Source organism: Dendropsophus ebraccatus, chromosome 13, assembly GCF_027789765.1.
Source record: "Dendropsophus ebraccatus isolate aDenEbr1 chromosome 13, aDenEbr1.pat, whole genome shotgun sequence".
Taxonomy (NCBI): domain Eukaryota; kingdom Metazoa; phylum Chordata; class Amphibia; order Anura; family Hylidae; genus Dendropsophus; species Dendropsophus ebraccatus.
Window position 1 is genome coordinate 50,536,533 of NC_091466.1, and position 288,358 is coordinate 50,824,890.

The 288,358-nt window shown below is 45.4% G+C and overlaps 3 protein-coding genes and 2 long non-coding RNA genes across 9 annotated transcripts in view; 1 reads left to right on the plus strand and 4 right to left on the minus strand.

Moving 5' to 3' along the window:
• Positions 1 to 1,381: 1,381 nt before the first annotated feature.
• ARMH4 (armadillo like helical domain containing 4) lies at positions 1,382 to 116,839 on the minus strand. 3 transcript variants are annotated; one of them, XM_069950116.1, is made up of 8 exons: positions 116,626 to 116,839; positions 97,661 to 98,716; positions 94,741 to 94,965; positions 93,685 to 93,882; positions 81,567 to 81,827; positions 20,383 to 20,414; positions 2,121 to 2,255; positions 1,382 to 1,972 (listed from the first exon to the last, which is right to left on the minus strand). In XM_069950116.1, the coding sequence occupies exons 1-8, from the start codon at positions 116,669 to 116,671 to the stop codon at positions 1,907 to 1,909; spliced, it is 2,019 nt and encodes a 672-aa protein (XP_069806217.1). In that variant the 5' UTR covers positions 116,672 to 116,839; the 3' UTR covers positions 1,382 to 1,906. The 3 variants fall into 3 exon arrangements, with proteins under 3 accessions (XP_069806217.1, XP_069806216.1, XP_069806218.1); XM_069950115.1 differs by having other exon boundaries at positions 1,382 to 1,975; XM_069950117.1 differs by lacking the exon at positions 116,626 to 116,839 and adding an exon at positions 102,916 to 102,998 and having other exon boundaries at positions 1,382 to 1,975.
• A 32,053-nt stretch (positions 116,840 to 148,892) lies between these two features.
• The window catches only part of ACTR10 (actin related protein 10), a 464,033-nt gene continuing 324,567 nt past the window's right edge, over positions 148,893 to 288,358 (plus strand). For 2 of the 3 annotated variants that reach the window (XM_069950794.1, XM_069950796.1), the window contains exons 1-2: positions 148,893 to 148,966; positions 204,420 to 204,497. The gene's annotated coding sequence lies outside the window, so the exon portion shown is untranslated. Of the gene's footprint in view, positions 148,967 to 204,419; positions 204,498 to 252,531; positions 252,553 to 288,358 lie in introns of those variants that run through there. The other variant, XM_069950795.1, reaches the window with a different exon arrangement.
• On the minus strand, positions 167,902 to 169,064 carry LOC138771456 (uncharacterized). Its single transcript, XR_011359621.1, has 4 exons — positions 169,011 to 169,064; positions 168,643 to 168,675; positions 168,318 to 168,365; positions 167,902 to 168,126 (listed from the first exon to the last, which is right to left on the minus strand). It is a non-coding gene; the product is annotated as an uncharacterized lncRNA (long non-coding RNA).
• LOC138770554 (uncharacterized) lies at positions 169,676 to 252,852 on the minus strand. The gene is made up of 8 exons (XM_069949659.1): positions 252,764 to 252,852; positions 184,762 to 184,879; positions 173,838 to 173,859; positions 173,650 to 173,668; positions 173,427 to 173,468; positions 172,795 to 172,836; positions 171,849 to 171,884; positions 169,676 to 169,727 (listed from the first exon to the last, which is right to left on the minus strand). Coding segments are annotated over exons 1-8 (333 nt in total). The 5' UTR covers positions 252,766 to 252,852.
• On the minus strand, positions 236,154 to 237,678 carry LOC138771388 (uncharacterized). Its single transcript, XR_011359607.1, has 4 exons — positions 237,619 to 237,678; positions 237,247 to 237,282; positions 236,922 to 236,969; positions 236,154 to 236,605 (listed from the first exon to the last, which is right to left on the minus strand). It is a non-coding gene; the product is annotated as an uncharacterized lncRNA (long non-coding RNA).

Genomic DNA, 288,358 nt, shown 5'->3' on the forward strand with positions numbered 1-288,358 from the left:
GGAAAATACCTAGCGGGATACCTAGGCTGAATCCCGGAATTCCAGAAGGGACCCGGGCTGTCTCCTCCTTCCCAACGGACCGGGAAGGCATCGGGAATAAAATGCGGAAGGTTCGGCACGGTTCGAGTTCGATAGAACCTAAGATTTTCCGCTGTTCGATCATCTCTAATAAAGGGGACAACGATAGGTCATTTCTATTAATAGCATGTAGTTGAAAAATTAAAAAGCGTTACAAAACCTTTCCTAAATTCATATACACTACTTGCAAATCCCAAGTTTGAAGTATATGCTTAGAAATTCTAGTATACATCTAGCATTCCAATAGTCTTTTATTTACCAGCCATATGCCAAAAGAGTATGTCTTTGACCTGCACTGGGCTGGTATGCATACCAATATTGTATTCAACTATATAGCAGGCTATATTTTTCAATACATCTGTATTGGAGTAAATAGCAGATAAATTAAAGTGTATACGCATACAGTTGTCTATGTGTGAGGCGTACGCTTGGCAGCATTCTTCCACCAGGCCCACCAATGGCGGTGTTGTCTATGAAGTCTTTTTTATTGTAGTACAGACCACAAAAAATTGTTGGTATATGATAATATTTTTATGGTTTGTTTCTAATTTTACCCCTTTCCCTTCTATTAACTGTTTGTGTTTCAAAACTCTATTCATTCACTTTTTTATTGCCTTGTGTTTTTCTTGATGGACAGTAGGTAGGTGCAGGTAGATGTAAAACCTGCCGAAAAGTGGCAATTTTGGTTACAGGACGTACCAGGAGTGTAACTGGAGGAATCTGATAATTTTGGGAACTATGAGAGACATTTATCAAACACGGTATAATGTGAAACTGGCTCAGTTGCCCCTAGCAACCAATCAGATTCCACTTTTCATTCCTCACAGACTCTTTGGAAAATGAAAGGTGGAATCTGATTGGTTGCTAGGGGCAACAGGGCCAGTTTCATTTTACACCACATTTGATAAATTTCCCCCATTGGTCCGTAACTAATGTTCTTTGGAAAATGCATCAACGGGTTTCTCTCTCTCTTTTTTAGACTAGGGCAACATTATTATATTATTATAAATAAAAAAGCATAATGGGCTACTTCATTGCTGTAATGCTGAAAACCTTGGACCATGAATCAAATCAAATCACATTTTTGGTGGCAACACAAACTAACGTTTCTATGAAATTCAGGGGGTAATCAAAGGGTTGTCAAATACTACAAATGTTGTAATTTTTTCCCTTAAAGGGGTTATCCAGCGCTACAAAAACATGGCCACTCTTTTCCAGAGACAGCCCCACTCTTGTCTCCAGATTGGGGGAGACAAGAGTCGTGTTGTCTCTGAAAGAAAGTGGCCATGTTTTTGTAGGACTGGATAACCCCTTTAAACAGTGCCACCCCTTTCCACCGGTTGTATTTATAGCTGCAGCTTGGCCCTATCCACTTGAATGGGTATGAGTTGCAGCACCAGACACAACCGATACACAAGAGTTGTGCCAATTCTGGAAAATCGCAGCCATGTTTTTTCAATCTTGCACAACCGGTTATCAGGCCTCCTGGCACTGTGATGACAAAGCTGCCCATGCACCACCAGCCTAGTTTTGCTCATACCTACTATTTACATCACCTGCATTAGTGACAGCAAATTCTTACAACGTACAAAAAATAGCTTGCTATAAAACGTATCACACGTACACTAGAAGGACTTTGCATATTAACACGTATCATTTCACTGTTGTATAAAAACAAACATGTACAAGACAGCATGCTGTCGACCTCAATGCATGATAATCACTACAGGGTGTTATACAGCTGGCTGATAGCAGTGACATTGCAGGAACTCTATTCACTTTCTTGCAGAACTGTCATCGAATCCCAGGGTGTCTGAAGTATTTCCAATCAAAATTCATCTTCTGAACTGTCCGCCAAGAGCATGACACGGTCTTGCATGCTGTTAAACTCTCTCTGCTTGGGAAAACAAAAAAAGACCAGCCATTAACCTGTATTCTGACACCTCAGTCATGGGGGCTAGGGGCTTGTGGTGGGGTGCTGGGCTACATACTATACTGGAAGCTATATCATGATGAATGGAAAAGCCAATACTGTTACTTACCTTTCTTTTATGTCGTTTGAAGCCATTCCTCCTGCGGCGGTTCATAATCTTTATGCTGTACAGAACTCCAAGGATAAAAAGTGCTCCAGCTATACCAACTCCCACAGGTACCAGCATACCAGACATGTATCCTGCCTGCATGGGAAATAGCAGACGCATAAATATTCAGCATTCTGTCTCTCTAGTGCTATTAACCCCATGAAATCCCAAGATTAACAGTAATACCTTACATAGCCCAGCATCTGAATTATTTTGCATTACAATTCTGTCATTTGGATTAGTTTCTTTCAGTTTGGCTTTTGCTACGACAGTCACTTTAAGTGTAAAAAATACATACCTCATTTATAAAAAGAACCTGAGATCAGCCCAAAAAAATTAGTTTTTTTTAAATATCATTTTATAGCATATGATGCATTGATTTCAACTATGTTTGTACATTAATGGCTACACCCAAAATATGGAAATTTTATTATTTGGTCGACTTTCTGCGCCTTTTCCTCTTTTGCATATCCTTTTTTGCCAGAATTCCCAGTGGAGCAGCAATGGCCTGCAAGGTCCTATTCACATGTCCGTAATTCTATCCGCAATTGCGGACAGAAAATAGGATCAATGTAGTCTAATGGCTCCATTTACACATCCATAGTTGTGTACAGGGCTGTGATCTGTACTGTTAAAAAAAAAAAAAAAGAACAGGCCCTGGCGTGGACTGAAATTCCTAAACTGACACACCAATAGCACCCAATAGGATCCACAATCCACAAATAGTGACTAGGTTAATATTAACCACAATTTATAATTTTGCAGATCAGCAAAAAATACGGATGCAATACGGTTGAAAAGTTGCGAATTGTTAATGAAAAATAGCGGACTTAAATGTGCAGAGTTAAAAAATTTACTGACGTGTGAATAGACCCTTAGTCTCCACACATCTGTATGACAGACTTTCCTTAAGAAAAAGTAGTACCCCTTGGACCTATGTCAATAGACCTCTCACTAGCCAGCTAACACCCTGCTCTGCACTGAAGAGGGGCAACATCCCTGAAACAGCTGTCTGCAGATGGAATGTCTTTTCTTTTGCAGAGATTGTTTGGCTTGGCATAAAATTCCCAATCAATGTTCTGAGACTCCAAGATAGAGTAAGTCTTGACTTGAAAGGATATATATATATATATATATATATATATATATATATATATATATGGGTATAGCAAGCTCACCTTAATTGTGCTGCAGGCACAACACCAATAATTGTCTTAAACAAAAATAATAATATAGAATTCACTATATTTCATGCCCAGCCTGTAGTCGGCTGAAGATGCAAAACTAACTCTTAAGAACAGTCGGTGTATGTATGAATGTATGACACCCGTACCAGCTACCTAAATAAAAGACAAGTAAAAATAATAAAATGTATATTTATTAGTGAGTACAGACAAAGCGCTTTGAAGGGAAACACCTCCCCCTTCCTCATGTGCCCCTAAATAACACTAAAATGTAGGGTAACTGGTGATTTGCAAGGGAACCCTGTTGAGTAACTGTGTACAGTTTTAGACATAAAACATTATAAAAATAAGTTACATCAGAAGATAACATAAACAATTAGAAATACATATCAGTTTTGCAAGATTTCAAAATTTGTCAAGATCTGAAGGCAAAGCTAAAGGGGAATTCAGGTTTTTCATAGTGAAATTCTGCTCACCTGTGTGCAGAAATAAATTGTTAAAAATTAAGCGCATTGCACCCGCCCTCCCCTCCCCTCGTACAGGATCCGCAGCAGATTTGATGCCACAAATTTGTTGCTGTGTTCAGTTATTTAGTTACATTGATATGCTGCAGATCTGCTGTGGATCCTGTACGTGTGAACGCACCCTTAAGCAATATTGGGTCCCTTCCTAACTACCTGGTGAGCTAGACCAGGGAAAGGTCACTAAATGTTGGTGCAACCCAGGGATTTGTGCAAATATGTGTGACCGAAGATTAGTGTTGAGCGGAAATGCCAAACTGTTCAGGTTCAGCCATCTTCTCTGAACCCAAATGCTCAGCATTTGACTCCCAGTGTCTGGAGAAGTTGGATGCCGCCCCAGGGAGTCCTGGAAAACATGGCCATACAGCCATAGGCTTTTTCCTTGTTTCCCTAGCAGCCTTAGGCCTCCATCCAACTTTGCCAGACACCAAGAGTCAAATGGCGAGCATTCGTGTTTGGAGAACGTGGCCTAAACTGGAACAGTTCCCCAAGTCCACTCAACGCTACCCAAGATCTTTGCATCTGCAGAGTAACTTTCAATAAAAAAAAAAAAACAGGTAATAAGCTACATACTGTAAAAATGTATAAAGGCAACACAGACAAAACATTGCACTGTACCAGTGGTGATCAATAAAAAAACAGCTCCAAATGTGACCTTACTCCTATCTTACTCCTATGTTCCTGTACCTGGACTGGCACAATGGTTGGTCCCATGCGGTACACATGGTTATCCAGTGCTGGCTTTTCTTCTGCATTCTATATAAAAATATGGTTGAAAGCCTGAGTATCCCATTGTAAATTATGCATAAGAACTAAGAGCAGAGCGGTATTTTTGTCAAGCACATAGCCTTTGAAGCATTGGAGATCTAAGGCATTTCTTTCCGTCTAGTTTCGGGAAAGGCTTACACATATATTTGTGAATACTATTAGTAACTCTTTATGGAAGGTACTTGTACTAGGACATTTATTGCGGTTTCTATCAAACCATATTAAGAGGGGCACAACAAAGCATTCTATTCGGTTGCTAATAGAGATGAGCGAACCTCAAGCATGCTCGAGTCCATTCGAACCCGAACTTTCGGCATTTGATTAGCGGTGGCTGCTGAACTTGGATAAAGCCCTAAGGCTATGTGGAAAACATGGATAAAGTCATTGGCTGTATCCATGTTTTCCAGACAACCTTAGAGCTTTATCCAAGTTCAGCAGCCGCCACTAATCAAATGCCGATCGTTCGGGTTCGGATGGACTCGAACCCGAACCCCGTTCGCTCATCTCTAGTTGCTAAGATTATAAAAAAGCTATTGACCATAAAAAAACCAACACTTTTCAATGAAGTACACACAAGCCATTGGATGTTATGAGACACGTGTAATATTATTAGCACTGGTAAGACAGTGCAGGATTCTCGATTCTTTTATATATCTTTAACTAGTGCAGGTAACATGCATCACTGGTCCAGAAATGAATACCATGACCATGAAGATCATGTATGGCATATAAAGAGGACCTGGCTGCAATTTATCACTTTACGTCTATTTCTTCCTAGTGGCAGCTGCTCCGATGGGTAAAAAACAGCCAATTTCTGCTTTTTATCTTATCATTTTTAAATCAGATAAGTTAGCTGGGTATCTCTAGTATGTTGATCTCTATAGAGACCTGGGAGATTATTAAAAACCTGAAAATTTACTATGCATGGAACCCATCTGACTCTCCTCTAGCAGCAGATGTTGGGATGAAAAGGACATGATAAAAGCCAGCATTCTACATCTTTTGTTCCTATGAAAGAAATTACTGCCAAAGGTGTCTGGCAGCCAGGACTAAAGTTAGTGGTGTGTAACCTATGTGAAAACACAGCATGCATCACTCACCCAATAAGACATGGGTGTTGTTGGCTGGAATTCGTGTATCAGAAGTGTACCACACTGCCTACCACCTAAAAGATCATGCAGAAAGCTGCTGAAGCTCTCTGCCTGATCATAGCAAGGGCTGTGCAGTTGTGCAACTACAACTACACAGTTATATCTCCCCCCTGCACTGAATTGGGATGACTGTGCACAAGCAGGAAGACAAACCATCAATTTTTAGATTCGTGCTAAAGACCATGCAAGACAACAGTCTATGTATGGGGAATATACGGCGTATAAAACAAAAAAACAAGAAGGCGCTACATGTGCTGAAGCGGTTGCATCTACTTGTTTTCTATGTCCTGTTGGACTTTTTTACATAAAACAGCCTATCATTTAGTCAGGCTCACCTGGTGATGTTGCACAACACCAAAGACAGTGTATCGTAACCTGCGTAGAATACAGTGCATAAACTGGTAATTTTCTGTGCAAATGGACAATGAAAGTAATAATCATTCTCTGCATTTTCACAGAATAGTTCAAATTCCATATTGTTTACAGGCTTTGTCTGATATACCTGCTTATGAAAGGAGGAAATTCAGCATTCAGCATGGAGCAAGAAGCAGAGTCTGCTGAGCAGTCTGCACACTGTCTTCTAAATTGAGTGAATGTAATTTTATTGCTGGTACAATACTTTAAAGCAAATGTACCATCAGTACATTTGCTTTAAGCTTTTCACATGGATAGAACTGCGCCGGCACGGGGAAGCCAGTGCTGCAGTTTTTTGAACCACGGCCCGGGTCCCGTGTGCGGCGCCGTTTCTTTTCCCAGGTATCGGCAGGGCGTTAAGTACTGGAGGCAGGCCTCCCGTGGTACATTTGCTTTACACATTTGGGGCCAAATATTTAGGTCTGAAGTCTGTGACTTGTGAATTAAGTTCAAGGCCAATAATATTGCTTGTATTTTGCTTCTGCTAGTATAGTGTTCCAATAGACCACTATACCTTGCATACCCTTAATATTTTGTTTACAGGCAAGGCAATAACTTTGAGCAAGGTTTTCCATACCTATAAACTAAAAAAAACCTTCTAGAAGGAAAGTAGAGCTTAGCCTAGCCAAACCATCTCTTCAAAGATTAGCTTTCAGCGGTGTTCAAAGCAGGTAAAGAGTGAGGAGTTGGAGTGAGTTGGAGTTAAGGGATTTTCTCTATTTTCCATCATTATGCAGATGGGGTTGTCTGTCAATGACTGACCAGTAGAGATGAGCGAACGGGGTTCGGGTTCGAGTCCATCCGAACCCGATCATTCGGCATTTGATTAGTGGCGGCTGCTGAACTTGGATAAAGCTCTAAGGTTGTCTGGAAAACATGGATACAGCCAATGACTATATCCATGTTTTCCACATAGCCTTAGGGCTTTATCCAAGTTCAGCAGCCACCGCTAATCAAATGCGAAAGTCCGGGTCCGGATGGACTTAAGCATGCTCGAGGTTCGCTCATCTCTACTGACCAGTTGCTGCAATGCTAACATGATCCAGATGTGTGAAAACGTGGCTAGAATTACAACTGAATGCAAACATGGGTTAATATTATGATCCTTTAAATTCATTTAAAAGGCGAAAAAAATTGCAAGATCTTAAATGATCCATAAATTAATTTTTTTTTATAACTTTTAGTGCTTTAAGGAAAAACCCAAGCTTAATATAAGAACAAGGAATATTCATGATTGTAGCTTAAAGGTCACCTTTGCTTCAGATTCCTGCTATGTTATATAAAATATACATTAATTCTACTAAAATTCCCGTAATGTGCGTTAATGTATCAATTTTTCAACAGCTGTCATCTACGCTTCTCCACACAATGATCAAACAATATAATAAATCTTCATGATTACACACTCCGGTGACTGGGAGTATGTGTAATGCTACATCACAATCTTAGGTTACGAGATTTTTGCCATAAAAAGGAGCTTTATTTAAGAGATCTGACAGTACTCCCCCCCCCCCTTCTTTGTCTTATCTTCATTATAAATCACTACTTGTGTATTTACAATGAATAGCAATGATATTGTATGTTACATAGTTTTGTGCAGAACAGCTACAAAGATCATCTCTCACTATGGTAGACTTGGTATGTGCGTATATTACAGCTGGCTCTCTGATTGTAACGTTTCATTTCCCCTCCAGGGGCGCTGCTGAGAGATTGAAAGCTACTAAATTGATGTAAAGCTGATTTCGGGGATCATAATGGTGGGATGCCCTTGGGTTTGGGTTTAACCACTGGGTCCACCGAAAGACCCTACAGTAGTATGTGAAGAAATATTTCTGACTACCAATGTCAATTCTTTGGGCGGAGAGGAACAGAGAGCACGCAAGGCCTCTCATTGAAAGAGATAGCAGGCAACCCAAATTCAATCACAGGAGATGTACAGTACCCAGTGCCAGAAATGTAGTGTCAAGGCTGCCAGGAAAACATGGATACAGCCATAAGCCTTAGGCTGTATCCATGTTTTTTAGGGCTCCCTAGGGTGGCATCCAACTTCTGCAGCCGCGGGGAATCAAACACTGAGTAAATGGGTTCAGATAACGTTGACGAACCCAAACACTCTGACAGGTTCGCTGAACAATACCAGAGATCTGACAGATTTTTTTAAGCCAAAGCCAGAAATGGATTTGAAAAGAGGAGAAATCTCAGTCTTTCCTTTGTTACCTGTTCTCTGTGTATAGTCCATTCCTGGCTTTGGCTCAAAAAAATCTGTCAGATAATCTGTTGGTTTAATAGGGCCCTAAGTCACAAATGAGTTCATCATCCTAATCACTGACCAGACAAACTTATTACCCTGATGAAGGGGTTTTATCCTCTGTGCCACTCCTCCCCATCTTGTGCACCAGGTGAATGAGAGTAAAAATTGGGTGGCTACTAAAATAAAATATGACATGCCATAGGTCTGTGAAAAATAGGGCATAAATAGCAGTCTGTAAGAGATGGGGGCATAGGGAGCAGTTTGTGGGAGATGGGGAAATAAAGCGTTGATGAGAGAGTACATAAGGAGTCTGTGAAAGAGTATAAAGCAGTCTGTGAGAGAGGGGGCACAATGAGCAGTCAGTGACACTTGTTTATAGAAAGAAAGGTTTTGGTAACAGATAGGGTATAAGGAGCATGAAAAGCAGGAGGAGGTTCCAACAGCACCAGATAGACCCAAGTCTTATGCGTAGGGGATGCGCGCTGGTACAGCTATAATCCCAGTAGTAGCCGGTAAACAGAGTTCAGAAAAGGCAAAGTCCGGCAGCATCCACACAGGTTCAGTAATCTTCACAAATTTATTGAAGCATCAAGGCAAGATACAACGTTTCAACTCCCTGTGGAGTCATTGGGGGAGATTTATCAAAGGGTGTAAAATTTAGACTGGTGCAAACTACCCACAGCAACCAATCACAGCTCAGCTTTAGGCAGTGCTGAAAGGAAAGCTGAGCTGTGATTGGTTGCTGTGGGCAGTTTGCACCAGTCTAAATTTTACACCCTTTGATAAATCTCCCCCATTGTCTTTGGGTATAAGGAGCAGTCTGTGTAAGAGGAGCAAGTGTTGATCGACTCAGGGAATTTTATCACTAACCAGGAATATCTCTAATAAGTAGGTTTGTTGAATAAAAATTTCATGGCTACTAGAAAGAATACGTACGCTGACATGTCAAAGCTCCCTATCCACCAACATTGATAGGGGCCATCGATATAGTTCACCAGCACTTTGGTAGTAGTACTCACTATTGTTTAAGTGAGTATAGTGATGTAGCATAGTCACCCACTGACAGCAATTCCTGTTGCTAAGCAACAGTAAAACCCTTTGCAAACAGCCTAGCAAAATCCTTTAATTTCCTTTTAAACAATTGACTGTACACGACTAGACTGAAATGTTAATGTACCATAAGAATTCATGGTTGTGGCATTTTTCTACCTCCAGTTTTCTTGAAATATTTATCAAATATTATAGACAGCTGTCAGAATCAGTAACTGATAGGATATTCGGCTTCTCTTATCATCAGGAACCTCCGTCATCTCCAAGAAAGAAAAATGTATCCTGCTTATTCTAACCCATTAAGAGTGACTGTGGGCCAGGGACGTCTGATGATAATAGATGAGAAGAAATGGTTAAAGGCTGCTGTCCTCTCCAGGGTAAGCAATCCGTTAACCTTGAAGACTGTGATGTCATTTCTGACACTGATAGGATTTTTGCAGACAACACATGGTCTCAGCTCCTAGTAGAGCCCTTATCTTTTGCTCCAGGGATCTATTGTGAGACAGGAATATTTAGCCTCCTCTTCTCATGACATAACAAAATCACCTCCCTAAGGACTCGGCACAGTGAGGGCCTCGGCCATTGTGCACTGGTTTATTGAAAAAAAAAGCTGGAGATCTCAAGCAGATAGCAGGCCTCCATTCTAAAAACACGACGGCTAAATAAGGATGTAATTCATGGGTTTATCATTGGTAACATTTGCATCGTATCTATAATGTTTGAGACGTGTGGCTTAACCAATTCATGGAAAGAAAGATGTTGTTGTTCCTTTGATACAACTGTCAAGGTCAACGAAGGTTGATAGTTGGTTGTCATTACAGTTCTGCAAGAATAATCAATCAGAGGGGTTTACACATCACCCATGAATATGGTCAATGGGAGAAAAAGGTCTCTCTTGCAGAAGTAGCTCTTGTCCCTCCGAACAAAATATCAGGCATGTTGAATTTCAACATAATTACTCACCTCACTCGACTCCTGGCATAGCCAGCCTTCTTCTCTTAAGGCCGTATTATATGGCCCGATGAGCCATGTAAGCGAACGCCGATTTGCTTATTGAGCCTATTACACAGCTCAATGATTGTGTAGCAAGGGATGTATATATATTGTTAACGACGTCTGTGCAGCCCCTTGCTTTCACATAGAAAAGAATAAAGTTTATACTTACCTATGCTCCCCTGGTGTCCTGGTGCAATTTCACTGCGTCTTTCTGCTCCCCACAGCTACCTCTGCCACTTCTGGCCCTGTCTCTTCAGTGGCAGGCAGCTCAGCCAATCACTGGCCAAGACAGGACAGCCCAATGGCCAGTAATTGGCTGAACATCCTGTCAGTACAGATTACAGGATGAGTGGAGCAGGAAACGCTGGGTAATGGCTGCAGGACACCGGAGGAACCTAGACATGTAAGTATAAACTTTATTATTTTACTTTACAGTGTCATCAGCTGTTGGCTGTGCATTGCTAGTACACAAAGCGATGCATGGTCGGCGGCAGATGAGTTTTCAACATGTTTAGAGACAACGATCAGCTGACTGAGCAATATCTGCCGGACTCGGCCTCATTTGGCAAACTATTGCTGTTCAGTCATGGTCCTTCTGGATCTGGTTGACCTCATCACTATTTGAGGGATCAGATTTCTGGGACATTGGTACTTGCTGATAAGGTCAATCTTGGTGGTGTATTTACTGAACCTTGCCTGCAGATTCACGTTCAGACTTTGCCTGGCTTTTCTTAGTGCACTTTGTGTTTCTGTTCTTGCCTCCCGCCTTGCCCTTTGGATGGCAAAGCATCTGTGGTTTTGATCCTTGGCTGTAGCCTGATTAGATTCCCAGTTTATCTTCTGCCCTTTTGCTTCCTCGTGACAACCCTTAGCTTTATTTCCCATTACACTACTGCCCCATCAGTGCTACTGCTACCAATATTATAAGTGAAGAGTGGTTATTATGGGGACTGTGATAGGGGAATCTGACCAGGAAAGTCCACACATCCTTAAGGGTCCTTTTACACCTAACGATTTGTCCATCAAGGGTGGCCACAGCAGCCAATCAGCTAGAACAGCACTCCTTTGCAGTGCCTTTACACATCAAAACAAATCAAGCGCCATGCTGCACAAATGATCCTTGTATCTTTTCTGCAGCCCTAGAAACTGACAGCACAGATATGTATATAGCCAGATCACAAGCAGTAGTGCATACTTACCATCCGAGCTGTTTGTGATCCGGCATCCAGGTCTTCAGCCTTCTGGACGACCGATTGGCTATCGATCATTTCTGGGGTAGGCGGGGCCTGAAGATACAGTAGTGGCAGGAGGACTGTAGACCGGGATGTTGAATCACAAGGAGTGCAGTTGGTAAGTATACACTGACAGAAATCTGGTAACTCCCAGCACAGATATACATATACAGCACAGATTTACATTTCCTATTATCATTATCGGCCACACAGAACTCCCTGTGGAGTCATTGGGGGAGATTTATCAAAGGGTGTAAAATTTAGACTGGTGCAAACTACCCACAGCAACCAATCACAGCTCAGCTTTAGGCAGTTCTGAAAGGAAAGCTGAGCTGTGATTGGTTGCTGTGGGCAGTTTGCACCAGTCTAAATTTTACACCCTTTGATAAATCTCCCCCATTGTCTTTGGGTATAAGGAGCAGTCTGTGTAAGAGGAGCAAGTGTTGATCGACTCAGGGAATTTTATCACTAACCAGGAATATCTCTAATAAGTAGGTTTGTTGAATAAAAATTTCATGGCTACTAGAAAGAATACGTACGCTGACATGTCAAAGCTCCCTATCCACCAACATTGATAGGGGCCATCGATATAGTTCACCAGCACTTTGGTAGTAGTACTCACTATTGTTTAAGTGAGTATAGTGATGTAGCATAGTCACCCACTGACAGCAATTCCTGTTGCTAAGCAACAGTAAAACCCTTTGCAAACAGCCTAGCAAAATCCTTTAATTTCCTTTTAAACAATTGACTGTACACGACTAGACTGAAATGTTAATGTACCATAAGAATTCATGGTTGTGGCATTTTTCTACCTCCAGTTTTCTTGAAATATTTATCAAATATTATAGACAGCTGTCAGAATCAGTAACTGATAGGATATTCGGCTTCTCTTATCATCAGGAACCTCCGTCATCTCCAAGAAAGAAAAATGTATCCTGCTTATTCTAACCCATTAAGAGTGACTGTGGGCCAGGGACGTCTGATGATAATAGATGAGAAGAAATGGTTAAAGGCTGCTGTCCTCTCCAGGGTAAGCAATCCGTTAACCTTGAAGACTGTGATGTCATTTCTGACACTGATAGGATTTTTGCAGACAACACATGGTCTCAGCTCCTAGTAGAGCCCTTATCTTTTGCTCCAGGGATCTATTGTGAGACAGGAATATTTAGCCTCCTCTTCTCATGACATAACAAAATCACCTCCCTAAGGACTCGGCACAGTGAGGGCCTCGGCCATTGTGCACTGGTTTATTGAAAAAAAAAGCTGGAGATCTCAAGCAGATAGCAGGCCTCCATTCTAAAAACACGACGGCTAAATAAGGATGTAATTCATGGGTTTATCATTGGTAACATTTGCATCGTATCTATAATGTTTGAGACGTGTGGCTTAACCAATTCATGGAAAGAAAGATGTTGTTGTTCCTTTGATACAACTGTCAAGGTCAACGAAGGTTGATAGTTGGTTGTCATTACAGTTCTGCAAGAATAATCAATCAGAGGGGTTTACACATCACCCATGAATATGGTCAATGGGAGAAAAAGGTCTCTCTTGCAGAAGTAGCTCTTGTCCCTCCGAACAAAATATCAGGCATGTTGAATTTCAACATAATTACTCACCTCACTCGACTCCTGGCATAGCCAGCCTTCTTCTCTTAAGGCCGTATTATATGGCCCGATGAGCCATGTAAGCGAACGCCGATTTGCTTATTGAGCCTATTACACAGCTCAATGATTGTGTAGCAAGGGATGTATATATATTGTTAACGACGTCTGTGCAGCCCCTTGCTTTCACATAGAAAAGAATAAAGTTTATACTTACCTATGCTCCCCTGGTGTCCTGGTGCAATTTCACTGCGTCTTTCTGCTCCCCACAGCTACCTCTGCCACTTCTGGCCCTGTCTCTTCAGTGGCAGGCAGCTCAGCCAATCACTGGCCAAGACAGGACAGCCCAATGGCCAGTAATTGGCTGAACATCCTGTCAGTACAGATTACAGGATGAGTGGAGCAGGAAACGCTGGGTAATGGCTGCAGGACACCGGAGGAACCTAGACATGTAAGTATAAACTTTATTATTTTACTTTACAGTGTCATCAGCTGTTGGCTGTGCATTGCTAGTACACAAAGCGATGCATGGTCGGCGGCAGATGAGTTTTCAACATGTTTAGAGACAACGATCAGCTGACTGAGCAATATCTGCCGGACTCGGCCTCATTTGGCAAACTATTGCTGTTCAGTCATGGTCCTTCTGGATCTGGTTGACCTCATCACTATTTGAGGGATCAGATTTCTGGGACATTGGTACTTGCTGATAAGGTCAATCTTGGTGGTGTATTTACTGAACCTTGCCTGCAGATTCACGTTCAGACTTTGCCTGGCTTTTCTTAGTGCACTTTGTGTTTCTGTTCTTGCCTCCCGCCTTGCCCTTTGGATGGCAAAGCATCTGTGGTTTTGATCCTTGGCTGTAGCCTGATTAGATTCCCAGTTTATCTTCTGCCCTTTTGCTTCCTCGTGACAACCCTTAGCTTTATTTCCCATTACACTACTGCCCCATCAGTGCTACTGCTACCAATATTATAAGTGAAGAGTGGTTATTATGGGGACTGTGATAGGGGAATCTGACCAGGAAAGTCCACACATCCTTAAGGGTCCTTTTACACCTAACGATTTGTCCATCAAGGGTGGCCACAGCAGCCAATCAGCTAGAACAGCACTCCTTTGCAGTGCCTTTACACATCAAAACAAATCAAGCGCCATGCTGCACAAATGATCCTTGTATCTTTTCTGCAGCCCTAGAAACTGACAGCACAGATATGTATATAGCCAGATCACAAGCAGTAGTGCATACTTACCATCCGAGCTGTTTGTGATCCGGCATCCAGGTCTTCAGCCTTCTGGACGACCGATTGGCTATCGATCATTTCTGGGGTAGGCGGGGCCTGAAGATACAGTAGTGGCAGGAGGACTGTAGACCGGGATGTTGAATCACAAGGAGTGCAGTTGGTAAGTATACACTGACAGAAATCTGGTAACTCCCAGCACAGATATACATATACAGCACAGATTTACATTTCCTATTATCATTATCGGCCACACAGAACCCTGTTTACACAGGAAGACCCAAAATTTTATCAGGAGCAACACTCCTGAACGGCAATCGGCCCATGTAAAAGGCCTTTAAGGATGACAAATGAGAAAATCCCTTGGACTTTGCACCTATGTCTAGTCAGTGCCCAGCCGATTACGGCTTAGAGAATCCACATCTCCATTGAGAAAGATGGCAACTTCTAATCCTTATCTTCCCTGACATCTGCCATTAGCTAATGGTCAAGAGACTTCCATACACATACAATAATCAGCTGATCCTACCTGAATTTGGTGGGTAGCAAAGTAATAATCAGAATAAGGAACCTCATTGCTCAGTAATCCCATGGATTTTTAAATAAAGGTATATTTTGCTAATGCCTTTAATAATTCTTAAATAAAATAAATAAATAAATAAAAAATAAGGTATCAAATTTTAAGAAAATCTTTAATAGAGTTCCTCCTATGTTACTTGGTAACACAAGAGATTTTATTAGTACAGACTGAGTGGGGGTTCAGCAATGCACAAGGTACGTGATTGTGGGAGATTAATGAGGGTTGACGCAGGTTCATTACAAGGGCTCCATCTCGATCAATACATAGGAGCAATTCCACGTTGGAAATGGAAAAATGGGCTTTTGTGACAGTAAATGGAGAAGAAGAATTGGAAAATAATACCACAAACAGGGACAATCACAAAAACCCAAAGAAGCAGAAAAAGGCATTAAAACGTAGAGATGACTAGTAGAGTACATGTTGGTGGGTGACTTAATGGATTTTCTATTGTATTTAACGTTAGTGATGATTGTCTGCTTTCTAAGCTATAAGGCAAATAAAATAGGACCATGGATGATCTTTGATTCATTTATACCCAATTATAATTGAAATTACAACACCAAGAAGATAAAGTTGTGGAGATATGGAAATCACAGGATCGACAGATATGTTAATGTAGCATGCAAAATGATAAAAAATGCAAACCTAAAAAAAATCTTAATTTATTTAGTACTAAGCATGTTTGGCATGCGCAGAAAGAAACACACTTACATGCTTTGGCATGCTGTAAATGAAGATTAATGGTTGTCTGAGTTATGTTCTGCCAGGCTGAATGCACTTGGGCATGCAAATCATCTGGTAGCTCCCTTGTGAACTGTCGACCGATGGTATCACAGTCGCACTCAAGTGAGGCAAGTCCAGAGACACTGCAGGCCATTGTAGCAGGACCAACATGCAATGTGGAGTTGTCCTACTGAAAAACACCTCCTAGGACACTTCACAGAAATGACCATACTGGTGCAATGCCAAGCTCTTAGTATACTTGGAACATTATTGGCACATTATGCAATCCCACACCATAAACCCAGGAGTAGGATCGGTTTGACATTCCCCCATAATAAGGCATCCTTAAGACATTGCACACATCGTCCCCAGACCAATTTCAAGATCTCATTGTGTCCAAGACAAAAGCAGGATTCATTGTTGTAGAGGACAGACATCATCTATAGGCTTCAATCACATTTACCAAGGCTATGTTTACAAATGCTGTCTTTTTTTTTTTTTTTTACCTAAAAGACCTCCTAAATCACCAACTCGGGGGCTAGAAATTAGCCTTACATACACTCCTCCCCCTATAAATATATAAAGGTGAAAGTAAAGAGAATCATGTTTCTCCTTCTAGCTGGTCTACTGCATGACCCTTTCCGAGGACTATTTGTTGGGCATATTTGTGTCCACTAGGGAACCATTGTCTGTCTGTCTCCCGATATACAGACTTGTTCACAGACTTCAATTCATAGAAGGAATACAAAACACAGAAATTCACATGGATGAACACATACAGTCTAAGCCTTCATTTAACGATATAAATCCCATACAGTGCATCTATGTAATGCTTCTCTATTCTACAACTAAACAATTGTGTTGTAGCATATACTGTACACACCATACAAAATATTCCCATAAGGTAACACAAAAAGTGCTAATATAATGTACATAAAACCAACATATATTTCTAAAACATTAATGCTGAACTGTAGTGCTTCACTTTTTTTTTGTATTACTCAGACACACAGTGTAAGCAGCGTTACTCACTTCACCTGGTTCCTGCAGGGAGTCCAGACAAGCATCGGAGGAACCTGTCAAGGACTGTACTTTATTACTCAAGAACCTCTTAGTGCTCCGGGTGCACGGCAGTGTCATGTTGCTAAGGTGACCAGTTCCCATAGATATCAGGGCCAATGGCATATTTAAAAGAGATCATCCTTTAATCATCCCGCTGTGCAAAGATTGACTTTCGTAACCTGTACTGGCTCTCGTTTTTTTTTCCTATGGTTCCTAATTCTGACTGCTTATTGCCCTGACCTAGGCTTTGCTTATGGACATTGCCTCTGCCTCAACCCTAGGGTTGTCTGTCTGCTACCTGTTCCTGACTCAAACCTTTGACTCCACTCCTCACTATGCTCCCATCTCATTCTCTTGCCTGACGCACCCTCATTGCGCAGATGACTAGCAATCCATGGCTATACTGGGGACAGCAATCTCATAGTTCTCCTGCAGAAAACCCCAGACCATACCCTTTAATTACACCAAACCCCAGACCATACCCCTTAATTACACCAAACCCCAGACCATACCCCTTAATTACACCAAACCCAGACCATACCCCTTAATTACACCAAACCCAGACCATACCCCTTAATTACACCAAACCCCAGACCATACCCCTTAATTACACCAAACCCAGACCATACCCCTTAATTACACCAAACCCCAGACCATACCCCTTAATTACACCAAACCCAGACCATACCCCTTAATTACACCAAACCCCAGACCATACCCCTTAATTACACCAAACCCAGACCATACCCCTTAATTACACCAAACCCCAGACCATACCCCTTAATTACACCAAACCCCAGACCATACTCCTTAATTACACCAAACCCCAGACCATACGCTTTAATTACACCAAACCCCAGACCATACGCTTTAATTACACCAAACCCCAGACCATACCCCTTAATTACACCAAACCCCAGACCATACCCCTTAATTAAACCAAGACCAGACTCCTAAATTAATTAAGACACTAGCCCAGATTCCATAATTACTCAGACCCCAGACCAAAGTCTAAAATGAATCAGACCCCAAACCAGGCTCCAGACCTAAAATGTACCCTTCACAAAGTTGATGGCTCCAGAATGTCGTGCAGGCGCAGCTGCTACCGCATGGTTTGGGTTGCCTTGGATACATCCTACGTCCGCTGAGTTCCAAATAGGGCTTGTGCACTGAACTTTGCTGGTGTGGGACATATTCATATCTGCACAATGTTCTGGAAACATCAGCTTCATAACAAGTACCCTTCAATCAGACTCCAGAGCAGAGCCCAGAAGGAGGCAAGTCTAGACCAGACCTAAAGCTTAATCAGACCCCCAGGGCCTAAAAGGAAGTTTTTTTTTATCTATATTAAAATACAATTAGCGGTAGAACTTCTCGACTGATGGAAATGTGAATAGGTTCTAATCTCTGCGTCATGACTCTTATGACTGGCCGGTTACATCAGTCAGTGTGGAGTAATCTGCACTGCACCAAAATGAACAAGAGCTGATTGTTTAATTATAGAGCCGGGGCTGTCAGCGACCTGAGCAAATACAGCGCTTCTCATTCAATTACCAACGTGTGTGTGTGTGGTCTGATGGACTGTTTATTGTGCTTTATTAAATTCCTCACCAGCAAACAAGTGCCTGTACTCCTTGCCTTGTCAGTGTGCTAGGAAACAGGCTCGCTACTGTGAGTTATCATAAGGGGAGCTTAGAGAACGCAAGAGCTTCAGCATCTGGCTGATGTCTGTGAAAGTAATATATAAGGGACACTGATATATTGATCCACTGCTTGCCCACAATACCCAAAGAACATAGTGGAAGACAGACAGCACATACATTGTATAATGGCAATATACAGAGCCGTCTGCTGATGACTCCATTCATTGAATGACAAACAGCTGATCTGTGAGGGTACTTGGTATTGGTATTCCGCTGATCCGATATTGATGGGCTATCCTGCACTGCTGAAGGAGAACCAGGCATGATATCCCAGACTAATGTGTCCGCAGGGGGGTGGGATTGTTACTGCATGTACTGTGTTTCTCTGAAAATAAGACAGGGTCTTATACTTTTTATCTATGAAAAAAGACTAGGGCTTATTTTTGGGGTAGGGCTTTTTTTTTTTTGGGGGGGGGGGAGTATATGTTGTATTAAAAATGTAATAAAAAATAATATGTGATGACAGGTGACAGCACAGCCCCTGTATACAGCATCCTGGGATTTGTAGTTCACCCCCTGGAGATATGAAGCCATCCTATCTGGCAGCACACTCACATACATTGGGGGCAGGTGCCAGCCTAGTTCTGATCCCCATGTCCTGCCACTCTCTCTCTTCCATCCATACACCAGGTGACAAGGCCATGAAGGTGAATGATGCATTAAGCATGTGGCACAATGTGGAGCCCTGGCACCTCCGAGCCCCCGATCTCCAACAGTACAAGATACAGCAGCCGCAGTGGTTGAATCTCTCACAGTGCAGATGTCGTTGGACCCAGTGATCAATGGAAAAGGCTAGTGGTTGGATGCTGATAGCAGGATATTCAAATCTTGTGAGAGAATCACTAAATCTGAATGTTCTGTCGCCAGCATCCCACCACCAGCCTTTTCTGGTCTTCACGACGTCTGCACTGTGAGATATTCCACTACTGCGGCTGCTGTATCTTGTGCTATCAGAGACTGGAGGGCTTCGAGGTTCAAGGACTCATTGCAGCCATATGCATGACGCATCTTTCACCTCCATGGCCTTGTCACCTGGTGTATGGACACTACTCTGCACTGCCTCAGCACAGCTTTGACAAAGCCCTGTACGGTATATGCGCTACAGTATTTGTGAGCTGCCAGTGATGTCCCTGTGGTTGAGAGTGCTGGTACAACGCACCAGTTAGGGTACTGCATAGGCCCACGCTGCGGAATCTGTAAGCGCTGCGGAATCTGTTGGCACTATAGAAATAAATAAATATTATTATTATTATTTGTTTTAGATCAGCTAACTGATATGATATTTCCCAGCGCTATATGTGCTTAAAGCAACCAGGGCTTATTTTTGGAGTAGAGCTTATATTTCAAGTCTACTCCTGAAATATAAGGGTGGAGCTTATTTCCAGGGTAGGTCCTATTTTCAGAGAAACACAGTAGCATGCAGCACACAATGGCCACATGTATGCGCTGTAATTTTTTCGCACCAAAATCTGAAACGGATATCAAACCTTCAAACATAGAAAAAGATTAAATCCATTCCCCAAATGGGTCTCATAATCAATAAGTGAATAACAGTACTCCGAACCTCATGTGATACCCGATTACGGTACAGATCGTTTCAGGACATAAGTGCTATACTATAAGAAGCTCTGGATTATTATATAACAGATTAAAGAATGTTATCATAGAAGGTAATACACATATTAGACCTCCAATATTTCCTCATTTTCCCTTAAAAATTTATATCGGATAAGATTCAGAAATGTAATTTACCTTATCTTTAAGCTTCTCCATCCAACTTCTTACTAAAAAAGATAAAGAAAAATAACAATTAGGAAAGGTGTGCATGTATATAGGGAGGCTGGGAGAGACAGCTATCTATTATGTATGGGCAGCTTTAGGCAATGTGCATATTCAATGCATGCAACAGGAAAATTTCCGATGTATAAGCCAAAAGTATTCATTAGAGTTGAGCAAACTTTGAGCACACTGCAACTTCAGCAGCCACCGCTAATCAATTGCTGGACGCTCGGGTTCGGACAAGCCCAAGCGTGCTCAAAGTTTTCTAAACTCTAGTATACATATAACCAATGTAGCCAACTTATGCAACATGGAATACAGTGTTATATGCTGCATCTTCTTTGGAGCTTCTTACTCTCACACAGGCCAGAAAATGTACCTTGTGTATGAGCTGGAACACAGTGTGAACAGAGCCTTACAGAGTCCAGGTACAAAAATTGGCAGATAACTGACAGCGTTGTTGCCCTTGGCAATTAAGTTATTTAGCATAAAGTTTAAAAATGAGACAAAGTATCTTATTGGTTGCCATGAGTAACCTCTATTTTCTACATTATGGAACCTCTGTATTGTCATTGTGTCTAGGGGAGACTATCTGTATAACAAGGCCACGTTGACACAATGTATTTTTTGATTAAACAACGGCCGTTGTTTAATCACAGTGGCCAATCGCATTAACCCCTATGGAATCCCGGCTGGAGTGTATACAGGCTGAATACACTCCGGCTGGGATTCCATGCGGCCCCACAGAAAGATGAAATGTCTATTTTATGCGGCCACTGTTCAGTGAACAGTGACCGCAAGAAATAGGTTGTGCAGACAATGTAAAGTATGGTTCAGACCGTACTTTACATTGTCTGCTATGGCTAATTGGATCGCTGAATGTGCCCACATTCTAATTGAAAAGAAGTGATGTTCACCCGGCCTATACTGCAGTATTGGCTGGGTTGAATATCTCAGACAGCGGACGTTCTGTGACACGGCCGTGTCACAGAATGGCCGCTGTCTTGCCACTTCTGAACATGGCCTAAGGCTTCCCATTGAACATGCAATAGGCATATATATATAGAAGAGCCCCATAGACGTCTATTATTGCTGTATAACTCAGCCTGCACTGGGCCATAATACAGTTGTGTATGTAAAGCCTAGGGGCTACAGATTCTATTCTTGATGCCCCTCATGCCGTCAATTGTAATCACAGCTGTGGTGCTAACAGATCTAGACAAGCACAAAAGCCACATGGGGAAGGCAAAAAGCCACACTTGTGTAAGTTTATTCAATATCAATGTCATGAAAGCCCCCGGGGTGCAGAGGCTCATGTGTTTCCCACTGGGACACGCTCTATCATTTCACTAAATGCAAAAACATGATTAGGTTGAAAAGCTCTCATTGTGCTACGGAGGCAGTGTCTTCAGCCGCCACAAGGCATTCCAGCTCTCTTTTGAAGAAGATATTAGAGTTGTGTTAATATTTAATATTGCAGAGATGTTCTTTTTGTTAATAATACCCCCAGGCTGGTGAAGACCTTAAATACAGCTGTGACATAGCAGTCACCAGGGAATTATCATCCCATTGTATAATCCCGAAATACTGTGCTCCACGCAGGTTAAGCCGCAGTCATTCACATATACTGGGTCATTTATAGAGTTATTTTGGTGTTTTTAGTAAAATAGGGCATTGATAGGGTCATAGAAGATGCCCTTCTCTTGGTGCCCCTGTTAAGTGTACAAATAATACAACCATATAGAGCATAAACACCGATCAGCCATAACATTAAAACCTTGTAAAGTCTCCCCACCATGCAGCCAAAAGACCTTTTTAGATATACAGTGGTATCTGTCACCAAAGCATTAGCGGCAGATCCTTTAAAGGGGTATTTTCATAAAGTAATGTTCTATGACTTGGTTATGACATTATTTTACAGTCATGGGGGTCCCATCTCTGAAACCTTCACAACTATGAGAATGCAAGGCAAAGGAGACGCTGGTCTAGTGCTGCAACCCTCTTACTGTTTTTCCCCTTAAACTTCAAAGGACACCCTCACGGGACCCATTTATTTTAGAAATGAAAAGGAATATGACATATCTAAACAATCCAACAAGTAATGGATGAGAGGGGCCTATGCTTTAAGCTATGTCAACCATCTTGAAAGCCGCCATATTAGGTTATATTTTTTACCAATGTGAAGGTGGTCATGTAGAATATCAAAGAAGACCAGCATTGTCTCACAAATCAATTGCCACAATCAGATTAGCAATACCTGTGATTCAAATGATATGATGCACAGCTATTTGACATTTAAAGGGATTATCCAGCGCTACAAAAACATGGCCTCTTTTCCCCCTCTCTTGTCTCCAGGTCAGGTGTGGTTTGCAATTAAGCTCCATTTACTTCAATGGAACTGAGTTTGAAACCCCACCCAGTCTGGAGACAAGAGAGGGGGAAAAGTGGCCATGTTTTTGTAGCGCTGGATAACTCCTTTAATGTGTTCTTTATTGTGCAGTACACAACTGCAATTGATTTCTGAGACAATTCTAGTCTTTGATATGCTGCATGACACCTTCCAATTGAATAAACTTGCCCTAGATCCAGTAACAGTACAGACATGACTGTTTAAATACTTCTATAGCTCATATAACAGTGTGTTACAACTCTGCATTGGGTTGTTCCTCTGTTATTCCTCCTGAAAATGCATGCCTTAAATTGACAGCTGGACATTACCATTCCCCTTGTTGATGGGATGTGCCCCTACTCACTTTGCTGTTGTCCATCAGTGCTGGAACCATTAGACCAGGGGTCTGCAACTGGCAGACCGGGGTGGCGCTGCTCCCTGCACAGTAATTATGAGCGCTCATAACGAGCGCCCATACTCACCATGCGGCGGCAGCAGCCATTGGCTCCCTCCCTGTCAGTCACTCTTGTGGCCGCAGCAGTCACAAAAGGCCTTACTCCCCTTCTGGTGTTGGCGCTCGAGTGACGTTACTGCGCTGGTGCCAGGACAGGGGAGAGCGGCCTCTTGTGACCGCTGCAGTGCAGCCACAAGAGGGAAGAGAAGAGGAGACACTGGACCAGGGTGAGTATAAGTGTTTTTTTTTTTATGTCACATGCTGTATGGGAAGGGGAGAGCACACAGGGGGGCTATATGGGAGGAAGAGAGAGCACACAGGGGGGCTATATGGGAGGGGGGAGCACACAGAGGGCTATATACTACAGGGGGAGAGCGCACAGGGGGCTATATACTACAGGGGGAGAGCACACAGGGGGCTATATACTACAGGGGGAGAGCGCACAGGGGGCTATATACTACAGGGGAGAGCTCACAGGGGCTAGATACTACAGGGGAGAGCGCACAGGGGGCTATATACTACAGGGGGAGAGCACACAGGGGGCTATATACTACAGGGGGAGAGCACACGGGGGGCTATATACTACAGGGGGAGAGCACACGGGGGGCTATATACTACAGGGAAAGAGCGCACAGGGGGCTATACACTACAGGGGGTGAGCTCACGGGGGGCTATACACTACAGGGGGAGAGCTCACGGGGGCTATATACTACAGGGGGAGAGCGCACAGGGGGCTATATACTACAGGGGGAGAGCTCACAGGGGGGGGCTATATACTACAGGGGGAGAGCACACAGGGGGGCTATATACTACTGGGGGAGAGCGCACAGGGGGGCTATATACTACTGGAGGAGAGCACAAGGGGGGCTATATACTACTGAAGGAGAGCACACAGGGAGGCTATATACTACTGGGGAAGAGCACACAAGGGGGCCATATACTACTGGGGGAGAGTGCACAGGGGGGCTATATACTACAGGGGGCTATATACTACAGGGGGAGAGCTCACAGGGGGCTATATACTACAGGGGGAGAGCGCACAGGGGGCTATATACTACAGGGGGAGAGCTCACAGGGGGGGCTATATACTACTGGGGGAGAGTGCACATTGGGGCTATATACTACTGTGGGAGAGCGCACAGGGGGGGCTATATACTACTGGGGGGCTATATACTACAGGGGGAGAGCTCACGGGGGGCTATATACCACAGGGGAGAGCGCACAGGGGGCTATATACTACAGGGGGAGAGCACACAGGGGGCTATATACTACAGGGGGAGAGCACACAGGGGGCTATATACTACAGGAGAAGAGAGCACAGGGGGCTATACACTACAGGGGGAGAGCTCACGGAGGGCTATACACTACAGGGGGAGAGCTCACGGGGGGCTATATACTACAGGGGGAGAGCGCACAGGGGGCTATAAACTACAGGGGGAGAGCTCACAGGGGGGGCTGTATACTAGAGGGGGAGAGCACACAGGGGGGCTATATACTACTGGGGGAGAGCGCACAGGGGGGATATATACTACTGGAGGAGAGCACAAGGGGGGCTATATACTACTGGAGGAGAGAACACAGGGAGGCTATATACTACTGGGGGAGAGCACACAAGGGGGCTATATACTACTGGGAAAGAGCGCACAGGGGGGGCTATATACTACAGGGGGCTATATACTACTGGGGGAGAGCGCACATTGGGGCTATATACTATTGTGGGAGAGTGCACAGGGGGCTATATACTACTGGGGGGCTATATACTACTGGGGGAGAGCGCACAGTGGGGCTATATACTACTGGGGGAGAGCCCACAAGGGGGCTATACACTACTGGGGGAGAGCGCACAGGGGGGCTATATACTACTGGGGGCTATATACTACTGGGGGAAAGCACACAGTGGGGCTATATACTGTTGGGGGAGAGCGCACAGGGGGGCTATATACTACTGGGGAGAGTGCACAGGAGGGCTATATACTACTGGGGGAGAGTGCACAGGGGAGCTATATTCTACAGGAGGAGGGCAGACAGGGAGGCTATATACTACTGGGGGAGAGCGCACAAGGGGGCTATATACTACTGGGGGAGAGTGCACAGGGGGCTATATACTACAGGGGAAAGCACAGGTGGCTATATACTACTGCGGGAGAGCACAAATTGGGGTTATATACTACTGGGGGAGAGCGCACAGGGGGGCTATATACTACTGGGGGGTTATATACTACTGGGGGAGAGCGCACAGTGGGGCTATATACTACTGGGGGAGAGCGCAGAAGGGGGCTATATACTACTGGGGAGAGCGCGCAGGGGGGCTATATACTACTGGGGGCTATATCCTACTGGGGGAGAGCACACAGTGGGGCAATATACTATTGGGGGAGAGCGCACAGGGGGGCTATATACTACTGGGGAGAGCGCACAGGAGGGCTATATACTATTGGGAGAGTGCGCACAGGGGGGCTATATACTACTGGGGGAGAGCGCACAGGGGGGGCTATATTCTACAGGGGGAGAGCGCACAGGGAGGCTATATACTACTGGGGGAGAGCTCACAGGGGGGCTATACACTACAGGGGCAGTCACCCCCTTTGTACCTAATTTCAAAGGGCTGGTAAAAAAATGCATCCTATAGACAACACCCAGTTGTCAATTCATTCATACATTTCCAGGAGGAACAACAGAGGAATGTCACATGGCACAGTTCTAAGAAAAGGCACTATAGCATTGTATTCGGCATAAAACCAACATGTTACAATTGTCCTCTTTAAGGCTGGGTTCACACTACGTATATTTCAGTCAGTATTGTGGTCCTCATATTGCAACCAAAACCAGGAGTGGATTGAAAACACAGAAAGGCTCTGTCCACACAATGTTGAAATTGAGTGGATAGCCGCTATTTAATGGCAAATATTTGCTGTTATTTTAAAACAATGGCTGTTATATTGAAATAATGGCCGTTATTTACTGTTATATGGCGGCCATCCACTCAATTTCAACATTGTGTGAACAGAGCCTTTCTGTGTTTTCAATCCACTCCTGGTTTTGGTTGCAATATGAGGACCACAATACTGACTAAAATATACGTAGTGTGAACCCAGCCTAAAGAAGAAATCTGGGCAATTTTAACATGGGGCAGAAGGTAAATACAAACTCAGCTCTCCCTGTGTCTGCGGTGAGCAGCGGGAACGGCCCACTGGACTCTGCGATCTCTGGCGATGACACATCACGACCTGGCTGATGGACTGGTCAGTCAGCCAGTCAGTGACTGGCGCAATGACTGGAGCAGCCAGTTCATCAGCCGGGACAGGCATTTCCCCTCAGGGGAAAATGCCTCTCGTGGGGGTCTTGAGGCCGGTCCCACTGCTCACCACGGGCACGGTAAGTTCATACTCCTGATCAAATTCCCTCTGCCCCTGCCAGATTTTTAAATTGTCCTAACTTCTCCTTTAAACTAACAGCTTGTTCACATGATCATATGTTGGGACTATATTATAATCCTATTATTATTTCCTGCAGTATTACCGTAGATCCAAAAAGAGAAAAGAAGAAAACATTACCTTTCGTGCCTAATTATATGTCGCTAAATATCATTGTACCTTTACCATTTAGCGCACCGGCTCTTTATTATACCATCAATGACTAGAAGGTCAATGGGTACTTATTTTGAACTTATTTTGCACACGGCATTGAATTACAGGAAGCTTAGCTTTCATTCTTTCCACTCAAGACAAATGTTTTAGGCAGCAATGAATAACACTGAGTGCATCCTTGTTGGTGCCACTTGCATAAGAGACCGTCCTTCCATTCGTTGACCTTCAGTGACCCCAGATGTAAGACAAACCAATTATGTAATGGAAAAAAAAGAGGCATGTTGCCAAGAGTACTTCTGTATAAATATAGATTTACCTGCTGATCTTGTATTTTTTATCACAAACAACCACAAATGTCTTTTGCTTCTGCATCTGCCAGCAATTATACAGCCCTCCGCGACACAATTATAGGGGCATTGCACAAAATATACCAATTCTCCATCACATCCTTTACAGCAGCACAGCATGGCGCACATTTCATACAGGGCAAGATGGAAAAGGAACGATCCAATAGTTCTCTCTCATAACAGATGCAAGTGCTCTACTTGTAAAATGTCACAGTGAGAAAAAAAATGGAGTTTTACTGTGGCACAAACTTTTATATACTAGCCTGTGCATGCTGAGGGGCTTAATATGCAGTAGGAAGGCTACCATAACACTGCTTGGATGTGAATTAAAGGGGTTATCCAGCATTATAAAAACATGGCCACTTTTCCCCTTCTCTTGTCTCCCGTTCAGGTGTAGTTTGCAATTAAGCTCCATTTACTTCAATGGAAGTGAGTTTGAAACCCCGCCCAAACTGGAGACAAGAGCGGGGAGAAAGTGGCCATGTTTTTGTAGAGCTGGACAATCCCTTTAAGGTTGTCCATAGAAGAAAGCTGACCGGTTTACCGGTGGTCATCCTTAAAGGGAACCAATCACACACAAATTGGCCATAAAGATAAGGAAACGTGCTGGTACATCAGCCAGCACGCTTCCTAACCATCCCCCTGTCCCCTCCGTCCCATGAACATTCAGCCCGCAAAGTTAGTTTAATAGTGTCCCGCGCTGTATGCAAATTACCATGTAAGTAGTCAAGGTGGGCGGGCGGCTGGTCAAGTAGTCCCGGTGGGCGGGGGCTTCGTCATGTAGTCACAGGCTCCTGGGCCGCCTCCGGTGCTGTAATCACGCCCCTCCGGGCGTGTTGTAAAGCGGCTCCTGGTGACGTCACTCGGGGGGGCCGGCATTGCACGTCGGCCACGCCGACGTCTTTACTAAGCTGCGCATGCGCAGTGCAGCCTGAGAAGACGCTGCTGTACTGCGCTTGCGCGGCGTAGTATAGCAGCGGCTTCACCCACTGTACTGCGCACGCGCAGCTTAGTAAAGACGTCGGCGTGGCCGACGTGCAATGCCGGCCCCCCCGAGTGACGTCACCAGGAGCCGCTTTACAACACGCCCGGAGGGGCGTGATTACAGCACCGGAGGCGGCCCAGGAGCCTGTGACTACATGACGAAGCCCCCGCCCACCGGGACTACTTGACCAGCCGCCCGCCCACCTTGACTACTTACATAGTAATTTGCATACAGCGCGGGACACTATTAAACTAACTTTGCGGGCTGAATGTTCATGGGACGGAGGGGACAGGGGGATGGTTAGGAAGCGTGCTGGCTGATGTACCAGCACGTTTCCTTATCTTTATGGCCAATTTGTGTGTGATTGGTTCCCTTTAATAGGATTTCTAGGCTTCCTATTTATCAAGGAACGCTTTTGTTGTTGTCTATGGATCAAAATAGGAGCTTCCTTATAAAGTTGTTGTCCAAAACTTAAAAAAAAGAGTTGCAGGCTAGATTAAAAAGGAAAAAAAATTAATACTCACTTGCCCTGATCCATGTCACTGCAGTCTGGACAGCCCCTGATCTCAGCTTCTCTGCACTTCCTGATTTCCTCTTCACAACACAGAGAAAAAGTGGAAAACATGTGACCCATTTCAGCCAATGATTGGCTTAGTGGCTGTAAGAGGAAAGCAGGAAGCCCTGAGAAGTGGGGTTGCATATTAGGACTGCAGTGGCAGAGGATCAGGGCAGAGGAGTATAAATTATTTATTTTTATGCCAACGTGGGACAATTTTTTTTTCCCAGAACCATACTCCATCAGCCAACAAGCAACAAACAAGTTCATTCATCTGCTGCTGATCAGACTATTCAGTAATGTCAAAAAAATCATCAGCTGCTCATATCCCCATCTAATAGAGGATTTGGTGCCAAAAGTTGATTGCCAGAAAGGACTGCATGACTGATCAAACCTTGTGATGACCTTGTCATCCATGTGATGACCTTGTGTCACAGAGAAGTCCACTCATTTACAGTCTTGGTTGAATAGGAAACTATGAGGAAGCAATTTCTTAGACTGTATTTATAACTGTGTTCATTCTCTTTCATCAGGTTTCCATTTTTTTGAACATTAAAGGGGTACTCTATTGACAAAAAAAATTTGTATTCAAATCAACTGATGTCAGAAAGTTATAACAGATGTGTAAATCTCAAGTTTTCAGTACTTATCAGCTGCTTTATGTCCTGCAGGAAGTGGTGTTTTCTTTCCAGTCTGAGACAGTGCTCTCTGCTGCCACCTCTGTCGATGACAGAAATTGTCCAAAGCAAGAAAGGTTTTCTATGGGGATTTGCTACTGCTTTGGACAATTCCTGTCATAGACAGAGGTAGCAGCCGAAAAAAAAAGAACTCCACATCCTGTAGGGCATACGGCAGAGATTTTTAAATTGAGGTAGATTACAAATCTATATAACTTCCTGAAACCAGTAAGATTTTCACCAGAGTACCCCTTTAAAAAAGAAAAGCATCTTTCTTTTTTCAGAAACAGCGCCACATGTGTCACTGGCCTGGTACTGCAGTTTATCTCCATTCACTTTTTCTGGCAAATCAGTAGTCTTTTTTTTTTTTTTTTGTAGTCCTGGACAACTATTGTTATGCAGAGGAGCTCTATAAGAAATGAGGTAGCTATTTATACAGGCAAAAAGGAGTAAATGGAATCATTAGCACAAGTTTCCTTTCTGCCATTTTTTTATATCACCCTTTAGATGTTAATGACCAAACTTAGAAGTGGCGGAGCAATCGATAGTTCCCTGTCTGCTCCTACTGAAAAATTAGTAGCTACTACTTCATTTATGACATTGATTCTCGAAGCCGCATTCTGTTTTCTTACATTCGCTTCCGAGACAATCAACATGATCTATTAATATACAATTAATCTCAATCCCTGGGATTTAGCACAGAGCTAATCAGTTTTTCTCCGGATTCCTCTTGCGACCACCCACTGTAATACGCAATGGCTTCTCTTGGTTCTTTACTGCTGCGATGGGATGTTGGCTCTTCTCAGTGAAATGGATTTTTCATGAAGAAAACATGAATTATTTTTCAATAAGTGATGTTTCCCCGTGCTCCAGTGCGTGTAATGCAGATCTATCACCTGCTACATGTTCAATAGTCTATAGACTTATTTGATTTTATTCTCTTCAGAAATCTTTTATGAGTAAATGTGATTTATCATGGATGACGGTGCTGTTTTATTATCGAAATTGTTTAAAGGTGGCACATTGTTAATTTGCTTTGCTACACTGAAATTCACTTGATTCGGGATGGAATATTCCAGCAGTATTTCATACTATGTATTCTTTCATGGCCTATAGTGTAAGAGGATGCTTGGGACTATGTGCCAAAATCAGCCACTTGTGGCACTGATACCAGCAGCAAGATGTCCTGCCTGTTCCTAAATCATTTCAGGAGTGATACTGTGTGTAGTCTCAGCCAGGCTGCCTCAACAGTATCCAGTCTTGCCAATGGTGCAATGCACCATTGACAATAGTTTACTATGATCATCTAGGCTACCTCAACATGCCTGCCAACAGTGACACTCCTTCTCCTTAAGGCCCTATTCCATGGGCTTACTGACAGCAGTAAACGAGCGCTATTAGCGCTCGTTTGCTCCTCGTTCCCCGCTTGCTGCTGCCGCTATTCCACGCGGGAGGGAGTGTGGGAGGGGCCACGGGGAGCCTGTGTGTGTGGGGGGCTGCCCGGGTGATCGCTGATCGTCCAGGCAGCCCATAGGATACAGCAGCGTCTGCTGCCACCACTCCTATTCCATGGAGCGACGGCAGCAGACCGTTGCTGTATCAGTTGTTTGTCTTTCAACATGTTCGACCCCCCCCCTCCCCCAGTCTACACTGTACACTATACAGGGGCAGACAGGAGGCTATACTGTATGTGGTGGCTGATACTTGGTCATCACAGGCTCTGCAGAGTATTACCACACTGCAGACTATATTGGAGAGTCCAGTATGTATATTGTACCCTCTAAATGTAACAGGACCATGTATAGTGTACCCCTGAAACTAACAGGACCATGTCTACTGTACCCCCCTAAATGTAACAGGACCATGTATACTGTACCCCCTGAATGTAACAGGACCATGCATACTGTACCCCCTGAATGTAAAAGGGCCATGTATACTGTACCCCCTGAATGTAACAGGGTCATGTATACTGTACCCCCTGAATGTAACAGGGTCATGTATACTGTACCCCCTGAATGTAACAGGACCATGTATACTCTACCCCCTAAATGAAACAGGACCATATATACTGTACCCCCTGAATGTAACAGGACCATGTATACTGTACCCCCTAAATGAAACAGGACCATATATACTGTACCCCCTGAATGTAACAGGACCATGTATACTCTACCCCCTAAATGAAACAGGACCATATATACTGTACCCCCTGAATGTAACAGGACCATGTATACTGTACCCCCTAAATGTAACAGGGTCATGTATACTGTACCCCCTGAATGTAACAGGACCATGTATACTGAGCAGGGATATTTGCTGATATATCTATATAGATATATCAGTCAATATCCCTGCCCAGTGCAGGACGAGTGTCCGGAAGGGAAACATCACTGTACATAGCGCACAATTATGGTGTTTATATATGTAATTATTGTGGACCGTGCTTTTAATGATTTATGTAAAGTTATGTATTAATTGTCCTACGGTGGTCCTGATACGTCGGTGAAGACAATAGTTGGTGACCACTGGGTCAGACTACTATAGTGGGAGATGGACCCTGATACCCGTCATTTGGAAATTATGTTCTAAATGATTATCGAGCTGTATATTAAGCTAAGTAAACGAGCACAGATCTAGCAGCTCGGCACTCATATACTCTATTGAATGGGCTGTCACCGGGCTGTCTAATAGGACCCTTTGTAAGACCAACATGGGTTGGCACTCATATACTGAGCCTTCATATGGTTTGATTAATCTTCATCTTAAAACTTCATCAATGTTGGCGGCACATTACCTATTTACATGGGGGAATGTGAGGCCAATACCGATTGACCGCACAAAAGATGTCTCCAGGCAATTATCAGGTGTAGAAGGGCCTTAAAATTGGTCATTACACACAGCTTCTGATCTCTTATATATAGGGGCCTCCCAACTGACCCCCGACAATAGATGCTGGGTAGAATAGATTATGTTGGATTTAACATTAGACAGAGCGATTTTTCATTTCCACTGATTAACGACAAACGAGTGCAAGCGAGCGCTTTTGGGAAAAACCTCAAATCATTCACCATAACACAGAACGATAGTCAATAGTCACTGATGGCTATACTATAGTATACAAATGATCGTGATTACAAATGAATGATGTGTTCATACGCCGAAAGATTTGAGAACGATTAGCGAAAAATTAACAGAAATTTTATGATCAGCTCAAAAGATGTGATCAACGACATAAGAACAAATTTTTGTTAGTCGTTTGAAGGTTGTCTGAATACACATAACTGATTACACATAACCGACCATAATATTTCCTTGTAATAGGGCTCGAATTCTCTGCTCCTGTAGGAGATAAGCCATGGCCAACGGCGTCCACAGTGGCATATACTGTAGAATTCTAAACACATTTCTGTTAACGTGGTTTTCCACCAGATACAAGAGCTCTGTAATATATTTTTGGAGCTCAAAAGTTTACAAGCATGTTGCATCATTTTGCAACTTTTTGGTCTAGTTTTTCTGTGTTCGGCAGACTTGTCAAGCATTTGTACCTTTAAATTTCTGTTTTGTGCCTGGTTTGTTGGCTGGTGTGTGGTTTTTGTGGTGTGCCTGATTTATTGTATTCAAATAAAAATAAAAAAAAAACACTAAAAAGATTTTTGCACAACAGCATTATTGGGAGGAGGCTACTCGATCCAACACTTTCATCTACTGATAAATAGGTTATACATCTCAGTTTTCTGATGGTGTGCTACAGAACTTGAAGTGAAGTTTATAGCGGTTACAATTGTTTTCCTCTGAACAATTGAGTTTGCAGGGATAAAAAATTCCTATAAAACTCTTTTTTTATTATCAAGGAAGATTTACTATATTGAGATCTTGATGGTCAGTAAAACTCCTGTTAGAGAAATGCTTGGTTTCTAAAGTCCTAGTTTTCTATATTAACTTATTTTATCACAATTCTGGACACTGTGTCGAACAAGAAAAAATTGGAAGCCAATAAAATTTTCCCAGTTACACAGCTGACTGTCTGCCAAAGAATTTATGAGAAATTTCTACGTTTTTACAACAGATTGTAACTTCTCTGTTCGGAACAAATTTGCATTAAATGACTTATGAGTTTGTGTAGGACATCTGACATTGAGTGGTGCCTCGAGGAGAGCTCCATATTTTTGCTTATAGAAACTTGTATTGGATATATCATAGAGCTGAACAGAAGAGAGATTGTTTACTGAAGCGAGACCAAACTGTTGGATGTCCAATGTTCTTTTCTTTTCTGTCTGGAAGACAGGTTGGACTGAGCACAGAATATATATATGGATACATGTAGTACATTTCAAAAGACCTGTATAACAAATTCAGCTGTCTGGCACATTTTAGCCTGGGGGGGGGGGGGGTAAGCCCATGGCACTGACCTATGAGGACTGAATCTGTCAGTTCTTTAGCCAGTATGGAGCTGAAGATCATGGCACACAGGTGCTGGGGAGATATAACAAATGCAGTGCAAATGCAGATGATTACCAATGCACATCTATAATCTTGTTTTTAATTGCTGGTCCACGGCTACGGAGCAGTATTGATGCGTAAATCAGGCCTTACACTGCCTACTATGCGATCACCATAAAGTAGTAAGCTCCCAACATTGTGCCCCCATATAATAGTTAGGTCCCTTTACTGTGCCCCCATGTAGTAGTTAGTTCCCAACACTGTGCCAACATATAGCAGTTAGGCCTCCTATGTACCTCCATATAGTTGTTACGCTCCACTGTGTCCCCATTTGGTGCCCACTTTGTATCTGTAGAATATTAAGCTCCTCTGTGCTCCTGCATGGTATTAAGCCCCCTATGTGCCCCTTATAGTAGTAGGCACATCTGTACCCCTGTATAGTAGTTAAGTCCCCTCTATGCCCTCTTCATATTACTTAGTCTCTCCCTGTGACCCTGTATAGTAGTTAGCACCTCCTGTGCTTCTGTATAGTATATAAGCCCTATCTGTGCCATCTGTAGAATAGCTGGACCCCCTTTGTCCTCCCGTAGAGTAGTTGGGCCCTCTCGGTGCCCCTGTATGGTAGATAGGCCACTGTTTGCCCCTGTATAGTAAAAAGGTCCCTCTGTGCTTCTGTAAAGTATTAGGACCCAACTCTACCTTCATATGAGAAATAAAATGAACAACTCAACTTTGATGCTGTTCCAACACAGCTTCTCTCTCACTGCACCAGTCCATGGCTGTCATGATAGGAATTCTATTACAGCCTGCATAAGGATATAGCAATAGAACAAGGGCAGTTTGACAGTTCACCACAAACAGGTAAATGTCATTTGATGTCAAACACAATAGAAACCACTTTCCTACAATTCCCATTAAAGGGCTTTGTCTATGAAAAATTCTCAGCCTCTACTGCAGATAGTGGATGAGTTTCTATCACGATCAAACCCTCTTAAGTAAACGGCCAGTGGTTGAGGTTTGGTAGGGTTGGGTGGGCATTGTGCGACGTTGGCTTAGGTGCGGAGGCCGGTGGTTGAAGTAGGAGGTAGTGGTATGTTGCCAGTGGCTGAGGTGCCCGGGAGAAGGCACAAGTGCCCCATTCCTTGTTTGTTACCTGGATATGCCCCTAGGATAGGCTCTAATATGTCATGTCTCCACTAGACCTTCATCTTGCCATAGGACACTGTAGTTCATCATCCGTATGTTAACTTTCCTAATGTCAACCACCAATAAGCAGCCAGTAAAGATTCCTTTGGTGGGGTCTCCTTGATTGTGTCCTCCCCTTTCCACACTACTCAAGTAAAGAACTATTCCTGTTCCTGATACGTAATTACTGGTGTCTGGCTACTTTATTACACCTCTAGTTTCCAAAGATGTGTATGTGAACTAGGAACCCAGCTCCACTCAAGTTCTACTACAGCTGCCATGACCCAAGCTTGCTACTGTGTGAAACGACAAGTCCCAGCTGGCCCTCAGCCCAACCACACAAATGCAATTCTAGCAGCAAACATCAAAACAATACTAATATAATTTAGCTAATACAAAACTGCTCATTTTCCTTGCACATTTAGAATATTATTCGAGAAGACGACTGCGGCAGTAATATTTAAAAAAAAAAATCTTTATGCACTGCTTTAGGCTGGGTTCACACTATGTATATTTGAGGCTGTATTTGTGAGGCTGTATAGCAACCAAAACCAGGAGTGGATTGAAAACACAGAAAGGCTATGTTCACATAATGTTGTAATTGAATGGATGGCCGTCATTTAATGGCAAATTTTTGCTGTTATTTTAAAACAACGGCTGTTATATTGAAATAATGGCAGTTATTTACCGTTATATGACGGCCATCCACTCAATTACAACATTGTGTGAACAGAGCCTTTCTGTGTTTTCAATCCACTCCTGGTTTTGGTTGCTATGAGGACCTGACTTGAGGACCAAATACTGCCTGAAGTATACAGTGTGTGAACCCAGCCTTAGTGAGTAACCCAATCTCTTACTGAGAACACAGTGTAATTCTAGGTTCATCAATGATACATTTTCTTTCTGACATCGGCACTTTTCAGCACTCCCTTCCTTCCCCTGTGCTAAATCTTGCAATAAAAAGCGTTTTTTCGAACAAAAGAATGAGCACTTTGAATCTCTGTTTTTCCATTTCTGCTGCTTTAATGGTCCTCAATGCAGCCTACCTTCCTCATTTGTATCAAAAAATTCTCCTAACACTTGCTCCGTAACTCCCACCGGTTACTGAAGTGGAAAATTGGAAATTCTGGGGCTGTTTATAAAGGGGAGCCGAGCTTAATACGGAGCTCGAGGTACAGCAATGGATCTTAAGCTGATTTAACTCTTTATGCCTTCATTCCTGGACTATAAAGGCATATATATCATAGAAGCATGTGATACTATGGGACCCCTGGAAACAGGTGGCACAGCCTGTTTGGTGCTGATCTACTTTACTAGGTGGCAAAAACCTGTTCAAGCTTATGAAAATAAGCAAGAAAAAAGCTGAACACTATAATACAGCGCACACCACTATATCCAAAAAATTCCAAAGTTTATTAGGACAAACACAGAAACACCACAACAAATAGCTATAAAATCAATTAAAAAAACACATAGGTATATGGACAACTAAGCAGGAGGACAATATACTCTCTTACTTTACCAGGGAATCAAACATGTTAGTAATGCTCCACATGATCAGATGTAAATCTCATAAAGTGCATAAAAATATACAATGGCTGGCAAGATACGAAAAGAATCTATAAATACAAAATAATATACCATATAAAGAGTCCAAAGTGCTCTAGTGCAAACGTGCAAATAAATCATTGAATCATTGTAATAACCCATATGAACCTCTAACATAACAAGAAATGCCAGTTTTTTCTTGCTTATTTTCATAAGGTTGTCTCTTTTGGACACTTAGCTGCACCCCTTATTTAATATATTTCTTTTCTGTATCCTTGGTTAGCTCCCCCCATACCTTAAAAACCTGTTCAAGGACTACAATCTGCACAGGAACTGCAATGATAGCAAACAAGGTGGTCATGGAACAAAGACCAGGTACTTCTCTTCTGGTTGGAAATATATGGCACCATAATAGGGGACCCATTTTGATATTTGCTATTTGCCATGGTGCCCATAATAGGAATATAGTGGCTCACTGGCTAGCCCTTTGCCTTGCAACATTGGGGTCCTGAATCAAAGTCTGACCAAGTGCAACATCCTCATTGTGTATATGTCCACCCTATGTTTGCAAGCATTTTCTCTAGGCACTCCAGTTCATTCCTACACTCCACAACCATACTGACGGAGAGAGGCATGTTGAATTTCAATTGCTGAATCCCGACACCCCCCTCCAATTGGAGAGTTCATGTGTATAAGGGAATAGAGAGACAGATGCCGGCTGAACAAGCAATCTTCCGATAGCTATCTAATATATAGAGGCTGCCTTAAGAATTGGTAGTGTATATTAGGTTGGAAAATAACATTATAAGTCCCATTGGGAGAGAGGTGACAGATCACAATGTCTGTATAGCACTGTGGAATACGTTGGGACTCTACAGGTAACCAGGATTAAATAAATGATCATATATTACCAGGGTTTAATAGAAGTAACCAGATACAACACCGTGCATAAGATGCAGGGATATTTCTAGCTTATGCGTAAAAATAAATGCATTTATGGTAGGCTTCAGCACAACAGCCTTCTTGGAAACCATTATTACTGAATGTTTTGGACTATAAATAAAATATGCCTTTCCTGCTTAAGATTACATTAGGCTGCATGTATAGATCTCTGCATGGATTAAATATCAGGAACATCTATCCCTGGATGGGCTTGCTGCTGCTTCAACCGCCAAAACAGTAAGTTGATGGTGCTGCAGGGTCTGGTTTCATATGACTTTGCAGTCCTTATGAAATAAGAACAACAAATAGTAAACAGGCAAATAGGATGCGGCAAGCTAGTTAAGACAGCAAGATTGATGCATTTTATGAGAAACATAGTATAATGCATAGTAACAGGCAATCCCAGGGATAGTAAGCTCCTGATATAATGTTTTATTCTCATTAAGGCAAAAACTAAATTACACAGACACTGAGTGACTGACTGACTGACACTGAATGACACTAACTGATTGACACTGACTGACTGATTAACTGATTGACTGACACTCGGAAACATACAAACACACAGCACTTACAGCTCAGTCTTCTCCCTCTTCCTCTGAGGGTCATGTGATCAGGTCCTTCACCACTTTCTCTCTCTGTGCAGGTCCTGCTCTTTTTTCCTGGATCTTCTGATGTTCAGCGCTAACCCTGCACTACAGTGAGGAGGCTGAACAATAGGACAATGGGCCCCTTTCCCTCTCTGGGCCCCTAGAGATGCTGTGGGCTCTGTGCTGACGCTGGCCCTGCTGCCCCTTACAGTCAGTGAATGGTGCTTACATGGCTTTTTATAGTTCTCTTTCTCACCTCTCAACTTAGATTTTCTAAGAATCTTAAGGTATAACAAAAGATTCCACAAAAGGGCCATATTAAAATCAATAACCTCCTTGATTTCATTGGGCACTCTGCAATACTGTGTTCCCTGTAGAGAAAATAAACACCTAGGGCATCTTCCCACATGGTTGATTTGTTGCAGAAATTCCTGCAATTGAAAGCCTGTTTTACACATCTGAATGGGGCTGTGTTTGCAGCAAGGAATTCTACAAGCCTTAAATCAGATTGATGAGACAGAAAAAAGTCTGCAACGAATCTGCTGCTTGTGAATATACCGCTATACTGCAGATAGAAAAAGCATTAGCCATTGACTGTGGAGACCCCCAACAGTCAGATCCTCTATAAACAGCTGATGATTGAGCCCACAATATGGCTTTGTTTACACCAGGTAGGGCTAAGGCCCCTTACACACATACATGTGTGCCTCTAAAGCACATTGTGTGTAAAGCACATTCATTTGCATTAGTGAACTGTGTACTTGCCTATTAATAATGGGTGCAAGGAACCTAAGGGCCCTATTACACGGAGCAATAATCGGCCGAATTGTTGCTTTAGGCCCAAACTCAAAATCAATGGCCGTACATCGCTACTAAATTTGCAGCCGGTGGCTAACGATTCTGCAAACAGTATTCATTACTTATCCATGCTCCAGGGCTCCTCCTGTGCTCTGCGTCTTCCCAGGTCCTGCGCGCTGCAGTGGCTGCTCTGAAGCTGCAGCGCGTTGGACCCAGGAAGAAGCAGACCGCAGGAGAAACCCTGGAGGGTTGATAGGTAATGTATACTGTTTAAGCAAGGGCTGCAAGGACATCGGTAACGATGTCCATGCAGCCCTTGCTTAACAAATATCGGGCCGTGTAATAGGCATCGATCGGCACTCGTTTACAGTATTCATCAGGCCCCCATCAGCCCGTGTAATAGGACCTAAAGCTCTGCAAACAAACAACAGGCAATCTGGAGCTGTCCCAGGTGGGAACACCAGATGCAACAAACTGAATCCAATGGACATTATTTTTACATAGTGTGAACCTAGCCATAGGCTGTAATGAAGCCCAGCATCAGATATATGGACCGAGCAGCACAGTTGCACAACATTTTATGACCCGGGTGCACCTTGCCAGATCACTGGACGTATGTGAACCCACCCTAAGTGATGACAGTCATATTATACATTGCCAACATACATGAGGCCTAAATTTGAGGCCTTTGGAAGTAACAGAGAGCAGCAGATATATTTGTGAAGCAATAGAAGACTCTTCCAGACGTTTTAAAACATTACGGAATATCTTCTAGAAATCCTGTGATTACGGAATAAAGAGAGAACAACCTCAAGCAACTGCAATAAGAATATAGGGGGAGATTTAGCAACCATGGTGTAAAGTGAAACTGGCTCAGTTGCCCCTAGCAACCAATCAGATTCCACTTTTCATTCCTCACAGACGCTTTGGAAAATGAAAGGTGGAATCTGATTGGTTGGTTGCTAGGGGCAACTGAGCCAGTTTCACTTTACACCATGTGTGATAAATCTCCCCCCATAATTCCCAAACATAAAAGATACTGGATTTCACAGATCAGAGGACTGACCGCATCAGAGTCTAGACCTCAACGCTACTTGGATCATAAGAAGCAGAAAATACCCAAAATTTCTAAGAGAAGAAACATGAATACACATCCTTGTAGATATCTCTAATTCTTGAGCAATAAAGATACTAATAAAACTGGTACAAGGAATAAAAATCCACAGTGCAATGCAGTAAAGAAAATCCTTTCATTGTTCCATTCTATAGTATGTAAGCTTAGCACTGGAACAAACTAGGTCTAGACTGCATCATGTGTTGACTGCAGAAAGGGTTAATGTTTACCCGGTGGCAAAGATGATGATTGCTTATCTGAAATATAATCCAAAAATTAGTCACAGCTTCCTATGAAATGCCAGAGACAAGCTGTATGTATGGCTAGGCCTGTGTCTACAGCTGCAAGCCTCGCTCCCTGTGCCGAGAGGCCCGCTGGTGCAGAATACTAACGAATCTTGTTAGCTCCAACGTTCCATAGATGCATACAAATAAATTCTCCTGCAGCATTTCCTGCCCATTGATCTTACTTGCAGAATACACAATGAAGGAGAAATCCATCATTAACACCAGGACCTATTTATTTTAAATGACCTAGACAATTTTGCCCACATACATCTGTCGTCCGTACGCTGCGACATGCTGTTAAAGTCATAGTCAGAAATATTTCCATGCTGCAATCAATAAAAACAATGAAGGCGCTTTAACGGGACTGAAACAAAACAGGAAAGATAGATACCCAGAAATATAAGAACCTCTTATGAGAAGTCTTTTAAAGGGGTTGTCTGTTTTGGAAAGTCAGTTTCTGTTAGAAGAACAGCCTGAAAATAAACTGATTGTGGGGTGTCCCATTACTATGACCACAGGAATCAGACATAATCTGAGGAGGATTATCGATCTTTGCGGTTGTCACTTAGGAAGTTGGGACTCTTAGGATTATTGAGCTCTGTGGTTCTCATTTTGTAGAAAGTTGGGACCGTCAGGATTATTGAGATCTGTGGTTGTCACTTTGTAGAAAGTTGGGACCGTCAGGATTATTAAGCCCTGTGATTGTCACTTTGTAGAGAGTTGGTACTCTTAGGATTATTAAACCCTGTGGTTGTCACTCTGTAGGACGTTGGGATTGACAGGATTATCGAGTTTGGTGGTCTTCACTTTGTAGAAAATTTGGACTCTAAGGATTATTGAGCTCTGGGGTTGTCACTTTGTAGAAAGTTGGGACCATCAGGATTATTGAGATCTGTGGTTGTCACTTTGTAGAGAGTTGGGACTCTTAGGATTATTAAGCCCTGTGATTGTCATTTTGTAGAGAGTTGGTACTTTTAGGATTATTAAACCCTGTGGTTGTCACTCTGTAGGATGTTGGGATTGACAGGATCATCGAGCTTGGTGGTCTTCAATTTGTAGAAAATTTGGACTCTAAGGATCATTGAGCTCTGTGGTTGTCACTTTGTAGAAAGTTGGGACTCTTAGGATTATTGAGCTCTGTGGTTGTCACTTTGTAGAAAGTTGAGAATTTTTAAACTCTATGATTGTTACTCTGTGGAAGGTTGGCATTCCCAGGATTATTAAAATGAATGTACCAATAAGGATATTAAAATGTTTTTGTTTTTTTTAATATAACCTGGTTGGCACCGGCGCATAGATCCCAGTGGCACAGTTTATTTTTCAAATCGCCACCCAGTTCCTGCCATCTGCGCCAGTTTTTTCATATGCAAATGACACTGCTCTTGAACTAGAGGCTGGCCCGGCACCTTCCCTCCCCCTTGGTGATGCTGGCAGTTATAACCCCTGGAGTAGTGGATCCACTGGACCGTCACCAGCGATGGCACTAACCTCACCAGGGAGCGGAGTCTAAGGGGCCGCTGGTATTCACCAGAGCCCGCCGCAAGGCGGGATGGACTTGCTGCGGCAGGCGACCCCCAGGTCGCTACCCCTGGTTTGGTTGCTAGTGACGGCAGGCGAGGCGTGGCAGGAGCAGTAGGCAGGAGATAGTGCTGGCAGAGGTCTGTAGACGTAACCGCAGGTGACAGGATGAACACAGGAGCAATGGAGTGACAGGGGAGCAGGAACCAGGAACAAGGACTAGGGACCAGGTAGCGGATAGGTATCAGGAACAAGGACTTGGGACCAGGTAGCGGATAGGAATCAGGAACAACAGGGGGCTGGGCCAAACGCTATGGGAAGCATGTAAAGGCTCCCACACAAGGGACAGGGCATGCTGGGATTTATAGGGAGTGATTGGTGCAATTAACCAATTAAGGGCGGACTGGCCCTTTAAATCTGAGACAGCCGGCGCGCGCGCGCCCTAGGAGGCGGGGACGCGCGCGCCGGCCGGCACAGACGGAGACAGGAGCGGAGGAGAGGTGAGGCGCCCCCCGGGGCCGAACTAGCAGCAGCGTCGGGTCCCTGCACAAGGACCCCGGCGGCTGCATGGGGCAGGAGGAGGTCGCGGCGGTGGCCCGGAACACGGGACGCCGCCGCGGCCGTGACAGCAGTCTTGATCCTAAAGGGGAGGGAATACGTCACACTGGAGGCACTGGGCGGCGGTGCATAGAGAGGCACTGAAAAAGTGGTGCAGATGGTGGGTACCAATTGGAGATTTTAAAAAAGGACCACACCACTGGGATCATCACAAAAGCATCGACCAGGTCATATAAAAAAATATATATATCCTTCATGGTACATTCGCTTTAAAGGGGTATTCCCCCCCTCCCCCCAATTTGTTTTGCATTAATATGTTGCCCACCCATAGCTTTCCAACTTCCCAATATCAATCTATTATGGATTCTGCATAGTTTTGCTGTTATTTAGGCGCACTCACCTTCTCTGATCACATAAAATCATCAAAACTCAGTCCAACCCGACACTGATCCCTGCTCCTGGCCCCCACCCTCTGTGTCAGGATCACATGTCCTCCGTCTCTTCAATGGTCTGAGTTATGGCTTCTACTGAATTACTGAGGGCAGGTGAGGGGGGCCACTAATAATTACTGTATGGCAGCTCTGTGTCTCCCTCTCTGCCAGCAGCCCCCCCCCATGATCACTGTGTGGCCCCCTTTAACTGCTTTGACTGCCCCCCCAAGCCACTTACCCACCGCTGCTCCCCATTACTGTCTCAAACACTCCCCCCCGGAGCTCAGCGGCAGCCGGAAGCTCCCCCTGACTGCCGTTCCCCCAGAGCTCAACGCCCTCCCCCCGCAGCTCCCCCTGACTGCTGCACCCCCCCACCCCCACCCCCCCGCAGCTCAATGGGCCCCCTGAAGCCTCCCCTGACTACTGCCCCACCTTCCCCCCTGAACTCACAGGCGGCCGCCCGAAGGTCTCCCTGACTCAACTCTGCTGTGCCACTACCTCAACTCTGCTATATCACTACCTCAACTCCACTATTTCACTACTTCCACACAACTCTGCTATTTCCCTAACTCAACTCTGCTTCTTCAATATCTCAGCTCTGCCACCTATCTACCCCCCCTTTAAGCCGGCACCATATTGGATTTATAAAAACTTGTAACTCAGGAATGGCAGCAGCTAGAAAGATGGAAGATGGCTCAACATACTCCGTGGGACTTGGTGAGTAAGACCAAGAGCTAGGTTTTGGAGCATTTTATTTTTAGCTCTTAAGCCCTGTGGTTGTCAGTAGAAATGAAGCAAAATTTAATGGTGGTAGCTGAGCCCTTACACACTGGACATGAACAACGCCCAGCAAGGTTATGGCATTTGACCAAACAAAACAGCAGAGGTATTTTATCCAGTAATTTCAACACAATCTCCAGCAGATCTTCCACTGCAAACACAAAACTACCCCTATAGGGGGTTATAGCTTTGACTGCTATAAGTCCAAGAAGAACTTTAAAAAGTAGGGTTTTTTTTACAGTCATTCACAGACTAAAGACAAATAAGTTATACAAAATGAGTTAATTCAATCCTACAAAGCCATCTTCTTGCTCTTATACCTTTATGGTGCCCGGGCGGGGGAAACTCTATCAGCATTGCTGAATTGGGCTTTTATTACAAACTGCGTGATGTCCATCAACTACGTGCTGCCTGCAATGAGAGCACTGCTGGAGCATGGCAGAATTAAGGAGAAATGCCAGACCCCAGGAAGCTGGCAGAGAAGGTAAAATGCCAGCTGCTAATGTTCTGCTGCAATGTATACCTCACTCCAAAAATGTCATCTAGGTTTCCTGTTTATTCTTTATATTTGAATGTCTCATTTTTCCAGAAGAGTAGGTGGAATGAAGCTCTATTATAATAGTTGTATTACTGCATTACCTGCTGGATTCGGGTGTAATATGTAGATTCCAAGTTATTTATTTGTTCTCACATGCACCTCAAGGTAAATTGCTATATGTATGCATGTCTGTTTAGATCATATTATAGTATTTTAGTTGTTTGCTACCTGACTGCTGCTTTTGATGTGAATTAAATGGGTAATTCTGTTAAAATAAAGTATATACAGACTGCATTATGTATGCTTTCTTCTGTATCTACAGCTTGGGTCAGTTGCCTCCCAAAGATTCTCTCCTTTCTGAACTTAACTTGGAACGGGTACCTAACCCCTCCCCCTACTTTCTGCTATCTCTTAAGGTGGCCATACATCTTCAACTGTCGGCTAAAGGATTGTTCATACGATAGTTATCTCTCTCGTCCTCCCCATACACAGGAACGTTTAACATGGCATTTTTTTTTATCAGTGCCAAAGTACCCCTTTAACGTTCCTGTGTTGTCTATGGGGAGGGGTAAGCCACAGCTAGAACAAAGAGATCAGACAGTGAAAAACCATCACAGCTGACCTCTATCTCCACCTACATCAACTGTCAGTGGAGTGCTGCAAGTGTCGGGTTCTGCTGACATAAGTATAATGTGTATGGGAACCTTAAAGGTGTAGTCCGGCCAGGACCCCTTTTTTCTGAAAGGAGGGAGAAAAAAATAACACACACTAACCTCCCCTGGCTCTCACACTGACATATGTATTCTGCTGCTTTCTCGTTGTGAGACTGACATTGCAGACCCTCTCAGCTTGTCAGTGACAGAGATGGGACAGCATTAAAGGCGCTGAATGGTTGAGCAGAACCAGGATGCGGCTACACATCTGGGACCGGAGCAGTGGAATACCGGTGGCAGAGAGGTAAGTGCGTGTGTGTTATTTCTTCACCTACCCCCATCCCTGGGCATTCCTGAAAAAAAGGGTGGCTGGATGACTCCCTTAAAGGGATTAGCCAGCGAAAATCTTTTTCTTTTAAATCAACTGATATCAGAAAGTTATATAGATTCGTAATTTACCTCTATTAAAAAATCTCAAGTCTTCCCATACTTATTAGCTGCTATATGTCATGCAGGAAATGTTGTTTTATTTTCAGTCGGGCACAGTGCTCTCTGCTGACATCTCTGGCCGAGACAGGAACTCTGTCTCGGTTTTCTATGAATCCCCATAGAAAACCTCTCCAGCTCTGGACAGTTCCTGTCTCGGACAGAGATGTCAGCAGAGAGCACTGTGTCAGACTGAAAATAAAACAACATTTCCTGCAGGACATACAGTAGCTGATACGTATGGGAAGACTTGAGATTTTTTTAATAGAAGTAAATTACAAATCTATATAGCTTTCTGACACCAGTTGATTTGAAAGAAAAAAATTTTCACTTGACAACTACTTTAACACTAACAAACTTATTATTCTCCAAGCAGCAGCTAAACAGTAAGAGCAGCTGAAAGTTGCTAAATTTTGCCTTCAGAACACAAATGAGCAAAATTCAATGTAAAGTTGTCATTAACCTTTAAATAATGTGATCTATGCATGTCTATATTTCTTTTATCACAATGTTTTATGAGCATATTCAGTGCTGGGGGACTCCCCCGGTAGGCCTCCTAGAACAATGAACACATGAGCAGTAGATTAATGTATGTTTGGGTAAATCATTAGTCACATTATTCATTCAGCAGTGTAGCAGCAATATAAAATAAGTAATTAATGTAATTACAAGCTAAACTGTACTGTAGGCGTCTGATTACCCCTCCCACGTATTACAAATTGTACTACAGCACCGACTTACTCCTTAGAATAAGGAGTAGAGCTGCCATTAGAGTAGGTGTAACCGATGTTTGTGTATTAAGAAAATGAATATACAGTAATTTCATAATATACAAATTGAGAATTAAGTGCCAGAACTAGAAGAACACATAACTCCTAGGGAGAGAATATCTCTGTAATACTACATATATGCTGGGGAAAACGCTAAGGTACATGATAGGCACTGTATTTGAAATCCATGTGGTACTGATCCAAATATATAAATGTTCATGAGACCTTAAAAGGGCTGTCCAGGGAATTATAGATAGATCGATAGATCGCTATAGATACAGTAGATAGATAGATACATAGATAGATAGATAGATGATCTCAAATGTAACTATTGTGTCAAGGAGCTATATTAAGTCATTTGGAAAATTGAGTTATACACGTCATTTTGATCAAGTTAACACAGGCTAAGGCTATGTTCACACAACGTAAGAGACCGGCCGTTCCGTGACCCGGCCGGGTCACAAAACGTCCGGTCTCTAAAAAGACCATCTGCAGTACTGGCCGGATGATCTTTCGGGCCGCAGTGTTCTGATGCACCCGCATCAGAACTTTACACTGCACGCTATTGAGCGAGCGTCCGGACCCGCTCGCTCCATAGGGTGCACTGACATGGTTTCCTGCGGCCGCTACTGACTGACATGTCAGTTGTTTGGGGCGCCGCGAGGGATCCCGACTGGAGTGTATACCATGTGTTTACACTCCAGCCGGGATCCCATACACAGAAAGGTTACGTATATTTTGGTAATAATCAGTCGTTGTATAACGGCCATGGTTTTACAAAAATATACGTTGTGTGAACATAGCCTAAATCTGTAAATATAATATAATATAATTCATTTATTTATAACAGATGTCTGAAGGTTATGTAAAAAAAAAAATAAGGTATACTCAAAAACCCCAAGCCCCTGCATGCTACTGGTCCCCAGTCCTCAACGATACTTCCTGGAACTGCGCCTCCTCCTCACCTTGCTGCACCCAACCATCGGGCGAGCTGGGGATATGGAAGGCGTACACAAACCTGCGTCTTCTCCTTGGCCTACGCCTCGGGTGCAACAATGATAAATCTCCCCCATAGTGTATATACACACGGACATCAAACAGGCCAGTGCTTCTATAGCAGAGCTGTGGTCGGTAACCAAGACAGAGGAAAATAGTGGGCATATCAAGAGAAGGAGGCAAGTTTGCTAAATAAATGTATTTGCAAAAAAAAAACAACTTAACTTGACAAACCCTACAAGTACAACTATGTGAGTTCTGATGGGAATACCAGAACTGACATAATGCCAATATGAAAATCCAAACCACAGCAGGTAGAGTTTGTATTCTTCAGAGAACACTGCAACAACCTGACTTGTGGTAAAAAAGAATCAAGTGACTTTAACAATGTTATAACTGCAGACAATGAAAAGCAATTTCCTGCTGCTGTGACGAATAACCGGAGCCTCCATAGTGGACAGTTTTAAGGAATCATCAATACCAGAAATAAATGTTGTTTTTCTGTCTCTGCATCTCCCAGAATTTCTCGTAGAGTGACTTTCCACAGCACATAACTGTACAGGAGAAGAAGAACGGCTCCAATTTATTCCTTTAATCAGTGACTTTATTACAGAAACGGCGCAACGTCTTATGATTCTAGTGAGATCCAAGGGAAGACTTAACGTATTCACAACATGTGCAGCTGCAGAGGGGACCACTACACAAGGGGACCTATTGTCACCTTAAATGCGGCTTTATAAGGTTTATTATATTATATTTATAATATATATATATATATATATATATATATATATATACAGTATGTATATATATATATATATATATATATATCTATATTGCATCCAAGTTGGTGGGTGGTGCTCTAATGGAGTGTAGGAGGCAAATGGACCATTGAAGAGCCTAATACATGAGAGGCTGCACAGACACATTCACTAGATACCCCTCCCATAGTATAATAAACCAAGAAGTAGCCTATAAGTATGAAGCATAGTAAGCATCTCCAGGTTCAATATTAAGAAGTAATAGTATGTTTTTAAAGGGAACCAATCAGCTGATATGGTTCCCAGCAGCACAGTATAGATCCCCGAGGCTACCAGCCACAGCTGCAGCAGTAGCTGTACAAAGGGGAAAAAGATGTTTTATTACGCCACACAAGGCCAATTGAGGAGCTGAAAGTAGTCATCTGGGCGGAGAGCCACCCGTGATTAGTCACAGCTCTCTGCCTGTCAGTGCACAGTGTCGGGATGACTGACACGCAGAGAGACCCATTAGTGGCCTAGTTGCTGCCCCTCTCCCCTTGTAAGGCATAATAAAACATCTTTTTCCCCCATGGAAAGCTATTGCTGCAGGCACGGCTGGTATGCTTCGGGACCTGCACAGTAGATCTACACTGTGCTGCAAGGAACCATATCAGCACAATATTCTTAATCTTCCTTTTAATAAAGAAAAATCAATGGCGATGTATGAATATAACATATACCTCTATCTATGAGTACTGCTTTATTTCTTTACCTGTGGCTTAAAGGAGAAGTCCAGCGAAAATTTTTATTAAAGTATTGTATTGCCCCCCAAAAGTTATACAAATCCCCAATGTACACTTGTTGCGGGAAATGCTTATAGAGTGCTTTTTTCCCAGCACTTACTACTGCATCAAGGCCTCACTTCCTGGATAAAATGGTGATGTCACTTCCTGGATAACATGGTGATGTCACGACCCGACTCCCAGAGCTGTGCGGGCTGTGGCTGCTGGAGAGGATGATGGCAGAGGGATACTCAATGTCCCTCCAGTGCCCTGTGCCCCTCAGTGTCACCCTGCCATCATCCTCTCCAACAGCCACAGCCCGCACAGCTCTGGGAGTCGGGTCGTGACATCACCATTTTATCCAGGAATTGAAGCCTTGATGTTGTAGTAAGTGCAGGGAAAAAAGCACTTTTTAAGCATTTGCTGTAATAAGTGTATATTGGTGGGGCAATACTGTAATAAAATTTTTTGCCATTCTTCTCCTTTAAGACCAGTTACTCCAACATTACTGCCATGTCTACAAGAAGTATGAGGTAGTCTAAAATCCACCCCCTCACATCAGAGACTTCCTCTATGTCCCACCTATAACCCTGAACCTCTGCTCATTCAGATTAGCTCTTCTCTATGAGCACTAGCCCACCATAGGCTCATTTACTTTCCTGGAAAGACAAAATAAATCAAAAGTCAATGACTATAACTGATGTGCATATGGTGAGTCTCAATGAGGGCGTCCTAGAAAGTGCCAGGGACGGAATCTGCGAATAGGGTATAATGATTTAAGGTGGATATTTAATCTATGACTCCCTTGTGTCTGATTTTACACATTATATATATATATATATATATATATATATATATATATATATATAAACCTCCCCCCAGAAAACTGGAATAAATAGCAGGCCTGATATATAGGAGACTTCGTATAGTGCCATGTAAGGCTATATTATATTGCTGTGACAAATCTGGAGAGGCCACAGAATGAAGCTTTTATACGCACCCTGTGATAGATATATAGACTTAGTATTTTCCTTCAGCATCTACTGCATTACAAGCAGGGTAAATCCCGTGAGTGACTGCCACATCCCTGCAATATATTGTCTCACTTCTTTAAATATAGAGAATTTCTTTATCTACAGATGACTAAACACTTCCCCGATGCCAACCTTTGGGAGCCTCTGGTTGTCTTTAGATAGGATATTGACATATTTATAGTGAATGATGAGCTTGCGTCAGTAATATACTAGGCAGACAATGGAGACAATCTAATGGCTGTCCCTGGAAGGGGATGCCATGTTTATCAACATGTCCAGGTAGACAAATATATCAAGTCAAAAATGTTTTGCTCGCTATTATTTATGAATGTCTCCGAAAATTAATTTTTCATTAAAGGTATAAAATTGATCAATTGTCTGTCCTCTCTACAGTAAAATGGACAGGCACTATTTAAAGTGTACCAGTTTATTGTTAGGGGTAAGTATCATCTAGATTGAAGCATGGTAATGCATCAATCTACAGCCCAGTGAATGTAGTCTCCACCAGCAGCTCAATGAGGGCGGTTCAGCCCTCCTCGCTTGGCGCTTCAGCCATATAATAGCCTCTATAAACATGTGGTGATCTAGGAGACTTAAGGGCCTTTTTCAGAGACCGATCATCGTAAAAAAAACGTTATATTGTTCAAATTTAAACAATAGTCTTCTGGTTTAAACGTGGCAACAATCAAACTACAAACAAAAAATAGTTCGAATGTCATTGATGGCATCTCTTGAACTGACCCTAAAGTCATTGTTAATCCCTCTCAAGTCTTTCAGTGTAAACGCTCATCATTCACAGTATATATATATATATATATATATATATATATATATATATATATATACGCATTTACAAATTTTTACAGTATATATACAAACGCAATTACGATCACATTATCGACTTTTCATTTTCTCGGGTATAAGAAAAAATTGTCACTTGTCCGCCAAACGAGTGATTAAGCGATTTATCTGTGCGTATAAAAGGACCCATACGTAGGACATTGGACCTTTTAATAGGACCTTTAGGGTCCTATTACACAAACGATTATCAGCTGTACATGGCCGATTACCGGCCGTTACGGCAGATAATCATTTGGTGTAACAGAACACATTTAAACAATGATAGCGATAGCCTGCAGACCATCGCTACGTGCCATAAGAGTGGCGGCAGCAGACTGCCGCTAACTTCTATGGGTCACCCAGACGATCTTCTGGGCAGCCCCTCACGCTGCTCCCAAACCCCCCCCCACACACACACACACACACACACGCACACTTCTTCCTGCTCGGTGTGAGTGGGGAACGAACGCTGACCTGACAGGTGGGCACTCGCTTGCTTCTTAATATCGGCCCGTCTAATAGGGCCCTTAGTCATAAGCCTGGTAATACAATCTTATCTGCTTGCTGTTTCTATGGCCATCTATACACATTAGTATAGACGAGAATGGTCAGGTATGTTGGATTTTAACATACCTGATGCCATTGTTCTAGGAGAGAGAACCTGCTGCCAGAGATGTCTGCAACTTTTTTCCCTCTCCTCGGTCAGTGTACATGCATGCCCAGTCAAGACGAGCATGTATGCGTGTGTGGTATCTAAAGAATAGCCGTAAGTCAAACATTCAACTGACAGCTAAAGCAAGAGACCAGCTGTACACTGCAACTTTTTCACACCCCTCATATCCATGCATGCATAGCTTAACCAAGCAGGTACGTGCATAGGCAAAAAGAAGTACGCTGCTCCAAAATGTCTCTGGTGCTGCTTCATCTCCCTTCAGAACAAAAGAAGTTGAATTGCAATTGCCTGATCCATCTCTCTCCAGACACCGTTGTCAGGGAAGACATGGTGCAATAGATGGTGGATTGGCGCATTGATCTAATATGTATGGCCATGGTTCAAGTCCCAATCTACCCATACTCGTGTAGGCTCAACTTGGCTGCACATGTGATTTCAATGTGAAGAATAAACTTCAACGTGCATGAACTTTTTTTCCCGAACATTTTAGAAAACCAACAGTGGAAAGTCAAGGCACCCTGTACACAGATGGCTGAGTGGTCCTGCTGAAAGTGACAGGTTCAGACAATTCTGTTTGACAACCATAAAAGACACACTGCTTTGTTTTATGTAGAAACTCTCACCACTTCACCTCCTAAATACAGTATATGATGAATAAATACTAAGGCATACAGAGGTACAGTAGGGACCTATAGATTCCTATTAGTGCTATATTATGGATACATGCAAAATGGATCTACTGTATAATACAGCAGTTCACATAAGCCCTAAGGCATAATGGTATTCAAGGTGTATTGAAGCTGATTCCATCATGGAAATCTGTTAAATGAAATATGTATAAGGCCACATTCAAACCTTGTACTTTATACTGTAATTTATACATACTGTAAAACCATAGGCTTCAGAAATCCTTCTTGCTATTCTATAAATCTTATTTGGCATTGCATATCTTTCACCAAGCTTTTACCTACCATGCCATGTTCCACTTCTTATACTGCCACCTATCTCTATATTTCTTTAGCATTTGCCCTTCCCTAAAGTCATGTCATGTATATCCCCATGCTCAAAAATGGTACCATTAAAAGGGTCTAGCTACTTTATAGTAAAATTGTTCAGTGTACAGTATTAGTAAGTGTACTTACTGTATATACTGACAGAACCTCCCTGTGTACCTCAGAGCTAAAATCAGAATCCCCTTCTCCAGGTTGTACTGCCCTGCTCTGTGGTGAGGCTGTCCATACGATGGCCGACATGGAGGAGCATATGATCATGTCCAGTGTCCTCCATAGGCATAAACAGGCTCAGTGTTGGACATTGGGGGGCGGGGCATGATCACATGCTCCTCCATGTCGGCCATCTTATGGATAGAATCACCACAGAGCAGGACAGCGCAGCCTGGAGGAGGGGAGTCTCATTTTAGCTCTGTGAGGTATACAGGGAGCTGCTGTCATTAAGTGCTGCGAGTACAGTTACAATTACTGTACACTGAACTATTTTACTATAAAGTGTCCAACCCCTTTAACTGGCACCGACTTGTGTTGCTTGGCGGACCCCTTCTCTGCTGGCAGTGCCTGCAGGGTGTGGGGGGGCCCAGTGGGTTTGGTCCTGTGACATTGGGGATGCAGGGCTGTTCTGCCCCCCCCCTTCCCCTGTTGTCGCTTGCCTTGCGGGGTTGGTGGTCGCTTTTTAAATGTAGCCCAGAGGCATTAGTGTCAGCCATAGGTGTGAGGTGCAGCAGCTCCTTCTCTCCACGTCCGTGATGTAGAAGAATACCATTATACATAGTGGTATAAAACCCTGCATTATATAAATAGAAGCTAGAGTTAAAATATTCTTCATAATTCTAGCTTTCCACCCATTAACTTAATGCCATCTATTGTATTATCAGAACTCATCACAAAAACGCCCTCGGGTTACTTTGTAATATACTGTGTTAATTAGGTTGAATTAGTCAAGCTTTACCATAATTATAGCACAGCTTACAATTTTCTATGTCTCACAATGGTATCTGATTTTGCCTTTCCGGACACCTGACATTCTTGCTTGCGTCGTGATAGGAAGACGCTGGGGCTGCATAACCATCAAGGTATACGATCCGGTAAATAATTAGAGAAACATAGACGGCTTTGTTTACTCTTTCTTGCGGTTCTTTCCGGAAGCCGACTCATTCTTGTAGAAAATTGCCCTGGCTACAAGGTGCCTTTGAGCAGCTGAGGTTTGTAGATGAAGTCATTACTATACATTTTAAAGCTTTGGAAAATTGGCTCATTACCATTCACATTTAAAGAGGTAGAAGATTGTTCAATAATGGCAGGTTTATACTGGTCAATTAAAGAGACATTGCAGAAGTCATCTCCTTGTCACTTGTGGCTATGTGACATGAACCAATGGTATAAGCAGACACACAAATACAGAATGTATATGAAATACTCTAAATTATTGCTAATTGTACCTTTTATTGAATCTCCAACTTTTAACACCAAGATACTGTGTTACTGCATACTTTGCACACTCAGTCCAATGTATATGTACTGCTGCTCTGAGCTTGCTGTTCTTTATCCTGCTGGGAAATGCCTGCTCAGCCAGTCACATGTGTCAATATGGACAACAGAAAGTGCTAAGTTCGGGCAGAATGAAAGTGATGACAGGTTTCTTTTAAAGGGATACAATGGAAAAGCATTTCATTATTCTTGCTTTGCACTTATTAAGGTGAATTATCTCTAACGGTATTCCTATGTGTGGCCATTCCAGTTGAGAGTAGACAAATTAACCAGTAGTACAAAGGCATCTACTTGCTGTGGTGCCCCCTGAAAGCAGACATATTGGCTGGTAGCCAAAAAGTTATACTGCCCTGTCTCTACCTTGTGCATCCAGGCAATCCTTATCATTATGTCTCACATAACGCAGACGAGCGAACCTCAAGCACGTTTGGGTTTGTCCAAAACCCAACTCTTGGAATTTGATTATCAGTGTCTGAAGAAGTTGGATTAAGCCCTAAGGAGTCCTTGAAAACATGGATACAGCCTATGGCTATATTCTCATTATGTTTTGTTTTTTTTTTAGAAAAGAACGGACGCTGATTACAATAAAATCATCTTTTGTTCTTTTCTGCAGCGGTGGCATTGTAGTGAATTTAATATCTACCTTACAAACCCTCATATAAATTATTCTAGGTAATATATAGTTTGTTTTTAATCCGTCTTTAAAAATACCAGATTTGGTGTTAGAAGAGTCATTTTAATGTTGACAGTATTCGTGACTTGCACTGTATGACGCACACATCCTAGAATGAAAAAAAAATCAAGCCCCCCTATTCCTTTCATAGATTAGTTTCAGCCCATTGCACGGAGAGCTCTATCGTCAAGGTTTCTTGCATTTACTGGTCTCCATGGTGAAAAGTATTGTCCAGGTCAGAGGTAATTTATATTTGTACAGAACTGTTCTTAAAATTAATCCGAAGTTTTTTCTGACTCATTCTACGTCTGGTTCATTCTCTGCTGTCAATGCACTTTCTAATCTATATTTTTATTGCCTGGAAACTAGTATGAACATTTATGTTTTAGATAACTATGGATTCAAGCATATATAACTTTTCCATATTATTCAGAACCCGATGTAGCCCATAACAAGCCAAACACAATACCTAAAAGTGGTAATCCATGATTTTTTTCTCCCAAAAAACAGTGCCACACCTGGCCTCAGGTAGTGCAGGGTATAACAACTTCAAGAGTGTCTATGTTCTAGGCGTGCACCTCCTCTATGTCCCTCCTCCCCGCCCTCTTTACCATTAGAAATGCCCCCAGGCAGGATTTCTCCTAATCATCACCTGTCTGACACTGAACATGTGCTGGATAGTTAAGGCACCTGTGCAGTGTTCAGACAACTGATGAACAGGATAAATCCTACCTAAGGCATTCCTAATGGTGAAAATGGGCGGGGAGGAGGAACGCAGAGGCGGTGCAAGCCTAGAACATAGACACTCTAGGCCACGCCAGTTTGACACAGGGCTGCAAGTTTAAAAGTTTTTATTAGGACAATAACTGCATCACCTGCCAAACGGATCCCAGGACAAATCTTGCAATAAAAGCAGCTATCCCAAGGTAAAAGTAGTTGGGGGGGGGGCAGACTGTGGGTACAGAGTTGCTAAACACCATGCTAGAATTTTAACATATTCTATTATAAGAAGAAAGGATATGCAAAATAGCTCTCATCTCTTAGGCAAAGAGATGTCCCTGCCTGTCAAGTCAGTGTCTTAGAACATTGACTGAGGATTTTATGCCAAGCCACACAATCTTTCAAAAAAATAAAGAACTCAAATCTGCAGACAGCTGTTTCAGGGTTGTTGCCCCTCTTCAGTGCAGAGCAGGGTGTTGACTGGTTAGTGAGAGGCCTATTCACATGGGTCCAAGGTGTACTAATTCTCCTTAATGAGAGTGGAGACTTACAGGCCATTTTTGCTCCACTGGGAATTATGGGAAGAAAGGATACACAAAATAGCTCTCACACCTCTCAGGCAAAGAGATATTCCTTTCAAGTCAGCATCTCACTATACAGTATCTAGGAGTCTTAGGGTCCTATTAGGCGGGTTGATGACGGCCCGATTAGTAATGTAAACTAACGCTGATCTGCTACATTGGCGCTCGTTTACTGAGCCTATTAGACGGCTCAATGATCGTTCAGCAAGGGCTGCACGGACACTGTTACCGATGTCCATGCAACCCTTGGCGCAAACTGTTGTACACTACCTCTCCACGCTCCTAGTCTTTTCTTGCCCTCTGCTTTCACTCCCAGTGTGGTAGCTGCGGTTTCAGAGCAGCCTGTCTAAGCTGACAGGCTGCTCAGCCAACCACTGTCTCGGCCAATGATTGGTTGAGTGGCCGGTCAGCTCATACAGGTCACTATGAAGCTGCAACAGCAGCCCCGGGAGTGAAAGCAGAGGGCAGGAGAAGAATGGGAGCGTGGAGAGGTAGTGTATAACAGTTTATTCAATCGTTAGCTGTTGGCCATTACACATAGCAATGCATGGTCGGCGGCCAATGATTTTAGGTCCAGACCTTAAGACACGATTAGCCGATGATCTTTGTCACTGGCTGATCATTGCCTCTATTACACGCAGCGATAATTGGCCAAATCAGCCCAATTCGGCCGATTAACACTCTGTGTAATAGCAGCCTTAATAACAGCTATTTTGCATATTGTTTCTTCCCAGAATTCCCCAGTGGAGCCGGAATGGCCTGAAAGTCTCCACATGTCTTTATGACACTCTCCTTAAGGAGAATTAGTACCCCTTAAACCCATGTTAATAGACCTCTCACTAGCCAGCTAACACCTTGTTCTGCACTGAAGAGGGACAACAACTCTGAAACAACTGGAAAGATTGTTTGGCTTGGCATAAAATCCCCAAGTCAATGTTTGAAGACTCCTAGGCAGAGTGAGACAGTGACATGAAGGGGCATCTCTTTGCCTAGGAGGTGAGAGCCATTTTGCAAATCCTTCCTTCCTAGAACTCCCAGTGGAGCAGAAATGGCCTGTAAATCTCTACATATCTTCAGGACAGACTGTCTTTGAGGAGAATTAGTGCTCCTTGTATTCTGTTGTAGCCAATGGGATCCACCTGGTCGCTGCTCCTATAAGCAGCAGCACATTGGAAAGACCAAATGGAGATGTGAACAATGCCTTACAGCTAACACTTTGTATTATTTCTAATGAGATTATGAGCTCTCTACTGAACAAAATGCCACAAAAATGCCCTCAAAAGTGGCAGAAATTTTTTCAGCTTTTTGGCGTTTTTTTTCTGGCACTATCTCTGGAGTTTTCTCATTTTAGTGTAACTGACTATAGGCGTTTTATGGCACTGTCTGTACTATTACATATCCAGCGGGGAAAAACAGGGGCTGGTGGGGGGAGCAGCGGGAGGGGCTAGCCGGGCAGTGGCCCATAGAAGAGAGCGGCTGCCAACACTTCTATTGCACAAAGCAATGGGCAGCAGACCGCTGCTATCCTGATCAGGATTTTAGAACATGCTCAAAGACCCTGATCATGTGCATGTAAGCTGATTGTTGCCTTATAACATAAACTATTACACCAGAATGGCCAATAATCATTTAGGGAGGGCGAAAACAGGCGCCAGTGGCAGCCAGTACATGACTGGGTGGGCAGAAAGGGGTTAACTAGTGTAAGTTAGTGCAGGCAAGGAGGTCATCGGAAGTTCAGGGGATGAGTATAGGTGTCTGGCAGGAGGGAGAGCCAATAGGAAGGGTTTAGGAAGCTTGGTGGAGTGCATAAGCAAAGGGGGGTATAAGTGGGGAGGGGGAGGGCTTACCTCATTCCTCACAGCATCAGGACCAGAGACGCCTGCCCGCCCCTTATTATAATGGCCAGTGGGTGGTTGACTTTGGTGCACTATGGCTTTTGTCGCGGCAGCTGGCAGACGGGGGTCATTGATGGCACTATCTGAGATGGTTTCAGGGAGCCCCTGTGGAGGAATGGGGAACACCCTATGTGTTATCTGGCAGCTAAGCTGGGGTTACTGCTTAGGTGGGGTTATGTGGTAGTTTTGCAACAGCTGGATGGCCGAAGGTTCCCCATCGCTGATACAGCATGTTCTTCTAATTATGGTATGTACATGTAAACCATGGCTAGAAAAGGGTTAAGCAAAGTTTGCAATAGAAAGCTTTCATTTGGATTTTTTTTTTTTAAGAAAAATCATCAACTATATAAAAAAATCTATAACAGACCGATGTAGCAATAAAAATGTCATTAGAATATTGTCAGCCACTGACCTCTTGCTGCAAACCACAGGCTTAACCAGAGGGGTCCATAGATTTCTGTGAGAGGTAACACGAAAACCCAGTAATAGACTTGTTGTGGTAGTAATAAAACATTGCAGTACTCTAAGCTTCATATGTAAGTATGACATCTCCATACATCTTGTTGACGGGCTGTGAACTGAGGTTGATACAACAAGCTTTCCAATCACATGAAAGGTGGTTTCATTAAGAACACTTTTCACAAGATCGTATTCTGTTACTGTTGAGCTCCCTCCATGGTCTATGTCAGCAGAGGATGCCTGATCTTACATTTATCACCTTAAGGCTAAGTTCAAACAACGTGAATTTCCAATAAATAACGGCCGTTGCAACACCGGACGTTATTTATTAAAAATTAAAATAACATTGTGTCCTATGAAATCCCGGCCGAAGTGTATACACTCTGTATACACTCCGGCCAGTATTCCATGCAGCCGCATAGAAAATTGACATGTCAGTTTTGTGTGGCAGCTATTCATTGAATAGTAATGTGCATTATAAAGAGATATGGAGACAGCATCCAAAAATCGTGAAAAAAGTGTAGCTTTTAATGATTATGCTTGCTGATATACAGCCGAAACGTTGCATGGCTTGGTGAATAAAGCTACACTTTTTTCACGATTTTTGGATGCTGTCTCCATATCTCTTTATTGTGGATTTCTGTCAGACTTGATCCAGTCTGGTGAGGCGTGCATCTTCTATATATTTTTTGATCTGTTTTTCATTATTCAGTGCTGTTGGACTATCATTATAATGTAATGTGCATTGTCTGCTATGGTGATTTGGAATGCAGGCGTACCCCAATGCTCCTGCATTCCAAATTAAAAGAAGTGAAGTTCATCTGGACATGGCCTGAACTTCACTGACAGCGGACATTCAGTGACATGTCCGTGTCACAGAACGGCCGCTGTCTTCCTTGTTTAAACCTGGCCTAAGGGTGGATTCACGCATACAGGATCCGCAGCGGCTTTCACTCTGCAAGTTCTACAGCGAAATCTGCTGCGATCCTCTGTACTATCATTTTCTATGGCTTTAGAGCTGCGAGAATGTAAAGCCCTTTCCCACTTAACCCACCGCTGCTGGGCTAATACATTACCTGCCCGTGCTCCCGGATCCCTGGTGTCCCGCTCAGCCAATCAGCATGCTGCTCGCTGCAGCCACTGATTGGCTGAGCAGAACACCAGGGACCAGGGAGCCTGAGAAGCAGGCAGGAACGTGGGCAGGTAAAGTATTAACCAAGCAGCGGTGGGTTAAGTGGTAAGGGCCTATGTAAAGCCAGAAAATGACAGGACAGAGGATAGCAGCAGATTTCGCTGTGAAACTCTTACAGGAAATGTGTTGCCAGAATGGCCCAACAAACTTTTTGTAGAACTTTTTGTCAGACAGTTTTTGCTGATTCTTTTAAATTTTTCCATGTCCTTATGTTATATTGTGAGATAGTGTGAACCATGTCTGGAGAGTAAGGGCCCTATTACACAAGACAATTACCGGCCCTTCCGAACAATGATCATTTGGTGTAATAAGCAATGATCATGCACAATGTCGGCTAAACGTTGTCTTTTAACATGTTCTAAAAAAAACGATAACGGTCTTGGCGGTCTGCTGCACGTCGCTCTGTATAATAGGAGTAGCGGCAGTAGACCACCGCTCTCTTCAGTAGGACAACAGGATGATCTAGGGATTACCTGACAGGTCTGCGCTTGCTTCCTCTTCAATATCGGGCCGTTTAATAGGGCCCAAACACCATAGATGCATGGAACTTTTATATATGAAGAGAAAGTGGACAGAGTTTCTAAACCACAGGTGTTACACTGCCAAAATGTGGCACCACAATGAGGGCCGTAAAAAAAATTGCTGCGAAATGGCCAAAAGAGATGTTGTGTGAGTAATGGCTTTAAAAGCGACTCTGTACCCACAATCTGACCCCCCCCCCAAACCGCTTGTACCTTCGGATAGCTGCTTTTAATCCAAGATTTGTCCTGCGGTCCGTTTGGCAGGTGATGCAGTTATTGTCTTAAAAAACTAATTTTAAACTTGCAGCCCTGTGTCAAATTGGCGCGGCCTGGTGTATCCGTGCCCAAGGCCTGCACCACTTTTCTGTTGCTCCTCACCACCCTCCGCATCATTAGGAATGCGCCAGGATTTCTCCTAATCATCACCTGTCTGAACACTGCACATGTGCTGGATCGTTAAAGGGGTAGTGCAGCGGTAAAAAATTATTCACAGAATAACACACATTACAAAGTTATACAACTTTGTAATGTATGTTATGTCTGTGAATGGCCCCCTTTCCCGTGTCCCACCACCCCCACCCGTGTACCCGGTAGTGTAGTGCATTATACATACCTGATCCGTGCCGACACGCGTCCGCCATCTTGTGCCAAACGTCATCTTCGGCCGGCCCGAACACCTCCGATCTTCCCGAGTGCCGGCCGCGTCATCAGCTGCTCAGCCGCGATTGGCTGAGCATAACTGTGGGGAAGGGGGCCATTCACAGACATAACATACATTACAAAGTTGTATAACTTTGTAATGTGTGTTATTCTGTGAATAATTTTTTACCGCCGCACTACCCCTTTAAGGCCCATGTGCAGTGTTCAAACAAGTGACGATTAGGAGAAATCCAGGGTCGCTTTAATTCCCGTTCAGTATAATATTTTTTTTTCACTTATGTAATGTAACCTACTTATATCCACCCTGTGTTGGGGATTTGTATTAGCTCCAGCTCATGCTATATGCATTTTAGTAAAACGTGTTTTCTAATATTTTTAATAAAACTTAATACCTTTCTATATTTTGGTCTTGCATTTTTTCTTTCTTTGGTTTTGGTTCCCGTTCAGTAAGTTAAATAAGCTGTAGTTTTGCAGCCAGTAAATTAAGTGCAAAGTCTTATTGTGGCTGTTTTATAGCTAAATAAAACACATTTATTGAAACGTTTTTAAGCGGAAAATACAGCTGGTTAGAAAATTGCATAGTACTTTCCATAGTATTTTCCAAAAATAAAAAAGACACAAAAATGGTCAACATTGAAGATTTCCAGACTTTTTGTATGAAAAGCTGCAATTTCGAAAGGCTGAAAATTCATGTGCACATAGCTTTGATAATTTCCCTTTTACTGAGAGTAGCCTAAAAAGACCTTCTAAAATATTTTAGTGACTATTTACAAACCTAATGAATCTCTGATTGTCTCATGGGCTGCAAACCACATATCCATACCAATCATCAATTCATTGCCTAATGTAAAAATATACTAGGTAGGTCAAACACGCGTGACCCTAAATTGGATTGGAACTTGTCACTCAGAAAATCAATGAAGGTTGTTCATTATTGATCGTTATTTTGGCATCATACAAATTATGAGTAAATGTATAAAACAACAACTGCGACATAATAGAAGTGACACAGTAAATTCTCACTGAATACCATGGAAACCAAATGATTAAAGCTTACAGTTCGATGCTATAAAACATTAGCAAAAAAATGTTGTCTGAGTGCACACGGTACAAAAGTAATGGAGGAAACCATATTAGTCACTTCTGTTCTCTGCCCATAAATGTCATTCTAGGAGAGGTTTTGGAGTGCGTAACCATTAAAAATGTTCAATCACGCTTAAAGGAGTTGTATAGCTGTAAATTTTTTTCTCCCAAAACAACACAACTCTTTGTGCGTGATCTTTGCCTCGTATCACAGCTTATCCAAGTAAACAGTGCAATACCAGGTGCAGCCTATGGACAAAAGTGGCACTGTTTTGGAAGACAAAAGCAGGCTTTTTCTATTCTTATACAATTCATACACTTGCTGACACTATTCCTAAATGATAGGTTCAAATAAGTGTGCACAAACAAGCCAACAACAAAAAAATATATAAAAAGAGGTGTGATATGGGTCCAAACAATAGTGTTAAAGGAGTTATGTGGGATTTTCTAAACCTTATCAACCTGGAGGGAAAAATTCATTTTAGTGTCTCCCGTCATGTCTGCAGCAATGACGTCACATAGATTAGTCACATGACACTGAGCAATGATGACGACCCCCTCGACAATAGTGTTAAAGGAGTTATGTAGGATTTTTCTAACCCTTATCTACCTACTAAAGAGAAAAATATGTCATTAACTGATAATTCCACCACCACTCCAGCATCACAGGCACGCTAGCGTCTCCCGTCGTGCCTGCAGCACTGATGCCACATACATTTTTTTACATGACACTGAGCAGTGGTGAACACCTCCTTGACAATAGTGTTAAAGGGGTTATGTAGGATTTTCTAATCGTTATCTACCTACTGAAGAGGAGAACTATGTCCCTCACTGATAATACCACCACCACAGATACTCTAGCATCTCGCGTCGTGCCTGCAGCAATGACGTCACATACATTGGTCACATGACACTGAGCAGTGGTGAACACCTCCTTGACAATAGTGTTAGAGGGGTTATGTAGGATTTTCTAATCCTTATCTACCTACTGAAGAGGAGAACTATGTCCCTCACTGATAATACCACCACCACAGATACTCTAGCATCTCGGGTCGTGCCTGCAGCAATGACGTCATATACATTGGTCACATGACACTGAGCAGCGGTGACCACCCCCTCAACAATAGTGTTAAAGGAGATATGTAGAATTTTCTAATCCTTATCTACCTACTGAAGAGGAGAACTATGTCCCTCACCGATAATTCCACTACCACTCCAGCATCACAGGCACTCTAGCGTCTTCTTTCGTGCCTGCAGCAATGATGTCACATACATTATTCACACGACACTAAGCTCTGGTGACCACTCACTTGACACTGCATAGACTGCCAAGGGGGTGGTCACCACTGCTCTCAATAGTGGTAGCCGCCCAGTTGACCATCTCGGTTATTAGCATATTGAGCAGCAAAACTGATGGCACCCATTGCTAAAGAAGTAGACGAAGACGATGAATGTGCAGATTAGTTATGGAGGAACAAGTCCTCTTTAAGTTCTGAGTTATGCTATGACACCAGTAGAAGCCTATCTGGAGAATACCTCCACAGTATGGTGCTGCATTGAGACAACATTAAACAGAATACAAAGTCCCTCCAGATCTACAGTATAGAACAGCAAAGACCCCTAGTTCAGCCATATAGAGTACATACACACAGCTCCATCCATGTGCATGAGGCCTATAGGAAATAATATAAGAATTAGGAATTTTAGGAGCACTTCCTTTAATAGGAATCCTACTTTCATCGAGCCAGTGTAAGCTTCTATAGAATTGGTTTGCATATGGGTTATTATGGATGCGGTGGCTGAGCAAATACACATGAAATTACATATACACTCAGAAATTCTAGACACCTTTCACTTCAGGATTTACATTCTAAGCATACCCGATGAAAGCCATCACTAACATTTCAAGGAAAAATGATTTTCATGTGAAGCCCTGCGAATTTTAATGGAAGAGGCAGCAATGTCACAATAAGAGTCATTTATGAGATTAAAAAAATCTGCACGCGTGTTATACTCCTCGACTCTGAAGGGAGAACTTACACGTCACTGTGCTATTATTCAGCCTGATAGAAGATGTATGAAACTGCTTTTATACTACAAGGAATCTATCCGGGCCTAGAAATTCTCAAAGAGAAAAAGTAAATAATTTAAAAGGGAATTTATTATTAGAAAATGACCTAATATTTAAGTTTTTATATTAAAGCTATTTTTTAAGAATTGTGGGAGATAATTTTTCACATTTTTCATTTTACCATCTATATAATAACTATAACAAGTCATACTTTATATTATAATAATATTATAAAATAATGCAGTTTTCATTGTGACCCCTAAGCCTAAAACTAAGATGACACTTTCTTTTCTCTCCTTATAATTACAAACAGGATTGCAATGCAAGGTGATACCAAAGTATAAATAAGACACCATTCACAATAGTTAAAAGCCCAGGCTCCCCTCCCTGTGAAATGACCTCTGCACAAGAGCAGAAGAGAAAAAAATGACTTGCAGCACTCACCATCTTCATATAAATGCTTTATTCCACCAACAGACGTAGGATGAGGATAGAAGTAAGGCCATGGTCCGTTGCTTGCACCGTGCGCTTCCTGCCAGCCCTTGGGGCCGAGAGGAGGCACACAGAGGTATGGGAAATGGACTGTCACCCTAGCTCTATCCACATCCCACGTCTGTTGGTGGAATAAAGCATTTATATGAAGATGGTGAGTGCCGCAAGTCATTTTTTTCTCTTCTGCTGTAGGAATTGGTTGCTATGAATTCTGAACCATTTCAGAGCACCATCACATCATCATGAGCCTAAGGCGTTATGTGTCAGCGATAGTTCCGGGTCAGATATGAGAGCACATACATGTGCGGGTAGTGCAGGGGTGACTAGTTGCTCTGATTGAACAAGTCACAGAGCATGTCCTATTTAAGTGACTAGAACCTGGCCACAATATTGTGTCTATGACCATGGGACTTCTCTAAATGCTGTAAACAGTAGCCCAAGATGGCTGCCCCCACAATAAGGTCCTAAAATAAATTATAATCAGAAACGGAAATTGACAGTATCTGATTTCTGATGTCTCTGATTTGTAAATAAAAATGGAGGTTATGTGTGCATTAAAGGGTTACTAAAATAACCAACAATTTCTGCAATGGCTTTTGGGATCAAAATCTAGAAATGTTAGGTTTCTATACCCCCCACCACTTATTAACCCGGCTGGGAGGCAGTCGTCTGCAGCAGGAACCTCCCTACCACTATTTTGTCTGCAGTCAAGAACCTGTCCCCTTCGGTTTTGCACCATTCTTAAATGTTTCCAGTTGAAATGCATTGGGTTGGTTTTCTGTTTGTTCCTGTTAGGTTAGGACAGTGAGACACAAGACAAGGTGAAGCCCTGAGGCTGGCACCCACCTCGCTGTCCCTGTCTTTTGGGGTTTTTAACAGGCCGATTCCCCACCTGAAGACTGCTTGCTGTGCTGGATAAGTGTAACACAAAGTCAGAGACAAGAAAATACATACATAATGAATGGGGAGTCCACTAGCCACGTTGGTAACAAATAGTTGGTGCACCCGTAGCACCCAGTCGGGCCAGTTGCCAAGGATTCTGCGCTTTCAGGAGGCTGGCCATGTGCTTTGGCAGTGGCAGGAGCCGAGCATGCCGGCCGGCTCCTAACAGTTTCTCTTTCACTTGTGTCCATCTAAGGTGCCAACACACATTTGTGGTAATGTTTCTGAGTGGAGTTACATCTAAACTTAGTCTGGTGCCTGTGGAAAACAGTGGCTCTAATGGACTCCTCTTTATAGTGCCAGATTTGCCCCCAACCAATTACTACCCCCCCCCCCCCCCCTTGTTTCTTAATCCAAAATCCAAAAGGAAAGAACCTACCAGTTAGGCCTCCTTTGTCTATGGGCCTAGTTTTTCAGTACCCACTTCGAAAATGTTTCCATATATACATATATACATATAGGGGGGATTTATCAAACATGGTGTAAAGTGAAACTGGCTCAGTTGCCCCTAGCAACCAATCAGATTCCACTTTTCATTCATTACAGACTCTCTGGAAAATGAAAAGTGGAATCTGATTGGTTGCTAGGGGCAACTGAGCCAGTTTCACTTTACACCATGTTTGATAAATCTCCCCCTTACTGTCTTAGGGCTCGTTCCCACTGAGGAAAGGTAGCGGAATTCCGCGACGGAATTGTCCGCCACGGAATGCCGTTAGCCTCCCGCTCACAATGGGACTCTATGGGAGGCGCGTGCTCCTGCCCTGTCCGCGCTGAAGAATGAACATGTTCATTCTTCAGCGCGTATAGAGCAGCAGCGCGCGCCTCCCATAGACTCCCATTATGAGCGGGAGGCTAACGGCATTCCGCGGCGGACAATTCCGTCGCGGAATTCCGCTAGCTTTGCTCAGTGGGAACGGGGCCTTAAACGGTCACTTGCTCGTATATCTTAGGTGACTGAATGAAGAAATGTAATCATTAACGGCTGAAACTAAATCATTTTTCATTATCATTGGGCTCTGCTTCTATTATTAATGGATTAGCATTATAGATCACTCTGAGGTTTTGTCGACTTGCAGTATTCAAAGATAGAAAACACTGGCGTATTGTCCGGAGTTTGCAGGAACACTGCCATCTAGCAGCCGTTCATCCTTCATGCAACTCTAAACTGCACAACCCACGTGAGATGAAAGCGTTCGATATTTTATGGATGTTTTACTAGAAGTTGGTGACATGGAGGAAAACAGAAGAGGAAAGAGATAGGAAAAGAAGTGTGAAGTGTGGAGGGAGAGAGGTAGACTGTATCAGTGCTGGTAGATATACTGCAGCTTGACCATTTGCTGAAACAGCAGCCCTGCTCGCTGTATACTGTATACATTGCTAGGACTAGAGGACTTGCTGCTGATAGGAAAATAAGACATAGTTGTCAGTATAAAATTACCGTTAATATACCACCATGGTGTTACAGAGAAGGAGAAGTTGAGCAGATTGATTTACAGTTCTTTGGGAAAAGATTCAGTAAAACATGTAACATCTTAAGATCCGTCTTTTTCTATGCTTAAAGGGTTTATTCAGGCTTTCAAAAACATGGATGCTTTGTTCCAGAAGATTCACTTTTGTCTCCAGTTTAGGTGTGATTTTGCAGCTGAGCTCCTTTGAAGTGAATGGAGCTGAACTGTAATACTAGTAATATTATAATGTAACTGTAATAATGGTGCTGTTTTTGTAAAATAAAAAAAAATAAAAAGATCACTTTTTTTCCCCTTCTAATTCTGAATAACCCCTTTAACAGTGCTGGGGCAGACTCCCTTAATGATTGACTGTCCTCCTGGTGTGAACATGCATAAGCATACTGAGTTAGGCTAGGTTCACAGATCATTTTATTTTAGTAAAGAACGGACGTTGATTGCAGCGTTCTTTACTGCAGGGGTGGCATTGCATTGAAGTCAAAGCAATGCCGCCCGCTGTGTTCATACATCGTTATTCTAACGCCTGATCTTTAGAACGAGAGTTAGAATAATGTGCCTGTCAATTATCGGCTGTTCACACAACACAATGTGCAGCGGCGGCTGTACATTGCATTGAAGTAAATGGCTAATTGATTTGCGGGCACACCTAATGGTGCCCGCAAATCAACTGTGAAAAAAGGAACGGGCTGAGTGCAGCCCGGCGGCCAGCTGTTTAATAGCGTCCGTTGCTATCCAACGGACGCTGTTAAACGATGTGTGAACATAGCCTTAGGGTATATGCAAACAGAGTAATTCTATCAAAAAACTCCACGTGGAATCCGTCGCTCGTCCCTGCACGCTCACGCTTCCCTATCCGCCGGCCCCATAGACTCCTTTATATTCTCCAATGGATTCTGCTGTCCTCCCAAAGAATTCACATGCATAGGGGACGACCGGAGGATTCCGCAAAGGAGTTTTCCGACAGAATTACTCTGTGTGCATGTACCCTTAGAAGTTACTCAATCAGTAATTGGGACCGCCCACTGGACTCCTGAACACAGAAAGAACAGTGATTTCAATTAAAAAGTTACAGTTAAAGCTACAGTTTATCACTGTTACTCGGAGTGTTTCTTTAAAGCACTGTAGATTCATATGACCATGCAAAGGAAACAAGACTATCACTTTCTGCTATTCATTTATCTATTCACATTCCCCTCAATAAGCTAAAACACAAACACCCTTGAAGTGTGATTTATCCAAATCCTGACATAAAGCATTTTCTCGCCTTTATTTGATATCATCGGACAACTTCCTAATCTCCCATAGTCTGATAAACACGGCTATAATCCAGCATGGTTTTATTATTGACTCTGGCGAAAGACGTCCAATTAGTAGCTGTATTCAGGAGAAACGCTGTGGCCTGCGTGTGCTCAGAGGATGGATAAAAGCCATACTACCCCATTCATGAATAATGTATGTCCAATCAATTCCGCCAATGGTCTACTTGTTAAGAGGCACGTAGGAACTTTCTAGATCGTGAGTACACTGTCAACGGAGGGATAGAATTAACTCCAAATCGTACATTGTAGCGATTTTCTAACATATTATAATTTCTGAAGTTTCCGTGCTTAGGCCATGTTCACATGGCGTAAGACACCATATAAGTGCAGGCACATTATAGCAGCAGTGTGTGTAGCTGAGTGTGAGTGCAGGCACATTATAGCAGGAATGGAGAGGATGGGAAACACAAGGGCAGACAGAGACTGCAGGGAGTATGAAGAAATTAGATGTGGGCACATACATGCAGCACTCTCTGTCCGGGGAGAGAGGGGTTACAGCTATGATGTTGCCCCTCCCCCACTTGCCTTCCTACACAGTACAGGGAGATCTTAAACCAAAGCAATGCTCTTAAACCAAATTTTAAAAAACTGTGAGCTCTTCTTGCAAAACGCTCTCAATCCAAGTTACTCTTATACCGAGGTACCACTGTACTTGGGTCTCAAGATGAAATGGACACCCCCTGAAATTTTACCCTAATTTCTGTGTCTGTAGGGCATTAACATCAGCCAGGGTGACCCACATCCCATAGTAGGAAAGCCAAGCACAATACCCAGTGGTGAGGTGGGAGGGGGGTGGAGGGGCATTCATCTATGTATTTATTATATATTGCCGACTGCAGCTTTATCAGCGATGGTCAGAGAACTGTCACTAGGAAAGGTCAGTGTGGTGAGGAAAGCCCTGGACACTGACAAATTACAAGAAGGTTCTTCTATATTGTAACAATAGCCCATTTAGAGATCAGTTTGTAGATATAATGTTGCATTGCTGTTTGGCAGTCTCCATAAAGGAGTTGTCTGGCCATTACCCCTTTTTGTACAGTGGCCAGGCAAGGGGGGAGTGGAAAAAAAATATACACTTACCTCATTGCCCCAGTGGTACCCTCTTTACTCCGCTGCTCCGGTCCCCAGTGTGCAGCTGCTTCTGGGTTTTGAGATATGACATGGCAGGCAAGCTCAGCCGCCCCTGTCATTGATGGGCTGTGCGGGTCTGCTACGTCACGTCACCGGGGACTGGAGCAGTGAAGTAAGGGCCATAGCACAGAAGCCAGGGAGGTAAGTCCCGCCCCCAGTGCACCAAAACTACTTATTAGCGTTAGGGATTAAACTCCTAATATCATGGAAATGGCACCGAGGATGAAGGTAAGAAGGTAAGATATAAGCAGGTTACATTCTTTTAACCTGCTGATAATTCCCTTTAAATGATTATAAATGACTATTTTCAAACAAGTGTTCAAAATATATGAATTCACACATACATAGTTTTGGGTATGTATGACTATCTGACTCCTCCCACTTCCTATTCACCAAGCCCTATTCCCTAAGACCAGCCTAGATCACTGGAGACACTTGGAGAGCTTGGTAACTAGTAATTGTTATAGGGAACAGAGTGGGGTCTGTGTTTGCTCAATCAGAATCCAGCTGAGATCTTGATTGTTCTGCTTCCAGTGTTATAATTGTTCTCAAAGTGTAGCTCTATGGTAAAACTAAACTGAACATTCGGAACACACATTCTCTCCTAGAGCCAATGGTGTATACATTAATTTTTCACTTAATTCTTGGCCTTTTGTTTTCACTTTCTTGCTGTCAGAACCACAAGTCAAAGGTTCCATATTATGTTGAATTAGATCTTGTATACACGATGCTACATTTATCCCAAGGTAATCCAAATCTAAATCCATTGTTTTGTCTGTTTGAAGTTTAACCTACACCGGGGAACAGTCTCCTCCCTTAATGAAAGATTTTAAGGAGAAGTCCGATGAAAATTTTTATTAAAGTATTGTATTGCCCTCCAAAAGTTATACATCAGCAATATACACTTATTACTGGAAATGCACATAAAGTGCTTTTTTCCCTGCACTTACTACTGCATCAAGGCTTCACTTCCTGGATAACATGGTGATGTCACTTCCTGGATAACATGGTGATGTCGCGGCCCGACTCCCAGAGCTGTGCGGGCTGTGGCTGCTGGAGGGAAACAGTGAGCGGGGAAGGAGGAGCAAGAGAGCACTGACCTGACAAGTTGGCACTCACTTGCTCCCACTGATCGGCCCCTGTAATAGAGCCTTTACACTAAGCAATGCGCTCCCGACGGCCGATGATTTTTAGGTCAGGGGCTGTATGAAGTGCAGAGAGGCATAGGCTCTTTTTTGTTTTCTACACAACAGCAGCAATACGTTAAAAGTTGTCTAAAACCAGATAACCCCTTTAAATGCTGGTGCTCAAGCAGATGGTTGCCCCTGTGATCATGAATAGTAAGGGAAACAAAAAATATACAATCAGAAAATGTAAACAGGTAAGAAACAAACATATTTATCAGAGTCTGATTTGGGCAAAACATTCCCTTTGGATGACTTTATAGAGTGGATATTCAATATACTCGTATTTGCCTCCTTTTAGTACAGAAACTATTAACCAGTGCTGAACCTTAGAATTCATAGGTTGAAGGTTGCCTTATGATGCCAGAGGAGAGAGGTTCATACATATTCATGATTCTGAAGAGTGTGACAAGGGTTTAAGGAGTAACGATTAAGTGGCCACTACAGCCCCAGAGATTTATGCTGCAGGGAAGGTAATGAAAGAGTATTGACATGCTGAAAGTGCAGGAATCTGCCGAGTTGTTGATAGATTATTGTGGAATATTAATTAGAAGAGAATGGTGAGACCCCAGGCAGATGAGTGAGTACGGTCATCATCCAGGCACTGCCACCAATTGGTCTCTTATGGGCCCGGAGGCTCAACAGCAACAGTATGGCCTACCTGAGCAATACAGGACAAAAGGAAAAGCTTCCTGGCATGTACCTGGAACCAATCTATGACCCATGTGGATGGTGCATTGTCCTACTAACAGTCTCCCTCTACCATAGCTGGCATGAAGGAATCAATTTGGTCAGCCACAATACTTAGATAAACCCTACTGTCCAAATGTTTATTCACATGTATGAGAGGACCAAGGCTGTGCCCAGAAATCATTTCCCGCACCATTACACCACCTCCATACTGATCACACCTGCGGGAAGGGATCACTGATTCCTGTTGTGTTTGCCATATTGTGACCCTTGCATCTGTATGTTGCCACAGACATCTGGATAAGAGAAAAGCATGCTTAAGTCGGATTGTGCAGCATTTGAACACCAGTGGCTGAAGAAGTTAAATGCAAGCCTAGGGAATGTAGAAAAACACAGATACAGCCTATGGCCGGGTTCACACAATGTAAGACACCGGCCATTCTGTGAAACAGCCGTGTCACAGAATGGCCGGTGTCAGTAAAGTTTATTCCGGCCTATACTGCAGTACTTGCCGGACGAACTTAATTCATTTTGAATTTGGATGCGGGCGCATCCATGTGTGCCTGCATTCCAATTACCCATAGCCAACAATGTAAAGTGCGGCCGGAGCCGCACTTTACATTGTCTGCACAGTTAGTTTTGTGCGGCCTCTGATTAGCAGCCCCACAAAACTGACATGTCAGTCTTTAGTGTGTCTGCAAGGAATCACGGCCAGAGTGTACAGTATACGAGTTGCGCTCGTCTCTAATCTGGATTCATAAGACCAGCCAATGTTTCCACTGTTCAGTAATTCCATTTTTGCTCTGAAGGGTTGTCTCCCTGTTTCCCTTAGACAGCAACAGATACCACTGACCAGTCCTTATTACTGAGATCATTGGATTTTCCCATTCTAATGTGGATTTACAATGATAAAGATCCATAGAATACTTGTTCACTAGATTTTATCCTGCACACTGGGGTCACGGTCTACTCTCCATAAAGCTCCATTCAATTATGGGCAGAGGGCACAAATAAAGTAGCCATTTACTATATAAATTATGTACAATACATGTATTAAATTCATGTTTGCTTGTATATTCATTTTAAGATATACTCTGACAAATTCATACATACCCGACCGAAACAGCTGCAACATAATCACATGCATAATTTGCGCAATTTGGTAAACTGAGACTTAAAATCTTCGCCGCAGATTCCGCGCACCTGATGATACCATAGTAACTACAAGGACGTGTAATTGGAAGAATAAATCACCTCCGCTTCTTACTGCCATACATAATTGGCCGAATAAATCACTTTTGCTCCCTCATGTTGATGGGCACTTATCTCAATCACAGTCCCCCCATCAATGCATTTAGGAGACATAAAAAGAGACCTCCTGTGTCACTCATGACCTCACCAGAGAGACGCCTAGTTATAATGTGAGGAATTAGAATGTTATTTGGGGGGTTGGAGAAAAGCTTCAATACTGTAAACGTGTAACATACCAATATATATATATACAGTATATATATATATATATATATATATATATATACAGTATATATACACACTATATACGTAACGTGTATCATTACAGTTTCTGACATTCAAAATCAGACACCATATTACAAAGGTATTGTATATAGGCCCTTTATGGAAACCAGAATTTTTATTGAGTGCAGACAGACATATTGAAAATGGAGAAGTATTTGGACAAGAATTATATTAGAAAGTTGAAAAATTGAATTCATAATTCCTTTAAATTTTTCAACTTTTTCATCTTTCTACTTTTAGGACTTACATGCGGTTCTGTTGTTCTGTGGTTCTGCCCCTTCTTTCATTCTTTCTGATGGTATTGCACTTACAGTAGGTTTTTTAAGGTAAAGTGCCCGTGTTAGTGTTGTTAGTCTTTTTTATTGTATTTCTGTTTGTTCGTCTGTATTGTAATGTGAAAATGGAAAAATATCTTTCTAATAAAAAAAATTTAAAAAAAAAAAGCTTAATTTTTGTATAAATGGTAGAAAATTGGCTAATGATCTGCAATAAAGAAATTTTATCTAGTTTATCATGTCCAAGGTTACAGTAGTAACCAACACTACATAATCCACCTAATCCTCTATAGCAGTTGTAGTTCTCAAGGAGAATCCTCAATGATCTCTGAAGAGGCACTGAGAGCATCCTTTAAATGGAAGTCACCTTAAAAACCAATCATCATATAGTCACTGTGTGTGACCCTATTCCACTATATGTGACCCCGCACTCCATTAGTGATCCACTTACGCATCACTTGAAATAGACTTCTTTGTAAGGACCCAGCATCCCAACCGCCTCAGTGCACCTGACATCATTTAGTACGACAATGCCCTGAATTGTGCACTGAATTTCTCTGTTACATATGAATGGAGTTTTGAAAACATTGTTTACATTATATTGTAATTTGTTGTGGATTTTTTGGCACAAAATCAGTAAATCTTCTGCCCTATCTGGACATAGTTTTGTAGTAAAGATGGCAAACTAAAGGCCCGCCACCTACAGCCCGCCGCCGAGAGCATACATTACCTGCTCTGGCGACGCGGCTGCATATGAGGCCCCCGGCTCCGTTCCCGCTCAGCCAATCAGTGCACAGCAGCACTGATTGGCTGAGCGGGACCGGAGTCGGCAGCCTTACATGCAGCCGCATCGCCAGAGTAGGTAATGTATGCTGCGGGCTGGGGCTATGGATGGCGGGAAGCGGAGGGTTAAAGGGGCTGGGTCACATATCCACAGCGGAATGAAAATTCCGCTGTGGGTATGTGACCCCATAGACCTTCACTATACCAGGACCTGCAAACTTGCAGCGTGAAATCTGCTGCGGATACAGTATGTGTGAAGCTACCCTAAATCATTTGCAACAACATCCATTATTTTATTTTTACCCAGTGTGAATATAGCCTTAGGCTATGTTCACACTACGTATATGTCCAGCCGTAGTTCGTACGCAGCTGGACATGTGCAGCTGAAACTACGGGAAAAATAGACATGCGGCTGGATTGCGAACATGCGGGCGAACCGCGAACATACGCCCGTAGTACAGTTATGCTTCCCTAGCTTGTTTCGAAGCGATCTGAAACAGGTCATTTACTTGGAAATCTTCGCCCAGCCCAATAAAACACACGGAACCTTTTGGATCTAAAAATCAAGTTCAATTTGGCCGCATGGAAGTTCAATTTGGGACCGCATGGAAATCCACGGCCGTGAGTTGGAACAGTTCCGGCCTCAAACAATGGTCTTGTTCATTGTTTACGGCGCCGTATACAATCCGGCCGTAGGCTCATACGTAGTGTGCATTGTGCGGCCGTATATCGTATACTTTCAAGCGAACGCATCAACCTCAAAACTACGGGCGTATATTCGCGGTTCGCACTACGGCCGGAATCATACGTAGTGTGAACATAGCCTCATACTGCATCATTTCTGGTCTGGATCCAATAAATTGCCAGATTTAAGGCTTTACTGATGCAGCATTAAAAACATTGAAAGTAAATGTAAAATATGTGTTTACACAGAACTATCCTATCAATAATTCACTTTAATGGAAATGGTTTTTGATTTTCCTTAGTCATAGGTTTTATAGAAGCCTTAACAAGAAAATGCTTTTTAATATAAAAAAAATGTATCCAACAGGGAACCGCCTACAGGGTATGAATCAGTCCTGTGAATGCACTGAAACAAAACTTAAGATTTTCTATGTACATAAAGATTCTTTTCTATGGTAATAAAAAGCAGTATATGTACATTATTGAGAACGGCAGGATTAGTACCTACTGTAAGTAATTCTTGTACTCACCAACAGGGCTGGATCAAGGTATAGAGAAAACACCCTTGCCATTTTCAACTTCTACTTGCAATCAAGGACATACACAACATTAAAGGGATACATTTTTTTTAAATAAACTGGTATCAAGAAGTTATACAGATTTCTAAATTACTTCTATGTAAATTTTTTAAGCCTTACAGTACTTATCAGCTGCTGTATGTTCTGCAGGAAGTGGTGTATTCTTTCCAGTGTTCTTTCCTGCTCTGGACAGTTCCTGACATGGACAGAGGTGGCACGGAGAGCTCTGGTATAGACTGGGAAAAAAACACCACTTACTGCAGGACACACAGCAGCTGATAAGTACTGTAAGACTTGAGATTTTTAAATAGAAGTAATTTACAAATCTATATTTGTTAATTTAAAAACATTATTTTTTGTCTCCAGAGTCCCCCTTTTAAAACAACTTCTGGAATGCTTTTGGGCAGTCATGTCAAACTCTGGCCCGCAGCGCCATTATTTTTGGCCCGCCAGGCAATTCACAGTTTGAATTACATCTGGCCCACCATGACTACTATAAACAAGACTATGGGGGAGGGCTGGATACTACTGTATATGAGACTAATGGGGAGGGCTGGCTACTATATAAGAGCCTACAGGGGAGGGCTGGCTACTATATAAGAGACTATTGGGGAGGGCTGTCTACTATATAAGACACTATGGGGGGGGGTGGCTACTATATAAGAGACTATGGGGGAGGGCTGGATACTACTGTATATGAGACTAATGGGGAGGGCTGGCTACTATATAAGAGACTATTGGGGAGGGCTGTCTACTATATAAGACACTATGGGGGAGGGCTGGCTACTATATAAGACACTATGGGGGGGTGGCTACTATATAAGAGACTATGGGGGAGGGCTGGCTACTATATAAGAGCCTACAGGGGAGGGCTGACTACTATATAAGAGACTATTGGGGAGGGCTGTCTACTATATAAGACACTATGGGGGGGGGGTGGCTACTATATAAGAGACTATGGGGGAGGGCTGGATACTACTGTATATGAGACTAATGGGGAGGGCTGGCTACTATATAAGAGCCTACAGGGGAGGGCTGGCTACTATATAAGAGACTATTGGGGAGGGCTGTTTACTATATAAGACACTATGGGGGGGGGCTACTATATAGGAGACTATGGTGGAGGGCTGGATACTACTGTATATGAGACTAATGGGGAGGGCTGGCTACTATATAAGAGACTATTGGGGAGGGCTGTCTACTATATAAGACACTATGGGGGGGTGGCTACTATATAAGAGACTATAGGGGAGGGCTGGATACTACTGTATATGAGACTAATGGGGAGGGCTGGCTACTATATAAGAGCCTACAGGGGAGGGCTGGCTACTATATAAGAGACTATTGGGGAGGGCTGGCTACTATATAAGACACTATGGGGGGTGGCTACTATATAAGAGACTATGGGGGAGGGCTGGCTACTATATAAGAGCCTACAGGGGAGGGCTGACTACTATATAAGAGACTATTGGGGAGGGCTGTCTACTATATAAGACACTATGGGGGGTGGCTACTATATAAGAGACTATGGGGGAGGGCTGGATACTACTGTATATGAGCCTACAGGGGAGGGCTGGCTACTATATAAGAGATTATTGGGGAGGGCTGGATACTACTGTATATGAGACTAATGGGGAGGGCTGGCTACTATATAAGAGCCTACAGGGGAGGGCTGGCTGCTATATAAGAGACTATTGGGGAGGGCTGGCTACTATATAAGACACTATGGGGGGGTGGCTACTATATAAGAGACTATGGGGGAGGGCTGGCTACTATATAAGAGACTATGGGGGAGGGCTGGCTACTATTTGAGACTATTGGGGAGGGCTGGCTACTATATAAGACACTATGGTGAGAGCTGGCTACTATGTGAGACTATTAGGGAGAGCTGGCTACTGTGTGAGACTATTAGGGAGGGCTGGCTACTATAGGATACTATTTTGGAGGGCTGGCTACTATATAGGACACTAGGAGGGCCGGCTACTATGTTGGGCAATTTTGGTTGGGTTGGCTACCAAATGGGGCAATATTGGGGGGGTTGGCTATTATATGGGTTGGGGTTTAATCATATCATAGGAATTTATCATGTCATTTACCATAGTGCACAGTGCTGGGAGATGCTTACCACTGACAGTGCCAGGACCGCCGCATTCGCGCTTCAATAATTGTCAAGGTTGGCCCGCGAATTTGTCCAATTTTTTTTTTCACTATTGCTTTTGGGTGTCTGTAAAGAGATTTTACACAACCCTCTCCACTTTCACAGGGGCAGGGTAAACCTATACCTCCACGGTAACCCAAAAGAGGGAATATCAAGAATCTAGGCAGCTCTACAGAGTGAGGACCCTAGCAAACATCACCACATATCTCAGGGCATCTGCAAGACCTACAGGGAAAATGTTGGTTTTATTTACCCATATTAGAGCGAAAATTAAAAAAAATTGCTACTCAGTGATTGACAGTTATCTTTTGTATGTACAGTGACATAGGAAAGCTGTAAGTCACTAAGTAGGACCGCCCACTGGACTCCTAAGCCCAGAATGAGGATATGTTTGGATCAATCAATGATCTAATCAATAAATAATATAAAGTTATACTAAGTATATTCCCACAAATCTACATATCAGTCTGCTCATCTCCTCCTGCTCTGTACTTTGATGCCCACAGATCTGACTGCCTTTTTACATGACAGGTTCCCTTTAAATCAGTAGGAGCACAGGAAGCTGCGTTTTCTTGAAGATTTGAGGGATCAAGGCTACTGACAGACTCCCTCTTGGTCGTCTAATGCTTTTTATCATAGAAGAAGTTGAAATGTGACTTTTCTAATCTTCCGCTAGCTGTATCGTTTCATCCATTATCACACCACAGCGGTATACAACGCCCATCCTATAATGTGTATTATGCTGTTTTTAAGGCAATTAGGTGGCTGATTTATTTCTGAGCACTTGCTATTTCCGAACACTCTTTTCTGCCACAACTGAAAGCTGTTGGTATTCATAACTATGACAAGATATAAGGACGAGCAAGGTCAGGCTGGGATAATACTGAGGATACGAGGCGGTGTGACACACGTATAACTCACGCAGACAATCATTATTGAGCTGGAGTAGCCAAATACTTCAGGTATAAAATATACTGCAAAAACAGAAAAATAAGAAGGTGCAAGTATACAGAGTAGATGAAATACATAATAATATGGGGACATGTCCAGGATGGCAGAATCTTATATATAGTGCCAGATTAGTAACAGCATGACCCAAATTTTACGGTATTCACTAAATGACATCATTATTTGTTCTCCACAGGAGGGACCTTTTGTGTGGTCAGGAGAATGATCATGTTCTATATGCTCAATTGTTGTAGACTATTGCTGCCCTCTAGTGTCACAAAATATGAAGATCTGGGTTTAGTGCAAGCTATATCCTGCAACGCCTGGCAGTCCCTCAGTCCATTTGCGTAATACAAGCGCTGTCAAACATGACCGAGAAGGACTCCCAATGTAAAGCTATGGGATTGTCTTAGTTGTGCATAATTTTTTTTTTTTTTTTTTAAGTGACAGGTACACTTTAATAATTTGCTGGTGTATTATTTCATATAACACACACTTCAGAACCTTTTTTTGAAGAGTAAGGAGCAGATTCTTGTCCAATCCATTAGATTTCTGGGGCAGCTGAGGCACTGTATATACATATATTGGTCAGTTGTATATGATCTTCCTGCCAATGTGATCTAGAACCCACTTCTTTTGCAGAAAAAAAGCACAAATTGCCAGCACCCCTAAGCCTCTATTCACACTGTAGGTTACAAGTGCAACAGCAACCTACAGGTGCAAGTGCTTACTGTACACACAATAAAAACCTGCTCTATAGATGAGGATCTTAGAAAACTAGCAATGGACTCTCCTGGGCTGAATAAGCCTACAACTGGGCAGATAGGATCCAGATCTCTATTTGTAACATGTGCATGACATGGGTGGAGTGCAAGCCAAAACGAGATAGCCACACACCCCAAATACAACAGAAAAAAAAGCAAAAATGTCAGCACCCCTAAGTTGCTGTTTCACTTTGTTTTTGTTTTTTTTTGTTTTGTTTTTTTTGTCTGTACTTAACCCTTTGAGGACCAGGCCCAAAATGACCCAGTGGACCGCGCAAATTTTGATCTTAGTGCTTTCGTTTTTCCCTCCTCCCCTTCTAAGAGCTCCAGCACTCTCAGTTTTCTATCTACAAGCCATGTAAGTGCTTGTTTTTTTCAGGAATAGTTGTACTGTGTAATGGAGTCATTCATTTTACCATAACATGTATGATGGAATTCCAAATATATTATTTATGAAGATATAAATAGGTGAAATCGTAAATAAGAATGCAATATGGTAACCTTTGGGGGGTTCCTGTGTCTACGTAATGCACTATATGGTAAAAGCGACATGATACTATTATTCTATAGGTCAGTCCGAACACAACCATATGCAGGTTACACAGATTCTCTAATGTTATATATGTATTTTTTTATGAAATCCTTTTTTTTGGCAATTAAATATTAATAAAATGGGCCTATTGTGACGCTTATAACGGTTTTATTTTTTCACCTACGGGGCTGTATGGGCTGTATTTTTTCCGCCATGATCTCTAGTTTTTATTAATACCATATTTGTGAAGATCGGACGTTTCGATCACTTTTTATTGATTTTTTTTAATATATAATGTAACATAAAATCGGTAATCTGCGCACTTTTTCCCCTCTTTTCGTGTACGCCGTTTACCGATCGCAATGACGCTTGTTATATTTTAATAGATCGGACAATTACGCACGCTACGGTATATTATATGTTTATCTATTTATTTATTTTTATATGTTTTATTTATATAATGGGAAAGGGGGGTGATTTAGACTTTTATTGGGGGAGGGGCTTTGGGGTAGTGTAATAGTGTTTTGAACTTTTTTTTTTTACACTTTTGAAGTCCCTTTGGGGGACTTTTACATACAGTACTTTGATTTATACACTGATGATTGCTATGCCATAGGCATAGCATTGATCAGTGTTATCGGCGCTCTGCTCATTGAGCCTGCCTGTGCAGGCTCAGTGTAGCAGATCGCCGATCGGACCGCACGGAGGCAGGTGAGAGACCTCCGGCAGTCCGTTTCAACGATCGGGACCCCCGCAGTCACACTGCGGGGGTCCCGATCGGTAAGTGTCAGGGGACTCCCCCTGTCACTTACACTTAAACGCCGCGGTCGTTTAAGGGGTTAATGACACGCGGCAGCGCGATCGCTGCAGCGTGTCATTACCGGTGAGGTCCCGGCTGCTGTTTGCAGCCGGCCCCCACCTGCTATGAAGCGCGCTCCGCTCCGGAGCGCGCTTCATAGCGGGAAAAACACCCAGGACGTAAGGTTACGTCATGGGTCGTCTGGGGACAGACTTCCATGACGTAACCCTACGTCCAGGGTCGTCTAGGGGTTAAAGAAGTCCGGTGAAAATTTTTATTAAGGTATTGTATTGCCCCCCAAAAGTTATACATATCACAAATTATAAAGTGCTTTTTTTCCCCTTAACTTACTACTGCATCAAGGCTTCACTTCCTGGATGAAATGGTGATGTCACGACCCGACTCCCAGAGCTGTGCGGGCTGTGGCTGCTGAAGAGGATGATGGCAGGGGGATGCTCAGTGTACCTCCAGTGCCTTGTGTCCCTCAGTGTCCCCCTGCCATCATCCTCTCCAGCAGCCAGAGCCCGCACAGCTCTGGGAGTCGGGTCGTGACATCACCATTTTATCCAGGAAGTGAAGACTTGATGCAGTAGTAAGGGCAGGGAAAAAAGCATTTCCTGTAATAAGTGTATATTGGTGATTTGTATAACTTTTGGGGGGCAATACAATGCTTTAATAAAAAATTTTCAATGGACTTCTCCTTTAAGCCACATGCAAGGTGCAACCTACAGTGTGAACAGAGGCAAAGAGATGCAGCCAATTTTTGCTTTTTTCTGTTATATGTGGCTGCCTCATGTTGGCTCTTGCACTCCACCCATGTCTTGTGGGTGCTTTAAATAGAGATTTGGCTCCTATCTGCTTGGTGTAGGCTTATTGTTAGCCCAGGAGAGGCCATTGCTAATGTGAGAATGCTAGAGTAGGACCATGTCTCTGAGGACACCTTAACTTGGTGACATGGTACACTCTGTTTGATCAAATAGTTTGCTAAGATCCTCATTTTTCAATATCTATAGAGCAGGTTTTTATCGTGTGTAAACCGGGAGGGGGGGGGGGTATATACGGTAAGCGCTTGCACCTGTGGGTTGCTGTTGCACTTTTTCTGTTTTGTTTTTTTTTGTCTAGACTTCTTTTGCAGCAAGAGACAAGCAGTGGCATCACTCATCTCAGTATAATCACCAGGTGCTCACATTAAAATGCGGTGTTCCTAAATATATTATTTATGTTCCTAAACCATTTTCATTGATATATTATAATGTTATTAGGGAACTTAGCGGAAGGCAATTTTCTTATAGAATATTTATAGTGACTGAGCCGCATTTCATAAATAGCAGAAGGCATTAGCCACATTGTGCTCACCGGACAGCCACTTTAAAAGGAGTCAAAATTTAAAACAATACTCTCACTTTAAAAAATGACTATTCAAATAATTGTAGGAATTGGGTTCACACGTTCCTTTTTTTGCAGACCATATATTATGTCCACAATTTTTAGTCTACGATCTGCAAAAATGTTTCCATAATCTAGAAGTATGGATCTGTAATTTGTAGACGTTACTGATGTTACCTCTGTGTTGTTCGCAAATTACAGACAAGCCTATAGATGTCTTTTGGCGTGTCCATGCTGCATTTATGCACGGATCACTGCCATTTTTTTTTTATTCTTTTGTGCGAATATGGGACCCCACTTTAACCTTAATTGCGGGCAGAAAATACGGATGTGTGAATGAGGCCTAACACTTTCTCTGAGATACTTATAGTTTCACGACCCTACATCGACCATAAACCTATTATTATATCCATTAATATTAATGGTTACTTCTTACCTAGTCCTTGATTCTGCTGTTCCCAGTCCATGCTGTTTGACACTGGATAAGCTGCTCCTTCAATCAGGGCAATGTTGGCATCATCTTCAATAGGTTCTTGAGAGGAAAGTCCAGGGAGGGTGAAGAGTGGAACATCTGAATCCTTCTCTGAGCTTTCATCCACCGAGTCATTATCTTTATTATCATCATCCTCCTCTTCATCATCTTCATCTGTCTCATCATCATCTTCATCTTCCTCATCTTCGTCCTCCTCATCTCCCTCTATGCCAACGAGAACAACACAGGATGTTAGAGGTCTCCAGTGAATTACCCCTCATACATGTGCCACTTGGCACAGAGTTGCTCAGATCTACGTGTTGCTACATTTTGTACGGTATCTGTATAGGGGCCTCCGTTTTTATAAGGATGCCTAGGCACATTAGGAAAATTAACCAAACCAGCAGTTTTCAGCAGGATTGTCCCAACATCTAATGTATATGGGGGTCACACACTCTTCACCAACGGCATACACTGGTGAAAGGAAGAATCAGCCATCTAGAGCTTCAGTATTTGTGATCCTTGTTAAGGTTCACACCGTGTCTTTGCAGTCCATTTAACTTATGCATTTTATGAGGGAAAAAACTGATGCAATTTGTGCAACCATTTGGATCCATGTTTCCATTGACTCCATTATAAAAAGAAAAGGTTCAAAAAGTTGACCGCGTTTTTCTCTACGTTAAAAATAACCATTTAAAAACTGATCCGTAAAACGGACTGCAAAAACCCATTGAGAACCCACACTTACTGCTGGAGATGTCAGAGGTGTCCCTATTTCCTCTTCTCACTGAATATACATACAGTCGAGCCAAGCATGTCTGTGCATAGAGGAGTCAAAATAGCGATCGGCCAAACAAGTATTTAGCCGAGAACTATATTAAATGTATGGGCGGATTAACTTATGGGCCTATTCCCATCTCAATTATTCATCCCCTGTCCATAGAATAGGGATAACAAGCTGATTGTTGGGGGTCTGACTGAAAACCCTTCAATCCTGAGTAAGGGTGCGTTTACACGTACAGGATCCGCAGATCTGCAGCAGATTTGATGGTGTGTTCACCATTTACCATATTTTCCGACGTACAGTATAAGACGACCCCTGACTTTCAACAAGATTCTCAGGGGTTCGCCTTATACGCTGGAAAATGTTAACCCCTGCCAGACCGCAGCAGGGTTAACCAGCTGGAGGCCTGCTGTGGTCAGGCCTGTGCTGGAGGATCCCCGAAGCTCTCCCGGCAGCCGAGCGTCTCATCGGAGAAGCTCAGAGACGCTCAGCAGCCGGGATAGCTTTGGGAGAATGACAGAGGTTTTGAGGACTTCCAGAGCCTCTGTCATTCTCCTGAACCTCTCCCGGCAGCCACTTCTCCGATGAGACGCTCGGCTGGCAGGAGAGCTTTGGGGATCCTCCAGCACAGGCAGTGTCTCTGCATCACACTGCCTGCACCCGAAACGGGATGGGAGTCATGCGGCTGCTGGGAAAGGGTCACAGGTGAGTTAGTTGTTTTTTCTTATAGTGGTCGACGCATACAGTGGGCATGCGGCCATTTTTGAGCTCCCCCACCGTATGCGGAGACAATACCCGGCATATAAGACGACCCCCGACTTCGGAGTTAAAAAAATGTCTTTTATGCCGGAAAATACGGTAGATCAAATCTCCTGTGGATCCGCACCATCAAATCCACCCACGATACTGTATGTGTGAAGCTACCCTAAAGGGCCAAAATTGTTCCCAGAATGCTGTGCACTGTGCATGCATGGTCAGCACTTATAAATGTTCAGCAGGCTCATAGAGAATGAATGCAGAGCTGGCCGCACATGCTCAGTGCCCCCCACTCATTTAGACAATTTTTGTCCCTATTCCCAGGAATGGTTGTGGTCCCCACAGTTGGGCCTGTCCTATAACACATTAAAGTGAGAATACCCCTTTAAAGAGAATATGCTAGAATATGCCATCACTTTATGATGTGTCTGATCTCTGGGACTGTCACTAACACTAACAATGGTGTAGGACTGTGTCCCTGATGATCACTGATCTCTTTAGATTGTTTTGTGCAAATCTCAGTGTTCACAATATTACCTTCTATTCACAGACTGTATGGACGGACCTATAAGTGACTGACACTGTGCTAAATAAATAATGTTCGATAAAATAACAATGAATGAAAACATAAATGGAACCTATGGAGCCTCTTACTTACTAAATTTAGACCAACTTTTTAGATACATTTACCTAGACAGGTCTAAAAGTAAGGGCTGGAAAGAACCGAGCACTACAGATGGGCTGCAGATGTTAGATGGGAAGGGACGGCTAGAAGCATGTGAGCATGGAGAATAGACAGGGGATCAATGGACCAGCAGAGCAAATAGGAGAAGTAATGACACTATGACGGCTGAGTGACAACGTACCACTCCGACACTTCTGCATGGCTGGAGGAAGGATGTAGCATGCAAGCCAGCAAACTGAATAAAAGCTGAATAAAAAGAGAAAGCGGTGCCAATCATGAGAAAAGTGCAGAACAAGACCTAGGTTCAATGTCCTGAAATGAACTGCTAGACATGATGGGAGATCACATAGGATCTCATGCTGCCTGTGGGGGTCCTATATCAGGGGGTGTTTTACAACACACAGGTGCACAAGTTCTCTGCTCTCTGTCCTGTTATCTGCAAATAACCCAAGAAAAAGGGCATTTAATGACTAGGCTGCAGTTATGTTCCATCCATTATGTCAAACATTGATCCATGATTGATTTTTTTTTCTAAATTTCCATTTTACCAAGTATATTGTACAATAAATCCTAAAATCTTTGAGGTTTCAATCTGAACACCGAGCTTAAAAATAAACTGAGACTTCTTGTTCTGTCTGCGATGATAAGAAATAGGCGGCTGGAAAGTGAGATGTACAGAATTACAACAAAAGGTGAAACCAGTATATACAGAAGAGCATAACAGCTCAGCCTCCCAGGATCTGTAGAATGATCTCTGCACAGGTCACAAAGCATGCTTACAAATGTGTCCTATGCAACGTATAGGGTCTGAAGATGTTCATTGTGTCTATGGCCATGGGTAAAGCATTTCACTAAGTGCTGTTAAAAACATATCATGCTAAATGGCTGGCTCCATAGTAAGGTACTAAAATAACATGAACAGTAGGAAGATAGAAACAGATTAGAAAAATGTTTCAATACATGGTTCTAATCAGTAAAAAATAAAAACTAGGTGACATATTTACCTTAAAGGGAATCTGTCACTAGGTCTATGCCGCCTTAAATGAGGGCAGCATAAACTAGTGACAGAAATGCTGAACGGCTCGGTGTAATACTTACATCATTCTGTTCAGCCGTTCTCCTAATATGCAGGAGAATAGGATTCTTGCCACACCTTCCCCCCCCCTCCTCCAGCTGCTGATTGAGAGTTGACTGCCTATACACAGCATGGATAGATAACTGCCAATCAGCAGCTGGTGGGTGAAGTTTTCTGCTTCTCATGAGTATCCAGGACTACTGAGCTCATGCACATAATGGATAGGACTACTTATTATCCATGGTATTCAGGAGATCTCCGAATCAGCTGCACAGAACAATGTAAGTGATACATCGTTCTGTTCCGCTTCTCTGTCACTAGTTTATGATACCCTTAGATAGGACAGCATAAACTTGCTGACAGAGTCACTTAAAATTCCTGTTCAGTGGCTGAGAGTATATGGCTCCTAGTTTTATAGAAAAAGATTATCGGTAGAAAAAGCCTTCCTCGCCAATTTAGACTGCTCTTATAGTATTTCCCTTCTAATTATCTTAGTATAGATATATGTTTATCCCAGGCAGCTTGAGGGTATGTTCGCAAATCAGGCGGAATCCCGACTGTCTCAGTATGCCATTGCCATCTATGGGAGGAAGGGCGCGCGCTCCTGCGCTGCCGCGGCTTTCCGCTCAAAGAAGTGGCATGTCACTTCTTTGAGTGGAGAGGGGAGGAAGCGGACGCACGCGCGCCCTCCCATTCACTCACTGCAGGACACTGAGCACGGCGGGATTCCGTGGCGGAGAGCTCCGCCACAGAATTCCGCTGTATTTGCTCAGTGTGAACATATCCTAACATTCGCTTACTGTAGATTTACCAACCATATCTTCTGAAAGGTTGTTCTAAGCATCTACCACTCTTTAAGTAAGTAATATTCTCTCATGTTGCTTCTGATCTTTCTCCCAACTAACCTCTCACTGGTTCCCCTTGTTCTTGTGTTTCATGAACCATTGCAAAAATGTATGACTAGAAAAATTCTTAGAAAAAATATTCCAATAGTAGCAAAAGTTACAATGGTGAATAAATATTGGATGGGATACTGAATATGAAAAGGCAGGAAATCTTAACTGTGTTCCACAATGTTCCTTCCAGTAATTCACTGGTTACAGTGTGTTTTGTCAGTATTGTGGAGCCCTCTGCTGGAATCACAGGGAATCTTGATGTGTTACCAATATTAATCTGGAGGTATGTAAGGACTGGGAGGAAAATGCATTGGGCAAAAAGTAATCATCCATTAATCATTGATGCCATCACTGTACTGGACGACAGCCCAATAAAAAGAACGTAGGTTATAGGTGCAGACTCACTCCTTACAAAGATGATTAGGTGCAAACTAAAATGGAACACAGGTACACTATGATCCAAAAGTATTTTAGATACACAAAGTTATAAGGTACACACATTACATTACAGTCCGAAAGATTAATATACAGTATCATAGTAAATTATCCACCATCCCAAAGACTAGCCGAGACCCTGATAGCTGCTCCAAAACATTTATCTACCCAGTGAGTATTATTCAGTTCAGGTGACACAATGAAAGGGTTATAAGTTACGACCTCTCCACAGGATAGGTGATACATGTTCAAGAAAATATTCAACAGTCTCTTGGCAAGTGAATTAAATGGCAGCTAAACCTGCACATTGCTGCCCCATTCATTAGGTAATATGGAGCCTGCATTCAATGATCACATACTTTTCACCTATGCTGTGGACAGTTACATACTCCCACTACATTCACAGGATAGGTGACAAATAATAATAATGGGATAACCCTTTTAAAAGGAATATCAGCTCTGCATTATGCTCAGAGCTGCATGTTTCTCAAAGCTCAAGTGTCATAGAGGCTGTGCTGGGTGTGGCATATATGCCCCATCTCCAGTGGTGTAGCTACCATGATGGCAGACCACGCAGCTGCTACAGGGCCGGGACGCTAAGGGGACCCAGGCCCCAGCAAAGTGTAGTCTGCCATCATGGTACACCATACACCTTACCATCTTCCTCAGCTGTGCTGTTCGGGGAGCGGGGGAGGGGCTGCTATCGGTGGTGCGCCATACCTGAACCACATACTCACACAAATACATACACACCATACACAGCTTTGTTGCATTCTCTTAGCCTTCCTGCACACAAGTGATGTCAAACGTGTGTCGGGGACCTGTCCGACTGATGGAACGCTGTACTGGGTCAAGTGAGAAGTGAGTATGGGGTTCAGGGATGGCACGCCACTGACAGTAGTCCCCCCCCCCAACCCCTCAGCACTCTCCCCCCAGCCTCCCCTCTCGTCTCTCTCCCCCGGCATCCAGGAGAGTGGGAGCATGCAACGAGACGTGGGGACTTACGGCAGTGCAGCAGGACGTCAAGAAGTCGGTATGTGCAGGGATGAGGTGGGACATCGGTGTGTGTGGCGTTACGTCGGGATGTGCAGACGGATGTGGAGGCCATGGAACAGTGTGTCTGCAGTGCCGGTGTCAAGGTCCACGAGGGGATTAGGAAAATGGGGTGGGGGGTTGTGTCGGATGGGTGGCATTAGCTCACTGTTTTGGGTTATTACTCTATTCCTCTGGCGTTACTGCGCTCATTATTGGTAAACAAGGTTCTCACCTGTATTTTTTCTTGCGGGTTATGTGTGTTTATATATGCTTTTTTTCCCAGTCTTCAATAATTTTTATCTTTTCCTATACAGTACGTCATTTTTCTTTTTTTGGTTGTATGATTTTATAACTTTGCAAAGCCATCAGCTACGAGAGAGGTATCGAATCCCCCTCTAAAAGCTAGAAAAGAGAGGCACCTGTGTGTTACACTGACTGACACCATTTATCTGAATAGCTGCCAATTACTACTCCATTCTCCTGGCAGAGGCCAATGCACAGGGAATATCTGTAGCAATGCTTACTTACTAAAAACACCCCGAAACCTGACTTTTCAATAGGGTTCATCTGGTGATGGTGATATCCAATAATTCTAAGATTTCCGTCTGGCTATTAGAAATGTAAGCTATTTATATGTAAAACCAACATGTAAGCCAACATGAATGCAGACTGTGGTGTGGTGTCCTACCACGGGTGTTACAGTTCTATACACCCTTCAGTCTGTACTTATTGTACTTGTGTGGTCATGAAAGTAGTACTAAAGTTTCACCACTAGATGTCGCTCTATATGTTTTGTGTACAGTGGTCCCTTGGTTTAAGAGTAACTTGATTTAAGAGCGTTTTGGTTTGAGAGCTCACAGTTTTTCAAAATTATGCCTTGGTTTAAGAGCATTACTTTGGTTTAGGAGCTCCCTGTACTGAGTGGGAGCGAGAGTGGAGGAGAATCATGGTATGCATAGCGGGGTCTACAGCTCCGTACTCTGAACCAGGAAGTCTCCCTCACCTTCTAAATCATGGCAGATCTACTTCAGGCTGGGGCTTGCATCAGGGGACAGGACGGTGGAGGTAATCTTTCCATAGCTGTAACACCTCTCTCCCTAGACAGAGAGCGCTGCATTATGTGCCCACATCTGCCCTGCTCATCCCTTCATACTCCCTGCAGTCTCTGTCAGCCCTTGTGTTTCCCATCCTCTCCATTACTGTACAGTAACTTATAATATGACATTTAGCTGTTTCTAAATGTTTGTTTCATCTATTCTACATGTTATTCAGAATAATAAATCATTTTTCAGGGGGGGGTGGAACCAATTGTCTGCATTTCTATGATTTCTTATGGGAAAATTTGCTTTGGTTTAAGAGTGGATTTTGATTCCCCAGATCCTCCATCAGTTGAAGGCTGGAAACAATTAGTAAATAAGGTACACAAAAATGAAAAAATTTTCTATGCCGTTAGTAGTAAGGGTAAAAAAATGTATAAGAAAACTTGGGAGAAATGGTATAAGTAGTAGACTCCATCAGTTGAAGGCTGGAAACAATTAGTAAATAAGGTACACAAAAATGAAAAAATTTTCTATGCCGTTAGTAGTAAGGGTAAAAAAATGTATAAGAAAACTTGGGAGAAATGGTATAAGTAGTAGACTCCTTTTTTTTTTTTTTTTCCCCTCTTTTCCTTTACTCGACCCAAGCGGAGGGAGGGAGTTTAGAGGGCGGGGGAGGGAGGTGGGGGGGGAGTAATAGGAAGGTGGTAAGTATGGGAAGGGAGAAACTTTTGCTGCTGTATAGTAACTTGATGGGAAATGGAAGATAAAACTATATTGATGGCAACAGTTGATATGTCCTTGTATCTTCAACATGTTTTTACTTGTTTGATTGGAAGAAAATATAAAAAATAAAGATATTAAGAAAAAAAATGAGTGGATTATGATTACAAGCTCGGCCCCGAAACGAATTATGCTCGTAATCCAAGGCACCACTGTATTTAGAAGCTGCACAGCTGAAGTGTATAAAGGGTTTTTGTTTCTTTGTATGTCACATAAATCTGCAGACCAGTAGGAATCTGTTCTTCTCTCCTATCAGTTCCCTCTTTACTTCTTCTACTGCTCTCTTCACCCACTCACAGCATACCTTAGATGCTGGGAGATAGAAAGTCACATGGGTGAAGGAAGTGTTAAGGTTTTTCGGGTTAAACATTGTGGAGGAAGGACGCAAGATAGATAGCTCTTCACAGTGGTCCTATCTGGGCCCTGGCCCTTTACCAGGTCCCCTACCTGAGTCAGTCTTATCTAGAACTTCGTATGGGTAGGAAGCAAGACAAAACCCCTACTTCTTTAGTAACGCTACACAGCACTATAACTTTTAAACTCCTTCTAGAGGAGGACAAGTCAGAGACAACCTCAACCCACGCCGTGGACTAGAAGAAGTCCCAGAGCAGGACAATATCCACAAAAGCCACAGAAGCTAGGAACTGATCCGGATAGAGCAGAGTTGCAATACACATAGGAACTCTATTTTGCAGCGCGGTTGTCAGCAGGAAACCCTCAGCATTCCGCTCATTCCAGGTAACAAGGTCTGGGGTCTGTGTCACCCTCTAGGAAGGTTCAGCCGAGTCTAGTGGGCACAGGTGTTCTTCTTCTCCTAAGTATTCTACCTCATCCTCCAACATTCTGGCAGAGCACAGTACTACTTGGGTTGAGACTCTCACAACATCCTCATCTCTGCTACTCTGCTTCTTTGTATCACTCAGTACACTACCCAGTCGGCACAACTGTATCCTACATTGTATTCCTACTACAGATTCGGGTGCTGTCTCAAGTTCGTATTTTCTTAGTAAAACAAGCTTAATTAAGTTAAAGTGACTCTTTCCACCAACACACCGCAACCTTGGGACACTTCCCCTTTCTGTGGGTGGCGTTTCCGATAGTCCAGGGGGGTCACTACACCACTCTAGCCATCTGTGATCACACTATCCCAAGGGACCCGTAGAAACCCGGCAGGACACTGACCACAAAGGAAAAAGAAGCAACCAGCCTTGTCAAATAAAGGCGGGCGTGCCATCACACCTGTGTGCCACCCGTCACTGACATCACAAAGTAACATTGCAAGGTCCGGCTGTATCTCGGCCACTCACATCCGGCGTGGAGTCACACCTTACCACCTAGCAAGTGAGCGGCCGCTACTCCGATATAACATCACCCCGGGGGTACACCACAGTGGCAAGGCCAGGGCATCAACAAAGTGAACTGTGTAAGGAAGCAAAAGCCCCCTATGTGACATGAGTGGTGATGGAGGAGAAGGAGGCCATATAAAATTCATGGTCAGGAGACACACTGGATAGGAAAAAGAGGAAAAAGAGCCAACCTGAACTACGAATATAAGCTGTAGAGAAGGAAGGGGGAGATAAAATAGTGGAGCAGTGACCATCAGAGTAAAGAGTCTTCTGCGGCTGGCAACATGGTGGTGGGAAATACCAAGCTTTTGTGCTGGTATTTAGCAGTCAGGAGGGGTATGATTTGTGAATGTGTGTCATGTCACTATCTTGTGGGATGGTTGCTTATGTGAGATGTTCCTGGCAGAATGGTGTTCTGTCTTATACTGTGCTATGCTAGGATGAAAGAAATGCCTGCTGGAATAGTGACGCACACAGAAACCATAGGTGTTGCTGGACTGAAAGAACAAGACAGAAACCTGTGGGCTGCTAGAGGCGACTGACTGAGAATTGCTGTGTTTGCCATGGATGACTAAGTTGACATATTGTTCTCCCTCTGGACATTTTCTTTAACATCAAAAGCATGCACTGTCATACTGTGCATGCCTTATACAGAGAGTCCATTGGTTTTAGTGAGTGCTATGTAGTGTCTTGGGATAAGTGCAACTTGATCAATATTGAGTCTGATCATTAGGCATTTGAGTACCAATGGCTGAAGGGTTTGGATGCAGTTTTGGAAAACATGGATACAAACTATGGCCGTATCCATGTTTTCCCAGTGTCCCTAGAGCTCCATCCTACTTTTCCAGTCACTGGAATTTAAATGCAGAACAATCGGACTCAAGCATGCTCAAGTTGCACTTATCTCTAGAAGTGTCCTTTTTAAACTGTGGGGACGCTGCAGGGAAAGTGAACCCTTGGCATTCTCTAGGGATAACATCAGAGTTGACCTGGTAACACTGAAGGCCCTATTACACGGAACGATTATTGTTTAAAAATTCGCTATAACGACTAAAAATGAATGGTTATCTGCCCGTGTAATTATATTTAACGATCAAAAGACAAAGGGAAACGTTAATCGTTGTTGAAAAATTATGGTTTGCTGATTGTTCGCAATTCCGTTGATCTAATAAGGCGTTCGCAGATAAAACATGCTATATGGGTTGTCCTGAGGAAAGATTAACGACCGTAAAAATTATCGTTTATATCGTTTATAACAGCAATTGTTTGTTACTAAATCGATCAATCAATATAGCGAATCTTTTATCGCTGCCTGTAATAGGGCCTTGAGGCTATGTTCATGCATAGTGTTTTAATAGGATAATTAGCATCAATTAGCGCTATTTGCAGTGAATTGCACAACTGCATTACCATGGTAGCCAGGGCAAAGCACAGAAAAAAAAAAGATCACTACCCCAAGTACTAACAGCCCTAGATAATTATGTTTGTTAATTTTAAAGAATAAAAAAAACAGCTTTTTAACTCCCCCCTCACCTAAAAATTACAAAAATGATAAATCCTCCAAAATGATACTAAAAAATTCTATGACTTATGACATTAAAAAAAACAAATAAAAAAAAGTTATGGCTATGATTCAAAAAAGGAAAAATGCAGCCACATGCCACATATCAGACTACATGTGGTTTTAACAACTTAATTGATGGAAAATAAGGATAAAAATAATAATAAAAAAAAGGTCAACACAGGACTGGTTGGTTAGGGGTTAAAAAGCTATCTCACAGCTCAGATATTTCTGTTCTTAGTAGCACAGCAGTGTGAACAAACAGATAAGCATCATGTTTAGAGGTGTCAAATTATCAGGAACAAAAGTCTCTAAGCAGTGCCAAAGGGGTCCGAGTGCAAGACTCAGCCCTGTCATTATGGAAAACACTTGCTTTTCTGGTTGAATAACATATGAGAAGGTGACATGTTAGAAACCAAGACGTCCTAGGAACAAAATAATACTATATGAGGTGTATGGCCTGACTGCTGGGGGTATACAGCTTACCTCTGTGCAGTCTGATCTTCACTGCCACAGGCAGGCACTATCAGAAGATGACAGATAACTCTGATCACTCTTATGCTATGGCATAGCAATGATCAGTGCATACAATCCAATGTAGTCTCTTAGGGGGACTAAAAGAGTGTAAATAAATAAATAAATGTTTATAAAAATGCCCCAAAGCCCCCTTCCCCAATAAAAGTCAAAATTACCCCCCTTCCCATTTTGTAAGTAAAACACATTAAAAAAATGAAATAAACAAACACATAATATACTGCAGCATGCGTAATCATCCGATCTATTAAACAATATTATTTTCGCGTGGTGAACGGCGTGAATAAAAAGCGGTAAAAAACAGCAAGATTGCTGATTTTTTGAAAAATTACATTTTATATATAAAGAAAATAATTAACAGTGATCAATATGTCCGATTTACACAAATGTGATACTAATAAAAACTACAGATTGTGGCGCAAAAAATTATGACCCATACAGCCCCGCAGGTGAAAAAATAAAAGCGTTATAAGAGTCGCAATAGGGCCATTCTAAATACACCTATTTGCAAAAAAAAAAAGTTTTACTGTTAATAAAAATAGTAAAACATCAGAAAAGTTATGTAAACATGCATATCGCTGTATTCAGAGTGACGTATAGAATAAAGATATTTTGAGGGTTCCGTCATATATTTTATGGTGGATTGAAGGGTGCCATTACAAAGTACACCTGTTCCTGAAAAAATAAAAGATAAATAAAATAAAAAAAATAAATAAAAAGAGTTATGGCTCTTAGAAGGTGAGGAGAAAAAAAATAAAAATGCAAAAATGAATATTGGCGCGGTCCTTAAGACGTTAAGGATCATAAAACCAAGTATTTATCTAAAAATACAATGACATCCTTCATAATACAACACACAGCTCCCTAGACCAGCGTTCCCCAACCTATGGCTCTCCAGTTGTTCCAGAACTACAACTCTCTTTTTTTTTTATTATTATCTCTTTTTTTGCTTTTATTAAAACAAACCAAAGACTTATATAAACAGGAAAAAGAGAGGTAAAGCATATATTCCCCACTATTGAGAAAGAACTACAACTCTCTTCATAATCTGAAGGCCAGGGGATGTCAAGGCATGGTGGAGGTTATAAACAGCTGGAGAGCCACAGGTTGGGAAACACTAATGATATGGCAATAGCATGCATGTCTCATCTTTACCTTCAGATTCTAGCCTGTCCAACCCATAGGATGCTGTGGTAGTGATTCTTCTGGTTGGAGGAATGTCTACGCTCACATGGGACACAGAAGTGACTGTACTCATTACGTCGGTGGACTCAGCCTCCGTGGTGGCCATCGGTGCAACTGGTGATACAGAACTAACCAGGAACTCCTCTTCCTTAGATGATGGATTCAAGCCTACAATCATGTAAAAACAGGGTGAAACGTCATTTAAAAATACTGTTTACTGTAAAATTACATTAAATGGCACTTTTATACATGTCTGATGGGTGGCGGGGGGGGGGATCAGAAGGTGCGCCAAGGCTGAGAGGAGACATGACTTTCTCCTTCGCCTAATTTATCATGATTTAACCCTGCAAACAGGCGTAAATCAAAGCAGAAATCTACACCTGCTCCGGACGTGCAATGGGCGCATGTCCCACAAGATTTGCTAAAAGGGGGGTGCTTCTTAGTAAATCTGTCTGGGTGAAGGGGGGCAGGGCTTTATTTAAGGCTGGCATACGAGTTCGCTGGTCTTGATAAATGCCCCCCATAAACTTTTATAGGATCATTCTCATGCAGCAATGGACAAGACAGGTCAAGTCAATGGAAAAGAGGATCAAAACAGATGCATACAAATGCATCCGTTTTTTGGGGGGGGGTTTTTTGTGCAAAAAAACGGATAAAAAAAAGAGATTGCAAAAACGTAGTGTGAACCCAGCCTTACACTAAATTTTATTGTGACCCTAGGAGTCTACCATTTGACAATATGGCCCTCAGACCAAAAAAAGGAATCGACAGATACTGTAGAAACGATAAAAGATCAATACATAATTAGGCACAGATACTGCAGAGACATGGATGATAGATACTGTAGATATAAGATGATAGATAGATAGATAGATAGATAGATAGATAGATAGATAGACAATCTCCATATACAGTACAGTACAATAGATATGATCAGTCCAATGGATACAAGAGATATGATCAGATAGATAGACAGACACATAGAATCTTCTATAGTCTCTATAGTATCTCTATACATTTTTTTACCGTCACTGCTGGGGACTTCACTAGCCTGAGTCTTAACAGTGGTTGACAGAGCATCATTAGCTTCATCCTCCATGTGCGGAGTAACACTATCCATTACAGTCTCTCTCTCTTCATCACTCACTTCAGGCTCTCGGGTGGTGTCTTGACGTGTAACATTCATAAAGATGGCAGCTGTCACAGTGATATTGCTGTCTGCACTTATATCTGAGGTGAGCTGCTCAACACCTGGCAAGAAAGATGCAGTAAAGTTATAAACAAATAGACAGACAGACAGAACTGTCTAATAAATGCGGCACTTGCCATAGAGGAAGCCAGTACATCAAACAACATGTTTCTTGGTCATCTCCAAGTAGCATTACATTCCCGACTGTACTGTATAGGGCTGTCAAAGCTGAAAAACTGCTATTACATGGGGCGATTATCTGCCCAATCAGGCCGATTCGAGCATATATTGCCCCGTGTAATAAAGTCAACGATCAGTCGAGATGCCGATCATCGGCTGATCGTTGTCTTTCAACATGTTGAAAAATCGTCAGTGGCTGATGAAAGTATATAGTAAATAATAAACATATATACGCTGAAGTTTCTACACCTGTATCTGAAGTGACAGGCCGCTCAGCCAATCACTGGCCATGGCGCTGTCCCATCTTAGTCAGTGATTGGCTAAGCCGCCTGTCCCTTCAAAAACAGGCATAGAAGCTTCATCGGCGCCCTGGTCAGCTAAGAAGAGGACACCAGGGACCATGGGCAGGTAAGATACAGTATGTTTATTATTTACTATATAAAGCAGGGGCTGCAAAGATATCTATAATAATGTCCATGGATCCCTTGCTGCACAATAATCGAGCTGTGTAATAGGCTTTGTAAGCGAGCGTCGATCTAGCAGATTGACTGGCGCTTATTCGGCAAATCAGGCCATGTAATAATTATTAATATTATCAGCCACATATTCCAGTATTGTCCTATGTTATCATCCTAGAGATCATATAGGAAACAGGATCTAAGGGCCGTATTAGAAGGCCTGATCACTATAGTAAACGAGCACCGATCTGCTTGTTTACTGAGCCTGTAACACGGCTTGATTATCATGCAGCAAGGGCTGTATATATATATCCTTAGCGATGTCCGTACAGCCCTTGCTTTAAAAGTGTAAACTAATAAAGTTCATACATTACCTCTCCACGCTCCCCGGTGTTCTCTTCTCTTCTGCCTGCTGTCTACAGAGCTGGTCTCTGAAGTGACAGGCCGCTCAGCCAATCACAGTAGCAATCCCATCTCGGCCAGTGATTGGTCGACGGCTTGTCACTTCTGAGACCAGCTCTAAAATTCAACCGGGGGGCTGTGGACAGTGGGCAGAAGCAAAGAGAAAACTGGGGTGCGTGAAGAGGTAACATATATACTTTATTATTTTCTTTACACTGTCATCAGCCATTGGCCGAATATCGCTATTACACGTAGCGATGCACGCCTGGGGGCTGATGATTTTAGGTCGGGACCAAAAGATACGATCGGCCAATGATAATTGTCATCAACTAATCGTTGTCTTTGTGATAATCTGCCGATTTGGCCAGTTCCATGTAAAAAAAAGAAAATGGCCTTTATTTTAGTGCCTACCATTCTAGCAAGCATAGTCTTTACAGTTGGTATTGTACAGTAAATCAATGCAAAGATAGCACTAAGGGCCCTTTTAGGCAGACCAATTGCAGCAACTCTTTAAGATCGGCACTCACTTTAACAGTCTATACACGACTCAAGTAACTGGCAAGCAAGAACATAGGAATGATTGCTTGATGTATTATTCTGCCCTTAAAGGACACCTGTCACCCCCCCATGGTGGGGTGACAGGCTCCCGACCCCCTGTTAGATCCCCCTATACTCACGTGATCCCGACGGGTCCGCTTCCTGAGCCGGTCGGGTCACGGAGATATCAGCGCCCGAAACCCGGCGCGCACGCTGACAGCAGAGTCAGATGCCCATAGAGAATGAATGGGGAGTCCAATGCTCCATCATTCTCTATGGGCATCGGACTCATCTGTCAGCGCGCGCGCCGGGCTTTGGGCTCTGAAATCTCCGTGACCCGACCGGCTCAGGAAGCGGGACCCGGCGGGATCACGTGAGTATAGGGGGATCTAACAGGGGGTCGGAAGCCTGTCACCCCGGCACGGGGGGGGTGACAGGTCCTCTTTAACTTTCATCGTTGTCGGCTTTATAGACAGCCAACAAACAATTATTTTTTTTACCCTACTAAAAGGATACAAATGAGCTACTGTATAACACATGAAATTATCGTTGTAATCGGCCGATAATTTAGCTGGTCATCCCTGTGTCATGCAGCACCTCATTTGGACCTAGAGTGTTCCTTTAATGACAATAAAAAAAACAGTGAAACAGAAAATAAAAAAAAGCACAAAAACCCTGACACTTTGAATTTTCTATCATCAGTAATGTGAAAATTAAAGTCAGTAATACTAAAGTCAGCCATCTCTCTCTGCACTGTATGGTGCAACATCAGGCTTAGCCAACAAAGAAAAAAACAGTAGTCTGATCTAATCTTCTTAGGCAGCCATGACTTTTACTATCTCTTTCCTGTTAATTGAATCAGTGAGCATTTCTTACGCTTTACACAAAATAATTCCCTTCCTGGCAAAATAAAGCTTAGCCGTGACAGCAATGGACTGCCGGAGGGTAATCAGAAAAATTCAAGGAAAGGTCTCTGCTTCCTCCAATAGATCTATCAGCCGAAAAACGAGCAGTGGCTGAGACTTCCATCTGCAATGCTTCCTCCCTGGGCAGTCACCGGAACGTGAGGCAGGTATAAGCATTATGAGATGTGACAAGGAAATACCGTCAGGTGAAGTGACCTTAGACTGATGTGACATTTTCATTTTGTTATGCATTTTCTATTATTTCGTTCTCTTACCTGTGTCTGCTGCAGAGAGGTCTTGACTTTGGTTCACCTCCCCACCGGGCTGGGGTGTTAACATGGTAGCATTGAGTACTGGGTTCAACTCAACGGAATCGGGGACTCCTGGTTCAGTAACATGATAATTTTCTGTAACGTTGAAGACTGATTTGTCGTCGGACATTACAGTCATTCCAGGAGAAATGGTGATAAGTGCTTCCTCGACACCTTCTTTGATAAGATGGTCAGGACCTGCTGTGGTAAACTCAACCCGAAGTACATTTTTAGGACTGTCGGTTGTGATCTTTGTATCGTCCCAGTCTTCTCCCAATTCTGAGACCATCATTTCTGCACTCTCATTACTTTTATTGACTATCGTTGTAGGGTCCAGGTCTGCAGGAATTTGACTCTTGGCCGTAGTCAAAGACTGGTCAACAAGATGAGAAGTGACCGTAGAATAGTCCGTTTCGGTTTCAACAATGCTGGTCCTTGGGTTGGTTGTTAACATCTCTATGGTGTTGACCTGAGTTGAAGTTTCCAAATTGCTTAGTTTTACGTCAGCATTATTCTGTTTTGTTGGGGAAAGACTTTCCTCTGCATCTTCCTTGTTGGCTTCAACCCGAGGTGCCACACTTGGAACGTAATCTGTGGTAGAACCAGCTGTGGTGAGAACTCCATTGTTACTTTGCCCAATGGGGCCTGGCCCGATAATAAGCCCAAGTTTACTAGTTTCTGGGTTCAATTCAACCACTGTGCTGTTACTCAACAGATTCGAGTTATTCTGAAATTTATTGGAAACTACAATGTCTGATGAGGTCTCATATGAAGAGTTGTTTGCATCTTTTTCGAGAACAGATGGAGTAGGTGGAAGAATATTATCAGCATTTGAGCTAAGTGTTCCATCTAAACCTTGGTTGCCTTCCGGAATATTCCGTTTGTCCAGTCTCTGTAGAGAAAGGCATGTTGCATTTGGTGAAAGCAGTAGGATGCTACATAGCACCCCACATATATGGAAGACGAGTGACCTCTTCATAGCTGTTGATGGGACAGCTGATATATCCAGAAAGCAGAATCCTTAAAGAAATAAAAAAAAATACATATATATATATTAGTAAAAATATATGGTTGGTCCAGGATTAGAAAAAGGATTTGATTTCTTTACTGAGACTATGCCCCTCTTGGTTTGATCATGTACTGCAGCTCAGCACCATTTAAAGGAGAAGTCTGGCGAAAATTTTTATTACAGTATTGTATTGCCCCCCAAAAGTTATACAAATTACCACTATACAATATTACGGGAAATGCTTATAAAGTACTTTTTTCCCTGCACTTACTACTGCATAAAGGCTTCACTTCCTGGATAAAATGGTGATGTCACGACCCGACTCCCAGAGCTGTGCGGGCTGTGGCTGCTGGAGAGGATGATGGCAGGGGGACACTGAGGGACACAGGGCACTGGAGGGACACTGAGCATCCCTCTGCCATCATCCTCTCCAGCAGCCACAGCCCGCACAGCTCTGGGAGTCGGGTCGTGACATCACCATGTTATCCAGGAAGTGACATCACCATGTTATCTAGGAAGTGACATCACCATTTTATCCAGGAAGTGAAGCCTTGATGCAGTAGTAAGTGCAGGGAAAATAGCACTTTTCAAGCATTTCCCCTAATAAGTGTATATTGGTGATTTGTATTACTTTTGGGGGCAATACAAAATTTTTATAAAAAATTTCCCTGGACTTCTCCTTTTAAGTGAACAAGAGTGGCAGATTTTTATTTCTGGACATGAAATAATTCAAAATATTACTTTCCAATGTCATGTTAAGAAACTTTTGACACATGATAGGGAGATCCAATGTATTAATCGGTCAGGGTCTGTCTGTTCAGGCGCCTAACAATCTCCAGAATAAGCTGGGAGACGAACTTGGCTAAGCGCTTCTCTACCTTGCTGTTTAAGCAGTCTTAAGGCCCTATTACACAAAGCGATTATTGGGCGTATTTGGCCGATTATCGGCCATCGCGGCCAACAATCGTTTTGTGTAATGAAAGGCAACGATTAGCCGACATGCACAATCATTGTCTTTTAACGTCTTTCAACATTTTGAAAGACTATAACAACAACGATGGCTGCCTTTGCTCCGTACAACAGGAGCAGAGGCAGCAGACCGCCGCTATCTCCTATGGACTCCCCAGACAATCTAAATATCTTGCGGGAAGCCCCTACCGCAGCTCCCTGTGCGCCCCCTCTCCACTCTAACCCGCTCGCTGTCAGTGCATGTAATAGAGCCGGCAGCAAGCGGGGAACGAGGAGCAAGCAAGCTCTGACAGCTGGTCGCTTCGTGTAATAGGGGCTTTACTTTAGGAGATAGATTCTATAATAAGTCTAAAAAGCCTCTCTAAAGAGTCCTGCAGCAAGATGGGGAGAGAAGCACTCAGCTAAGCTCTTCTCCCCAACTGTCTGTATAATATTTCAAAAGTCACAGTGACACTTTAATGAATACACTATGAATGTTAGTTCTCGACATGGCAATAGGGTGTGTTCCTGGCATACTGTGTGAAAAAAATCATAAGAGAGGAGATTTCTAACAAATGTTTGCCAAAGGTAGTGTTCACATCACAAGTATAATATGCTGGGACCATAGGTCAGAATGAAAATAATATTTCGCTCTGAAGCTTGTGAAAGAAATCTCTGATACATCTGATGTTTTATAACGTATAATGTTAGGACATCTGTCTACAACACTGACTATGCCCCCCCCCAGCCACAATTACCATTGGTAATACCTTGAACCGTGCCAATCCACTGGTCTACACGGCCGTTTTAGCTAGAGGAATACTTCCAGACACAGTTTTCACAAGAATCTTAACAACCTCTCCTCTATAATTTCTTGAGTGACATCAACCTTTTAATAGAATCCAGCCGGGCAGCCTCTATTTAGAACATATGCCACCTCCAGGGAGTATACTGAATACACAATGCTCATTTAACCCTTTAACACCATATCAAGAAGTGTGGTTGTGCTCTTATTATGCTCTTTTCTATGATAACTTAAAAAATAATAATAATAATAATGAATGTAAATTGCAAACTTGTTTTATATCACATCTACTGTTGATTTAGATTTTAAAAGGTGTAACGACAGTGACACTTTAAGGTATAGGATGAACCATAGTAAGACCCCTGTGTGATGCCATGGACCACTCTATAAGAATACTTAATAGTTAATTCCAGCAGGAAGAATATTACTATAATACATCATACTACAATAATTACTATAATAAGGTGTTTACATGCTGTAATATAATATTAAACTATACAAATACATAGCCTGTTATGTTACATACAGTAAATTGCATCTCCATGCCTGAGCAGAGAAAAAGCAGGCAGGGGCATGTGCCCTGAGTGGCATATGCAATGGGTAAAGGGGCGCCACAAAGCCATTCTGTATTGACCAGGTTGTTTATATATGAGATAAGGTTAGCAAAATGACTAGACTAGACACAACTGAAAGAAAGAAAGATAGGAAGAAACTAAATGATTATCTAGATTTCTCACCTGAAATCTACAGGCACTGTTTATAGAGGGATTGGCTGCCAAAAGCCCTAGTGATCAGTTCTGTGCAGGTATTACACATTGCTCATTCACAGTTTTACTCCAAAACCAAGGTTCAATTTTGGTTGTGGTCTCCATTCTGGTAAAATATGGCAGCACCAAGCAGGAGTCTCCAAATTATAACATTCACCAAAACATATGGATGGGGCTTGCCCTTTAAAAAGTGTTATCCAGGTTCATAAAAACATGGTTGCTTTCTTCCAGAAACAGTATCTCTCTTGCAATACCACATACAACCTGAGGACAGGGGTGGTGCTGTTTGGAAATGAAGTGGCTTTGCTTTTTCTAATCCTCGAAAACTCTTTTAGGGTAGCTTCACACGTACCAGATTCTCAACTAGTTTGGTGCTGCAAGTTTGCAGCAAAATCCGCTACAAATCCTGGTACAGTGAACAACAGGGTTACATACCAGCAGCAGAATTTTCATTTTCATGCAAGTATGTAACCCGGCCCCTTTAACCACATTCGGGTATGTTCGCATTCCAAGTAACCATAGCTGACAATGTAAAGTGCGTCCGGAGCTGCACTTTACATTGTCTGCACTGTCAGTCTTCTTCGGCTGCTATTCACTGACATGTCAGCTTTCGGTGTGGCCGCCGGAGTGTATACAGAGTGTATTCACTCTGGCCAGGATTCCATAGAAATGAATGTGATAAATTCATTAAATAACTGCCGTGGTTGCAAACCTGCAATTACGGCCATTGTTTAATAAAGTTATGTAAGTTAATGTATCTTTATCGGTCGCACATCTTCCTGTGTAAACAGGGGTTTGTGGGGCTAGTTTTCAGATCACAAGCAGCAGTGTATACTCACCAGCCACGCTGGTATGATCCAGCATCTAGTTCTCCAGACGCTGCTATAATTTCAGCCTCCTCCGGAATGATTGACAGTTGGAGGAAGCGAGGCCCGGAAAACCAGATGCCAGATCACAAGCAGCGTGGATGGTAAGTATACACTGCTGCTTGTGATATTGAAACTTAAAGCAAACAAAAACATGGCCACTTTTTCCCCTCTCTTGTCTCTAGATTGGGCGGGGTTTGGAACTCAGTTCCATTGAAGTAAATGCACCTTAATTGCAAACCACACCAAAACTGGAGACAAGAGAGGGGAAAAAGTAGCCATGTTTTTGTAGCGCTGGATAACCCCTTTAAACTAAATGGACCTACTGTGATTACAATGCGGAATAAGCTTGTGTCCCATTTTTTGACAGGATGCCAACCTATACCGTGATTGTATTGTCAAATGGTGACATCACCTCCCCCCTAACTACATCCAGGCAACAAATCTCATTTAGGATAATGAATGTTTATTGTATCAAGACAAAGGTTCCAATAAACTGACTGCAAATACATCTCTGGAAAACAGAATAAAAATTGTCAGGGAAAGTGTTCCCGATGCCATCAAGGGATTGTGTCTGACATGGTAGGAATAATGAAACTACTCCCACCTGAGATCTCTAAGGACACAAGGAGTCATCTCGGGGGACTCCTTAAGTGTAAAGCAAGAAATTACCTTCTCCAGGCACAACAAAAAGGGGGAAAAAAAGATCCCTGCATGAGCTTGTTATAGTATATACACCTACTATAACTCCTATCTTATATTTTATGCTTTTATTGTACCGTGATCAGGATTTTTTTAGACTTTGAGAACCGAAAGCTCCTTACATTTTGTAAACAATACGTAATGCATCGAGCATGGAGGTCTGCGTGAATGCGATGCGCTGCTGTCTGAGGGTTACCATGGAGACGCTATCATCCTACTGATGAACGATGACCCACAATGCAACGTTTTAAAACACCCCCTGTGACTGGCATACAGTGGCACTGCAGTCAGAAAGGACTATGCCTGGCCTTGCAAACAGGACTGCAATGCAGTAAATGCTGACAATGGAGTGCATTAACCTGTCTGCTGCCAGATGCCCCTGCGACTAGACGGGCGGATAAGGTGTCAGACTTCATTCCGTACTGACTCGCCATAAAGAAATGACTATATTTTTTGCAGACGTGAAAAATGTTAATGTATAATAGAATTGAATGAAGAGTGTAGAAAGAAAAAAAGTGCTATGGGACATGGTGTGAAGTGTTATTGCGTCATTCAGGGTGTGCACAATGATAATAGAAGACCTGCAGGAAAGTTTATTGTCTGAAACATTTATATTGGCAGAGCCTAGCAAGTCCAAGGAATGTACGATACTGATTATTCCAGGAGAATAGATTTATTTCTATATGTATAATGAAGCAGCTTTGTGGGTTTGGCCAACTCTCTCTAAAGCGTATAGAGGGCTCCCGACTTCTCCCTGACAGATAATGTTAGGGGAGGGATAGATCAGGCAAGTGCCCAACTCTATGGTTCTAAGAGAAATTAGTTGCAACCAGAACTGTCTGACAACAATTTACCTATTCACTCTCATACATTACATTAGACAAATAGATATTGAAAGCATATGATCGCCTTAAAGGGGTTGTTCACCAATTTTTCTTATTTCTTTCACATTAACTGGTCCAGAAAGTGTCAGAGATTTGTAATTTACTTTTATTTAAAAAAAAAAAATAATAATAAGTCTTCCAGTATTTATCAGCTGCTGTATGGTCTGCAGAAAGTGGTGTAGTCTCTCTAATCTGACAAAGTGATCTCTACTGCCACCTCTGTCCATGTCAGGAACTGTCCAGAGAAGTAGCAAATATTCATAAAAAAAAAACTCTCTTTTATAATAGAAGTACATTACAAATATCTGGCACCAGTTGATTTGAAAGAAAAAAAAACCTTTAACGTAGGTGTAGGGGAGGATGACTCCCCTGTACCTTTTGGACCCCCTTACAGGCTTTTCTAACTTGACATTAACCTTTAAAGCACACCTGTCTTCAGGGCTAAAGGGATTTTCCAACTAAATATTACTTGTCCCCTATCCACAGGGGACTTCATAGAGAATAAATGGAGCTGCAAGTCACATGCCAACTGACAGCTCCATTCAAAACAAAGTGGTCAGGGTGCTGCTCTAGAGCAGGGGTACTCAACAACTTTTAGTGAAGGTCCACTTACCGGGGTCTTTTGTCAGGTGAACATCAGTAGGAAACGTGTTTTGTTAACATTTCACAAACGTTTAACTATTTACATACAGAATTTATGCTTATTAGTGAGCTCCCCCAGTAGTATATAGCCCCCCTGTGCGCTCCCCCAGTTGTATATAGCCCCTCTTGTGCGCTCCCTCAGTAGTATATAGCCCCACTGTGTGCTCCCCCAGTAGTATATAGCCCCCCTGTGTGCTCCCGTAGTAGTATATAGCCCCCTTGTGTGCTCCCCCAGTAGTATATAGCCTCCTGTGTGCTCCCCCAGTAGTATATAGCCCCCTTGTGTGCTCCCCCAGTAGTATATAGCTCCCATGTGCGCTCCCCCAGTAGTTTATAGCCACTCGCTCTGTGCTCCCCAGTAGTATATAGACCCCCTGCTGTGTGCTCCCCCAGTTATATAGCCCCCCTGTGCTCCCCCTCCCATAAAGCATATAACTTAAAAAAAATAAACACTTATACTCACCTGGGTCCGGGCGTCTCCTCTTCTCTTCGCTCTTGTGGCCGCACTGCAGCGATCACAAGAGGCCGCTCTCCCCTTGTCCTGTCGCCGGCACAGTGACGTCACTCGAGCTCCGACACCAGAGACAGAGAGCGCCCTCTTGTGACCGCTGTGGCCACAAGAGTGACTGACAGGGAGGGAGCCAATAGCTCCCTCTCTGTCAGTGCTGCTGCACAGTAACTATGAGCGCTTGTTACAAGCCAGTTGAGGACCCCTGCTCTAGAGATTCCCGGTGGGCACAGGGGGAAGATCCCCCATCTCATAGGATAGAGGACAATTATTATTCAATTAAAAAAAAATTAAATTGGTTGCCTTAACAACAGCACCTTAGGCTTAACAACAGCACCTCTCCTGTTCTCAGTTTGTATGTGGTTTTGCAGCTCAGCCCCATTGAAATGAACAGAGCTGAACTGCAATACCATATACAGCCTGGGGATAGGTGTGGTGCTGTTTCTGCAAAAAAAAAAAAAGTAGCTATGCTTTTCATAATTCTTTATAAGACCTATAGGCCATGTTCGCAAACAGTATTCTTGCTCAGTATTTTGGTCTGTATTTTTCAATCAAAACCAGGAGTGGATTGAAAACACAGAAAGGCTATGTTCACACACTTGAAATTGAGTGGTTCAAGGACCAAGGAGCAGCAAGACTGGCTACAGGGAAAAGGCCGCACATGGCTTGCAGTAGGGTCTAGCAGGAATGTGGGGGGGACACTAGATGGAGAGCAAAGAGTGAGGTCACTGTGATAGTATGGTCTGCACAGCAACTGTGTGAATTGGTATCTGACCACTGAAGGGGCTATATATGGAGGCATTATTGGATATACTGGTGGTTTTCTAGTGGTGGTGTACATCTGTAGTTGACTGAGAGGGAAAGTGCACACCTGTTAATACTATGTAATTAGTTTTAAAGAAAGTTTTAAACCGACTGACAAAAATATATTGTCCCCACCCTGAAAAACATCTGCATAACCTGTAACATAGAAGATGAAGTCTGATCTACAGGCATTATGCTGAGCTTAGCAGACTGATTTATAGTTAGTAGTAGTTAGTACTTAAAGGGGTTTTAATTTACTTCTATTTAAAAATCTCAAGTCTTCCCATACTTATCAGCTGCTGTATGTCCTGCAGGAAGTGGTGTATTCTTTTCAGTCTGACACAGTGCTCTGTGCAGACATCTCTGGCCAAGATAGAAACTGTACCAATTCCCCAAAGAAAAAATGTCCTGCTCTGGACAGTTCCTGTCTGAGACAGAGGTGGCAGCAGAGAGCACTGTGTTAGGCTGAAAAGAAAACATTTCCGGCAGGACATGCAGCAGCTGATAAATATGGGAAGAGATTTTTAAATTGAAGTAAACTACAAATCTATATAACTTTCTGAAACCAGTTGATTTGAAAGAAAAAGATTTTCGCTGGATAACCCCTTTAATTTCTTTCTGCTTATTCAGTGACTGACAGTGATCTTTGTACGCATGCTTACACATAGAAGGCGGTCAATCACTGAGAAGACCACCCACTTGACTCTTAAAGCCCAGAATGTGTTGCAACAGCATAATTGTATGTATATAGATAAAATAGTCATATAAACAACCACTTCTGAGCTCAGCAGCCAAGAACAAATCATAAACACTTTGGTGTCCTCTGCCTACATTTCCATGTACAGGAAAACAGGGACAGTATGTTTATGCAACGTTGCCCCTTTAGGCTATGTTCACACTACGTAAGTTCCGTAGTAATCACTGCCATTGCTGCCGATTAGCAACAATGGCCATGATTACTATGGAACTTATGTAGTTCTGCAGCTGAGGGAATCCCGGCCGGAGTGTATACACATAGTATACCCTCGGCCGGAATCCCTAGCGGTGCCGCAAAAAACTGATATGTCAGTTTTCTGCGGCCGCTATTCATTGAATAGCAGTCGCAGAAAACCTGTCAGTGCACACAATGGAGCGTGAGGCTCTGGACACACGCTCCATTGAGTGCAGCGGAAGTGTAGATCATCCGGCTGGTACTTTAGTACCGACCAGGATAATCTTCTCTGACACTTGCCGTTAAACCCTACAGGCCCTGATGACAAACTCTATTAAAATTCAGTGGGAGCTTGTAAACCTTACTTTTAATAAATAAATATCCACATAACTGGTGATGGTACAGATGAGATAGGTGAAGGTTGACCATTCATTTGGACTACAGCTAGCTTTTCCATTCCTTAAAAAACTTTAATGTTTAGCTTGTTTAGACTCCTCATGTTTATATTTCCCAGAACAAAATGAATGGTCAGTTGGAATCCTTTTTTTTTTTTTTTTTGATCAAAAATGAATGAAAAATGAATGAAAAAAACAGATGCATTGTGTGCATTGACTTCCATTGAAAAAAAAAAGGTCAAAAGGGATCTGGGTTTTTTTGTTGTTTGTTTTGACACACAAAAATGAGGTTGACTACATTTTTGTATACATAAAAAAAAACATCCGTTTTTGTTTTGTTTTTTTAAATGGAAGTCAATGGAAAAAACGGATTTAAACAGATGCACACAAATGCATCCATTTTTTCATCCGTTTTTTTGTTTTTTTTTGCAATTAGTGTGAACCCAGTGTATTTTTTTTTTCTAAAGGGTATGGGGGTCTTAAAGGGGTATTCCCATCTCAACTAATATGGTTAAACTTGGAGTGCTCTCTGCCGTCTGAAAGCAGTCTGAACGTTTTAATCCGCAACGTCGTATCTTTCGCGGACTGTTAAAATTAGTATAACGGGATTCTGTGATCTATCCGCTTATGGTTGATTGAACATGGTGTTTTCCCGTCCGTCACAAGCAGAGTGGAGGCGCCCGGGGCTGGCTTTTCTTCCTCTCTTCCTTTTTTTTTTTTTTTTTTTTAAGTCTTTATTTTCTTTACAAATACAACCAATAAAAACAAAATTTGTCACATTCCAAAAGTAAATAAGAATGATTTTTCACAATAGCAGACAAATCTAGAGCCACCCGCCACCGGTTTAACATATATTAACATTATTACCCCATAACCTACCCCTACCTACCCCCCCCTTACCCACCCCTAATGCAGAGTGAAGGGAAAAAAGAAAAAGAAAAAAAAGAAATAATAATAATAATAATTAGAAGAACAGATTAAATGTGTTCCTCTCTACCTTTAATAAATCTGTTAACAGCGGCTTGTTGACAGTTTCTAAATTATACTGAGTAGAAAGAAAGTTGACAAATTAGAGATAAAGAATATACAGTAATGATGTAGTGATGCTAAATGTAACACTGGCTGGCTATGTAGCCTGTTAGTCAAACGTGGGGCTTTACTTCTAATGAAAGGGATTCTCCACCTCAAACAATCCCTGTTAAGGAGGGTCCCCTGACAATAAGCGTCCTCTTGCTGGGATCTATAGAGGTCAGCTGTAGAGTAATATCATACATGTAGAAATAAGCTGTATTACTGCCATGTGTCCCAGTCTGACTGCAGGTCTAGTGATCTGAACTAACAGCGTCACAGATCAATATGATGTTATTAGTTCCGGTCACTAGATCCACGGTCAGGCCAGGGCTTGCGGCAATAATACGGTCTGTAGTATGTTCATGTAACATTTCCCATAATCTATGCTGACCAAACCCACTAATCTAAGCAAGACTGGATGACATTTTATATGACATAGGATCATATATGATATGTATAGGGGTCCTTCTGATGGATGATGCTGGGGGGAGGAGCTGGAGTTGGACTAGCCTGATACCTAACGGTATCTAACCCATCAAATATTTTGCTAGCAGCGGATCAATGAGAGAGCCTATGTGGCACTACGCTTTCGGCCCTGGACTAGGCATTACACAGTGTCTCAGTTTTACATGTGGCAGAATGGAGTCTAAAGAAGTACTTAAAGGAGACCTGTCACCCCCGGTGCCAGGGTGACAGGCTCCCGACCCCCCCGTTACAGCCCCCTATACTCACCTCATCCCGCCGGGTCCCGCTTCCTGATCCAGTCGGGTCACGGAGATATGAGTGCCCGAAGCCCGGCGCACGCGCTCACAGGAGAGTCAGATGCTCATAGAGAAAAATTTGGGGAGTCCCATGCTCAGTCATTCTCTATGGGAATCGGACTCTCCTGTGAGCGCGTGCGCCGGGCTTCGGGTGCTCATACTGTATCTCCGTGACCCGACCGGATCAGGAAGAGGGACCCGGCGAAATGAGGTGCGTATAGGGGGCTGTAACGGGGGTCAGGAGCCTGTCACCCCGGCACGGGGGATGACAGGTCCTCTTTAAAGTGTTACTCTCACTTTTAACATATCACACAGATATATCAAAAGTTTTCATTGATCTCAGTGCTTATGGTACGTTTACACAGAGAGATTTATCTTACAGATTTTGGAAGCCAAAGCTAGGAACAGACTATAAAAAGGGAACAGGTCATAAAGGAAAGATTGAGATTTCTCCTCTTTTCAAATCCAGTGCTGGCTTTGGCTTCCAAAATCTGTCAGATAAATCTCTGTGTAAACGCACCATTAGACTCCCACTAATCACTAGATTGGAAATGGAGGAGGAGGAGTAATGTAAATCTCCATAGAAATTCTCTCCTGCTTTGGACAGTTCCTGTCACGGACAGAGGTGGCAGCAGAGAGCACTGTATCAAACTGGAAAGAATACACTGCTTCCTGCAGGACATACAGCAGCTGATAAGTACTGCAAGGTTTGAGATTCTTAAATAGAAGTCATTTACAAATATGTATAATTTTCTGACACCAATTGGTTTTGAAAACTTTTTTTTTCACCCGAGTATCCCTTTAAGTACATAGTACACTATGTATACTATGTGTATTATGTATGTATGTTGTAGCCTATAGGAAAAATTACACATGTAATTGCCTCTAGAAATTCCTTAAACCCTGGAAATCTTGGAAATAATATAGGTCATTTTTTTAACTTCTCTGTATAACAGGGGACAATTGCATTAAATAAAGCAGTGGGTAAATAAAGAGTCCCTTTAAATGGCATCAAGTAGTTTGCCTAACACAGTAGAGGTTAATTCTGAAGAGACAATTCATGTCCCATGATGAGTTCTGCCAAAGACTCTAAATTGTATCTGAGTCAAGTGACACTATATTCCGCTATTCCCCAGTTGGTACAGATAATATGTCGCTTTGTAAAACATTATCCACAAGGACAAGTAGACTAATGATATGATGGCATTCATTATAACACAGGCCTATGATGAGTGCTGGGCCTACTTCTATCTGTTCCAGGTTATTTATCCAGTACTTACACAGCTTTACCTACTTCAACCCCATTATATTATATATATATATATATATATACACATTGTATTATGTCCTTGCACTGTAATGATTAATAATGTTATTACGGGTCAATTCAAAGTCATTCAAATTTATATCCTACCTATATATAATTTTAACTGGGCTGTCACATTTTACAGTGTCCATGTCTGATCTTCCGCCCATTAGGGAGAAACAACCAAAAAAAAATGTGTGAGAGCACAGCCTATGTTTATGGCAGGAAATATGATGCATATAGCAAAGGTATCCATAGACCCCAATCACCAGAAGACACAAAAAAAAATAATTGCCCTACATTTGGGTGATTTTATTTAATTGTTTAACTGTTGGATGGAACAGATAAGACCTCTATGCTGTTCCATAGAGCAGGATATTGTATATTAAAACATATATTGCATACAGGGTCGAGAAATGGCTGGGCCCCATAGCAAACTTTTGTTTGGGCCCTCCCCCCTTGCTGACTGGCCACTAAGCTGTCAAGTCTAGTCATAACTGCGTAACTGCAAGTGCTGGAGTGCTTCCAAATAATGGGACATTTGCAGGTCCTGGGAGACTGAGAGAACCACTCGGCCACCTGGTGCTGCAAATGATGAGAGCTGAGGGGGCCCAGAGTATTGCAGGAGCAGACCACAGGGCCTACTGATGTGGTGGGCCCCATAGCAGCTGCTATGGCTGCTACAGTGGTAGTTACGCTTTTGATTGCATTGTATATATATATTTTTTCACCATGTATGACAGATAATACTAATGTACTGCCACAAGCCATACAGAGGAGGGAGACATCTAGGAGTGCCCCAATGTATATCCCAGCCGGACACTGCAAGGTGAGTGACTCAGCCTACAATCTCATGCAAGATGATGGTGGGAAAATTATGGCTGTCGCATACATAACAATATGGGACTCTGCATTGTTTTAAATGCAGAAATTGGTGTTTTAAGCCACCAAAACAGCATGACTTTTGCCATGTGAATATTCCTTTAGGTTGAGGTTCATATATAGTGGAAGTGCTCAGGATTTTCTGTACAGCCATGCACTGAGGAAAAAATCCATGCAGACAGACTTGTGGTGCAGATTTCAAATCTACAACATGTCAACAAGCCGGAGATGCTGCAGATTATTGCCGCTTATCCCAACTTACTTCAATGGGGAGGTCAAAGTCTGCAATAACTCCCCATTTTGCTGTAACTCCTTAGCAAAACCTGCAGGTGCGGATTTTTTAACACAGATATTTCTTTTTTATTTACACAATAACAGTGGTAAATCTACATGATATGGTGCGCATTTTCCACTGCAATTTCAGTGCATTCTCTTTTCCGCTGCATTTCAGATGTACGTGGCTCTAATGTTAGGCTGGGGCTAAACTGCGACATGAGTTGCAGACAGCAAACATGTATGTGACTTCCTATCATGCAAATTTGTTACAGTTGTGATTTGACTATAAAAACAGTGCACTCTTCCACAGTGCACTTACATGAGACTAGGGCTGCATTCACATGTCCTGTGTTCTGTCCATGAAACATGGCCGACTCGGACATTGAATGCAAGACCAGGACCTTTCCTCTGGACAGCATGATGTATCAACTTATGTCGGCAGCGGGGAAACTCTTTAAATTGCAGCGGCACTGTAATGAAAGAGTTTCCCTCGCTGCCGGCATGATGTTGATCTGTGTCGCCCGTTTTCACGTACAGAACACAGGACGTGTGAATACTGCCTTAGGGTCCTATTAGACAAATGAATTAACGATAAACAAGAGCTAATCATTTACCATATTGCACAGAACGATAGTTGTTAGTTACAATTGTTACTGAGATTGTTTACTCCATCTAATCTAATGAATGAACGATGTGGAATTATGGTGCGTTTACACTTAACGATAATCGTACGAATTTGCGCGATAACGATCGAATTCGAACGATAATAGTACGTGTAAACGCAGTGAACGATCAAACGACGAACGATACATCGCTCATTTTGATCTTTCAACATGTTATCAAATCGTCGTTCGTCGTTCACAAAAAATTCGCAAATCGTTCCGTGTGAACAGTCGTTCGTCGATTTAACCAATGTGTGAGACAGGCTTAAGCGTTCGCAAAACAATCGCAAAACGAATTTTCCGTACGATATATCGTACCGTCTAAACGCTGCTCGCTATGAAAAAAAAATCGTTACTCCGACATCGTTAATCGTACGATCGGGCCAATTATCGTTACGTGTAAACGCACCATTACACTGAACGATTAGTGAATGAATGCGGAATTACCGCGAATAATTTGCGAAGGTTAACAATGATTTAAAGGCCCTGTTACAAGAAGTGATTAACGTCCATACTTGGCCGATCATCGGACGATAATCGCTTAGTGTAATAGGGCTTGTTGAAAGGTCACGACGTCAGCTGATTGTGATCTTTTAACATGCTGAAACAAAACGATCAGCACAGAGACTCTGCTGCGCGATGCTCTGTGCAACAGGAGTGGCGACAGCAGACCGCCGCTCTCTTCTATGGGCCACCTGCAGCTTCCTGCGCTTCCTGCCCCCCCTTGATGTTTGTGTGTGTAATAGCACAGATAGCGAGCAGGGAACAAGGAGGAAGCGACTGCTGATCTGACAGGTCGGCTCTCGCTTCCTCCTCCACAGGAGTTCATGTAATAGAGGCTTTAGGTTCAGCTCAAAAGATGCAATCAATTCACACAAAACGATTATCGCTTAAATGATATGACGATTTTTGGAGCGATAATCGTCCCATGTAATAGGGCCCCTACATTGAAATCAATGAAAGCAAAGCTGCATGCAGATTGCCACCTGCAAACTAAAAACTGTCAAATTTGAATTTTGAGGGGATTGCCATGATGATTAGAACCTAAAAAAGTATACCTACACAGACCAACCGCCCTATCTTAGAAAAAGGTACCCCAAGATGTAAATTTGCAGCTAACATTTCAGAGACTAATGCTGCGTTTACACGATCATTTAACAATTTTAAAACAACGGTTTGTTTTTTATAACGAAAAATCGTTATTGCGATCGTTTTAAGATCGTTTTAAGATTGCTTAAGCCTCTGGTTACACAAAGCGATCTGCAAATTTTTAGCGAACAACCGACGACAATTTTCAGAACATGTTGAAAGATCAAAATGAACGATTCCTCGCTTGTCGCTTGATCGTTTGCTGCGTTTACACGAGCCGATTATCACTCAAATGTGATTGTTATCACGAAAATTCGATCGATAATCATTCCGTGTAAACGCAGCATATCCCATTCATTTTTAATCTGGCCTGAAGAAGACCCTTAATATGCTGATGAATGGAAGAGATTTTCATGTTCATAAATTCCTATAACATGAAAAAAAAACAAATGAAGTAAAATAGTAAAGTTCTAAATTTCCACCCAGTCAGCAAATTTGGGGATTAGTTTTTAGAGAATGACAGTAGACATATTTAATCTTAATGATATTGCTGAAAATTGGCCAAATCTAATGTCATCCTGTGGATAAGAGTATGTTCACACTGAGTAAATCAGACGGAGTTCTGCGGCGAAACTCTCCGCTGCAGAATCCAACCTGCTTCAGTGTGCCATAGCCTGTCTATGGGAGAGCTTGTGCGCCTCCGCTGCCGAGTCGAGAGCACCTGATTTACTCAGTGTGAACATGCCCTTATAAACGATTGCAGCATAAAAGCCCCAGTCTATATATTCAGAGAAGCCCTTAGTAATGTTTGATTGGTAGTACCTGGAGCGGTACTGGACTATGATTTTATATATATATATATATATATATATATATATTTTTTTTTTTTTTTTTTTTTTTTTCAGTCGTTAGATGATAAATTCTTCTGGCTTCTATAGGATTTAAATTTAGCTAGGGATACACTGATAAAGTGCCAGTTCACTATACTGCTGCATGCCCAAATCATACCTATTCATTTCAATGGACCAAATATAGTGACTATGATTGGACAACTCCTACATGTATACGCCTATTTACATTATCCAGAATCAATAGTGTGGTATGGTGAACTATTGATTCCAGCTGAATAAGCATATTTGTATGAGAAGTGATCTGGACATAGTCACTAGCTGTCCGGGCCATTGAAATAAATGTGCTCTCTATACAACATTAGCAACAAAATGTAATAAATTCTGTGTGAACCCAGACCAATACTGCTGGATTTTAAGGCTATGGTCCCAACAGTACAATAATACTGAAATATGGCAATAATTTATATTATACCTGTTCACACAATTTATATACCTGTTCACACATTGTTTTATTTTCACTCAAAATTATGGCTGTATTTTGCTATTATTTTACCGTGTGTGAACCTAGCCTGAACCAGAGTCCATCATAATGACATATCTTTGCAAATGGGCTGAATATAATCAACAGCAGATTAGACTCAGTCCACTGAAATTAATGGGCATCACTCAGGTATGTTCTGCCAGTATCTTGTCTAATTTATATGTATCTCTTCCCTTTAAATGGAAATAGACACGTAGACCTGTTTCGAAGTCCTAAAGTTGCAAGGTCCAATGGATTCCGTCGCTCATACCCACTCACGGCCGCACGCCTTTTCACCAGCTCCATAGACATCATTCTATGGGCAGGACAATTCCGCTATCTGCCGAAAGAATCTAAATTTTTTCTGCGGAATCCGCCAGTGCATAGAATGGTGTTTATGGCATGGGGGGGAGAGGTGCGCGGCTGTGAGCAGGCACGAGCGACGGAATCCGACGGAATTTATCCGCGCTGATTCCGTAGTGTGAACCCACCCAAGTCTGTAATAACCTATAAAAGGGTACTCCAGCGAATAAGGTTTTGCTTATAAATCAATTGGTTTCAGACAGAGATTTGTAATTTACTTGTATTGAAAAATCTCTAGTCTTCCAGTACTTATCAGCTGCTGTATGTCCTGCAGAAAGTGGCGTATTCTTTCCAGTCTGACACAGTGCTCTCCACTGCCACCTTTATCCGTGACAGGAACTGTCCAGAGAAGTAGAAAATCACCATAGAAAACCTCTCCTGCTCTCCAGACTGGAAAGAATACCACTTACTGCAGGACATACAGCAGCTGATAAGACTTGAGATTTTTTGAAAGGAGTAAATTACAGAAAGATTTTTTTTATTATTATTATTATTTTTTTTATTTTTTTTGCTGGTATACCCCTTTAGGCTATGTTCACACTGTGTATGAATCCGTCCGTAGATCATACGCCGCTGTACATGTGCGGCTGAAACTACGGGCGTGGGAAAAATAGACATGCGGCCGGATGCGTACGAACCGCGAACATACGCTCGCAGTACAGTTATGCTTCCCTAGCTTGTTTCGAAGCGATCTGAGGCAGGTCATTTACTTAAGTTAAGTTCTACGGAATCATTTGGTGCTATAGAAATAAAAGAATAATTATCATTGTTTCTTTAATCTGATTGTAAAGGCTTGTCCTGGCAATAAGTTGATCAGTGCAGGTCCTGGCGATTAGTTAGTATCGCTTCGACATACGGTACATGGGTTATTGTTATATTACATGATGTTCATTCAAATGAATGGTGACATATAATGTAAGAACACCAAAGTGGGGTCAAAATTTTTGCTCATGGCTCATATACGGCACAGACCTATTGTATATAATCTTCACATTTCTGTTTACAGCCAAGTAAAACCTAGTTTGATAAACAATGTGAACCTTCGCTGCGATCTGGGTACTAGTCATATAACAAGTATTTCTGGTACAGCAGCTACAGACATAGACAAGATTTTCCAGATCTCACCTCCAGTCACATTTTCACACATTTCTTTTCTTTTTTCTCTCTCTCTCTAATACAAATGAATGCAAATACGCCTTCAGTGAGACAATCGGCCATGTTGACAGCGTCTTTTCTGTACACCATTATGGAACAGGCTGGTGCTATAAGCCTTAATGAGGCTAATGATCTAATATTCAGGATTTTGGGAAAGTTGGGTGAGAGCCTTTGGTGGTGGGCATGTTGACAGCGTCTTTTCTGTACACCATTATGGAATAGGCTGGTGCTATAAGCCTTAATAAGGCTAATGATCTAATATTCAGGATTTTGGGAAAGTTGGGTGAGAGCCTTTGGTGGTGGCCATGTTGGTCACCCAGCTTTCCTACAGGAACTTGAGAGGAGGAGGAAGTCAGAAACTGACAGACTAAAGTTTTGTTTACCTAATTCTATACATTTATTTGTAAATAACTTTGATGGAAAGGTAAACAAAGTGCACACCCAGTCAAGGAGACATGTGCCAGCCTCTGAATATAAAATAAAGTTAGGGGTGCCTTCCTGTGCCAGCCTGGGCACTGTATGAACACATCAGTTGCTACATTTTAGTCTGCACCATAGAAACATAGAAATTCTAACAGAACAGGGTAAACATTGCTGCTATGACTTGCTGTGCATTCTCTCCCTACTGCAAAAGGCAAAGCCTGCCCAGAGCTGCTCTTATGTCATCTGCCCTTACATATATGACGAAATAACACATCATAGTAAAGGTGGCATCATACAGAGGAGCCTTACCAGCCAGCCTTGTGTGCAGCCTGCTCTTGCAATGAGCCATTGGCATCAGTCATGTCCAGTGAGCATCCTCCTCCTCCTCTCCATGCATCCAGGGCTGCCCTTATAACAATCAGATGCTGGAATTGATCTTCCTCTCTGGTCTCCAGTGCAGGACCCGCCCAGGCTGGTGCTATTCTCCGGAGAGGGGCAGGTAACACACATCAATCTGGGAGCCAGGCTCTACAGCCCCAGCCTGGTAACGCGCATGCGCAGCCCTCCTCCCTCTTTGCCCACACCATTCATTCCAGTCTGCAGATGTAGTCACAGCATGGGCTGAAGGGGTGCAGGGGAAGTGACCTCTACTCTGTTATATAGGCTGCTGCTTGTGACTAGGCAGTGTCAGTCATCCCAGGTTAATCGATGACATTGCAATATACTTTCCTATTCCAGCACAGACACCATGCAGACATGAGCCAGGGATTATATTGCATTCATCCAAGGGTGATTGTGCTTTACCTACAATATAATGTAATCATTAGCTTCCTTCTATAATATTATTCTGCAGTTTCTTAGTTTTGTCTGTTCCTGGGTGACAACTATTGGCTACTATCGCTACATGCACTAAACTTTTTAAAGAGATTTCCCCAGAATCCTGATCAATTAAAGAGACCCTCAAAGGAAAATAATTTTCCCCTTATGGCAGTGACATTAGGATATCATTCAGGTTCTGTTAGGCTGCATTCACACTTTCAGTGTTTTTCCCGGTCCGTGATTGTGGTCCGGCAGCAACCTCCATGATTCGTGCAAAACAGTCCGTTTTTCATCCGTTTTGCATCCGTTTTGTATCAGTGTCCGTTTTTTTCATGGATCTGTGTTAAAGCATTTTAAATTACATTGATTACATCACATCTGTGTTTTTCACGGATGAACACGGATGTCACATCCGTGTACATCCGTGAAAAACACAGATCTCATTGATTTCTATGGGGAATCCTTTCCGTGCATCCGTTCCGAGTAATGACATGTCCTATTTTCTAACGGAACGGATCACGGATCCGTGAAATCACGGAACATCTGAATAGCCCAATAGAAAGCAATGGGCTGTAAAATTGTCCGTGCGCACGGATCCGTGAGCACGGACAACTTCCCGGAACTTGTGAATGCAGCCTTAGGTGTCCACATGACTCTCCACATCCCTCAGCTTCTGCTATGTGCACCGAAGCTTGCTTTCTTTTATTTTTCTGTATGAGACACATATTGAGTATCTTATGCAGATACATACAGTAGTAACTGTAAGATTCAGGTAGTAAAAAAACGCAGTCATATAGGCAAACGGCAGGACCAGAATGGAGTCCTAAATGGCAGATTAAAGGAGAAATCAATTTAAGGAGCAAAATCAATTTTAAGATATGTTATTGCCCAACAAAAGTTGTGAAAATTACTAATAGACACTTATTATGGGAAACGAGCCTATAGTGCATTTCCCCTGCACTTACTACAGAATGGCCTGTTCATTTCTCTGTAAAGTTGGTGGCGTCTCGTCCCCTCTGCTCCTCTGGCGTTTCCTGCTGCTGCAGTCCATTCCGTGGGATCACCCCCGCCATCCTCCCCAGGTTCCTGCACCTGTCTCTGTGCTGACAGCCCCCGACACCACTAGTCTGGTAGCCGCCAGCTCCCTCTGCTCCCAATTACCTCTGACAGTTCTCCCCTCAGCTGGGATCACCCCTCCCCCCCCCCCCCGCCAGCCTCTTCCAGCTCCCTGCCCCCCTCCCTAGGCTGCCAGCACCCATGCCCCAGCGCTGGCAGCCGCTGTCACCGCTGGTCCGGCAGCCATTGGCTCCCAGCTACTTCTGCCTGCTGTAGGGATCACCCCTGGAGCAGCAGTGAGTGTGGCTGCTGGCACTGGGGCATGGGTGCTGGCAGCCTGGGGAGGGGGGCAGGGAGCTGGTGGCGCACATTAAGCCCTCCTTTCATCTCTGCTGCCGGGCGGCAGGGGAGACTATACTTCCCTTAAAGCGTAACTGTCATGTTTTTTTTTATTGCAGAAATCTGTAGTATAAGCGATTTTAAGAAACTCTGTAATAGGTTTCATCAGCCAAAAAAGACTCCTTCTGTACTCAAGAAGCAATCTCCCAGCCTCCCCCCTGACTTCTTATCTGTGCATTATCAGGCAAACACGTCTTCATTACAGAGAAGCCAGTGAAGACGGGCTCTGCTCTCTCCATTGTAAGCCTATGAAGAGGGGAGGGGCTGAGGGAGATGAGGGAGCAGGAAGAGGTGACATGAAGGTCAGCTCTGGGCACCTAAACCGCAGGATTCTGGGGTCAGAAAGGTCAGTGCTTATCTATGAACTCACTGAGAGAAGATTGCAGGGTGTTGTGCTGTGCAGGACTGCTCCGTGCTCAGTCACTCCTAACAGCTCCTCCCCTCTCCATAGCCACATAATGGAGACAGAAATCCTGCTTCATTTGATGTGAGGGGGGAGGCTGGGAGATTGCTTTTTCAGTCCAGAAGGAAACTCTTTTAGTACATAAAACCTATTACAGAGTTTCTTAAAATCGCTTGAACTGTTGATATTAAGGGTATATTCACACGGGCGGGCTCGCAGCGAGATTCTCGCTGCGAGCCCGGCAGGTCCTGTCAGTTCCCATAAACTACATACTTGCTGCGGTCTAAACGACCGCAGCGAGTATGTAATTATACCGCGCTTAACCCCTTCTACTCCCGCCGGCTGTAAGCAGCATACATTACCTGTCCTTGCTGCACGGGTCCGGCGTCCTGCTCTCCCGTCCGGCCAATTAGTGTGTTGCCCAGCCGCAGCCACTGATTGGCCGGACGGGAGAGCAGGACGCCGGACCCGTGCAGCAAGGACAGGTAATGTATGCTGCTTACAGCGGGGGAGCCGGCGGGAGTAGAAGGGGTTAAGCGCGGTATAATTACATACTCGCTGCGGTCGTTTAGACCGCAGCAAGTATGTAGTTTATGGGAACTGACAGGACCTGCCGGGCTTGCAGCGAGAATCTCGCTGCGAGCCCGCCCGTGTGAATATACCCTTAATGTTTTCAGAAAAATGTCCCTGAAATGACAGTTACGCTTTGAGGGGTCCATGCAGCAATCCTCCTCCACTCATTGTGGCGCGAATTACGGCACGGACCATGTGAATGAGGCCTAATGGGCTAGTGATTGTCAATATGCTTTTGAGGAAACTACAATTAAGGCTATTTTTCTGAGGTATGATTGTCCAATGCATTTGAAATTCCCCTGGCATATACAGTAACCGTATCCATAAACACCTATTACCCAGTAAAGATCAGAGAAATGTCATTTTGTCCTTCATTAGGGTGATTTCTGTTCAGGTCTACATTCTTTGACTGTTTGGCATAACACTTCCATAGAGCCATATACTGTAAAAACAAATAAACAAACAAACATAAACCTTGTGGTATACTTTTGTACCACAGGAGTCTACCTGTAACGGATATCACTAATATGTATCTATCTTAGCTATAAGTCAGAGGTATACATTAAGTAGTAGGGCACGACATGGCCCAGCTCCCATCAGCAAAACACAGGGTCTTCCTCCATGGTACTAGCATGTGGCACTGTTAGCTCACTCACCAACAGCACTCCCCCACAGAGAGACAGTGTCTCAGTGCGGCAGTGACAGGATCAGGATTTACAGCTGCCTGCACTTCCCGCCAGCATAATCGCCCCCCCCCCCCTCCCCCGCCCGCCACAGACACTGACTGCAGGAGAGCACTGCAACTACTGCCATCTGCTGCCTCCAAATTCCACACACAGTGTAATTTTTTGCCCAAGGTTTATAAGATTTATGAGCTTTTTTTTTTTTAATTATGCTTGGAGGAGGTGCGTTAGATACATTATTAGACAGATTTATCATGTGCAATTTTCTTGTTTTTGCACCAAAAATTGAGCAGCAGTGCTCCACTCCTACCTACCCTAACCAAGCATTTTAGGCCAAAAAATTACATAGGCGAATAAAAATAGCCCGGGATGTGCCCATGTACCTAATGATAGTTTTTGCGCAACGTCCAGGGGTTTTTGCGCACAGTGGAAAAAAATATCCAGATAAATTACAATGTATTACGAAAAAAAACGATCTCAGAATCTCTAGGATAAGTTAAAGCATCACATAGCTATAACCACATAAAGTAAGACAGGTCAGATTTGAAAAATGCCTGGTTCTGAAAGGGTTAATAGAAGCCTATTTACACTATTTCTAGCTGCTCATTATTTACTTGTTGTTACACCTATTGCCCCCAAGATGGCAGTAGGATTGTAGTAGTGTCCATACTTGGGTAGTGTGATATGATGTTCTCTAAAGGTGTGTTTACACGTAACGATTATCGTGCAATTTGCGCGATAACGATTTTGAACGATAATCGTTACGTGTAAACGCAGCGAACGATCAAACGACGAACGAGAAATCGTTCATTTTGATCTTTCAACATGTTCTCAAATCGTTGTTCATTGTTTGCTAAAAATTTGCAAATCGTTCCGTGTAAACAGTCGTTCGCCGATTTAAGCAATGTGTGAGCTTGGCTTAAGCGATCGCAAAACGATCGCAAAGCGAATTGTCCGTACTATATATCGTACCGTCTAAACGCTGATTGTTATGAAAAAGAAAATTGTTACTCTGACATCGTTAATCGTACAATCGGGCAAATTATTGTTCCTTGTAAACGTAGCTTAACTGAGTTGTGCATTATGAGATTCTGCAGCAGCTGAGGTCTATATTGTGATGTTCTACAGCAGCTGAGATATCCATTATGAGGCTCTGCGACAGTCGTTATAAGGTTCTGTAGCAGATGAAATGTGTATTATGAGGTTCTGCAGCAGCTGACTTGCGTATTACGCTGACTAGTGTATTATTTTTAGTTCACAAATAGTATTTCTGTCAGGATTTTGGTCTGTATTTTTTCAGCCAAAAGCAGGAGCGGGTTGGAAACACAGAAACTGTGCAAGTCATTAGATTATAGTTTGAGTGCTAATAAGTGCTTATAGTTATAAAGTGTCACTGTCACTTCAGAAAACTTTTGACATGTCATAGAGACATGTCAAAAGTTTTGATCGGTCTGGGTCTGAGTGCTCACACCTGTACCGATCAGGAGATAGAGCCGGGAGAAGACGCGTTGCAGTGCGTCCTCTCTCAGTCACGTGATCAGTCAGACTGATCAATCGGGCTCCATAGAGCTTCATTGTAAGTCTGACTAATCAGGTGACTCAGTGAACTATCACTTTCTGAAGTGATAGTGACTCTTTAAATACAGTAGTGTACTGACAGAGGAAGGAACCATTGGTTTCCCTCTCTGACAGTACCTCTTGTGGCTGCAGGCATCGTTCCAGTAGCTGCAGGCAGGTAAGTATGGCTTTGTTTTTTGTTTTTTAATTATACACGGGGGGGGATGCCTACACGGTCAGGATGTGCACACCGAGCAAAACAGGCCGAAATTCTGAGCGGAATCCCACCTGCCTCGCTGTCTCAATGTGATGTCTCAGGCACCTCTGCTCTCCGCTCAAACAATTGACTTGTCAATTGCTTAACCAGAGAGCGGCAGGGTAGGGACGCGCAAGACATCACTTTGAGATAGTGAGGCAGGCGAAAGCTTGCACCAGCTCCATGACTCTTCACTCTGTCTACTGTCAGTGCTGTATTTGCTCATTAGGAGCGCTCACAACTAACAAAGCCACTCGCAGCACTCAGTGTGGGGGGAGCGGGAAAAACATAAATAAATATAGTGTTCAGTCTCCATCTTTGCATCTTTGTCAGCAATGCAAAATATCATTGTCCCTATGTACAGCATTTACACTCATCAGTCCTGATCACATTACAATCATTTTACAGCATCACAGTTTATGATTAATTACAAGTGAAACAAGTGAACATTGGCGATATTTAGGGAGAGTGAATGGGTCATTAATGCAGTATATTCAGGCTTAGTGCTTAGGGTGCCTCCACCATTAACTGCTCTTCCCTCACCAGTGACTGCTGCTCCTCCCTCCCTCACAGGCCCCTTTCTTCTCACTGACTGCTCCTCCTCCATTACTGACAGGCCCCTCTTTATTCACTGACTGCCCCTTCCTCATCACAGCCAGGCCCCTCCTCTATCAGTCACAAGCCCCTCCATACCACTGCCAGGCCTCTCCTCCGTCACTCACAGGCCCCTTTCTATCAATACCAGGCCCCTTCTCAATTACTGGCTGTTCTCCCCTCACCACTGACAGGCCCCTCCTTGGTGCAATTTTAGGTCAATTATTTTTTCAGCATGTTGTAAAGCAAGGCTAAAGGGCTGCTCCAAGTACAAATGAATAGGAGCCAAGGGACTGCATCCAGTAGAAGGGAATAGAGGCAAAGGGGCCGTGCCCAGTAGAAGGGAATAGGGGAGGTGGAGGCACCCAGTAGACAGAAATAGGGGCCAAGGGGGCAGCACCCAGTAGAAGGGAATAAGGGCCAAGGTGGAAGCACCCAGTAGAAGGGAATAAGGGCCAAGGTGGAAGCACCCAGTAGAAGGGAATAAGGGCCAAGGTGGAAGCACCCAGTAGAAGGGAATAGGGGCCAAGGTGGAAGCACCCAGTAGAAGGGAATAGGGGCCAAGGTGGAGGCACCCAGTAGACAGGAATAGGGGGCAAGGGGGCAGCACCCAGTAGACAAGAATAGGGGCCAAGGGGGCAGCACCCAGTAGAAGGGAATAAGGGCCAAGGTGGAAGCACCCAGTAGAAGGGAATAGGGGCCAAGGTGGAAGCACCCAGTAGAAGGGAATAAGGGCCAAGGTGGAAGCACCCAGTAGAAGGGAATAGGGGCCAAGGTAGCTGCATCCAGTAGAAGGAACAGATATGAGTTGGGTCTGTGACCTCACCAGAATAAATAGGAGGGAAGTTCTTAATCATCCTTCTGCTAAATCCCCCTATTTGGTGACTTGTTTTCAGGCCAGGCTGTGAAGGCCCCATCTCCTGGACCAGCAGGCAGTGGGAGAAGGCTACAGGTAGAATATGACTTGAGAACACCTGACAGATGGGGAGCAGGTGTGATACCCCTGAGGATCAGATAGGGGCAGAGAAGGCTGAGATGTAGGTATCACCTTATTAGATTAGACCTTCATTAGATTTCTGCTGTGGATATTGATGCCGAAATGTCACAGATTTTCCCTTTTATTGTCCAAACACACAGGCTGGATCTGCAGCAGATTTCTCACTGCGAATTCGCAGTGAAATCCGCTGCGGATCCCTTGTGTCAGACTAACACAGACACAACCAGACAGTGGGCCCTATCTGAACCACCCACTGTCCCTGCCTAATTGCCTCAGCCGACCCTAGGCGGTCGCGGACAACCACAGAGACGTTTCCTGCGCTATATACGTGATACACAAAACAATACGGACAGACGAACACAATAAGGAATAGTAAACCAGGCCGGGTAAAACCACACGGGCAACGTAGTACAAAATCAGTAATCCAAAAGAGTAGTCACAAGTCAGGCAGAAGGTCAGAAAAACGAGTCGAGCAGTAGGAGGGATAGGACGGGGAGCGCAGGAATATACAAGGGAGAGCTGGGACCAGGAATACACCTAATTAGTCAGCGCTGGCACTCAGTCTGTGCTTAGCTTTTATGCTGACCAAGAGCCCGGTCTGGATCCTCATTGGACCGGCGCTCTGATCTTCCAGGTACAGACAGGCAGAGAAACCTGTCAATCACAGCAACAACACAGGTGTAAAATCAAGACCAGGAGCTTCTCAGCTTAACTCCTGCATAGCCAGAAGCTGAGAAGCGATCGGGTGTGGCACACAAAGGAAAAACACCAGGTCCAGTTCACACAGGCTACTGCAGATTCCTGACAGTACCCCTCCTCTTATGAGGGGCCTCAGGACCCTTATTGAACGGACCTGGCTTAGACGGATTACGTGCATGAAATTGATGAACCAGACGTGGGGCATGCATGTCTTTCCCAGAAACCCACCTCAGATGCGTCCACCTCCACTATGAAAGGGCGTTCAAAATCAGGCTGAGCCAGCACTGGAGCTTCTGTAAAACATCGCCGAAGTTTATCGAATGCCATGATTGCTTCTGGGGACCAGTTAACTAAGTCCCCCCCCTTCCTAGTCAAATCCGTAAGGGGTTTGGCTACCAGTGAGAAGTTTTTAATAAATTTTCGATAGTAATTAGCAAATCCCAAGAACCTTTGCAGGGCCTTCAGGTTATTGGGTCGCTCCCAGTTTTCAATGGCAGTAACTTTAAGGGGGTCCATACCAAACGAATTAGGGGTAATGTAGTAACCAAGAAACGAGACTTCCTGGATACCAAACTGGCATTTCGATAACTTGGCATACAGATTATTCTGCCTCAGAAGCTCCATTACTGTACGTACATGTAATATGTGAGAAGCCCAATCAGGTGAAAAAATCAGAATATCATCCAAATAGACAACAAGGAATCGTCCCAAATGTTCACGAAATACATCGTTCACAAAGTGTTGGAAGACCGCCGGAGCATTACATAACCCAAAGGGCATAACAAGATACTAGAAATAGCCCTCTGGGGTATTAAAGGCGGTCTTCCACTCATCCCCCTCCCGGATCCTTATAAGATTATAAGCTCCACGTAGATCCACCTTAGAAAACCATTTAGCACCAACAATTTGGTTAAACTAATCCGGAATGAGGGGTAACGGGTGTTGATTTTTAACCGTAATTTTGTTCAACTCCCGGTAGTCAATGCAAGGCCGAAGCCCACCGTCTTTTTTGCCGACAAAAAAGAAGCCCGCCCCCAAAGGAGAGGAGGAAGGACGAATATGGCCTTTACGTAAACTATCCCTTATGTACTCTCGCATGGCCTCCCTCTCAGGACATGATAAATTAAAAATACGACCTCTAGGATATTTTACACCAGGAATTAAATCGATAGGACAATCATACGGTCTATGAGGAGGCAATACTTCTACTGCCTTTTCATCGAACACATCCGCGTAGTCAGACAGGAATTCTGGAATCTCTCCCTCCCCAGGGGAACATTCTGCCAGCGACACCGGGATACAATGGGAACTACATTCAGGACCCCACCGAGTAAGTTCCCTACTAGACCAATCAAAAACAGGGTTATGCACTTTCAGCCAAGGCAATCCCAGAATCACATCTGATGACAAATTATGCATAAGGAGAAAATCAAGATGTTCCACATGAACAGATCCCACCTTGACTTCCAAGCGTGGGGTTATGTATCGTACGTCCCCCTGGGCAAAAGGAGCCGAGTCAGCCCCAGTAACATTCACTGGGCACCTGACCTGGAGGGGACATACCTCTAAACTGGAAAAAAACATGGGGTTAACAAAGTTTGCTGACGACCCAGAATCGATCTGGGCGTAGTACAAAATCAGTAATCCAAAAGAGTAGTCACAAGTCAGGCAGGAGGTCAGAAAAACTAGTCGAGCAGTAGGAGGGATAGGACGGGAGCGCAGGAATATACAAGGAGAGCTGGGACCAGGAATACACCTAATTAGTCAGCGCTGGCACTCAGTCTGTGCTTAGCTTTTATGCTGACCAAGAGCCCGGTCTGGATCCTCATTGGACCGGCGCTCTGATCTTCCAGGTACAGACAGGCAGAGAAACCTGTCAATCACAGCAACAACACAGGTGTAAAATCAAGACCAGGAGCTTCTCAGCTTAACTCCTGCATAGCCAGAAGCTGAGAAGCGATCGGGTGTGGCACACAAAGGAAAAACACCAGGTCCAGTTCACATAGGCTACTGCAGATTCCTGACACCTTGCCTGTAGTTTCTATGAGAAGACATACTCGCAGCGGGATTGACATCCCACTGCGAGTATGTAAGGAGACCACCCCATTAACCCCCTGCCAGCTGAAGCATACTGCTCCACACTCCGCTTCGGGGGCTCTTGCCAGAGCGTGGAGCAGGTACAGTATGCTTCAGCCGGTGGGGGGTTAACGGGGCGGTCTCCTTATATACTTGCAGCGGGACATCAACCCTGCTGCGATTATGTCTTCTCATAGAAACTACAGACAAGGGATCTGCAGCAGATTTCACTGCAAATTCACAGCAAGAAATCCGCTGCAGATCCGGCCCGTGTGTTTGTACCCTTACAGATAATCCCACAAAATGCATAGTTGCAAACAGTCCCGTTTTCGCCGGGACTGTCCCGGATTTGACAGGCCAGTTCCGGCTAAGTAATGTCCCGGGTTTGTCCTGGTAAGCCCCACCCCATGTGACATCATGCAGGGGCGGTCTTGGCATTTCTGGGGCCCCAAGCAAAGTTATGTCTGGGCCCCCCCCTCAACATGCGCTCCACAACAATAGACCGCTGTGTGCTGCCCCCAGTAGTATATACCCCTTGTGCGCTACCGCCAGTAGTATATACCCCTTGTGTGCTCCCCCAATAGTATATACCCCTTGTGTCCTGCCTCCAGTATTATATACCCCTTGTGTGCTTCCCCCAGTATTATATAGAACCCTGTGTGTTCCCCCAGTTATATATAGCCCCCCATGTGCTCCCCCAGAAGTATATGGACCTCCTGTGGGCTGCCCCAGTTGTATATAGACCCCCTGTGTGCTCCCCCCAGTCGTATATACCCACTGTGTGCTGCCCCCAGTTGTATATACCCCCTGTGTGCTCCCCCACTAGTATATAGCCCCCCTGTGTGCTCCCTCAGTGGTATTTAGCCCCCGTGTGCTCCCCCAGTTATATATAGACCCCCTGTGTGCTGCCCCCAGCAGTATATAGACCCCCTTTGTGCCTCACCAGTAGTATATAGACCCCCTGTATATTCCCCCAGTAGTATATAGACCCCCTGTGTACCCCACCAGTAGTATATAGACCCCTGTGTGCTCCCCAAGTAGTATATAGACCCATGTGTGCTCCCTCAGTAGTATATAGCCCCCTGTGTGCTCCCCCACTTGAATATAGACCTCCTGTGTGCTCCCCCAGTTGTATATAGACCCCTCTGTGAAGCCCCAGTAGTCTATAGACCTGTGTGCTCTCCCAGTTATATATAGCCCCCCTGTGTGCTCCCCCTGTTATATAGCCCCTTGTGTGCTCCCCCTGTTATATAGCCCCTTGTGTGCTCCCCCCATTTATATAGACCCCCCTGTGTGCTCCCCCATTTATATATTCCCCCGCTGTGCTCTCCCCCAGTTAAACAGACCCCTGTGTGCTCCCCCTCCCATATAGTATATAACACAATAAAACAAACACTTATACTCACCTGGCGTCTCCTCTTCTCTTCATTCTTGTGGTCGCAGGAAGGGTTTTCCCTGCGGTCACAAGAGGCCGCGCTCCCCTTGTTCTGGCGCTAATGCTCCAGTGATGTCACTGGAGCGCCGGCACCACAAGGACAAAGTGGCCACTTGTGACCACAGGGAAAACACTTTCTGTGGCCACAAGAGTGACTGTCAGGAAGGGAGCCAATGGCTCCCGCCCTGTAAGTGCTGCTGCTGCATGTAACTATGAACGCTCATTACGAGTGCTCATAGTTACAGTTCAGATCGCAGCAGCGAGCGGGGCAGCGGCCCTGTCCAGCGGTCTTGAGCACAAGAGCAGGACGTGGGGGCCCCCTGGATGTTGGGGGCCCCAAGCGATCGCTTGGGGTGCTTGGTGCTGAAGACCGCTACTGACATCATGCCCCGCATGCATGTGACGGCCCCCAATGCATTGAAGCCTAAGCATAGGCTTTTTGGCCGGAGGCTGTATTTTCTGCCTCCAGCCACCAGAGGCCGCTCTCTTCTCCCAGCTACAGGACCTGACAGTGAGGTCACTCACTCCTGTCTCTGGGATATAAGAGCAAGATGGCCGTGTGCTGCAGGGAGCCAGGTAATAAGGTGTCCACATGAGGGGGATTATGCTGAAGGAATGGTATACAGTGTATACCAGTGACTGGTATACAGTGTATACCAGTCACAGCTCTGATTAGCAGTCTGATTACCAGTATACTAGCCTCTCACACCAATGTATAGTTTATAATCCCCCTCATGAGGGCACCTCATTATACCACCAGTATTATACAGTGCTGTGAGACTGCTGGTATACTGAGGAGCCCACATGAGGGGGATAATGCTGAAGGAGATAACGCTATGTACATTGGTATGAGAGGCTAGGACACTGGAAGATTGGTAATCACAGCTGTGACTGGTATACAGTGTCCTAGCCTCTCACACCAATGTATATAGCTTTACCTCCTTCAGCATCATCCCCTCATGTGGGCCCCTCAGTATACCAGCAGTCTCGCAGTACTCACTGTATTATACTGGTGGTATAATGAGGGGCCCACATGAGGGGATGATGCTGAAGGATGATGATGGGCATGATGCTAAAGTCTGCCCCAGTCACCCTCCAGTCTGCCTCAGCTACCCCAAGTAGCCCCCTGTCTGCCTCTGCTACCCCAAGTAGCCCCCAGTCTGCTTCAGCTACCCCCATCACCACCAAGTCTGCCCCAGTCTCCCCCCAGTCTGCTCCAGTCACCTCCAGTCTGCTCCAGTCACCCCCAGTCTGCCCCAGCTACTCCCAGTCTGCCCCAGCTACCCCAAGTAACCCCCAGTCACCCCCCAGTCTGCCTAAGTTACCCCCAGTCACCACCCAGTCTTCCCCAGTCTCCCCCCAGTCTGCCCCAGCTACTCTAGTCTGCCCCAGAGACCCCCAGTCTTCCCCAGCTAGCCCTAGTCTGCCCCAGCTACCCCAAGTAACCCCCAGTCACCCCCCAGTCTGCTTAAGCTACCCCCACTCACCACCCAGTCTGTTCCAGTCACCCCCAGTCTGCCCCAGCTACCCCCAGTCTGCCCCAGCTACCCCAAGTGACCCCGTCACCCCCAAGTCTGCTTAAGTTACCCCCAGTCACCATCCAGTCTGCCCCAGTCTCCCCCCATTCTGCCCCAGCTACCCTCAGTCTGCCCCAGCGACCCCCAGTCTGCTCCAGTCACCCCCAGTCTGCTCCAGTCTCCCCCAGTCTACTCCAGCCACCCCCCACTGTGCCCCAGCTACCCCCAGTCACCCACAGTCTGCCCAGATACCCCCAGTCACCCACAGTCTGCCCCAGCTACCCACAATCTGCCCCAGCTACCCACAGTCTGCCCCAGCTACCATAGTCACCCTCAGTCTGCCCCACTAACCCCCCAGTCTCCACCAATCACCCCCCAGTCTGCTCCAGACACCCCCCAGTCTGCCACAGTCACCCACAGTCTGCCCCAACCACCCCCCAGTCTGCACCAGTCACCCCCAGTCTCCACCAGTCACCCCCCAGTCTGCTCCAGACACCCCCCAGTCTGCCACAGCTACCCCCAGTCACCCACAGTCTGCCCAGATACCCCCAGTCACCCACAGTCTGCCACAGCTACCCCCAGTCTGCCCCCAGCTACCCCCAGTCTGCCCCCAGCTACCCCCAGTCTGCCCATGTCACCCACCCGTCTGCTCCAGTCACCCTCAGTCTGCCCACTAACCCCCCAGTCTCCACCAATCACCCCCCAGTCTGCTCCAGACACCCTATAGTCTGCCACAGCTACCCCCAGTCACCCACAGTCTGCCCCAGCTACCCACAGTCTGCCCCAGCTACCATAGTCTGCCCCAGCTACCCCCAGTCTGCCCCCAGCTACCCCAAGTCTGCCCCCAGCTACCCCCAGTCTGCCCCCGCTATCCCCAGTCTGCCCATGTCACCCACCAGTCTGCTCCAGTCACCCTCAACCTGCCCCAGTCACCCCCCAGTCTCCACCAGTCACCCCCCAGTCTCCACCAGTCACCCCCAGTCTGCTCCAGACACCCCCCAGTCTGCCACAGTCACCCACAGTCTGCACCAGTCACCTCCCAGTCTCCACCAGTCACCCCCAAGTCTGCTCCAGACACGCCCCAGTCTGCCACAGTCACCCACAGTCTGCCCCAACCACCCCCCACACACCCCCCAGTCTGCCACAGTCACCCCCCAGTCTGCTCCAGCCACCCCCCAGTCTGCACCAGTCTCCCTCAGTCTGCCTTAGCTACCCCTAGTCTGTTCCAGTCACCCCCAGCTACAAAGGTTTCATGGGGCCCCATGACTCCTAGCTGCACCCCTGCCCCTCACCTGTACTACTACACCGCTCATCTATTCCTGTACTACTACTACACCCCTCATCCTTTTGTATTGTTCTTACTGGAAAATTCTAACTGGAAAATTCTGGAACCCCCCCAAAAAACTCTGGTGACAAGCCACACCCCGCAAACCACACCCACAATAGGTCACACCCATGAAGACCACACCTTCTATAAGCCACACCCCTTGTTGACAACGCAAAAGTGTCCCTGGAAAAAATTTTCAAATGTTGCCAACTATGCATATGGACAGGGGCGGTCTTGGCATTTCTGGGGCCCCACGCATTCCAAAACAATAGACCACTGTGTGTTGCCCCCAGTAGTATATACCCCTTGTGCGCAGCCGCCAGTAATATATACTCCTTGTGTGCTGCCCCCAATAGTATATACCCCTTGTGTCCTGCCCACAGTAGTATATACCCCTTGTTTGCTTCCCCTAGTAGTACATAGACCCCTGTGTGTTCCCCCAGTTATATATAGCCCCCCGTGTGCTGCCCCAGAAGTATATAGACCTCCTGTGTGCTGCCCCAGTTGTATATAGACCCCCTGTGTGCTGCCCCAGTTGTATTTACCCCCTGTGTGCTCCCCCACTAGTATATAGGCCCCCTGTGTGCTCCTTCAGGGGTATTTAGCCCCCCTGTGTGCTCCCCCACTTGGATATAGACCCCTGTGTGCTCCTCCAGTAGTATATAAACCCCCTGTGTGGTTTATATAGACCCCCGCTGTGCTCTCCCTCAGTTAAACAGACCCCTGTGTGCTCCCCCTCCCATATAGTATATAACACAATAAAACAAACACTTATACTCACCTGGGTCCGGGCGTCTCCTATTCTCTTCACTCTTGTGGCCGCAGGAAGGGTTTTCCCTACGATCACAAGAGACAGCACTCCCCTTGTCCTGGCGCCGATGCTCCAGTGATGTCACTGGAGCGCCGGCACCACAAGGACAAAGCTGCCACTTGTGACCTTCTAGACCCCCTGTGTGCTGCCCCAGTTGTATATATCCCCTGTGTGCTCCCCCACTAGTATATAGGCCCCCTGTGTGCTCCTTCAGGGGTATTTAGCCCCCCTGTGTGCTCCCCCACTTGGATATAGACCCCTGTGTGCTCCTCCAGTAGTATATAAACCCCCTGCATGGTTCCCCCAGTAGTATATAGACCCCCTGTGTGCCCAACCAGTATTATATAGACCCCTTGTGTGCTGCCCCAGTAGTATATAGACCCCTGTGTGCTCCTCCAGTAGTATATAAACCCCCTGTGTGGTTCCCCCAGTAGTATATAGACCCCCTGTGTGCCCCACCAGTATTATATAGACCTCCTGTGTGCCCCACCAGTAGTATATAGGCCCCTTGTGTGCTGCCCCAGTAGTATATAGACCCCTGTGTGCTCCCCCAGTTATATTTAGACCACCTGTGTGCCTCACAAGTAGTATATAGACCCCCTGTATGTTCCCCAAGTAGTATATAGACCCCCTGTGTGCCCCACCAGTATTATATAGACCCCCTGTGTGCCCCACCAGTATTATATAGACCCCCTGTGTGCCCCACCAGTATTATATAGACCCCTTGTGTGCTGCCCCAGTAGTTTATATAGACCCCTGTGTGCTCCCCCAGTTATATTTAGACCACCTGTGTGCCTCACAAGTAGTATATAGACCCCCTGTATGTTCCCCCAGTAGTATATAGACCCCCTGTGTGCCCCACCAGTAGTATATATACCCCTGTGTGCTCCCCCAGTAGTATATAGCCCCCCTGTGTGCTCCTCCAGTAGTATATAAACCCCCTGTGTGGTTCCCCCAGTAGTATATAGACCCCCTGTGTGCCCCACCAGTAGTATATAGACCCCTCTGTGAATTCCCAGTAGTCTATAGCCCCCCTGTGTGCTCCCCCAGTTATATATAGCCCCCCAGTGTCTTCCCAGTTATATAGCCCCCCTGTGTGCTCCCCCAGTTATATATAGCCCTCCTGTGTCTTCCCCGTTATATAGCCCCACTGTGTGCTCCCCCCATTTATATAGACCCCCGTTGTGCTCTCCCCCATTTACACAGGCCCCTGTGTGCTCCCCCTCCCATATAGTATATAACACAATAAAACAAACACTTATACTCACCTGGCTCCGGGCGTCTCCTCTTCTCTTCACTCTTGTGGCCGCAGGAAGGGTTTTCCCTGCGATCACAAGAGGCCGCGTTCCCCTTGTCCTGGCGCCGATGCTCCAGTGATGTCACTGGAGCGCCGGCACCACAAGGACAAAGCTGCCACTTGTGACCGCAGGGAAAACCCTTCCTGCATCCACAAGAATGACTGACAGGAAGGGAGCCAATGTCTCCCGCCCTGTCAGTGCTGCTGCATGTAAATATGAGTGCTCATTACGAGTGCTCATAGTTACAGTTCAGATGGCAGCAGTGAGCGGGGCAGCGGCCCTGTCCAGCGGTCTTGAGCACAAGAGCGGGGCGTGGGGGCCCCCTGGTTGTTGGGGGCTCCAAGCGATCGCTTGGGGTGCTTGGTGCCAAAGACCGCCGCTGCATATGGATGCATGACATCCATGCTTAATCTCTTGTGTGCCCGACCTAACAATGTGGCCCCCAGGGGGGTTAAGTGAGAATGCATGGCATCCTCAATTAACCCCATGGGGGCCACATTGATGTCACAATATACCCATCCCAGTAAGGAAGGGGTTAGTTGCCCTCCTTCCTTGCTGGGATGAGTACAGTGCTGGGGGGAGAAGGGGGCCCTATTGATACTCACCACTGACGTCTTCGCTCTTCAACAGAGCCTGGCACAGTGAGATCCAAGTGTGCCAGACTCTGCCTCTTCATAAATGGTGCCCCAGCATCAGCCAATGCAGTGTTCCCGCTGCAGTCACTGATCAAAAGACGACCAGGAGAAGACCGGAGGATAAGTAAACCCCCTGTGGACCCAAATGTTACCCCCCTGGACCACAATATGGTCCACATGGGGTTAGGTTAACCCCCTGGGGACTAGACAGTGGCGCTTTTCTCCCTGAAAAGCACAACTAAAAAAACACCTTGGAGGAGATTTATCAAACATGGTGTAAAGTGAAACTGTCTCAGTTGCCCCTAGCAACCAATCAGATTCCACCTTTCATTTTCCAAAGAGTTTGTGAGGAATGAAAGGTGGAATCTGATTGGTTGCTAGGGGCAACTGAGTCAGTTTCACTATACACTAGTTTAATAAATCTGCCCCATATGCATAAGCTATGGCTTTTTTTTAGTGGAGCTGAAGACTTCTATTGAAATCTATGCCGGAAAAACTCCAAACCCTTATCCTGCTTTATTTTAGTAAAACAGCCACAGAGCTACAGAAACACTAGAGGGGAGAGAAGAGCGCCACAAAATAACGCCATAATTGCAAGGGAAATCATGAACTTCTATTGATTTCCAGCTAACATCTGGCCGCATGGCGTTTTTATCAGCGTTTTCCTAAAAAAAAGAGGCAGTGTGAAGGAGGCCTAATAGAATATTTTTACAAGCATTCTACTGGTATTACCAAATCTGACCACTTGATGGCAGCAGAAGATATAGGACAAACTATTAAAGTGGTAGTGCGGCGTTTCAAAATTATTCACTAAATAACCCACATTACAAAGTTATACAACTGGGTAATGTATGTTATGTAAATAAATGGCTCCCTTCCCCGTCTTCCCCCCCATCCATGCTAGACCCGGAAGTGTGGTGCATTATACTTACCGCATTCATGACGACCCCCGTCGGCCATCTTGCATAACTGTGCTCAGCCAATCGCGGCTGAGCAGCTGATGATGCGGAAGAGGGGGGTTTGCATGAGGGACAGCTGGTGCGCTATGGCCGGCCGCACGAAGATGACATCATTGTCCCAAGAGGGCGGACAGGAGTCGACACGAATCAGGTGAATATAGGGCATCACACTTCCGGGTCTAGCGTGGGAAGGTGTGTGTGTGTGGGGGGGGGGAGGACATGGGGAAGGGAGCCATTCACTAACATAACACACATTACAAAGTTGTATAACTTTGTCAAGTGGGTTATTTAGTGAATAATTTTGAAACGCTACCCCTTTAAGAAGCAGAACCCATAGAAAGTTATAGCACTGGGTTTACTGGGAGGAGTATGGAAGCCTGAGTAAGTTGAATGAAATCTGAAAACTGCCTAGCATATAAGTAGTCCTAGTACTCTGACTTTGTAATTGTTGGGATGCAGTGAATGCTATTTTCTAACATTGTGCATACATAAGCACACGCACACATGACGGCGTCCATTCCTCCAGTCTAAAAAACAGAGGAGTGCGGGCTTCAGGGTAGGGAGGGGGATTTGGGGAATTGAATAGACGAGCATGTTGCCTGGACACCAACAAAGCCTAATACCTGTAGTTGTCTGGATACCAGGGATGCTAGTACCTGTGGTTGCCTGGATACTATTAAGGCCCAGTACATGTGGTTGCCTAGATACCGGTTGCCTTGACACCATTGAGGCTTAGTGCCTGTGGTTGCCTGGGTACCAGTGATGCCTAGTACTTGTGGTTGCCTGGATACCAATGTAGCCTAGCACCTGTGGTTGTCTGGATACCGGCGATGGTTAGTACCTGTGGTTGCCTGGATACCAGTAATGCCAAATACCTGTGTTTGCCTGGATACCAATAATGCCTAGTACTTGTGGTTGCCTGGATACCGGTGATGCTTAGTACCTGTGGTTGCCTGGATACCGGTAATGCCTAGTACTTATGGTTGCCTGGATACCGGTGATGCCTAGTACTTGTGGTTGCCTGGATACCAATAAAGCCTAGCACCTGTGGTTGCTTGGATACCGGTGATGGTTAGTACCTGTAGTTGCCTGGATACCAGTAATGCCTAGTACCTGTGGTTGCCTGGATACCAATAATGCCTAGTACTTGTGGTTGCCTGGATACCGGTAATGCCTAGTACCTGTGGTTGCCTGGATACCAGTAATGCCTAGTTCCTGTGGTTGCCTGGATACCGGTGATGCCTAGTACCTGTGGTTGCCTGGATACCGGTGATGCCTAGTACCTGTGGTTGCCTGGATACCGGTGATGCCTAGTGCTTGTGGTTGTTGGTGTGAAGGGTCCAATTTTTAGACCTCACCATATGCTTAACCCCTTAGTGAGCGCCATGCTGCCTTTTCACGGCAGTCACTAATGGGCTTTATTGTGATGCATACGCCTTTTAACGGCGGATGCATTGGAATAAACTGCAGCCCCCCTGCGGCGGCATAGCGGAGGATCAGCTGACTCCCCCCCCCACTTCAAACTACCCGGATCGGAGGATCCTCCGCTGCGGGTAGTTTAACCCGTCAATGTCGCTGTCAAATCATAAAAGCGGCATCTAACGGGTTCCTGTGGGTCCCAGTCGGTCCGGTCCCCCGATGTCTCCATGGTGATCCCGGGGGCCTAATGAAGGTCCCCGGGATCACCATGGAGATGCCTCATGCTGACATGGCTGTGCTGAATGCCTGTCAACATGATGCATAATACAATACACTGTACTACAGAAGTACACTAATGTACTCTAGTGTAAAATTTAAAAAAAAAAGTAAAAAAAAGTGTGCACCAAACACAAAACATCCCCCCCAAACCCCCCCTCCCATAATAAAAATGCATTACATTCCCTATACATAATGAAACGTTACATACAACCGATCAAAAACAAAAATCCTATACATATTTGGTATCGCCACGTCCGTAACGACCCAATCTATAAAACAATATCAATAATTATATCGCACGACACGCTGTAAAAAAAAAAAAAAAAGAAGAAAAAACAGTACCAAAGCTATTCTGTATTTTATCAATCCGCTTTAGAAAATACGTCATAAAAGAGATCAAAAAGACATATATATGTAAAACTTGGTATCAGTAGAAACTACAGATCTTCCCGCAAAAAATAAGACCAAAAAGAGCGCTGTCGCGCAAAAGATAAAAACGCTATGGATCTTGCAATGTGGTGACAAAGTTTTTGTGGGTTTTTGCTAGGACGATAGTTTCTATTGCGCCAAAGTGGTAATAGTTAAAAAAAAAAGTACACAAATTTGGTATCACTGTAACCATAGTGACCCAGAGAATAGGTTTATTATGGTATTAGTGACTGCCGATACGGATTTTTACGGTAGTCACTAATGGGTTCTATTCTCCTGCCATCAGCTTTTTACAGCGATGGCGTAAAATAGTGCAGCGGCACCGGTAAGGCCCACAGTCCCCTTCTCTTAGCTAACGGAGGTAGCTGAGATGTTGCGGTAGAGTGTGAGGTCAGTCCCGGCCGGTCCCTGTAACGGGGATGCTGTTATTAACAGTATAACTGCAGCCAGCGGTAACGGGCATTGCCGTCTCAGCTGAGCGCTTTCATCTCTTCTCACCGTGAATCCACGGTGAGAGGAGATGAAAACATGTCCCGCACACCCCCCCTACTCCTCAGGATTAACCCTAGTGACCCGGTCACTGACCTTCCCCTCCCTGGGCGGCCATGTGATTCAAGATGGCCACCGCCATCACTGTGAACAGACTCTGTTCACAGTGATAGATTCCTAAAAATGATCAAAGTCCCATTCTCTCCACCACCAAAGGTGGCAGAGAGCATGGAGCAATGATGGGGGACCACCCGGAGTGGTCCCGGTACAAGCGATCAGTGGTATATACTATATACCGCTGATCGCTTGTTCAAAATGCTGACGACACTTTTTATCCCCTGTCACCAAAGTCAAGTGCCCCGGATTACCTGTAACCACCCCAGATTACTCATAACCACTCCAGTTTACCTGTAACCACCCCAGATTACCTGTAACCACTCCGGATTACTCAAAACCACTCCAGTTTACATGTAACCGCTCAGATTACCTGTCACCACCTCAGATTGCCCGTTACCACCCCAGATTGCTCTTCACCACCCCAGATAGCCAGTGAACACCCCCAGATTGCCCGTGACCACCCCCAGATTGCCCGTCACCACCCCAGATAGCCAGTAAACACCCCCAGATTGCCCATAACCAACCCAGATAGCCAGTAAATACCCCTATATTGCCTGTAACCACCCCAGATTGCCACAGACTGCTTGTAACCACCCCAGATTGCCCGTAACCACCCTAGATTGCCACAGACTGCTGGTAACCACCCCAGATTGCCGGTAACCATCCCAGATTGCCCGTCACCACCCCAGATTGCCCGTGAGCACCCCCAGATTGCCCGTCACCACCCCAGATAGCCAGTAAACACCCCTAGATTGCCCATAACCACCCCAGATATCCAGTAAACACCCCCAAATTGCAAGTAACCAACCCAGATTGCCAGTACACACCCCTAGATTGCCCATAACCACCCCAGATAGCCAGTAAACACCCCTAGATTGCCCATAACCACCCCAGATATCCAGTAAACACCCCCAGATTGTCCGTAACCACCTCAGATAGCCAGTAAACACCCTCAAATTGCAAGTAACCAACCCAGATTGCCGGTAACCACCCCAGATTGCGCGTTACCACCCCAGAATGCCACAGACTGTCCGTAAGCACCCCAGATTGCCTATGACCACAACAGATCCGGGGTGGTGACAGGCAAATGCCCCAAGATTGCCACTTACCACCCCAGATAGCCAGTAAACACCAAAATGACACTCCTTTCCTTTTGAGCCCTGCTGTGTGCCCATACAGTGGTTTATGCCCACATATGAGGTACCGTTGTACTGAGGAGAACCTCTGTTACAAATTTTGAGGTGAGTATTCTCCCCTGTTCCTCATGAAATTGAGAAATTTCAAACTAAACTAACATATTATTGGAATAATTAAATTTTTTCACTTTTACGGTCTAGTTTTAAAGGGAACCTGTCACCCCCCGTGCCGGGGTGACAGGCTCCCGACCCCCCGTTAGAGACCCCTATACTTACCTCATCCCGCCGGGTCCCGCTTCTGGATTCGGTCGGGTCCCGGAGATCTCAGCCGCTGCAGCCCGGCGCGCGCGCTGACAGATGAGTCCAACGCTCATAGAGAATGACGGAGCGCTGGACTCTCCTGTCATTCTCTATGGGTGTTGGACTCATCTCTCAGCGCGCGCGCCGGGCTGCAGCGGCTGAGATCTCCGGGACCCGACCGAATCCAGAAGCGGGACCCGGCGGGATGAGGTAAGTATAGGGGTCTCTAACGGGGGGTCGGGAGCCTGCCACCCCGGTACGGGGGGTGACAGGTTCCCTTTAAATACTTTCCTCTAATACCTGTGTGGTCAAAATGCTCACCACACCCTGTTAAGTCTAAATTTATATGTTGACCTCTCTCTATGGAGAGAAGCCGAAAACCCAGGTAAAGGATGGTTTTTTAATTATATCTAGAGTTGGAATCTGCAGTATTACCAGCTCGTTACTTATACGTCATGGACACAGATAAGACAATGTATCATGATTATAAGCCTGGAGAAAATGGCCCAAGTTTTATTATGGTAATCACATTTTATAGACAGATAAAATATAGGGTGGTAACAAATGCTAATAAGGCATAGATGAGGCGGTGCTAGTGATTTAGATATTCAGTCATGCGCAATGGCATCTATATTAGTATTCATTATTATTATTCAAAAAGGTCACAAAAGGGTAGAACAATACATTCTGTGCAAAGATACTTTTTCATGAGTCCAAGAGCACAATGTATTTGTTTTCCATAAATTGTTTATAGATAAGAGTCTCTGGGTCCTTGGGGATTGTGTCTACAAATGATAACTTTCCAGGAGCTGTTCTCATTGACGTGCTTCCAGCATTCCTCTTCTTCATCCAGAACATCTCTCTGTCACCCTCTGATCACGCTCTCATCACGCTCTGATCATCTCCAGTCTCTTAAGAGGGCAATATATATAGGTGTAGTCATATAGGTACGGTGCAAGTAGGTAAAATCCCATAATCTGGCCTTATCATTCCCCCATTTGACATCCGTGAAGCCTTGGACTGGAATCACTGTGGTTGGTACATAGCCAGAGGTTCCAAAGATACTGTCTGAGCCGCGGGTTGCTCAGGGGTCACATCTTCTCCATAGGGTGAACCCTTCCTCCAAGTACTTGTCCAGCATCCAACCTCCAGAAATGTCCAGGCGACACAGATTCAAGAGAACCGGAAACTGAAGGGAAAACACAGTTAGTTATTCTTTATCTAAGAATTGATCTTCTCCTCTTTTGAGGTTTTATGCGAAAGAAAATACACATAAACACTTTTACTGACTAACAGATCAGTATTATGCATAAGACCACTTGGATGAGACCCTGAAGGACTCCCATTAGTTTATGGGCATCACCATAGGATAGACAAAAATAGTACCATACATTTTATTGAAAGTTATAGATGGCAGAACAAACTTACAGCAGATGTGGTAGTGAGATCTGCAATAACCGAAAGAAAATACTAAACAATGGGCGAGTCTTTATAGTATACATCAATATACAGCTTAGTTACAACAAAACAAATAAAAGCTTATTATCAATACCCAAAATAACATATATATATATATATATATATATGACAAATACCTCTCTGGATTTTATCAAAACAACCAAACCTTATTGTCTTATCACTGTATATAACAGACGTGACTCTATAACAAGGACTCTACCACTTCGGTATCATGTGGGTATTGGAAAATCACAACAACTAACTTTAAAAAGTTTCTGAAAAGGGAAAGTTTAGATGTCAGCAAATCTTATCTCATAGCAAAAGCAAAAATAAAAAGTTGATTGACACATAAACTAAAAACAGCATAACAGATAAATGCAATAAAATCTCCACAATGTGACCTACTATGTAACCACTAGATTCACTTAAAATAACCAGATAATGAATTCACACTCGTCAGTATGAGATCTTCAGAATTTTCCACTTTTTTTTAGTCTTTTTTTTTTTACTTCGTTTTGTACATAGAAAACATCTTTATAATTAGATCACACAGGCCTAATGACTGGTCTCATGGTCCCATCTCTTACTGTACATAATCATATAGTATAATACATACACCAATAATATGAAGTAACTGGGCGCTTATTACCGATATAATATTTGGATCCTACTGAATTGTCTCTTGTCTTACTAAGATCATCACATATTACACATAAAATAACCACCATAGAAATAAAAGCAAAGTGTAAACGATACATCACCTAAGGTTTCAAAGCCTTTTTATGAGAATAATATATCATATGATCCTTTTTGTAATAGTAGCATTGGTATGGATCCTTTATCCTTAAACCCATCTTTTGACTGACAGGCCTCTTTACAGACACTTGGATTCTTGGCCTCAGTTATATCGCTTCTTTTAAGGCCACTAGTATCACCTCAGACATTGGCTTTGTCGTCTCCCATAGTTTTGTCTGACCTGTAAAGAAGACACCAGTACAGACAAGGACCTACCTATATAGACCACCTGTGGCAGGTGGATGACGTCCACTTACATTCCCTGAAACAGGCAGGAAGATGACAGACTATGCAGACAGGCACTTTACGGTGTTACTTACAGTAGGTTCTGACAGGTGTAGACAATACAGCCCTACACAACCCTCTCTGCTATATTTGTTGTCCCCTGGGCCGCCCAATGTGAGGATACTACATCACATTACACATGGCTTCCTTCTGCTGGTTTTGTCAGATAACTTACAGTGGGATACAAGGCAGGTGGCAAACACAGTTACTTACTGTCTGACGCCATCTTTACCCTGTACCTTCTCTCCATCCGCTGGTCTCACAGCTTGTTGCTGATTGTCTCTGGAAAAGACTTAAAAACAAACAGATCCACATCTCCCCCTCCACCTGTACACTATGTACGGTTACCTCAGGAAGAGACTGGAAACATCTCCCCATTCCCTTGTACGCTTTGTACGGTTACCTTGGGAAGAGCACAGAAACCACCGCATCACCAGCTTTATCCATCATCCATCACCCTTTTTGGCATCAGGGTTTGTCTGCGTGAACGTTGCGTCAGCCGCTCTATGGCAGCTTTTCTTCTTCTTTGAACAGTTTTTTTTTTCTACAAGTGTTTTTGGTAAGCCCAGGGACCAAACAAATCTCTAATTTGCCAATTAACCCATAATCGTGGGCTTCATATAGACATCTGCACAGTTACCTTCAACCATCCTACATGTCTCAGTGATTGTCCTCACCTCCAGCTTATGGCAGGAGCGGTTTCTGCAGTGGAACGTCACGCTGCATGGCGGTCACCATATATCCTTGCGTCTTGTGTCATCCATTTTGAAAAATCTGGGACAATCTACAATGAAAACTTTTAAACTTTCATTAATATTTGGGCTTTCAATTACATTTTCATCTTTCACAATTTAAAATATCAAACACAATAAGTAATAAAAACATCCTTATTCAAAAATAATTAAAAAAATAATTAAATTAAAAATTTAAAACATCAAAATTGACTACTCCATCAAAATGGGCTGCTCCCATTTCCATTCACCTCTATCCCCTCCCCCATTTGAATCTACATCAAGAGGCAACAGAGATGCTGGATTCAATGCACTTAGCAAAAAAATATATATTGGGGGCATAAGGAGTGCAGACTGGAGCCATGGATATGGGTTTGGTTTTTACTAGGGATAAAAATACATATATATTCATGAGCTAGTCTGCCATAATCATCACAAAACTGTTAACCCTAAAAATAAAAACATAAAAAAAATTAAATAAATCAGCTGAAATGAATATTCCTTCAATCCGCTGCTCTTATCAGTAAACAGAACGCTCTGTGCCTCACTTCTAACCTTGAGCAGTGAGCAGTAAAATCATAGATACAAGAGTTAAAACTTCTTGGAAGTTTTTTTTTTTTTTTCTAACATCCTTGAAGTTACAGAAGATATCAGCGCTGTGCTCTTATACACCAGACTGTAACCTTGGACAGTGGCACACATACTTATAACTTAGTAGGAAAAAAAAACAATTTGCATAGAACTTATTAGGATAGATGTGTACACATATATACACATATATATAAAAACTTGTTAAATAAAGTTACATAGAAATATATATTACAGTAGTAAGTTACTACTCCTTAGAAATATATATATTTTACTGTAGTAAACTACTTCTTCTTTGAAATATCATACGTTGGGGACACACACTTAAAGAAAATCTGCTTACGATATATATTGGGATACATATATATACCTACAACATACTTTTTAAATACAAATGTGTAAGTTACAGTAATAAGTTACTACAGGCTCCTTATACCATTGGGTTCTTAATAAGTGCACAAACTTCTGCGTTTGATCTTTACCATTTATCACTTTCTCTTGACATTCCTAATAAAACGTACTTTTTCTCTCTGACTCCTACTGACACTTCCGTATAACAATCTTATACACTAACAGGTCTACTAAACCGGACTTCTTCAAACAGTCTCATTGCTTTTCCTTTCAACAAACCTTTGTCTAACTTTCCTCACCCTCAGGTAATAACATTTCTTAATAAATGTGCAAAACAGTTGTCAGACTCTATCGGAGAGTCCTGTGCCCGCCCCCTCAGTGACACTAAGCAGTATGGGTGGAGGACAGAAATGCCAGGAGTTAAAATGGCCACCGGACTGGATAACCGGATATAGGGGTGTTGGCTTAGGGCATGGTTTTGAGACGTCACAATTATAATACAGACGTGGATGATATGTGGGAGTTGTTGGCTTTCAGTCGCCATCTTTGATTACAAAAAAACTGGCGTACATGAATAAGCAAATGTTCCACGGTCGGGACAACAGAAAATGATCAACATTTTGTAACAAGTCACATACTACTTCTAAAGGGGAACACCAGCTTAGTAAGACTGGCTGAAATACAACAGTATATAATGTAGGAGCGTACATTACATTACACTAACAGCTCTGATTCTTTTTTTTTTTTTTTTTTTTCTCTAACTCTGCTTGCATGTTATCTGCAGCCCTCAGAGCTGGTTGATGGCCTTGTACAAAACATAACAAATAACACACACAAAAAAAACTTTGTATGCTGCTTCACTACGCAGCATTAATTAACCTCTTCAGCTCTCTCAGTACTGTATCTAGCAATGAGCTGGACTGTTCTCCTTGTCTGAGTACGTGGCTTTTTACTTAGACACTTACATGGCACTATACACTATTTGAGGTTAGGCTGCCCACCTCCACAAAGGCATTGGTCTTACTATCAGGTCAGGGGCACTTTAAATCAAAGTAACTACTTTAACAGCTGACCAAGGGGAAGATTCCTGCAAAACAAAGGGTCTATACGCCACCCTTGGAGGTAGGTTGGCTTTTTGCAGGATCTGGGGTTTGTATACAGATATAAACTGGGTACAATGATGTAACATAATGATGTGGCTTGGGTCTGCCACACACACTACAATATTCTGTCTTATCTAGATATTGCTGGTAACCGGCACATGACATGTCCACCCAGCTGGACCTGTGCTTCCCACCCATTATCCTGAATGTTTTCCTTCTGTCTGACCCTCTGGCTCTCATCTATCTACTCCACACCCTCCTCTCTTAGAACTCTAATCCTTGATTCCCCCTTAGGAATAGTACTTACATTGACCCCTAAGGTTCCTGGAAATTCCAAGGACCCATTTGCCCTGCATGTTACATGTAGGCAAAAATAAGTGTGCACAGGAGTGTGAGTGGTTTCCCAGGTGTTGGTCAGAGAGCCAGAGGTTGGTGGGGCTAAGGCATGTATCTGCCTTTATATCAAACCTCCTAAAGATCTGTTTTAGATTTTGCACTGCATCTTCTCATGCCCATCGCTAACTATATCTTAGCTATTCAATTTCCCATAGCCCTCCCATAAAGATGATGGGTTCCTCTTTAGTGAACATCTGTCCCATTCTCACCCTGATCCTAAATAGCTTATCGGGGACTCTCCAGACCTGTCTAGGTCTTGTCTAGTAGGCTCCTGCTTGCGGCGGGATGCCTTCCCTCTTTGCTCTCTCCTTCTAGGAGGCGAGAATCGTCCACGGATCTACTGATCCATGCCGTGTATGTCGGTAAGCCTTCCACAAGGCAAACCCAAGGAGTGGAACTAATACAAGTACTGTTTCCACCATCCTCTGGACAGATAATTCTCAGTTCAGGAACCCATTCATACAAAGAGTCTATGCGCCTACTGTCTGTGACCTTGCAGCTGCTCTCGATGCCATGCTGTATTACAAGGGTTAAGCATTAATCACAGCCTCCCCAAAGGGATGTAGAAGTGAATAAGTTCGGCAATCCCTTTCCTTAATTCAGCATAAATACAGCAACAGCTTATCTCAATCACACCACAGTTTGCGACGGCAATGCAGCACTTTAACCTTGTCCTATCCTGGGTTACAGAGTTCTTTGTCTAACAAATAGACTCAGCTTTACAAACATATATATAGAACGCAGGTGTGACGGTAATCTGATTAGATCCGTTCCCCTGAGGCGCAGATAGTACGTAAGAAAGGAAAGTCTTTCTTACCTGGCCAGTTATATCTGTGCGTCCGATGACGGATAAATCACCGCATCCCGTCTGTCTGCGTTCTGGTTGCAAGCGGCTGAGTCCCGGTTCGGACGCCAAAATGTTAAGTCTAAATTTATATGTTGACCTCTCTCTATGGAGAGAAGCCGAAAACCCAGGTAAAGGATGGTTTTTTAATTATATCTAGAGTTGGAATCTGCAGTATTACCAGCTCGTTACTTATACGTCATGGAAACAGATAAGACAATGTATCATGATTATAAGCCTGGAGAAAATGGCCCAAGTTTTATTATGGTAATCACATTTTATAGACAGATAAAATATAGGGTGGTAACAAATGCTAATAAGGCATAGATGAGGCGGTGCTAGTGATTTAGATATTCAGTCATGCGCAATGGCATCTATATTAGTATTCATTATTATTATTCAAAAAGGTCACAAAAGGGTAGAACAATACATTCTGTGCAAAGATACTTTTTCATGAGTCCAAGAGCACAATGTATTTGTTTTCCATAAATTGTTTATAGATAAGAGTCTCTGGGTCCTTGGGGATTGTGTCTACAAATGATAACTTTCCAGGAGCTGTTCTCATTGACGTGCTTCCAGCATTCCTCTTCTTCATCCAGAACATCTCTCTGTCACCCTCTGATCACGCTCTCATCACGCTCTGATCATCTCCAGTCTCTTAAGAGGGCAATATATATAGGTGTAGTCATATAGGTACGGTGCAAGTAGGTAAAATCCCATAATCTGGCCTTATCAACCCCAAGATGAATTCTTTGAGGGGTGTACTTTCCAAAATGGGGTGACTTTTGGGGGGGTCTATTCTGCTAACAGTACAGGGGCACTGCAAACGCACCTGGCGCTCAGAAACTTCTTCAGCAAAATCTGAACTGGAAATGCTAATAGGCGCTCCTTCCCTTCTGAGCTTCGCTGTGTGCCTATACAGTGGTTTATGCCCACATATAGGGTACCATTGTACTCAGAAGAACCTGCGTTACAAATTTTGGAGTGTGTTTTCTCTCATGTTGCTTGTGAAAATGAGATACTTTAATCTAAACAAATAAATTATTGGAAATTTTGTATTTTCCTTTTTTTCCGGCCTAATGGTGAATACTTTCCTCCAGCCCCTGTAGGGTCGAAATGCTCATTATACCCCTAGATTAATTCTTTAAGGTGTGTAGTTTCCTAAATGGGGTCACGTATGGGGGTTTCCCGTATACAAGCCTCCTAAATCCACTAAAAAAAGAACTGGTCCTTAAAAAAAATTAGTTTGTGAAATTTCATGAAAACTTGATATTTTACTGATACATATCTAAGCCCCGTAACACCCTAAAAAGTGAAATATGTTTACGAAATGAAGCCAGAATAAAGAGGACATATTGATAATGTGACTTCGTAATTCATTTATGTCATGTGACTTTCTTTTTTTAGAAGTAGAGAATTTCAAAGTTCGTAAAGTGCAAATTTTTAACATTTTTCACGATATTTTGATGTTTTTCACAAAAAAAAACACACAAGACAGTGACCAAATTTTGTCACTAACACAAAGTACCATATGTGACGAAAAAACTGTCTCAGAATTACTAGCATACGTTAAAGCATCACTGAGCGATAAGCGCAGAAAGTGAGACAGGTCAGATTTTGAAAAATGAGCCTGGTCATCAAGGCCCAAATAGGCTCGGTCCCTAAGGGGTTAAATGTTTTTTTAATTTTATTATTACCCCCAGAAATCTCAAGAAAATATAATTTTTTTCAAAGGAGCAAAAAACAAGTTTCCACTGCTCCCACAATGATCCGCTCCAATCCCCAGGAGTCCAGCTCTTGGCCTCAGCAGACATATAGTAGTAGTGATGGGGTGGTGGTGTTCAGCCCTAATGACAGCCGTGTAAATATGATAGGTGCATACATTATACAGAGATAATGGACCGCGTGTAACACACCTACTGTTTGGAGCTCCGACCCCTGCATTTATGGGATATACTAGAAGATCCCCCCCTTATGCTTCTGTGGGGTAATAGTAGGGTAATTTTTTATAATCCAAAAAGCACCCAATGATGGAAGAATATACATAGTAGATAGCAGCTAGATGGCTCCTTGGGCAATACAGGCAGTGCATTAATACAGATCTATTTCTCTGTTTTAATAGAGGGACAGGGGGGCATGGGTGAGAGGTAGAACCCATCACTCCCACCATCTATATATTCCCTGTCCCCCCTCTCATCAGTATACGCTCCAACATAGGGCTGGACGCAGCTGATTGTGACCGTATAGGACAGGGGTGGGGAACCTCCGGCCCGCGGGCCGCATCCGGCCCCTGACACCTCCGGATGTGGCCCGCGGCTCCCCTGTGACATGCGCCGCTCTGGAGGAGAAGGAGCCGACACACACGGCATCCTCCTGTGTCTGTGACAGCTTCCAGGAGGATGCTGTGAGTGCCAGCTCCTTCCCCTCAGAGCGGTGCACATCTTCTGACTCCTGCCCTCTTGTGACGTGCGCCGCGCTGGTGAGGCAGGAGCTGGCACAGACACAGGAAGATGTGTTGTATGCCGGCTCCTGCCTCAACAGCGCGGCGCACGTCTTGTGACTCCTGCGGGCCGCGCGCGATGACGTCATTTCACCGCGCGCCGCCTGCAGGAGAAGACTGGCACAGAAGAGAGGAGGGAGAAGAGGACCTGGACAGCGTGGGAGCGGAGGAAAGGTGAGTGGGATGTTTATTTTTTTCATTTGGGGCAGACACTGGGGGTTAACTAGGCCACCAGGGACATGACTGGGGGGGTTAACTAGGCCACCAGGGACATGACTGAGGAGTTAACTAGGCTACCAGGGACATGACTGAGGGGTTAACTAGGCCACCAGGGACATGACTGAGGAGTTAACTAGGCCACCAGGGACATGACTGAGGAGTTAACTAGGCCACCAGGGACATGACTGAGGAGTTAACTAGGCCACCAGGGACATGACTGAGGAGTTAACTAGGCCACCAGGGACATGACTGAGGAGTTAACTAGGCCACCAGGGACATGACTGAGGAGTTAACTAGGCCACCAGGGACATGACTGAGGAGTTAACTAGGCCACCAGGGACATGACTGAGGAGTTAACTAGGCCACCAGGGACATGACTGAGGAGTTAACTAGGCCACCAGGGACATGACTGAGGAGTTAACTAGGCCACCAGGGACATGACTGAGGAGTTAACTAGGCCACCAGGGACATGACTGAGGAGTTAACTAGGCTACCAGGGACATGACTGAGGGGTTAACTAGGCCACCAGGGACATGACTGAGGAGTTAACTAGGCTACCAGGCACATGACTGAGGAGTTAACTAGGCCACCAGGGACATGACTGAGGAGTTAACTAGGCCACCAGGGACATGACTGAGGAGTTAACTAGGCTACCAGGGACATGACTGGGGGGGTTAACTAGGCCACCAGGGACATGGCTGGGGGGTTAACTAGGCTACCAGGGGCATCACTAAGGATTCAAATCAGGTACAAGGGGCATCACAGAGGGTTAACTACAATAGCAGGGGCATTAGGGGAACAATACTTTGCCTTGTTCGGGTGCTGCAAACCCCCGCTACTAACTGCCGCGCACGGTATAACATTGAGTGCGGCCCTCAAATGATTTTATTAAGGCCCGACCGGCCCTCGACATGGAAAAGGTTCCCCACCCCTGGTATAGGATATAGTTGTATTGTACAGTGAGACATAGAAATGATGAATAGATTAGTCTGGTTATATCTACACTTACACCTAGCTTCTTCTTTCTTCACTTTTTTTGTGTCAACAGAATTTGAAAATATGGAACCTTGACCTCAGAATATATCCTGGAAGAAAGTATCTCTGAAAATGGTGCGAGGTAAGCCATTCATTATGTGGTCATGCTTTATGACTGTGGGTCACGTCTTGTATATTACTTGCCCATTTAGGGTAGATGGTTGGGTTTTACTTTGGTTAGGAGGAGATTGTGTGACTACATGCAGGCGGTACAATTATGTGTGGGCGGGAGCCCCTGTCACCAGTGGGGGGATGTTGGTGACAACGCAACCCCACGCACTATGTCTGGTTTGGGGTCGGTCCACACTTATGTAACTCATGGGTGGTCATGGCTTGTCCATTCAAAGAAATGAGGATAGCCCCTGTTAGTTCAGGATATATAACCTTCCCTGCATATATAGACAGCAGGGGTCTTATAAGGGTTTCCTGTATATTCTCCCTTACTTATAAATATTGACATGTTATGGTAAAGCGTAATATTATACCACAATATGGTGGTACATTTCATCCATAGTGTATAAACTGTACATACTGTACATGAGAACAAATGGAAGGAGCATAGACGCCGACACGGTAGATTATTTTATTCTTATGGTGCCGCAGATAACGTTATACTCACCTGAAATCGTACCATCCCCTGCATGTGTGAATGGACACTGAAACACATAAGACATTTTCCCTTACCTGTCATGTCGCCCGATAAGGTGGAGATCTAGTGCACATGTCCACTGTTCCACAATGCCAGAGCTGTATATGGCTGTAGCGCCAATCCCAGACGTTGACTACACGCAGAGGTGGTTTGCAGGAATGACTACTCTATTATACTTTGTATATGTATTAAAGGGGAACTCCAGCGGGGGGGGGGGGGAAATCTTTCAAATCAACTGGTGCAAGAAAGTGCCAGAGATTTGTAATTTAATTCTATTTAAAAAACCTCAAGTCTTTCAGTACTTTTAATTACATAAGCATATATATATATATCACACCACATTGGTATCATACACTAACTATTATTGACTATATGAGTGCTATTATAATGGTAGTGTACAGATCCTACATAGAGCTGGTATCTGACCACTGTTTATCAGTGTGTTTGCATATATCGGTGCTTGTATAGTGGTAGTGTACAGAGCTTATGTAAACATTGTATCTGACCACTCTATGGCGGTATTATTGATTATATATGTGCTTGTATAGTAGTAGTACATACATGATCACGTCATTAGGTAAATCCTAGCTATTTTATTTTTCTTGTATTGTTGCTAGTGTAATTTACAAATGAATATAAGTAGTGAGACGGCTCCATCCTGAGTGTTGTGTGACATTGTGTATTTTCCCGCCATATGGCAGGGGTCAGGGCCGGACTGGGACTTAATATCAGCCCTGGCATGTAAAAGCACCCAAGCCCACTTACCGTACGGGCAGGGGCGGTCATGGCATTTCTGGGGCCCCAAGCGAAGTTATGTCTGGGGCCCCCCCTTGACACGCGGTCCAAAACAATAGACCAATGTGTGTTGCCCCTAGTAGTTTATACCCCTTGTGCGGTACCGCCAGTAATATATACTCCTTGTGTGCTGCCCCCAATAGTATTTACCCCTTGTGTCCTGCCCCCAGTAGTATATACCCCTTGTTTGCTTCCCCCAGTAGTATATAGACCCGTGTGTGTTCCCCCAGTTATATATATATAGCCCCCCCCGTGTGCTCCCCAGAAGTATATATACCTCCTGTGTGCTGCCCCAGTTGTATTTAGACCCCCTGTGTGCTGCCCCCAGTTGTATATACCCCCTGTGTGCTCCCCCACTAGTATATAGGCCCCCTGTGTGCTCCCTCAGGGGTATTTAGCCCCCCTGTGTGCTCCCCCACTTGGATATAGACCTCCTGTGTGCTCCCCAACTTGGATATAGACCCCTATGTGCTCCTCCAGTAGTATATAAACCCCTGTGTGGTTCCCCCAGTAGTATATAGACCCCCTGTGTGCCCCACCAGTATTATATAGACCCCTTGTGTGCTGCCCCAGTAGTATACAGACCCCTGTGTGATCCCCTAGTTATATATAGACCACCTGTGTGCCTCACGAGTAGTATATAGACCCTCTGTATGTTCCTCCAGTAGTATATAGACCCCCTGTGTGCCCCACCAGTAGTATATAGACCCCTGTGTGCTCCCCCAGTAGTATATAGCCCCCCCTTTGTGCTCCCCCACTTGGATATAGACCTCCTGTGTGCTCTCCAAGTTGTATATAGACCCCATTTGCTGCCCCAAGTAGTATATAGACCCCCTGTGTGCTGCCCCCAGTAGCATATAGACCCCTCTGTGAAGCCCCAGTAGTCTATAGCCCCTGTGTGCTCCCCCTGTTATTTAGCCCCCCTGTGTGCTCCCCCCATTTATATAGACCCCCGATGTGCGCTCCCCCAGTTAAACGGATCCCTGTGTGCTCCCCCTCACCTGGGTCCGGGCGTCTCCTCTTCTCTTCACTCTTGTGGCCGCAGGAAGGGTTTTCCCTGCGATCACAAGAGGCCGTGCTCCCCTTGTCCTGGTGCCGATGCTCCAGTGATGTCACTGGAGCGCCGGCACCACAAGGACAAAGCTTCCACTTGTGACCGCAGGGAAAACCCTTCCTGCGGCCACAAGAGTGACTGTCAGGAAGGGGGCCAATGTCTCCTGCCCTGTCAGTGCTGCTGCATGTAACGATGAGCGCTCATTACGAGTGCTTATAGTTACAGTTCAGATGGCAGCAGCGAGCGGGGCAGCGGCCTGTCCAGCGGTCTTGAGCACAAGAGCGGGGCATGGGGGGCCCCCTGGATGTTGGGGGCCCCAAGCGATCGCTTGGGGTGCTTGGTGCCAAAGACCGCCACTGCGTACGGGGAAAGTTTTATGATAAAATGTCACTGCAGCACAGACACTACTAAGGTCCCTATATACTATATAATCATGTTAGACATACCGGGAGCTACAATTCTCAGCAGTTCCTGAAGGTCTATAGCTATCAGGGCATGCTGGAAGTTGTAGTTCACAAGTGGTGGAGTTGGGTGTTAGATTTTTTATTCATGTAAAATGAATACCCCTGAACTATGTAACACCCAACCCCATATATTGTGAACTACAACGCCTATCATGCCCTGACAGCTATAGACCTTCAGGGACTGCTGGGAGCTCTAGTTCTCTCAACAAAGTAGATAATTCGGGGGAATTCATTTTACCTTAATTAAAAAAATGTATTTTGTTGGGAAAACTACAAGTCCAGTTCCTGAAGGTCTATAGCTGCCAGGGTAGTTCACAATCTATGGGGTTAGGTGTTACATAGTTCTGGGGTATTCATTTTACATGAATAAAAAATGTAACTCCCAACCCCATAGATTGGAAACTACAACTCCGAGCACGCCCTGACAGCTATAGACTAAGGGCCAGTTCACACAAAGTAAAACTGGCAAATTTTCCGCCGCGGAATCACCCAGCCTCCGTACCATACTGGGAGTCTATGGGAGGCTCCTCTCTCCGCGTGGAAGAATGGACACGAGCCTCCTATAGACTGGCAGTATGGCATGGAGGCTGGCGGGATTCCGCAGCAGAATTTCGGCAGCCTTACAGGAACTGCTGGGAGTTATAGTTCTCCCTACAAAATACATTTTAATTTTGTAGGGAAAACTACAACTCCCAGCAGTTCCTGAAGGTTTATAGCTGTCAGGGCATGCTTGGAGGTATATATATATATATATATATATATATATATATATATATATATATATAACCCTTACATTATAGATGCCCCCCACTGTCTACTACCCCTTATAGATGCTTTCTGTGTATTCCACCTTATAGATGCCCCCTCTGTGTTTTCCCTCTTATAGATGACCCCCCTGTATTGTCCCCCTTTATAAATGACCCCAATGTGTTGTCCCCCTTATAAATGGCCCTACTGTGTTCTCCATCCTCCTTATAGATGCCCCCCCCTTTGTTGCCTCCTTTATTTTCTCCCCCTTATGGATGCCCCCCCACCCGTGTTGTCCCCCTTATAGATGGCACCCTTATGTTGTCCCTCTTATAGATGGCCCCCCTGTGTTGTCCCCATTATAGATGGGCCCCCATCTTTTCCCTCTTATAGATGGCCCCCCTGTGTTGTCCCCCTTATAGATGGCAGTCCTTGTGTTGTCCCCCTTATAGATGGCAGTCCTTGTGTTGTCCCCCTTATAGATGGCCCCCGTGTTGTCCCCCTTATAGATGTCCTCCTGTATTGTCCCCTTTATAGATGGCCCCCCTGTGTCGTCCCCCCTTATAGATGGCCCCCCTGTGTTGTCCCCCTTGTAGATGGCCCCTCTGTTGTGCAAAGCAGATAAATAGAACAAATTCACCTAACAACTTGCTCCCCCATTGCAGTTCTCTTCTCTTCTTCTTCCCCTCCTGATACGCAGCTCCCTGGTGGTGTCATGGAGATTCCCAGCAGCGCAGGTATCAGAGAGCTCAGTGTGCAACGGGGCTGGTACTTCCGGCACAGGGAGCGTCTCTAACACGCGCTCCCTGTTCCGGAAGTCCCGGATGCCAGCGCACACTGAGCTCTCTGGTGCCCCACCCCCAGGGGGCTCAGCCGGGGGCTAGACTGCCCCCTGTGACCGCAAGCAAAACACTGCTTGTGGTCACAAGAGTGATTGCGGGGGTAGTGCGGTGGAAGGGAGGGGGGCGTGGCAGCACTGTATCACCCTGCCACCCGACAGTCAGTGTGCCGCGTGTGTGGGGCTGGGGCCTACCAGGGGGTCGGGACCGACCCACAGAGGATGTCGGCCCCTCTGCCATTTGCCAGAGATGACCTATGACCAGTCAGGCCCTAGCAGTGATTATATTGAATATGAGCTGTTGGGATTTCATTGCCAGGCCTGTTCCATACCTACTCTAACTTAGGGGTTATTTGGAATTAGAATAAACACAGCTACTTTCCTGCAAAAACAGCACCACTCCTGTCCTCAGGTTATTTGTGGTATTACAATTCAGCTCCATTCACTTGAATAGAACTGAGCTGCTCAACCTGACCCACCTGAAGACAGAAGAGGGGCTGTTTCTGGACCAAAGCGGCCATGTTTTTCTAAGCCTGAATAACACTTTAATTGCCTTCTGACATAAGTCGCTCACCTTCAAGCACTGGACTTGTCTGGATATTCTGATATCTATCCATTGAGTTTTTAGTATAAGGAAAAGAAGTAGATTTCCAGCCCTTTCTACTGGGTGCCTTACTTAGTCTGGCCTCTCCCCTTTGACCTGTCTGGCACAGGAGACCCCACCAGGAGCATTATCTCCAGCCAGCTTAGCTCAATGGATCACTAGGGCATGCAAGCTCCCTCACCACGTCAAGGTGAAGGCACAAAGAGGGAGCCCTCCCACCCTCTATCCACAAAGCTCTACGAAGTCTTACGGGGCTTGTGCACCACCAAAATCTGGTGGTTTTGGTCCAGTCCAGTTATTATTGTCAAATGCGGTAAATAAAGTCCGGTAAAAATTTTAAGTCCATTTAGGGGACTATAACATGTATGTATTAAATTTACTAACACGGATCATTGCTATCCCATAGCCTAGAATTGATCAGTGTTCTCTGCGATCATTGCAGAGATCCTGCCTGTGCAGACTCTTTGCACTGATCGCCCATCTAACTGCCGTGAGGAAGGTAATTGACCTCCAGCAGACAGAAAAAACTATCGGAACCCCTGCATCGGGTTCCTGTGACTGTCCCTGTCAGACAGTGACAGGAGCATACATTTAAATGCTGCGATCGTGGCATTGAAAGGGTTAACGGAAGGTCCACGACCGCCCATTATTAACAGTGAGGACCCAGCTACTCATAGCAGCTGGTCCTCACTCTCTATGAAGCTAGCTCAGCTTCTGAGCTCCCTTCATAGAGCCCCTGCAGACCATGGGGTAAATGTATGCCGTGTGCCATCTGGACCATAACTTTCATGGCATACATTTACGTCCATTGAAAAAAAGACAAATTTGGTCAGCTCTCCTAGAACACCATTCACACTAGGCAGGTCCGCGTTGCTATGGCTGAAATTGTAAACACAAAAACACAGAAAAATGCAACAGCTCACCGCAATGGCAAGATGTAGACCCACTACAGACATGAAAATGGTTAAAAGCAGCTCCCCCTCCCAACTGCTAAAAAAAACTCCCACAAAAATAATGAGGCTCTCGGTTACCTTTTGCAAACAGTGTAAACCACCCCACCACGATAAGATAGCCTCATGCACGGGGCGGACCCTACACTGTACTATGGCCTCTCCATGGTGTATAATACGCCTATGCTCTGGGCATAGCAACGCGCTCCTGCCTAGTGTGAATGGTGTTCTAGGAGAGCTGACCAAATTTGTCATTTTTTCTTTGTTACAGATGGGGGGAGTGTCTGCCTCTACTTGTTTCTGCACTCCACCCATTCCACCCAGGTGGTGCAATTATTTTTGCAGGTATAAGATGGATCTTGCATGCCCAGAGCATAGGCGTATTATACGCCATAGTACAGTGTAGGGTCCAACCCAAGCATGAGGCTACCTTATCGGGGTGATTTACACTGATTGCAAATGGTAACCAAAAGCCTCATTATTTTTGTGGGAGTTTTTTTTTTAGGAGTTGGGAGGGGGGCTGCTTTTAACTATTTTCATGTCTGTAGTGGGTCTACATCTTGCCATTACGGTAAGCTGTTGCATTTTTCCGTGTTTACATTTATGTCCATTGTCGTTAAAGTGACTGTACCACCAGGCCCAGGCAGAAGCACTGGAGGCGGGCCGACCCACCCTTAGTGGGAAGAAACCCCAGCCCCTCTATGATATGACTCCATTAGAATCAATGGAACCCTATCATAGAGGGGCTAGGATTTCCTCCCACTAAGGGTGGGTCGGCCCGCCTCCAGTGCTTCAGACTCGGCCTGGTGGTACAGTCACTTTAACCCCTTAGTGACCGCCGCACGTATTTTAACGGCGGCCACTAATGGGCTTTGTTCCGATGTGTACGCCTTTTAACGTTGGACTCATAGGAATAAATCACCGACTGGCGGCGGCAGCAGTGCGGGGTATCAGCGGTCAGTGTGTAATCTAAGTGTTACACTAGTGTACAGTAATGTACACTAATGTAAAAGTAAAAAAAAGTGCACCAATTACAATCCCCCAATCACTATTGCCAGCACAGCTGAACGCTTTCATCTTCTCTCACCGTGAATCCACAGTGAGAGGAGATGAATACATGCTCCCCCCTGTCCCTCCCGGAATAGCCTTCGTGTTCACAGTGATTAATTCCTTAAAGGGGTAGTTCACCAAAACATTTTTTCTTTCAAATCAACTGCTGCCATGAAGTGCCAGAGATTTGTAATTTACTTCTATTAAAAAATCTCAAGCCTTCCAGTACTTATCAGCTGCTGTATGCCCAACAGGAAGTTGTATTTCCAGTCTGGAGAGCAGGAGAGGTTTTCTATGGGGATTTGCTCCTGCTTTGGACAGTTCCTGACATGGACAGAGGAGGCAACAGAGAGCACTGGGTCAGACAGGAAAGAAAACACCACTTCCTGCTGGACACACAGCAGCTGATAAGTACTGGAAGACTTAAGATTTTTTAATAGAAGTGAATTACAAATCTCTGGCACTTTATGGCACCAGTTTATTTGAAAGAAATTTTTTTTTGATGGACTACCCCTTTAAGGTATAAAAACACTTGCCGTATCCGCAGTGAGTTTGTCCGCAGCCCGCCCAGTTAACCCCCCGGCCGCCGGAGACTATACGTCACCTGATCCCGACTCGGGCTTCCTTCGCTGATTCCCGGCACGTCCCGCTCGGCCAATCAGTATGCTGCCCCGCCACAGCGCACTGATTGGCTGAGCGGGCCGTGAAGACGTTGGGAGCCCCGAAGCAAGCCGGAGGAAGCCGGGATCAGGTGACCTATAGTCTCCGGTGGCCAGGGGGTTAACGGGGCGGGCAGCCGGCAAACTCGCAGCAGGGATGTACATCCCTGCTGCGAGTTTGTCTGCCATTGAGTACACAGGGCACGAGTCTCGCTGTGGATACAGCAAGTGTGTTTGTACCGTTAAGAAAAGATCAAACTCTCATTCTTTCCACCACCAGAGGTGGAGGAGAGCATGGGGCAATGATCGGGGACTAGCCGATGTGGTCCTGGTACAAGTGATCAGCGATATAGACCACTGATCACTTGTTCCAAATGCTGCCGGCAATTTTTATCCCCGTCACCATAAATCATTGGTGACGGGATAAAAAGTCAAGTGCCCCAGATTACCTGAAACCACCTCGCATTACCTGTAACCACCCCAGATTACCTGTAACCACCCTGCATTACCAGTAACCACCCCAGATTACCTGTAACCACTCCGCATTACCTGTAACCACCCCAGATTACCTGTAACCACCCTGCATTACCAGTAACCACCCCAGATTACCTGCAACCACCCCGGATTACCTGCAACCACCCCGCATTACCCCGGATTACCTGTAACCACCTCGGATTACCTGTAACCACTCCGCATTACCTGTAACCACTCCGCATTACCTGTAACCACCTCGGATTACCTGTAACCACCTCGGATTACTTGTAACCACCCCAGATTACCTGTAACCACTCCGCATTACCTGTAACCACTCCGCATTACCTGTAACCACCTCGGATTACCTGTAACCACCTCGGATTACTTGTAACCACCCCAGATTACCTGTAACCACTCCGCATTACCTGTAACCACTCCGCATTACCTGTAACCACCCCGGATTACCTGTAACCACCTCGGATTACCTGTAACCACCCCATATTACCTGTAACCACCCCATATTACCTGTAACCACCCCAGATTACCTGTAACCACTCCGCATTACCTGTAACCACTCCGCATTACCTGTAACCACCCCGGATTACCTGTAACCACCCCATATTACCTGTAACCACCCCAGATTACCTGTAACCACTCCGCATTACCTGTAACCACTCCGCATTACCTGTAACCACTCCACATTACCTGTAACCACTCCGCATTACCTGTAACCACCCCAGATTACCTGTAACCACTCCATATTACCTGTAACCACTCCACATTACCTGTAACCACCCCATATTACCTGTAACCACCCCAGATTATTCATAACCACTCCAGTTTACCTGTAACCGCTCAGATTACCCGTTAACACCCCAGATAGCCAGTAAACACCCCCAGATTGCCTGTAACCACCCCAGATTTCCACAGGCTGCCCATAACCACTACAGATTGCCCCAGGTTGCCCGTAACCACCCCAGATTGCCCATAACCCCCCCCAGGTTGCCTGTAACTCCTGCCCCAGATTGACCATCACCACCCCAGTTTGCCTGTGACCCCCCCAGATTGACCATCACCACCCCAGATAGCCAGTAAACACCCCCAGATTGTCCGTTACCTCCCCAGATAGCCAGTAAACACCCCCAGATAGCCAGTAAACACCCCCAGATTGCCCGTAACCACCCCAGATAGCCAGTAAACACCCCCAGATTGCCCATAAAGACCCCAGATTGCCACAGACTGCCTGTGCCACCCTAGATTGCCCATAAACACCCCAGATTGCCCGTCACCACCCCAGATAGCAAGTAAACACTCCCAGGTTGCCCGTCACCACCCCAGATTACCTGTAATCTCATTTAAAAAAATTTTTTTTAGTAACTGCGCTATTCTAATAACCGATACTAGCTGCGGTTTTGCTCCAGCAAAATGACACTCCTTTCCTTCTGAGCCCCGCTGTGTGTCCATACAATGGTTTATACCCACATATGGGGTACCATTGTACTCAGGAGAACCTTCCTTACAAGTTTTGGGGTACTTTTTCTCTCCTGTTGCTTGTAAAAAGGAGATACTTTTATCTGAACAAACATATTATTTGAAAATTTCTATTTTCCATTTTTTTCCGGTCTAATTGTACTTTCCTCCAGCCCCTGTAGGGTTAAAATGCTCATTATACCCCTAGATTAATTATTTAAGGTGTCTTGTTTCCAAAATGGGGTCACTTATGGGGGTTTCCAGTATACAAGCCTCCTAAATCAACTTAAAAATAGAACTGGTCCCTAAAAAAATCAGTTTTGGAAATTTCATGAAAATGTGATAATTTGCTGATACATTTCTAAGCCCCGTAACACCCTAAAAAAGTAAAATATGTTTACGAAATGAAGCCAGAATAAAGAGGACATATTGATAATGTGACCTAGTAACTAGTTTATGTCATACGACTTTCTTTTTATAGAAGTAGAGAATTTCAAAATTTGTAAAGCGCAAATTTTTCATGATATTTTTATGTTTTTCACAAAAAACACGCAAGATAGTGACCAAATTTTGCCACTAACACAAAGTGCCATATGTGACAAAAAAACAATCTCAGAATTGTATGTTAAAGCATCACTGAGTTATAAGCGCATAAAGTGAGACAGGTCAGATTTTGAAAAATGAGCCTGGTCATTAAGGTCCAAATAGGCTTGGTCCCTAAGGGGTTAAATGTCCCGTCTCCGACTCCAGCTTTAAAAAAAAATCTTTAAAAATGTTATAATTGAATTTTCCTGTTAATTTTATAAGTGTTCCTCATTAATATGTGTTATGTTTTATCAATCTAAGCCCCTTATTTATTAAAATCCTTTCTCACATACATTATGAGATCATAATAAAGAAGTCCTATTGACCCACCCCCATGCCCCCACAGTGCAGTGTCACAGCTCATGGTCCCCGTCGGGCTCCCAAACCTGTTATGTTATGTCAGACACCAGACACCAGACCCCCCCCCCCCCCCCCCCCCCCCCCCGCAGGACTACCCCTTTAATTTTTCTCGAAATACCCTTTTAATACCTAGTCAGTATTAAGCAGACTCCAAAAGAACAAAATTTAGTTAAAGGTGAAGCCTTCGTTCAGGGACTCAGACAGTGTAGTCTGTATATTTCTCTTTTAAAAGGAGGCTATCTAAGTTTCCACCTCGAGGACCAAGTTTTCTTTTTCTCAAACCACAGAGAGTCAATGTGTTAACATCATTGTAATAGAAAAGCCTCTAACATGGCGTACTAGTGCCGTATCTGTCCCCGTTTTAACTTTGCTAATGTGCTTGCATATGCCTCGGCGTAACTCCTGAATGGTTTTCCTTACATATATTTTGGGGCAGGGGCACATTGCCATGTAGATGGCTCCTTTGCTTTTGCAGTTCACGTGGTCAATTAGTTTGATTGTTCTGCCATTTGCTGTGCTCAAAAATTCATTTCTATGGGGTAGAAAGAAAAGGAAAACTGTCCACAGAGGTGCCTTCCCTTTACTGTAAGAGTAGTGGTGTTCCTTCTACTTTTGTTGGTAAAATAGCTGTGGACTAAACTGTCCTTGAGGTTGTCCAGAAAAAATCCACTTTTCCCCTATTCACAGGATAGAGGAAAAGTAGGAGGTCACGGGGGGTCTGACCTTTGTACTCCCCGCCGATCTCCATATCGGGCCTTGCCGGCTCTGTTATGAAAAGAGTTGCTTGTATGGCGTGCGACCTGCGGCTCAATTCATTCCTATTGAGCAATGGCAAGAGCCGAGTACGCCGGAAGAGCGATGTACTTGGCTCTTTCCATCAACTCCATAGGAACAGCCAGTGGCCAATTTCAGAGGCAGCAACTCTTACAAAAGTGCCTTGTATAAATACTGTGACCGGATTGCAACCACTAAACTATCTCACAAGCTGCAACTGCAAAAGTGCCTTGTGCTTAAAGAGGATGTATCACCAGGTACATCCTCTTTAACCTGAACCCAGGGATCGAACGACGCCGTCTCGGGGAAGCGGTCCGGGGAAACGGACCGCGGCCCAGTTCTCGTGCACAGCGCCGTTCTATGCACCAGAACCGGACGATGCTCAAGCACTGGAGGTAGGCCGGCCCGCCCCCAGTGGGAGGGATTTCCCACCCCTGTATGACACGGCTCCTTTAGAATGAATGGAGCCGCGTCATACAGGGGAGGGAATCCCCTCCCACTGGGGGCGGGCCGCCTTGCCCGTGACGGCACCGTTCGATCCCTGGGTTCAGATTAAAGAGGACCTGATGGTACATCCTCTTTAAAAGCAGCAAAAAGACAAATGTGCAAACCAGCAATCAGCAGCAATAAGGAGCTCCATACTTGCTTATAAGATCCCACTGCACTGCAAAAGAAATGTACCTTAGGCTGGGTTCACACTACGTTTTAGCAATCAGTTATTTTCATCCGATTTTTTGCAAAAAACTAAACAAAAAACAATGCATTTGTGTGCACCCGTTTTGAAACGTTTTTCCATTGACTTTCATTTTTAAAAAAAATGAATCCGTTAACTTCATTTTTGTGTCCGTTAAAAAAAAGGATTCTGTTTTTTTTTTTTATATATATATATATATAATGGAAGTCAATGAAAAACGGATTAAAATGGATGCACACCATTGCATCCGTTTTTTTCATCCGTTTTTTTTTTTTTTTTCCGTTTTTTGCAAAAATGCTTAATGCTCACACTGTCTGCATTGTTACTCTTATATGTTCACAGGCCCAAGTTGGGGAGCACAATACTTTGCCTTGCCCTGGGTGCTGACAACCCATAATGCACCGCTGCCCGGAAATATTGCTTTGTATTTAGCCGATACCTATTAGTTTAATAGTCCAGCCGATACCATCCACTAATGTTTCTCTCAGCTACAGGCACCATCGTACATGATGCGCTGACACTGTGTTGTGTGTGATGGCACACAGAGCTTCTGCATTAACAGACTTTGCCCTGTTTTAGCCCATGATTCCCATACGGTGAATCCGGCAGCCATACCACAGCGCTGGCTCTGCTTCCATTACACTTGTCCACATGAAGAACCTTTCCTCTTCCTACTCGCAGACAGGTACCGGGCTATCTCCTGCCCGCAGACAACACTGAAGGGTGTCATCCAGACCCATTCATTAAAGGTGAAGTCCCAGGACATTAAAAAAACCGAGGGGTGGGGAGTTGCGGAAACATAATAAACCGACTATACTTACCCTAGTCCACCATAGGGTCTCTGGGTCCATCTAACAGCCGCTGGGTTCTTGCAGCTCTTCCAGTTACAACGTCATGTGCCTGGCTGAGCAATTGCCCCTCAAGCCAGTCAGTGACTGGGGAAGGACACCGCTCAGCCTAGCCGTCAGGTTGCAGCTGGAAGTTCCAGGTACTTGACGTGCTTGGATTCCAGGAGAAAATAACAGCCAGGGCACAGCTCAGTGAGACGGGTACTGGTAAGTATACACCGTTTATTAAGTTCCTGCACCCCTGCCTGCCTTGCTTTTTTATTTTCATGTGAATTCCCTTTTAAGTTCACTCCAGTTAAACTTTTCCTGTAGATTCAGAGAATTTATCTACTGTCTAGAGTAGTGTTGTCACGATACCAGAATTTTGAGTTCGATACCAATACCAACTTTTTTTTTTCAATGCTCGATACCAATTCGATACTGAATAAATTACATAAAAAACCCCACAAGAATAGAAATTGAAGTCATGTACCACTAGCTAGCTGGGGATGGTGGGGGCTGTAGTCATGTAAGACACACACTTAAGCTACCAGGAGGATGGTGGGGGCTGTAGTCATGTAAGACACACACTTAAGCTACCAGGAGGATGGTGGGGGCTGTAGTCATGTAAGACACACACTTAAGCTACCAGGAGGATGGTGGGGGCTGTAGTCATGTAAGACACACACTTAAGCTACCAGGAGGATGGTGGGGGCTGTAGTCATGTAGCACACACTTCAGCTACCAGGAGAATGGTGGGGGCTGTAGTCATGTAGCACACACTTCAGCTACCAGGGGGATGGTGGGGGCTGTAGTCATGTAGCACACACTTCAGCTACCAGGGGGATGGTGGGGGCTGTAGTCATGTAACACACACACACTTAAGCTACCAGGAGGATGGTGGGGGCTGTAGTCATGTAACACACACACTTCAGCTACCAGGAGAATGCTGGGGGCTGTAGTCATGTCACACACACACACTTAAGCTACCAGGAGGATGGTGGGGGCTGTAGTCATGTAACACACACACACTTAAGCTACCAGGAGGATGGTGGGGGCTGTAGTCATGTAACACACACACACTTAAGCTACCAGGAGGATGGTGGGGGCTGTAGTCATGTAGCACACACTTCAGCTACCAGGAGAATGCTGGGGGCTGTAGTCATGTAACACACACACTTCAGCTACCAGAGGGATGGTGGGGGCTGTAGTCATTTAACACACACACTTCAGCTACCAGGGGGATGGTGGGGGCTGTAGTCATGTAACACACACACTTCAGCTACCAGGGGGATGGTGGGGGCTGTAGTCATGTAACACACACACTTCAGCTACCAGGAGAATGCTGGGGGCTGTAGTCATGTAACACACACACTTCAGCTACCAGGGGGATGGTGGGGGCTGTAGTCATGTAACACACACACTTCAGCTACCAGGGGGATGGTGGGGGCTGTAGTCATGTAACACACACACTTCAGCTACCAGGGGGATGGTGGGGGCTGTAGTCATGTAACACACACTTCAGCTACCAGGGGGATGGTGGGGGCTGTAGTCATGTAACACACACACTTCAGCTACTAGGGGGATGGTGGGGGCTGTAGTCATGTAACACACACTTCAGCTACCAGGGGGATGGTGGGGGCTGTAGTCATGTAACACACACTTCAGCTACCAGGGGGATGGTGGGGGCTGTAGTCATGTAACACACACACTTCAGTTATTGGGATGATGAGGGCTGTAGTTGCACTTTTCCCTTCTTTCAGGGCATGGTGAGCAGGATTTGGGCGGCAGGGTAATTTGCAGGTTACAGCCCCCCTCCCCCACTGATGTCTGCCCGGGAGTTCTGAGGGCCCCGGCCGCTCCTCGTCACAGTCCTGCGGCCCCCCACCTCACAGTGCAGCCAGATGGAGTGGCCGCATCTCCTCCTGACCTCCAGCCTTCTCCTCCGTCCTCCTCTCCCCGACCCCCGCTCTCCCTCCTCACCTCTAGCCTTCTCCTCCGTCCTCCCGCTCTCCGTCTTCAGCTTCCTCACCTCCAGCCTTCTCTGTCCTCCTCTCCCGGACGTCCCGCTCTCCTCCATGCAGATCCACATGCCACATAAATCATCTCTCTGATAACAGAGTCTGGCTGAGCCGGACTCTATTATCAGACAGACACCGGCAGCGGGGGTCTGCTACACACAGTAGCCGCCCCTGCTGCATACGGAGCGGCTCAGGAGGGGTTAATGCCGCTGTCAGTGTGACAGCGGCATCAACACAACATAGCCGGCACATGCAATTGCAATGTGCCGGCTATTTGAAATTGGCGGGAGCGGAGGGAGAGAGCGCGGAGGAAGTGACAGGCGGGAGCAGGGAGAGGCATACAGAGAACACGGCGGGCGCTCAGCTAGCCGCCTGCCGTGTTCTCTGCTCTATACTTTATGTTAAACTGCGATATTATGCAAATTAACATAAAGTATCGATACCAGGAAATCCTGGTATCGAACCGTTTTTCTGCCCGAAATATCGATAGTAGTATCGATATTTCGGTGCATCGTGCATCCCTAGTCTAGAGTGTGTATAGCTCCGTAAGACTTGGAACCCATTATCTATGTTCTAGTTGACTCGACTGTCTATTAAAAATCCCTCCTGCCCACATAGGCAATTTTGGATTTTCAGTCACCTAGGAAAGTAGGGTTACGCTTCCTGTAGGCCTGCATTGGCTGCTATAATTAGTGTTAATTAACAGTTGAATTAATACTATGTAACGTACATACACACATACAGATAAAGGTGTCATGTGTCTTAAACAGTCTCCTCCTCCTAAGTCCTGATTCTGATGAAATAAAATGATGGAGGTGTTCCTCTGGTGGGCAGATGTGTGGTTTTATGACTTTGCAATATGTAATAAATATATAAGTCCAAAGCAAAATAAGTGACACCAAAGCAGCAAAATAAAGACATGACACATTGTAATTAGGTGTCAAATGATCATAATTTTATTTTAAATTATATGACACCAAAAAAGACCCCCGACTCACAATGAGTCACCCTCCAGCACTCAGGCGAGGAAAAACCCCCTGTGGGGGAAACCTCGAGGGAGCCATGGCTGGAGAGTTGCCCCTCCTCTGGGCTTAGAGGGTAACACTAATTAAACATAGTTTGAGAATCAGATAAGGGCAGCATAACCTGGAGAAGGGGCTTCATCACTGGTTCAGGTTGATCAGGTGCTAATACCAACTCTACCACTGACAGCATAGATGGGTGAGTAGCTCTATCACTCTTGTCCCATCTGACACCAATGAATCTTGATGATAAATTCACCTCACTTGCTTCTAGATGTTACTGCTGCCTCCTGTAGACTCTTGTCTCTCACTCTAGGTGTTAAGGGAGTCTCTTCCTCTAGTTACTGATCTTAAAGGGGGGCTTCTCCTCCCCCATATGAGGCAAATAAATCCTCCTGATGTTATGGGCCCCTAATTTGCCTCTAGATGTTAAAAAGGGGTTATCTAAGGAGCTAAAAAGACATTTCCTTTCCACCATTACCAGCATCTCACTTCCAGTTCGGACTCATCTCATTCCATGATCTTCTGACCTGGCAAAGGTCTGAGAGAGAAGATCAGGTACTATGGTGTGATCACCACATGTGGGTGAAACTCACCGCCAGCAGTGGTCAATGTACGCACAATGCTGTGATGACATCGGCAACATTGTTTGTAAATTGACCGCCACTGGTTCCACCCGCATGCGACAATCACAACAAAGTACCTGGCCCACTGTCTCAGGCCGCCTCCGTTTTGCCAGGTAAGAAGGTGCTGGTGTGAGAGGAGACCAAACCAGAAGTGAGATGGCGGCGAGGGAGTAAATGCCTTTTTAGTTACCTGGATAACCCCTTTAAGGGCACCTCCTCCAGACCCTCTAGGTGTTTTGAGAGTGTATTCCTCCTATTTCTGATGGTAATGGGGGCTCCTCCTTCCCCCGTATGAGGCAAATAAATCCTCCTGATGTTATGGGCCCTAATTTGCCTCTTGATGTTAAAAAGGGGTTATCTGGGGAGCTGAAAAGACATTTCCTTTCCACCATTACCAGCATCTCACTTCCAGTTCGGACTCATTTCATTCCAACATCTTCTGACCTGGCAAAGGTCTGACACGGTAGATCAGGTACTATGGTGTGATCACCACATGTGGGTGAAACTTACGGCCAGCAGTGGTCAATGTATGCACAATGCTGTGATGACATAGGCAACATTGTTTGTACATTGACCGCCACTGGTTCCACCCGCATGCGACAGTCACAACAAAGTACCTGGCCCACTGTCTCAGGCCGCCTCCGTTTTGCCAGGTAAGAAGGTGCTGGTGTGAGAGGAAACCAAACCAGAAGTGAGATGGCAGCGAGGGAGGAAATGCCTTTTTAGTTACCTGGATAACCCCTTTAAGGGCACCTCCTCCAGACCCTCTAGGTGTTAAAAGAGTGTATTCCTCCTAGTGTTGATGGTAATGGGGGCTCCTCCTTCCCCCGTATGAGGCAAATAAATCCTCCTGATGTTTTTGGCCCTAATTTGCCTCTTGATGTTAAAAAGGGATTATCTGGGGAGCTGAAAAGACATTTCCTTTCCACCATTACCAGCATCTCACTTCCAGTTCGATCACATCTCATTCCAACATCTTCTGACCTGGCAAAGGTCTGAGAGAGTAGATCAGGTACTATGGTGTGATCACCACATATGGGTGAAAGTCACCGCCAGCAGTGGTCAATGTACACACAATGCTGTGATGACATCGGCAAAATTGTTTGTACATTGACCGCCACTGGTTCCACCCGCATGCAACAATCACAACAAAGTACCTGGCCCACTGTCTCAGGCCGCCTCCGTTTTGCCAGGTAAGAAGGTGCTGGTGTGAAAGGAGACCAAACCAGAAGTGAGATGGCGGCGAGGGAGGAAATGCCTTTTTAGTTACCTGGATAACCCCTTTAAGGGCACCTCCTCCAGACCCTCTAGGTGTTTTGAGAGTGTATTCCTCCTATTTCTGATGGTAATGGGGGCTCCTCCTTCCCCCGTATGAGGCAAATAAATCCTCCTGATGTTATGGGCCCTAATTTGCCTCTTGATGTTAAAAAGGGGTTATCTGGGGAGCTGAAAAGACATTTCCTTTCCACCATTACCAGCATCTCACCTCTAGTTCGGACTCATCTCATTCCAACATCTTCTGACCTGGCAAAGGTCTGAAACAGTAGATCAGGTACTATGGTGTGATCACCACATGTGGGTGAAACTCACCGCCAGCAGTGGTCAATGTACGCACAATGCTTTGATGACATCGGCAACAGTGTTTGTACATTGACCGCCACTGGTTCCACCCGCATGCGACAGTCACAACAAAGTACCTGGCCCACTGTCTCAGGCCGCCTCCGTTTTGCCAGGTAAGAAGGTGCTGGTGTGTGAGGAGACCAAACCAGAAGTGAGATGGCGGCGAGGGAGGAAATGCCTTTTTAGTTACCTGGATAACCCCTTTAAGGGCACCTCCTCCAGACCCTCTAGGTGTTAAAAGAGTGTATTCCTCCTAGTGTTGATGGTAATGGGGGCTCCTCCTTCCCCCGTATGAGGCAAATAAATCCTCCTGATGTTTTTGGCCCTAATTTGCCTCTTGATGTTAAAAAGGGGTTATCTGGGGAGCTGAAAAGATATTTCCTTTCCACCATAACCAGCATCTCACTTCCAGTTCGATCACATCTCACTCCAACATCTTCTGACCTGGCAAAGGTCTGAGAGAGTAGATCAGGTACTATGGTGTGATCACCACATGTGGGTGAAACTCACCGCCAGCAGTGGTCAATGTACACACAATGCTGTGATGACATCGGCAAAATTGTTTGTACATTGACCGCCACTGGTTCCACCCGCATGCGACAATCACAACAAAGTACCTGGCCCACTGTCTCAGGCCGCCTCCGTTTTGCCAGGTAAGAAGGTGCTATTGTGAGATGAGACCAAACCAGAAGTGAGATGGCGGCGAGGAAGGAAATACCTTTTTAGTTACCTGGATAACCCCTTTAAGGGCACCTCCTCCTTACACTCTAGGTGTTCTTAGAGTGTATTCCTCCTATTTCTGATGGAAAATGGGGGCTCCTCCTCCCCCCATGTGAGGTAAATGTTTCCTCCTGTTCTTACTGGCGCCTCATTTACCCCTTGATGTTCCGGACGCCTCCTCCTCCAGACAGCTCCAGATGGTCGGGTGTCTTCTCCTCACACTGGCGGCGCGGTGTTATCTAGATAGGATATATAACAAGCCATGTGTTAACAGAATAAAGATATGATGAGCATTGTTAATAATCACAGGTTACATATATATATATATATATATATATATATATATATATATATATACTTTTATCCTGACTGGATAAATTATAGTCAGGATAAAAGTGATCTGAGGTGTGATGGGATTTTGGTTACTCACCTTTACTCCTCCGTGGTGGCGCAGCAGCAGCAGAACAGCGCCCGCAGTCTATAAGGGAAAGAGAAAAACCAGCATGACTTTCCTGAGATCAGACCCGTCAGCAGTGATGGGGAATAGACATTACACTGGAGAGAGGGGACTCAGTGCTATTCTAGTGGGTGTGATACAGGCGGCACCATGTAACTTGTATGTCTGTATTGTGTACATGAGGCTTTTTGTGGTTATTATATGTGACTGATAATATAATATATAGTGATGACATGAGGATATACAGTGCAGCTATAGAGGTGTGTTATCATGTAAGTGTATCATCCCTTATATTTACCTGGATAAGATGGATCTCCTTCTGCTGCTGCTTCTGCCGAGGAGAAATGACCAAGAAATGGAGGGAAATCAATGGTTAGTGTAAGGAAACCAGAATTGCTGAGCACATTATATAGAAACAATATAAAGGAAATGTATTCTTATAGCTGGGCCATCAACTCCTGCAGCTACATGTATTATAGTCAGGTCTAGTTCTATCCTTCTAGCATTTATTACCAGCTCTAGTCACTCCTGCAGTAATATAATATTCACCATTACCCACAATAGAAATTATATCCACCTCCAAATAGAGCGCCCCCTGTCCTCTCTATACAGGATGGTAAATAACAGTTTCTTGTATTCACAATGTTATCAGTTTTGTTTCATTACCTGGGGATCTCCTCGGTCGTCGCCTCTTCCTCCTCGTCCTGCTCTTCTTCTCTGTGTATAGAATGTAAACCATCTCATATATAAATGTATTATTATATCACACATTATATGGTTTATTGTAAAGAAAGTGATTGCAAAGGTAATGGATTGAGCTGTACATTGCTGTATGTATTTACCATGATTGTACTATATATGTCGGGAACGGACAGGAAAAAAACAACATGTATTCACAATACTCTAAGCTTTGTTTCATTACCTGGGGATCTCCTCGGTGGTCACTTCGTCCTCTTCTTCCTCTTCTCTGTGTATAGAATGTAAACCATGTCATAAATAAATATATCATTATATTACAGATTATATAGTTTATTGTAAAGAAAGTGATTGCAAAGGTAATGGGTGGAGCTGTAGATTGCTGTATGCATTGACCATAGTGTTACTATATATGTCGGGTACGACCAACTAAAGTATGAAGTGTATGCGGACCCTAATGGCTATCTCACAGTGTCAGCAGTTTGGTATGTGAATAAATGCTGTTAAAATAAATGGAAAAATATAATGCTATGTCTAACTAGAGCGCCCCCTATCCTGTCCTCCTGCAGCTCCTCTCTCTATACTGGATGGTGAAAAAATAAACATGTATTTACAACACTATAAGCTTTGAGCCCTCACCTGGGGATGTCCGCCGCCTCGTCCTCATCTGCGTCTTCGTCAACTTCACTGAATATAGAATATAAACCAGCTTTTATTTATACATATATAAAGATCTATTAAGACCGGTGTATGCCCAGGGGCGCACATTGGCAAATCTGCTCCGTAGTTTTTGGGGATATGTGACTACACAGAGTTTTGGATGGGGAACTCTGATCTCCATGGACTCATATTGTTATCCCACATAATGTAGATGATTTTATCTCTTCTTCATACTTACATGATGGTCTGCAGGTTAGGGTGCCAGGTGCGTAGTGGAAACCGGCCCTTCCTGTAACAGAGAACATAGGTTTGGTTAGGATGATTGTTACTTTGTCCCATTTGAAACTTTCAGAAAATGCTATTTATTGTGATGTCTCAATAAAACCATGAATTCCACTAATGATATTTATTAACCCCTTGTCGTCACTGCCAGTTGTCTCCCTAACACCGTTGCCCTATATTTAAAATTTGACATGAATAACTTTTTATGGCAGTAACTTTTTTGCATCTAAGTGATTCTGACATTGTGTTCCATGACACATCAAGTGTTATGTTAGTGGCAATTATTTTTTTTTTTTGTAAATAAAAGTTCTAAAATTTCTTGAACACATAAGATTTTAGTTGAAATTCTCTACTTGCCTGATAAATTAATTATTATTGATAATTTACAGAATAGTTACCTTATGTTGGCAAAATTTATTAATCAATCTTTTATTTTGTTTAGAACGTTTAAGAGCTAATACATTTAGTAGCAGTTTTCCATATTTCTATGAAAATTAAAAAAATATTTTGAAACCACCCTTTTTCTAAACCTGCACCCCCTCTTGAGGAAATAAAAATCAAATCAACTTGTGCCAAAATTAATTTAAAATTTTTATTTTTATTTTCTCATTTTCTATTTTAATAATTTTCTTTCTGTAACATAGCAGCCGGTGTTGGCAGAGAACTGCAACTCCATATTTATTCCCTGATTCTGAAGTTTGAGAAATCTGTTAATAGCGTCTCTAGGGCTCCACATGTCTGACACATAGGTCTTCCACACCAAGGAGCACCAAGTGGAATTAGGGGTCCCCCTTTTATTTAGGATATTATGTAGGCCTCATATCAATTTACAGAGGACTTGGGGTGCTAACATTTTTGTGTGAAAAACTTCTTTTATGGGGTGAAGCAAGTAAAAAACAAACAAAAACAAACTATGATAAAAATGATTTATTTGATGTCATTGCTGTTTTTTGGTGTAGTGTTATTACCTGAACATCCATGGCGCATCCATGACCTTCATCTTCCACCTATTACATGACAAAAAAAATTGCATATTATAAAGGAAATATTAGTCAGTCCTCCAAGTGCTGCATATTGGGGGAGATTTTATGGAAACTGGTAAATTAGAAATCCACTGCCCAGATTTATAAAAAACGGATGGTCTGACTATAAAAGCGCTCTTAGCACTTGGTATTTGGGTTCGAATATTTGAAAAATTTGCATAAAATCTTGGTTAATCTATGTTTAACGTACAATATGTGAGTGCACCTATAAAAATATCTTCTTACTTTTCTTATATTAAACCAATGGACATTTTTTAACATATCCAAGGTGATGTTGCTAGGCATCCCTTCTGTGTACCTGAGAAAGTGTCCTAAAGGCGTGGCTTAACCTCTAAAGTGCCACCGCTCCGATTCCCTCCTGCCTTTCCCCTATCAACTTGACTGATTGTTTTGGTTTAGCCGTCAGTCATAATGATAGAGGAGACTTAGTTGAGACAAAGGGCCATGTTACACGGACCGATCAGCAATGTAACTGAGCGCTGACCTGCTACATCATCACTCATTTACTGAGCCTATTACACGCCTCAATAATCGTGCAGCAAGGCCTGTGTATATCTTTGGCGATGTCCATGCAGTCTTTGCCTTTAGTGTAAAACAGCAAAGTATATACATACCGTTCCACACTCCCCGGTGCTTCTGCTCGCTGCCCGGTATCTTCCTGGCTTCTGCTGCTGCTGTCAGGAAGATACCGAGGAGCAGGCAGAAGCACCAGGGAGCGTGGAGCATAGGCTTGTTGGTTTTAGACAAGACCCCCCACAAACATGTCTTTGTGACTGATGTAACTATAATATTACTGTCACATATATTACTATGAGATACTTACACCCAGTTCTCGAACTCCTCCCTGATCTTTTCATCCCTGTTAGGAATAGAATAGAGAAGATAGTGAAAACCTAACACCTAACATCAGAGACATCAGTTTTCTAGGAGAACTTCATCAATAAGAAGAAAATTTAGGCATTCTCGCCATGATCGGTGTCTATAGGGAAGGAATTATAGGGTCACACAAGTTTTATGTTTTAATTTTACATTTAAAGAAAATGCTGCAAAGTTTTCTAGAAAAAATGCAAGCAAAAGCAATCAAAAATGTTTCTTTCAAATCAGCTGGTGACATGGATTTGTAATTTACTTCCATTAAAAATCTTAAGTCTTCCAGTACTTATCAGCTGCTGTATGTCCAGCATGAAGTGGTGTATTCTTTCCAGTCTGGTGAGCAGGAGAGGTTTTCTATGGGGATTTGCTGCTTCTCTGGACAGTTCCCGTCCCAGACAGAGGTGGCATCAGAGAGCACTGTGTCAGACAGGAAAGAATACACCACTTCCTGCAGGACATACAGCAGCTGATACCTACTTGAAGAGTTTATTTAATAGAAGTAAATTACTAATCCTTTAAAAAAAATAACTAATAACTTAAAAGAACACTAATTTTTGTAGGCTTGTTGTTACTGGCCTCTCTCCCTGTCAATCATTCTGCCGAGCACGCTGACAGGCAGACAGCGGTGACTAGATATGGGCACCCAGATGACTACCTCCCTGTCTCTGCCTGCTGCGCGCTCTAGTAGTAAAACCTCTTTTTCTCCGATATACAGCTTCTGCTGCAGCCACGGCCGGTACTTGCCCAGGCTGCTCAGGAGCTGTATACAGTGATCCAGGGAACCATATCAGCCCAATTGTACTGATTGGTTCCCTTTAAGACGAGACCACCCTGCAAACATGTCTTTGTGACTGATATAACTATTATATTATTATATTTTACTATGAGATACTTACTCTGAATCCTCTTCCTCCTCCTCCTCGGGGCCTTCATCGCTCCTGTTAGTGATAGAATAGAGAAGATAGTGAGAACCTAACACACATTACAGGCAGCAGTTTTCTGGCAGAACTTTTATCAATAAGAAGACAGTTTATATAGAGGCATCCTGGCGCTGATCGGGGTCTATAGGGGAGGAATTATAGGGTCACACAAGTTTTACATTTTTAGTTTTACATTTAAACAAAATGCTACAAAGTTTGCTTAAAAAAATTAAAGGGGTAGTTCAGCAAACATTTTTTTCTTTCAAATGAACTGGTGCCAGAGATTTGTAATTTACTTACATTAAAAATCTCAAGTCTTCCAGTACTTATCAGCTGCTGTATGTCTAGCATGAAGTGGTGTATTCTTTCCAGTCTGGTGAGCAGGAGAGGTTTTCTATGGGGATTTGCTGCTTCTCTGGACAGTTCCTGTCACAGACAGAGGTGGCATCAGAGAGCAATGTGTCAGACTGGAAAGAATACACCACCTCCTGCAGGGCATACAGCAGCTGATAAGTACTGGAGCTTTTTTTAAATAGAAACTCTGAATAGAAAGGTCTTTGTGACTGATATAACTGTTATATTATTATATTTTACTATGAAATACTTACTCCGAAACCTCCATCTCCTCCTCCTCGGGGTCTTCCTCGCTGCTGTTAGGGATAGAATAGAGAAGATAGTGAAAACCTAACACACATTACAGACATTAGTTTTCTGGCAGAACTTTATCAATAAGAAGACAGTTTATACAGAGGCATCCTGGCGCTGATCGGTGTCTATAGGGGAGGAATTATAAGGTCACACAAGTTAAATTTTCAGTAAAGATTTACTAACCTGGAATCCGATCCTCCATCTGAAGAAAAAAGAAATAGAAAAGTGTTAGTTTTCAATATGTCTTTAAACCTCATGATGTAACTTTCACAATGTTTCACAGCAATGGGGTAGGGGACTGGTGTCATATATGTGATGAGATGTTAGACATGAAATCTATGAAGGTGATGTTATAGAGAGGTAAAACTCACCCTCGACGTCATCCTGTGCAGCCTGAAATAGGAAATATAGAGAGTAAGCAGAGGACATTGGTATATTGATGAGCATGAAACGTCCGTGTACATCTGAGCTATGTGCTTGTTGTCTGCTTTGGCCATAAAAATAATTGATATCTCAATTATATCCGGCCGTTCTACATTGACTTCAATGCTGTTTTCAATGCAACAATGGCCATTGTTCGTACAATGTGTGAACATGGCCTAAAAGTCTAAAATAATAAAGCATATTATTTTCTTTACACATTCATCAGCCGTCGGCCGTGCATCGTTATAACACGTAGCAATGTGCAGTCGCCGGTCAATGTTTTTAGGTTAGGACCAAAAGAAACAATCAGTCCATGATTATTGTCATCAGCTGATTGCAGCTGCCCCTCCACGCCGCAGGGCTCTCCTCTGCCAGTCTCCCTGACCTCCCAGTACCTGTCCCCAGGCCGCCCGCCACCCTTCTTGAGCCCCATCTGGCGTTGGTCTGGCATAGCATACACTGGCCACGACTGCTGCTTCTCCCCTACAGGGTTCACCTCCACCGACCTCCTGGGACCTGTCACCAGGCACCTGCCGTCCTCTTCCAATGCCCGCTGCGGTTCCAAATTCAAGTAGCACCACCAAGTAGCCAGCGCTACTGCCTCTCTCTCTTTGCTGTGGCTGCGGGGAACACCTGTTTAGAGTGGGGATTACCCTGAGGGGTAATCCCCTGTTCCCCTGCAATAGAGGCAGAGAGAGAGGCAATAGCTATCTCTGTTTAATTTTGGTGTCGCTACTTGATTTTGGCACCACAGCAGGCATTGGAGGAGGATGGCAGGAGCTTGGTGAGAGGTCCAAGGAAGTCAGGAAGGCCAGTGGAGGTGAGTCCTGTCGAAGTGAAGCTGCGGCCAGTGTATGCTCCACCAGACGGCTGCCGGACCAGAGAGCGGGCATGGGGCTCAAGAAGGGTGGTGGGCGGCCTGGGTATCAGGACATCGGGGAGACTGGTGGAGAAGAGCCTTGTGGCGACAAGAGGCAGCTGTAGCAGCTTGGGGAATGTCGCCAGTGTCCGAACCACCTAGCAGGGGTCGGTGGGGACTCCAGAAGTGTAGGCGGCAGCCTGGGGACAGGTCCAGGGGCCGGAGGAGCTGTTCTCGCAGCAGGAAGAAGCATAGGCAGCGCGCCAAGTTCAAATAGCCGCCCGCTCTTGCATCTCTCTATGCCTCTGCTGCGGGGAACAACGATTTAGACTATTTCTCCTTTTAATAAAGAAAATGATCAGGCGATGACAATGTTGATCACTGATGATCTTGTCTTTTGATCCTGATCTAAAATCATTGGCTGCGACTACGCACCGCTATATGTAAAAACCATGCCTCCTCCCAAACTCGCTGCCCTTCCTAACCGCCCATCAGACGAGAGGGGGAATATGGCAGGCATACGCCTGGGAGAAGAAGCAAATCTGCGCCTTCTCCCTGGCATACGCCCCGGCCACAGCCTTGATAAAGTTCTCCCTCTGTGTTGATACCTTTCAAACCACAAGAGATATTGCAGATATGGTTGTACCAATCGATTTCTGAGACAATTGTAGTCATCTTTAATGTACTACATGACCATCTTGATCGTGGCTTCCAAGATGGCAGTCATGTTCCAGACATGCAGTAATACCTCGGTTCCCGAACAATATCTTTGGTATGTTTTCCTTGGTTTGCCTTTTTTATGTGCTACGTGATCACCTTTGCATTGGAAAAATTTGCCCTTGATCCAATATGGCTGCCATTAAAATGGAGGCATATCAATAAAAAGTAGAAACTCCCAAAACCTGCGCCACAGATGAATATAATGAAGGTAGATCAGTGATCAGTGATTTCAGATAATTGTATTAAAATCCCCATCCATTACACATTGGGGGTAATATACCATCATATTTGTGTCACGTTGTTAGATATAAAACTCTCATATATGCTGTATAATCTATTTCTGGTATAATTTGTGTATTTACTTATCACTTTTGTGGGGGGTGGGGGCGTTGTAGGTGAAAAATGAGGACAATGATCCAACAAATCAGTGTAAGCTTTTATCCAGTTGTCAGTGCAAGACGTAGGGGGTTATGTGGCTTATCCAGAATTAGAAAAATACTGCTGATTTTTTTTAAGAACAGCGCCATGCGTATCCTCAGGTTTTATGTGGTATTACAACTCAGTTTTATTCACATCACTAGTAAATGTGCCGCAGTACCACAGAAAACTGAGGACAATAGTGGCACTGTTTATGGATGGGGGCAGCTATGACCCAGATTTATCAAACTGTGGAAGGTTATGTTCACACACAGTTAAAACAACAGTGGTTGTCTTGTCATAAAAAATACATTGTGTGAACATAGCCTAAATCTGAAACTGGTGTCAGCTGCCCACAGCAACCAATCATAGCTCAGCTTTCCAGAGAATCTGTCAGGTCCATACCAGGTACAGAGCTGCAGACACAGGCAGATAGGTAATAGAGAGTGAATACAAGGGAAGCCTGTGTGTTTGCTGATGACCATTTGCACAGCTATAAAATTGTATTTTATATGTACTCAGTCATTTATTTCCCTAATCTTCACATATATACAGACAAATAGGCCGACCTGACTTTATAGTATACCAGGAGAAAACATTGTATTATTGGTAATATATAACTTTTTTAAAATATAGATAAAAAACTAATCAAGAACAGTGTGTGCTCACCTCCACAGCAAAACCAAACCACAAAAACTATATACAGATAGGCCACAGTACCATCATGCATCACTCAGTCAGGTGCGATAATACACATAGAGGCAACATAGTAGCTGCAAACAATGTATGATAGCAAATGCAAGATCAACCAATAAACAAGCAGGTGTGAACACAATGGGATGCACGCCAGCAGCTATTAACCCTGTTACGCCCTAAGCATGGTGCACAAATCTACCCCTGCTCACTCAGGGAATTATCAGAGTAGACGCCCTTATAATGGCGGCTCCTGCCCAGTGCTATCCCTACTCCCAGACCCTACGCTTACCCTTATGCTGCTCCCTACGCAGCATTTCATGTACAAAGCACTCGTCAGGGGATGATGATGATCCCGGGTATAGCACTGTATCGGTGTCACACAGCAACAGATTAGGCTATTAGCGTCCTCCAGGCACTCCGGCCACTGCTGTGATGTGCCACGTTTATTGAAGCCAGACGCACACTGTACTGAACCCCGATGCAGTGCTATACCCGGGATCATCATCCTCCCCTGACGAGTCCTTTGTACATGAAATGCTGCGTAGGGAGCAGCATAAGGGTAAGCCAATGGCGGATTATAATGTGGGCAGTTTGGGCGGCTGTCCGGGGCCCGAGGCTCCTGGGGGCCCATGCCACGCCGCCCACATTATAATGCCGCTGCGGCCCGACCCCCCCTCGCCACTGCAGGCTCTTGTGACCGCAAGAGTCCTGCTCTTACTGTCCCCGGCTGATGTGCGGCTGCCGGAGGTGTCCCGTCCTATCCCCCGGCAGCGCGCACATCAGATAGCTCCCCGTGCACCTGCTGCTGTGACTTCCGGCGCACGGGGAGCTCTGTGATGCGCGCGCTGCCGGGGACAGGATGGGACACCTCCGGCAGCCGCACATTAGCCGGGGACAGACGGAGAGGCTCGACGGGGGAACGGGTTGTAAGGTGTGGTTTTTTTTTGTGTTTTTTTAAATCTGCCTGCACGGAGGGGGAGGGGGGACCATCTATAAGAGGGGGGGAAAAGAGGGGGACCATCTATAGGGGGGGGGGAAGAGGGGGACCATCTATAAGAGGGGGGGAAGAGGGGGACCATCTATAAGGGGGGGGGGAAAGGGGGACCATCTATAAGAGGGGGGGAAGATGGGGACCATCTATAAGGGGGGGGGGAGGGGGACCATTTATAAGAGGGGGGGGAAGAGGGGGACCATCTATAAGAGGGGGGGGAAAGAGGGGGACCATCTATAAGAGGGGGGGAAAGAGGGGGACCATCTATAAGGGGGGGGGAGAGGGGGACCATCTATAAGAGCGGGACCATCTATAAGGGGGGGAAGAGGGGGACCATCTATAAGAAGGGGGGGAAGAGGGGGGACCATGTATAAGAGGGGGGGGGAAAGAGGGGTAACATCTATAAGGGGGGGAAGAGGGGGACCATCTATAAGGGGGGAAAGAGGGGGACCATCTATAAGGATATAAGGGGGGGAGAGGGGGACCATCTATAAGGGGGGGGGAAGATGGGGACCATCTATAAGGGGGGGGGGGGGGGACCATTTATAAGAGGGGGGGGGGGGAAGAGGGGGACCATCTATAAGAGGGGGGGGAAAGAGGGGGACCATCTATAAGAGGGGGGGGAAAGAGGGGGACCATCTATAAGGGGGGGGGGAGAGGGGGACCATCTATAAGAGCGGGACCATCTATAAGGGGGGGAAGAGGGGGACCATCTATAAGAAGGGGGGGAAGAGGGGGGACCATCTATAAGAGGGGGGGGGAAAGAGGGGTAACATCTATAAGGGGGGGAAGAGGGGGACCATCTATAAGGGGGGAAAGAGGGGGACCATCTATAAGGATATAAGGGGGGGAGAGGGGGACCATCTATAAGGGGGGGATGAGGGGGACCATCTATAAGGGGGGAAGAGGGGTACCACCTATAAGGAGGGGGGAAAGAGGGGGACCATCTATAAGGAGGGAAGAGGGTGGCCATCTATAAGGGGGGGAGAGGGGGACCATCTATAAGGGGGGGAAGAGGGGTACCATCTATAAGGAGGGGAAGAGGGGGACCATCTATAAGGAGGGAAGAGGGTGACCATCTTTAAGGGGGGGAGAGGGGGACCATCTCCTATAGGATTAGCACCCTCCTCTACTGATATCCTCTGTGCTGCTGTGACCCTCCCCTATTAGATCAGCGCCCTCCTCTCCTGACATCCTCTGTGCTGCTGTGACCCTCCCCTATTAGATCAGCGCCCTCCTCTCCTGACATCCTCTGTGCTGCTGGGACCTCTCCTATAGATCAGCACCCTCCTCTCCTGACATCCTCTGTGCTGCTGGGACCTTTCCTATAGGATTAGCACCCTCCTCTCCTGACCTCCTCTGTGCGGCTGTGACCTCCCCTATAAGATCAGCGCCCTCCTCTCCTGAAACCAGGTGGCAGTATGTTTATTGGGGGCAGTGGAGGTGGGGTGGACAAAGCTTACTGGGAGCAGCAAGGGACCAAACATTATGTTTATTGGGGCCAGCAGGGAGGGGAGGCAGGCAGTGTTTATCGGGGACAGCGGGGGGGGCAGTAGCGGAGTATAATGTGGGTGGATTGACCCCGGGGGGGGGGGGGGGGGGCAGGTTGGGTGGACAGCCCGGGGTCCTGGGTACATTTAATCCGCCACTGGGGTAAGCGTAGGGTGTGGGAGTAGGGATAGCACAGGGCAGGAGCCGCCATTATGAAGGCGTCTACTCCGATGGTTCCCTCAGTGAGGAAGAGTAGATTGGTGCACCTTGCTCAGGGCTTAACAGGGTTAATAGCTCCTGTACCTATCTACACTGGCATGCATCCCATCCTGTTCACACCTGCTTGTTTATTGGTTGATGTTGCATTTGCTTTCATACATTGTTTGCAGCTACTATGTTGCTACTATGTGTATTATTGACAGTGTACAATTACATTACACTGTATGGAATCACTGCTGTTATGTATACACTACGGCCGTGGTTGTCTGCGTCTACAAAAAAATAATTAACGGGTCTATTTTGTGCGGCCGCTATTCAGTAAACAGCGGCTGCACAATGTAAAGGACTATGAGCACACCCAAATGTGCCCGCATTCAAATTAAAATGAAGAGATGTTCACCTGCCCGATACTACAGTATCAGCCTTGTGAACATCTGAGACATGGGTTGTTGTTTGAAACATTAAACACCGGCTGTGTCAAATAGCGGCTGATGTTCATGCCATGTGTGAACATGGCCTTAGGGTGGATTTCCAAAAAGTATCCAAAAAACAAAAATTACTGCATGATGTTATTTTGGCGAAAAAAAGATCTAGACTGTCTGCACCTACCCCGCATATCGCATCCAGCACTTTCCTCCCCCCGCTGCCAACCTCACTCATAACCAGACTCCGGCCAAGCAGGGAGAGCGCTGCAGCATTTAACACAGAAGATCCCCCCACAGCAGGCAGACTCTGAGGAAGAAGATCAGTGGAAGAAGCAGGAGAGACACACAGAGGCCACCAGAGAGCAGTTACGGACCCTGCGCTGCTCCCTGCCCCTCCTCCAACACAGCTGCCTGTAAAACTACCTCTCCCAGCCCTTTTGCTAAAACTACCCCCAGCCCTACTACTGCCACTCCCCCCAGCCCTACTGCTGCCACTACCCCCAGCCCTACTGCTACTACTACCCCGAGCCCTACAGCTACTTCTCCCCCCAGCCTTACTGCTGCTACTACTACCCCAAGCCCTACATCTAGTACTACCCCGAGCCTTATAGCTACTACTACCCCACCCTTACTGCTACTACTACCCGAAGCCCTACTGCTACTACTAACCCCAGCCCTACTGCTACTATTACCTCTAGCCCTACTGCTATTACTACTTCTAGCCCTACTGCTTCTACTACCCCCAGCCCTACTGCTACTACTACCTCCAGCCCTTCTGCTACTACTACCTCTAGCCCTACTGCTACTACTACATCCAGCCCTACTGCTACTACTATCCCCAGCCGTACAGCTACTACTTCCCTAAGTCCTACTGCTGCTATTACTCTCAGCCCTACAGCTACTACTACCCCTAGCTCCCCAAAATAGTAATAAGTACAGGTTCTTCATATATAGAAAAGAAGATGTGCAGGGAACTCACCGTAAAAAGATGTGCATGGCACTCACCATAGAACCGTAAGAGGTGCTCACTACTATCTACATCCTCCTACCCTGCACCCTAAAGCTACTTTACTTTTATTTAATCCATGTTAAAAATCCATTACAAGGGATAATCACGGCAGGAATGCTAGCACCAGGCGTCTGGAGAAGCATACTGACGTACTCGAAACAGCTGTCACGCTGCCGCATGGTGCTGGCGTTCCTGCCGTCTTTATCCCGTGAAATGGATTTTTAACATGGTTTAAATAAAAGTCAAGTTTTACGGTGAGTGCCCTGCACATCTTATTTTTTCTATATATGAAGTAAGGGGGGAGAGAACACTCTGCTGGTACTTTTATGAACTCAATTTTGCACATATTGGACTGATCTCTATAGGCGATAGTGCCAATCATTGTCTCTATCACATTGGACACCCAGCCCTACAGCTACTACTGCCCCCAGCTCTATAGCTACTACTACCCCCAGCTGTATAGCTACTACTACCCCACTCCTTCAGCTACCACTACCCCCAGCCCTACTGCTGCCACTACCCCCAGCCCTAAAGCTACCACTATCCCCAGCCATACAGCTACTAATTCCCCCAGCCCTACTGCTCCTATTACTGCAAGTCCTACTGCTACTACTACCCCCAGCCCTTCAGCTACCACTACTGCCAGCCCTACAGCTACTACTACCCCCAGCCCTACAGCTACCACTTCTGCCAGCCCTACTGCTACTACTACCCCCAGCCCTACAGCTACTACTACCCCCAGCCCTACTGCTGCTATTACTCCCAGCCTTACTGCTACTACCCCAAGCCCTACTGCTCCTACTACCTGCAGTTCTACAGCTACTACTACCCCCAGCCCTAGTGCTACTACTATTCCTGGTGGATGGAACCAGTTGGGAGTAAATGATAGGGTATTAATATGGCATTGGAGAGGAATTGGACAGGGCAGGGGTCACACTTATTAGGGCATTTATACCCCAACGGGTCTCTGAGCGAGCAGGGGTAGTTTGGTTCACCTGACATAGGGGTATTAGGGACAAAGGTGCTCACTACATCCTCCTACCCTGCACATTTGGGATGAGCAGACTACCATTGATCTACAAGCAGTATACATTTGGTAAGATCGTTCTATACTTTAGCATATACATTATACCTTTAGGGTGCGTTCACACCTACCGCATCCGCAGCTTATTTTTCCGTGGAAATCCGCAGGTCTGGTAGTGCAGATTTCAACCTGCGAGAAATACGCGTATGTGTGCGTTTTGCGGTTTTTCTGCATCAAGTTTATCGCAACTGAAATGTCAGTTTAAAATGTCTCTCATTCTAAACGGACATTTCAGTTGCGATAAACTTGCTGCAGAAAAACCGCAAAACGCACACATACGCGGATATCTCGCAGGTTGAAATCTGCACCACCAGACCTGCGGATTTCCACGGAAAAATAAGCTGCAGATGCGGTAGGTGTGAACGCACCCTTAAGGGTGGGTTCAAACGCACCAGATCGCAGCAGATTTCACAGTACTGTCATTTTGTATGTCATTCTCCTGCCAGTATGTTCCGCCCCCCTCAACCCACCGCTACCCAGTGAAAACTTTATCTGTCTGCAGTCCGGCCTGCTTCTGTGGCTCACGGCTCCCTGACGTCCTCCTTAGCCAATAAGTGGCTGCGGCGGGACAGAGCACTGATTGGCTGAGCGGGATGTCAGGGAGCCGGAAGCCACAGAAACAAGCCAAATTGCGAACGGGTAAAGTATTCACCGAGTAGCGGTGGGTTGGGCGGGAGGCGGAGTTAGGGGGATTTGGTGCGTGTGAACCCACCCAACAATGTTTTACAGTCTTTGTCCCTCCTTTGTGGTTATAACAGGATTTATGGTGCCTGTAATGTTGTGTCCGCACTGCACATGTGTCAGTCTAGTCTTACAGTATAGCAGCTATCTGACAGTAAATGTATGTTACACCTAACAACAAATCAGAGTACAGTCTACTTTATAAATATACATAAATATGTTTTTTTTTTTTTTGTAAAGGAGAACTCAGTAATCATGCAAAAAATTACATTTATTCTTACATCTGTAGGATGTGCTATTACTTTGCCCTTTTTTTATTTAATTATTTTTAACCCCCAATCCCCCCCCCCCCCCCCCCCCCCCCCCGCAGCCCCCATACACCTGCATCGATTTATTCAAAAACTTATCTACTTCCTGTTTCGGCAACATCTTAATTTTCTCACCACTCACAGCACTGTGTCTGTCTGCTGCTATGGAGGATGGCCGGGCTGCTGTGTCTGCTGCTATGGAGAATGGCCGGGCTGCTGTGTCTGTCGGCCATTATGGAGGATGGCCGGGCTGCTGTCTCTGTCGGCCGCTATGGAGGATGGCCGGCTGCTGTCTCTGTCGGCCGCTATGGAGGATGGCCGGGCTGCTGTGTCTGTCGGCCGCTATGGAGGATGGCCGGGCTGCTGTGTCTGTCGGCCGCTTTGGAGGATGGCCGGGCTGCTGTGTCTGTCGGCCGCTATGGAGGATGGCCGGGCTGCTGTGTCTGTTGGCTATTATGGAGGATGGCCGGGCTGCTGTCTCTGTCGGCGGCTATGGAGGATGGCCGCCTGCTGTCTCTGTCGGCCGCTATGGAGGATGGCCGGGCTGCTCTGTCTGCCGGCCGCTACGGAGGATGGCTAGGCTGCTGTGTCTGCCGGCCGCTATGGAGGATGGCCGGGCTGCTCTGTCTATCGGCCACTATGGAGGATGGCCGGCTGCTGTGTCTATCGGCCACTGTGCTGATGACATTGTCCCGGGTCTACAGGCAGAAGGGGAAGCCTATATTGGAATCCTCCCCCATTACAGCATGGAGGAGATGCTATGGTTGGGGGAGAATTCCACTACAGGCTTCCCCATCTGCCCGTATAGCCAGGATGATGTACTGCAACTCCTCCCCCCGCACGCGCGTTTCAGCAGCTCTTTAATGTGTGGTGTGTGGGATTGGGGGGATTTCACTGTGCAAGAGAAGTGGCGGCTCCGGTCATCCTCAAGGCCCCAGCATCTCTGTGGCGCTGTAAGACGAGGGGGATTCCACTCCAGGCCTCCTCGTCTGCCTGTAGAGCCCATAGAGGGACAATGTGCAGCAGCACCCCCCTTGCTTACCAGCATCTCAGCGTCTCTGTAATGTGTTGGGAGGATTTCACTCCAGGCTTCCCCGTAACCCCCTGTGTCACTTTCCATCTACTGTGGCCCCCAGCTGTTGCACAGCTACAACTACCATTATGTCCTGGTGACATTACATGATGGGAGTTGTAGTTAGGTAACTTGAAAAGCTCCAGGTTGCAGAACTACAATTCCCATCTTGTACTGTCACCACAACATGAGAATGGGGCTTGTAGTTATGCAAATATGAGAGCTCCAAGTTGAAGAACTACAACTCCCATGATCATGTTGTGGGGACTATACTTTATGGGACTTGTAGTTTTACAGCTTGGAGCTCTCCTGTTTGCATAACTAAAAGTCCCATCTTGTACCATATATATCGTTATTATTATTATTTTATTTATTTAACATGACAGATCACACAGTAGATCCTGATCCAGTGATAGCATTGTCACATATTACTGCACATCTGGATAAAGTCTTAGGCCAGGCCCATGTATGTGTGCTATGTGATTTCCCTCTCTACCTTATAGGAGTATATTCCTTCCTATGTCCGCAGAGGTGCTGGAGATCACATAACACACACAGTGCATGAGCCCGGCCATAGACCACAGCCACCACCCAGCAGTTATCATGGCCAACTAAGCCCCGCCCCCTGCATGGAACATGGCAAAATGGCAGTTGGGAAATGGCTGAACATGGGGAATAAGTAACAGAGTGTGAGGTATTTATAGCTCCCCATTCTACACATCTCCTCCCATCACCACTGTCTCCTATGGGGGGGGGGCACCTATGTGGTCATGTGATCAGGGAGGAGTATCCACAGGTACAGATACTCCTGGACAGGACATCCCACTATGTACACAACCCCATCTCTATACAACCCTTTCTGCTATACCCTGCTATACTGGATGGGGAATTCTTACTCACATGTTGCTCGAAGACAACTGGAACGTCCTTTTCCTCTACGGACTGCTCCACGTCCATCTTCGGCTCCTCTTCCATTTCTACAAATCGCCTCCTGTCTCCAATCTCTCGCAGAAATCGCCTGTGTGTGTGAAAAAATTAAAGATTACATGGAGAAAACTGATTGAAAAATAGAAAATAACAAAAAATACCGGGAGCCAATGGATGTGCGTACTTACGCTCCAACTCCTAATAAAGCTCTGAAGGGTCCAGTAGCTGTTCTATTATGATGTCATATTTCTTTTGTTTTGTTTTTTTAAATAAACTTTATTTAAACATCTTGATACAAACACTTGTACTAACCATATAATGCAATATCACTGATATAAACATTACATACATAATGAACAATTGGCCATTGGCGGAAATTTCTTGTTTGGATGAATAAGATCTTGGTCTATCCGCTATTATAATGTTGCTCAAACAAAAAAACATTTAGCAAAAGGTTTCAGCCCCTTCCTATAAGAATATTTTTCCCTATATAATTACTATTTTATTAATAGTTTTATATAAGGGTAATAAGTGATTATTATTACATATCTGCCGCTACTTTCCTGCCTGCTCTGCCTGTGTAAGCCTCAGGTCTCTTTTGGGGTTTAGTGTTTATGTTCATCTTGACTATTGTGCAGGGCCGTCTTACCCATTGGGCAGGGTAGGCGGCTGCCCGGGGGCCCTTGCATCCTAGGCGGCCCCTGCCCTCTGTGACCTGTATTTTTCGCTTTATAAGATGCACTTATAAAACTAAGTGTGTCCTATAAAGTGAAGACGGCTTCCAAGCAGTGCTGAGCACCGCAAGGAAGCCGTCCCGCCCGCCCCCTCTATTGCCGCTCACTATGCATATGCATAGTGAGCGGCCCTGAGCGACCCCCCTCCGCCCGCCCGCCCCTTCTATCGCTTCTCTGCTGAGCCGATCAGAAGCCCAGGAGAGTGCAATGAGCAGCTCTTTCATGGGCTTCTGATCGACTCAGCTAAGCGGCGATAGAAGGGGCGGGCGGTCCAGGAACTCATTTACCATCCGCCGGCCCCAGCAGCTGAAGTCTCCCGTCAGCGCGCCGGGAACAGACAGCGGGGTACAGAGACGCTGCCGGTGTCCTGGATGTGTCGTGCAGCCGGACACTTCTGGCACAGGCAGTCTCTCTGCACCCCGCTGCCTGTGCCGGAGGATGTCGGGAGTGGCGCGCTGACGGGAGAGGAGCTGCTGGGGCTGGCGGACAGGTGAGTAACTGTTTTTTTTGTTTTGGGGGGCACTGGCTACTATGGGGGGCTCTGGTAGCCTAGTTGTCCCCCCCATCAGTCATGTCCCTGGTAGCCTAGTTGTCCCCCCCCCATCAGTCATGTCCCTGGTAGCCTAGTTGTCCCCCCCATCAGTGATGTCCCTGGTAGCCTAGTTGTCCCCCCCCCATCAATCATGTCCCTGGGATCCTAGTTAACCCCCAAATAAAAAAATAAGCATCCCACTCACCTTACGCGGCCCGCAAGAGACTAAAGACACGCGCCGCTCTGCTGGGGAAGAAGCCGGCACAGACAGCATCCTCCAGCTGTCACAGACACCGGAGGATGCGGTGTATGCCGGCTTCTTCCCCAGCAAAGCGGCGAGCATCACAGGGGAGCTGCGGGCCGCGGGCCGCATCGGGAGGTCTCAGGGGCCGGATGCGGCCCGCGGGCCGGAGGTTCCCCACCCCTGCTCTAGGACTACGATACCCAGCTCTTCCCGGTACCCCTGGTGGCAATGGGCACTGGGGTAATATTGGGGGGTTAGTGTTTGCCATTTTATACCAACTTAGACTAGGCCCCGACTTAGTAATGGTTTCTGTCTAGCAGACAGCTTCCATTAGGAAGTCTGAAAGTAAAGAAAAATAAAACACAACCAATCTCAGCCAAATCTCAGCCAATCTGCGGCTGAAGCAGTGTCCCTGCTCAGCTGCTGATTACAAGAAGATGGGTAGAAAACTGGAGGGAAAGTTAGCCAACCCCCGGTCTCCCCTTCTCCGGGTCACTGAATTCCTCCTTTCTGGAGCGGGTCATCATTTTGACATCCATGTTCGAGGAAAGACAACGACCCGAGAGACGCCCAATGTCACACAAAGACTTTCACATTGCAAGGTAAAAACACAGAAAAGACGCCATGCGGCGGTTTTTCTGGCGTTTTGTTTTTTTTTGTGGGGGGGGGGGGGGCATAAAAAAAATGCCACAAAAACCTTGGTGTGAAGGCATCCAAAAACATTTCCAACGTTCTGAACATGAAAATGATTTCTTCCCTATGGAAATTCTCTGATGCTCTCTAATTGCTCAGTATAACATTTCCCACATTCTGCAAATGGAAATGGTCTCTCCCCTGTGTGAGAAGATCTGATTTATAAATAAATCATTTGCCACATTTTGAATATGAAAATGGCTTCTCGTCTGTGTCAGATATTAGTTTGTCAAAAAATTCAAAATTATATCTTTGATTAATTTTTACAAAAATCCAATATACACATTATACAATTTCATAAAAATTTTACATTTACTGACAAACAATAACCCTAAAGGACAGAGAGGTAAAAATATATATATTAGTAATTACAAAAAAACCAACACACCCTTCTAATCCTGAAGTGGTAGATAATGTTTCATCTCTGTGTCATTTGTCCATTTGCCCCAAAGATAAACAGAGGGTTTTTTGTTGTTGTTTTTTTTTTTACTTAAAAAGGAAATCCTTTCGTACCCCTGTACCTTTTTATCTAGGTTTTCCCAGTGGGATATTAATGGCGGGCGGCAATAATCCAGCTCCGGAGAATCACCAGTCTTGCCGTTAATAGTAATTTCAAAACTATGTTCCTATGTTTACCTAACTGATTAGAACAACCCAGAATCCCACCTAGCGCACTATAAGGGGGCCCAGTTCCTAATTTATTCCGTGTATATTCTACCACCACATGCATATAATTAGCTTCTGGTTCCCCTCATGTAAGGCACCTATCATTACTCCGATACCCCATCCTATACAATACATTTAGCGTGTTACTCAGTCTATTGATTATCCTAAGGGTGCGTTTACACTGAAAGATTTATCCAACAGATTTTGGAAGCCAAAGCCAGGAATGGATTCAAAAAGAGGATAGATCCCAGTCTTTCCTTTATAACCTGATCCCTGTTTATAGTCTGCTCCTGGTTTTGGCTTCAAAGATCTGTCAGATAAATCTGTCTGTGTAAACGCACCATTAACAGGGTCCTCATAAATTTTATTAATGAAGACTTTAACCATGTTTGATACAACACTATCCCATTCTTCTTCTCCCACTGGGCCAAGTTATTTTTTCCAGACTTTCCTATTAACCAATCAGTAGTTACCCATCATACTGAATTGTAGTGCCTTTACATAGAGAGATTTATCTGACAGTTTATTGAAGCCAAAGCCAGGAATGGATTTGAAAAGAAGAGAAATCTGTCTTTCCTTTATGACCTGTTCTATGTTAATAGTCTGTTCCTGGCTTTGGCTTTAAAAATCTGTCAGATAGATATTTGTGTAAATGCACCATTATGCTGACCACACCGTGTATGTAATGGAACAGAGGGGATTACTTCCCGCGGAAACAAGTTTGAGGCCTAGTGTGTGCCAGGGTCTGAGGTGGGGTCTCCTCCGTTCCATTACATAATGGTGTGATAATTCAGTATGATAGGTAACTAATGCCTGTCCACCCCCCCCCCCCCCCCCCCGGTAGAGCCCCCAACACTTACCCCATCATGGCAGTCACACCCCCAAAGCCAGTCCCACCCTGGAGAAATCGCTGTCGGGCTCATCTATTCTCTGTGGCAGGACCAGCTTCGAGAGCCAGACCAGCAGGAGGGGATAAGTATCAGGATCTTCACCGGGGGGTCGGACAGGCTTTACTGGGGGGTCAGGTAGGCTCTGCCCTGGGTGCTGGGGGACAGGTTTCTCAAAATCTTTATACTTAATATTCTAAACATGAAGACGGTTTCTTCTCTTTGATGTGTCACACCCCCTGTGTGATATATATTTTGTCTTACAGTCTGTGATGAGTTAGAAAAACGTAAAAGAATCGGAAGACATCTTTTCGTTATGAGGGGCTGAGGGTCTATCTAGGATAATGGCTTGTTCTCTGTATGTGTCTTGTGTAATATGATGATCAACAGCTTCAGAATCTGAAGACGTCAGATTTCCTGAGCTCTTGGTACCGTCATCTGCCAAGAATAAATTATAAGAATAAACAATATAACCTTGAAAATGATATTGATATTTTATACCTTTCTAAAAATTCCAGTCAATTCAGTAGCACAAAGCAAAAGTCAATTATTAAAATGTATCTGCCATCAGGGCTGCTGTCGGATCAGTGATGAATTCCATATTTTGGGTAAAAATTCGAGTCTCCATGGCTATGAACATGCATGAAACTATAATGCGCACCACCCTCTTTCTGATCCATTAGGATTGTGTGCATTACAGTCTTCAGTCTTGCGCATGATGGTCTCATGCGTGTTCGTAGGCACTGAGACTAGAATTTTCACCTGCATCGTGGAATTCACCACTGATCCAGCAGCAACCATCTTAAAGTTGTTTTCTGAGAAATACCTTAAAATTTGAATACCTTAAAATGCAGTGGAGTCATTCTCACCTGCCCCAATCCCCTGCTGCTGCATTTTAGTCACCTTCCCCCAGTTCTGAGCTGCTGCTTTCTGCTGAAGAGACAAAAAGCTTTGTCCGAGCTTTTTACACGTCTCTGCTCTGATCTACCCCCCCCCCCCCCCCCGCCCGCATTCCCTGAAGGCTCGTGTAAACAACGTTCCTGACTGTCACTGCTAATGCAAGAAAGGTTAAAGGGAAACTCCAGGTAGAGGTAAAAGAAAAATGAAACTTCTGCAGAAGCATATAACAATACTTTCCTATCTATCCCAGTTTTGAAACTAGCAAAAATCAATTTATTTTGGGGGGTTTTGTTCTGTTTTGTGTTTCTGTATTTCCTGGTTGAGCAGATGTACTCAGTACTACAGGTTCCAGAATGCAATGCTTTCCCTCAGCTGTTCCATCACAGTCCCCCACCCTGCCCAATCCCCGCCCAAAGCTGTTGCAGAACATCTAGGCTGTGTTCCCACGTTGCAGTTTCATTGTGTTAATGAATTATTTGCAGTACTTTATCATTTCATTGTGGTCTCACCCACCCCCAGCACGCTGTATTCTCTACCTGTAACACCAATATTAGAATAAAGCAAAGAACTTTTCTGATTCATTTTTTTTTTCTTTTCATCTCCACGCACATATTATGATCAAGCATCTTTTATCTTTTAAATTGATTCCCACAAAAAAGACTTTATCCGATATTATCTTACATGGGATATACTGTTTATGCCTTTTTTTTTGTGCAGGTGGGATTGGCAGTGTCGGCTCTTATCCTCTCTGCTGTTTAGCATTATCTATTTGTGTTACTGCATCATTTTTGTGCAGATGCTGCAGTACTGCAATGACACTCCAACATGTGTGAACATAGCCCTAACTTCTCTGTAGACTTTTGCACAATCAGCGAAGCTGAAACACCTGCCTCTGGCCAGTCTGAGATGGTAAATCACACCCTGCCCCCTCTCTGCATCATCATCCTGTGCACAATGTGAGACAGAGGCATGGAAGATTTGTCTCCTAAGGGGGAGAGCAGTGGGAGCAGGAGACAATGTGGATTGGCACAGAGGCCATTTTTCTTCACTTCCTGGATTTCTATCAGCTACCAGTGTGGCAGAACCGTTCAGATACGGTAATACATTGTATAGACACATCTACTGTATATAACTTTTAATGTACTTTTAATAGAAAACAAGTTTTTCTTATCTTGAGTTCCCCTTTAATTTGATGTCAAGTTGCTGGTGACCTTACTGTGATTAACCCTCCCAGCAAAGTACAGCTGTGTGGATAGTGGGAATTTGGAGTAGCGTGTCTGATGGCTACAACAAAGCAACTGAAGGATCTTTCATGCAGCCCAATTGCTCAATTTCTCATGCCATGTAAATGCACTGCAAAGGGGTCACCTATCTCGCTGACCAAAGCTTGTTTTGCGGCCCCTACGGCCCTCAGCTCACCTGTCTAATACACTGCAGAACATCCCCATAGAAGAGGCTGTAGTTGTTACACTGAATACCTTTTATTGTTGTTTAATTAAATACATTTTAAAGAGAAATACTTTTTATTACGGCCTCATATCGACTTGTGGAGAAAGAGCTCTTTAGCCAGGTTACTGCATACACATGAAATTTTGTGGCATTTCACTGGATCTGCTGGGGGCTGTAGTGCTCCGGACCTAGGCAGCTTCCCCAACCCTAAGTGCCCTATTAAAGGGAACGATAATTGGCGAACAAGGCTGATTATTGCTCTGCATAAGGGTCCATTTACAAAGAAAGATTATCTGACAGGTTATCTGCCAAAGATTTGAAGCCAAAGCCAGGAACAGACTATAAACCGAGATCAGGTCATAAAGTAAAGACTGAGATTTCTCCTCTTTTCTAATCCATTCCTGGCTTTGGCTTCAAATATTTAGCAGATAATCTTTCTGTGTAAATAAACCCTTATAGAGACAAAAGGGGATCTATTAGGGTACAAACACACACACACCGTATACGCAGCGTATTTACTGCTGCGATACACAGGTAATACGCAGCAGATTAGATCTAAATAACTGAACACAGCATCAAGTCTGCACCATCAAATCTGCTGCGTATCTGCTGCATATACGGTGTGTGTGTTTGTACCCTTAAAAGGCTAAAATGCCTTTTTTAGGAGCAGATGGGCCCGGTGGGTGTAAATATTTTCACAAATGGTCTATTTGCAAATATTTCATTTGCATTGGCCCCATCTGCGCCGGAGGGGCGGAGAGGGAGCGTTGCAGACTCTGCGTGCGCCGTATTTATCATTTTTTCTGAGGAAAGATTATAGCGAAAACCAGACAGAAGCAGCCTAGTAGTACCAGGGTGGGAAGGGCCATTTTTGGGCCCTCCCCAGCCTAATAATACCAGCCTGCTACCGCCCAGTCCAGTAACACCAATTTCAACGCTCCGGGACTACTGGTACCTTGCTCGTCCTAGTACCCCTTGTGGCATTGGGTACTGGAGTAATATTGGAGGGGGGGTAGCTTTAGCCATATATCAGACAGCTTCAAATACAAAATCTGAAAGTAAAGAATAATAAAACACAACACAATACAGAAAAGTATTTTATTTAAAAAAAAGAACACCCCATACCCCTCGTTGACCATTTTATAAAAAAATAAACAAAATAAAAAACATGCTGGTCATCAACGTAGTCCAACGAATTTGACGTAATCCACAGGATACCGATATCTGAAAAACAAAAGGGAAAAACACACAAAATAAATGCCAGTAGCAGAACACCCCTCATTGTGACAGGTATTCTGTACCTTTTAGCATGCAGCATCTTAGCAGATGCTGCCTACAGTGTGGCACAGAAGGGGTTAGGTCAGTGCCGAATTTACCACTAGGCACCCGTGGTCCGGTGCCTAGGGCGGCACCTTGCAGGGGGGCAGCACCAGAGAGCAGGGGAAAGAAAACAACTTTTTTTGTTTTTATTTTTGGAAGTCTCCCACCTCTCTTTCTGACTTGCCATTGCCTTTGCCTTATTGCCAGTCACAGTATGGTGGTATTGATCAGGTTTGGTGTGGCAGTGTCAAATGTGACACCTGGAGCTATTACCTACCAATCTACCAATCCGGTGGTGGGGCATCTTCAAGTGTAGTGCCTAGGGCAGCAGCAGCTGCTAATACGGCCCTGGGTTACATATGCATAGTTGCCAACAGTCCCGTTTTCGCTGGGACTGTCCTGGATTTGACAGGCCAGTCCCGAATAAGTAATGTCCTGGATTTGCCCCGGTAAGCTCCGCCCCTGTGACGTCACGTCCCGCCCCCGTGGCGGTCCCCAATGCAGCCCCCAATGCATTGAAGCCTAAGCACAGGCTTTTTGGCCGGAGGCTATATATTCTGCCTCCAGCCACCAGAGGCCGCTCTCTTCTCCCAGCTACAGGACCTGACAGTGAGGTCACTCACTCCTGTCTCTGGGATATAAGAGCAAGATGGCCGTGTGCTGCAGGGAGCCAGGTAATAAGGTGTCCACATGAGGGGGATTATGCTGAAGGAATGGTATACAGTGTATACCAGTGACTGGTATACAGTGTATACCAGTCACAGCTCTGATTAGCAGTCTGATTACCAGTATACTAGCCTCTCACACCAATGTATAGTTTATAATCCCCCTCATGAGGGCACCTCATTATACCACCAGTATTATACAGTGCTGTGAGACTGCTGGTATACTGAGGAGCCCACATGAGGGAGATAATGCTGAAGGAGATAACGCTATGTACATTGGTATGAGAGGCTAGGACACTGGAAGATTGGTAATCACAGCTGTGACTGGTATACAGTGTCCTAGCCTCTCACACCAATGTATATAGCTTTACCTCCTTCAGCATCATCCCCTCATGTGGGCCCCTCAGTATACCAGCAGTCTCGCAGTACTCACTGTATTATACTGGTGGTATAATGAGGGGCCCACATGAGGGGATGATGCTGAAGGATGATGATGGGCATGATGCTAAAGTCTGCCCCAGTCACCCTCCAGTCTGCCTCAGCTACCCCAAGTAGCCCCCTGTCTGCCTCTGCTACCCCAAGTAGCCCCCAGTCTGCTTCAGCTACCCCCATCACCACCAAGTCTGCCCCAGTCTCCCCCCAGTCTGCTCCAGTCACCCCCAGTCTGCTCCAGTCACCCCCAGTCTGCCCCAGCTACCCCCAGTCTGCCCCAGCTACCCCAAGTAACCCCCAGTCACCCCCCAGTCTGCCTAAGTTACCCCCAGTCACCACCCAGTCTTCCCCAGTCTGCCCCAGCTACTCTAGTCTGCCCCAGAGACCCCCAGTCTTCCCCAGCTAGCCCCAGTCTGCCCCAGCTACCCCAAGTAACCCCCAGTCACCCCCCAGTCTGCTTAAGCTACCCCCACTCACCACCCAGTCTGTTCCAGTCACCCCCAGTCTGCCCCAGCTACCCCCAGTCTGCCCCAGCTACCCCAAGTGACCCCCAGTCACCCCCAAGTCTGCTTAAGTTACCCCCAGTCACCATCCAGTCTGCCCCAGTCTCCCCCCATTCTGCCCCAGCTACCCTCAGTCTGCCCCAGCGATCCCCAGTCTGCTCCAGTCACCCCCAGTCTGCTCCAGTCTCCCCCAGTCTACTCCAGCCACCCCCCACTGTGCCCCAGCTACCCCCAGTCACCCACAGTCTGACCAGATACCCCCAGTCACCCACAGTCTGCCCCAGCTACCCACAGTCTGCCCCAGCTACCATAGTCACCCTCAGTCTGCCCCACTAACCCCCCAGTCTCCACCAATCACCCCCCAGTCTGCTCCAGACACCCCCCAGTCTGCCACAGTCACCCACAGTCTGCCCCAACCACCCCCAGTCTGCACCAGTCACCCCCCAGTCTCCACTAGTCACCCCCCAGTCTGCTCCAGACACCCCCCAGTCTGCCACAGCTACCCCCAGTCACCCACAGTCTGCCCAGATACCCCCAGTCACCCACAGTCTGCCACAGCTACCCCCAGTCTGCCCCCAGCTACCCCCAGTCTGCCCATGTCACCCCCAGTCTGCTCCAGACACCCCCCCAGTCTGCCACAGTCACCCACAGTCTGCACCAGTCACCTCCCATTCTTCACCAGTCACCCCCAAGTCTGCTCCAGACACGCCCCAGTCTGCCACAGTCACCCACAGTCTGCCCCAACCACCCCCCAGTCACCCCCAAGTCTGCCACAGTCACCCCCCAGTCTGCTCCAGCCACCCCCCAGTCTGCACCAGTCTCCCTCAGTCTGCCTTAGCTACCCCTAGTCTGTTCCAGTCACCCCCAGCTACAAAGGTTTCATGGGGCCCCATGAATCCTAGCTGTACCCCTGCCCCTCACCTGTACTACTACACCGCTCATCTATTCCTGTATTACTACTACACCCCTCATCCTTTTGTATTGTTCTTACTGGAAAATTCTAACTGGAAAATTCTGGACCCCCCCCAAAAAACTCTGGTGACAAGCCACACCCCGCAAACCACACCCACAACAGGTCACACCCATGAAGACCACACCTTCTATAAGCCACACCCCTTGTTGACAACGCAAAAGTGTCCCTGGAAAAAATTTTCAAATGTTGCCAACTATGCATATGGACAGGGGCGGTCTTGGCATTTCTGGGGCCCCAAGCGAAGTTATGTCTGGGGCCCCCCCTTGACACGCATTCCAAAACAATAGACCGCTGTGTGCTACCCCCAATAGTATATACCCCTTGTGTCCTGCCCACAGTAGTATATACCCCTTGTTTGCTTCCCCTAGTAGTACATAGACCCCTGTGTGTTCCCCCAGTTATATATAGCCCCCCGTGTGCTGCCCCAGAAGTATATAGACCTCCTGTGTGCTGCCCCAGTTGTATATAGACCCCCTGTGTGCTGCCCCAGTTGTATATACCCCCTGTGTGTTCCCCCACTAGTATATAGGCCCCCTGTGTGCTCCTTCAGGGGTATTTAGCCCCCCTGTGTGCTCCCCCACTTGGATATAGACCCCTGTGTGCTCCTCCAGTAGTATATAAACCCCCTGTGTGGTTTATATAGACCCCCGCTGTGCTCTCCCCCAGTTAAACAGACCCCTGTGTGCTCCCCCTCCCATATAGTATATAACACAATAAAACAAACACTTATACTCACCTGGGTCCGGGCGTCTCCTATTCTCTTCACTCTTGTGGCCGCAGGAAGGGTTTTCCCTGCGATCACAAGAGACAGCACTCCCCTTGTCCTGGCGCCGATGCTCCAGTGATGTCACTGGAGCGCCGGCACCACAAGGACAAAGCTGCCACTTGTGACCGCAGGGAAAACCCTTCCTGCATCCACTCCTTGTGTGCTGCCCCAATAGTATATACCCCTTGTGTCCTGCCCACAGTAGTATATACCCCTTGTGTCCTGCCCACAGTAGTATATACCCCTTGTTTGCTTCCCCCAGTAGTACATAGACCCCTGTGTGTTCCCCCAGTTATATATAGCCCCCCCCGTGTGCTGCCCCAGAAGTATATAGACCTCCTGTTCGCTGCCCCAGTTGTATATAGACCCCCTGTGTGCTGCCCCAGTTGTATATACCCCCTGTGTGCTCCCCCACTAGTATATAGGCCCCCTGTGTGCTCCTTCAGGGGTATTTAGCCCCCCTGTGTGCTCCCCCACTTGGATATAGACCCCTGTGTGCTCCTCCAGTAGTATATAAACCCCCTGCGTGGTTCCCCCAGTAGTATATAGACCCCCTTTGTGCCCCACCAGTATTATATAGACCCCTTGTGTGCTGCCCCAGTAGTATATAGACCCCTGTGTGCTCCTCCAGTAGTATATAGGCCCCCTGTGTGGTTCCCCCAGTAGTATATAGACCCCCTGTGTGCCCCACCAGTATTATATAGACCTCCTGTGTGCCCCACCAGTAGTATATAGACCCCTTGTGTGCTGCCGCAGTAGTATATAGACCCCTGTGTGCTCCCCCAGTTATATTTAGACCACCTGTGTGCCTCACAAGTAGTATATAGACCCCCTGTATGTTCCCCAAGTAGGATATAGACCCCCTGTGTGCCCCACCAGTATTATATAGACCCCCTGTGTGCCCCACCAGTATTATATAGACCCCCTGTGTGCCCCACCAGTATTATATAGACCCCTTGTGTGCTGCCCCAGTAGTATATAGACCCCTGTGTGCTCCCCCAGTTATATTTAGACCACCTGTGTGCCTCACAAGTAGTCTATAGACCCCCTGTATGTTCCCCCAGTAGTATATAGACCCCCTGTGTGCCCCACCAGTAGTATATATACCCCTGTGTGCTCCCCCAGTAGTATATAGCCCCCCTGTGTGCTCCTCCAGTAGTATATAAACCCCCTGTGTGGTTCCCACAGTAGTATATAGACCCCCTGTGTGCCCCACCAGTAGTATATAGACCCCTCTGTGAAGTCCCAGTAGTCTATAGCCCCCCTGTGTGCTCCCCCAGTTATATATAGCCCCCCAGTGTCTTCCCAGTTATATAGCCCCCCTGTGTGCTCCCCCAGTTATATATAGCCCTCCTGTGTCTTCCCCGTTATATAGCCCCACTGTGTGCTCCCCCCATTTATATAGACCCCCGTTGTGCTCTCCCCCATTTACACAGGCCCCTGTGTGCTCCCCCTCCCATATAGTATATAACACAATAAAACAAACACTTATACTTACCTGGCTCCGGGCGTCTCCTCTTCTCTTCACTCTTGTGGCCGCAGGAAGGGTTTTCCCTGCGATCACAAGAGGCCGCGCTCCCCTTGTCCTGGCGCCGATGCTCCAGTGATGTCACTGGAGCGCAGGCACCACAAGGACAAAGCTGCCACTTGTGACCGCAGGGAAAACCCTTCCTGCATCCACAAGAATGACTGACAGGAAGGGGGCCAATGTCTCCCGCCCTGTCAGTGCTGCTGCATGTAAATATGAGTGCTCATTACGAGTGCTCATAGTTACAGTTCAGATGGCAGCAGTGAGCAGGGCAGCGGCCCTTTCCAGCGGTCTTGAGCATAAGAGCGGGGCGTGGGGCCCCCCTGGATGTTGGGGGCCCCAAGCGATCGCTTGGGGTGCTTGGTGCCAAAGACCGCCGCTGAATATGGATGCATGACATCCATGCTTAATCTCTTGTGTGCCCGACCGAACAACGTGGCCCCCAGGGGGGTTAAGTGAGAATGCATGGCATCCTCAATTAACCCCATGGGGGCCACATTGATGTCACAATATACCCATCCCAGTAAGGAAGGGGTTAGTTGCCCTCCTTCCTTGCTGGGATGAGTACAGTGCTGGGGGGAGAAGGGGGCCCTATTGATACTCACCACTGACGTCTTCGCTCTTCAACAGAGCCTGGCACAGTGAGATCCAAGTGTGCCAGACTCTGCCTCTTCATAAATGGTGCCCCAGCATCAGCCAATGCAGTGTTCCCGCTGCAGTCACTGATCAAAAGACGACCAGGAGAAGACCGGAGGATAAGTAAACCCCCTGTGGACCCAAATGTTACCCCCCTGGACCACAATATGGTCCACATGGGGTTAGGTTAACCCCCTGGGGACTAGACAGTGGCGCTTTTCTCCCTGAAAAGCACAACTAAAAAACACCTTGGAGGAGATTTATCAAACATGGTGTAAAGTGAAACTGTCTCAGTTGCCCCTAGCAACCAATCAGATTCCACCTTTCATTTTCCAAAGAGTTTGTGAGGAATGAAAGGTGGAATCTGAGTGGTTGCTAGGGGCAACTGAGTCAGTTTCACTATACACTAGTTTAATAAATCTGCCCCATATGCATAAGCTATGGCTTTTTTTTAGTGGAGCTGAAGACTTCTATTGAAATCTATGCCGGAAAAACTCCAAACCCTCATCCTGCTTTATTTTAGTAAAACAGCCACAGAGCTACAGAAACACCAGAGGGGAGAGAAGAACGCCACAAAATAACGCCATAATTGCAAGGGAAATCATGAACTTCTATTGATTTCCAGCTAACATCTGGCCGCATGGCGTTTTTATCAGCGTTTTCCTAAAAAAAAGAGGCAGTGTGAAGGAGGCCTAATAGAATATTTTTACAAGCATTTTACTGGTATTACCAAATCTGACCACTTGATGGCAGCAGAAGATATAGGACAAACTATTAAAGTGGTAGTGCAGCGTTTCAAAATTATTCACTAAATAACCCACATTACAAAGTTATACAACTTTGTAATGTATGTTATGTAAATAAATGGCTCCCTTCCCCGTCTTCCCCCCCATCCATGCTAGACCCGGAAGTGTGGTGCATTATACTTACCGCATTCATGACGACCCCCGTCGGCCATCTTGCATAACTGTGCTCAGCCAATCGCGGCTGAGCAGCTGATGATGCGGAAGAGGGGGGTTGGCATGAGGGACGGCTGGTGCGCTATGGCCGGCCGCACGAAGATGACATCATTGTCCCAAAAGGGCAGACAGGAGTCGACACGAATCAGGTGAATATAGGGCATCACACTTCCGGGTCTAGCGCGGGAAGGGGGGGGGGGGGACACAGGGAAGGGAGCCATTCACTAACATAACACACATTACAAAGTTGTATAACTTTGTCAAGTGGGTTATTTAGTGAATAATTTTGAAACGCTACCCCTTTAAGAAGCAGAACCCATAGAAAGATATAGCACTGGGTTTACTGGAAGGAGTATGGAAGCCTGAGTAAGTTGAATGAAATCTGAAAACTGCCTAGCATATAAGTAGTCCTAGTACTCTGACTTTGTAATTGTTGGGATGCAGTGAATGCTATTTTCTAACATTGTGCATACATAAGCACACGCACACATGACGGCGTCCATTCCTCCAGTCTAAAAAACAGAGGAGTGCGGGCTTCAGGGTAGGGAGGGGGATTTGGGGAATTGAATAGACGAGCATGGTGCCTGGACACCAATAAAGCCTAATACCTGTAGTTGCCTGGATACCAGGGATGCTAGTACCTGTGGTTGCCTGGATACTATTAAGGCCCAGTACATGTGGTTGCCTAGATACCGGTTGCCTTGACACCATTGAGGCTTAGTGCCTGTGGTTGCCTGGGTACCAGTGATGCCTAGTACTTGTGGTTGCCTGGATACCAATGTAGCCTAGCACCTGTGGTTGTCTGGATACCGGCGATGGTTAGTACCTGTGGTTGCCTGGATACCAGTAATGCCAAATACCTGTGTTTGCCTGGATACCAATAATGCCTAGTACTTGTGGTTGCCTGGATACCGGTGATGCCTAGTACCTGTGGTTGCCTGGATACCGGTAATGCCTAGTACTTATGGTTGCCTGGATACCGGTGATGCCTAGTACTTGTGGTTGCCTGGATACCAATGAAGCTTTGCACCTGTGGTTGCTTGGATACCGGTGATGCTTAGTACCTGTAGTTGCCTGGATACCAGTAATGCCTAGTACCTGTGGTTGCCTGGATACCAATAATGCCTAGTACTTGTGGTTGCCTGGATACCGGTAATGCCTAGTACCTGTGGTTGCCTGGATACCAGTAATGCCTAGTTCCTGTGGTTGCCTGGATACCGGTGATGCCTAGTACCTGTGGTTGCCTGGATACCGGTGATGCCTAGTACCTGTGGTTGCCTGGATACCGGTGATGCCTAATGCTTGTGGTTGTTGGTGTGAAGGGTCCAATTTTTAGACATAACCATATGCTTAACCCCTTAGTGAGCGCCATGCTGCCTTTTCACGGCAGTCACTAATGGGCTTTATTGCGATGCATACGCCTTTTAACGGCGGATGCATTGGAATAAACTGCAGCCCCCCTGCGGCGGCATAGCGGGGGATCAGCTGTCAATGTGACAGCTGACTCCCCCCCCCCCCTTCAAACTACCCGGATCGGAGGATCTTCCGCTGCGGGTAGTTTAACCCGTCAATGTCGCTGTCAAATCATAACAGCGGCATCTAACGGGTTCCTGTGGGTCCCAGTCGGTCCGGTCCCCCGATGTCTCCATGGTGATCCCGGGGGCCTAATGAAGGTCCCCGGGATCACCATGGAGATGCCTCATGCTGACATGGCTGTGCTGAATGCCTGTCAACATGATGCATAATACAATACACTGTACTACAGAAGTACACTAATGTACACTAGTGTAAAATTAAAAACAAAAAGTAAAAAAAAGTGTGCACCAAACACAAAACATCCCCCCCAAACCCCCCCCCATAATAAAAATGCATTACATTCCCTATACATAATGAAACGTTACATACAACAGATCAAAAACAAAAATCCTATACATATTTGGTATCGCCACGTCCGTAACGACCCAATCTATAAAACAATATCAATAATTATATCGCACGACACGCTGTAAAAAAAAAAGAAGAAAAAACAGTACCAAAGCTATTCTGTATTTTATCAATCCGCTTTAGAAAATACGTCATAAAAGAGATCAAAAAGACATATATATGTAAAACTTGGTATCAGTAGAAACTACAGATCTTCCCGCAAAAAATAAGACCAAAAAGAGCGCTGTCGCGCAAAAGATAAAAACGCTATGGATCTTGCAATGTGGTGACAAAGTTTTTGTGGGTTTTTGCTAGGACGATAGTTTCTATTGCGCCAAAGTGGTAATAGTTAAAAAAAAAGTACACAAATTTGGTATCACTGTAACCATAGTGACCCAGAGAATAGGTTTATTATGGTATTAGTGACTGCCGATACAGATTTTTACGGTAGTCACTAATGGGTTCTATTCTCCTGCCATCAGCTTTTTACAGCGATGGCGTAAAATAGTGCAGCGGCACCAGTAAGGCCCACAGTCCCCTTCTCTTAGCTAACGGAGGTAGCTGAGAGGTTGCGGTAGAGTGTGAGGTCAGTCCCGGCCGGTCCCTGTAACGGGGATGCTGTTATTAACAGTATAACCGCAGCCAGCGGTAACGGGCATTGCCGTCTCAGCTGAGCGCTTTCATCTCTTCTCACCGTGAATCCACGGTGAGAGGAGATGAAAACATGTCCCGCACACCCCCCCTACTCCCCAGGATTAACCCTAGTGACCCAGTCACTGACCTTCCCCTCCCTGGGCGGCCATGTGATTCAAGATGGCCACCGCCATCACTGTGAACAGACTCTGTTCACAGTGATAGATTCCTAAAAATGACTAAAGTCCCATTCTCTCCACCACCAAAGGTGGCAGAGATTATGGAGCAATGATGGGGGACCACCCGGAGTGGTCCCGGTACAAGCGATCAGTGGTATATACTATATACCGCTGATCGCTTGTTCAAAATGCTGACGACACTTTTTATCCCCTGTCACCAAAGTCAAGTGCCCCGGATTACCTGTAACCACCCCAGATTACTCATAACCACTCCAGTTTACCTGTAACCACCCCAGATTACCTGTAACCACCCCGGATTACTCATAACCACTCCGGATTACTCAAAACCACTCCAGTTTACATGTAACCGCTCAGATTACCTGTCACCACCTCAGATTGCCCGTTACCACCCCAGATTGCTCGTCACCACCCCAGATAGCCAGTGAACACCCCCAGATTGCCCGTGACCACCCCCAGATTGCCCGTCACCACCCCAGATAGCCAGTAAACACCCCCAGATTGCCCATAACCAACCCAGATAGCCAGTAAATACCCCTATATTGCCTGTAACCACCCCAGATTGCCACAGACTGCTTGTAACCACCCCAGATTGCCCGTAACCACCCTAGATTGCCACAGACTGCTGGTAACCACCCCAGATTGCCGGTAACCATCCCAGATTGCCCGTCACCACCCCAGATTGCCCGTGAGCACCCCCAGATTGCCCGTCACCACCCCAGATAGCCAGTAAACACCCCTAGATTGCCCATAACCACCCCAGATATCCAGTAAACACCCCCAAATTGCAAGTAACCAACCCAGATTGCCAGTACACACCCCTAGATTGCCCATAACCACCCCAGATAGCCAGTAAACACCCCTAGATTGCCCATAACCACCCCAGATATCCAGTAAACACCCCCAGATTGTCCGTAACCACCTCAGATAGCCAGTAAACACCCCCAAATTGCAAGTAACCAACCCAGATTGCCGGTAACCACCCCAGATTGCCCGTTACCACCCCAGAATGCCACAGACTGTCCGTAAGCACCCCAGATTGCCCATGACCACAACAGATCCGGGGTGGTGACAGGCAAATGCCCCAAGATTGCCACTTACCACCCCAGATAGCCAGTAAACACCAAAATGACACTCCTTCCCTTTTGAGCCCTGCTGTGTGCCCATACAGTGGTTTATGCCCACATATGAGGTACCGTTGTACTGAGGAGAACCTCTGTTACAAATTTTGAGGTGAGTATTCTTCCCTGTTCCTCATGAAATTGAGAAATTTCAAACTAAACTAACATATTATTGGAATAATTAAATTTTTTCACTTTTACGGTCTAGTTTTAAATACTTTCCTCTAATACCTGTGTGGTCAAAATGCTCACCACACCCCAAGATGAATTCTTTGAGGGGTGTACTTTCCAAAATGGGGTGACTTTTGGGGTGGTCTATTCTGCTGACAGTACAGGGGCACTGCAAACGCACCTGGCGCTCAGAAACTTCTTCAGCAAAATCTGAACTGGAAATGCTAATAGGCGCTCCTTCCCTTCTGAGCTTCGCTGTGTGCCCATACAGTGGTTTATGCCCACATATAGGGTACCATTGTACTCAGAAGAACCTGCGTTACAAATTTTGGAGTGCGTTTTCTCTCATGTTGCTTGTGAATATGAGATACTTTAATCTAAACAAATATATTATTGGAAATTTTGTATTTTCCTTTTTTTTTTCCGGCCTAATGGTGAATACTTTCCTCCAGCCCCTGTAGGGTCAAAATGCTCATTATACCCCTATATTAATTCTTTAAGGTGTGTAGTTTCCTAAATGGGGTCACGTATGGGGGTTTCCAGTATATAAGCCTCCTAAATCCACTAAAAAAAAGAACTGGTCCTTAAAAAAAATTAGTTTGTGAAATTTCATGAAAACTTGATATTTTACTGATACATATCTAAGCCCCGTAACACCCTAAAAAGTGAAATATGTTTACGAAATGAAGCCAGAATAAAGAGGACATATTGATAATGTGACTTCGTAATTAATTTATGTCATGTGTCTTTCTTTTTTTAGAAGTAGAGAATTTCAAAGTTCGTAAAGTGCAAATTTTTAACATTTTTCACGATATTTTGATGTTTTTCACAAAAAAAACCACACAAGACAGTGACCAAATTTTGTCACTAACACAAAGTACCATATGTGACGAAAAAACAGTCTCAGAATTACTAGCATACTTTAAAGCATCACTGAGCGATAAGCGCATAAAGTGAGACAGGTCAGATTTTGAAAAATGAGCCTGGTCAACAAGGCCCAAATAGGCTCGGTCCCTAAGGGGTTAAATGTTTTTTTAATTTTATTATTACCCCCAGAAATCGCAAGAAAATATAATTTTTTTCAAAGGAGCAAAAAACAAGTTTCCACTGCTCCCACAATGATCCGCTCCAATCCCCAGGAGTCCAGCTCTTGGCCTCAGCAGACATATAGTAGTAGTGATGGGGCGGTGGTGTTCAGCCCTAATGACAGCCGTGTAAATATGATAGGTGCATACATTATACAGAGATAATGGACCGCGTGTAACACACCTACTGTTTGGAGCACCGACCCCTGCATTTATGGGATATACTACAAGATCCCCCCCTTATGCTTCTGTGGGGTAATAGTAGGGTAATTTTTAATAATCCAAAAAGCACCCAATGATGGAAGAATATACATAGTAGATAGCAGCTAGATGGCTCCTTGGGCAATACAGGCAGTGCATTAATACAGATCTATTTCTCTGTTTTAATAGAGGGACAGGGGGGCATGGGTGAGAGGTAGAACCCATCACTCCCACCATCTATATATTCCCTGTCCCCCTTCTTATCAGTATACGCTCCAACATAGGGCTGGACGCCGCTGATTGTGACCGTATAGGATATAGTTGTATTGTACAGTGAGACATAGAAATGATGAATAGATTAGTCTGGTTATATCTACACTTACACCTAGCTTCTTCTTTCTTCACTTTTTTAGTGTCAACAGAATTAGAAAATATGGAACCTTAACCTCAGAATATATCCTGGAAGAAAGTATCTCTGAAAATGGTGCGAGGTAAGCCATTCATTATGTGGTCATGCTTTATGACTGTGGGTCACGTCTTGTATATTACTTGCCCATTTAGGGTAGATGGTTGGGTTTTACTTTGGTTAGGAGGAGATTGTGTGACTACATGCAGGCGGTACAATTATGTTTGGGAGGGAGTCCCTGTCACCAGTGGGGGGATGTTGGTGACAACGCAACCCCACGCACTATGTCTGGTTTGGGGTCGGTCCACACTCATGTAACTCATGCGTGGTCATGGCTTGTCCATTCAAAAAAGTGAGGATAGCCCCTGTTAGTTCAGGATATATAACCTTCCCTGCATATATAGACAGCAGGGGTCTTATAAGGGTTTCCTGTATATTCTCCCTTACTTATAAATATTGACATGTTATGGTAAAGCGTAATATTATACCACAATATGGTGGTACATTTCATCCATAGTGTATAAACTGTACATACTGTACATGAGAACAAATGGAAGGAGCATAGAGGCCGACACGGTAGATTATTTTATTCTTATGGTGCCGCAGATAACGTTATACTCACCTGAAATCGTACCATCCCCTGCATGTGTGAATGGACACTGAAACACATAAGACATTTTCCCTTACCTGTCATGTCGCCCGATAAGGTGGAGATCTAGTGCACATGTCCACTGTTCCACAATGCCAGAGCTGTATATGGCTGTAGCGCCAATTCCAGACGTTGACTACACGCAGAGGTGGTTTGCAGGAATGACTACTCTATTATACTTTGTATATGTATTAAAGGGGAACTCCAGCGGGGGAAAAAAAAAATCTTTCAAATCAACTGGTGCAAGAAAGTGCCAGAGATTTGTAATTTAATTCTATTTAAAAAACCTCAAGTCTTTCAGTACTTTTAATTACATAAGCATATATATATATATATATATATATATATATATCACACCACATTGGTATCATACACTAACTATTCTTGACTATATGAGTGCTTGTATAGTGGTAGTTTACAGATCCTACATAGAGCTGGTATCTGACCACTGTTTATCAGTGTGTTTGCATATATTAGTGCTTGTATAGTGGTAGTGTACAGAGCTTATGTAAACATTGTATCTGACCACTCTATGGCAGTATTATTGATTATATATGTGCTAGTATAGTAGTAGTACATACATGATCACGTCATTAGGTAAATCCTAGCTATTTTATTTTTCTTGTATTGTTCCTAGTGTAATTTACAAATGAATATGAGTAGTGATAGACGGCTCCATCCTAGGTGTTGTGTGACATTGTGTATTTTCCCGCCATATGGCAGGGGTCAGGGCCGGACTGGGACTTAATATCAGCCCTGGCATGTAAAAGCACCCAAGCCCACTTACCGTACGGGGAAAGTTTTATGATAAAATGTCACTGCAGCACAGACACTACTAAGGTCCCTATATACTATATAATCATGTTAGACATACCGGGAGCTACAATTCTCAGCAGTTCCTGAAGGTCTATAGCTATCAGGGCATGCTGGAAGTTGTAGTTCACAAGTGGTGGAGTTGGGTGTTAGATTTTTTATTCATGTAAAATGAATACCCCTGAACTATGTAACACCCAACCCCATATATTGTGAACTACAACGCCTATCATGCCCTGACAGCTATAGACCTTCAGGGACTGCTGGGAGCTCTAGTTCTCTCAACAAAGTAGATAATTCGGGGGAATTCATTTTACCTTAATTAAAAAAATGTATTTTGTTGGGAAAACTACAACTACAGTTCCTGAAGGTCTATAGCTGCCAGGGTAGTTCACAATCTATGGGGTTAGGTGTTACATAGTTCTGGGGTTTTCATTTTACATGAATAAAAAATGGAACTCCCAACCCCATAGATTGGAAACTACAACTCCGAGCATGCCCTGACAGCTATAGACTAAGGGCCAGTTCACACAGAGTAAAACTGGCAAATTTTCAGCCGCGGAATCACTCCAGCCTCCGTACCATACTGGAAGTCTATGGGAGGCTCCTCTCTCCGCGTGGAAGAATGGACACGAGCCTCCTATAGACTGGCAGTATGGCACGGAGGCTGGCGGGATTCCGCAGCAGAATTTCGGCAGCCTTACAGGAACTGCTGGGAGTTATAGTTCTCCCTACAAAATACATTTTAATTTTGTAGGGAAAACTACAACTCCCAGCAGTTCCTGAAGGTTTATAGCTGTCAGGGCATGCTTGGACACATATATACATATATATATATATATATATATATATATATATATATATATATATATATATATATAACCCTTACATTATAGATGCTCCCCACTGTGTACTACCCCTTATAGATGCCTTCTCTGTGTATTCCACCTTATAGATGCTCCCTCTGTGTATTCCCTCTTATAGATGACCCCCCTGTATTGTCCCCCTTATAAATGACCCCAATGTGTTGTCCCCCTTATAAATGGCCCTACTGTGTTCTCCATCCTCCTTATAGATGCCCCCCCTTTGTTGCCCCCTTTATTTTGCCCCCCTTATAGATGCCCCCCCCCGCCGTGTTGTCCCCCTTATAGATGGCACCCTTATGTTGTCCCTCTTATAGATGGCCCCCCTGTGTTGTCCCCATTATAGATGGGCCCCCATCTTTTCCCTCTTATAGATGGCCCCCCTGTGTTGTCCCCCTTATAGATGGCAGTCCTTGTGTTGTCCCCCTTATAGATGGCCCCCGTGTTGTCCCCCTTATAGATGTCCTCCTGTATTGTCCCCTTTATAGATGGCCCCCCTGTGTCGTCCCCCCTTATAGATGGCCCCCCTGTGTTGTCCCCCTTGTAGATGGCCCCTCTGTTGTGCAAAGCAGATAAATAGAACAAATTCACCTAACAACTTGCTCCCCCATCGCAGTTCTCTTCTCCTCTTCTTCCCCTCCTGATACGCAGCTCCCTGGTGGTGTCATGGAGATTCCCAGCAGCGCAGGTATCAGAGAGCTCAGTGTGCAACGGGGCTGGTACTTCCGGCACAGGGAGCGTCTCTAACACGCGCTCCCTGTTCCGGAAGTCCCGGATGCCAGCGCACACTGAGCTCTCTGGTGCCCCGGGCACCCCCAGGGGGCTCAGCCGGGGGCTAGACTGCCCCCTGTGACCGCAAGCAAAACACTGCTTGTGGTCACAAGAGAGGATGTCGGCCCCTCTGCCATTTGCCAGAGATGACCTTTGACCAGTCAGGTTCTAGCAGTGATTATATTGAATATGAGCTGCTGGGATTTCATTGCCAGACCTGCTTTTTAGTCCCAGTCCATCCCTGTTCCCAGTTCTCAATAAGTCCCGTACTCTAGGTTCCATACCTACTCTAATTTAGGGCTTATTCGGAATTAGAATAAACACAGCTACTTTCCTGCAAAAACAGCACCACTCCTATCCTCAGGTTATTTGTGGTATTACAATTCAGCTCCATTCACTTGAATAGAACTGAGCTGCTCAACCTGACCCACCTGAGGACAGAAGAGGGTCTGTTTCTCGACCAAAGCGGCCATGTTTTTCTAAGCCTGAATAACACTTTAATTGCCTTCTGACATAAGTCGCTCACCTTCAAGCACTGCACTTGTCTGGATATTCTGATATCTATCCATTGAGTTTTTAGTATAAGGAAAAGAAGTAGATCTCCAGCCCTTTCTACTGGGTGCCTTACTTAGTCTGGCCTCTCCCCTTTGACCTGTCTGGCACGGGAGACCCCACCAGGAGCATTAACTCCAGGCAGCTTAGCTCAATGGATCACTAGGGCATGCAAGCTCCCTCACCACGTCAAGGTGAAGGCACAAAGAGGGAGCCCTCCCACCCTCTATCCACAAAGCTCTACGAAGTCTTACGGAGCTTGTGCACCACCAAAATCTGGTGGTTTTGGTCCAGTCCAGTTATTATTGTCAAATCCGGTAAATAAAGTCCGGTAAAAATTTTAAGTCCACTTAGGGGACTATAACATGTATCTATTAAATTTACTAACACGGATCATTGCTATTCCATAGCCTAGAATTGATCAGTGTTCTCTGCGATCATTGCAGAGATCCTGCCTGTGCAGACTCTTTGCACTGATCGCCCATCTAACTGCCGTGAGGAAGGTAAGTGACCTCCAGCAGACAGAAAAAACTATCGGAACCCCTGCATCGGGTTCCTGTGACTGTCCCTGTCAGACAGTGACAGGAGCATGCATTTAATTTCTGCGATCGTGGCATTGAAAGGGTTAACGGCAGGTCCGTGACCGCCCATTATTAACAGTGAGGACCCAGCTACTCATAGCAGCTGGTCCTCACTCACTATGAAGCAAGCTCAGCTTCTAAACTCCCTTTATAGAGCCCCTGCAGACCATGGGGTAAATGTATGCCGTGTGCCATCTGGGCCATAACTTTCATGGCATACATTTACGTCCATTGAAAAAAAGACAAATTTGGTCAGCTCTCCTAGAACACCATTCACACTAGGCAGGTCCGCGTTGCTACAAAAACACAGAAAAATGCAACAGCTCACCGCAATGGCAAGATGTAGACCCACTACAGACATGAAAATGGTTAAAAGAAGCCCCCCTCCCCCAACTGCTAAAAAAATTTCCCACAAAAATAATGAGGCTCTCGGTTACCTTTTGCAAACAGTGTAAACCACCCCACCACGATAAGATAGCCTCATGCACGGGGCGGACCCTACACTGTATATGGCCTCTCCATGGTGTATAATACACCTATGCTCTGGGCATAGCAACGCGCTCCTGCCTAGTGTGAATGGTGTTCTAGGAGAGCTGACCAAATTTGTCTTTTTTTCTTTGTTCCAGATGGGGGGAGTGGCTGCCTCTACTTGTTTGTGCACTCCACCCATTCCACCCAGGTGGTGCAATTATTTTTGCAGGTATAAGATGGATCTTGCATGCCCAGAGCATAGGCGTATTATACGCCATAGTACAGTGTAGGGTCCAACCCGAGCATGAGGCTACCTTATCGGGTGATTTACACTGATTGCAAATGGTAACCAAAAGCCTTATTATTTTTGTGGGAGTCTTTTTTTTAGCAGTTGGGAGGGGGGCTGCTTTTAACTATTTTCATGTCTGTAGTGGGTCTACATCTTGCCATTACGGTAAGCTGTTGCATTTTTCCGTGTCTACATTTATGTCCATTGTCGTTAAAGTGACTGTACCACCAGGCCCAGGCAGAAGCACTGGAGGCGGGCCGACCCACCCTTAGTGGGAAGAAACCTCAGCCCCTCTATGATATGACTCCATTAGAATCAATGGAACCCTATTATAGAGGGGCTAGGGTTTCCTCCCACTAAGGGTGGGTCGGCCCGCCTCCAGTGCCTGGTGGTCGGCCCGCCACGGCCTGGTGGTACAGTCACTTTAACCCCTTAGTGACCGCCGCACGTATTTTAACGGCGGCCACTAATGGGCTTTGATCCGATGTGTACGCCTTTTAAACGTTGGACTCATCGCAAAAAATTACCGGCTGGCGGCGGCAGCAGTGCGGAGAGTCAGCGAGGATTCTCCACTCCGGGCAGTTTAACCCGTTAAATGCCGCTATCAAAGTATTACAGCCGCATCTAGTGGGTCCCGGACGGCGCCGCGGGCATACTCACGCGGTCGCGATGTTCCACGGCGAAGTCCGGGCCCCCGATGTTGTCATTGTGATCCTGGGGTCCTAATGAAGGCCCCCGGGCTCACCATGCATATGCCATCCTGCTCACAGGGGTGGCTGTGGCTATTGCCTGTCAGCAGGATGGTCCCATTATAAAATACACTGTACTGCAGAAGCAGTACAGTGTATTGTATAATGTAATCTAAGTGTTACACTAGTGTACAGTAATGTACACTAGTGTAAAAGTAAAAAAAAGTGCACCAATCACAATCCCCCCCTCCCCCATAATAAAAAATGCATTACATTTCCCTTCACTATAAAACATTACATAAAAGTGATCAAAAACACAAATCCTATACATATTTGGTATCGTTACGTCCGTAACAACCCAATCTATAAAACAATATCAATAATGATGTTGCACGACACACGCTGTAAAAAAATAAATAAAAAAACAGTACCAGAATAGCTATATTTTATCAATCCACTTTAGAAAATACGTAATAAAAGAGATCAAAAAGTCATATACATATAAAACTTGGTATAGAAATAGAAATAGAAACTACATATCTTCCCGCAAAAAATAAAAAACAACCCTGACGCGCAAAAGATAAGAACGCTATGGATCTTGCAATGTGACGACAATTTTTGTGGGTTTTTGCTAGGAGGATAGTTTCTATTGCGCCAAAGTGGTCAGGGCCGCTTTAACCTAGGTGCATATGGTGCACGTGCTCCGGGCCCCCTAGTTCAGATCACGTGACAGGGGCCCCCCTGCTGAGGAGAGCAGTGAAGGGGAAGGAGCTGAAGACACAAGTGTCGGAGCTCTGTGACACCTGTGGCAGTGCGGGGCTGGTGGTGGTCGGGAAGGAGGAGGACTGTAGCTGCTTCCTGTGATACAGAGTGACCGGGTCTTACAGGAAGCAGCTACAGGCTGCACTCCATGCTCTGCTGGCCCTGTCTGCGGGGGAGCCCAGGAGGCAGTGCCTACTGTACAAGCATCCAGCCTCTCCCCAGGCAGAGTGTGTGGAGGCCGGGGAGCAGCGCCTGCACCATGGATGTAATGTCGTGGCAGGGAGGTATGGGGTAATTAGGGTAATTTATTCTGCCACGCTTCAACTAACTGTCTATGTCTAGATTGTAAAATAGGGAAGTGTCGGCCGTAAGGAAATCACACCAACAACCAGTTTGGTCCAAGTTCCATATACACTCCTCTTTATTACTTCCTTGATCCATACATTTATAGGGTAGAATATAGGGGTGGTTACAATATAACATTATTACATTCCTCTTTGATCTAATTGGATTACACCAAATCTCTATTAATTTATGCATTTTCTACTGCGTAGCTTAGGCCTTTAGACTCTTGTGGTAGTAACGTTTTCTATCTTCACATATCTTCTGGACGTGACTTCCTCTATCTTCCTCTGCAAACCACCAGCATACCATTCTTTGTCCAGGACAGGAACCATTAATCTTCCATGTGAAGGCTTTGCCTTGCAGAAGCAGTTACAAGCTACTAGTGTATATATATATATATATGTCTGAAGCAGTTTGTTAAGAATTATATATTGTAATGAGAATCACGTGTTAGTATACATTGTAGATTTAAATGTTTCTCTTATGAGGGTCATCCCCTGACCCCATACTTGACAGTCCCCCCTAGAAACATTGAAATCACTTAATCACCCATTAGAATAACCTTTCCCTTGTTTTCCCTAAAAACTAGTAGTCTTGAGCCTTTGTAGCTGTCTCATGGTGAGGGATGGGGAGTAGGGGTATTTCACCCAGCTACTGGAGTTTGTGTTCCTAACAAACACCACCTCCTTCCACTGGGACTTAGTCACCATGAGAGTCTACCCTTCCCTTATCTATCCCTAATTAATTTGTAAGTCTAGGTTATTCTTTATCATATAAGTGATTCAAAGGGAACCTGTCAGGCCCTGGGTTGCTCAGTAATAACTCTCATTGGGAGAACCATGATTAATGAGGCCAGTAAAACTACTCCTAGCACCGTGCCCACCTGTGCTAGCCACTTCTGCCATCCGCTCATCCAAGAGAAGTACTGGTCCCATGGGTCTGTTATACCAGCATTCCTCTTTAGCTCTTCAGATATGTTGTCTAGTTTTTTAATGGCTAGGGTTACCTTACCGTTTGGACCAGTATTGTCAGGTATATAGGTGCAACAAACATCCTTGATCATTTTACATACTCCACCATTCTCTGCCAACACCATATCTAGGGCCATTCTGTTCTGGAAAGTCATAATAGATGTGGGGCCTAGTTGGTCTACCAATCCATGTAGGGCATCCCGAGTGTAATTGACAAATCTCTGTTGATTGTAATAAATATAGTTTATCCAATCCACATTCTTGTTTATGGTTATCTGAGGGAAGATTGATTCAAATCCTGCTTTCACCTGGTCCCTAGCTTTGAACTCATCTGGCACCCCCCTTGGGACTCCTATGGCATCTATGTATACGTGTGGGTCAAAGCTTCCCTTTGGGGTCAGATCAATAGTTCTCTTGTGTCTGATGGAAGAGTCAAGGGACCTTGCTATTCTAGAATGAGAAAACCTCTTCCATCTTACCATCTTCAAGGGGTATTACATGAAGTGGCATTAGGGCATTGGCTAGTGCACATTCCCCTGTCCAATTACCTTCAAGTTTGGGTCTTATTTTCATATCCCCACAAATCCAGAACACATCAGCTACTGATTGGACCTGGTTCAGGAGTTGGTCTCTGGTTGCGTTACTGTAACTTCCACAATAGCCTGGTTCAAACTTACCCAGGTTTCTACCCTCCCCTTCGCTCACGAAGCATGTGTAGTTACCAGGGTATATTGTGATTCCCTGACTTCGGGTGGGTGCTTGTGTGATTATGGGATATTTTACTTTCCAAGTCTCACAAATCGGGTTGTTAGTAGTACTGTTGGTGAACAGGCTGAGGAAACACCGTTCTGAAGCTGGGTCTAGGTGTAGGGGAACTGACCCAAGGTGTGGGCGGGCACTAGAGCATACATAACAGTTTGATTGGTTGTATTGTGCTGCAGTGTATTTCATCCATTCTAACCAATAGTTGGTATCACTGTATCCTGTCTCAACTGCATATACATCTTCTACCGTGGGGTCTGAGATAGCTACCATCTCATTATACATTTGCATGTGGGATTTGGCTAAATGTATTATATCCGTTGTTTGTTTCTCCTCTGTTCTCCACTCTGGAGAATGAAACATGTCCTTCAGCTTGATTCCTGCCTTATAACCAGATGCCATTCCCCCATATCCACCTATAACATATGTTCCTGCATCATTAGCACTGGGGTTTTCTACGGTTATAACTAGTTTCACCTTCTTCTTCTTAACACACAGTGGTTTGAGTAAGGTCAGTCTATCGAGTAAGGGTTTCCCATTCTTGTCTTTCCTCTGTAGTATAGCCTCTGGTCTATATCCCCAATCAGTGTCTCCAGTGTTCCATCCCACTGCCCCCCAGGAGTCGCAATGTGGACCCCAATAGTTATCATCAGTAACACACATATACCACACAGTCCCCTCATCGCATGTCATTCCCCTGGGTAGATTAAAATTGACCTTAAAAGTTGCTATATGGGTGTTGGATGAATTATACCAGAGAGTAATGAACTCCTCATCTTGTGTAATGGCTACCTCTGTTGTCCCCCAACCCACCCAGGCAGAACACATTATAAAAAGGATAAAGACGTCTTTCATGGTGATGGACTGGTGGGTGACACCTTCTTGCAGTGAGAGGCGTGTATCCAGGTGGTTTTCCCTTCAAGTTTCACAGAAGTTGGAGACACCAAAAGCACTTGGTATGGGCCTTCAAATCTAGGTTCCAGAGCGTCTCTGACGTGCTTTTTCACAACCACAAAGTCACCTGGTTGGAGGGAGTGAGTGCTCTGGTCAGATTCTGGATCTGGAATAGAGGAGAAAACTGCAGCATGTGTTACTTTCAATTCATTGCACAGGTTTACAACATACTTCACAAGATTATCATTCCCCGCCTTCAACTGTTGTGGGTAATATGCCCCAAGCCTAGCAGGACCCCCAAATAGAATTTCATACGGGGTTAGACCGGTGGGCTGCCTAGGGGTGTTCCTGACAGAGTAGAGGGCAATAGGTAGGATCTCAGGCCATGGGAGGGATAACTCTCTGCTTGCTTTCAGAATTTTATTTTTCAGTGTGGCATTCATTCTTTCTACCTTCCCACTACTTTGAGGGTGGTAGGGGGTATGTAAGCCTAAGTCTGCCCCTACCATCTTCCAGATCTCCCTAGTCACATCTGCAATAAAGGCTGGGCCTTGGTCGCTTTCAATAACTTCTGGAACTCCAAACCTACAGACTAGGTCGGTCAAAAGTCTTTTCACAGTAAGTTTGGCTGTCATGTTAACAACTGGGTAGGCCTCCGTCCATCCTGAGAACATGTCCACCACCACTAGGACATACTTGTATCTTCCACTCTTTGGTAGTTCCATGTGGTCAATCTGGATCCTCTGGAAAGGATATAGCGGTTTAGCCAAGTGTTTCTTGGGAGTATGCACTGTCCCCCCTGGATTGCAAGTCTTGCAGATGTCACAACTCTTAGCATAGGTAGCTGCTGCGATAGAGATTCCAGGTGCCAGGTAAAACTTAGTGATGGTGGAAATCATCTGGTTCTTCCCTCTGTGGGTGACTCCATGGGCCCACTGCACCACTGCTGGGAACAATGCTCTTGGTAGGCAGAGTCTTTTGTCCTTTCTCCAGAATCCATCTTCTTGCATCTTAGCTCCTTGTTTTTCCCACTCCTTCTTTTCTTCTGGACCTATCTGGGACTGGAATTGCTTCAACAGGGTAATTCCTGGATTGGGTATATCTTCTTCTTCTCCAGCTTCATGTTCTTTTTTCCTCCCTGCCCTTGTTAGCACGTGTATAGCAACTTCTGCTTCCTCTCGAACTTCTGGGAGAAGTGCTGCGGCCTTTGCTGCTAGATCTGCTCTGTAGTTGCCCTTGGCTTCTTCTGTCTCTGTTCTTCCATGGGCTTTAACCTTCAGGATGGCTACTTGAGCCGGTAGATGGAGAGCTCCCATCAAAGTCTTCACGGCTCTGTGGTTCTTGATGGGCGTTCCACTAGCTGTCTGGAAACCTCGCAAGGCCCATTTTCAGGCCAAAGTCATGCGCTATTCCATGCGCGTAGGCTGAGTCTGTGTAGATATTGGCAGTCTTCCCTTCCACTAGCTTGCAGGCTTCGGTCAGGGCCCTAAGTTCAGCTTCCTGGGCCGACATGTGGGAAGGAAGGGAGTTTGCCATCACAGTTTCTGATAAGGTGACCACAGCAAATCCTGTATGGAACTGTCCTCTTTCATCCGCGTACCTTGAGCCATCCGTGAAGAGAATATAGTCAGGATTGTCCAGTGGTGAAGTAGAAACATTTGATAGACGTGAAGTCTCATCTTCCATCTGCTGGACACAATCATGTTCTGGATAGTAATCTTCCTCTGTAGGGTAGTCTTCATCCCTGTGAGATGCAGCACTATTGCCTTCAATAGGATCACATTCCCCCCTTGAGAGAGGAAGCAGAGTTGCAGGGTTCAGAATTGTACATCTTTGCAGTGTGACGTTTTCAGGCAAGAGGAGAGAACTTTGCAGGCGTGTCCTGCGCTGCATAGACAAATGAGGTTGTTGGGACAATTTCAGAATGGCTTGTAAATTATGTGGTGCCAAGATAGTAACAGGATGTCCTAAGATGAGATCAGCCGTTTTGTCCAGAAGTGCTTGTGCTGCAAGAACTGCCCTGAGGCAGGTGGGAGCCGCTCTAGCCACTGGGTCCAATCTGCAAGAGTAATATCCAAGCGGCCGTGTTCTTCCACCATGTTTCTGGGCCAATACTCCTGAAGCATGACCATTGTTCTCAGAGATGAAAAGGAAGAATGGTTGAGTATAATCTGGTATCCCCAAGGAAGGGGTTTGTAAAATAAGATTCTTAAGTTCATAGAAACAGTTCATAGCCTCTATGGGAAGACCATGTGAGTCCTTGATGTCAGCAAAGGAGTCATAAAGTGGTTGCATCAAAGCTGAAGCGTTGGGAATCCATTGGCGGCAGTAGGTAATCATTCCAAGAAATGCTTGCAGTTGGGTTAGAGTCTGGGGTGGCTTGATCTCTGCCACTGCCTTCTTGCGGTCTTCCGTAAGGTGTTTGGTTCCACTTGAGATACAATGTCCTAGGAAAACAACTTTTTCACTGCACCACTGCAGTTTTGACTGTGACACCTTGCAGTTAATGGAGGCCAGGTGCTGAAGTAAGCTGATAGAATGATCTTCACAAACAAAGGCGTTTGGGGCACACAAGAGCAGGTCATCAACATACTGAAGGAGAACCACATCCGGGTGTGCCAAGATCCATGGTTGTAAGCATGTCTGCAGTGCTTGAGTGAATTGGTTTGGAGAGTTCTGTGCTCCCTGGGGCATTCTTGTCCAGGTATACTGTTTCCCACAATAAGTAAACGCAAAAAGGTATCTTGAAGATTCTTCTAGAGGAACGCTGAAGAAAGCGTTTGCAAGAAACAAGCAGCAAAAGGAGGTATTTGGGAGAGGAGAGTGTTGGGGTTCGGAACCACTGGGGTTTCCAGGACAGTAGCAGCATTCACAGCTCTGAGATCTTGAACCAAACGGTATTTTTCAGGTTCACCTTGTGCAGTCCTCTTCTTGACAGGAAATAAGGGTGTATTGGCAGGTGACATGCACGGGATAAGCACGCCGTTCCTCAGGAAGGCGGAAATCTGTCCTTCCAGAGCCTGTTCTTGACCAGCTTTCAAGGGGTATTGAGGTAGGTGGGGTGGTAATGCACCTTCTTTCAGGAAGATACGTACTGGGGTGACAGGAAGTAGGCCAATATCATCAGGGCCTGTGGCCCATAATCCATCCGGGATTAGGGGTAGCACTCTTGGAGGGATATTTTTGTGACAAGGAAGCACTAGGAATGTGTGTATGGCTTGTAGAGCACATATTTCTTCAGTGGTAGGAGTATTTTCGAGGTCTAGATACATTCCAGATGAATCAAATCGGATAGTTGCTCCCATCTTCTGTAAGAGGTCAGCTCCCAGTAAGTTGGTTGGGCATGAAGGAGAAACAAGAAGTCTTGACAGTATACTCTGGTGTCCAACAGGCACTGGATAGGTAAGGCGAGTCTTGGTAGGTTGTCCGTCAACTCCGACACATGAGATATAGTCAGGAGAGAGGGTGACACCTGGTGGGATATCCGAGGTTCTTAAGACTGATCTGGCTGCACCCGTGTCCACTAGAAAAGGGATTTCATGACCATTTACTGGAAGTTTGACTGTAAAAACAGGGCCAGATTGATAAGAAAGGTCTTTGTCCGCCAGGTTAGTGAAAACAGTAGACACAGGCTTGCCAAGTTCCTATGCATCAGGGTAAAACCAGTCCTGAGGAGGAGGAGGAAATGATTGCTGATCAAGTTGGTCGTGCTGTTGAGATCTCTGTGGTTGACGACCCTGGCTTGAGGGTCGATTATATCTTTGTTGGCGGTCATGCGGGGTCATATTCTGTGGTCCCATGCTCAAATTGGAGAATCCTCGGGTTGGTGGGTAACCTTGCTGGGTTTGAAGATTCTGTCCTAAAAAGAGACGGCATTGCTTCCTAATATGGCCTAGTTTGCCACAAAAATAGCAAGCAGGTTTAGGCTTTTGGGGCCTATTGTTGTTGTTGGGCATCTGTTGGTGTCTGCCAGGGAAAGGACTTCCTGGATAGAGTTGAGCTGGCTGATTATACATAATCTCATCCACTCTTGAGGCATTGTTAGCACGAGGGTTTTGTGTTTGTTGGAAAACAGCCACATTATTATCAGTCAGTCTTTGAGGCGCATGATTAATCTGTTGCTTCTCAATAGCTTTCGAAATGAGCAAGACTTGGCTGTGGGGTAGTTCTATATATTCAGGGCGAGTTTCCACCAATTTTCTCTTAATGGGGTCAAGAAGGCCTTTGACAAAAGATTCGACAAAAAGGGTGCGCTGGTGTTTTATCTTCATATCAAATCCCTGGTCTTGGAAGAGTGCCAACATTCTAGCATAGTACTTTTCCACCGTCTCAGTGGGTTCCTGAGATGTGTCGGCCACACTGACAGAGGAGTCAGCCAGTCTATCTTTGGCCCATTTCTGAAGTCTTCGGCAAAACTCTTCACCCGAGGGATAGCTGAGGGTATCTACCATCCCATCCTCCAATAATGCTGACCTGATAATAGGCCAAAAGGAATCTCCTGCCTTGATACCAGTAATATTAGCTAGATCCTGCCAGTTAGCGGAGTAGGTTTTCTGCACTTCATTGAGCCTACGGTAAAAAGGCATTGGTTGTTTCTCAGGATCAGGCAACTGGCTCAGTAGATTATTGATTTCAGCAGGGTTGAAAGGAACATACTTAGGTTTCTCTTGATTAGTCAAAACATGTTGAACTGGGGAAAATGGTGTTGGTGGTGGTGTATCGGCAATTGGTGGTGGTGGTGGTGGTGGAAGCGGTAAGGAGTCAAATGAAATCAACGGTGGAGGAGGAGGAGGAGGTGGAGGTTCCAGACCTGGAAGGAGGTCATTACTAAATGGATTATGTCTCGATAGGGGTATCATCTCGGTTGAGTTTTTCTGCGTAGTGGAGAGAGAATAATCTGTACACATGTACTGCCAAGTTTCTGCAAGTAAGTCAGCTATGTATGAGTCTTGAACTACGATCTTGATAAGCCGTACTGTGTGGATGGGGCCAAAGTCTCGCATTGCAGATAATATTGTCTCACAACAAGGCTTCTCTGGAAACCCAAATAGTCCAGCACAGATAAGTGGCAATGAGAGTGAGGTTAATTCTTTAACTTTGACATTCTGGAGTACATTGTGTACTGTCTGTCTCAGTAAGCGGGCAGCTTCTTCATGAACATAATCTCTGTATATGGGGCCTGCTGCATGTAGAATGACCCTACATTTCAGGTTGTAACCTGGAGTTGCCACTACTGCTGTCACTGGTAGGTGAGCACCCTGTCGGTATGCCAGGATGTCATCACAGTCTAACTGTATCTCCTTACCACCGTGCTTCACTATCTGTCTAGCCACGCCTCCATTGTGCTTAAGGGCAGCGTTAGCTGGATTCACTAAAGCCTCTGTATCCTGATGTACCACATCACCTACGCCTATGACCAAGGTGGTCGAGAGATCCCATATCTTGGTAGTAAATACCGGAGTAAAAGGTATTGGGTTAAACGTCACTCTATTATGTCCCTCAGACCTTCTAGTGGTAGTGTGGCGTGGGGTTATCGGATGATATGAGTCAACTGATACTCGTTCATCCTCGAAACCAAAACCTGGGGAAGGCAGTTGTCTAGTTCTAAGTGACCCACGTTCAACTGTCCCGGGGGCAGATTCCCCCTTCTCCATCACTCGGGTATGGAGGTTCCTGCTTAAGTTTGATAGGGGTCTTAGGTATAGGAAGGGTGGGTAAATTGAATTGCTGACATGCAGTTGCAAGTAGTTCACCAAACTCATGAGACTGTGGACTGAATGGGGTATTCGATGCTTGCTGTGGAGATAAGATCATAATGGGAGCGGCACCTGGGGTGGGTACATAGTATGCTCCAGAGGCAGTCAATAAGGGATATAGATTAAGAGCGCTGCTGTCCGGAAGGGTGGGTTTGGGTATAGCAATATGGCTGCCGGAAGCAGGCTGTTCCCCTTGGGTAGATGGGGAGGAGCTGGGAGTCCCAATATGGCCGTCCGCACGTACAGCAGTGTCACTAGGTGGGGCAGACTGGGCGGTTCTACATTCAGGGGCTGGATTTGGGCGTCCCCTCCCACAACTACTGCAATATTCAGCAGAGGGTGGATTCTGCTGATGGCAATGTGGACACTCCCAGCATCGTGGTCCACCGTCGCCATCATGGGATGTGTCACCCCCCCTATAGTACATATATGCAGTCACTTCCTCTTTTGCATTGACATATTCCACCTCTACATAATTATCTTTTGCAATTGAACATGCGGTGCGATGCCATGCCTGGGCAGACAAAAGCAAGTCATTATCCTCCAAGGTCCCTCTGTTCTCCCTAAGGGCCTTGTCCCACAGCGTAGCCTGCAGCCTCCCCTTTTTAGGCATCTGACAGACATCCATTAGTTTTTTCATATTAGCCACATGTTTCTTTCCTTCTCTTTTGGTTACCAGCTCGACTGGGCTTTCATAGGTATTATCGGGAGGCTTCGATGCAAACAAGGATCGCAAGCTTTCCATCGCGTTGCGAGTTTTTTCAGGACTCAGAGATCACGGGTGTTCCTACTCTACACTAATACCTAGTTCGTGCAATTCAAGCACGCGACCGTAAACCCAGCAAGTGAAACACTTATTTAAGATATCTGAGTAGACTAATCCTTCACAATATGGTCATTGGAGGCCCCCTGGAGGGGAATATAAATGTATAACAAGCTACAGAAACAAGTGTTTCCTGTCTGTTTGACTTCACCGGAAAATAGGGAAGTGAAAGTCAAACTTGAGGAAGTGTCTGGAAAGAACAGAACAGCTAACCGCAGCTGCGTAGACAAACTACTAGACTACTACTCCTATCATACGTTCTTTGTGTTACATGCAGCCACAGTGTCTGCGCTCAGAAGGAAAAAAGGAAAAAAAGGAAGTAGAAGTTTCACTTGCATTAAACTTTAACTGACAAATATTAACATACGGCCGCTCAAAATCAGAACTGGTCTTGCCCAGCACCACAGCCAAGGCTAATTCATTGACTTGAAACGGACAGGTTCTCTCACAAACCCCAAAATATCTAACAGATTCTCTTTCAAACCCCAAATTGTATCAGGTTCTCTGCCAAACCTCAAAATTGTAACAGGTTCTCTGCCAAACCTCAAATTCTATCAGGTTCTCTCCCAAACCTCAAATATGTATATCTCTGTAACACAGGTTCTCTGTCAAACCCAAAATTATCTCTATACTGACACCAGTTCTGACAAGTTAAACCACCACGTGTCTCAGAGCCCCAGTAAGATACCCATAGACAGTTAGTTGGTTACGACAAGCTGTACGTACACAATGATACACGTACATTTACGGGTTCTCTGGACGGCACAGCGGGAGGAACACCTCGTCGCTAAGGTCACCACGGGGATCGAACAGGTTACCCACAGACTCACACAGGACCGCCTGACACAACAGGTAAGCTACAGATTTATAAAATCAGCAGACTTACCGTTGTGGTGGAGTTGATCAGGCTCGTTCAGTCGGTCCGGGATCGTCTAGCAGACAGCCGGGTGTCGGTCCCACGGGGTAGGCCCCCCCTGCAGGTGCCGGCCTATTGTTCGGGCGCCAGTGTCGTGGCAGGGAGGTATGGGGTAATTAGGGTAATTTATTCTGCCACGCTTCAACTAACTGTCTATGTCTAGATTGTAAAATAGGGAAGTGTCGGCCGTAAGGAAATCACACCAACAACCAGTTTGGTCCAAGTTCCATATACACTCCTCTTTATTACTTCCTTGATCCATACATTTATAGGGTAGAATATAGGGGTGGTTACAATATAACATTATTACATTCCTCTTTGATCTAATTGGATTACACCAAATCTCTATTAATTTATGCATTTTCTACTGCGTAGCTTAGGCCTTTAGACTCTTGTGGTAGTAACGTTTTCTATCTTCACATATCTTCTGGACGTGACTTCCTCTATCTTCCTCTGCAAACCACCAGCATACCATTCTTTGTCCAGGACAGGAACCATTAATCTTCCATGTGAAGGCTTTGCCTTGCAGAAGCAGTTACAAGCTACTAGTGTATATATATATATATATGTCTGAAGCAGTTTGTTAAGAATTATATATTGTAATGAGAATCACGTGTTAGTATACATTGTAGATTTAAATGTTTCTCTTATGAGGGTCATCCCCTGACCCCATACTTGACAGTAAGTAGTAGCCAGGTGGGGGGACGGGGGGAATTGAAGCTGGGGGCCCTCTGACAGAGAATTAGCCCACCGGACCTGTCCGGAGTATGTCCCGATAAGCCCCGCCCCTGGTCTTAAGCCCCACCTCCGGCACAGACCACAGGTGGTATTTTAAATGGAACCTGTCACCCCCCTGCCGGGTTGACAGGCTCCCGACCCCCGTTAGAGCACCCTTTACTCACCTAATCCCGCCGGGTCCCGCTTCTGGATCTGGTCGGGTGATGAAGATCTCAGCCGCTGCAGCCCGGCGCGCGCGCTGAGAGATGAGTCCAACACCCATAGAGAATGACAGGAGAGTCCAGCGCTCCGTCATTCTCTATGAGCGTTGGATCCAGAAGCGGGACCCGGCGGGATTAGGTGAGTATAGGGGGCTCTAACGGGGGGTCGGGAGCCTGTCATCCCGGCACGGGGGGTGACAGGTTCCCTTTAACACTTACTGCCATTCAGAAGTCACCCAGCTTTCCTGCATCTTATATTGTTGTATGACTGAGGCCACCCAGCTTTCCCAGGATCTTAGTCTTAGTATGATGGGGGTCACAAGATCTTACAGACTAGAAGGTCTGAGTCCTCCTAGTCTGTAAGCTCCTGTGTCCCCCCCAGTCCTCCTAGTCTGTAAGCTCCTGTGTCCCCCCAGTCCTCCTAGTCTGTAAGCTCCTGTGTCCCCCCAGTCCTCCTAGTCTGTAAGCTCCTGTGTCCCCCCCAGTCCTCCCAGTCTGTAAGCTCCTGTGTCCCCCCCAGTCCTCCTAGTCTGTAAGCTCCTGTGTCCCCCCAGTCCTCCTCCTAGTCTGTAAGCTCCTGTGTCCCCCCAGTCCTCCTAGTCTGTGAGCTCCTGTGTCCCCCCCAGTCCTCCTAGTCTGTAAGCTCCTGTGTCCCCCCCAGTCCTCCTCCTAGTCTGTAACCTCCTGTGTCCCCCCAGTCCTCCTCCTAGTTTGTAAGCTCCTGTGTCCCCCCAGTCCTCCTAGTCTGTAAGCTCCTGTGTCCCCCCAGTCCTCCTCCTAGTCTGTAAGCTCCTGTGTCCCCCCAGTCCTCCTACTCTGTAAGCTCCTGTGTCCCCCAGTCCTCCTCCTAGTCTGTAAGCTCCTGTGTCCCCCCAGTCCTCCTAGTCTGTAAGCTCCTGTGCCCCCCCCCAGTCCTCCTAGTCTGTGAGCTCCTGTGTCCCCCCAGTCCTCCTCCAAGTCTGTAAGCTCCTGTGTCCCCCCCCCCAGTCCTCCTCCTAGTCAGTAAGCTCCTGTGCCCCCAGTCCAACTTGTCTGTAAGCTCCTGTGTCCCCCAGTCCTCCTAGTCTGTAAGCTCCTGTGTCCCCCAGTCCTCCTAGTCTGTAAGCTCCTATGTCCCCCAGTCCTCCTAGTCTGTAAGCTCCTGTGTCCCCCAGTCCTCCTCCTAGTCTATAAGCTCCTGTGTCCCCCCAGTCCTCCTCCTAGTCTGTAAGCTCCTATGTCCCCCAGTCCTCCTAGTCTGTAAGCTCCTGTGTCCCCCAGTCCTCCTCCTAGTCTATAAGCTCCTGTGTCCCCCCAGTCCACCTCCTAGTCTGTAAGCTCCTGTGTCCCCCCAGTCCTCCTCCTAGTCTGTAAGCTCCTGTGTCCCCCCAGTCCTCCTCCTAGTCTGTAACCTCCTGTGTCCCCCAGTCCTCCTCCTAGTCTGTAAGCTCCTGTGTCCCCCAGTCCTCCTAGTCTGTAAACTCCTGTCCCCTCCCAGTCCTCCTCCTAGTCTGTAAACTCCTGTGTCCCCCCAGTCCTCCTAGTCTGTAAGCTCCTGTGTCCCCCCAGTCCTCCTAGTCTGTAAGCTCCTGTGTCCCCCAGTCCTCCTAGTCTGTAAGCTCCTGTGTCCCCCCAGTCCTCCTAGTCTGTAAGCTCCTGTGTCCCCCCAGTCCTCCTAGTCTGTAAGCTCCTGTGTCCCCCCAGTCCTCCTAGTCTGTAAGCTCCTGTCCCCCCCCCCAGTCCTCCTCCTAGTCTGTAAGCTCCTGTGTCCCCCCCAGTCCTCCTAGTCTGTAAGCTCCTGTGTCCCCCCAGTCCTCCTAGTCTGTAAGCTCCTGTGTCCCCCAGTCCTCCTCCTAGTCTGTAAGCTCCTGTGTCCCCCCCAGTCCTCCTAGTCTGTAAGCTCCTGTGTCCCCCCAGTCCTCCTAGTCTGTAAGATCCTGTGTCCCCCCAGTCCTCCTAGTCTGTAAGCTCCTGTGTCCCCCCAGTCCTCCTAGTCTGTAAGCTCCTGTCCCCCCCCCAGTCCTCCTCCTAGTCTGTAAGCTCCTGTGTCCCCCCCAGTCCTCCTAGTCTGTAAGCTCCTGTGTCCCCCCAGTCCTCCTAGTCTGTAAGCTCCTGTGTCCCCCCAGTCCTCCTAGTCTGTAAGCTCCTGTGCCCCCAGTCCTCCTAATCTGTAATCTCCTGTGCCCCCCAGTCCTCCTAGTCTGTAAGCTCCTGTGTCCCCCCAGTCCTCCTCCTAGTCTGTAAGCTCCTGTGTCCCCCAGTCCTCCTAGTCTGTAAGCTCCTGTGCCCCCAGTCCTCCTAATCTGTAATCTCCTGTGCCCCCCAGTCCTCCTAGTCTGTAAACTCCTGTGCCCCCCAGTCCTCCTAATCTGTAATCTCCTGTGCCCCCCAGTCCTCCTAGTCTGTAAGCTCCTGTGTCCCCCCAGTCCTCCTAGTCTGTAAGCTCCTGTGTCCCCCAGTCCTCCTAGTCTGTAATCTCCTGTGCCCCCCAGTCCTCCTAATCTGTAATCTCCTGTGCCCCCCAGTCCTCCTAGTCTGTAAGCTCCTGTGCCCCCCAGTCCTCCTAGTCTGTAAGCTCCTGTGTCCCCCCAGTCCTCCTAGTCTGTAAGCTCCTGTGTCCCCCCAGTCCTCCTAGTCTGTAAGCTCCTGTGTCCCCCCAGTCCTCCTAGTCTGTAAACTCCTGTGTCCCCCCAGTCCTCCCCCTAGTCTGTAAGCTCCTGTGTCCCCCCAGTCCTCCTAGTCTGTAAGCTCCTGTGTCCCCCCAGTCCTCCTCCTAGTCTGTAAGCTCCTGTGTCCCCCCAGTCCCCCTAGTCTGTAAGCTCCTGTGTCCCCCCGTCCTCCTCCTAGTCTGTAACCTCCTGTGTCCCCCCAGTCCTCCTCCTAGTCTGTAAGCTCCTGTGTCCCCCCAGTCCTCCTCCTAGTCTGTAAGCTCCTGTGTCCCCCCAGTCCTCCTAGTCTGTAAGCTCCTGTGTCCCCCCAGTCCTCCTAGTCTGTAAGCTCCTGTGCCCCTAGTCTGTAGGAGGAGGACTGGGGGGACACAAGAGTTTACACACCCATACTCCCTACAGTGGGAACCTGTTATAGCCAGAAACTGTTCCAGTGGTGATATTAGGTCTGTACGTACCCCCACTAGCTTCACTCTCCATTATTCATGAACCTTTAGGGGTATTGTACCTGACATAGCAATGCTCCCCGACCATACTCCCTTTTTATAACTTGTCATAAAACCTGATGCACTGAGTATAATGCACCAGTGATAATACCTGATAAATATAATTCAGTTAAGCTTTATAAGGAGAGGGGGCCCACTCTTGAGGTCTGTGCACTGGGCCCACCAGTGTATTAAAACGGCCCTGAAAGTGGTAATAGTTAAAAAATCCTACACAAATGTATCGCTGTAACCGTAGTGACTCAGAGAATACATGTATTATGTTATTAGTGACCGCCGATACGGATTTTTACGGCGATCACTAATGGGCTCTATTCTGCTGCCATCAGCTCTTTATGGCGATGGCGCAGAATAGTGCAGCGGCGCCGGTAATGCCCTGCAGCCCCCTCCTCTCAGCTACCGGAGGTCCCCGCACCGACGATCGCCGTTATTACCAGTATTATGGCGGGCACCGGTAACGGGTATTGCCAGCACAGCTGAACGCTTTCATCTTCTCTCACCTTGAATCCACAGTGAGAGGAAATGAATACATGCTCCCCCCTGTCCCTCCCGGAATAACCTTCGTGTTCACAGTGATTTATTCCTTAGGGTATAAAAACACTTGCCGTATCCGCAGCGAGTTTGTCCGCAGCCCGCCCAGTTAACCCACCGGCCGCCGGAGACTATACGTCACCTGATCCCGACTCGGGCTTCCTTCGCTGATTCCCGGCTCGTCCCGCTCGGCCAATCAGTATGCTGCCCCGCCACAGCGCACTGATTGGCTGAGCGGGCCGTGAAGACGTTGGGAGCCCCGAAGCAAGCCGGAGGAAGCCGGGATCAGGTGACGTATAGTCTCCGGTGGCCAGGGGGTTAACGGGGCGGGCAGCCGGCAAAGTTTGTCTGCCATTGAGTACACAGGGCACGAGTCTCGCTGTGGATACAGCAAGTGTGTTTGTACCCTTAAGAAAAGATCAAACTCTCATTCTTTCCACCACCAGAGGTGGAGGAGAGCATGGGGCAATGATCGGGGACTAGCCGATGTGGTCCTGGTACAAGTGATCAGCGATATAGACCACTGATCACTTGTTCCAAATGCTGCCGGCAATTTTTATCCCCGTCACCATAAATCATTGGTGACGGGATAAAAAGTCAAGTGCCCCAGATTACCTGTAACCACCTCGCATTACCTGTAACCACTCCGCATTACCTGTAACCACCCCAGATTACCTGTAACCACCCTGCATTACCAGTAACCACCCCAGATTACCTGTAACCACCTCGCATTACCTGTAACCACTCCGCATTACCTGTAACCACCCCAGATTACCTGTAACCACCCTGCATTACCAGTAACCACCCCAGATTACCTGCAACCACCCCGGATTACCTGCAACCACCCCGCATTACCCCGGATTACCTGTAACCACCCCGGATTACCTGTAACCACCTCGGATTACCTGTAACCACCCCATATTACCTGTAACCACCCCAGATTACCTGTAACCACTCCGCATTACCTGTAACCACTCCGCATTACCTGTAACCACTCCGCATTACTTGTAACCACTCCGCATTACCTGTAACCACCTCGGATTACCTGTAACCACCCCAGATTACCTGTAACCACTCCGCATTACCTGTAATCACCCCGGATTACCTGTAACCACCTCGGATTACCTGTAACCACCTCGGATTACCTGTAACCACCCCATATTACCTGTAACCACCCCGGATTACCTGTAACCACTCCGCATTACCTGTAACCACTCCGCATTATCTGTAACCACCCCAGATTACCTGTAACCACTCCGTATTACCTGTAACCACTCCGCATTACCTGTAACCACCCCATATTACCTGTAACCACCCCGCATTACCTGTAACCACCCCAGATTATTCATAACCACTCCAGTTTACCTGTAACCGCTCAGATTACCCGTTAACACCCCAGATAGCCAGTAAACACCCCCAGATTGCCCGTAACCACCCCAGATTTCCACAGGCTGCCCATAACCAATACAGATTGCCTCAGGTTGCCCGTAACCACCCCAGATTGCCCGTAACCCCCCCCCCCCCCAGGTTGCCTGTAACTCCTGCCCCAGATTGACCATCACCACCCCAGTTTGCCTGTGACCCCCCCAGATTGACCATCACCACCCCAGATAGCTAGTAAACACCCCCAAATAGCCAGTAAACACCCCCAGATTGCCAGTAACCACCCCAGATAGCCAGTAAACACCCCCAGATTGCCCATAAAGACCCCAGATTGCCACAGCCTGCCTGTGCCACCCTAGATTGCCCATAAACACCCCAGATTGCCCGTCACCACCCCAGATAGCAAGTAAACACTCCCAGGTTGCCCGTCACCACCCCAGATTACCTGTAATCTCATTTAAAAAAAAAATTTTTAGTAACTGTGCTATTCTAATAACCGATACTAGCTGCGGTTTTGCTCCAGCAAAATGACACTCCTTTCCTTCTGAGCCACGCTTTGTGCCCATACAATGGTTTATACCCACATATGGGGTATCGTTGTACTCAGGAGAACCTGCGTTACAGATTTTGGGGTTTGTTTTCTCTCCCATTCCTTGTAAAGTTGAGAAATTTCAAACTAAACAAACATATTATTGAAAAAATTCTAGTTTTTCATTTTTACTGTCAAATTTTGAATACTTTCCTCAAATACCTGTGGGGTTAAAATGCTTACTGCACCCCAAGATGACTTCTTTGAGGGGTTCACTTTCCAAAGTGGGGTGACCTAAGGGGGGGTTTCTCTTCTGCGGACACTACAGGGACACTTCAAACGCACCTGGCGCTCAGAAACTTCTACAGCAAAATCTGCACTGAAAATGCTAATTGGCGCTCCTTCCCTTCTGAGCCCTGCTGTGTGCCCATACAGTGGTTTATGCCCACATTTGGGGTACCTTTCTACTCGGGAGAACCTGGGTGCCTTTTGTCTCCTGTTCCTTGTGAAATTGAGAAATTTCAAACTAAACAAAAATATTATTGGAGAAATTCAAGTTTTTCATTTTTACTGTCTAATTTTGAATACTTTTCTCTAATACCTGTGGGGTCAAAATGCTCACCGCTCACCAAGATGTATTCTTTGAGGGGTGTACTTTCCAAAATGGGGTGACTTTTGAGGGGGGTTCACTTCGCTGGCACCTTCACCTGGCGCCTGAAAACTTGTACAGCAAAATCTGCACAGAAAATGCTAATTGGCGCTCCTTCCCTTCTGAGCCCCGCTGTGTGCCCATACAGTGGTTTACACCCACATATGGGGTACCATTGTACTCAGGAGAACCTTCGTTACAAGTTTTGGGGTACTTTTTCTCACCTGTTGCTTGTAAAAATGAGATACTTTAATCTGAACAAACATATTATTTGAAAATTTTTATTTTCCGTTTTTTTCCGGCCTAATTGTGAATACTTTCCTCCAGCCCCTGTAGGGTTAAAATGCTCATTATACCCCTAGATTAATTCTTTAAGGTGTCTTGTTTCCAAAATGGGGTCACGTATGGGGGTTTCCAGTATACAAGCCTCCTAAATCAACTTAAAAAAAGAACTGGTCCCTAAAAAAATCAGTTTTGGAAATTTCATGAAAACGTGATATTTTGCTGATACATTTCTAAGCCCCGTAACACCCTAAAAAAGTAAAATATGTTTACGAAATGAAGCCAGAATAAAGAGGACATATTGATAATGTGACCTAGTAACTAGTTTATGTCATACGACTTTCTTTTTTTTAGAAGTAGAGAATTTCAAAGTTTGTAAAGTGCAAATGTTTCATGATATCTTTATATTTTTCACAAAAAACACGCAAGATAGTGACCAAATTTTGCCACTAACACAAAGTGCCATATGTGACAAAATTGTATGTTAAAGCATCACTGAGCTATAAGCGCATAAAGTGAGACAGGTCAGATTTTGAAAAATGAGCCTGGTCATTAAGGTCCAAATAGGCTTGGTCCCTAAGGGGTTAAATGTCCCGTCTCCGACTCCAGCTTTAAAAAAAAATCTTTAAAAATGTTATAATTGAATTTTCATGTTAATTTTATAAATGTTCCTCATTAATATGTGTTATGTTCTATCAATCTAAGCCCCTTATTTATTAAAACCAGGATCATGTAGGACATTAGAAAGAAGCTGTTGAGCCAGTTCTACTTTACACCAGTGTGATAAATAACTCCCCTGGCGTCTGATTGGCCATTTATGAAGGACGTAGAGTCGGAGCTGCGTCTAACTGACCCCACAGCCCTTGTTAAAACGTAACTTTTATTGATATGTATTAATAGTGCGATTGTAATGGTAATTAAAACTAGGGACCTTAGATATGACCACAGTCTTAGTTTATAATATTCAGACTATGGAGATTTACTTTTTAATCAACTTCTAGATGTTAGATCATTCACTATTTTGAGGGTCCACAGGAATGTAATAAGTTTAATATTTCTCTTTTGAGGTGTCACTACGAGCGCTAAGCACCAAGAACTAAGCACTAAGAAACACTGTCATCATGCCATATCGGTATTTGTCAGCTGAAGAAGTGGGATATGTACTATCATTGCTACTTAGTGAATCTATGTACATTATTTACAGTTGTATTAAAGAGGTATTTCAGTTCTGTTATGAATAGACCCCTGGGTCAGCACATCCTATAGGAATGAATAGAACCTGCGGGATGCGATATGATGATCGTTGGGGGGGGGTTCAGGGGTTAGACCTTAAACTTTATCTCCTTAAAGGGGTACTACGGCGGGGGGGGGGGGGGCATTTTTTTCCTGGGACCGAGGAGGAGGTGGCTGAGGGAAACTACGTCCACCCACCTTCCCAGTTCCAGCGGCGGGTCCCCGGTGCCTGGTCGCTTCCTGGTGTCTGACGCGGGCCCGAGACGATACGTCTCAGGTCTGCTCAACCAGTCAGTGATAGAGGCGGGATCTGAGCGGACTTGAAACGGATCCCGCCTCCGTCACTGACGGGCCCACTGTCTCGGGCCCGCGTCAGACACCAGGAAGCGTCCGGGAACCGGAGCGCCGCGATGGGAGACCTGGAGCTGGGGGGAGGTGAGTCGACGTTGTTTCCCTCAGCCACCTACTCCCCGGTGTCAGGGAAAAAATGCCGACCCCCCCCCCCCACCCCAAGACTACCCCTTTAATTTTTCTCGAAATACCCTTTTAATACCTAGTCAGTATTAAGCAGACTCCAAAAGAACAAAATTTAGTTAAAGGTGAAGCCTTCGTTCAGGGACTCAGACAGTGTAGTCTGTATATTCCTCTTTGAAAAGGAGGCTATCTAAGTTTCCACCTCGAGGACCAAGTTTTCTTTTTCTCAAACCACAGAGAGTCAATGTGTTAACATCATTGTAATAGAAAAGTCTCTAACATGGCGTACTAGTGCCGTATCTGTCCCCGTTTTAACTTTGCTAATGTGCTTGCATATGCCTCGGCGTAACTCCTGAATGGTTTTCCTTACATATATTTTGGGGCAGGGGCACATTGCCATGTAGATGGCTCCTTTGCTTTTGCAGTTCACCTGGTCAATTAGTTTGATTGTTCTGCCATTTGCTGGGCTCAAAAATTCATTTCTATGGGGTAGAAAGAAAAGGAAAACTGTCCACAGAGGTGCCTTCCCTTTACTGTAAGAGTAGTGGTGTTCCTTCTACTTTTGTTGGTAAAATAGCTGTGGACTAAACTGTCCTTGAGGTTGTCCAGAAAAAATCCACTTTTCCCCTATTCACAGGATAGAGGAAAAGTAGGAGGTCACGGGGGGTCTGACCTTTGTACTCCCCGCCGATCTCCATATCGGGCCTTGCCGGCTCTGTTATGAAAAGAGTTGCTTGTATGGCGTGCGACCTGCGGCTCAATTCATTCCTATTGAGCAATGGCAAGAGCCGAGTACGCCGGAAGAGCGATGTACTTGGCTCTTTCCATCAACTCCATAGGAACAGCCAGTGGCCAATTTCAGAGGCAGCAACTCTTACAAAAGTGCCTTGTATAAATACTGTGACCGGATTGCAACCACTAAACTATCTCACAAGCTGCAACTGCAAAAGTGCCTTGTGCTTAAAGAGGATGTATCACCAGGTACATCCTCTTTAACCTGAACCCAGGGATCGAACGACGCCGTCTCGGGGAAGCGGTTGCCGCGGTCCGTTTTTCGGACCGCGGCCCAGTTCTCGTGCACAGCGCCGTTCTATGCACCAGAACCGGCCGATGCTCAAGCACTGGAGGTAGGCCGGCCCGCCCCCAGTGGGAGGGATTTCCCACCCCTGTATGACACGGCTCCTTTAGAATGAATGGAGCCGCGTCATACAGGGGAGGGAATTCCCTCCCACTGGGGGCGGGCCGCCTTGCCCGTGACGGCAGCGTTCGATCCCTGGGTTCAGATTAAAGAGGACCTGGTGGTACATCCTCTTTAAAAGCAGCAAAAAGACAAATGTGCAAACCAGCAATCAGCAGCAATAAGGAGCTCCATGATTGCTTATAAGATCCCACTGCACTGCAAAAGAAATGTACCTTAGGCTGGGTTCACACTACGTTTTTGCAATCAGTTATTTTCATCCATTTTTTTGCAAAAAAACCCCAAAACGAATGCATTTGTGTGCACCCGTTTTGAAACGTTTTTCTATTGACTTTCATTAAAAAAAAAACAAAAACGGATCTGTTAACTTCATTTTTGTGTCCGTTAAAAAAAAGGATTCTGGGTTTTTTTATATATATAATGGAAGTCAATGAAAAACGGATTAAAATGGATGCACACAATTGCATCCGTTTTTTTCATCCGTTTTTTGCAAAAATGCTTAATGCTCACACTGTCTGCATTGTTACAGGCCCAAGTTGGGGAGCACAATACATTCTTGCATGCCCAGAGCATAGGCGTATTAAACGCCATGGAGAGGCCATAGTGTACATACAGTGTAGGGTCTGCCTCGATATGAGTCCACCTTATCGTGGTGAGGCAGTTTACGCTGTTTGCAAATAGTGACCAAGAGACTCATTATTTTTGTGGGAATTTTTTGGGCAGTTGGGGGGGCTGCTTTTAATTATTTTCATATCTATGGTGGGTCTGTATCTTGCTGTTGCGGTGAGCTGTTGCATTTTTCTGTGTTTTTGTGTGTTTGCAATTTCAGCCATGGCAACGTGCTCCTGCCCAGTGTGAACAGTGTTCCAGGAGAGCTGACCAATTTTTTTCCTTTTTTTTTTTTCCTTTTTTTTCTGAGCACAATACATTGCCTTGCCCTGGGTGCTGACAACCCATGATGCACCGCTGCCCGGAAATATTGCTTTGTATTTAGCCGATACCTATTTGTTTAATAGTCCAGCTGATACCATCCACTAATGTTTCTCTCAGCTACAGGCACCATCGTACATGATGCGCTGACACTGTGTTGTGTGTGATGGCACACAGAGCTTCTGCATTAACAAACTTTGCCCTGTTTTAGCCCATGATTCCCATACGGTGAATCCGGCAGCCCTACCACAGCGCTGGCTCTGCCTCCGCCTCCATTACACTTGTCCACATGAAGAACCTTACCTCTTCCTACTCGCAGACAGGTACCGGGCTATCTCCTGCCCGCAGACAACACTGAAGGGTGTCATCCAGACCCATTCATTAAAGGTGAAGTCCCAGGACATTAAAATAAACCGAGGGGTGGGGAGTTGCGGAAACATAATAAACCAACTATACTTACCCTGGTCCACCCTAGGGTCCCTGGGTCCATCTAACAGCCGCTGGGTTCTTGCAGCTCTTCCAGTTACAATGTCATGTGCCTGGCTGAGCAATTGCCCCTCAAGCCAGTCAGTGACTGGGGAAGGACACCGCTCAGCCTAGCCGTCAGGTTGCAGCTGGAAGTTCCAGGTACTTGACATGCTTGGATTCCAGGAGAAAATAAAAGACAGGGCACAGCTCAGTTTATTAAGTTCCTGCACCCCTGCCTGCCTTGCTTTTTCGTTTTCATGTGTTTTCCCTTTTAAGTTCAGTCCAGTTAAACTTTTCCTGTAGATTCAGAGAATTTATCTACTGTCTAGAGTGTGTATAGCTCCGTAAGACTTGGAACCCATTATCTATGTCCTAGTTGACTCGACTGACTATTAAAAATCCCTCCTGCCCACATAGGCAATTTTGGATTTTCAGTCACCTGGGAAAGTAGGGTTACGCTTCCTGTAGGCCTGCATTGGCTGCTATAATTAGTGTTAACTAACAGTTGAATTAATACTATGTAACGTACATACACACATACAGATAAAGGTGTCATGTGTCTTAAACAGTCTCCTCCATGGGGCACTGTCCACAAGGGTATTAAAGTGAATGGTCTCTAAGTCCTGATCCTGATGAAATAAAATAATGGAGGTGTTTCTTTGGTGGGCAGATGTGTGGTTTTCTGACTTTGCAATATGTGATAAATATACAAGTCCAAAGCAAAATAAGTGACACCAAAGCAGCAAAATAAAGACATGACACATTGTAATTAGGTGTCAAATGATCATAATTTTATTTTAAATTATATGACACCAAAAAAGACCCCCGACTCACAAAGAGTCACCCTCCAGCACTCAGGCGAGGAAAAACCCCCTGTGGGGGAAACCTCGAGGGAGCCATGGCTGGAGAGTTGCCCCTCCTCTGGGCTTAGAGGGTAACACTAATTAAACATAGTTTCAGAATCAGATAAGGGCAGCACAACCTGAAGAAGGGGGCTCCATCACTGGTTTAGGTTGATCAGGTGCTAATACCAACTCTACCACTGACAGCATAGATGGGTGAGTAGCTTTATCACTCTTGACCCATCTGACACCAATGAATCTTGATGATAAATTCACCTCACTTGCTTCTAGATGTTACTGCTGCCTCCTGTAGACTCTTGTCTCTCACTCTAGGTGTTAAGGGAGTCTCTTCCTCTAGTTACTGATCTTAAAGGGGGGCTTCTCCTCCCCCATATGAGGCAAATAAATCCTCCTGATGTTATGGGCCCTAATTTGCCTCCTGATGTTAAAATGGGTTATCTGGGGAGCTGAAAAGGCATTTCCTTTCCACCATTACCAGCATCTCACTTCCAGTTCTATCACCTCTCATCCCAACATCTTCTGACCTGGCAAAGGTCTGAGACAGTAGATCAGGTACTATGGTGTGATCACCACATGCGGGTGCAACTCACCGCCAGCAGTGGTCAATGTACGCACAATGCTGCGATGACATTGGCAACAGTGTTTGTACATTGACCGCCACTGGTTCCACCCGCATGCGACAATCACAACAAAGTACCTGGCCCACTGTCTCAGGCCGCCTCCGTTTTGCCAGGTAAGAAGGTGCTGGTGTGAGAGGAGACCAAACCAGAAGTGAGATGGCGGCGAGGGAGGAAATGCCTTTTTAGTTACCTGGATAACCCCTTTAAGGGCACCTCCTCCAGACCCTCTAGCTGTTAAAAGAGTGTATTCCTCCTAGTGTTGATGGTAATGGGGGCTCCTCCTTCCCCCGTATGAGGCAAATAAATCCTCCTGATGTTATGGGCCCCTAATTTGCCTCTTGATGTTAAAAAGGGTTATCTGGGGAGCTGAAAAGGTATTTCCTTTCCACCATTACCAGCATCTCACTTCCAGTTCGATCACATCTCACTCCAACATCTTCTGACCTGGCAAAGGTCTGAGACAGTAGATTAGGTACTATGGTGTGATCACCACATGTGGGTGAAACTCACCGCTAGCAGTGGTCAATGTACGCACAATGCTGTGATGACATAGGCAACATTGTTTGTACATTGACCGCCACTGGTTCCACCCGCATGCGACAGTCACAACAAAGTACCTGGCCCACTGTCTCAGGCCGCCTCCGTTTTGCCAGGTAAGAAGGTGCTGATGTGAGAGGAGACCAAACCAGAAGTGAGATGGCGGCGAGGGAGCAAATGCCTTTTTAGTTACCTGGATAACCCCTTTAAGGGCACCTCCTCCAGACCCTCTAGGTGTTAAAAGAGTGTATTCCTCCTAGTGTTGATGGTAATGGGGGCTCCTCCTTCCCCCTGTATGAGGCAAATAAATCCTCCTGATGTTATGGGCCCTAATTTGCCTCCTGATGTTAAAAAGGGTTATCTGGGGAGCTGAAAAGACATTTCCTTTCCACCATTACCAGCATCTCACTTCCAGTTCGGACTCATCTCATTCCAACATCTTCTGACCTGGCAAAGGTCTGAGACAGTAGATCAGGTACTATGGTGTGATCACCACATGTGGGTGAAACTCACCGCCAGCAGTGGTCAATGTACGCACAATGCTGTGATGACATAGGCAACATTGTTTGTACATTGACCGCCACTGGTTCCACCCGCATGCGACAGTCACAACAGAGTACCTGGCCCACTGTCTCAGGCCGCCTCCGTTTTGCCAGGTAAGAAGGTGCTGGTGTGAGAGGAGACCAAACCAGAAGTGAGATGGCGGCGAGGGAGGAAATGCCTTTTTAGTTACCTGGATAACCCCTTTAAGGGCACCTCCTCCAGACCCTCTAGGTGTTAAAAGAGTGTATTCCTCCTAGTGTTGATGGTAATGGGGGCTCCTCCTTCCCCCTGTATGAGGCAAATAAATCCTCCTGATGTTATGGGCCCTAATTTGCCTCCTGATGTTAAAAAGGGGTTATCTGGGGAGCTGAAAAGATATTTCCTTTCCACCATTACCAGCATCTCACTTCCAGTTCGGACTCATCTCATTCCAACATCTTCTGACCTGGCAAAGGTCTGAGAGAGTAGATCAGGTACTATGGTGTGATCACCACATGTGGGTGAAACTCACCGCCAGCAGTGGTCAATGTACGCACAATGCTGTGATGACATAGGCAACATTGTTTGTACATTGACCGCCACTGGTTCCACCCGCATGCGACAGTCACAACAAAGTACCTGGCCCACTGTCTCAGGCCGCCTCCGTTTTGCCAGGTAAGAAGGTGTTGGTGTGTGAGGAGACCAAACCAGAAGTGAGATGGCGGCGAGGGAGGAAATGCCTTTTTAGTTACCTGGATAACCCCTTTAAGGGCACCTCCTCCAGACACTCTAGGTGTTCTTAGAGTGTATTCCTCCTATTTCTGATGGAAAATGGGGGCACCTCCTCCCCCCATGTGAGGTAAATGTTTCCTCCTGTTCTTACTGGCGCCTCATTTACCCCTTGATGTTCCGGACGCCTCCTCCTCCAGACAGCTCCAGATGGTCGGGTGTCTTCTCCTCACACTGGCGGCGCGGTGTTATCTAGATAGGATATATAACAAGCCATGTGTTAACAGAATAAAGATATGATGAACATTGTTAATAATCACAGGTTACATATATATATATATATATATATATATTTATCCTGACTGTATTTTCATATGGAGCGACTATAAATATATATATAGCGAGAGATCTATCTATATATATATATATATATATATATATATATATACATATATATATATATAGAGAGAGAGAGAGAGAGAGAGAGAGAGAGAGAGAGACGGGCTCCATATGAAAATACAGTCAGGATAAAAGTGATCTGAGGTGTGATGGGATTTTGGTTACTCACCTTTACTCCTCCGTGGTGGCGCAGCAGCAGCAGAACAGCGCCCGCAGTCTATAAGGGAAAGAGAAAAACCAGCATGACTTTCCTGAGATCAGACCCGTCAGCAGTGATGGGGAATAGACATTACACTGGAGAGAGGGGACTCAGTGCTATCCTAGTGGGTGTGATACAGGCGGCACCATGTAACTTGTATGTCTGTATTATGTACATGAGGCCTTTCATGGTTATTATATGTGACTGATAATATAATATATAGTGATGACATGAGGATATACAGTGCAGCTATAGAGGTGTGTTATCATGTAAGTGTATCATCCCATATATTTACCTGGATAAGATGGATCTCCTCCTCCTGCTGCTGCTTCTGCCGAGGAGAAATGACCAAGAAATGGAGGGAAATCAATGGTTAGTGTAAGGAAACCAGAATTGCTGAGCACATTATATAGAAACAATATAAAGGAAATGTATTCTTATAGCTGGGCCATCAACTCCTGCAGCTACATGTATTATAGTCAGGTCTAGTTCTATCCTTCCAGCATTTATTACCAGCTCTATTCACTCCTGCAGTAATATAATATTCACCATTACCCACAATAGAAATTAGATCCCACCTCCAAATAGAGCGCCCCCTGTCCTCTCTATACATGATGGTAAATAACAGTTTCTTGTATTCACAATGTTATCAGTTTTGTTTCATTACCTGGGGATCTCCTCGGTCGTCGCCTCTTCCTCCTCGTCCTGCTCTTCTTCTCTGTGTATAGAATGTAAACCATCTCATATATAAATGTATTATTATATCACACATTATATGGTTTATTGTAAAGAAAGTGATTTCAAAGGTAATGGAGTGAGCTGTACATTGCTGTATGTATTTACCATGATAGTACTATATATGTCGGGAACGGACAAAAAAAAACAACATGTATTCACAATACTCTAAGCTTTGTTTCATTACCTGGGGATCTCCTCGGTGGTCACTTTGTCCTCTTCTTCCTCTTCTCTGTGTATAGAATGTAAACCATGTCATAAATAAATATATCATTATATTACAGATTATATAGTTTATTGTAAAGAAAGTGATTGCAAAGGTAATGGGTGGAGCTGTACATTGCTGTATGCATTGACCATAGTAGTACTATATATGTCGGGTACGACCAACTAAAGTATGAAGTGTATGGGGACCCTAATGGCTATCTCACAGTGTCAGCAGTTTACAATGTGAATAAATGCTGTTAAAATAAATGGAAAAATATGATTCTATGTCTAACTAGAGCGCCCCCTATCCTGTCCTCCCGCAGCTCCTCTCTCTATACTGGATGGTGAAAAAATAAACATGTATTTACAACACTATAAGCTTTGAGCCCTCACCTGGGGATGTCCGCCGCCTCGTCCTCATCCGCGTCTTCGTCAACTTCACTGAATATAGAATATAAACCAGCTTATATTTATACCTATATACAGTTTTTGGGGATATGTGACTACACAGAGTTTTGGGTGAGGAACTCTGATCTCCATGGACTCATATTGTTATCCCACATAATGTAGATGATTTTATCTCTTCTTCATACTTACATGATGGTCTGCAGGTTAGGGTGCCAGGTGCGTAGTGGAAACCGGCCCTTCCTGTAACAGAGAACATAGGTTTGGTTAGGATGATTGTTACTTTCTCCCATTTGAAACTTTCAGAAAATGCTATTTATTGTGACGTCTCAATAAGAACATGAATTCCACTAATGATATTTATTAACCCCTTGTCGTCACTGCCAGTTGTCTCCCTAACAACGTTCCCCTATTTTTAAAATTTGACATGAATAACTTTTTATGGCAGTAACTTTTTTGCATCTAAGTGATTCTGACATTATGTTCCATGACACATCAAGTGTTATGTTAGTGGCAATTATTTTTTTTATTGTAAATAAAAGTTCTAAAATTTCTAGAACACATAAGATTTTAGTTGAAATTCTCTACTTGCCTGATAAATTAATTATTATCGATAATTTACAGAATAGTTACCTTATGTTGGCAAAATGTATTAATCAATCTTTTATTTTGTTTAGAACATTTAAGAACTAATACATTTAGTTGCAGTTTTCCATATTTCTATTAAAATTTTAAAAATATTTTGAAACCACCCTTTTTCTAAACCTAAACCTGCACCCCCCCCTGAGGAAATAAAAATCAAATCAACTTGTGCCAAAATTAATTAAAAATTTTTATTTGTCTTTTCTCATTTTCTATTTTAATAGTTTTTCTTTCTGTAACATAGCAGCCGCTGTTGGCAGAGAACTGCAACTCCATATTTATTCCCTGATTCTGAAGTTTGAGAAATCTGTTAATAGCGTCTCTAGGGCTCCACATGTCTGACACATAGGTCTTAGACACCAAGGAGCACCAAGTGGATTTAGGGGTCCCCCTTTTATTTAGGATATTATGTAGGCCTCAATTTACAGAGGACTTGGGGTGCTAACATATTTTTGTGTGAAAACCTGTTTTTTTTTTTTTTTTTGTGTGCATTCTAAGCCACATTTGATCGCTTTTTATTCTATTCTTTTATGGGGTGAAGCAAGTAAAAAACAAACAAAAACAAACTATGATAAAAATGATTTATTTGATGTCATTGCTGTTTTTTGGTGTAGTGTTATTACCTGAACATCCATGGCGCATCCATGACCTTCATCTTCCACCTATTACATGACAAAAAGAATTGCATATTATAAAGGAAATATTAGTCAGTCCTCCAAGTGCTGCATATGGGGGGAGATTTTATGGAAACTGGTAAATTAGAAATCCACTGCCCAGATTTATTAAAATAGATGGTCTGACTATAAAAGCGCTCTTAGCACTTGGTATTTGGGTTCGAATATTTGAAAAATTTGCGTGAAATCTTGGTTAATCTATGTTTAACGTACAATATGTGAGTGCACCTATAAAAATGTCTTCTTACTTTTCTTATATTAAACCAATGGACATTTTTTAACATATCCAAGGTGACGTTGCTCGGCGTCCCTTCTGTGTACCTGAGTAAGTGTCTTAAAGGCATCAGTCATGAAGATAGAGGAGACTTAGATCATCACTCATTTACTGAGCCTATTACACGCCTCAATAGTCGTGCAGCAAGGCCTGTGTATATCTTTGGCGATGTCCATGCAGTCTTTGCCTTTAGTGTAAAACAGCAAAGTATATACATACCGTTCCACACTCCCCGGTGCTTCTGCTCGCTGCCCGGTATCTTCCTGGCTTCTGCTGCTGCTGCCAGGAAGATACCGAGGAGCAGGCAGAAGCACCAGGGAGTGTGGAGCAGAGGCTTGTTGGTTTTAGACGAGACCCCCTACAAACATGTCTTTGTGACTGATGTAACTATAATATTACTGTCACATATATTACTATAAGATACTTACACCCAGTTCTCGAACTCCTCCCTGATCTTTTCATCCCTGTTAGGAATAGAATAGAGAAGATAGTGAAAACCTAACACACATCAGACACATCAGTTTTCTAGGAGAACTTCATCAATAAGAAGACAGTTTAGGCATTCTCGCCATGATCGGTGTCTATAGGGGAAGAATTATAGGGTCACACAAGTTTTATGTTTTAATTTTACATTTAAAGAAATTGCTGCAAAGTTTTCTAGAAAAAACGCAAGCAAAAGCAATCAAAAATGTTCCTTTCAAATCAGCTGGTGCCAGAGATTTGTAATTTACTTCCATTAAAAAAATCTCAAATCTTCCATTACTTATCAGCCGCTGTATGTCCTGCAGGAAGTGGTATTCTTTCCAGTCTGTAAAGCTGGTGAGGTTTTCTATGGGGATTTGCTGCTTCTCTGGACAGTTCCCGTCCCAGACAGAGGTGGTATCAGAGAGCACTGTGTCAGACAGGAAAGAATACACCACTTCCTGCAGGACATACAGCAGCTGATACCTACTTGAAGAGTTTATTTAATTGAAGTAAATTACTAATCCTTTAAAAAAAAAAACTAATAACTTAAAAGAACACTAATTTTTGTAGGCTTGTTGTTACTGGCCTCTCTCCCTGTCAATCATTCTGCCGAGCACGCTGACAGGCAGACAGCGGTGACCAGATATGGGTACCCAGATGACTACCTCCCTGTCTCTGCCTGCTGCGCGCTCTAGTAGTAAAACCTCTTTTTCTCCGATATACAGCTTCTGCTGCAGCCACGGCCGGTACTTGCCCAGGCTGCTCAGGAGCTGTATACAGTGCTCCAGGGAACCATATCAGCCCAATTGTACTGATTGGTTCCCTTTAAGACGAGACCACCCTGCAAACATGTCTTTGTGACTGATATAACTATTATATTATTATATTTTACTATGAGATACTTACTCTGAATCCTCTTCCTCCTCCTCCTCGGGGCCTTCATCGCTCCTGTTAGTGATAGAATAGAGAAGATAGTGAGAACCTAACACACATTACAGGCAGCAGTTTTCTGGCAGAACTTTATCAATAAGAAGACAGTTTATATAGAGGCATCCTGGCGCTTATCGGTGTCTATAGGGGAGGAATTATAGGGTCACACAAGTTTTACATTTTTAGTTTTACATTTAAACTAAATGCTACAAAGTTTGGTAAAAAAAAAGCAAATAATGTGGAATTAAAGGGGTAGTTCAGCAAACATTTTTTTTCTTTCAAATAAACTGGTGCCAGAGATTTGTAATTTACTTCCATTAAAAATCTCAAGTCTTCCAGTACTTATCAGCTGCTGTATGTCCAGCATGAAGTGGTGTATTCTTTCCAGTCTGGTGAGCAGGAGAGGTTTTCTATGGGGATTTGCTGCTTCTCTGGACAGTTCCTGTCACAGATAGAGGTGGCATCAGAGAGCAATGTGTCAGACTGGAAAGAATACACCACCTCCTGCAGGGCATACAACAGCTGATATGTACTGGAGCTTTTTTTTTTAATAGAAGTAAAATACAAATTTCTGGCACTTTTTTGCTGAACTATTCCATTAAAAAAAAAACTTTGAATAGTAAACAAGTCTTTGTGACTGATATAACTATTATATTATTATATTTTACTATGAGATACTTACTCCGAAACCTCCATCTCCTCCTCCTCGGGGTCTTCCTCGCTGCTGTTAGGGATAGAATAGAGAAGATAGTGAAAACCTAACACACATTACAGACATTAGTTTTCTGGCAGAACTTTATCAATAAGAAAGTTTATACAGAGGCATCCTGGCGCTGATCGGTGTCTATAGGGGAGGAATTATAGGGTCACACAAGTTACATTTTCAGTAAAGATTTACTAACCTGGAATCCGATCCTCCATCTGAAGAAAAAAAAATAGAAAAGTGTTAGTTTTCAATATGTCTTTAAACCTCATGATGTAACTTTCACAATGTTTCACAGCAATGGGGTAGGGGACTGGTGTCATATATGTGATGAGATGTTAGACATGATAATCTATGAAGGTGATGTTATAAAGAGGTAAAACTCACCCTCGACGTCATCCTGTGCAGCCTGAAATAGGAAATATAGAGAGTAAGCAGAGGACATTGGTATATTGATGAGCATGAAACGTCCGTGTACATCTGAGCTATGTGCTTGTTGTCTGCTATGGCCATAGAAATAATTGATATCTCAATTATATCCTGCCGTTCTCATTGACTTCAATGCTGTTTTCAATGCAACAATGGCCATTGTTCGTACAATGTGTGAACATGGCCTAAAAGTGTAAAATAATAAAGCATATTATTTTCTTTACACATTCATCAGCCGTCGGCCGTGCATCATTATAACACGTAGCAATGTGCAGTCGCCGGTCAATGTTTTTAGGTTAGGACCAAAAGAAACAATCAGTCCATGATTATTGTCATCAGCTGATTGCAGCTGCCCCTCCACGCCGCGGGGCTCTCCTCTGCCAGTCTGCCTTACCTCCCAGTACCTGTCCCCAGGCCGCCCGCCACCCTTCTTGAGCCCCATCTGGCGTTGGTCTGGCATAGCATACACTGGCCACGACTGCTGCTTCTCCCCTACAGGGTTCACCTCCACCGACCTCCTGGGACCTGTCACCAGGCACCTGCCGTCCTCCTCCAATGCCCGCTGCGGTTCCAAATTCAAGTAGCACCACCAAGTAGCCAGCGCTACTGCCTCTCTCTCTTTGCCTTGGCTGCGGGGAACACCTGTTTAGAGTGGGGATTACCCTGAGGGGTAATCCCCTGTTCCCCTGCAACAGAGGCAGAGAGAGAGGCAATAGCTATCTCTGTTTAATTTTGGTGTCGCTACTTGATTTTGGCACCACAGCAGGCATTGGAGGAGGATGGCAGGAGCTTGGTGAGAGGTCCAAGGAGGTCAGGAAGGCCAGTGGAGGTGAGTCCTGTCGAAGTGAAGCTGCGGCCAGTATATGCTCCACCAGGCGGCTGCCGGACCAGAGAGCGGGGATGGGGCTCAAGAAGGGTGGTGGGCGGCCTGGGTATCAGGATGTCGGGGAGACTGGTGGAGAAGAGCCTTGTGGCGGCAAGAGGCAGCTGTAGCAGCTTGGGGAATGTCGCCAGTGTCCGAACCAGCTAGCGGGGTCGGTGGGGACTCCAGCAGTGTAGGCGGCAGCCTGGGGACAGGTCCAGGGGCTGGAGGAGCTGTTCCCCGCAGCAGGAAGAAGCATAGGCAGCGCGCCAAGTTCAAATAGCCGCCCGCTCTTGCATCTCTCTATGCCTCCGCTGCGGGGAACAACAATTTAGACTATTTCTCCTTTTAATAAAGAAAATGATCAGGCGATGACAATGTTGATCGCTGATGATCGTGTCTTTTGATCCTGATCTAAAATCATTGGCTGCGACTACGCACCGCTATATGTAAAAACCATGCCTCCTCCCAAACTCGCAGCCCTTCCTAACCGCCCATCAGACGAGCGGGGGGATATGGCAGGCATACGCCTGGGAGAAGAAGCAAATCTGCGCCTTCTCCCTGGCATACGCCCCGGCCACAGCCTTGATAAAGTTTTCCCTCTGGGTTGATACCTTTCAAACCACAAGAGATATTGCAGATATGGTTGTACCAATCGATTTCTGAGACAAGTGTAGTCATCTTTAATGTACTACATGACCATCTTGATCGTGGCTTCCAAGATGGCAGCCATGTTCCAGACATGCAGTAATACCTCGGTTCCCGAACCACATCTTTGGTATGTTTGTCTTGGTTTGCCTTTTTTTATATGCTACATGACCACCTTTGCACTGGAAAAATTTGCCCTTGATCCAATATGGCGGCCATTAAAATGGAGGCATATCAATAAAAAGTAGAAACTCCCAAAACCTGCGCCAAGGTAAATCAGTGATCAGTGATTTCAGATAATTGTATTAAAATCCCCATCCAATACACATTGGGGGTAATATACCATCATATTTGTGTCACGTTGTTAGATATAAAACTCATATATGCTGTATAATCTATTTCTGGTATAATTTGTGTAGGGGCGTTGTAGGTGAAAAATGCGGGCAATGATCCAACAAATCAGTGTAAGCTTTTATCCAGTTGTCAGCACAAGACGTAGGGGGTTATGTGGCTTATCCAGAATTAGAAAAATACTGCTGATTTTTTTTAAGAACAGCGACATGCGTATCCTCAGGTTTTATGTGGTATTACAACTCAGTTTTATTCACATCACTAGTAAATGTGCCGCAGTACCACAGAAAAACTGAGGACAATAGTGGCACTGTTTATGGATGGGGGCAGCTATGACCCAGATTTATCAAAATGTGGAAGGTTATGTTCACACACAGTTAAAAAAAAAGTGGTTGTTTAACACGGCCATTGTTGAGTCTTGTCATAAAAAATACATTGTGTGAACATAGCCTAAAACTGAAACTGTTGTCAGCTGCCCACAGCAACCAATCACAGCTCAGCTTTCCAGAGAATCTGTCAGGTCCATACCAGGTACAGAGCTGCAGACACAGGCAGATAGGTAATAGAGAGTGAATACAAGGGAAGCCTTTGTCTTTGCTGATGGCCATTTGTACAGTTATAAAATTGTAATTTATATGTACTCAGTCATTTATTTCCCTAATCTTCACATATATACAGACAAATAGGCCGACCTGACTTTATAGTATACCAGGAGAAAACATTGTATTATTGGTAATATATAACTTTTTTTAAATATAGATAAAAAACTAATCAAGAACAGTGTGTGCTCACCTCCACAGCAAAACCAAACCACAAAAACTATATACAGATAGGCCACAGTACCATCATGCATCACTCAGTCAGGTGCGATAATACACATAGAGGCAACATAGTAGCTGCAAACAATGTATGATAGCAAATGCAAGATCAACCAATAAACAAGCAGGTGTGAACACGATGGGATGCACGCCAGTATAGATAGGTACAGCAGCTATTAACCCTGTTACGTCCTGAGCATGGTGCACCAATCTACCCCTGCTCACTCAGGGAATCATCAGAGTAGACGCCCTTATAATGGCGGCTCCTGCCCTGTGCTATCCCTACTCCCAGACCCTACGCTTACCCTTATGCTGCTCCCTACACAGCGTTTCATCTACAAAGCACTCGACAGGGGAGGATGATAGATCCCAGGTATAGCACTGCATCGGAGTCCAGTACAGTGTGCGTCCGGCCTCAGTAAACGTGGCACATCACAGCAGTGGCCGGAGTGCCTGGAGGGCGCCAATAGCCTGATCTGTGGCTGTGTGACACAACTACATCAGGCTATTAGCACCTTCCAGGCACTCCGGCCACTGCTGTGATGTGCCACGTTTATTGAAGCCAGACGCACACTGTACTGAACCCCGGTGCAGTGCTATACCCGGGATCATCATCCTCCCCTGACGAGTCCTTTGTACATGAAATGCTGCGTAGGGAGCAGCATAAGGGTAAGTGTAGGGTGTGGGAGTAGGGACAGCACAGGGCAGGAGACGCCATTATGAAGGCGTCTACTCCGATGGTTCCCTCAGTGAGGAGGGGTAGATTGGTGCAGCATGCTCAGGGCTTAACAGGGTTAATAGCTCCTGTACCTATCTACACTGGCATGCATCCCATCCCGTTTACACCTGCTTGTTATTTGGTTGATGTTGCATTTGCTTTCATACATTGTTTGCAGCTACTATGTTGCTACTATTTGTATTATTGACAGTGTACAATTAAATTACATTGTATGGAATCACTGCTGTTATGTATACACTACGGCCGGGGTTGTCTGCGTCTACAAAAAATAATTGACGGGTCTATTTTGTGCGGCCGCTATTCAGTGAACAGCGGCTGCACAAGATAGCCTGTTATTACAATGTAAAGGACTATGGGCACACCCAAATGTGCCCGCATTCGAATTAAAATGAAGAGATGTTCACCTGCCCGATACTACAGTATTGGCCTTGTGAACATCTGAGACATGGGTTGTTGTTTGAAACATTAAACACCGGCTGTGTCAAATAACGGCTGATGTTTATGCCATGTGTGAACATGGCCTTAAGCTGGATTTCCAAAAAGTATCCAAAAAAAAAAAATTACTGCATGATGTTATTTTGGCGAAAAAAAGATCTAGACTGTCTGCACCTACCCCGCATATCGCATCCAGCACTTTCCTCCCCCCGCTGCCAACCTCACTCATAACCAGACTCCGGCCCAGCAGGGAGAGCGCTGCAGCATTTAACACAGAAGATCCCCCCGCAGCAGCCGGACTCTGAGGAAGAAGATCAGTGGAAGAAGCAGGAGAGACACACAGAGGCCACCAGAGAGCAGTTACGGACCCTGCGCTGCTCCCTGCCCCTCCTCCAACACAGCTGCCTGTAAAACTACCTCTCCCAGCCCTTTTGCTAAAACTACCCCCAGCCCTACTACTGCCACTCCCCCCAGTCCTACTGCTGTGACTATCCCCAACCCCTCTACTGCCACTTCCCCCAGCCTTACAGCTACTACTATCCCCAGCCCTATTACTGCCACTACCCCCAGCCACGGCCGGCCTTAGGGTAAATGGCGCCCTTTGCGAAACCTTTTTTGCAGCTTTTTGAGGTAACATAAAGCTCCTTCAGCCTCCCACCCCTCCAGACAACAACCATCACCCGACCCCCGCCATACACACAACTACCCCCCAGCCTTTCACACAACTACCAACCCCAGCCCCCAGCAACTACAACCCCCAGCCCCCCACACAACTACCACCCACAGCCCCCCCACACACTACAGCCCCCCCACAACTACTATCCCCAGCCCCCCAAACAACTACAGCTCCCCACACAACTACCAACCCCAGCCCCCAGCAACTACAACCCCCAGCCCTCCACACAACTACCACCGCCAGCCCCCCCACACAACTACCATTCCCCAGCTCCCCACACACACACAGATACCACCCCCAGCCCCCCAAACAACTACAGCTCCCCACACAACTACCAACCCGAGCCCCCAAAACACCTACAGCCCAAGACACACCTACCACCCTCATCCCTCAACACAACTACCACCCCAGCTCCCCTCACAACTACCACCTCCAGCCCCCCAAACGACTACAGCTCCCCACACAACTACCAAACCCAGCCCCCAAAACCCAAAACACCTACAGCCCCCCACACAACTACCACCCCCATCCCAAAGACAGTGTCAGATGGATTCAGTTGCAGTCCCGGAGCAAGCGCACAGGTCGCACACCCCAAAGGCTAGCCCTACCCTCAGCCCTACTGCTGCCACTACCCCCAGCCCTACTGCTACTACTACCCTGAGCCCTACAGCTACTTCTCCCCCCAGCCTTACTGCTGCTACTACTACCTCAAGCCCTACAGCTAGTACTACCCCGAGCCCTATAGCTACTACTACCCCACCCTTACTGCTACTACTACCCGAAGCCCTACTGCTACTACTAACCCCAGCCCTACTGCTACTATTACCTCTAGCCCTACTGCTATTACTACTTCTAGCCCTACTGCTACTACTACCCGAAGCCCTACTGCTACTACTAACCCCAGCCCTACTGCTACTATTACCTCTAGCCCTACTGCTATTACTACTTCTAGCCCTACTGCTACTACTACATCCAGCCCTTCTGCTACTACTACCTCTAGCCCTACTGCTACTACTACCCCCAGCCCTTCTGCTACTACTACCTCTAGCCTTACTGCTATTACTACTTCTAGCCCTACTGCTACTACTACAGCCAGCCCTACTGCTACTACTATCCCCAGCCGTACAGCTACTACTTCCCTAAGTCCTACTGCTGCTATTACTCTCAGCCCTACAGCTACTACTACCCCTAGCTCCCCAAAATAGTAACAAGTACAGGTTCTTCATATATAGAAAAAAGAAGATGTGCAGGGAACTCACCGTAAAAAGATGTGCATGGCACTCACCATAAAACCGTAAAAGGTGCTCACTACTATCTACATCCTCCTACCCTGCACCCTACAGCTACTTTACTTTTATTTAATCCATGTTAAAAATCCATTACAAGGGATAATCACGGCAGGAATGCTAGCACCAGGCGTCTGGAGAAGCATACTGACGTACTCGAAACAGCTGTCACGCTGCCGCATGGTGCTGGCGTTCCTGACATCTTTATACCGTGAAATGGATTTTTAACATGGATTAAATAAAATTCAAGTTTTACATTGAGTGCCCTGCACATCTTATTTTTTCTATATATGAAGTAAGGGGGGAGAGAACACTCTGCTGGTACTTTTATGAACTCAATTTTGCACATATTGGACTGATCTCTATAGGCGATAGTGCCAATCATTGTCTCTATCACATTGGACACCCAGCCCTACAGCCTCTACTGCCGCCAACTCTATAGCTACTACTACCCCCAGCTGTATAGCTACTACTACCCCACTCCTTCAGCTACCACTACCCCCAGCCCTACTGCTGCCACTACCCCCAGCCCTAAAGCTACCACTATCCCCAGCCATACAGCTACTAATTCCCCCAGCCCTACTGCTGCTATTACTGCAAGTCCTACTGCTACTACTACCCCCAGCCCTACAGCTACCACTACTGCCAGCCCTACAGCTACTACTACCCCCAGCCCTACAGCTACTACTACCCCCAGCCCTACAGCTACTACTACCCCCAGCCCTACAGCTACTACTACCTCCAGCCCTACAGCTACTACTACCCCCAGCCCTACAGCTACTACTACCTCCAGCCCTACAGCTACTACTACCCCCAGCCCTACTGCTGCTATTACTCCCAGCCTTACTGGTACTACCCCAAGCCCTACTGCTCTTACTACCTGCAGTTCTACAGCTACTACTACCCCCAGCCCTAGTGCTACTACTATTCCTGGTGGATGGAACCAGTTGGGAGTAAATGATAGGGTATTAATATGACATTGGAGAGGAATTGGACAGGGCAGGGGTCATACTTATTAGGGAATTTGTACCCCAACCGGTCTCTGAGCGTGAAGGGTTGTTCGGTTCACCTGACATAGGGCCTATTAGAGACAAAGGTGCTCACTACATCCTCCTACCCTGCACATTTGGGATGAGCAGACTACCATTGATCTACAAACAGTATACATTTGGTAAGATCGTTCTATAATTTAGCATATACATGATACCTTTAAACCCTTAAAGGTATCATGTATATGCTTAAAGAGAACCAATCATGGACGAAAGTTAAAAAATTTTTATTCCCTAATTAGATGTAAATCATCATTTTATTGACATTTGTAAATATAATTCATTATTTTTATTGCCACGTTTTTTAATTATTCACTTTTTACTTTCCTGTCTCGAGCCGGCTCTTTTCAAAAGAGCCGGCGCGAGACAGGAAACTCCCGTCATGCAGAGCGGCAGGAAAGGTTCCCATGATCCTTTGCCCGCCGCTCCGTTAATACACAGTGATCTCGCGCTATACAGCGCAAGATCGCTGTGTATTTTCTAGTCCCTCTTCTCTAATCTATTTATGAAGATACAGACTAACTCTGCAGTCTGTATCTTTATACTTTACCTATCCTCTTCTTCGGTGCAGCAAGGCCGGCGCGCCATCTTGATTACGTCACTTGCGTTCCAGCGGTGGAACGCAAGGCCCGTAATCAAGATGGCGGCGCCCGGCCGTGCGGCACTGAAGCAGAGGATAGGTAAAGTATAAAGATACAGACTGCAAATACAGTCTGTATCTTCATGAAGTCTATCTATGAAGATACAGACTGCCTTTGCAGTCTGTATCTTTATACTTTACCCGATTCTCTGTTCCCTGGCTGTTCCGGCGGCGGCGCCATCTTGATGACGTCACGCTGGAACGCACCGCTGGAACGCAAGTGACGTCATCAAGATGGCGGCGCCCACCGGAACAGCCAGGGAACAGAGGATCAGGTAAAGTATAAAGATACAGACTGCAAATGCAGTCTGTATCTTCATGAATAGACTTAGGGAGAGATATACTTTCATAATAGGGACAGTTACATTTAGGTGATTGGTTCTCTTTAAGTATAGAACGATCTTACCAAATGTATCATGTATATGCTAAAGTATAGAACGATCTTACCAAATGTTCAAACGCACCAGATTGCAGCAGATTTCATGGTACTGTCATTTTGTATGTTATTCTCCTGCCAGTATGTTCCGCCCCCCTTAACCCACCGCTACCTAGTGAATACTTTATCTGTCCGCAGTCCGGCCTGCTTCTGTGGCTCACGGCTCCCTGACGTATCGCTTAGCTGCGGCGGGACAGAGCACTGATTGGCTGAGCGGGATGTCAGGGAGCCGGAAGCCACAGAAACAACCCAAATTGCGAACGGGTAAAGTATTCACCGAGTAGCGGTCGGTTGGGCGTTCGGCGGAGTTAGGGGGGATTTCAGTACCGTGAAATCCGCAGCGATCTGGTGCGTGTGAACCCACCCAAACGATGTTTTACATTCTGTGTCCCTCCTTTGTGGTTATAACAGGATTTATGGTGTCTGTAATGTTGTGTCCGCACTGCACATGTGTCAGTCTAGTCTTACAGTATAGCAGCTATCTGACAGTAAATGTATGTTACACCTAAGAACAAATCAGAGTACAGTCTACTTCATAAATATACATAACATTTATTTTTATTTTTGTAAAGGAGAACTCAGTAGTCATGCAAAAAATAACATTTATTCTTACATCTGTAGGATGTGCTTAATTATTTTTAAACCCTCCCCCCCCTGCAGCCCCCATACACCTGCATCGATTTATTCAAAAACGTATCTACTTCCTGTTTCGGTGGCATCTTCATTTTCTCACCACTCACAGCGCTGTGGCTGTCGGCCGCTATGGAGGATGGCCGGGCTGCTGTGTCTGTCGGCCATTATGGAGGATGGCCGGCTGCTGTCTCTTTGTCGGCCGCTATGGAGGATGGCCGGGCTGCTCTGTCTGTCGGCTGTTGTGGAGAATGGCCGGGCTGCTGTGTCTGTCAGCCGCTATGGAGGATGGCCGGGCTGCTCTGTCTGCTGGCCGCTACGGAGGATGGCCGGGCTGCTCTGTCTGTCAGCCACTATGGAGGATGGCCGGGCTGCTCTGTCTATCGGCCACTATGGAGGATGGCCGGCTGCTGTGTCTATCGGCCACTGTGCTGATGACATTGTCCCGGCTCTACAGGCAGACGGGGAAGCCTATACTGAATAATAAGCCTATAATGAATCATCCCACATTACAGCATGGAGGAGATGCTGTGGTTGGGGGAGTATTCCACTACAGGCTTCCCCATCTGCCCGTATAGCCAGGACAATGTATTGCAATTCCACATCCCCCCCCCCCCCCCCGCCCCGCGCGTGTCTTTCAGCAGCTCTTGAATGTGTGGGTGCGTGGGATTTCACTGTGCAAGAGAAGTGGCGGCTCCGGTCATCCTCAGGGCCCCAGCATCTCCGTGGCGCCGTAATACGGGGGGGATTCCACTCCAGGCCTCCTTGTCTGCCTGTAGAGCCCATAGAGGGACAATGTGCAGCAGCACCCCCCTTGCTTACCAGCATCTCAGCGTCTCTGTAATGTGTCGGGAGAATTTCACTCCAGGCTTCCCCGTCACCCCCTATGTCACTTTCCATCTACTGTGGCCCCCAGCTGTTTCACAACTACAACTACCATTATGTCCTGGTGACATTACATGATGGGAGTTGTAGTTAGGTAACTTGGAAAGCTCCAGGTTGCAGAACTACAATTCCCATCTTGTACTGTCACCACAACATGAGAATGGGGCTTGTAGTTATGCAAACATGAGAGCTCCAAGTTGAAGAACTACAACTACCATGATTATGTTGTGGGGACTATACTTTATGGGAGTTGTAGTTTTACAGCTTGGAGATCTCCTGTTTGCATAACTAAAACTCCCATCTTGTACCATATATTATTATTATTATTATTATTATTATTATTATTATAATTATTTTATTTATTTAACATGACAGATCACACAGTAGATCCTGATCCAGTGATAGCATTGTCACATATTACTGCACATCTGGATAAAGTCTTAGGCCAGGCCCATGTATGTGTGCTATGTGATTTCCCTCTCTACCTTATAGGAGTATATTCTTTCCTATGTCCGCAGAGGTGCTGGAGATCACATAACACACACAGTGCATGAGCCCGGCCATAGACCACAGCCACCACCCAGCAGTTATCATGGCCAACTAAGCCCGCCCCCTGCAGGCAAGATGGCAAAATGGCAGTTGGGAAATGGCTGAACATGGGGAATAAGTAACAGAGTGTGAGGTATTTATAGCTCCCCATTCTACACATCTCCTCCCATCACCACTGTCTCCTATGGGGGGGGGGGGGGGCACCTATGTGGTCATGTGATCAGGGAGGAGTATCTACAGGTACAGATACTCCTGGACAGGACATCCCACTATGTACACAACCCCATCTCTATACAACCCTATCTGCTATACCCTGCTATACTGAATGGGGAATTCTTACTCACATGTTGCTCGAAGACAACTGGAACGTCCTTTTCCTCTACGGACTGCTCCACGTCCATCTTCGGCTCCTCTTCCATTTCTACAAATCGCCTCCTGTCTCCAATCTCTCGCAGAAATCGCCTGTGTGTGTGAAAAAATTAAAGATTACATGGAGAAAACTGATTGAAAAATAGAAAATAGCAAAAAATACCAGGAGCCAATGGATGTGCGTACTTACGCTCCAACTCCTAATAAAGCTCTGAAGGGTCCAGTAGCTGTTCTATTATGATGTCATATTTCTTTTGTTTTGTTTTTTTAAATAAACTTTATTTAAACATCTTGATACAAACACTTGTACTAACCATATAATGCAATATCACTGATATAAACATTACATAAATAATGAACAATTGGCCATTGGCGGAAATTTCTTGTTTGGAAGAATAAGATCTTGGTCTATGCGCTCGGCTGCAGTATTTTAATATGGTTTATACTGATACTTGATAATGTTGCTCAAACAAAAAAACATTTAGCAAAAGGTTTCAGCCCCTTCCTATAAGAATATTTTTCCCTATATAATTACAATTTTATTAATAGTTTTATATAAGGGTAATAAGTGATTATTATTACATATCTGCCGCTACTTTCCTGCCTGCTCTGCCTGTGTAAGCCTCAGGTCTCTTTTGGGGTTTAGTGTTTACGTTCATCTTGACTATTGTGCAGGGCCGTCTTACCCATTGGGCAGGGTAGGCGGCTGCCCGGGGGCCCTAGCATCATAGGGGGCCCCTGCCCTCTGTGACCTGTATTTTTCGCTTTATAAGATGCACTTATAAAACTAAGTGTGTCCTATAAAGTGAAGACGGCTTCCAAGCAGTGCTGAGCACCGCAAGGAAGCCGTCCCGCCCGCCCCCTCTATTGCCGCTCACTATGCATATGCATAGTGAGCGGCCCTGAGCGACCCCCCTCCGCCCGCCCGCCCGCCCCTTCTATCGCTTCTCTGCTGAGCCGATCAGAAGCCCAGGAAAGTGCAATGAGCAGCTCTTTCATGGGCTTCTGATCGACTCAGCTAAGCGGCGATAGAAGGGGCGGGCGGTCCAGGAACTCATTTACCATCCGCCGGCCCCAGCAGCTGATGTCTCCCGTCAGCGCGCCACTCCCGTCATCCTCCGGGAACAGACAGCGGGGTACAGAGACGCTGCCGGTGTCCTGGATGTGTCGTGCAGCCGGACACTTCCGGCACAGGCAGTCTCTCTGCACCCCGCTGCCTGTGCCGGAGGATGTCGGGAGTGGCGCGCTGACGGGAGAGGAGCTGCTGGGGCCGGCGGACAGGTGTGTAACTGGTTTGTTGTTTTGGGGGGCACTGGCTACTATGGGGGGCACTGGCTACTATAGAGGCACTGGCTACTATGGGGGCACTGGCTACTATGGGGGGCACTGGCTACTATGGGGGGCACTGGCTACTATGGGGGCACTGGCTACTATGGGGGGGCACTGGCTACTATGGGGGGCACTGGCTACTATGGGGAGCACTGGCTACTATGGGGGGCACTGGCTTCTATGGGGGGCACTGGCTACTATGGGGGGCACTGGCTACTATGGGGGCACTGGCTACTATGGGGGGCACTGGCTACTATGGGGGCACTGGCTACTATGGGGGCCACTGGCTACTATGGGGGGATTGGCTACTATGGGGGGCACTATATGGGGGGATTGGCTACTTTGGGTGGCACTATATGGGGGGATTGGCTACTATGGGGGGCACTATATGGGGGGATTGGCTACTATGGGCAATTCGCACCTCTGCCCAGGGGCCCATAATGCTGTTAAGACGGCCCTGCTATTGTGCACAGTTTGCCATAGGCAGCCATTTTAACAAATATGTGTATTGAGAAGTCCAGTCCCCTACACTCTTCAATACAATTGTTACAGGGGGCATATCTAGTTGTAAGGGTCATTCTAACTGGTTATAGGGGGGATTCTATCTGACTACAGGGGCACACTGTATCTGGCTTTAGCAGATATGGAATTTGATCCAGGTAGCATATCTAGTAGCAAGGGGTAATGTATCTGGTTATAGGGTTATTGTATGTGGCTGCAGGGTTTATATCTAGCTACTTAGGAAATTGTATCTGGCTACAGGGGGTATCTGTGTCTACATGGTATTGTAACTGTATACAAGATGCATCATATCTCAATACAAAGGTACATCTGGCTGTGGAACCTCATTACAGGGGGCATATGTAGTTGCATGGGGTATTGTATCTGGCTACAGGAGGCACAATGGATTGGTGGGGACAGTGTCGGACTGGGCCACCGGAGGACCGGAGGATCCTTCGGTGGGCCCCTCCCCAACTCCCACTGACAGTCCACAGCTGGGGCCCCCAGACAGCCATAGAGTGAGGCTGCCTGTCCTTAGTTGGCCCCAGTATCTGACGCTGCAGCAGCTGTCAGGTTTCCAGCAGCCCTGGGAGGATACCTGGACTCAAGACCGGGCAAAACCATGTCCCCAGTATCACCCAGGAAGCTCCGCCCCCCGTCGCTGGAAGCCCCACCCCCTTACGGCATGACCAATCTCTCTCAAGCACAGCAGGGAGAGGAATCGCTTGGAGACTAGAGGAACAGTTGAGGTAAGTATAGCTGTTTTTTTTAATTTTACATAGAGATGGAGGGGCAGGAGAATGATGAAGGAGGCAGTAGTATGGTGATGAGGGGCAAAAGGATGAGAGGGGAACTACTATGATGATGGAAGGGCAGGAGGATGAAGGGGGTAGTAGTATGATGGGGTAGGAGCAGGGCTGGACTGGGACTGAAATTCAGCCCTGGCACTCACACCCCTCCAGCCCACATACCATATCACACTTAGGTCGTGTTGTGTTGTATTGCAGCTCATTTTTATTGACAGAAATGGTGCCAAGTCTATCTATCTCCTGTCTATCTATCTATCTATCTATCTATCTATCTATCTATCTATCTATCTCCTATCTCTCTATCTCTCTATCTATCTATCTATCTCCTATCTCTCTATCTATCTATCTATCTATCTAAATAGAAAAAGCCGTGGCACTCGAAGTTCAGTGAAAAAATAAGTACTTTTTATTTGCCCAAAACCGCAACATTTCGACCTCGCTATGAGGTCTTTTTCAAGCAGTGTCAATAGTACATATGGCATAGTGTGCATTTTATACACAGCAAACAGGGTCAAAATCAGTGTGTTACAAATCATCAATTAGTGTATCACAGCAACGGCAAGTAAACAAAACTCATATGCTAAAAGCGGTGCGTTATCGTGATAGATACATCTCATGATCGATATAGTGTCCATGAAGAAAATCACCATCAAACGTGTATAGTGTAAGAAGTATAGTTAAGTCAAAAAAAAGTCCAATTTTGCAAAAGTACAAAAGGAATAACGAGGATCCTCACTCACCATGATGACAGCTTCGCCCAGGAATGGTAAGCGTGGTGGATAACAGAAAGCTCATGCGCAATAGACAACCAATGAGAAGCAGTGAGTCAGTGACGTATTCAATACCCCACGTGATTAGGTTAACTCTATTCATGCAGATACACTGACTCACATGGAAAAATATCTATGTAAATATGGTACACTGTATGCTGCATCCATGTTCACGGCGAGCGTATAAACACCCAGACGGCTGTTCTGAGACATTACCACCATACTTCTCCATATTCAGGGATGTCAGGAAACAAGTGATCTCGGGCCGCTTCAAGAAGCCGCACACAAAAACCGCTCGGTGTTCAGAGACTCCCGATTCACAGCTCCGTGCATCGCGGTGTCCCTTCCACTAAATCCATGGCATCCTGCACCTGGATTTTCTGGTCTTCGTCCCGGCCGCCATTTTAACCGTGTGGACGCTGTTGCAGTGATCCCAAAAAACGCATAGAAAACGCATGAGTGCCGCTGGGTGTAAATAGTGGCAAACAGTCAAGAAGTTCTCTAATAGGCGGGGTCATCGTGTGGTGAAGTATCCTAGATGTTGTTGTACCATGTGTATATATGGCTTTACAATTTGTTTTACGATATACTTACCTATGTCTATCTTTTCAGAATAGCAAGCATTTCTCTGTGGGATCGAGGATACTTCACCACACGATGACCCTGCCCATTTGAGAACTTCTTGACTGTTTACTGCTATTCACACCCAGCGGCACTCATGCGTTTTCTATGCGTTTTTTGGGATCACAGAGCTGTGAATCGGAGTCTCTGAACACCGAGCGGTTTTTGTGTGCGGCTTCTTGAAGCGGCCCGAGATCACTCGTTTCCTGACATCCCTGAATATGGAGAAGTATGGTGGTAATGTCTCAGAACAGCCGTCTGGGTGTTCATACGTTCGCCGTATATATGTATATATGTCCCTTAGGGGACATTCAGTCCAGTTTATGGATCCACTCCAGTTCCCTCTTTTTTAACAGCACGTGTCTGTTCCCCCCATATTTTAATGGGGGTATTCTGTCAATAATCATAATTTTAAGATTATTTTCCGTATGGTTTTTCTCAACACAGTGTTTGGGAACCGGAAGATCGAGGCGCAATTTTCTAACAGAATATCTATGTTGGCCAAAGCGTGTCCGGAGATCGTGTGTCGTCTCCCCAACATAGATTAATTTGCACGGACACCACAGCACATAGATGATCCATTTAGTCGTACAGGTAAGGTCAACATCAGAAAGTCTCTTACGTGTCGTCTTAAGTTGTTTTTGTAAACACTTTATGTTAACAAGGATCACCTCCAGTGCATATTTGTCCGAGATTTCCTCGAACAGGCGTCTGCATTCTAGATCTTCCAGCAGCATATTTGGTCTAAGTCTGGTACGCATACCCCTAGGTATACGTTTTTCCCGATAGTATCTTGCAAGTGTACTAATGTGCAGTTGTAGTTTGGTAATTCTTTTTGACAAATTTTCATAATCCCTTTGCATATCAATCGCAGCTGGGATGTCCAAGAACGGAGCATCGTCCTCCACCTCTCCTAATATCGAGTCCACTTCACTAGTAGAGAAGGCAAATGGATGTGCTGCCGATGTAGTTGTAATAACAAAGTCCTCATCCAAGTTGGTAATTTGTGATTCCATGATGAAAAACTTGCGTGCCAGCTCGCGGATCAAATGTTTAGAAAAAAGACAAAATGAGCAGCACAGCTCCAAAGAATGTAATGGGTGCCAGCGGTCCAGGTCCTGATCAAGACCAATACAATATAATAGAAGATAGTCCACGGCACACCAAATAAGGTGAAAAAAGTTCAGTGTTTAATTCACAGTGTTGTCATGATACAGCACTCCAGTGATGCGACATTTCAGCAGCCTCGCGCTGCCTTTTTCAAGCGTGTAATGTAAATATGGTACACTGTATGCTGCATCCATGTTCACGGCGAGCGTATAAACACCCAGACGGCTGTTCTGAGACATTACCACCATACTTCTCCATATTCAGGGATGTCAGGAAACAAGTGATCTCGGGCCGCTTCAAGAAGCCGCACACAAAAACCGCTCGGTGTTCAGAGACTCCCGATTCACAGCTCCGTGCATCGCGGGGTCCCTTCCACTAAATCCATGGCATCCTGCACCTGGATTTTCTGGTCATCGTCCCGGCCGCCATTTTAACCGTGTGGACGCTGTTGCAGTGATCCCAAAAAACGCATAGAAAACGCATGAGTGCCGCTGGGTGTAAATAGTGGCAAACAGTCAAGAAGTTCTCTAATAGGCGGGGTCATCGTGTGGTGAAGTATCCTAGATGTTGTTGTACCATGTGTATATATGGCTTTACAATTTGTTTTACGATATACTTACCTATGTCTATCTTTTCAGAATAGCAAGCATTTCTCTGTGGGATCGAGGATACTTCACCACACGATGACCCCGCCCATTTGAGAACTTCTTGACTGTTTACTGCTATTTACACCCAGCGGCACTCATGCGTTTTCTATGCGTTTTTTGGGATCACGGAGCTGTGAATCGGAGTCTCTGAACACCGAGCGGTTTTTGTGTGCGGCTTCTTGAAGCGGCCTGAGATCACTCGTTTCCTGACATCCCTGAATATGGAGAAGTATGGTGGTAATGTCTCAGAACAGCCGTCTGGGTGTTTATACGTTCGCCGTGAACATGGATGCAGCATACAGTGTACCATATTTACATAGATATTTTTCCATGTGAGTCAGTGTATCTGCATGAATAGAGTTAACCTGATCATGTGGGGTATTGAATACGTCACTGACTCACTGCTTCTCATTGGTTGTCTATTGCGCATGAGCTTTCTGTTATCCACCACGCTTACCATTCCTGGGCGAAGCTGTCATCATGGTGAGTGAGGATCCTCGTTATTCCTTTTGTACTTTTGCAAAATTGGACTTTTTTTGGACTTTATTATACTTCTTACACTGTACACGTTTGATGGTGATTTTCTTCATGGACACTATATCGATCATGAGATGTATCTATCACGATCACGCACCGATTTTAGCATATGTGTTTTGTTTACTTGCCGTTGCTGTGATACACTAATTGATGATTTGTAACACACTGATTAATGATTTGCAACCACTGATTTTGACCCTGTTTGCTGTGTATAAAATGCACACTATGCCATATGTACTATTGACACTGCTTGAAAAAGACCTCATAGCGAGGTCGAAACGTTGCGGTTTTGGGCAAATAAAAAGTACTTATTTTTTCACTGAACTTTGAGTGCCACGGCTTTTTCTATTTGTATACTTCAGCACCTGTGGTCGCAAGGGTGCATGCTGGAAGGCACCGAGCTACTTACTGAAAAAGGAGTGCTGCACTAACAGATTTTTTCTCTATCTATCTATCTATCTATCTATCTATCTATCTATCTAGAAAGCTTGTATCTTGGAGCAGCACAACCAGATCACTTGAGGTGGGTGCCAGTTGTGCTGTTTCACTATGCAATAAATCACGTTTGTTTTGCTAATTTGGAGTGCTGTGGGAATTTCTACGTCTATCTATCTATCTATCTATCTATCTATCTCCTATCTATCTATCTATCTATCTATCTATCTAGATACAGGAGAAAGCCGCACGTCCAAAACCTCGTGAAGCGGGTGCTGTATGAAGTCAGTCCCCGGGCTTGGGGATCCCCAATAATATGCACAGATATTCCGCAGCACACCAGCATAGGTGGAAAAGGTGAAATATTTAGTACAAAGGATGTAAAAAATACAGAGATGCGACGTTTCGACCCTCTCACAGGGTCATTATCAAGCATCTTGATAATGACCCTGTGAGAGGGTCGAAACGTCGCATCTCTGTATTTTTTACATCCTTTGTAATAAATATTTCACCTTTTCCACCTATGCTGGTGTGCTGCGGAATATCTGTGCATATCTATCTATCTATCTATCTATCTATCTATCTATTATGCAACAACAGGCTACAGCAGTGATAATATATATAAGTAGGGTCCTAGGGAAATTTTTAGGATATGTAAAATAATATTACACATTTCCTGTATAATGTTAGCACTGATAAGACAATTTTCTATGCATGATAATACTGTATATCTCTAAATAGCTATTATAGTTACCAAAAAACACCAGTATACAGGAAGCGAATATCATCATTACTGTTACTGGCCAATCTATTATAAAGAGACTGATACTACCATTATTACAGTATACAAGTAACAGATAATACATCAACTACCATCATCACTACAACATGACTAATACCACTATGCTGTCACTGAATAAAATCCACTACACGAACACAAGTATTACCAATAAAATGAGTATACACAGGACAAATAATACCATGACCACTGCCGTCATCACCATACAGTGACTGGATAATACTGCTGTACTGTCTATAAATAATATTCCCTTTATACCACCAGTAAATAAAATGCAATATTCTACCTCAGCATTGACTAGAGAAGAAGTTCAGAGCATTTGGGTTCATGTGAACCTAAACTTACTGTAAGGTCACTCATCTCTAGCAGTGACCAAATAGAGGTAGAGATCCAGCTATACAAAGGATCTACAGACCTTAAGAGTGTGTTTACACATACAGGATCTGCAGCAGATTTGATGCTGCAGATAGCTTTGTTACTCAATGACAGAACCCAGCATCAAATCTGTTGCAGATCCTGTATGTGTGAATGCACCCAAAAAGTGATTATGCATGATTGTGCAGTTACATCCAGTGACTTACAGGAGGCGTCTTCCTACATGAATCATAAGTGACTTTTTGGTAGTCAAAGTTGTCTGTTTTTTTCTTTTCTTTCCATCTGGCTCAGCCCATCATGAAGATTTCTCCAGCCATGACTCTTCTCCCCAGAATCTGCGAGACAAACACTTTAGGCTCCACGCTCCAGCACCATCCTAACCTTATACCTCATCATAACCTTATATTCCTCATTGCTTTACACAGTAACAGTGCCCCCTCTGTGCTCCTACATAAGCAGTCTGGCCCAATATGTGCCTCCAAATAGTAGTCAGGTATATAGCCCCCACACATAATATAGATGCCCTGTGCAGTCCCACATAATATAGGCCCCCCACATAGCCCTTCCCCCTGTGTAGCGCCCATAGTATATCCCCCTTTGTAGCCCCCACATAGTATAGCCACAACATATTATTCCCCTTTTTTTGTATCCCCCAAATAGTATAGGTCTCTGTGTAGCCAGCCCCAACATAGTATAGTCACAACATACAGGGATGTCACTTAGTATATGCACAGTATACAGGGATTTCACTATATGCACAGTATACAGGGATGTCACTCAGTATATGCACAGTATACAGGGATGTCACTATATGCACAGTATACAGCGATGTCACTCAGTATATGCACAGTATACAGGGATGTCACTCACTATATGCACAGTATACGGGGAGGTCACTCAGTATATGCACAGTATACGGGGATGTCACTCACTATATGCACAGTATACAGGGATGTCCCTCAGTATATGCACAGTATACAGGGATGTCACTCAGTATATGCACAGTATACGGGGAGGTCACTCAGTATATGCACAGTATAAAGGGATGTCACTCAGTATATGCACAGTATACAGGGATGTCACTCACTATATGCACAGTATACAGGGATGTCACTCACTATATGCACAGTATACAGGGATGTCACTATATGCACAGTATACAGGGATGTCACTCAGTATATGCACAGTATACAGGGATGTCAATTAGTATATGCACAGTATACGGGGAGGTCACTCAGTATATGCACAGTATAAAGGGATGTCACTCACTATATACACAGTATACAGGGATGTCACTCACTATATGCACAGTATACAGGGATGTCACTATATGCACAGTATACAGGGATGTCACTCACTATATGCACAGTATACAGGGATGCCTCTCACTATATGCACAGTATACAGGGATGTCACTCAGTATATGCACAGTGTACAGGGATGTCACTCAGTATATGCACAGTATACAGGGATGTCACTCAGTATATGCACAGTGTACAGGGATGTCACTCAGTATATGCACAGTATACAGGGATGTCACTCACTATATGCACAGTATACAGGGATGCCTCTCACTATATGCACAGTATACGGGGATGTTACTCAGTATATGCACAGTATACAGGGATGTCACTCACTATATGCACAGTATACAGGGATGTCACTCAGTATATGCACAGTATACAGGGATGTCACTCAGTATATGCACAGTATACAGGGATGTCCCTCACTATATACACAGTATACAGGGATGTCACTCAGTATATGCACAGTATACAGGGATGTCGCTCACTATATGCACAGTATACAGCAGGGGTGGGGAACCTTTTCCATGTCGAGGGCCGGTTGGGCCTTAATAAAATCATTCGAGGGCCGCACTCAATGTTATACCGTGCGTGGCAGTTAGTAGCGGGGGTTTGCAGCACCCGAACAAGGCAAAGTATTGTTCCCCTAATGCCCCTGCTATTGTAGTTAACCCTCTGTGATGCCCCTTGTACCTGATTTGAATCCTTAGTGATGCCCCTGGTAGCCTAGTTAACCCCCCCAGTCATGTCCCTGGTGGCCTAGTTAACCCCTCAGTCATGTCCCTGGTAGCCTAGTTAACTCCTCAGTCATGTCCCTGGTAGCCTAGTAAACCCCTCAGTCATGTCCCTGGTGGCCTAGTTAACTCCTCAGTCATGTCCCTGGTGGCCTAGTTAACTCCTCAGTCATGTCCCTGGTGGCCTAGTTAACTCCTCAGTCATGTCCCTGGTGGCCTAGTTAACCCCCCAGTCATGTCCCTGGTGGCCTAGTTAACTCCTCAGTCATGTCCCTGGTGGCCTAGTTAACTCCTCAGTCATGTCCCTGGTGGCCTAGTTAACCCCTCAGTCATGTCCCTGGTGGCCTAGTTAACCCCTCAGTCATGTCCCTGGTGGCCTAGTTAACTCCTCAGTCATGTCCCCGGTGGCCTAGTTAACTCCTCAGTCATGTCCCTGGTGGCCTAGTTAACTCCTCAGTCATGTCCCTGGTAGCCTAGTTACCCCCCCAGTCATGTCCCTGGTGGCCTAGTTAACTCCTCAGTCATGTCCCTGGTGGCCTAGTTAACTCCTCAGTCATGTCCCTGGTGGCCTAGTTAACTCCTCAGTCATGTCCCTGGTGGCCTAGTTAACTCCTCAGTCATGTCCCTGGTGGCCTAGTTAACTCCTCAGTCATGTCCCTGGTGGCCTAGTTAACCCCTCAGTCATGTCCCTGGTGGCCTAGTTAACCCCCCCCCCCCCCAGTCATGTTCCTGGTGGCCTAGTTAACTCCTCAGTCATGTCCCTGGTGGCCTAGTTAACTCCTCAGTCATGTCCCTGGTGGCCTAGTTAACTCCTCAGTCATGTCCCTGGTGGCCTAGTTAACTCCTCAATCATGTCCCTGGTGGCCTAGTTAACTCCTCAGTCATGTCCCTGGTGGCCTAGTTAACCCCCCAGTCATGTCCCTGGTGGCCTAGTTAACTCCTCAGTCATGTCCCTGGTGGCCTAGTTAACTCCTCAGTCATGTCCCTGGTGGCCTAGTTAACCCCTCAGTCATGTCCCTGGTGGCCTAGTTAACCCCTCAGTCATGTCCCTGGTGGCCTAATTAACTCCTCAGTCATGTCCCTGGTGGCCTAGTTAACTCCTCAGTCATGTCCCTGGTGGCCTAGTTAACTCCTCAGTCATGTCCCTGGTAGCCTAGTTACCCCCCCAGTCATGTCCCTGGTGGCCTAGTTAACCCCCAGTGTCTGCCCCAAATGAAAAAAATAAACATCCCACGCACCTTTCCTCCGCTCCCACCCTGTCCAGGTCCTCTTCTCCCTCCTCTCTTCTGTGCCGGTCTTCTCCTGCAGGCGGGGCGCGATGAAATGACGTCATCGCGCGCGGGCCGCAGGAGTCAGAAGACGTGCGCCGCTCTGCCCCGCGCTGGTGAGGCAGGAGCAGGCATACAACACATCTTCCTGTGTCTGTGCCAGCTCCTGCCTCACCAGCTCGGCGCACGTCACAGGAGGGCAGGAGTCAGAAGTTGTGCACCGCTCTGAGGGGAAGGAGTCGGCACTCACAGCATCCTCCTGGCAGCTGTCACAGACACAGGAGGATGCCGTGTGTGTCGGCTCCTTCTCCTCCAGAGCTGCGCATGTCACAGGGGAGCCGCGGGCCACATCCGGAGGTGTCAGGGGCCGGAGGTTCCCCACCCCTGGTATACAGGGATGTCACTCAGTATATGCACAGTATACAGGGATGTCGCTCACTATATGCACAGTATACAGGGATGTCACTCAGTATATGCACAGTATACAGGGATGTCACTCAGTATATGCACAGTATACAGGGATGTCGCTCACTATATGCACAGTATACAGGGATGTCACTCAGTATATGCACAGTATACAGGGATGTCCCTCAGTCAGGGCCGTCTTACCCATTGGGCATGGTAGGCGGCTGCCTGGGGGTCCCCGGGCAGCCGCCTCCCATGCCCAATGGGTAAGACGGCCCTGCGCGCCCCCCCCCCCCCCCTTCCCCTTCTCTTGCGACCGCAAGCACTTTCTTGCTTGCGGTCGCAAGAGGAAATCCGGCCCCGGCTGATGCGTCGCTCCCCGGGGATTCTCCGGGAGCGCACGCATCAGGAACCTCAGTGCGCGTCGCTGGGGCTTCCTGTACCGGAAGTCCCGGCCTGGGCGCACACTGAGCTTCCGGATGTGTGCGCTCCCGGAGAATCCCCCAGGGAGCGACACATCAGCCGGAGGCAGAAGAGGAGAGGAAGCAGCGACGGGGAGCGCTAGTAGGTGAGTTGGGTGTTTGTTTTTTTTATCTGCTGTGCAGGGGGGAGCCATCTATAAGGGGGGAATACGGGGGAGCCATCTATAAGGGGGGAATACGGGGGAGCCATCTATAAGGGGGGAATACGGGGGAGCCATCTATAGGGGGAGCCATCTATAGGGGGGGATACAGGGGGGAGCCATCTATAGGGGGGGGATACAGGGGGGAGCCATCTATAGGGGGGATACAGGGGGAGCCATCTATAGGGGGGGATACAGGGGGAGCCATCTATAGGGGGGGATACAGGGGGGAGCCATCTATAGGGGGGGATACAGGGGGGAGCCATCTATAGGGGGGGATACAGGGGGGAGCCATCTATAGGGGGGATACAGGGGGAGCCATCTATAGGGGGGATACAGGGGGAGCCATCTATAGGGGGGATACAGGGGGGAGCCATCTATAGGGGGGATACAGGGGGAGCCATCTATAGGGGGGTTACAGGGGGGAGCCATCTATAGGAAGGGATACAGGGGGGAGCCATCTATAGGGGGGATACAGGGGGAGCCATCTATAGGGGGGGATACAGGGGGGAGACATCTATAGGGGGGATACAGGGGGAGCCATCTATAGGGGGGGATACAGGGGGGAGCCATCTATAGGGGGGATACAGGGGGGAGCCATCTATACGAGGGGGGGATACAGGGGGAGCCATCTATAGGGGGGGATACAGGGGGGCGCCATCTATACGAGAGGGGGGGATACAGGGAGGAGCCATCTATACTAGGGGGGGATACACGGGGGAGCCATCTATAGGGGGAAATACAGGTGGGAGCCATCTATATGAGGAGGGGATACAGGGGGGAGCCATCTATAGGGGGGGATATAGGGGGGAGCCATCTATATGAGGGGGAGGGATACAGGGGGGAGCCATCTATAGGGGGGGGATACAGGGGGGAGCCATCAATACGAGGGGGGGATACAGGGGGGAGCCATCTATAAGGGGGGAATACGGGGGAGCCATCTATACAGGGGGATACAGGGGAGAGCCATCTATAAGGGGGTAATACAGGGGGGAGCCATCTATAAGGGGGTAATACAGTGGGAGCCATCTATAAGGGGGTAATACAGGGGGAGCCATCTATAAAAGGGTAATATAGGGGGAGCCATTTATACGGGGGGGATACAGGGGGAGCCATCTATAAGGAGGGGGATACAGGGGGGAGCCATCTATAAGGGGGGGGATACATGGGGGAGCCATCTATAAGGGGGTAATACAGGGGGAGCTATCTATAAGGGGCCAATACAGATGTGCAGTGTGTAGAGAGATGAGGATGGTGACAGAGTGTGGAGCCTAATATGTCTGTCTGGCAGATTCTGTGGATTCGTGGCTCGGAGGAGTTCTTATAACGGCCCAGGGCAAATGGAAAAGAAGATGAAAAGGGAAGAACTCCGATCAGAGAAGACGTCCCATGTGAGTCACTTGATGTATCTGCACTGTAATGTATATGGTGTTCAGAACCTGTGTAGAGCTGGGTACCTCTATATGACTGGATGAGGTGATAGTGATCTGTGTACAGTGGATTAGTCAGTAGCAGCGGTGGTGTTAGTCAGTATGCGGTGGTAATATTTGTTGCTTGTTATCTGGCATATATATAGAGAAGGGCAAAACAACATGTCTCATATAGACAGAGGAGCAACAACATGACTATTATATTATACATAATATAATTCATATACTGTATATGAATCATGTTGTTTCCCTGTATTCTGTATACAGGGAAACAACATGGTTCATATATAATATAATAGTCATGTTGTTGCCCCTCTGTATATATGAGACATGTTGCACTGGTGTGACAATAAACCCTGCAGATTGCTGTTGGAAGTGCTGTCTCCATTGCGTTTTTTGGATACTTTGAAGCCAACCTGGTCTGGTTTGGTGAGGCATGCACGCACGGTTAGTTTTTGTTTTTGCGCTGCTGAAAGACTGTGTTGTGAATTAAAGTTTATTTTAACAATAATTAGTATTTTTTATTGTACGTAATTGTACTGGCTAGGGGCGGGGTTGCAAAGATGGGGGGGGGGGTTTGATGGCGGCGGCCGCGGGGGGTGGGGCCCAATTCGCACCTCTGCCCAGGGGCCCATAATGCTGTTAAGACGGCCCTGCCCTCAGTATATGCACAGTATACAGGGATGTCACTCACTATATGCACAGTATACAGGGATGTCACTCACTATATGCACAGTATACGGGGATGTCACTCACTATATGCACAGTATACGGGGATGTCACTCACTATATGCACAGTATACAGGGATGTCACTCAGTATATGCACAGTATACAGGGATATCACTCACTATATGCACAGTATACAGGGATGTCACTTACTATATGCACAGTATACAGGGATGTCACTCACTATATGCACAGTATACAGGGATGTCACTCACTATATGCACAGTATACGGGGATGTCACTCACTATATGCACAGTATACGGGGATGTCACTCACTATATGCACAGTATACAGGGATGTCACTCAGTATATGCACAGTATACAGGGATATCACTTACTATATGCACAGTATATAGGGATGTCACTCACTATATGCACAGTATACAGGGATGTCACTCACTATATGCACAGTATATAGGGATGTCACTCACTGTGTAGCCAGCCCGCACATATTTCCCTCCCTCCCACGATAGTATAGCCATAACATATTATTCCTCCCCCCGTGTAGCCCCCCCCCCCACATAGTATAGGTCCCTGTGCAGCCAGCCCCCACATAGAATAATCTCAACGTATTATCCCCCCCTGAAGCCCCCCACACAGTAAAAGCATGCCTCTGTAGCCCCCAACATGGCATTTTCCCCCTGTACAGCCCCCACATAGTATACATAGTATAGTATAGAGGGGTCTATAACCCCATGTTATAGGCCCCAAGTGAAGCTCCCACTCTGTAGGAGCATTCATGTAAAAAACAAAAAAACAAAAGTATACTCACCTCTGGTGGATCCAGCAGGTTCTCCCTGGTCCGGTGCTGTTAGCTGCTTACATATTCTGTTACCGGCAGCCCGATGCAGACCGGCCCCGGAGGCTCACAGCTCCAGCCCTGCGGCGCCTGCATTTCTCTCCTCTTCTGCTCGGGCGGGCAGCAACGGATGACGTCACACGTCTGCCGACGAGCAGGAGAGGGAGCGGGGCTGGAGCTGTGAGCCTCCGGGGACGGTCTGCATTGGGCTGCCGGTAACAGAATATGTAAGCAGCTAACAGCACCGGACGGCGGCAAATGCAGGGTGGCCACACAAAGTTCTTACGGCCGCGGGGGGCTGGGGGGTGTGAGCGCGCGGTGGCCGGTGGTTTACTTAGCAGGGGGGCTGTTCGGCGGCCCTCCGACTGATAATCTGAGCAGCCCAGCGGGCATTTGCCCGGCCTGACAGATTATCAGTCCGGGCCTGTGTAGGAGGATGATGGAGGGGTAGTAATATGATGGAGGGGCAGGAGGATGAAGGGGGTAGTAGTATGATGGTGTAGAAGGATAATGGAGGGGTTGTATTATGAGGGAGGGGCAGGAGGATAAAAGGGGTAGTAGTATGATGATAAAGGGGGTGGTAGTATTATGATGATGAAGGGTTTTAGTATAATCTTGGAGGTGCAGGAGGATGAAGGAGGTAGTAGTATGAGGATGTAGGGCAGGAGCAGGAAGGAGGTAGTAGTATGATGATGAAGGGGTAGTAGTACGATGATGGAGGGCAGGAGGATGAAGGAGGTAGTAGTATGATGATGTAGGGCAGGAGCATGAAGGAGGTAGTGGTATGATGATGGGAGGGGTAGTAGTATGATGATGGAGGGCAGGAGGATGAAGGGGTAGTAGTATGATGATGGAGGGGCAGGAGGATGAAGGAGGTAGTAGTATGATGATAGAGGGCAGGAGGATGAAGGGGTAGTAGTATGATGATGGAGGGGCAGGAGGATGAAGGAGGTAGTAGTATGATGATAGAGGGCAGGAGGATGAAGGGGTAGTAGTATGATGATGGGCGGCAAGAGGATGAAGGAGGTAGTAGTATGATGATGGAGGGGCAGGAAGATGAAGGAGGTAGTAGTATGATGATGATGGAGGGCAGGAGGATGAAGGAGGTAGTAGTATGATGATGGAGGGCAGGAGGATGAAGGGGTAGTAGTAGGATGATGGAGGGCAGGAGGATGAAGGTGGTAGTAGTATGATGATGGAGGTGCAGGAGGATGAAGGGGTAGTAGTATGATGATGGGCGGCAGGAGGATGAAGGGGGTAATAAAATGGGCACAAACTACCAGTATGCACAGTCAGTCTTTGGAGTGCTATCTCTATAGCCTGCTCTGAGTGGGGGACAAGGGAGTTGTCGCAGATCCAGATGAATCCAGGATAGGGCCGGGTCAGTATGTCGCTTTTTACCGATTGTTCTTTGGTGGGCCCCAAGGATCATTTCCTCTGGTGGGCCCCAGGTATCCCAGTCCGACACTGGGTGGGGAGGTAAGTTTAAAGGGGCTATCCAGTGCTACAAAAACATGGTCACTTATCCCCCTACTGTTGTCTCCAGTTCAGGTGTGGTTTGCAATTAAGCTCCATTTACTTCAATGGAACTAAGTTTAAAAACCCCACCCAAACTGGAGACAACAGTAGGGGGAAAGTGGCCATGTTTTGTAGCGCTGGATAACTCCTTTAACTTTCTGTTAGCAAGGGAGGCACTGCTTTTGGTTATATGGGGCATATCTGTCTACAGGGACCACTGTATCTGGCCGCAGGCGGCATATCTAGCTGCAGGGGCATTATTATTGACAATAGGGAATGTTATTATGGGTCATTATAATTGGTTATGGAGCATTGTTACAGGCTGCAAGAGAGTTTTATTTGTTATTTTACTTTTATTACAGGGTCATTATTGCTGACTACTGGCGACATTACCACTGAGAATGGGGGCATTATATCTGGCTACAGGGGTCCATATTACTGGGGAAGGGGCATAACTAATGGCTGCAGGGGGCACTATTACTGGGGAAGGGGCATTACTAATGGCTGCAGGGGGCACTATTACTTGAGAAGGGGGCATAATAACTAGGACATAAAGGTGAGTCCCGTTGTTATTGTGGGATCTGACCTAGGAAGGATATGCTGACAGAGCCTATGGCTGCAGTGTGATCTTAGTCCTTGGGGGTCTCGTTTAGTACATCTTATTACTTAGGGGTACTCTTCTTCCTTCTGTAATACTTGACCCTCTGCATCTCTTTCCTTCTGCCTAAATCCCCCCCCCCCCTGTTTTTTTGTCTATTCTATTCTCCTTAAGGCTACAAACCCACTTGGCAGGTCTGCAGCGAGTCCCCTTGCTGCGTATTTGCAGCGAGACTCGCTGCAGATCCCGGCCCTATACTTTTAAAGGCAGACAAACACGCAGCAGGGATGTACATCCTTGCTGCGAGTTTGTCTGCAGCCCACCCCCGCAGCACCGGTCGCACGCCCCCCCTTCCCCCCCGCAGCACCGATCGCTTGCACGCCCCCCCCCCCCCCCCCCTTCCAATCGCCCCCCTGCAGCCCCGGCCGCTCGATCGCCCCCCGGCAGCACCGATCGCCCCCCTGCAGCCCCCATCGGGGGGGGGCATCCGGCGGCCGGGGCTGTAGGGGGGGCGTGCGAGCGATCGGTGCTGCGGGGGGGGGGCGATGGGGGGGGGGCTTGCGATCAGTGCTGCGGGGGGGCGTGCGATCGGTGCTGCGGGGGGGGGGGGGGCATCGGGCGGCCGGGGCAACTCAGATATTACTGTGTTATCTGTGTGTTAAATAGGACTGCAGGTGACTACTACATTATCTGTACTCTGAGATATCACTGTTATCTTTGTGTTACATAGGACTGCAGGTGACATCTACTACATTATCTGTACTCAGAGGGATATCACTGTGTTACCTGTGCTGTTACATAGGACTGCAGGTGACTACTACATTATCTGTACTCTGAGATATCACTGTTATCTGTGGTGTTACATAGGACTGCAGGTGACATCTACTACATTATCTGTACTCAGAGATATCACTGTTATCTGTGTGTTATATAGGACTTACATAGGACTTTCAAATCTACTCCTTCTCCCATAATTTCCTAGTCCCCAGACTCCTACCCTGTCCTCTTTGTGTTGCCTATCCAGTCAGAGTAGTAGTCCTTGTCATCACTATCAGGTTACAAACCCACTTGACGTATTTGCTGCGTGAATCAGTCTTAAAAATAAGCAGGCAAAACGCAGGTTGGCTTTATACAATTGTTCTGCGTTAAAATACGCAATTGCGTATTTTAACACAGAACAATTGTATAAAGCCAACCTGCGTTTTGCCTGCTTATTTTTAAGACTGATTCACGCAGCAAATACGTCAAGTGGGTTTGTACCCTCAGAAGCAATCAGTGTGTGGTTTTGCATAGACATCTATGGGAGGGCAGATTTACTAATACAGAATGAATAGCAATGTAACAGAATGGGGCAGATAGAGTAGAGGTAACTCTGCTGCCTCCAGTGGCGTAGCGACCGTGGTCCCTCTCCCTGTATCCTCTGCGCCCGCCGCTCCGCTCTCCAGGACGGCCCCCGGCTGACGCTGGCTCCCTCCTTTCATCCCCTGTGCCCGCCGCTCTGCACTCCCGAACTCCCGGCCGATGCTCCACTACCTGGTGCTTCCCCTGCAGCACACGCATCAGGGAGCTGTGTACGCCGGGGCTGTTACTTCCGGGTCAGGGAGCGCTCCCTGACCCGGAAGTAAAAGCCCCCGCGCACACTGACCTTCCTGGTGCATGTGCTGCAGGGGAATCCCGGGGACACCGCCAGGTAGTGGAGCATCGGCCGGGAGTTCAGGAGTGCGGAGCGGCGGGCACAGGGGATGAAAGGAGGGAGCCAGCGTCAGCCAGGGGCCGTACAACACCGCAGATGAGAAGGGAGCTGCAACGGGGGAACGAGGTTAAAGGTGAGTTGTTGTTGTTGTTTCCCCCCCCCCCCCTTTTGTTTTTATCTACTTGACAAGGGGGCATATACAGTGGGGGCAACACAGTGGGGGCATATACATGGGGGCAACATGGTGGGAGCATCTACATGGGGGGATGTATACGAAGACAACACAGTGGGGGCATATGCATGGGGGGCAACATAGTGGGGGCATATACATGGGGGGGTAACATGTGGGGGATGTATAAGAAGACAACACAGTGGGGGCATATACATGGGGGTAACATAGGGGGGTATTTATAAGAAGACAACACAGTGGGGGCATATACATGGGGGGAATGTATAAGAAGACAACACAGTGGGGCCATATACATGGGGGGATGTATAAGAAGACAACACAGTGGGGGCATATACATGGGGGGAATGTATAAGAAGACAACACAGTGGGGGCATATACATGGGGGGATGTATAAGAAGACAACACAGTGGGGGCATATACATGGGGGGTATGTATAAGAAGACAACACAGTGGGGGCATATACATGGGGGGAATGTATAAAAAGACAACACAGTGGGGGCATATACATGGGGGGGAATGTATAAGAAGACAACACAGTGGGGGCATATAAATGGGGGTAACATAGGGCGGGTACGTATAAGAAGACAACACAGTGGGGGCATATACATGGGGGTAACATAGGGGGGGTATTTATAAGAAGACAACACAGTGGGGGCATATACATGGGGGGTATGTATAAGAAGACAACACAGTGGGGGCATATACATGGGGGGTATGTATAAGAAGACAACACAGTGGGGGCATATACATGGGGGGATGTATAAGAAGACAACACAGTGGGGGCATATACATGGGGGGTATGTATAAGAAGACAACACAGTGGGGGCATATACATGGGGGGATGTATAAGAAGACAACATAGGGGGGTATGTATAAGAAGACAACACAGTGGGGGCATATATATGGGGGGTTACATAGGGGGGAATGTATAAGAAGACAACACAGTGGGGGCATATACATGAGGGGGAAAGTATAGGAAGACAACACAGTGGGGGCATCTACAAGGGGGGGAAACATAAGGAAGGCATCTATATGGGGGAAAAGATAAGGGGGACAACACAGAGGGGACCATCTAAAAGGGGGGACTACACTGAGAGGGGCTGTCAAGGAGATGCACATGGGGGCCATATATATGGAAGACTGAACAAGGGGCCATCTCTACACAGAGGGGGGCATATACTATAAGGGGGGGGGGGGTAACAGAGTCAGCCTACCCACTAACTGAGGGTGTAAAGGGGCCAATACAGATGTGCAGTTTGTATAGAGATGAGGATGGTGACAGAGTGAGGAGCCTAATATCTCTGTCTGGCAGATTCTGTGGATTCGTGGCTCGAAGAAGTTCTCATAATGGCCCAGATGGAGAAGATGATGAAAAGGGAAGAACTCCGATCAAAGAAGACGTCCCCTGTGAGTCACCTGATGTAAGTGCACTGTAATGTATATGGTGTACAGAACCTGTGTAGAGCTGGGTCTGCCTCTTCTGGATGAGGTGATAGTGATCTGTGTACAGTGGATGTTATTCAGTACCAGCGGTGGTATTAGTCAGTATGTGGTGGTGTTAGTCAGTAGCAGCAGTGGTGGTAGTATGTGGTGGTATTAGTCAGTATTGGTCTCAGTATACTGGATTTGGTCAGTAACAATATGGTGGTGATGGTAGTGGTTGTGGTGTGGCGGTAATATTTGCGCCTTGGTAATATTGGTCTCAGTATACAGGATTTGGTCAGTAACAGCATGGCGGTAATATGTATGGTGATTATATTTCCATCCTATATACTGGTATTATTGGTAATATCAGTCTTTATCTATCTATCTATTTATCTATCTATCTATCTATCTATCTATCTATCTATCTATCTATCTATCTATCGCATAGCTTGGTCAAGGAAGGGGGGGGGGGCCAAGTTGAACTCTTGCACCAGTGCCCAAGGGACATTAGCTACGCCCCTGGCTGCCTCCCATGCTGAAGGTCCCCGAGTTCGATCCCCTACAGGAGCAGATTCTTTATTACTGTGTTTGTAGCCTGGCTGTCAATCATCATTAACAATTAACATAATTAATGATCAATAACAACACAGTAAATTGATGTGTATTATGTTGTTTGTAAATATATGAATGAAGCAATTAAGAGTTACTGAACTGGATGGATCGCAGAGAGAACAGCAGAGGAGGGAGCAGCACGGCAATAGGATCGCACAGGAGGGGAGAGCAGTGAGTAGGAAATGTTTGCAGAGTTTTTTTTTGTTCAGGGCCAGACAGAATGTAATAGAAGGGCTGAGGGAATACTTTTGGAGTAAAATTGAGGTGTTTTTTGTGTACAGATGTACCTATCACCTGTATTTGGGTACATCTTTTTACAAAAAACACCTTAATTTTACTCGAAAAGTATTCCCAGAGCCCTTCTATTACATTCTGTCTGGCCCTGAACAAAAACTTGTATGAGGTGTATTACTATGTTTATATGCTTAGATTGTTACCTTCACTGCCTTCTCCTTAGGGAATTCTGGGCAGTGACTTTATACTGTACAGGGGGGAGGGGGAGGTCTGCACATGGGGAGGGGGCTTCTAAAGTGATAGGGAAGGTGTTACATGGGGGAGGGGGAGAGAGAACAGGTCACAGCATAATGCTAATTGACTATATACAGTACTTGGCTACAGGGAGGGATTGTTTAAGACAGTTTGTTTGGCTGCTTCATTTGTACTCACTGATTTGCCAGGTATCTCTTCCAATAGCTTCATCTGACTCATCTTGCATGGCCTGCAACTCATGCTGCTCAGCATTGGCCAGACTAGTAGCAAACAGTACTGTACATCTCCCATTACTGATCATTTCTCCCATGGGGTTCACTATCTTTCTCAGGGTTATAAGAGGCACTGACCAAAACTCTGATAAAAGAATTGGTCTTTTCTGCCCAAAGCACTGTAGCAAGTCCATGCTATATGTAATGTGCTCCAGATCTTCTGCTCTGCATAGCCATATTAGTGTATTCTATTAGTAAGTCAGGCAGGCTTGGCATGGCTGGCAGATGATCCCCACACAGCTCCCAAATGCATCCTGCTCTTTTCTTCCCTAACCAGGAAGGTGACACCATTAACAAGTACCATAAAGCTTCTAAAATGATCAATTAGAACAGTAAATTGATACTTAGAAATGGTGAGTGGAAGTGTGAATAAATCCATTAAGAATTACTGTGAAGATAGAATGGACATAGGGAAATAAGGCTGCCTAAACATTACTGCCCACCACACATGAGTGATCAGTCCTGGCAGAGCCGATATGAGACCGACCTGGGGGGATACTCTGCAGAGTGATCAGTCCTGGCAGAGCCGATATGAGACCGACCTGGGGGGATACTCTGCAGAGTGATCAGTCCTGGCAGAGCCGATATGAGACCGACCTGGGGGGATACTCTGCAGAGTGATCAGTCCTGGCAGAGCCGATATGAGACCGACCTGGGGGGATACTCTGCAGAGTGATCAGTCCTGGCAGAGCCGATATGAGACCGACCTGGGGGGATACTCTGCAGAGTGATCAGTCCTGGCAGAGCCGATATGAGACCGACCTGGGGGGATACTCTTCAGAGTGATCTGTCCTGGCAGAGCCGATATGAGACCGACCTGGGGGGATACTCTGCAGAGTGATCAGTCCTGGCAGAGCCGATATGAGACCGACCGGGGGGGATACTCTGCAGAGTGATCAGTCCTGGCAGAGCCGATATGAGACCGACCGGGGGGGATACTCTGCAGAGTGATCAGTCCTGGCAGAGCCGATATGAGACCGACCTGGGGGGATACTCTGCAGAGTGATCAGTCCTGGCAGAGCCGATATGAGACCGACCTGGGGGGATACTCTGCAGAGTGATCAGTCCTGGCAGAGCCGATATGAGACCGACCTGGGGGGATACTCTGCAGAGTGATCAGTCCTGGCAGAGCCGATATGAGACCGACCTGGGGGGATACTCTGCAGAGTGATCAGTCCTGGCAGAGCCGATATGAGACCGACCGGGGGGGATACTCTGCAGAGTGATCAGTCCTGGCAGAGCCGATATGAGACCGACCTGGGGGGATACTCTGCAGAGTGATCAGTCCTGGCAGAGCCGATATGAGACCGACCTGGGGGGATACTCTGCAGAGTGATCAGTCCTGGCAGAGCCGATATGAGACCGACCTGGGGGGATACTCTTCAGAGTGATCAGTCCTGGCAGAGCCGATATGAGACCGACCTGGGGGGATACTCTGCAGGGTGATCAGTCCTGGCAGAGCCGATATGAGACCGACCTGGGGGGATACTCTGCAGAGTGATCAGTCCTGGCAGAGCCGATATGAGACCGACCTGGGGTCCTCTGTGGGGGGTCTGGGGGTTACTATGTGCTGCTTACTGACAATGAAATACTGAGGGTCTGCGGGCTGGGGGAAGTTCAGATGCAATGTGGCACAGATAATAGGAATGAGCTTCTTCCCTGGTCTTACTGCATTAGCTGCTTATTTAGTAGCAGCACATTGTACTTCCCGAGCAATTAATCTTCTTATAGTTCTGAGTTAAGATACTTTTCAGGAACAGCAGCCACTTTCAGATCTTAGATACGGCCATACAGTACTATGCAACATGATAGAAGTACTCTCCATAGTTTGTACAGCACTATATACTCACTTATTATTTATCCCGAGGTTTACATAGAGAGATAGCAGTCCTGTCACATATTAAGCAGCATATGTAGTACATTCATCTGCAGTACAGCACCCTACAGTATGTGGAGACCCAAAGAGCATCCTATATACTGTATACAGATACGGCACCTAGAGGGAGTATTGACATTGATTCTTAAACCAAACCTGGACTCCGGACTGAAGATTAAAACAGCATGTTTAGTTTCAGCCTGGCTATTGTAAACGGAAAATAACATGATTAGAACGAAAATTTGCTCTTTTAATGAAATATAAACTGTTAGAGGAAGCGGTAGGAGTCGGACCGCACTGGGAGGTGTTTCATGGCATTAGGGATTTGTCAGAGTGAAATCCCATTGTAATTCATTAGAGCTTTTACACTGCCACCTACTGGCCATGTCTTGAATTACAGTTAGATAACTATTAACGAAGTTGCTGTACCAACATCCTGACGCATTAAAAGAAAAGTTTATCGCGTCAGGGATCAAGTTGAAAGTGGCTACATCTGTATTAGTTTTTCAAAAAATTCTAAATTACATCTTTGATTAATTTTTACAAAAATCCAATATACACATTATACAATTTCATAAAAATTAAACATTTACTGACAAACAATAACCCTAAAGGACAGAGAGGTAAAAAATATATATTAGTAATTACAAAAAATTCAACACACCCTTCTAATCCTGAAGTGGTAGATAATGTTTCATCTCTGTGTCATCTGTCCATTTGCCCCAAAGATAAACAGAGGGTTTTTTGTTGTTGTTTTTTTTTTTACTTAAAAAGGAAATCCTTTCGTACCCCTGTACCTTTTTATCTAGGTTTTCCCAGTGGGATATTAATGGCGGGCGGCAATAATCCAGCTCCGGAGAATCACCAGTCTTGCCATTAATAGTAATTTCAAAACTATGTTCCTATGTTTACCTAACTGATTAGAACAACCCAGAATCCCACCTAGCGCACTATAAGGGGGTCCAGTTCCTAATTTATTCCGTGTATATTCTACCACCTCTCTCCAAAAACATTGGCATTGATTGCAACTCCAAAGCACATGCATATAATTAGCTTCTGGTTCCCCTCATGTAAGGCACCTGTCATTACTCCTATACCTCATCCTATACAATACATTTAGCGTGTTACTCAGTCTATTGATTATCCTAAAAAGGGTCCTCATAAATTTTATTAATGAAGACTTTAACCATGTTTGCTACAACACTATCCCATTCTTCTTCTTCTCCCACTGGGCCAAGTTATTTTTTCCAGACTTTCCTATTAACCAATCAGTACTTACCCATCATACTGAATTGTAGTGCCTTTACATAGAGAGATTTATCTGACAGTTTATTGAAGCCAAAGCCAGGAATGGATTTGAAAAGAAGAGAAATCTGTCTTTCCTTTATGACCTGTTCTATGTTAATAGTCTGTTCCTGGCTTTGGCTTTAAAAATCTGTCAGATAGATATTTGTGTAAATGCACCATTATGCTGACCACACCGTGTATGTAATGGAACAGAGGGGATTACATCCCGCGGAAACAAGTTTGAGGCCTAGTGTGTGCCAGGGTCTGAGGTGGGGTCTCCTCCGTTCCATTACATAATGGTGTGATAATTCAGTATGATGGGTAACTAATGCCTGTCCACCCCCCCCCCCCCCCCCGGTAGAGCCCCCAACACTTACCCCATCATGGCAGTCACACCCCCAAAGCCAGTCCCACCCTGGAGAAATCGCTGTCGGGCTCATCTATTCTCTGTGGCAGGACCAGCTTCAAGAGCCAGACCAGCAGGAGGGGATAAGTATCAGGATCTTCACCGGGGGGTCGGACAGGCTTTACTGGGGGGTCAGGTAGGCTCTGCCCTGGGTGCTGGGGGAAAGGTTTCTCAAAATCTTTATACTTAATATTCTAAACATGAAGACGGTTTCTTCTCATTGATGTGTCACACCCCCTGTGTGATATATATTTTGTCTTACAGTCTGTGATGAGTTAGAAAAATGTAAAAGAATCAGATGACATTTTTTCGTTATGAGGGGCTGAGGGTCTATCTAGGATAATGGCTTGTTCTCTGTATGTGTCTTGTGTAATATGATGATCAACAGCTTCAGAATCTGAAGACGTCAGATTTCCTGAGCTCTTGGTACCGTCATCTGCCAAGAATAAATTATAAGAATAAACAATATAACCTTGAAAATGATATTGATATTTTATACCTTTCTAAAAATTCCAGTCAATTCAGTAGCACAAAGCAAAAGTCAATTATTAAAATGTATCTGCCATCAGGGCTGCTGTCGGATCAGTGATGAATTCCATATTTTGGGTAAAAATTTGAGTCTCCATGGCTATGAACATGCATGAAACTATAATGCGCACCACCCTCTTTCTGATCCATTAGGATTGTGTGCATTACAGTCTTCAGTCTTGCGCATGATGGTCTCATGCGTGTTCGTAGGCACTGAGACTAGAATTTTCACCTGCATCATGAAATTCACCACTGATCCAGCAGCAACCACTTTAAACTTGTTTTCTGAGAAATACCTTAAAATGTGAATACCTTAAAATGCAGTGGAGTCATTCTCACCTGCCCCAATCCCCTGCTGCTGCATTTTAGTCACCTTCCCCCAGTTCTGAGCTGCTGCTTTCTGCTGAAGAGACAAAAAGCTTTGTCCGAGCTTTTTACACGTCTCTGCTCTGATCTACATCCACGCCCCCCCCACGCCCGCCTTCCCTGAAGGCTCGTGTAAACAACGTTCCTGACTGTCACTGCTCTCTGTAATGCAAGAAAGGTTAAAGGGTAACTCCAGTTAGAGGTAAAAAAAAATGAAACTTCTGCAGAAGCATATAACAATACTTTCCTATCTATCCCAGTTTTGAAACTAGCAAAAATCAATTTATTTTGGGGGGTTTTGTTCTGTTTTGTGTTTCTGTATTTCCTGGTTGAGCAGATGTACTCAGTACTACAGGTTCCAGAATGCAATGCTTTCCCTCAGCTGTTCCATCACAGTCCCCCACCCTGCCCAATCCCCGCCCAAAGCTGTTGCAGAACATCTAGGCTGTGTTCACACATTGCAGTTTCATTGTGTTAATGAATTATTTGCAGTACTTTATCATTTCATTGTGGTCCCACCCACCCCCAGCACGCTGTATTCTCTACCTGTAACACCAATATTAGAATAAAGCAAAGAACTTTTCTGATTATTTTTTTTTTCTTTTCATCTCCACGCACATATTATGATCAAGCATCTTTTATCTTTGAAATTGATTCCCACAAAAAGGACTTTATCCGATATTATCTTACATGGGATATACTGTTTATGCCTTGTTTTTTGTGCAGGTTGGATTGGCAGTGTCGGCTCTTATCCTCTCTGCTGTTTAGCATTATCTATTTGTGTTACTGCATCATTTTTGTGCAGAAGCTGCAGTACTGCAATGACACTCCAACATGTGTGAACATAGCCCTAACTTCTCTGTAGACTTTTGCACAATCAGCGAAGCTGAAACACCTGCCTCTGGCCAGTCTGAGATGGTAAATCACACCCTGTCCCCTCTCTGCATCATCAGCCTGTGCACAATGTGAGAAAGAGGCATGGAAGATTTGTCTCCTTAGGGTGCGTTCACACCTACCGCATCCGCAGCTTATTTTTCCGCGGAAATCCGCAGGTCGGGTAGTGCAGATTTCAACCTGTGAGAAATCCGCGTATGTGTGCGTTTTGCGGTTTTTCCGCAGCAAGTTGATCGCAACTGAAATGTCCGTTTAAAATGTCTCTCATTCTAAACGGACATTTCAGTTGCGATAAACTTGCTGCAGAAAAAACGCAAAAGCACACATACGCGGATTTTTCGCAGGTTGAAATCTGCACTACCAGACCTGCGGATTTCCGTGGAAAAATAAGCTGCGGATGCGGTAGGTGTGAACGCACCCTAAAAAGGCTAAAATGCCTGTTTTAGGAGCAGATGGGCCCGGTGGGTGTAAATATTTTCACAAATGGTCTATTTGCGAATATTTCATTTGCATTGGCCCCATCTGCGCCGGAGGGGCGGAGAGGGAGCGTTGCAGACTCTGCGTGCGCCGTATTTATCATTTTTTCTGAGGAAAGATTATAGCGAAAACCAGACAGAAGCAGCCTAGTAGTACCAGGGTGGGAAGGGCCATTTTTGGGCCCTCCCCAGCCTAATAATACCAGCCTGCTACCGCCCAGTCCAGTAACACCAATTTCAACGCTCCGAGACTACTGGTACCTTGCTCGTCCTAGTACCCCTTGTGGCATTGGGTACTGGAGTAATATTGGAGGGGGGGGTAGCTTTAGCCATATATCAGACAGCTTCAAATACAAAATCTGAAAGTAAAGAATAATAAAACACAACACAATACAGAAAAGTATTTTATTTAAAAAAAGAACACCCCATACCCCTCGTTGACCATTTTATAAAAAAAAAAACAAACAAAAAAAAAAAAAACATACTGGTCATCAACGTAGTCCAACGAATCTGACGTAATCCACAGGATACCGATATCTGAAAAACAAAAGGAAAAACACAAAATAAATGCCAGTAGCAGAACACCCATCATTGTGACAGGTATTCTGTACCTTATAGCATGCAGCATTTTAGCAGATGCTGCCTACAGTGTGGCACACAAGGGGTTAGGTCAGTGCCGAATTTACCACTAGGCACCCGTGGTCCGGTGCCTAGGGCGGCACCTTGCAGGGGGGCAGCACCAGAGAGCATGGGAAAGAAAACAACTTTTTTATTTTTGGAAGTCTCCCACCTCTCTTTCTGACTTGCCATTGCCTTTGCCTTATTGCCAGTCACAGTATGGTGGTATTGATCAGGTTTGGTGTGGCAGTGTCAAATGTGACACCTGGAGCTATTACCTACCAATCTACCAATCCGGTGGTGGGGCATCTTCAAGTGTAGTGCCTAGGGCAGCAGCAGCTGCTAATACGGCCCTGGGTTACATATGCATAGTTGCCAACAGTCCCGTTTTCGCTGGGACTTTCCTGGATTTGACAGGCCAGTCCCGAAAAAGTAATGTCCTGGATTTGCCCCGGTAAGCCCCGCCCCTGTGACGTTACGCCCCGCCCCTGTGGCGGCCCCCAATGCAGCCCCCAATGCATTGAAGTCTAAGCATAGGCTTTTTGGCCGGAGGCTGTATATTCTGCCTCCAGCCACCCGAGGCCGCTCTCTCCTCCCAGCTACAGGACCTGACAGTGAGGTCACTCACTCCTGTCTCTGGGATATAAGAGCAAGATGGCCGTGTGCTGCAGGGAGCCAGGTAATAAGGTGTCCACATGAGGGGGATTATGCTGAAAGACTGGTATACAGTGTATACCAGTGACTGGTATACAGTGTATACCAGTCACAGCTCTGATTACCAGTATGATTACCAGTATACTAGCCTCTCACACCAATGTATAGTTTATAATCCCCCTCATGAGGGCACCTCATTATACCACCAGTATTATACAGTGCTGTGAGACTGCTGGTATACTGAGGAGCCCACATGAGGGAGATAATGCTGAAGGAGATAACGCTATGTACATTGGTATGAGAGGCTAGGACACTGGAAGATTGGTAATCACAGCTGTGACTGATATACAGTGTCCTAGCCTCTCACACAAATGTATATAGCTTTACCTCCTTCAGCATCATCCCCTCATGTGGGCCCCTCAGTATACCAGTAGTCTCGCAGTACTCACTGTATTATACTGGTGGTATAATGAGGGGCCCACATGAGGGGATGATGCTGAAGGATGATGAGGGGCATGATGCTAAAGTCTGCCCCAGTCACCCTCTAGTCTGTTTCAGCTACCCTAAGTAGCCCCCTGTCTGCCTCAGCTACCCCAAGTAGCCCCCAGTCTGCTTCAGCTACCCCCATCACCACCAAGTCTGCCCCAGTCTCCCCCCAGTCTGCTCCAGTCACCCCCAGTCTGCTCCAGTCACCCCCAGTCTGCCCCAGCTACCCCCAGTCTGCCCCAGCTACCCCAAGTAACCCCCAGTCACCCCCCAGTCTGCCTAAGTTACCCCCAGTCACCACCAAGTCTGCTTAAGTTACCCCCAGTCACCATCCAGTCTGCCCCAGTCTCCCCCCATTCTGCCCCAGCTACCCTCAGTCTGCCCCAGCGACCCCCAGTCTGCTCCAGTCACCCCCAGTCTGCTCCAGTCTTCCCCAGTCTACTCCAGCCACCCCCCACTGTGCCCCAGCTACCCCCAGTCACCCACAGTCTGCCCAGATACCCTCAGTCACCCACAGTCTGCCCAAGCTACCCACAATCTGCCCCAGCTACCCACAGTCTGCCCCAGCTACCATAGTCACCCTCAGTCTGCCCCACTAACCCCCCAGTCTCCACCAATCACCCCCCAGTCTGCTCCAGACACCCCCCAGTCTGCCACAGTCACCCACAGTCTGCCACATTGATGTCACAATATACCCATCCCAGTAAGAAAGGGGTTAGTTGCCCTCCTTCCTTGCTGGGATGAGTACAGTGCTGGGGGGAGAAGGGGGCCCTATTGATACTCACCACTGACGTCTTCGCTCTTTAACAGAGCCTGGCACAGTGAGATCCAAGTGTGCCAGACTCTGCCTCTTCATAAATGGTGCCCCAGCATCAGCCAATGCAGTGTTCCCGCTGCAGTCACTGATCAAAAGACGACCAGGAGAAGACCGGAGGATAAGTAAACCCCCTGTGGACCCAAATGTTACCCCCCTGGACCACAATATGGTCCACATGGGGTTAGGTTAACCCCCTGGGGACTAGACAGTGGCGCTTTTCTCCCTGAAAAGCACAACTAAAAAACACCTTGGAGGAGATTTATCAAACATGGTGTAAAGTGAAACTGTCTCAGTTGCCCCTAGCAACCAATCTGAATCTGATTGGTTGCTAGGGGCAACTGAGTCAGTTTCACTTTACACCAGTTTAATAAATCTGCCCCATATGCATAAGCTATGGCTTTTTTTTAGTGGAGCTGAAGACTTCTATTGAAATCTATGCCGGAAAAACTCCAAACCCTCATCCTGCTTTATTTTAGTAAAACAGCCACAGAGCTACAGAAACACCAGAGGGGAGAGAAGAACGCCACAAAATAACGCCATAATTGCAAGGGAAATCATGAACTTCTATTGATTTCCAGCTAACATCTGGCCGCATGGCGTTTTTATCAGCGTTTTTCTAAAAAAAAAGAGGCAATGTGAAGGAAGCCTAATAGAATATTTTTACAAGCATTCTACTGGTATTACCAAATCTCACCACTTGATGGCAGCAGAAGCTATAGGACAAACTATTAAAGTGGTAGTGCGGCGTTTCAAAATTATTCACTAAATAACCCACATTACAAAGTTATACAACTTTGTAATGTATGTTATGTAAATAAATGGCTCCCTTCCCCGTCTTCCCCCCCCCACCCATGCTAGACCCGGAAGTGTGGTGCATTATACTTACCGCATTCATGTCGACCCCCGTCGGCCATCTTGCATAACTGTGCTCAGCCAATCGCGGCTGAGCAGCTGATGATGCGGAAGAGGGGGGTTGGCATGAGGGACGGCTGGTGCGCTCTGGCCGGCCTCACGAAGATGACATCATTGTCCCAAGAGGGCGGACAGGAGTCGACACGAATCAGGTGAATATAGGGCATCACACTTCCGGGTCTAGCGTGGGAAGGTGTGTGTGTGGGGGGGGGGGGGGGAGGACATGGGGAAGGGAGCCATTCACTAACATAACACACATTACAAAGTTGTATAACTTTGTCAAGTGGGTTATTTAGTGAATAATTTTGAAACGCTACCCCTTTAAGAAGCAGAACCCATAGAAAGATATAGCACTGGGTTTACTGGGAGGAGTATGGAAGCCTGAGTAAGTTGAATGAAATCTGAAAACTGCCTAGCATATAAGTAGTCCTAGTACTCTGACTTTGTAATTGTTGGGATGCAGTGAATGATATTTTCTAACATTGTGCATACATAAGCACACGCACACATGACAGCGTCCATTCCTCCAGTCTAAAAAACAGAGGAGTGCGGGCTTCAGGGTAGGGAGGGGGATTTGGGGAATTGAATAGACGAGCATGGTGCCTGGACACCAATAAAGCCTAATACCTGTAGTTGTCTGGATACCAGGGATGCTAGTACCTGTGGTTGCCTGGATACCAGGGATGCTAGTACCTGTGGTTGCCTGGATACTATTAAGGCCCAGTACATGTGGTTGCCTAGATACCGGTTGCCTTGACACCATTGAGGCTTAGTGCCTGTGGTTGCCTGGGTACCAGTGATGCCTAGTACTTGTGGTTGCCTGGATACCAATGTAGCCTAGCACCTGTGGTTGTCTGGATACCGGCGATGGTTAGTACCTGTGGTTGCCTGGATACCAGTAATGCCAAATACCTGTGTTTGCCTGGATACCAATAATGCCTAGTACTTGTGGTTGCCTGGATACCGGTGATGCCTAGTACCTGTGGTTGCCTGGATACCGGTAATGCCTAGTACTTATGGTTGCCTGGATACCGGTGATGCCTAGTACTTGTGGTTGCCTGGATACCAATGAAGCTTTGCACCTGTGGTTGCTTGGATACCGGTGATGCTTAGTACCTGTAGTTGCCTGGATACCAGTAATGCCTAGTACCTGTGGTTGCCTGGATACCAATAATGCCTAGTACTTGTGGTTGCCTGGATACCGGTAATGCCTAGTACTTGTGGTTGCCTGGATACCAGTAATGCCTAGTTCCTGTGGTTGCCTGGATACCGGTGATGCCTAGTACCTGTGGTTGCCTGGATACCGGTGATGCCTAGTACCTGTGGTTGCCTGGATACCGGTGATGCCTAATGCTTGTGGTTGTTGGTGTGAAGGGTCCAATTTTTAGACATAACCATATGCTTAACCCCTTAGTGAGCGCCATGCTGCCTTTTCACGGCAGTCACTATTGGGCTTTATTGTGATGCATACGCCTTTTAACGGCGGATGCATTGGAATAAACTGCAGCCCCCCTGCGGCGGCATAGCGGGGGATCAGCTGTCAATGTGACAGCTGACTCCCCCCCCCCTTCAAACTACCCGGATCGGAGGATCCTCCGCTGCGGGTAGTTTAACTCGTCAATGTCGCTGTCAAATCATAACAGCGGCATCTAACGGGTTCCTGTGGGTCCCAGTCGGTCCGGTCCCCCGATGTCTCCATGGTGATCCCGGGGGCCTAATGAAGGTCCCCGGGATCACCATGGAGATGCCTCATGCTGACATGGCTGTGCTGAATGCCTGTCAACATGATGCATAATACAATACACTGTACTACAGAAGTACACTAATGTACACTAGTGTAAAATTAAAAACAAAAAGTAAAAAAAAGTGTGCACCAAACACAAAACATCCCCCCCCAAACCCCCCCCCCATAATAAAAATGCATTACATTCCCTATACATAATGAAACGTTACATACAACAGATCAAAAACAAAAATCCTATACATATTTGGTATCGCCACGTCCGTAACGACCCAATCTATAAAACAATATCAATAATTATATCGCACGACACGCTGTAAAAAAAAAAGAAGAAAAAACAGTACCAAAGCTATTCTGTATTTTATCAATCCGCTTTAGAAAATACGTCATAAAAGAGATCAAAAAGACATATATATGTAAAACTTGGTATCAGTAGAAACTACAGATCTTCCCGCAAAAAATAAGACCAAAAAGAGCGCTGTCGCGCAAAAGATAAAAACGCTATGGATCTTGCAATGTGGTGACAAAGTTTTTGTGGGTTTTTGCTAGGACGATAGTTTCTATTGCGCCAAAGTGGTAATAGTTAAAAAAAAAGTACACAAATTTGGTATCACTGTAACCATAGTGACCCAGAGAATAGGTTTATTATGGTATTAGTGACTGCCGATACAGATTTTTACGGTAGTCACTAATGGGTTCTATTCTCCTGCCATCAGCTTTTTACAGCGATGGCGTAAAATAGTGCAGCGGCACCAGTAAGGCCCACAGTCCCCTTCTCTTAGCTAACGGAGGTAGCTGAGAGGTTGCGGTAGAGTGTGAGGTCAGTCCCGGCCGGTCCCTGTAACGGGGATGCTGTTATTAACAGTATAACCGCAGCCAGCGGTAACGGGCATTGCCGTCTCAGCTGAGCGCTTTCATCTCTTCTCACCGTGAATCCACGGTGAGAGGAGATGAAAACATGTCCCGCACACCCCCCCCTACTCCCCAGGATTAACCCTAGTGACCCAGTCACTGACCTTCCCCTCCCTGGGCGGCCATGTGATTCAAGATGGCCACCGCCATCACTGTGAACAGACTCTGTTCACAGTGATAGATTCCTAAAAATGACTAAAGTCCCATTCTCTCCACCACCAAAGGTGGCAGAGATTATGGAGCAATGATGGGGGACCACCCGGAGTGGTCCCGGTACAAGCGATCAGTGGTATATACTATATACCGCTGATCGCTTGTTCAAAATGCTGACGACACTTTTTATCCCCTGTCACCAAAGTCAAGTGCCCCGGATTACCTGTAACCACCCCAGATTACTCATAACCACTCCAGTTTACCTGTAACCACCCCAGATTACCTGTAACCACCCCGGATTACTCATAACCACTCCGGATTACTCAAAACCACTCCAGTTTACATGTAACCGCTCAGATTACCTGTCACCACCTCAGATTGCCCGATACCACCCCAGATTGCTCGTCACCACCCCAGATAGCCAGTGAACACCCCCAGATTGCCCGTGACCACCCCCAGATTGCCGTCACCACCCCAGATAGCCAGTAAACACCCCCAGATTGCCCATAACCAACCCAGATAGCCAGTAAATACCCCTATATTGCCTGTAACCACCCCAGATTGCCACAGACTGCTTGTAATCACCCCAGATTGCCCGTAACCACCCTGGATTGCCACAGACTGCTGGTAACCACCCCAGATTGCCGGTAACCATCCCAGATTGCCCGTCACCACCCCAGATTGCCCGTGAGCACCCCCAGATTGCCCGTCACCACCCCAGATAGCCAGTAAACACCCCTAGATTGCCCATAACCACCCCAGATATCCAGTAAACACCCCCAAATTGCAAGTAACCAACCCAGATTGCCAGTACACACCCCTAGATTGCCCATAACCACCCCAGATAGCCAGTAAACACCCCTAGATTGCCCATAACCACCCCAGATATCCAGTAAACACCCCCAGATTGTCCGTAACCACCTCAGATAGCCAGTAAACACCCCCAAATTGCAAGTAACCAACCCAGATTGCCGGTAACCACCCCAGATTGCCCGTTACCACCCCAGAATGCCACAGACTGTCCGTAAGCACCCCAGATTGCCCATGACCACAACAGATCCGGGGTGGTGACAGGCAAATGCCCCAAGATTGCCACTTACCACCCCAGATAGCCAGTAAACACCAAAATGACACTCCTTCCCTTTTGAGCCCTGCTGTGTGCCCATACAGTGGTTTATGCCCACATATGAGGTACCGTTGTACTGAGGAGAACCTCTGTTACAAATTTTGAGGTGAGTATTCTCCCCTGTTCCTCATGAAATTGAGAAATTTCAAACTAAACTAACATATTATTGGAATAATTAAATTTTTTCACTTTTACGGTCTAGTTTTAAATACTTTCCTCTAATACCTGTGTGGTCAAAATGCTCACCACACCCCAAGATGAATTCTTTGAGGGGAGTACTTTCCAAAATGGGGTGACT

Bases quoted from the DNA above. Each gene is read 5' to 3' on its own strand.
- ARMH4 (XM_069950115.1), bottom strand. From the start codon at position 116,671: ATGCCAATGGCTCATTGCAAGAGCAGGCTGCACACAAGGCTGGCTG. The intron at 94,966-97,660 runs GTAAGAGAACGA...CTTTCTTGCCAG, and splicing joins CCTCTCTGCAGCAGACACAG to GTGTTGAGCAGCTCACCTCA. The intron at 93,883-94,740 runs GTAAAAAAATGT...ACATGATTGTAG, and splicing joins TGAAGTCCCCAGCAGTGACG to GCTTGAATCCATCATCTAAG.
- LOC138770554 (XM_069949659.1), bottom strand. The intron at 173,860-184,761 runs GTGAGTAAGAAT...TTCCTATTTCAG, and splicing joins CAGTTGTCTTCGAGCAACAT to GCTGCACAGGATGACGTCGA. The intron at 172,837-173,426 runs GTAAGTATTTCA...TATCACTAACAG, and splicing joins GAGGAGATGGAGGTTTCGGA to GAGCGATGAAGGCCCCGAGG.